The 223346-nt window shown below is 40.2% G+C and overlaps 4 protein-coding genes across 9 annotated transcripts; 3 read left to right on the plus strand and 1 right to left on the minus strand.

Annotated features, from left to right (window-relative positions):
* Positions 1–10267: 10267 nt before the first annotated feature.
* pbx1a (pre-B-cell leukemia homeobox 1a) lies at positions 10268–58725 on the plus strand. 4 transcript variants are annotated; one of them, XM_078263843.1, is made up of 10 exons: positions 10268–10990; positions 11749–11822; positions 47308–47552; positions 47988–48044; positions 49402–49592; positions 49879–50014; positions 50912–51071; positions 51966–52078; positions 53316–53405; positions 56816–58725. In XM_078263843.1, the coding sequence occupies exons 1-10, from the start codon at positions 10806–10808 to the stop codon at positions 56906–56908; spliced, it is 1344 nt and encodes a 447-aa protein (XP_078119969.1). In that variant the 5' UTR covers positions 10268–10805; the 3' UTR covers positions 56909–58725. The 4 variants fall into 4 exon arrangements, with proteins under 4 accessions (XP_078119969.1, XP_078119970.1, XP_078119971.1 ...); XM_078263844.1 differs by lacking the exon at positions 47988–48044; XM_078263845.1 differs by lacking the exons at positions 51966–52078; positions 56816–58725 and having other exon boundaries at positions 10269–10990; positions 53316–53404.
* Positions 58726–61396: 2671 nt separating this feature from the next.
* prtfdc1b (phosphoribosyl transferase domain containing 1b) lies at positions 61397–69822 on the plus strand. Its single transcript, XM_078263848.1, has 9 exons — positions 61397–61552; positions 61839–61945; positions 62917–63100; positions 63429–63494; positions 66270–66287; positions 67967–68049; positions 68256–68302; positions 68454–68530; positions 68658–69822. The coding sequence occupies exons 1-9, from the start codon at positions 61505–61507 to the stop codon at positions 68703–68705; spliced, it is 678 nt and encodes a 225-aa protein (XP_078119974.1). The 5' UTR covers positions 61397–61504; the 3' UTR covers positions 68706–69822.
* Positions 69823–71353: 1531 nt separating this feature from the next.
* arhgap21b (Rho GTPase activating protein 21b) lies at positions 71354–108882 on the plus strand. Of its 2 annotated transcripts, none has more exons than XM_078263849.1 (24): positions 71354–71770; positions 72760–72959; positions 82340–82522; positions 82697–82772; positions 88011–88103; positions 88592–88670; positions 88753–88807; positions 92531–94103; positions 96627–96773; positions 96964–97066; positions 97188–97233; positions 97678–97803; positions 97898–98197; positions 100742–100803; positions 100900–101045; positions 101138–101280; positions 101609–101767; positions 101885–101963; positions 102088–102161; positions 102264–102353; positions 102481–102648; positions 102999–103104; positions 105710–105741; positions 105847–108882. In XM_078263849.1, exons 2-24 carry the CDS (start codon positions 72888–72890, stop codon positions 107419–107421), a joined length of 5487 nt encoding a protein of 1828 aa, XP_078119975.1. In that variant the 5' UTR covers positions 71354–71770; positions 72760–72887; the 3' UTR covers positions 107422–108882. The 2 variants fall into 2 exon arrangements, with proteins under 2 accessions (XP_078119975.1, XP_078119976.1); XM_078263850.1 differs by having other exon boundaries at positions 82697–82718.
* Positions 108883–110022: 1140 nt separating this feature from the next.
* On the minus strand, positions 110023–183795 carry LOC144526981 (A-type potassium channel modulatory protein DPP6-like). Of its 2 annotated transcripts, none has more exons than XM_078264758.1 (26): positions 183091–183795; positions 139474–139588; positions 136041–136139; positions 131702–131796; positions 131507–131581; positions 131369–131421; positions 130815–130896; positions 126725–126845; positions 121880–122034; positions 120460–120557; positions 120173–120299; positions 120020–120058; positions 119694–119801; positions 119517–119608; positions 119380–119427; positions 119181–119293; positions 118348–118395; positions 118121–118219; positions 117920–117989; positions 116917–117111; positions 116785–116839; positions 116553–116655; positions 116379–116434; positions 116176–116248; positions 115984–116057; positions 110023–111838 (listed from the first exon to the last, which is right to left on the minus strand). In XM_078264758.1, the coding sequence occupies exons 1-26, from the start codon at positions 183292–183294 to the stop codon at positions 111692–111694; spliced, it is 2544 nt and encodes an 847-aa protein (XP_078120884.1). In that variant the 5' UTR covers positions 183295–183795; the 3' UTR covers positions 110023–111691. The 2 variants fall into 2 exon arrangements, with proteins under 2 accessions (XP_078120884.1, XP_078120885.1); XM_078264759.1 differs by lacking the exon at positions 183091–183795 and adding an exon at positions 153829–153983.
* Positions 183796–223346: the final 39551 nt, after the last annotated feature.

Here is a 223346-nt window from a genome sequence, read left to right on the forward strand (position 1 = left end):
TGTCTCGCAGCAGCGATCATTTTTTGTGCACTATCTGCGCACAAAAGTGTGGTGACTTTATTTGACACATTCCACTGCTGTGCAACTTTAATAAAGTGTCCCACACACGTTTCAGCATAATGTCTTTCCTCTGTTTTCATTACAGTCAGAGCATGTGATTGCAGCGCCCTACTGTTCATCAATATAATACACTGTAACTCCGAGGTAATTATGGTTACCCAGTGATGTCCAGTAGTCCCCAGTGAGAGCAACAGCGGGTGCACGTTGTGAAGTTGTCGCTTTTGCAGTCCTCTCCTTTTCATAAAACTTGTGTATTCTTCTTGTGATGGTGTGTCTTGAGGGAATCTCATACCTGCCGTAATTTGTTGTGATTCTCAGAATGTATTCTCAGACCGACGTCCTCCACAACACTAATGGGCCTGCAGTCTGTAGCTATCCACTTCGCTATGGCATTTTGTTAGCTTCTCTTGCCTTTGTTTATCTATACTTCTCTCACACGCTGCATGTCACATAGTCTGCTGAAGCCTCGCACCACTATTTGTTTCGTCGAATGATTTGCTGGTATCAACTGTGTGTATTGCATTTAGGTGATATTTTGGTACTCCGGTGAAAAGAAAATTCAACTTTGCAGTGGTTAAAAATAACTTTGGTTCTGTCGACTGTGCCGTCTGGAAGAACTTTAAAATGAAAATGGCCATGTAAAAGTTCTGCACCATTCTTCATGTTTGTTGTTTTTATTTATTTATTTTTTGGACATTTTTAGGCCTTTATCAACAGGACAGCTGAAGAAACGAAAGGGGAAAGCGAGGGGGAATGACATGCAGCAAAGGGCCGCAGGTCGGAGTCAGACCAGGGCCCGCTGCGTCGAGGAGTAAACCTCTATATATGGGCGCCCACTCTACCAACTGAGCTATCCTGGCGCCCCATGTTTGTTGGTTTGTTTATCTGCCAATTCTTTTCTTTTCTGGTTCCTGTAAGCGCTGCAGCAGTCAGCAACAGACTTTTACAAAATAAAAGAAATAATAAAAACTGTGTTAATGCGCGATAAAATAATTGTCACCGTTAATTAATTAATGAGTTAACGTGATAATAACGCATTAATTAGCTCAGCCCTATGTGATACATATATAATTATTGTTTTTATGATGACTGAATAAACAACTACTACTAGTACGCCAAGAAAGTGCAGGTGCCATCTGTAGCTAGCTAGCAACATGCACACACTTTTTCTGCATAAGCGCAAATGTATTGCTCAAGTTAAAACATTTTCCACTTGCATGGAAGCATCTTTGCCTCAAGTCATGCCTCCTTAATCTAAACAGATATTAATGCAAAATCTCTAGGCAAGGGGACAATATTTTGGTATCAGAAGCATTCAGGTGTCAAATAAATGTAGTGGAGTAGTGTAATATATAAGTAGTATAAGTAGCATCAAATCGAAATACTCATACAAAAAACAAGTATCTCAAAAATGTACTAGAACACACTAATAAAGTAAATGTACTTTCCACTACTGCCTGCCCTTGTGTCCCTGAAACCGAACCCATGGCCTTTCACTTGTTTATTGTGCACACTCGAACGAACTTGGTATATTCTGTCAAATAATGAGGTATCACCAGCAGGATTCTAGTTAACTGGGATATTATTTGCCTGACAAAAAGGAAAAAACTATCAACCTTTGCTAAAATTAGATCACTACCTAAAAGATCTGATTATTTCTCTACACCTTAATGCACTGACTCTGCTGCGTGAGCTGAGTTTTTAAACATTTTTGACTTTTGTTCCGTCTCACCAGATGAGCGAGATGATAAATTAAAAACCCTTGTGCTCCGAGTTCCCCAGTTTCTCATTTGATCCTTTGGGAAAACCTACACACACGCAGGCACATTGCGCTGCCATGGAGTCAAATACACTCATGCTAATGTGATGCCAATGCATTACCCCATCAGATTGTGTTACGCATGGACAACTCTTATCATTTCACCCTAACTTTCAACTAAATGTGGAGAATGTTTTCCCCCCCGACATTAGGGTTTGATAATGGTGCCTTTCAGGGCCACTCTATTTTCTGAAATGAAATATTCATTCATTGGTGAGGACAGTCTTAGAAGAAGTCTGTCTGATCTATGAATTCATGGTTCCAGCAGACATTTCTTCAATATTTGATGGGTAATCAGAGCTCCGTGCCTAATACAGAGCAGTTCTTCCAAATACAGTATTCATTCTCTCTCTGTTTGGCTTCTTTTTCTTCAGTTGGTTCTTCTTCCAGTTAAATCAAATCAGGCTTGAACAATATGCACAAAAAACACCCTCTAGGTCCTAGAGAGTGTTTTTTGTGCATTCTAGAGTCTAGGATAATTCTTGTACATATTTCAGTCAAATTTTAAACCCTTTTTATTTTCAAATTTTCCTTTTGCTTTTCAAAAAAAATTCTCAACAGGTTAACATATCTTAAGTCCATACCATTGTATGAAACCTTCAGCCAGTGCACACTCAATCAGCTTGATTGCATGCCAACAACAAGATAAAAGGCTCGGAGGTGGGCACAGTAATCCAAAGAGAGCGGGTGGTCTGCTTGAAGGCATATCGTTTTATTCTCTCATGCATATTCACTTCTAAGCCTCTGAGTATGCAGATTAGTCTTGTCTGAACAGCAGATTCTCCAATCACATCCTACTTTTTCTTTTTCTTTTTTCTTTCTCTCTTACTGCACCCTGCTGTGCGTGAGTGCCGGCACAATGAATGTAACGTGCATGTATGTGTGTGATTGTAAGTGTGTGTAGGGGGGATTTTTTTTTGCTTGTTTGCAAGTTCGGGGGCAGACAGGTTTGAGTTGTGCATGCATGAATAAGTGTGTGTGTGTGTGTGTGTGTGTGTGTGTGTGTGTGTGTGTGTGTGTGTGTGTGTGTGTGTGTGTGTTTTGGAATGTGTGTAGGTATGTGTTTGCCAGACACATGGCTTTGTCTTGTCCTGGCACTGTGCTCGGCTCACCAGATGTTCTCCTTTTTTATCATCCTCCACTTGTGCCGTGTTCTTTGAGGTTTAGGGAATCTGTGTCGCTCACATTCAACTTGCTCTGTTGTTTTCCACTGTTTAGTGGAAAAACAACAAGCTCTTCAAAGCCTTGTGTAGCTTCTTTTTTTCTTCCATTTTTGCATAAAAGAAAATCAGTGAAATTTATGTTTCGGGTCCCCCTGTAGCAGCAGTTCATTGTACAGCAGTTTCTGTTTTTAGAAGAAGATCATGATAATGGGCTCAAGAATTCTTTGTGATGCCCCTGTCCTATGAAGGTCAGAGTGCAGGGATGCCTACAGAACAACTTCCCTAGCATTTTGCTCATGGACACTTCAGCGGGGCAGATGCGTGAGGAGGAGAATTTGGAAATTAATTGCATGTTTACGTTCACCTGCTGTTTCACGTGGGCATCAGGGCTTGATTAGAAAGCTAGAATGAAAAAGTCAGAATTGAAAACCACTGCACAACACTGCAGTCACTCCCATGTGGAATTAAATCAAGCTGTCACCTGGTCAGTGCCACCACACACACACACACACACACACACACACACACACACACACACACACACACACACACACACACACTCCCATCAACAAACACAGAGAGCTGTCAAATAAAGCATCCTTGTAATTATGGGAGGGGGTGAAATTCAGATTTATTTATTCTAAAATGAAGCCTACCGATCGACAGAGGGACAGCTCTCCTCCATCTGTCATCGTTGAAGCCACACTTGTCTGACACAGGGATTCATTCATCTTGTCGTCTTTGACAGTCGGATTTTCCCGGCGCACTCCCATCAGGAGTGGCACAGGATTTTTGGAGGCAGACTAAAAAAGAAAACACTCTGTGACAAGGAGTAGGCTCTTTATGAATGCAAATGAGTCTGGGAAAATTCACAGAGCAGCTAGCAGGCTCCGAGGCTCCGGCATCCGTCAACCCCCCCCACCCTCCCACCAGGCACAGCCCATGCTTTGCCAAGAGGTCTAAGGGCTTATAGGGGCCCTACAGCAAGAACAGACACACTCACGGAAAAGGGCATGGAATTCCTGTGGCTGACACACACTGCAAGTGCCACCGGTGACTATTATTTTCACGGAACTGATAAGCTTACTGTTTTTACATGCCGTCCACAGAATGGCTGGTGGGTTTTTAGGTTTTATTATAAAACATTCATCTCCTCAACCCTGTGTGTGTGTGTGTGTGTGTGTGTGTGTGTGTGTGTGTGTGTGTGTGTGTGTGTGTGTGTGTGTGTGTGTGTGTGTGTGTGTGTGTGTGTGGATGCGGATGCGTCACTTGTATCACTTGACATTTGGCTCCCCTTTTATCCTGTTCCAAGGATAGTAAGTCAAATGCTATGTGACAAGTCAACCCCTTCATATCAGTCATCCTTCACCCTGACCCAGCCTCAGCTGCACAAAGACACATCCAGCTTATCCACACTAAAAATGATAATTAGCTACAAGATACAGGCAAATCCTGCCGGGCTAAAGACAGGAATTTGTTTACTCAAAACGGAGGAACAAGGAATGAAACAGTATAAAATCTTAACTTAACTAGACTATTCTTGAGTCCCAAAATGTGATTTCCTTAAATAAAGGCACAAAGACATTAGACATTTTTTTTTTTAAGATTTCTGGAATCAAGTTTTAGAAAAGTGGTTACTGAGAAAACATCATGTTCATTGCCAGGACTGAATTAAAGGGGCACTATGCAAATTTTACACATAAAGATTCCTAATGAGGAGTACAACTTAAGGGAGTTTTTAGAAAAAAACCCTGATGGTATCATCAGGAGACTACAGTTTGGAAATGACATGTTTTTTAGCAAAAAGCCTATGATATAATCTGGCGGCTTTAGATGAGGCGGGAAAGGTCTAATGAAAGATGCTTTTCAGTTTCATTATGGCAATAGGCCGTTTTCACAGTCAACATTTTGAGTCATAGTAGGAAAAGTACCAGTGTTATCTTGTTTTATTACGCAGCTTGGTTGAATACTTTATTCTGATTGGTCATGCAGTCTGCTAGTATAACAGCCCAGTGCCATGGACAGAGTTTTAATCATAGACTCTGGCGGACCATTTAAATCAATATTTGTGCTCATACGGAGCTCATAGCGCTGATCAGCAGATCAGAAAGGGAGAGACAGGGTGGAGGTAATGTATATCCACGATGTTCCACTTCTGGGATTGCTCCGGTGCTGCCGGAAATTCCGCCAAATTTCCTCTTTTCGGCTGGATCTCCGTTACCTTATGCTTTCTTTGTGTTGTAATTTTAAACTCCAGTCGATTTATGAGGACTATGGTGAACTGCTCCTCAGATCTCTGCAGGGTAAATACAGACAGCTAGCTAGACTATCTGTCCAATCTGAGTTTTCTGTTGCATGAAAAACCACCTTTGAACGTACACGTTCCACTAAAACAAGTTCCTTCCCGAGACTATTTTGCAGCAGCACTGTGGCTCCGTCCGGTGCTTAGCGCCGCCCAAGACAATTGTGATTGGTTTAAAGAAATGCCAATAAACCAGAGCGTGTTTTTCTCCCATCCCGGAATGCTGTGTGGACTAGCCAGACCCTCCTACGCAGCGCTGTGGAGGAAGGTCCGGCAATGCGAGACTAGGTTGGAGGAAACAAGGATCACTAACAAGCAAGCGCTAATGGCAACAGTGCAAACAGAGCATTAGTTAGCTCCATGGTTAGCCACCGGAGAACCGCGCTCATCAGCGGTAAAGTTAACTATCCCAACTGGCGTCATCAGCAGGTAACCTCTGTACGAGTAGTAGTGGAATAAGCCATGTAGTAAGCAATATAATGTAGAGCGAGCCGGTCATTAATGCAAATTGAACCCCTTCAGGCTGATTCAAGACCCCTCTGCTTCATGTCGGGATCCTGCATCACCCTCTTGGGGTTTTAATTCGCCATCATCCCTTACATAACAATTACGATGGCTTGGTTCCGTTTAAGTGTGGCAGTGTCATGACGGTGGGACAGTGAGCCAACATCAACATACCATAATCGGCTCTGAGGCATCTTTGACATAGTGGCCACACTCGGTATTGCAGGATCATGTGACGCGCACACTGGTCCAAAATTACTTTTTTCCATGCACAATCATTACAAAAGGAACACCTGTAAAACAATTCATATATTTTCTGAGCATCACAGGCATCCTGAACTGACTCTTTTTATTATCGGAACTTAATTCATTCAGTTTAATAACATGTCTAGAAAGCCGTATCATTAAATAATGTTATGCTATTTATGGGAGCGGGGGCCCAAGGAACCAGGACCCTGAAACTAAAGTAGCTAAATAGAATTCAGTCATCTTAATTTTATTATTTTCCGACCAACATGTCTCCAGTAGTAGCAGCATTGTAGGATCCAGCATGACCTACACTAAGGAATACAAATATAAAGCATATAGGACTAAAAGGATATCTCAACCTCTGCTGTGTCACTTTTGACAGTGAATGTCTCTCGCAACTCCCCCAACTTTATGGAGGTGTGATACTAAATCTCTGGGGCAATCCTTAAAAGAGATGATTTATATTTAACATCAGATTACCTCAGGTGTGATTCCAGGACCTCCTTTGCTTAAAGCTAATCTGAGGTGCAAAGAAAACTGGAACTGAGTTCAAAGGAGGATGGTCAACAGAGGCAGAGCAAGGGCTTGGAAACGCTGACTCGGCTCCTGTCGCTTAATCTATTTGAGGTGTGATTAAAGTTTAATTCGTGCCCATCTCCTAATGCTGGCCCATGTGTGTTTTTCAGCAGTGGGTCGGTGAGTAGTTTCAAGCTGAGCCCAGGTCTTTTTTCTCTGTCTGGGCCTTACTTTATTCATGCCTGAGGGACGCCAAGAGCTGCAAACAACTGAATTTTTCATCAAGGTTACTTCCTGGAGAGATGTGCCATGCAGTTGTTGCTTTCTCCCTCGGTGTGTTCCTAGCTCATACATAACTTACCCTGCTCTGACCTGCAGCTCTCTCTGGGAGGAGTTGTCTGACCCTGATCCAGATAGGAGGATGTGTGCTGAGGAGTCAGCATTTGTGTATGTTATTTGTTATGAAATATTGAGCTTCGGTTAGATTATAAGATACGTGGTAGAACCTTATTTTAAATTCTCCAATTTAGCATTTATAAGCAGTATAATAACACGTAATAAATGCTTTATAACACACTGTAATGTAGATGAAAGCAAATATGAGTTTTTCTTATGATTTTTCAACAACTATAACTCCTCTTATGAAGCACCCATAAACAGTCAATGATTGCTTGATAACATAACTTAGTTGTAATTATATGCAATGTTTTCTTGAGTTTTGAACACATTTATTAACAATTTTAAAACTGATTGAGAATGATTTGTATGTGTATAGTTCATAAATGCTTTATACAGCTACGTTATACAGTGTTCTCAAGTATGAATAGTTGAGAAATACATTAATAAACACAAAAATAAATAGCAAAATAATTAACATTGAAATGTCCTTGCTTTTGGTTACAACTACATTAAAGTGTGTTGTAAACCATTTATCAATTGTTTATATACTGCTTATTGATGTTAAATTAGGTAGACCATCCAAACATATTATATGAGACCTTATATTATTTTGGCTCGTGCGAAAAATTAAGATTAAAGCAGCCATTTTCCAATCTCAAATGTATTATAATCCATGGTGCATTCTGTCTTCTTCCATATTTATCAGAGCAACCTCACTGGATGATGGTAAACACACCACAGCTCAACAAACTCAACTAGTTCACATTTCTTTTGGGAATTCCAACATGCTTGGCATTAACATTTATAAGTCTCTGAAAAACAACTCTGCAACGTCTGGAGAAAAACATCTATTTATAAGAATATTTTAACATCAAAATATATTTGCAATTATAATAAAGTCCCACTTATTTGCAGGATTATTAATGCTGCAACAACACATTTGGTTTTAATGGAGGGAAAATATGCAATGTCAGATGATTTTTTTTCTCTTTCATTAAGGCTGCAAATGCTGCTTTTTCTGAAATACAGCCGTCAGAGCCACAACCAAGGTCTCATTTATTCTATTCAGAGTTTACTTTCCCAAAGCATCCACCAGCATTAAGGTAATTTCTGTCTATTGGCTTACAGTGGAATAAATTTGAATTTAGAGCAAAGAGAATGAGCTCTTTAGATCATATTTCACGCTAATCAATGGAGCCCTTGATTTTTAAATCTGCCCTAAGAAGACTGATGTGTGGGAGGTATGGATCGGGATTTGAAGAACCAACCTCACATCAGATTCTGGTCTTATATTTGCTTGTTTTATAGACAAATTATTGAGTCAAAAATATAAGAATAATATATTTGTCATGTCTGATGAATATTCTTTTCCCACTGTATGCGTGTTTTTAACTGAACCACCATCTCCTTTAAGGTCTACAACACAAAGATAATCCTCTGTCATTATGACCGTTAAATAGGGTATAAAATAAGGCCGAATGGCTGTTGGACTGAAGACTTCCATTTCAGGGCTGTACTGTGCAGTCTTGCAGCTCCTTAGTGTCAGACATTATCACCACCACTACCCTCAACCTCACCCTACCCCTTGTGACAATTACTGCCCTACCTCCCTATTCAGCACGTAATGAGAAAACTGACTGATCGATTTCTGTCCGGCCAGTAAAAGAAGGGAAGGAAGCATTTGGATATAGCAGAGACCAGACTCTGAGGCACAGAACTGCAGCATATCCATACTATGATTTAGATTTGTTTAGGTGTTAATGGAGGATAATTTGCATGCAATAACAAATAACAAATATAACATGTTTGATGCAAATTGCAATTTAAACACAGGTCTAAATTTAGGTTTAAAATATTTTCACTATTGATTAATCTGCTGTATGATTTTGTTTTGATTCATTGTTTGGTCTATAAAAAAACATTAAGGAAGAAAACCTGAAAATATTCACATTTGAGCTTTAACTGGTGAATTATTGCCATTTTTGCATGAAAAATGTTTAAAAGAGTACTCTGCCGATTTAGCATTGCACTTCGATAACATTGTCTGACTTACGATGGACAGTTAGATTTTTTTTTTTTAAATGGTCAAAATTGATGCAGCAGAATCAAAGATATCGTCGTTTTTGTATTCTGCGCATTCTTCCTTGTCAAAACCTAGCGCTTACATAACTTGCAAAGCAACCTGGTCGGAGATTTGAGTGTGTTACGATTAGTAGTAGTCTCGCGCAACGGTGCCACTGCAAAATAGCCTCGGGAAGGAACTTATTTTGGTGGAACATGAGTACATTCAAAGGTTGTTTTAGTCGTGCAACAGAAAACAGATAGTCTAGCTAGCTGTCTGGATTTACCCTGCAGATATCTGAGGAGCAGTTAACCATAGTCCTCAGAAATCCACCAGAGTTTAAAATGCCAACACGAAGAAAGCGGAAAGTGACGGACATCCGGCTGAAATGAGGGACATCCGGCGGAATTTTCGGCGGCACCTGAACAATCCCGGAAGTAAAACATCGTCGATATAGACCAAGATAGTAGCGACTAATGTAGCCTCAAGCTGCTATCTCCAAGCAGAGATGAGGAGCTACAAAGGTCTGTTAAGCTCACTTCTTTCTGATTATTTTTTTTAATTTTCAAACTTCTTCAGACCAAACCGAGACTAACTCAAGTGACATCACAACTCCCTCTCGGCTTTATTATACAACTTTTCCCCCCACACATACAGTAGGGCTCTCTCCAACAGACTTTGATGTGTTAAATGTGGAGAAGTTTCCCTTCAATGAATTATCAAAATAGTTCAGGATGTTTAAATAAAACTAGGCTGGTTAAACTGGGCCATCAGTACATTTGCTATAACAACTGTTGTCACCTTGTGTTACAACAAAAGGCTTGTAAAAGTGCTTCCCACAAACTAATAAATTCATCTTGATTTATTATTCCCTTGACTGATTACAAGGATGTAAATATTCAGCTGGAAAATATATAGTCAGGGTGACAAAGTGTCTTCTACAAGCACCACCATGCGGTCCTGTTGGGTCAGAGCTTCACTGCCACTCACAATTATTTATTAGGCTACATATTCACTCTCTATCCATCACTGTATAGCCACCCGGTCCGGTCACATCTCTTTATGTTTATTACAGTGTCCCACCTTCCCGAGGAGGATGATTGACGTTTTCGGAGAGGACCGAGGTGGGACTTGCGCGCTCCTTCTTCTCCAATCGTGGTTCGAGGGGCGGAGGCTTTCCATCCATACTCTGATTATGAGTCAGTTACCAGACATAAGCGAAACAATAACAGTTGGTGGTTACTTTGTATCCAAAACCTTGAAAGGCAAGTTTAGTCTTTAGCGCTTTTTAGCGCAGCAAGCTCTCGAGTGTAGGCTAAATCGGAGGTTTCATAAGAGGAGCTCAACGCGCTCCACTTTTAATCAGTTAAGGAGCCTTTAGTGTTCAATCCTGTTTTTGTTTTTTTCTTCCCTACAGTAGCGGCGCAGGAGTGGCCAAAGCCAAAAGCAGCGATTCAGATCAGATTTCACCTAAACCAGCTGGGAGAGACACCGAGAGAGAGAGAGAGAGAGAGAGAGAGAGAGAGAGAGAGAGAGAGAGAGAGAGAGAGAGAGAGGGTTTGTCAGTCTCCCTCCTCCCAAATCCAGAAAAGCTTACCAAGAAAAAAGGAGGAGTGTCGGGGCTGAGAGAGACGCAGAGGAATTTCCGAGGATATTTTCTCTTCTTTTCCCCCCTCTTCATATTAAAAAATTAAAAAGTTGGAGGCGAGGCAGCAGGGACCGTGGTCAAGGATGGACGAGCAGCCTCGGTTGATGCACTCCCACGGGGTAGGCATGGCCGGACACCCTGGCCTGGCGCAGCATATGCAGGATGGCACGGCGGGGACGGACGGAGAGGGAAGAAAGCAGGACATCGGAGACATATTACAGCAAATAATGACCATCACAGACCAAAGCTTAGACGAAGCACAGGCGAGGTGAGGCTATACAAAAAGCTCCCGTGTTATTAATCAGAGAGCGGAAATATTGGCCAATGCTGTTGGGGTTGCGAGGGGGGGGGGAGATAATAACATTGTGATTTGTGCCTCTAAATGAATGCAATTACGCCCAATGAAGTGCCGTGACTGCGCGAAAGCGAAAAAAAAAGACCCCCAAAAACTTGTCACGATTCATATTTGATTATATGAAACAACTTTGGGGTTAATATTTGTTTTAAAACTGTTCATTAATGTATGGTTAATGTAAATTAGGATGATCTGTTGGAGCAGTTGTCACTCAGACACTTCTACATTGTTACAGAGGAGCTTACGATGTAATCCTGTGCTATGATAACATGTTGCAGATCAGTAATGATCAAAATATAATGTACAATACATTTGAGGCATGTTCCAAATGTAGTGTAACTGGGTGGATTTTGCTGCATATTATGTTGCAAGGAAAGGTTTTAATTCTCTAATTGTGTATTTATTTGACAAAAATAATTTAGGGTTTAGTCTGAATCCAAAGGTTATGGATTCAGTCTAAATATTCATATTTGTCTTTGCTTTGCCTCCTGGATGTTTTATAAATTAGCCTGCTTCTTACAGTCAAAACAGCAGGAGAATCTGGGGGAAAAAATCATGCTCATAATGATAGTTTCTGATTTAAGAATGCCCCACTCTTTTAAGTGGCTTTTGTTACTATTGCCACTTGTTAGAATATTGATCTGGAAAGGGGTGTCCTGTCCTCTTTTTAGGAAACATGCACTGAACTGCCACAGAATGAAACCTGCTCTCTTCAACGTCTTGTGTGAAATAAAGGAGAAAACAGGTACGTTGTTTTTATTTATTTTGTTTGCTGGATTGGTTTTATTTTTGCTGGCACTTACTGATACTGATGAGAATATTGTCAAAAGCGTATTGTGTTATGGTCAAAAGCGTATTCCTAGTGTGTGTCTTCTTTTCTTTATTTTGCAAACCAAATATTTCATTGTTGAACTTTTTTTTAAAGAATTTAAATCATGGTCATCATTCCTCTCTCAAGCCACTGTACATTTATGTGGCATAAAACAAATCTATTTTTCTTATGATTTATGACACATTTTCCCTGACAAACGTCACACACCATGCATGTGAACAGCACAGTCCCCAGATGAGGTGCTATCATTGGACAGGAGTGTTTTCATGCCGACATTTGGGCTTTCTCACTCCTCTCTCTGTCTGTTTTCCTTGGCCGAGTTTGATGGTATTTGCTAAGTGAGCTGTTTTAAAATGCAGAGGCAGGTCACAGGGATTTTCTGTTTATGTTTGCAACAAGGGTTAAAGTCATGAAAAGGAATGTGTGAATTATTACTCACTTAACAGCAGATTAAAAGAACAGGCATTAACACGATGAAAGCCTTGGAATATTCTCTGAAAGGATGTGGCAGAGCGCTGTTTAAGAGGCGGCTTTTCAATGGAGGAAATATCAAATACAACCTTATCTGTGAACACCACTTTGAAGCTGTCGCTAAGGTTATTGAGAGAGCCTTGCCACTTTGTCTGGTCGGTTGCATTCACTGCCATGACAGTTAAAAGTAGGGCTAGTATGGAGGCAAAACCATTTTCCTTAATTTTACATGAACTCTTATTCACCGACATTTCATTTGTATGAGTCAGAGTTTGGCGCAGGTTTTTCAAAACAAAAAAAAGTAGAAGAAGCCAGCAGACACTTGTTTGCCAAATTTAAAGGTTAAAGAGTGCTGTCTGTGAGGAGGAAGCTACAGTAGGTTGGGGCCCTGTTTCTATATTGCAAGGCGAGTAATGCCTGGCTCTTTGTAAACTGTCTGGCGTCTCCCTGGGTTCAAGCAGAGTTCGTTTCCAAAAAGAAGAACAAAGTGACTTGGACCTTTTCCTGGCTTTTCCCCCTGCCTCTCCTCTCTTCCCACCGTTCTTGGCAACCCGTGATTTCACAGAGCTTCTGACGAGACAGAGGCTCCCCTCGGCCTGCAAATTAGGACCAAGTTTGGAAATGAACATATTTCAACATAGTTTATATTCTCTCTTCTTTATGGATTGAATCAGCTATTTTTACTCAGTGTTTTTGAAAAACATGCTCCAAACCACAAATCAACAAGCCCTAAACATCTGCGTTGTTTTGATGAAGCCAGAAAAGCCTTTTAAAAGTTAAGAATAACCCAAACAATTTATGAGAGAATGGAGCCTTAATGGCTGCCTTACTGTGTCCTCCCTGTCTCCCTGTTTGAAGAGCTGAGCTGCGGCTCATCTTCGCCCATAGGAGGTTTGTGCAGACGAAACTGAAAATCCTTTCACTGCAGTGACAGAGAAAATGACTCAAACCTTCACCATGGCATTTATAGCCAAATGTGCTGAGTGCAGTGTATGCGAGCGAAGTACACCCTGTAATTTGTCAGGTCTTTTTTATATTCTTTATAAAGAGTCAGCTTCTCCTTGCTTTTTACATTGCAGTGTGTCTTTGAAAAGAAGTGCAAGCAGGAGAACATGAGTGGAGCAGTTCAGATTTGAAGCAGACCTCGACCTTTTACTGAAGAGAGGAGACATTTCTTAAGATCATATATCATTTGTTGCATGCAGTTATTCACATGTGTGTTGCATGTATATGGTATATCAGTGCTGTGTGAGTGTTGACAGCAGCAACATGGGATATTGCAGCAGCGAGGTGTCCCCTGGCAAGCAGCTGACAAACAAGGCGGGAGTGCATGCCAATAGCCGACAGAGCAGGCCTTAACTGATGACCCCACCCCAATCCTTGTATATTTGTGCCAGGGTTGGGCTCGTGTCACGGCAGGAGAGTATTTAGCAAGCTTAAACAAGCTCAGGTTCACATGCTGGCTTATGGAAAACCAACGGCGGAGGTTTGTGTTACCACTTACAGACGTTCCTTTTGGCTGCCAGTGTTATATTTCATGTTTGCCCTGACTACCGGCCCCTCTGTACTTAAAAAAAAACAAAAACTATCATCATTGTTTCTATAGTTCCTGAGAAGCACTTAGAATTTGTTTTCCTGTCCTTGCTTCACATCCTGTGAAAAGAGTTTGAGTACGTCTTTGTTTGTGTGGAACCATTACGGCGAGGGAAGCTGGCACGTCCAGGTTGACTAAGTAAGAGAAGCCAGACACCAAGTCAGTGCTTCTGGGTGTCAGATTTCAGGCCTACTCTCTTCCTCTCTCTCCCACTCTGTGTCTCTCTATCTGCGGGCCTGGGACTGTTTCGTGTGTCAGCAGCCTCACTACCCCCATGCAGGCTCGGGTCAGATGGAGAGCTCCTGCATGACTAATGTGATCAGACGGATAATGCATTACATCGCTTGAACTTATCAAAGCTGGAGACCTGCTGAATCAGTCGCTCCTATTGCCCTGCTAATTAGACATGTACACACATTTTAGATATTCACACTGGTTGGGTCTGGTCACTTTAAAGGCTCCTGCCATGAATGTTGGGAGAAGTAGTTTTCATCATTAGCACAAAGCAAAGTTTTTCTTTTGATAACTGTCCTAAAAGTGCTGTATTGTAAGTAGGGTTTCAACTAACAATTCTTTTTTATTATCGATTATTCTGCACACTACTTTGTTAATAATTTAGTGTCTTATCTTAAAAAAAGACCAAAGTGATGTGTTCGAATGTCTTGTTTTGTCTGACCAGCAGTCCAAATATTCAATTTACAATAATATAAAACAGAGAAAAACAGCAAATCCTCACAACGGAGTGGCTGGAAGCAACAAAGGTTTGGCTTTTTGCTTCAGAAACGACTGAAATGATTAATCAATGAAATTGCAGATTTTCTTTGTGTGACAATGAACTAATCCATTAATCAACTGAGTGTTTTAGCTATACTAGGTAGACTTTAAATAAATGTAAAGGTGCATGGTGATAAAATGTCAAATTACTATTTATGGTATTTCCTATAACATGAAGATTAAATGTTGACGGAAGTACTAGTTGAGCTCCCATGAAGCAGTGGATGGACTGGTCACTATGGCTCCCAGTGCTGCTGTTTTTCAGTATTTAATTGACATGGCTGTCCATGATGAGTTCAGGGGTTAGTGTTGCCTCTCTTTGTTACTCTCCTCTCATCTCCAGTGACAGATGGAGGCATTAGTCTCCAATGTGGCGCTGTCCTGAAACTAATGGCTATGTCCTTGGTTTCCCCGCGCTAGCTGGGAGACTGTATATCTGTCCCTGGCTTGGAAGTGCCGAAGCAGCAGTTTATCCCCCCATGTTTTAGTTTCCACGGAAATAAGGCTGAACAGGACTCTGTCTGTTCTCTCATAAATTACTTCAAATAAATAACTTCAAAACGAGTGCAAAGTTTTCTGAGAAAATGTTTCTGGGCTTTGATTTGCGAGTTTATAGGAAACTATTCCTCCACTCACAAGAAACTCTCCTCTTAGTGAATAATAATAAACATGTAATACATTATTGTAAGTAGCGATAATGTGCTGATCGTGAGTTTATCTTTGCTTTTAAAGTGAGTTACATCATACATAAATAGACTGTATTCCATTTTACCCACTGATATTTCCTCTATATTCATATTTATATTTACTACATTATCAGTGCACTTCAGAAGCAACAGCGTGTATTTTTTCTGTTCCCTGTCCTCTGATATAAACTCACTTGCAATTAGGACAGCTAATATATTATGCAAATGTTGACTGGCTTAATTGAGACATGTTAATCATGTTTTAAGAGGCTAATTACAGCCCTGTATATCTGAGGTGGGAGTTGTAATTAGCTGTGATAACAGATCTGGCTGTATGGTCATATTCTGTGTGTCAACGTATGGAGAGGAAGTGTGTGTGTGTGTGTTTGTGAGAGCATAGCTATGTCGCTAGGTGTGTTTTATGTTTGTTTTTAGCATTTTTTTGTGCAATTGTGACAGCTATTTTCTGCCTCTTTCAGCCTTTAAACAAATGAAAAGTCAAGTTTGAATTTCTGCTTGGTGTGTTTGTCCATGTCTATTCAATGTTTCAGATAACTATTTTCCCCTCCACGTGCATTTTTCACATTTCACCTTCATGAAAACAGCAAGAAGGACAGAGAAACAGACATCTATCGGTTCACCTATTCAACAGAAATATGAATGCATTGCATCTTTATCTATAGTTTGTTTCCTGAACTTCTCAATCTGGTTATCTGTACTGGCCATTCTGCAAACCAGGCTTTTATACAGGGCTGTGTTCTTAGTTTTCTGACAGAGATCATATTCAAATCCATTACGCTAAGAATGCCTTCCCACTTATCGAATATAAAATTGCTTTAGAGAGGAAATTTGCTCTATGGCGGAGTGGAGTTTCTTTTTTATCAGATGTTTGTCTCTGGAGCAGCTTTTAGTGTCTACAAAACAGCTCTGGTGACATTATTGCAGTTGCAATTGCCTCAGCCATTGTTTTTCTTATTGGTGCTGTTTGGATATGATTAGATTTTCTACAGTCTGGTGGAATTGCCTCACGCAGTAGGACCGGTGAAGGCGTATATCCTCATATTGTTGACGTTGAAACACCTTCAGATCTTATTACTGATATGTTCATGGGGCTCCAACTGTGTACTCCAACTATCTCTGAATAACGCGGTTTAGTTTTTCATTTTTCATCGTATTAAATCTGTTTGGTTACATGCACACCATGTCTCCTCCCCCCCCCCGTCTGTTTGACGTAGGAGACATGTCCTTTATTATATAAAAAATGTAACTCATACATTCAGATTTTCTTAAGTGCTTTGATGGAGGTGGTTGCCCTGGCAGTTGATAAATAGTAGTTACCTGGACGCAGGGTTTTCTCTATCATTATAACACTTAGTGTTTAATCACAGCGCCTTAGCCAAATGAAAAGAAAAAAAACTATGCTGAGAGTTCTCTACCACTTTTTGCTGTTATTTATGGACGCGCTAGCGTGTTTGACCGAGAGCGGGGCTCAGGTCCAACACACACACACACACACACACACACACACACACACACACACACACACACACACACACACACACACACACACACACACACACACACACACAGACACGCAGTGGAGACAGTAAACCAGGTGAAGTAAAGGTTTTGCAACAACTTGACTAAAAAGTAGAAATATTTCTTCTTCCTTTGTCTGCAGTTGTTGTTTTATACAACCACAGCGCGCTTGTTTAGCTAATAGCAAATTACCTAAAATGAAAAACGGTCTGTATGTAGCCTAACTGTTTATACTTACTTTATACTTACTATTACTTACTTTGCCACTTTGCCTTAGAATTTGGCAAATTCTTGTAAACTTAGCTGCTCCCTCCGGCTGGAGACAGCACCGCCACCAGCAGCCTTCTTAAGCTAATAAAGGGTGTAGCTATTACATGGCCTCTGCAAGAGTTTTTTGCGACACTGCACATTCTATTGGTTCAGACGTTAGTGCTGTTCGTCATGTTGTTTCAGGTATTAGCACTGTTATCCATGTGAGGCGCCCCACCTGGGTCGGAGGGGGCATTCCCCTTTCCTCCCCAGGTGAGCCAAATAAGAGGAAGTTGGTGTGTGATGGCCAGTCTTCCTCGGCGTGATGCCCACTATTCCACACTCCTCAGCGGCTAATAGGTTGTTCATGTCCCACTGGCTAGAGCAGATGTGCTACCCCCTGATTGGGCGGTGAGTGCAAAGATCTTTTCTCAGGTGCCGAGGCGAAGCCTCATGAGGATAAACCAATAGCGAAGCCTGTTAGAGGGCAGAGCACATATGAAATAGAACCTTTAATTCAAAGTGTGGGATCTCATTTCTCTGGCACTTTGCCACTACGATGTAAGTGGCATGTTGGCAGCATGCTGGGGTTGTACAAAGGACACACACACACACACACACACACACACACACACACACACTTCGATGAACAGTCAAACGTAAAATGGCAAGCGCTCTTCCCTGGCTGACTTAGTAAAAATGACATAAATTAATACATGCTGCTTAAACAGGACCAAGATTAATGGTTGCCTTTCGCAGTGGCTTAGATCCACTGTCAGTCGCTGCTCGCTGCCCAGATGGAATCAACACCAATCAATAAAGGTTCCCGACTCTCCCTGGATCTCTGCTTAGGATGTTGAATGGGACACACAAATACATACAGTACGTGCACATTTAAATATATCCTGTACATGCAGACACATTCAGAAACATATCGTGCAAGAAAAAAACAAGAATTGCACCTTCGATGATGCAGTATTTCTGCTGCTCTCAGCATTTTTTTCATATAAACTCGTAGGAATATCCTGTATGACTTCCCATACAGTGGGATGTTCAATCAGGTGCCACAAAGTCAGATGGGGAAGAGCAGTGAGGCTGATGGCTCAGTAGTGATTGGATGTTTCAATTACTGATAGTAATGCCATGGTGTAGTGAGTCATGCAGTGCAGATAGCACCATTTATTTTAATCAGGACAGGGGAGAGATGGGTGTGTATGTGTCTCCCTCGTTTCAGAGTAGTTTCACATTTAGATGCAGGGGAGTGTGTGCTCTCTCTCTCTTTTCTCTCTCTCTCTTTCTTTATTTCATACACAAACACACACACGCACATACACACACACACTCAGGTGGATTGAGAGTGGAGTAGAGGTTGCCGTGGGTAACGCATAGCGACAAGGTACTCTCTCGTGAGCTATTCTAATTTATGTTAATAAACCTTGCTGTTGCCGTGAGAGACAAAGGGGCCACAGATGAGCCTTGGTAACCTCGGCACCTTCAGTGGAAGGAAAGGCACAGACAAAGAACAATGCAGACACACACTTGGAGAGAAAAAGAGAGAAGAGATATCGAACTGTAGAGAAAGACACAAATACTGGGGCGGAAAGCGATGATAAATTTAGCCACACAAAGAGTGTTTTTTGTGGCTGTAAAACAGCCTCATGCTGGCAATCGTCAGCATGGTGTGTGTGCTATCTACTATTTCTGCGCGTGTGTCAGAGTGTGTGTTAGAGGGGCAGAAATAGGCAGGCATGCGGTCTCTTGGGATTGTTGCTGATAATTCCGTTGGGGCCTATAGAGACAAGGGGTGCTGCAGTTTTGGATCACTTCCCGGGGCAGATGTGACACCACAGGTAGCATTTAGCACAGTGGGGCGAGAGCATGAGTGTTAGCAGAGGTCAGCACTTGGCCTAGCTGCCTGGCAGTGGAAAGACCATCTCAGAGAGGCAGATAAGGGTCCTTAAATCTGCTTCTGAAGTAGTGTCGACAAAAACCCTCTGCATGTATGAATCAAGAACATAACTCAAAACACTTCTTGTTTGCTTTGTCTGCAGTGATGAACTGTTAAAAGCCAGTTATTAGCAAGTGAAAACTGACAGTAGGGTGAGATCAGTTCACTTCCTCCCTTGGATCAGTTTACATTATTGCAACTTGCATCATGAACATTCTTATTAAACTGAAATTGCATCAGAAAGGGTGTCGATTTTCTCAACCACAAGCTGCTTTGACTTGTTATTGTGGACACCCTACTTTATGAATATATATAATGCCTCATTGCTAGACTATTATATGTTTCAGTGTGAAAACAAACTAAACCTGGGAATTTATGCTCCCAATTCTGATGTCTAACAAGGTAAAATATGTAAAGCATTATTCACAGTAACAGGGATGAGGATTGATAATACAGTGACGCCTCCTTGCTGGTTCCCTGTACTGTAGATATCAGCATCCCAACCCAAAGACTGAAAGCTGTGGGTTTCCTTTGTGCCTTCTGTCTGCCAGCTTGCCTTTGGCGGTGTTAGTTCTGGACAGTTAACTCCAACTGAAATTATGTTAATTGCTGTCATTTTCTTTTTTTTACTTGAGCATAATCAGCAAATTATATACTTCTGTTCATTTATTACCAAGCCACTTCTAACAGCGTTTTTACCCTTCAAATATCAAAAGTTAGGAGCTAGTTTTCTCTTATGATGTGTGGGTTTATGTGAGCAAATGTGTGCTATCAACAATTTGTCATTTGGTGTAATAGTTTGACATTATCCCCGCAGTATTGTGTCATCTGAGTCTCTGAAATGTTGGGTGCATGCGCTTGGTAGTGTCAGAACAAAAATACAATATGACAAAGTAATGCTAATTGCTAACACTGCACACAGCTTGAATGCTATGATAATAACACCTGAAAAGCATTCATGCTAAAGCCATGCAGGCAACTATTTTTTTGGAGTTGTTATCCAAAATGGGATCATGTTGTAAAAAGCCTCTGTTATTTTGTTTTCCCGATCTTTGAGCTATTTACAAAATTAATTAAAACACCTTATTTCAAGATTATGGAAAATGCAGGAATCCTCTCCAAAGCATGGTCCAATTTTTCTATATTGTTTATTACTTTCATTTGTATCTCTGATTATATGCTGGATTGTGAATCCAGTGTTAATGGAAATCCCTCTGTACATTTGTGTTTGTATGCGTTTTAATAGACAGTAACAAGCTGAATGACATGGAAATATCACAACACAAAAACACATACAAATGCACGTTTTTTTTTTTTATTTAACCTTTTTTAATAGGTCCCATTGTGAATACAAATCTCAAAGATAGGCAGCAGCACAAGAAGCACAAGTGTAACATTCCTCATAACTGCAGCATTTTACTGTACTGCTCTCAATAAGAAAGACAAGTGTGTTAGTTTTCGACTAAGAACGCTCATTTTACATCAAGCTACACTACACCAAAGAGCATTAGGTCAAGTAATACATATACTGTATATATTGTGTTTGTATACACAAGGTCATATCCTACTGTGGAATCCTAAATTATTGTCTCTTATTTATTAAGATTAACTGAGCACACATGCAGCACCCTGCTATAGATACTAGTTATCAAACTGGGAAGATGCCCTGTATAGAATTTTGCTGTTACATAAAAGGCACCTTCACTGGAGCAGTGTGTGTGTCAGTACCTTGTTCAAGTTCACGTTGAGCCTTGTTGTTAAAGGGGGCTTTCTTATTCATGCTTTCACCACTTGTTCACAAGATCTGAACCGACGACCCTGTGACTCCACACATGCCTCTCACGCCTCCAGGCAAGCAGCTCTTCTTCTCCTATTATATTTTATTTGGCTTGCTGGCACCACCTTGTAGCCTGTTTTATTGGACATGTCCTTCACCACCATGTTTAGCTGTCTCCTCCCCTAAACACATAAAATGCCTTTATGTTCCTATTACTTGAGTTTATGAAGAGCGTCTCCGGCCCCCTCCCTGCCGATAAGATTATATTGATAGATTGATATTGAAAGAGCTGTAGTGTGATAAAGGCATGTGGGTTAAGAGCTTCTTGGATAGTTTAACCTTGATAAAACAGTTGTTTCAGTGAGGCTGATTTTGCCCCATCCGTCTTCATCCGTCAGGGCCTTGCTGAAGTATGCAAATGAAGGCAGTAGAGGGAAGCGCCGTGTGCGGTTAAATGGGGCGTTGCGAATGTGCGGTGTACCGCACCAACGGGGTGATACTACTTACTGTCCAAATTTAGTGTGTCTCTTCTGAAACATCCTCCCCCTTCTCTTTCTTTTTGTCTGCATTTCAAGAATATATACAGCCCTGAGAGGAACTGTGGCCTCTCGTAAAATTATTACAGCTGTGGCAGCAGCAAAGCCGTTTATGCTTGTACATGTGCTACATTATTACAGATTTTAAATGTTTTCTGAGCTGGAATTTAATGACTGCAGAGCAGTGTGTTATCCCTTTATTTGTGTCTTTGTGTGTGCGGTATCTGTATTTACATGTTGCAGAGGGTTTTATTGCAAGCTCCAGCCATACATTTTAGAATATGGCTGTTTATTGCGCTAATTAGTGAGTCTGGCGGTGTAAGGGTAATAATCTTTATGATAATAACTGTTTATGCCTCAACACTGCTCTCCATTCACAGTTTACGTTGCTCGGGCAGCTTCATTTGCCTGATTAGTTTTGTACCTCCTCAGCAGCATTAGGGATGTTTTTGTGTGTGTTTGATTCTCCCATTTATCTCATGTGTCGGCATATTGATTGATTCCCCTGCTCACTCATTATTTTGTTCTGTTCTTCACAACTCATTTTCAGAAAGAGGGCCAGCACTGAGGCCCGAAACAGATACCTCGTCTCCTCTCTGCTGTCTGACTAGCCACCATACACATAAAGCTGTCAATCAGGAAATTTCCTGCCTGCCCTTTGTTATGGAACGCCAGCTCTGTGGGTGGGTCCTCTGGGTGATAGATGGCTCAGCGAGCCTATCGGACTGCAAGTAGCATCCATCTCTGTCTGGAGCCTGTTAAACAAGCTTGGGAAAGCAGCCATGTAGTCCTAACCACCACTGGCCTCCACTAAAAAAAACCATTAACATTAATGAAGGGTAGCTTTAAAAGTTCTTCAGTAATAGGCTTGAATTGGATTTATGAGTCAGATAGTTGCCAGAGAGTACGTCATGAAAAATGTCACTGGTAGATAAATGGAAATGAGCATTTAAAAGGTCTCAGGATACTGTTTCAGCAAGGATTTCAGCTCAGCTTAGAAACTTTTTTTTTTTAAATGATCTTTCCCCTCAATCATTTTTCCTCCAGGTCTCAAATCAAGCAGCAGCTTCAGAGTGGCTGTGAGGGAAAGCAAGGTGTTTGATGTTTTAAGTGACTGCAAAGATAAAGCTGCTCACACACTGCTGATGCTTCCAGAGAAAAAAGAAAGTTCTTAATATGTTTTTAAAGGCCTTTCATCCCAGGTGGCACTGGCAATTTCAATATCTTGCAACCAACACTTTACCTGTCTGCCCGGTTCTATAGATGGCTGATGTGAAACTGCCATTAGCCAGCCAATTCCTCAGCCACAGATTACTGTGCCAGTACATTGTAATCACAATGCTGAAAAAGGTCTGATTGCACTCCATCCAAACGTACAAAGTGTGGCATTAATGGGTTTTTCAAAGGTCTGCAGTTGGTTGTTGGTATGTCATCATAGTGCATTAGGACTGTCAGAGGCAAAATGGCAGTTTTTGAAACCTCTTCCATTCCATGTGAATGTTAAACGGGCAATATGTAATTTTCTGCCACTAGGGGTCTTTCAATCAAAACAAAAACAAAAGATGGAGCAATGCCGTCATTGTAGTCAGTTTCTCCCAGTTAGGATTTCTTCACTGTTCCATCGTTCAGGAAGATTTTACCAGGATCCAAATTATACGCAGAGGTCTCCTCCTCTACAAAACAAAAGGACCTGGTGATTTAAACCGGTAAACTCGGACCAAACCAGGCAAACAAGTCAGTGTTCAGTCAAAACACCTCATGTACGAGCTGCAGCACTTGCTTCCATTGAAAATTTACTAATTTCATGCATCTCCCTAACCTGACGCACCAGATGGTTTGTCACACAAAACCATCTGAGAAGCCGTCATTGGAAAATTTGTAAAAGGGCAGGCACTTTCAAAAAATACTTGGCAGGTGATTGGATAAACCGTCTGTCTATCAAACTCTTGCCGAAGCCAGTTGGGAGAAGAACAACATATTTTCCATCAAGAAAAGCCTTTAGAGCCATTCTTTGCTCTTCTTTCAATGAAAAATACTCTCCAGTTCCTATAAAACTGATGCTATTGCAGCATCTATGCTAACCTCTTGGCAGCTCTTGGAACCACCATTGTCGTTTTGAAGAATATTCGCCTCTCTGTGTCATCACACACACCTAAACCATGAGCATAGCTGCCAGGAGCCCCTTACAGGACACTGATTGGTCTGAGACACGGTGGTTCGGACACAAACGCATTACTTGAAGCCTAGTCTCACATTGCCAGACCTTCCTCCACAGCGCTGCAAATGACGGATCTGGTTAGTCCACACAGCATTCTGGGATGGGAGAACAACATGCTCTGGTTTATTGGCGTTTCTTTAAACAAATCACAATCATCATGGGTGGCGCTAAGCACCACACTGAGCCACAGCGCCGCTACAAAATAGCCTTGGAAAGGAACTTGTTTTGGTGGAACATGTGTATGTTCAAAAGTTGTTTTAGTCGTCCAAAGATTGGACAGATAGTCTAGCTAGCTGTCTGGATTTACCCTGCAGAGATCTGAGGAGCAATTAACCATAGTCCTCATAAATCAACCGGAGTTTAGAATGCCAACACAAAGAAAGCGTAAGGTAACAGACATCCGGCTGAAAAGAAGGACATACGCCGGAATTTCCGGCGGCAACGGAACAATCCCGAAATGGAAGGTCGTGGCTAGAGACTACTTGAAGCCTGACCAAATGGATTTTTGCGTGATCTTGTGATCCCTTGATTGTCCCGTGATCTTGTGATATCGCGACAATCCAGCTGCCTTGCAAGGTAAGCATCGCCCCCCTCCCTCTTGGTTTCTCTCTGTCTTTCCTCCTCTCGCTCCTGCTAACCTCTGATGTCATTAGCGTTGGAGGGAGGTTGAAGGGAGAGAGTGGTTGCTATTCTTAATGAATTCCACTGTGTCTTTGCACTCCCCCACCTAGTTAACCCTACCCCCTTCCAATGCTCAAGGTGTCAAATTAGAGCAGCTGGAAAAGGGAAGAACAAGGAGATGGACAAGGTACATCTCACCCCACCTCATTTCCTCACTCCCCTTTAAATTACCTAATATAACGTGATATTCATGAATAGTATCCATGAACAACTATGCAAAAATGGTTGGATGCGCTCCACATATTCACTTTAATGATTAAGAAGCTGGTACTGCAGTTAATAAGACGTTACTCATACAGTGATGTGCACTAAAAATACAGAAAGAGTACTTTCACTTTGTTGCATACCGTATCCTCAAGGATCTGAATGGTCTCTGTTAGTGTTTTATTATGGTGCATTATTAATAGTGATGTATTAATATGTAAGAAGCTTTTTAATGTTGCAGCCAGTCGAGTGGAGCTCATTTTTATATATTTCAGCCTTTTTGTGGCTTGTAACCCTTAAAATGAAGCATGCGTCTCATTGCAACCCCTTGGAATTTGTTGCATATGCAGTTCCACTAAAGATGATTTTCCCTTCTAAACACTGTTTGATTTGAATAATAGTTAGAAAGGAGGAGCATCAGAACATATAAATGTATGTAGCTTTCAATCCCATTTAACATCTCAAGATCCTTTAGAGTTATCCTGTGACCCATCAGAGGTGTACCGACCCCCACACTGATTCTGTAGCTGTCAAATAAATGCTGTGGAATCAACATTGAAATATGTACATGAAATGCCGTGCAGTATCAAGTAGTATAAAATGGAAATAGCTCAGAACAGTACTTGAGTAATTACTTTCCACCACTATGAGTGATTTTCAGTGCATTTTGTGATATAATTTTCAAAATGTCTTGACAGTCTCACGCTGTGCAGCCAAACACTGAACTTTATTTTCTATTCTAGTGGATATCCCAAAGTTTCCTAAGCTATCAAATATGTTGGGCTGAATTTGGGGAAAAGTGTATGAAATGATGCAGAGAGACATGTATTTCAAATTGATAAAATAATGTAGAATGGGTTTAAATATGTCACCTTCAATTAAGAGTTTTACATGTGATACTGTCACAATTAAATGTGCTTCAGGGGAAATAAAAGGGGAATAGTGGATGTTTAAGGCTCAACCTCAGCTTACTTTGTCTACATGTTCTTTAGTTGATGACTTCCTTCTGCCACATAAAGTCCTTTCAACAGTGTCCAGAGAGGAGGCCATGAACTTGTTGCATTCACTGCATGTACAGTCGGGGGTATTACAGAGTGATAGTCATAGTGACAGTGATAACATATCAGAGTCCTTTGTAGCTTTGCAGGAAACACCTCTGCATGATGTCACATCCTCTTCATTTGGCTGGTGGCCCTCAGGCATGAGAAAAACACATCACACGGCCAAATAGGCACAAAGATGCAAGCTACATCGCCGGTAGCAGTTTTGAACGATGTTTAAGTGTTTCAGGGTGGATTTTTCCTGTGAGCCTTAGCAGAGTTGTTGTTGTCTACTTCACCCCGGCGTTAACGGTTGATAGTCCTGACTCAACAGAGAGCCGACATCCCCCCGTGGCTGTGCTTACTCACTCCTGAGCCCAGCGTTTAGTTTTCCTTGGCAGACCCAGGCCACAGCTCATTAGACTAAGAGAATGTGCCTGCCTTAATTAATGATATGTAAATATCCTTGAATTGGCCACATTTGCATATTAAGAGAGATTTGTGGAATCTGTGGAGTAATATATTTTAATTAGGGATTAATTAAAAATAATGGGAATTTCATTTCGCCTGGCAGGTTGTGTTTGGTGTGAAGCGTGCGTCTGGGCCCAATCTTTGAACGCTGAGGCAGCTAGCAACATGTAAAGGAAGCTCTGCTCTTCCACCCCGCTATCTGTGCTGCATACAAACATGTGCATGTGTGCCCTCAAACACACACACACACACACACACACACACACACACACACACACACACACACACACACACACACACACACACATACACACACACTCTGGCATCACATTCCTTGAGATGCCAGAGCCTTCCCAGGGGGTCTTCTCAAAGCGCTGTAGCTTTGAAAAGCGGGTGAGGAGGGTGGGGGTGATCCAGCTTGAACACCCACAATATGTTTTTTGGGATGGTCCCAGTTTGGCTCAATTTCATCTCCTCTCATCTTTCAGTTTTTTTTTGTCTAGTTGAGGAATGGCTCTCAGACACGGAACACTAGTTATGTTGGCAATTATGTTAATGGTATGCCATTAGGCCGTGATTGTGTATGAGTGAAATGGGGAGAGAGGGCACGTTTTCAGACACCCAAGTCAATATCTACTTTGATCCACTTCTAGGAGACTCTTGGCCAAAACATTTTCAAACATATTCTCTAGTTTTTTTGCTCAATAGATCTTCACTACAGCAAACAGTTTAACCGTCATGTCAGGGGTTGATTCTTTCAGGCTATTTGTGCTGGGTAATGATGTACTCAGTGTGTTTTTCTCCGACAGCTGTGAAAATAAATCTGAATAGAGAAAAAGAAACCATCTGTCATCAGCATCGCTAATAGCACTGATAGCACCGCACGGCCACTATCGTGGCATCTCCTAGGTGGAAATCATCCCCATTACCAAGCATCAAGGCTGCTTCCTGCTTCCTGATGCTTCTCACAACATCACACACACACACACACACACACACACACACACACTCCCGTTTCATCTAAAGACGATTTTTGATGCATTCGGTCATTTTCATTCATTTTCGTAGAGCAGAAGGATGCGAGAAAATGTTTTTCTTCGGGCTGGGCTCAAGGCGAAGAGCTCCTTTGGCATTTGTGATGTGTCGTCAGCGCGCTGATGTTATTGATCCAGGACCTCCGAATTCATTAGGAGATCCAGCACAACTGTGCTGCATCTTTATTTATGTTGCTGCCCCCTCCCTGGCCTGCCTTTCTCTCTCTCTCTCTCTCTCTCTCTCTCTCTCTCTCTCTCTCTCTCTCTCTCTCTCTCTCTCGCTGCCTCACTCCCTGTCTGCCTTCCTCTTTCATCCTCCATGCATTATTCTTTTATTATTCTTTTACAGCTGCCTTATCGCCCGCATTTTGGTGAGGATAAGACCTGTCATCTTTGGGTCTTGTCTGGGGGGATGATGGGAGACTTTAAGGGGGAGGAGGAGGTGGATGGGAGAGAGGAGGATGTCTGTAAAGAATGCCTGCTGTCCCCTCCCCCCTCCACCCCCTACCCCTGAAATGGACCTCTCTCTTTTTTTTCCTCCTCTACCTTGCTGTCTTTCACTCTCACTCTCACTGTCTCTCTTTGTAATGAGAATCTCTCCCTAATTGAGGGAGCTGCAGCGATCTGGCCGAGGGCGGCAGGGTTAGATTGTGATACTGGCTACGTGACCGTTATGCTGATAGAGGTGGCAGATCAATAATTTAGGCCCTGACCTTAATGGTGGTGTTAAAACGCTCATTCCTCTGGTGTCTGGAGGCCTTAAAGGTGCAGAGTTGGATAAAGCCACGGAGCTGGCTGGATTTGGAGGTGGGAGTGGGGGATGGTGGGAGAAGCAGATAAGAGGAGAGGTGGAGAAAGACAGAGAGGGAGAGTGTATTTGCACTCAGCCCCTCGGTCTGTGAAAGGAGGGATCATGAGTGATGTTTTTCCTGCTTCTACATTCAGGCACTCACATTGTCACCAACATTCATCCTCTTAGTATCTATATGAATGCCATACGCTTTCTTCTTGCCTGTATTTGGTATCTGGTAATCCGTTTTTCTTTTTTTTTTTAAATCCTCCACTTATTCTCACTGATGCACTGAATGCATCACCAGACACCAGAAGTGAACAAAGACTGCGGTAACGAGTGGGTTTAATCTGGTTCTGGGCTTGTCTTGTGCTCCTAGCTTAAGGCCATGCACATTGAGGATTCGGACAGCCATCGATTTGATTCTGAGAGACATTAACGTCACGGCCTCATGCGTCTCTCTGAATCTCTAAGACCGGACTCATTCCCTGCTGGCAGGATGCGCCTATCTCAGCTCTCCCCTGCTCCTCCCTACCCACCCAGTCAGCCAGCCAACCACCCTTAGGGGATGATATATTAGATATAACCAATTCAATTTTATGCAGCTAGGACAGACGCCCTGGGGACATAAACACACACATTTTTAATACACTCCTCACCAGGAAGCCCAATGCGCCAGAGCCTGCGGCTGCTCTGGGTCTCCTCTCACACTCAATTATTAATGTAACGGCCGTAGTGGCTTAATTAAATAATAAAGACAAGCTCACTGCAAAGGAATGGGCCAAGGACTAGTCAGAAAGGAGATATGGCTTTTGTAAATGTCTGGTTTTGACATATATGAGGACGCAGTGCTGTAAATATGTTAAATTGCAATAACATTTGGTTACACAAAATGTCCATCACCACATATACATTGATGGGTTATATATCTATTTATTGGGCCACTGTTTTTTGTGTCTATTAAATGAGGAGTCATTTAGAAGGAAAGAAAATGACCATATTCCATCTAAATTGCTTTGTGAGAGTGTTCTCTTATAACATTCATACCAGAAAGCTCCTTTAAAAAAAAAAATGATAATAATTTGACGGAGAGGTTTAAAATTTTGGCTTCAAGTCCCAGATCTGCTCATAAATCAATTGTCTTGAGAGTCGGGTCAAACAGGGGTTTGCGATTCCTCAACTACATAAAAAGAATGATTTCCTCAGATTATGGATTCCTGCCACCTCAAGGGCAAGCCAGAGGATGCACGCTGTCTCCGATGTGATGAAATGTGGCGTTATCTTTTACTTTGTTTCATTAGATCCACTGGAGATTACACACTCTATCCTCAAATACTAGATTTTCCAGCTTTCAAAGATGAGGGATCTTTGGGCCTCGGGACAAAAAAATATATTTTCAGCTCCCAACCCGAGCCTGTTTCTTGGGGTTCATGACGGTTTCAACTTGCAATTAATTATTCAAATTCATTTTGAAATGCAGGGTTACATTTTGAGTGGCTTGTTCAAAGGCGAAAGCTGTGTTTTTCACTAATGGCAAGTAAGCTCCGCCATTAGATTGAAAAATAGGCCCATTGTGTGTGTTGACTTGGTGGCGTACTGCGATGAAGGATTGCAACAAACTGGAGTGTTTAAATCGGCGAATTGAAATTAATGCCCTCTCAAAGCCAGGCTTGCTGACGATACATTAAAGCTAATACTCCAGTGTTTGTTTATATACATGAAATACGCTTGGAGAGAATGAAATGATTGGATTTTGCCCAAGTAAACACTTATATTAAAGAGAGAGACAAAAGAAACAGATTGTGATGCAATGAGGTGTTGGCGTGTTCTATATTTATTGTTTCGTCTGTGTTTTTAAGTAGACTACTCTTTCCTAACATATTTCATTTGTGGCTTTTTTAAATTCTCTCTTCTTTCTCTTTTTCTACAATTCAGCCTCTTTGTTTTTTTCATACCCTTTTTTGCCACGTACTTAAAGTATGTCCCTTTTGTCTGCTGACACATTGAGACATTTTCAAAGGTCATGCCTCAAGTCTGTCTTGTCACATCACTTATTCAGGCTCGTTTCATTTATTCATGCCACTTTTTGATTTTAATAATTTAATGCAGTGAAATGTTTCTTTCATACAGCTATAAAGTGCTCGCAAGGAGTGTTGACATCTCTGAAAATATGGCTATATGGCCTCTTTATACGGCGCGGACAACCTTCCATGTAAAGTGTAAGCTGTTGCTGTCAGTTGAAGCTGTAATGTGCATCGATTGAAATGATCCTCCTCCACTACAGCCAGAGGACCTCTCAGGTGCCTGGCGAAGAGGCAGAGTGTGGAAGAGGCTCTTTTTGTACTTTTTTTTCTTTCGAATTTAATGCCAGCGGCTGAGAGTGGTATTTATTTTCCTCAGACTCTGCTCTGCTATCCTGGAGTTGGCAGAGTGATTTTGTAGAATAGAAACATTATAGACTGTTAGTGTCAAAGTGTTAAATGTGATGTATAGAGCTGGGGGTTTCAGAGGGAGGAGGGTGGATGGGGTTGAGGAGGAGGCGGTAAGGAGGTGAGCACTGCCAGCCATAACTGGAGCAAGGTGCTCATGGGAGTGAGGAGCCATCCACCATGTGAGGGATGGCAGGGTAATGTGGCAGGAGGTAATGGCTTTTCTCAGTCCGCTGAAACAGAGGGGAGATCATTAGGGGCTGCCGCACCGCACCGTCCGTTTACCCCGACTCTGCCAGCGTCTCCTGTCAGAGCAGGGATGTGGAGACACTCATTGTGTTTGTCTGTCTGTTTTCTGTGGCGCTGGCAGCATTGCTCCAAAGAGGCAGGAGTGTTTGATTATTATTTTTCGGTCTTTCTTACCAGGATGGATAGACACTGACACTTTGGCTTACAGCTGCACTCAGATATTTCCTTACCAAATGTTTCTCCAGCTGTGAAATCATCAAAGAGCAAGGCTAGACCTGATGACAAAAACAAAACTCCTTGACTACTCCTTTGCTGTCATTTAATCGTGTTTTGCTTTTCCACAAGCAATTTCGTTATTGGGTCATTTGAAAAATTTACATTTCAAAAACGTGGAGATCTTAAGGTGATTGGAAGTGATTACTACTTTGTTTAATCAAGGTTGGGTTTGAATTAATTAAAAAGATCACAGTTGTAGTAATACATATTATTTTACAAGCTCCAACACATAGCCTTATAGTAAAACTCAAGTCTTAATCAGAAAAGAAATTGACTTCAGACAGAGATAGTTTAAAAAAGCGTGCAGACAAAAAGCCTCCAGGTCTCATAGCAAAACAAAGATGCCTCCTTTAATTTTCTTCGAGGTTATCCTCAGCTTTGGTCTGTGTTTGTGTCTTGTTTGGTTTACTAATCATTGCAGTGGTTGACATTTATGTCTTGCAACAGTAGGCACGAAAGACATTATAACTGCACATTTTTATCAAAAGCAAAATTGTCTTTAGATCAAACCTCTTATTTTGAAAAGCTGTTTCAAGCTTCACACCACTGTATGGTTGAATGTTTGGAGATCTATATTTGTTTTTCTATATGCAGCATGAATGTCTGAACTTTAATTGTAGGGAAAGACAGTGATGGCATGCTTTTTGTGACCTATGTTAGAAATAAAGGTGTGCTTTGTGCATCAGCAAGGAGTCCTCAAAACCGGTTAACAGCACTTTGAGCTGTCGGACGATTTTTGCCCTGGTGAGCCTCCAGCCTGGCGTGACAGAGAAGATTGGACGTCATTAAGGTCTACACTCTTTCTACTGTCTGGAAGGGGGGGGGGTGAGAAATGGGCTCTGCTGCTGCCAAAAGCATGGACTGTTGTGTATCTCCATTGTTGTCCATGTGAAATCTCAAAGAAGGGCTCGCAGCACAGACGACCAGACCTGCATACATAAATAGACCTACGCTGGTTTTCCAGATGTTTTTTCTGTCTGTTTTTATATGACCTTCTGTTATAGTTGAAGGTTGGTGAGGAAGTCACATCTCTAACAAGACGATTCTCCTTGTGTCGCTGTCAAGGCTCATTCACGTTGTATGAAAAAAAATGCATCAGAGAAATATGATCGCGTCTGTAAAACAGACCAATTACTCCCCATTGACAACCTTCAAAGCCCACTTTTATTGGCGGATTCAGCCAAATAAAACTTTATTGCACGAGCGGAAAGGGATGCCGTCATTTTTGCATAGCTTTTCCAAGCCCAGCGTTTATGTGATCCCTGTTATTACACCTCTGTGACATTTAAACTTTATTGAACAAGACTTTAAAATCTGTAGGCAGTATGTAAAAATGAAGGAATTTATTTCTTTCAGATGGGAGGAGAGGCCCCCAACAGTTGAGACCTGAGTGGAGCAGATTGATGTGGTTTTGTTGGATCAAATAATTTGTAGAAAGAATACTTCAGAATAGAAGTCCGTACTGTTTTTTTTTTTCTTTTTTTTTTATATTAATATGTTTTCAGTTTACGATAAGACTGCAACTAACCATTATTTTCATTATCGATTAATCTGCCAATTATTTTTTTGATAATATGTCAATGAAATGTAAAAAGTTACCATCACAGTTTCCCTAAAAAATATCAAAGAATATCACAGACTGTTAGTGTGGTGGGTCATGCAGAATGATATCCCAGGTTTAAAATAATCTGATCAGATCTTGTGAGATCGTCACATCACTTGTTTTGTCTTACTAACTAGTCTAGAACCCAAATGTAGGTCTCCAGCAGTTATTGCCATTACTGATTAATCTGCTGGTTATTTATCTTTTGGTCTATAAAATGTCAAAAAAATAGAAAAAAAAGTGTCCATCACAATTTCCTAAAATTTCGTAAAGCCCAAGTTGACATTTTCAAATGATGTTTGTTTGAAAAACTAACCAAAACCCAAATATATTCAGTTTACCATCACACAAGACAAAGAAATGCAGCAAGTCCTCACAATTTAGAAGATGGTGTTTTTGCTTAAAAGATCACTAAAAAACAATTAATGTATTATCAAAAAAATGAAATCTGTAGATTAATTCAATTGTCAACCAATCGTTTGATTTAATCTACAACATCTGAAATGTGATACAAGGTTGTTAAAGTTTAGCTTCAAGCTTTATTTGAAGCTAAACTTGAAACGTGAAACACATTTCCCAGACAGGTAGACCGAGTGAAACTGAAGCAGAAAAGGGAAAGGTCCTGCCCCCCTCCTCTGTGTAATTAAAAGGGGGTGTCTGTCAGGGGCTGCTGCTGCTTTGTGTGGTCCCATATGTTTGGGCGCTGATACAGGGAGGATTATTCTGTTTGGAGGCCTGATAACAGCCTGTTTATAACCTTGGCACAGGCTGTAGCCTAATCTGGCAGCAGCACATCACTCCCCACCTCCACCCCTCTAAATTTTCACAGAAAAACCATATTGGACATTTCTTTCTCCAACTGGAGGAAACAGTCATCACCCAAAAAGACTCAAATGTTTCACCTATATCTCACATTTGCATGTACGGTTCTGCTCAGCCTAAATATTATGTGAAATGTTAAACTGTCAAATTGGATGTGAGTTACAGTATCAGGATCATTCAGATTATCAATGTTAACAGGGGTAAAATTAGTCCAGCTTGTTATATACTCAGCGTGAAGCATAAATACTGTAATGTTTTCTTTGCTACACATATTCTTTTTTCCCCTTTCAAGGTTTTATGTCAGTGAGTTGTACAGAATCACTTCTGCACTCACCTTCCCTCCTCCGGACGTCAGTGTTCCCTTTGTTGCAAACGTCATTCTCATTTTTAATTTTTTTTTATCTACAGGCTGATTAGTTCGGTCTTTTGTTCTCGTATATTGCCATCGTACTGCTTTTCACACTTCTGAGTGCCATGATTTTAATTGCCACTGCTTTGTGATTTTAAGTCCTTTGTGCCATTTCTAATAACAGCTCCAAATTGTTTCTTTTGAACGTCTAAGGTATGCCTTTTCTTGACTAATTGCTACATGATTGGTTTTTGCAATGAATTGAACACTAGTTGCCCAGTATGTAGGCCGAAAAGGCCATGGGTGTATAAAAAGAAAGGCAGTGGAAGCGAGAAGGACTTTAAATCTGGCACATGCTAACATTCTGAAGGAGCACTGAGGGGAGCGGTGTATTTGTTTGGGTGTTTAGTTCAAATATCAACATATTTCTCCAGAACCTGCTGAGAACGAATATGAACACCTGTGTATTTGCTTTTTTGGTATTTTAATCAAGGAGCAATGACTGAAATTCAGCTCTTTGCCCACATCCTGCATCCATTCTCTGCAAAGTCTCGCCTTAAATAGCCATATTAATAAGAGGGTTCCATCCTTGCTGATGAGTTTCCAGCACGCTGAATAAAAGTCACTCTCGGAATGCACTGTTCCATGGCGAGGACCCTTAACCGGCACACTGTTGGGAGAGGGAGTGCTCGGAGTGGCAGGCAAAGAGAACTGTCAACCTGTCACATTTCTCCCTCCTCTTTCCCCTGATAAATTAAAGTTACACAGTGTGCGTGTTGTAGCAGCGGAAGGCTGTGCAGAAAGCCTGGCTCCTCAGGTCTCAGGAGATAGCTGGCAACTAGGTCAGACTGATAATGTAATCCGCTGACTGGATCCTCAGCCCACTACATCCAGAGAGAAATGCATGACAGGAAAAAAAAACAAAAAATATATGAGGAAAATAGGAACTTTTAGGTGTTGTTGCACTTACTCAGCATTACCTCACTGACTCTAGTTAATCAAGTTTATAAAGTAGTAATGTCCACACTGATAACACATTCAGCTGGTGTGTGTGTGTGTGTGTGTGTGTGTGTGTGTGTGTGTGTGTGTGTGTGTGTGTGTGTGTGTGTGTGTGTGTGTGTGTGTGTGTGTTTGTGTGTGTGTGAGTGTGACTGCACATGTAATTATTCAAAAAGTGAAATTCATGTCAATATACCTCACACTCCTCAGAGGGGAATCTTATTTACAGATTCCTTTTTACACCTTATCTTTGCACCACATACTGCACCGCACATCCACAACAAAATAGTATCATGCAAGTCCGCGGGGAGAGAGTGACAAGAATAAGTTTCTGCATCAGCAAGGTGCATTTTCATTCCCATGCAGTATTCCAGAGAGGCTCTGTGGGCCCACTGTGACAACTCTGCCTCCCTGCAGGTGTGGAAATGAAACAGGGCCTATAAATAGCCCAGGCAGCTGGGAGTAGAGCGCTGTAGAGCAGGGGAGGGGGATTAGAGGTCCAGCTGGGGATGCAGGTGTGTATAGAGGCTGACCGACAGAATACGACTGCTGTCTCACCCAGGGGGCCGGGAGGGAGGAGAGGCTGTGGAACTGCAGCTCTATCCAGTTCGGAAAATGGAGAAACTTCAACATCATATAAAGTTAAATTTATATATATATATATATATATATATATATGATAATACTGAAATACCATCACAGACTAGAAAAAAACATGTTACCACGCTTTAATAGTTTCATGGCAACATTTGATAGGGTAACTATATTGTGCAAAACAGTTAAAGGGCTTTACAAGTTTTTTGTACATTTAAAAAACCTTCACACATGACTGATGCCTAATGTGACAAAACAAAACAAAATGAAAATTACACAGAGAAAACAATGAAAGAAAGAAATCTACTTTGACCATATGCAAAAAATAAAATGGTAGTGATGTACAGTTGGAAAAGGTATGGATCCGCTCAGTGTTCCAGAAGAAAGCCCTACTGCCAAGTCTAAATGTGAAAACGTTTCTTTAGTTCCTAACACTAAATTATGTTTTTCGTGTTGAACTAATAGAATATTTCTTCATTTTAAAAGTGTGAAAGAGTGTGAAGACATTGGATTCAAGAGGTATTTTAAAAAATAATGTCACCTAAACAAGCGAAATATATAGGAACATAATTGTGGTGTTGTGGTGGATCGTCACTTTTGACGCAACTGTGCAGTCTTCTTGATGTTTCTCTCAGCAGCGGTTTGGTAAAGTGGTTCAAATGAACTGAATGGGGTCCTGATAGATCGTTTGACGCTGTTTCCATGGTTACTGCTGTCTTGACTGTTGAATGTTCTGCTGCAGACTGTGACTCTATCTTTAACCATCCTTTTTCTTCTTCCTCTTCTCCTCAGTATCTCAGTGCCATCTGCACAGGTTCAACCCCTTAAGGCAACATTTGGAATTTCCGCTTGCAAAACAAACTGAGTGAAAATATTCAACATTTTCGTTTGTATTTAAATCGGTGTGCAACGACAAAAATGGGTTATTGTGACTTACACTAATGCTAGACTAAAATAGCTGTTTAAACATATAGACTATAGTATATGTAAGGGGATTTCATTTGGTAATGTTGCGGTTTGATCTTATGTGAGGTTTTTTATTTCATTGACTTTTTTAATGAACGCATAGTATATATTTTATTGATCTTTCAACACAGTAAGACAGATACATACCTCTGCATTATGCACTTAACTATATTGACAGAGCTGACCACAGCATCAATCCAAGTGCTGCATGATTGGTAGAAAGGCTCTCTTGTTGGATGAACAAAATGTCTACCATCTGCAGAAGGATTTATGAAAACAGTGTTATTAAAGTCTAGGGCTGAACGATTAATTGCATTTGCAGTAATATTGCAATATGTTCCAACGAGATTTTTTAACTGCAAAGGCTGCGATTACACTCTAGATGCTTAAAAAACTAATCACATATTAAATCGCAATCACAATATTGGTTACAAAAATTTGCAATTAGATTATTTTCCAAAATTGTTCAGCCCTATTTAAGACGCATTGAAAGATAATCAGAGTTCAGTTTTGTTGGCCCTACGTTTGGTTGGCTCTTGGCTCTTTCAGCAGCATCGAGTTTTGTGTTTAAAAGTCCAAAGACTTAATGTGATGACTACATGTGTGGTGTGCTTTGGCAGATGACAGTTCCCTTATCACCCGTCCCTTTCAGACTGACACAGTGACCCGGGTTAAACCCACATTGGTCTGAATGGGTCAAGTACTTTTGTGAAATAAAATCTACAGCTGCAGACTCAAGTGCTAGTAAACAGTGATGACAATGTCTTTACTGTCTGTAAAAGAAGCATGAACAAAATGGGTCAAACGTTGGTTGAACTATGTATTCAGTAGTCCCACGTCGCTCTTATTTGAATGGGATATTAGTGTTTCTGGCGTATGCTGCGGATGCCACAGGGCTGTCTGCATAGCATAGCAGTACGCTGCGTTACGAAGAGTAGCGTTGTCGTTATTTTTTAAAATCAAACTTCAGCTTTTAGGGCATAAAATGCTGCTTTTATTCCAGACGGATGACTCTATATGCTTTTCATGTAAATGACATCTAGCACTTTCATGCTGGTGTTTGCATTAATGTATTAATTCCTCAGGACTATATGCCTTTTTTTAGCTGGAGGCAAAATGACACATTCTCATCAAAAGCACACTCCCCCGCTTATAGTTCCACTCCACTCAGACATACACACGCACACACACACACACACACACACACACACACATGATTGACAGCAGGAGCTCCCCCGACCCAGTATTCTGCTACAGTGGGACGATCCCACAGGCCTGTGATTAATGACTCGGCTTTATCCGCTAGTGGTGTGGTAGGCCTGCCAGCCAGGCCACTTAGACTGCCTGGATCACTACCTCTGCTGTAAACACACACTTTCTCCTTCTTTCTCTCTCTCTGCCTCTATGTTTCTCTATGTCTCTCTCTCTCTGCCTACAGGCATTGCATTGTCACAGTCATTGTTACAGCTCTAAACCTTTGTCCCAAGTTGACCCCCTTTAACACACACACAGCAACCCGCATGCATTCATACAGCATCACTGTGAACTTTTTGCTTTTGTCCTTACAAGTTCAGATGCTGCAGCTTCTCAAAGCAAACAGTCAAATTTAATTTGCATCATTTCTGCATTGGGACACTTTTAGTAGTGTTGACTGAACTATCATGCACAAGGAAGTACCTTTATATGCTCATAAGTGTCTTTTAAGTGCTCTATTTTGTTTATTCAAAATAATTTCTGGCACAGAGTTTTTATCCATAAGACACCATCACCTATCTAGTACACCAAGCAGGTTCTAAAGTGAATATTAAGAAAGAAACCAAGAAATATCTTTGAGTATGAATTGGAGCTGGTCTCACTAACGGACTCAGGACAGTGATCCTTCACATTGTTTTTCTCTTCTGACAGCTAGGGGCAGATTAAGCATCACCAGTCTTTTCAGCCCGAGGCCTTGGCCAAACAGTAAACCTCACAGGGATTTCTTTAGCTGTGACAGCGTCCAGACAAACTGCACACGCAGCAAAACAAAGCCGGTGACTTAGTCTGCCTTGATGGGAAGCTCCCTGATAAATGTGGAGAGAGACTATATTTCCTGCTGGAGCAAATCTCTCAAGTGTAACAATATTAATGGGCCCTCAAAGCCTATCTAACATTTGGATGGCATCGGTCCACCTGCCAGATTCTATACTGGAACTTTGTGTTGAAGTTAGGGGCACTTTTGACTTGTATTTGGATGACCAGTAGCTACATGACTAGTGAATCCCTTGTTAAAAGAAATTGCAGTATTTCAACCATTTGCAAGTTGCAAGTTACTTGATTATTTGATTACTTATTTATTAATGATCAAGTAAAAACAGATCTTTATGTTGTTGACTAGACCAGAGCTGAAATTATTAGTAGATAATGAACTTAATAAAATCTTTGTGTTTTGGACTTTGGGTTGGATAAAACAAGCTATTTAAAAGCATCACATTGAAATTATAATTAGCACTGTTTGCTATTTTCTGACATTTTATAGATAAAAAAAAAAAAATCAGTTGCTTGAGTCTACAGAATTCACAGATTGATCAATAATGGAAATAATTGTTAGCTGCAGCCCTGGACTAAACAGTGAACTGAATAATCAAACAAAATACTGTGGTATCAACAATTCAAAAATGTTCATGAGATTTCAATCTCTCAGTCATTCTGCAAAACTGTATGCTGATATTTTTAGCTTTTCCATGGTTTGTCATGGGACAACAAAAGTGTCCTTTGTAGTGTGTGATCTGAACTTGTGGAAAGCTTCAGGGTTTCTGCTGTATGATAGCCATGAGGGAAGCTAAAGAGTGTTCCAGCTATCTAACCCATACAAACTTTGACTTGAGCCCTATTCGCACGGGACTAGTATTACCAGGGGACCTCATGTGATTTAGAAATGACTGTACTTATTGTACTAGTCCTTTGTAAATAGGGCTTTAGTCTCCAAAGTATAGCAATTCAAGCCAAAAGCATTACAGTACAGGGACGGCCACAACTGACTTTACCTGTCATTTCATATTACTCATCTGGAAAGATATGTACTTCCTGATATACTTGACCTGAGATGCACAGATACGGTGTATACATAGGTCCTCAGTTTGGATCATATCTATATATAGAAAAGACAATCGGATCATATCTATTTACAGAAGAAGCATTGGCATATGGCTAACAGCATTATCATGTCATTCAAAGCACTCAGTGACCACTTGTGCTTTATGGAGAGGACCATTGTCATCATGGAAGCCATTGCTCCCACTGGAAATAAAATGCATCATGGGATAATCTAAGTAACCACTCAGAATCTTTTTTAATAGTAGACTCTAGTACAGACTGAACTGTGTGACTCTAAATGGACTCTGTACAGGATAATAATAATAATAATAATAATAATAATAATAATAATAATAATAATAATAATGAAGCAGCACCAAGTGTGTTTCTCCTCTTTGTATTCTATCCTGTACATAGTGGGTGTCATTTTGTTCTTCCACAAAAGCAAACTGCGAGCGAGGTTTGCTATCTAGCGACGTTGTGTTAAATGCATGTTCACATGTTGTCGAGTTAAGCCGAGCACAGCGAAGCAGAACCACCGGCACTATTGTCTATGAGCGGCCATATGGTGGGTGTCCTTGCGTGGTAGCTTAAGGGAGCCTTTCTCCCTGAGATGAAACCATTTTGTTCAGAAATGAACCTCCTCTCTCAGCACTCCGTGTTCATCAGACCCTGCCCCATAAGGCACCTCTGAGATCACATAGGTCCCAGCAGAAGGCCTGGAGCAGGGATGGCAACCCGGACATCCCAGGTAGTAACAATCTCTGTCACGTGGTCTCTGCTTCTCCCCCTTGTCAAAAAGCCCACCCCTACTTGTCTAGCCCTGCTCCATGCCTCCAGATGTGGCTTAATTTACTGCGACTCTGCTAATTGCTGTAATTAAGGATTAATTACTGTTAATTACCTTCGCATAAACTCATCAACAGTCAAAGAGCGGAGCCTTATGAAATGTGCCATGCACAGGAACACACACCACGGGGACTTGAGGAAGATTGTGTTGCTGGACCTCTTGTTTCATGTCTTGTCCTGGTGCATAGGGAGGGCTTGTAGGGCAACAGTTAGGGCAGGATGCTAACTGTCATGGACCATCTCCTCCTGGCTCCGAACGCTTCACACGTCACCTCCTCACCAACTGTTGCCGAGGACAGCATCACTATGCTGGCTGTTTTTTGATCAGAGGCTGCCATTTATTTGCTGACAAATTTGATGCATTAAGGAAATCTTGGTGAGATTCTCAGCAGTAATTTGTGATATTTACAAAGCGTTTTCATAACATATAGACAAAATACTACTAATATTAGCCTCCCTAACTATGGGCTGGTTATCGAACCGCAACACTTGTTAAGTGACTGAAATGTGTCCGTAGAATCTATAAAACTGTCAAGAATAGAACATTTGCATTAAATGCCTTTTCTTAGTCTTTTCTACGTATTCTTTCATCATATATGTTGGTATTGTTATCAGAATCGAAACTCAGAAAATTATATTGCCACTTGTATCAAGACACTTGAAACAAGTGGCGTCATGGTGGCCTATAGGGCTCTAAGGGCCTGGTCAGTCTTTAATGACGTGTTGTCCCATCATGTCAGAAGGCAAAAGTGTCTATAGCTGTTCCGAAAAGCAACACTAAAAGGCGGAGTGAAAAGCTTGCCTTCATACAGAGTAAAAGTGACATTTATAGTTGTGTAAATAATAAAATAAGAGGGAAAAGTAGCCAATGTTTGCGTGAAGTGGGTGTGAATGTCAGATTGTCGGTTTCGGAAAGTTACAGAAAGTGTCGGAGTTTCCAGAGCTGTTTCGCCATCCGACAAGCAGTTCTGGTGAGGCATACTGGCCCTTCAAGATGCTGACCATGAAGTTACACAAGTCCTCCAATATAATTGTTATTTATGAATTAGTTTGTCCAAGCTCTCTAGAACAAAACATAGAGACTTTTTCTGACTCTTTATTGGCAGGGTGACATCATTTGCCCTCCAGAACAGTTACAAATCCTTAATGAAATGGGAATATCAAATAAAATAAGTACTAAGTGTTCAGGTTACAAAAACATCATAGTTTTGGTTAAAATGACTACTTCGCTGAGGTTAGTGGAACTTTGTTTGTCTATAAAAAAAAAAAAAATTGTTAAGGTTATGGAACAATCATGGTCATGCCTAAAAAAGAACAACGTTGACTCGTGGTTTAAAACCAGAAACAAACAGCAGTCTCCTATTAGAGTATGCTGTTTTGTTGACCCATCCATTCCCCCCAACCTTCTCTGTACACAAACGTGGTCGCTCTGTACCGACGTCACTTGATTTCCTCCTTTGCTCTTGTCATAATCACTGTAGCCGATAGAGGGCTTTATCACTTGAACGTAAACCTATGTCGTTTTGGGGCACTTTCTGAAATGACTCATGCTGTTGCTCCTCTTGGGAGGACAGTCTTGAGTGGCAACGTCCCAGGTTCATATTCGGGCAGCCTTTATTGTCTAAAAAAACATAAGAAGCCCTGTAAAAGCTTTTACAAAACTTTAGTGTGACCAGTTATTTATACTTTGTATTTTCCTGTGCATGGTCCTCTCTCCATAGATGTCTTTGTCTCTCTGCTTAAGGGCTGACTGTGCAGCTCACTGCTCCACAAGCTTGTGACTTCTCCTCAGTTATTCAGCCACCGTGGTTTCCAGTGCAGCCTGGAGCTGTTAGGCTGCATAGGCTGAGCATGAGTTTGACTCAGTCAAGAAGATATATATTTTAAGACACCTTAAGAAAGACTGACAGCCAGGGGGCTAATGTATTGCCTATTTTGAATAATGAATTATTTTAATAAAGGCTTTTAAATGGGGGTGCTCTGCGTTGGTGGCAGGGCGGTGCTCTGAATGGTCTCCTTTGGCGCTGGCTGCCTCATTATCAGGCCAGCCCCTCAGGCCTCAAACTGGCCTGCTTAAGCCTCAGATGATGACAATAATTATCGTTATTAGGAGTAGCTGCAGGGGTAACTTGTTCTGGAAAACACCAAGCTGAGTTCTTGCCTCGCTTGCTGCCGCCACCACTGTCGCATGAGAAACTACCGATCGCCAGTGGAGAAAGCCAGAGAGGGAAAGAGACAGTGGGAGAAGAGAACGAAAAGGAGGGGATGAGGGGAGCGGCCACCAAATCCGCCTAATGTGACGCCTGTCAGCTCGTCTCCCACCAGCTGTCACCTCCCAAATGCACTGGGGTTCATTTTTTTAATTGACACCTCGCTTTCCTATTCCATTTCTATTTTTCGCCTTTCATTTTCCCTCCATCACTCTCTTCCCTCCTTGCCTGTACCATCCACATTTCCTCGTCTCAGACCTGTCCCTCCAGTATTTCTTTGGTGTTTTTCCTTGTCCTTGGTATCCCCCATCCCCCCCCCCACCCAGTTTCAGATACAAGACCCCAGCTCTGCCCCCTTTCTGCACATGATACTCGGGATGGCGGATAAAACATAAAGCTGTTTTAGAGGTACTTTATGACTATGCCCTTGTGTACTGAGGGTGTACAGCTTCCCATTATCTGATGATGGAGAGAACATTTTGGGTATGAGAAAGTTTCCCATGAGTTCAATGGAAACACCACAAATCTAGCTTTCAGCTTACACTACAGAACATTTTAAGACTATTTAAACAAAACAATATTTAGATTATAACAATAGTTTCCTTTGTATGCCTTTCTTTATAACAGCCCAGATTCAATTCAGTAGAAATCACCACATATAGTACAGTAAATTGGATATAATGTCAGTAATGATAATAACGATTGGGGCTGAAGACTACAAGTTTGAAAATCTGCTGATGTGGAGTTAGAAAGAAGTGAGACCTCTATAGCATGCTCCTTATATCTGTTTGAGGATCAAGGCTACATTAGCTGCTGCATAACACACCCACATTTCCAAAAGAACTATCGCTGTTCAAGTTGCATTGTGGGTAATGTAGGCACCAGGTCTTGACAAGGAAGGAAAAGGTATGGAATACAAAAGAAGATCTCTCTGGTTCTGCTGCACCGATTTTGGTCCTTTTTGTTTTTAACTGTCCATCATGAGTCCAACAATATTACAAGAGTGTAATGCTAAGTTGGTGGGGCACTATTTTAACAGCTTCCCATTATCTGACATTAAAGAAAACATGTTGGGCCTTTTCCTTGAGTTCATGGATACATCACAGAACTAGCTTTCAGTTACGGTTACACAAAAGAACATTTTACAATATTTAGATTCATATTTAGATTACAGCAATTGTTTTCATGGCATAAACTTTATTGTGAGGTAGGATTAGTAATTCTCTAACGATTGTCCTCATTTATCAAAGCCCAGATTTAATTCAGTAGAAATTACCACATATACAGTAAATTAGATTAGTAATGTAGCATAATATTAATTTAGTGTTCTAAGTAATGATAATAGCATTGCTTAGCACAGTAGTTTACCTCTGGTGTGTGGGTCAGTGAAATAATGCATCTTATGAAGACTGCTTTATTGGGCTTGCATCAAATGTAGATGAGAGCAGGATGCTGAACTCCTTCAAGGAGTGGGGAGGGGAGGATTTGTATTAGTGATACTTGTCATGTCTGCTGTAAATCATGCTGCTTTTTCTCAGGTTCCTAGGTTGTTTTTGTTTTGTCTCAGAATGCTGTGTGGCAGGGATGAATGGTGGTGATGTTACATTATCATGTGGCTGTCGCTTTCACTCGTGCTGACTGGTCTGTGACAGGCCCACACACACACACACACACACACACACACACACACACACACACACACACACACACACACACACACACACACGGTTGTGTCAGGAGCAGGCCTGAGTTATTAACTGCTGAAACCCTAGATGACGTGTGCCCACACAATCAATACAGAACACAGCCAATGCCTGCCCCTCTCTAGGGGTCATGTGATGTGGACAAGCGCGAGGCAAAGAAGGACACACACACACACACACACACACACACACACACACACACACACACACATGCACACACGTATATACACTACAGTGCTGCAGAGTGTATTGCATTACTGTATTGATGGGAAATGGATCCAGTCCAGCGTTGGCTGCTAGCTGCCAGTCAGAGGCAAGAAGGGTAAACTTTCATCATGGCTGTCAGGGACATTGCTGCTGCCTTGTTTGACCGTAAATCTTCCTAATTGTGACAGAATACTTCAACATCATTAATTAAACATGTTTTCATTTAAATAGACTCGCAGGGCGCCAGGCTGGGTGCTCAGGGTCGTCTGCCAATGTGCATAGCTGTGTATTTTCCCTCTGTGTGTGCTTACAGTCGTGCACAAAGTGTATGTTTGTGTTGTGTGTTTGCGTGTGTGTATGTGTGTGCACCTTGATTCCCCCTGTATGAGTGGGTGGCTTAATCGTCATGTTTATTTACACTCCTGTTGTCTGCAAACAGCAGGCAGTGTGGCGATGGGTATGAGCCAGCCCTTAAGGAAGTAAAACAGCAGAAATTAATTTAGTCAATAACCAAAACAAAGGCTTATTCTTAGAATTCCATTCATTATTCAGGAAACGGCTCGGGAATTGTTTATGATACGTATTCATTTTTTATGCCTTGGCTTTTTTGGGTTTAGTGCCCCACATCTCAGGGAAGGAATTATACAAGAGCATTCACAAAGAGAGGAGGAAGGAGGGAGGGGGGTAGGAAGCGACACAGAGGGGGAATTGTGTCCTCCCATTGTTCAATTAAGTCTGTCAGTAATGATCAAGATGAGATGATGGCCATCTTCCTTTTATAGATACTAATCTGTGACTGTGACTGTGACTGGAATAAGGGAATCGCTGAGCAGTATGGACTCCATGCCTTTGTTGCTAATAGACTAGAAAGTGTGTTGGGAGCATGTGATGTATTGTAATAGAGGGCCCTTCTCTCTGTCAGGTGATTATGTTCATGCATAGTCCATGGTTGAGAGTTCACAACAAGCACTTTGACTGGCATTGAGGTCTAATCGATTTCATTGCTATTACTAAACAGAAATAAATAAAGCTGATAGCTGTGGTTAGGGTAATTATGCCACAGCACAGTGAATTGTTTGATTTTCCTTATTAATTGTATTTATTTAATCCATTTCATGCTTTTAGTTGTGCACTCAGGGACTTGGAGGGAATTAATAAATCACTCTTAGGCTCATTAGATTCCCCCTCTGGTTGGGATGTGCCACTATTTTGTCAGAATTAAATTGGCGAGTGTTATAATTTCCCGCTGGTGTGATTCATAAGAAAAATGTCCACATATTCATCTACCAGCACATGTGCACATGCGCCCCCCCTCCCACTCACACACACACACACACCCGTCTGCTCCCCATCTGAACTCCTGACCTTTTCCAGCCGTCTGATAGCCATTGACATTTGCCTCTTGAGCTGAGCTTGCTCACGTGTTGGAGCTGATGGGAATGGATGATGTTATTGCTGGAGGAGGAAAAGAGAGGGAAGGAAAGGGGAGGTGGGGGAGGTTGAAAAGAGGAGGACCAGGGTAGACAAGCTGCCAATGCGGCCCCGGGAATCCATCTGGACCCCCTGCTCACCGGAAAGGTCACAGGCGACTCAACCTTACATCCTCATTACAAAAAAGCCATCGCTGTGACTGTGGGCTACAATATGGCTTTACTGCTCTGTCACACAACCTGTCATTTACCCTCACTGTCTACAGTCATCATGGAAGAGACATACAGGGGTGTAGTATTGGATCGTCCTCCTGAAACATTTTGATAGATGCGTGGATTAAACTGTGTATGAAAAATGTTGTGACAGCGTGAGCTTTGTCTTTGTCCTTGAAGACAGTGGATGGAATGGAGGGCTGCACCTGGTCGGCTGTTTTCAGCACCTCGGAGAAAAGCAGGCGCACTGCTGCTTTACCAAGGGAGCCTTCTGGTGGCAGAAAAAGGCAGGGCAGTGCAGCTAATCTCTAAATAACAATTCCTGTCTTTTTTGTACTCTAGAATACAGTTAAAATAGCATTATTCAAATAGTTTTGAGCCTGCGCCACTTTTTTTTTAATATCTGGGATTTGGGTGTGGATGAGTGCAAGACTGCATTTGTTCATGTGTACATTACATGCGTATGTTGTTTGTGCATGTCTGTCTCAGCAGTCATGTCTTTGTTTTGTTAATAATTTACTCTCCACACCATGGGAGCTGAGTGTCAGTTGAGAGCTGAGTGCCTGTAGGTGTGTGAATACGTGCAGGTTCAACCCCCCCAGACAAGTGTTTAAACAGACGTCAGTGTCAGTTGTAAAAGCATCTTTAAGTCTTGCTAATTGAAGATTACAGCACTATGAACACTGCACTGGTTTTCCAGGTGTTAGAATGGTAATTTAGTAGTTATTTGTATGATCCAAAATACTGCACATCCAGTTTGATGTTGATATGAGAATTTTGTTTCTCAAGATTAATGCCAGAGTGGTAAAATAATTGACTTTAATGATCACAAATAAAAGGATAGTGAATTCTGAACCTTTTATCTTTACTATCTTTACTTCTTCCGTATCGTAGTAGGAGTAGTAGTCACATTTTCAATTTACATATCTTCATATGTTCATTTCATTTAGCTCAAATTCTGTGTTCTGTTTTTTTAGCTAGGTGTCTTTGCTTTAATATACCGTGTCTAACATTTGATATTACTTAGTTTTTTTCTGTTTAGATAGCATCTGACAAGATAATAAAGCCATCAGCCAGAAACTTACCATAGACGGAGCATAAGGAGAGCAAAAAAGATATACTCTGGTGGAAGGCTGTGTCAATTTTTTTTTTTTTAAATGAAATGATAGTCAGAATCGATGAAATTATAGTTTTATGGTCCTGCCTAGCTGCCTGCCTCTGTGAGGCTGCAGGGTTTTATGGCACAGACTTGAACTATTAAATCGATGGCCATATTTCAGAGAGTTCACTCGGTAGGCTGGAGTTAAGACTCAGTCCTTATTCTTTTACCTTGCTACTCAGTCATTTTGAACATCCATGTAAATAGGACTGTTTAGTGTTATTGTCTTTATGTCATCTTCTCCTGTCCTCCACAGTGCTCAGTATCCGTGGCGCCCAGGAGGAAGAGCCCCCAGATCCTCAGCTGATGCGACTGGACAACATGCTGCTGGCGGAGGGCGTGGCCGGGCCGGAAAAAGGTGGCGGGTCAGCAGCTGCTGCAGCCGCTGCAGCCGCCACCGGCGGCATCGGTGCCGACAACTCAGCAGAACACTCCGACTACCGTGCCAAGCTGTCTCAGATCCGACAAATTTACCACACAGAGCTGGAGAAATATGAACAGGTGGGCGGAAGAGTATTTTCTCAGCTGCTATTTTTCTGCTGCTATTTAGCTTCTTGTAACACATATTCATATTGGCATGTGAGTGTTTTATCAGTAAATACAACAGTGCATTGGTGGGATTCCCATGTGCCACACATTGAATGTGGATGTTAGACTTCATTCACCTGCTAAGCCTTAATTTAACCCCCCATAGTAGGAATGAGCCAAATGTTACGTTCCCTTCACAGTGCATACTTGGGGGAATCCCTTGTTGTACCTCAGTGTTTTGACTCCACCTTTTTTTTAGCACTAGTCTTTTTCATTGTTTCATGACAGAAAGTTCATATCAATGTTCTCACTTCTTCCAAAATCCTTCCACTACTCAGGTGGCGACTATAGGATGTGTTGTAATTTTAAATTTCTCTTTTCTGTTTAAATGTGCAACTACTGAAAAAGTTGGACATCGTCCCGACTGGTGGTGGATATGGACAGAGGCAAAACTTTAAAAAAAATGTCAGTGATTTTAATCTTTATAATATGTTACATTGTTGACATGCACAAATATGTGGCTTGACATAATTCAACTGCAAACATGTTTACTGTCTTCTTGATGGGGACAAAGGATGTAGTGGTGAAACATTGCACAGATTCACGCCACTTCCAGGGGCAATGTTCAATAGCTTTCCTGACCTCTCCCTGCTGAGACAAGCAAGCAAAAAGAACATTTTCTTTCCTGGGATAACAAAAATGAAATGCAATAAAAATAACGAGGAATTGAGACTTTATCCTTTGTATATGGAGTTAACATGTTCTCCCTCAAGTTCCTGTGTTTCCTTATATAGTGAAAAAAACATGCAGCTGATATAAATTGAGGACTCTAAATTGCCCAGAGTTAAACATGTGAGTGAATACTGTGTTGTGTCCAAGTCTTTTTCCTTGTCCTTTGTCCAATGCATGCTTGAAAAAGCTGTGAACCTAAACAAGAATAAGTTGGTATAAATGATGGACGAGATATTTTCCTGAGAATGTTTAAGTTAAATGCTCTTGAAACCAGCTCTCACAGGCCAACTCATGACAAGCCAAGCTTTCAGAGATGTTATCTTCAGCAGGCAAGCAGCCATTATATCAGTCACACACCAGCTCTTTTCCAAAGACTATAACATCTTGTCATTCCCTCGGAAGTCAAAGTGTCCTGGGTTTGTCATATTCTCTGAGTAAGGCTAGTCATCGCTAACTGTCACAGTCAATACACACCTGAGCATTTTTGTGTCACCACGCTACGTACACCTCGCGCGAGTATGAGTGAGTAGTGTCTGCCGTGTGTGTGCAAGCAGAACGGCTGCTCGGTGCATCACTTTGACTGACGTAACCCTGGTGTTGACAAGCAACAGACACCTTGACTCTGAATGCAGTCATATCCAGTGACTGATTCAGACAGAGAGAGAACAAGGTAGACTGAAAGATGGAGTAAAAAGAGAGGGAGACAGTTTAAATCTCTTGAACGTTAGCGGGACTGAAAGCCTGCTGTCATTTTAAATTTCTCTTCACTTGTCACATTTTCTCTTCCAGAGAAGAGAAGTCTTTTTAATATTCAGAGCACTGCGAGTCTCGCTGCCTCCACCGTATGACTCCACTGCTACATTTGTTTGCCGTAAAACATCACACTGTGTCTGCTGCTTTAATTTAGACTATTCTTATTACCTCTAACGCTGCTGCTGTTATACTGTCAGAAGTGCTTCTGCAAGGCCAAGACCTACCAGTGAAGGTGCAGCCTCTCCAGAATCCAATTTCACCCTTTTGTTCTGTGTGAAGCTGTTGAGCCTCCATGATAGTTCTTCTTTTTATGAATCCTGTCTGTCTGTGCATCCAGGCGTGCAATGAGTTCACCACCCATGTGATGAACCTGCTGAGAGAGCAGTCTCGCACACGACCCATCTCGCCCAAAGAGATCGAGCGCATGGTCAGCATCATCCACCGCAAGTTCAGCTCCATCCAGATGCAGCTGAAACAGAGCACCTGCGAGGCCGTCATGATCCTGCGCTCACGCTTCCTTGATGCCAGGTCTGTGTGTGTCCATTTGGTCGACAAAATGTATCAAAACTTTCCTTTAGTTCTAATACTCTGGTTTTTTTTTTTTTTGGTTTTTTTAAAGGTTTATGTATTTTTGTTGCCATTTGTCAGACGGATTCTGTTACCTGGATTTGTTTTGCTATCCCTTTGGTTCTTTTTTTCTAAATGCATTTTAACTAGCTTTTAATTAGTAAAGTTTCAGCACTGTTTTTATTTAATTTCTTTTTTTTTTCTTTTTATAAATCTCTACTCTGTTTCCTTTTTGCCGGCTGTCCAGACGAAAGAGGAGGAACTTCAACAAACAGGCGACAGAGATCCTAAACGAGTACTTTTACTCCCACCTCAGTAACCCCTATCCCAGCGAGGAGGCCAAAGAAGAGCTGGCCAAGAAATGCAGCATCACAGTCTCACAGGTAACCAGATTAAACTAAGCGATCTACTTAGATTGTGAGGACAATCGTTTGGTCAAACATCATCAAAATCAGTGGCACTCTGTGCCCTCAAGAAAGGCCTTTCCAGATTTGAGATTTTACTTTGATTGGGGGTCAATTAGTAAAACACAAATCAACATTGCTGTTAGCTGAGTTTTACAAGAAATGCAATCTTGACATTATTTTGGGTTATAATGACCTTTAGGGTTAACAATGCTGGGGTTATGGCCAGTTGATGCTAAGTGTTTTTAACAATAGACAGGTAGATTGATACTAAATACAATGACTGAAGGAAATCACAACTTATAATAACGTGATACCAAACATTTGTGTATGCTTTATGTGCCAACAATGGCCACCTTTTTTTTGCATGTATTTTATGAATGCTATTTTATGTGATTTTTTTTAATTTTTCAATTCATCCTTGTTTTTGCATGCTCAGCTTGGGTTCTGTCCAAGGCAAGCAGCAGTTTATGTTTGTGTATATATATATATATATAGGTTGATGGAAAACAGTACTATGAGAATAATATAGTAATATTTCCCCATAGATCTGATCTTTATAATTTATTATTTAAAAAAATAAAAAATGTCATGTTGGTGTTTTGAAGGGGCCAGACTTACCAAGGCAATGATGATCAGCAATGTGTAGTGCAAGTCCAATTATGTCATAGCAGCCATGAGGGCTGGTGCTAAAAAGGTGGTGTGCTACAGGTGCAGGAAACATAATCCATGCTTAGGTATTGAGTATTAATATTCAACACTGCAATTAATGTTACCAAATTGTATTCCTTTGACTTGCATTGGTTTGTTTGCATAGATATCCGCTTAAATGTGTTTTAACTCAGCGACTGCATCATGTCATTGCTATTTTGTCAGGTATCAAACTGGTTTGGGAACAAGAGAATCCGATACAAGAAAAACATCGGCAAGTTCCAAGAAGAGGCCAACATGTACGCAGCACGGACCGCAGTCAGTGCAACCAGTGTGTCTGCTCACGGCAGCCAGGCAAACTCCCCATCAACTCCCAATTCAGCAGGTGAGCTCTACAGTTATACCCGAGCAGATACAGATAGATGCACAAGATAGAGCACAGTAATGTTCTCTTAACTGAGCCTCAACTCAAGAATTTAGTCTCTGGTGCTTTTTCATGCAGACTAACAGAAGGCCCCTCTTCTCCTTAACTAACCCAGTAATATAATGTGGCATTCTCGCTCTTCTCGTTCCATTTTTTCTCTTTCTTTTGTGCCTTTGCCGTCTGCCTCTCTCACTCATTTTCTCTCTCTCACTCTCTCCGTCTCTGTTATTGACCTCTTGGTCTTGTGGACGTTAATTTATCCTGCCTCTTGTCCGGTTGACCCTGTGCATGCCATTAAGCTGCTCAGAGGGCAAGCGGAGTCTTTTGTCATATAGAGACTTCGCAACTGTATTGGATTAGGACCGGGTGTTGAAATCAAGTTACGCGATGGTCTCTTTACATCTGGGGAGCTGGGGTCCATTAAAGGACGAAGACGATTCTTTGGGTCTTCCTGCAAATCAATTATTACTTCCTTAATGAAACACTAGCATCATGGACATTTACCAACAATATAATCCATAAGGCTTGTTTTAACTGGACTTAAACAGTTTTATGATGATTATCTGTCTCATGGTTCTTGCTGGTGGATTTTTCCTTGTAAATGATGGTTCAGTGATATTTTAATTTTCACATACTGCATCTGTAGTTGTTGCATGTTTGTAGAAAAAAGCCTTTTTCATGATGCCTGCTGCCCTCCCAAACTAACCTACTTAATGCACTTTTGCTTATGCATGATCCTTTTAACTCCTTTTTTCTGTTCCTCTCTTCTTCCCTGTTACCTTTTTCTCTCTCTTCTCTTTTCTTTGTCCTACTCTCTTGTACTCTTTCTTCTTCTCTGCCTCTATGTATTCTCAGGTTCTGCTGGCTCTTTTAACATGTCAAACTCCGGAGACTTGTTCATGAGTGTGCAGTCCCTCAATGGGGACTCGTACCAAGGGGGGCAGGTTGGGGCCAACATACAATCCCAGGTAGGCGCCTCTCCAAGCTTAGAGACCGAAAGCTGACAACTCTTGAGATTGCATATAAAATGTCCAGTCTGGAAGTGCAGATGCCCACAATAACCTGACCTACACAGTGAGACAAAGGTTACACTTAGCCCAAAGCTTTACGTTAATGTAGAAGCCATTGTCAACCCACAGTTGAGTAGACGACTGCAGACAGTTTTGGAAATGGTGCAACACTCATCAGCGCTCTTGACAAGAGTTCACATAGCCACTGGTGCACTTGAGCTCCCTGACCTTGCCCCAGTGGACAGTGATGACCAGCACAGTCTTCCTGAGTGTTACAACTCTCACCGTAGATTAAGGAATCACCACCCGTAGTGATATTCTCATTTGGTTACAGTGCTTTTGGCATCATTTCTCTATCTCTCCATCCCCCCTTTTCTATTCAGATCAGCTCTCCAAATGCTTTAGGTCGTTCATGAATATGCAAAACGGGCGGCCCTTATAAGAGCTAAAGAGGTCTTCAGGGTTGGCCTTTTAATTATTGAAACTCATGTTCCTTTAAAAGTTTTTTTTGTTGAAAAATGTCAGAATAGCTTTGCTCTTAGGGCTGTACAATTAAAAGAACGCAAAAAAGAGAAAGTACAATTTTGACCTGCTGAGGAGAGTAGTTTTATTTGTTGTGAAATACATATGGCAGATGTGTTTTCATGCATAACCTGACAGGCTGCTTTGCCAAAAGCTACAAAGCAGCCTCCAGTGAATCTGTGAAAAACATGGAAATGGCGGTCTTCCCAAAGAAAACTTTATAACAAAAGGATGTAATATACACAGTAACACCATATTTTTATTGGCAGCCACGATTAGTAAACATGTTTCAATGTGAAGATTTATCAGAGCATTTGTGTCATCAAACAGCCTCTATGTTTGCATATACAGTGAGTAATAATATCAGTAGTGTGCAGCCACATGTAGAAGAAAGTATTTTTAAAATCTGGTTTTGATGTATTATTTAACCACAACTACGAATGCATTAATAATTAGTTACCTCTTGTCATTATCCTTGTTTTTTTGTCCTTTTGCAACTTCTGTTATCAAGCTTGTAATAGCAGCCAAATCATTCAGATTCACTGTTTGTAACCTTTTCCTGTTTATGGTACCCTTTTACTATCAGACTGACCTTTCCTTGTGCATAGCTGTCTTTGTTATCCAGAGCTTTTGTCTGACCAGGCCTTTTGTCTGTGTCCCCCCGCTGTTCCAGGTGGATACCCTTCGCCATGTTATCAGCCAGACCGGAGGATACAGTGACAGCCTCGCAGCCAGCCAGATGTACAGTCCACAGGGCATCAACGTAAGACCTGTAAACAATCTCCTTGTGTCCGTTTTCTTTGCTGTCTTGCGTTGCAGTTGCAGGATGTGTATCATATTGTGTAATTCTGTGTGTACACTGGGATGCCACTTAGCAGAGTTTGCCGGGGTTGGGCTGTTGTCCAGCCAGTTGCCCCCCTGCTCCAGTCGTGCCCTAGGTGGCAGGCAATGAGGCAGCTAGCAGGCTGAGTAGCTGGACACGCTCCTGGTCTGTCGGAGGATATTAGCGTTAGTGAGACACCTGCAGTCGACAGGAACAAGGACACAGGTGTCATCCTCCCTCCCAACGCTGCACTCACATCGGCACCATAGGACAAGTCATACCTCCCAAGACTGGCTTCACAAAAAAAAAAGTTCCCGGATGCTAATTCTTAAAATAACTCTTTAACTAGCCTGTCAAAGGCTAGGCCAGTTTTCTAGGTCCCCATGCTGGGCTGGGCAGGGCGGGACAGGCAACACTGGAGGCAGTGTGTTAGCATGAAGATCCATGGCGACAGGCTGCGTGGGGCTGAACAGAATCAATACGACAGTCACAGGGACAGAAAGAGCGGGGCTTTGGGCTAACAGTCCAAGCACATTGGTCAGATCATTCATCCACAGGAACAGCAGCACTGACAGCCAAGCCTGCAACACCCCTCGTGCTAAAATAAGAACATGAATGCATCAAGCCAGTAACAACATACATCAGACTCAATAGGTATTAAATACACTGTGTTAGTAAAGGCAGACAAAATCTTCTTTTTATAAAAAGTGGGTATTTCCAGAATCCTTAAAGTCTCGTCTTCATCTGTATGAAAAAATATTGCTCCATGAAAATGAATCCATAAAATATGCTTTTTCCTAATCCGAACAAAGATGGTAGCCAGAAATTCTATATGTTCTTGCTCAATATGAACAAAATATGATAAACCAAAAGTAAAAGGTTTATTATCAGTTATTATGTGATTTATTGTTTCTTTCCAATATTTTATATTTTCCATTCAAAATAGTGCCTTCACATTTTTTTATGTTTTACAAACAGATATGTCATTTTCAGCTACATATTAGAAAATACAGTTACAAAACTAAGGATAGCTACAACAACCAATGGCATATAACCAGAAGTTTAACCAATCAATGAGCACAGCTTTCTAAGTAGTCATGCCATAATAATCGGGGCAAATGAATCAGAAATGAGCCACAATGAGGAATTTAAATATCATGCGGTGATGTATTAAAAAGAAAAACTTTGTATTTATTGTTATTAAACCATTTGTGACATTTCCAGCTGCATCATCCAGCCCAAGTAGAAATACCTATTTTAGAAGAAAAGAAAAACAATTATATTGGTGGTGGTGATGATGATAGAGGTCTCTTACAGTTCTTTTATGATAAATGCACTTTAAACAAGAAATTGCAGTGTTTAGGTAAAGCTAGTGGATGAAGTGTTGGTGCTTGTATTTATTTAGCCCAGATGATATATTTTTTTCTCTCTAAGATCTACTGACTGAGTTCCCGTAGTTCACCTCTCCTTCTTTATCCTTGAACAGCAATTACACCCCTCGAATTACTGGTGGGTGTTGTCTCTCTCAGAGACTGGAAATGGGTTTTTTTCTCATTCTTTCTTTTTTCCTCTCTTGTTTCTGAATAAGATGACAGACAGTCTTAACGTGAAATAACAGGGTTTGGAAATAAGAGGCTGCCAAAGCACGTCCCCAGCTCTCACTAATAGCATGGAAATTGCAATTAATGTCGTTAATGGTCTTTAGTCAACCTTTTATCATGATTTGAGAAGGGCTCCATTTTAAAGAGCTCTTTTTTATTGTGATGATTTATTCTTTTATCAACCATCTCAGGGGATATATGAAAGGTCTGCATATTCTGCGTTTCATCTCTTCTGTTTATCTCACATTATGTCAGCCATTTTCAGGGGAAAATGAGGGAAGTGGCGCGATAATATTTTTAATGAAGAGTCTCTTAAAAACAGCGTCTGTCAGTTTTTCGTGCTGACTGTAAAGTATTACTTTAGGACCAAAATTACCGGCTCAAAGCTCCTTCTATCTGAAATTGAAGCTGTTTTCTACATACTGAATTTTTTTTTTAAAAGCAATACATGCTACATGACCAGAGTGATGAAGTATACCCTGTTTCATTCATTTTAATTAAAGGATAAGGCTGTTATTCTGATATTCAATACCTATGTTATTCTCAAAAAATCCCATAGACCAGACCAGCATCACGTCATCAAGCCCCAACTGTTAAGTCCACTCTCCCTTTTGGGGGGAAAGAATCGCATAACAAAGGGAGAGAAACAGGAAAATGCCGAAAAGCTGTTATTTCACGGGTTGTGAAACAAACAAATAAATATCTAGATTTGAGGTAAATGTCTAAATGCTGCTGGTGACAGTTACTACTGATGGATATCTAGCTTGAGTGGGAGGCTGCTGCAGTATAGTCATACATCAGACTGTCATCTCCAACTAAATCTCAGCCTAGATCAAACAGTTGGCTATTAACATGTTGGTTATTTACAGACATCACTTAGCCTAACGATATCTGGTGATCCAATCAAATATGTATAGATGTCCGGGTTAGCAATATCCCGCCACTGTGTTGGGTCATTGATCCACTTGGACAGTGGAAGACTCAAAGGGGCATGATCTTAATACTTTGTCTGTCCATGTAAAATGTAGCTACAGCCAGGAGATGGTTAGCTTAGCTTAGCACAAAGACTAGATAAACATCTCCTGGCTCCAGCTCAATATTTATCATACAGATATGAGAGTGGTATCAATCATCGCATCTAACTCTCAACCAGAAAGTGCATATTCCAAAATGTCAAACTATTCCTTCAATTAATGGAAAAGGCTGGTAATATTTTATAAATAAATTGTGCATTTAAAAAAAAAAAAAACTCAGTATTGTACTAAAACTGCTGATCACTTTAGTTTTTAACAAACATTACTCAAACATAAGTTAATGGCGCATTTGTTGTGGACTATTTTCACTGGCAGATTGATACATATTTGGTGCTTTAGTGGGTATTTACAGCAGCTGGACGGTGTATGTGGGATGACTCAAAATAAACAACAGTTTATTTAACAGTTGTTCATGATAATGAAGAAACATGGCGTCCAGCCCAACATTGTGACTCACCGATGTGTGTTGTGTTTTTAATACTTTTTGGACAATGGACCTCTGTGGCACAGAGGAATATGATATATCAGGTCTACACAGGCAAGACTTGTTAGTAGGATCAAGTGGTTGTTTGTTTTGTTTTTTGGGATTTGCTACCAGCAAGAAAAATATAGAATAGTGACAACCTTATCCTTAAAGACACTTCTATGCCAATTTTGTATTATACAGTATAATGTGTTACCGTAAAGTTAACTATGTCCTGTCTTATCTACACAGACAAATGGTGGCTGGCAAGATGCTCCGACTCCTTCGTCAGTGACATCGCCCACAGAAGGACCCGGAAGCGTTCATTCGGATACTTCCAACTGAATATATCCATCTCTACACCTCATCTACAAAAAACATGGACTGACCTTGCTATTCACAGTATTAAACAAAGGAATTCACTGCCCCACAGTTTGGAGAGGTACTGTGAAATCCTAACCAGAAAAAAAAAAGTTATATTTCCTCTGCTTATAACGTTGGACATTTGGGATACAAACAAAAAGTTTCACAATAAAAATCAAAACAATACCGCAATCAATGAAGACGTTTGTACAGATTTCACATTATATTCAGAGGGCTGGGATTGCTTATTTACTCGTAATGTTTTCACTCATAATGACGAAATGATATTATAAAAGTAAATAAATCAAATCATTGGTTTTAACTGAAAATACTTCATTCTACCTCTCAGCCACTAAAAAAATTTAAAAAATATGTCAGTGACCATTATTTGTTTTGTAAAAATGAAACTTGTCTTTGCAAGCAAGAGGCACATCTTCTTACTTACATTTTGTTGTCTCTCACCTATTCTATGGTACGCCATTTAGACTTAAATATTGCTCAGTTGTTTACAATGTGTGCTTGATAAAAGTATGTTCATCTTCCCCTCTGTCTCCGACGAGTCAAAACAGAGTTCTGTCAGGAGATTTAGGTAACCATGTGAAGTATGTTATCTGTAAAACAATAAATAAATACTTGTCATCAAATCGGACAAACTTGACATCATTCATTAAGATGGAGGATACATAAAAACAAATTATTTTTCACACTGTTGGTTTTGGTGCTGCAGCATATTGGTAGAGTGACAGACACATAATTGCAGTGAGAAAAACAGGTGATTTTGCTCTATGCTGGACAAGGAGAAAAACTTTTTAATTTACTTGAATCTTTTGTGATATTTGTTATTGTTTACCACCACTTCTACAGAAGAAAAGTTTCTGACGATGCTAAAATGCTGATGTAACCAAAACAAAACAGTGTGTCATCATGGAGTCAGATATAATATATTATTTATCAAATATATACAGCATTATGTCTTTTTCGTCTCATTTAAATCTCCGTCTTCTGTCATTTAGCTCTGGTGCTACAATCAAGTGAATAGAAAGAAATACGAGAAGAAATATCACTTTCAACAGAAGAGAAAGTTTGTCAAGTGTCATCTGTAACTGAGTTTGTTTTTCAATACATGAACCACAATCCACTTAAACAGGAAGTCATTATGTTAATAGAGTTTTACAGTGGATCCTAGCTCCTGAAACTACAGCACAGGTCCAGAAATGCTTCAGCATGGAGCCACTGATCATCGCCATGAAAGAAGCATCTGGATGCAGCTGAACTGCTGCTCGGTTCTAATGAGGACACTTTGATGTAAAGATTATGTTATGTTCCTCATTTTAATGAATGGTGTCCACTTATGGGCGTTTATCTACATACGAAGCATTCAAGTCAATATATTACTCTGTTGGTACTGCTTTAGTATCCCTAGAACTGACACCAAAACAAATATAGACATTTGAATTCATGCTTGTCTCTGATTTCTTTTCCAGTTTCAAACATTTATGAACATTGTAAATGTTACCCATTAAGCACTAAAGAAGTCATTATGTCAAATAATGTGTTTTCTGAGCGGTCTAACCCTGTTTATAGACACTTTTTATGTTGTGTGGCCTATTTGTGTTTTTGTATTTGATTATTTTTTTATGGTATGCTTAATGTAGGCTATTACTTTTTTTTTTGTTGCTTTCCTACTCTAGTGAATTAGCTCATGAACTTTCAACATGTGTTTATGTGCACCATTGTGCTTGACTTGACTTTGTTGGAAAGGGTTTTCAACACATTAAAAATAATATGTAATACAGCGAGATTTTACATCAGCATTTTTTCTTATTGTGGAGTTTACAAGAGAGCAAAGACTCTTCATTTTGCTCAGCAATACACGGAGACATTAGACGGCAATCACAGTCACTGGAATAACTGAAATTCACCCAAGGTTAGTAAATGCCAGTAGACATCAACTCTTGAATGGCTCTGCATGTTCCCTGCCTTCTATTATGGCTATGCACTCAGACAAACACATGCGCACTAAACCAAAAAGTTGATGTAACAGTGGAGAGACATAGGTGTCTCCAACAGCTACAGAAAGAAAGTCAGTGTTTGTCAGGAGTGAACAAACCTATTCAAAACCCTGTTTTCTACATTCTGAATATTTTTTATAAAGCAATACATGCAGCGATGTATAACCATAGTGATGCAATATATCATGTCTTATACAGTTTAATTAAAGGATAAGGCTGGTGATATTCTATATTTATGGTATTGTCAACAAAGACCAAAATGAAAAATGTCTGGTAACAAATACATATTTGCATTTTTTCTAACTCATCTAAAACAGCTGATCTCTGTAGATTTGAGCAAATACCAATATGTCACCCAGTGCAGCTGTGTGGGTCATCAAAGAATACAACAACAAAAAAGAAATAGCCAAATATAATGCATTTAGGACATCTTACACTCAGTTTTTGTCATCATACATATCTAAAATCTGAAGGAGAAGAACGGTCACGTCCTTGAGAGATCCTCTCTTCAAAAACTACCAACAACACCACTGACACTATCTGGCTGGACAGTTGCATGTCTGACTGAATTACTTTCATAGCAACTGAATATTCATAATTGGCTCAACAACAGGGGCAAGGGTATGAGGGAGCAGTTGGTTGTAAAGTCTGCGAACGGTCACAGGCCTTGACTGCTGAGTGAGTGTGAAATGCCAAAGCCAGACTGCACCCCTGCGCCTGGAGGGCAGCGAAGGAGCCAGTCTGCTCTCCCCAACAGAGAGGGCATCAAAAACAATCTGACAAGACTTCATCCAAAAAGATCTTCTGGCTTCGTTCAATGCTAGAACGCTCATCAGCAGGATTTTCACAACATCCAGCTGCTGCCACATCATCATCTGAAACTATCACTGGGAAATACAAATTAGAACAGTTTTCTGCCATTTTTGAGGGATTTTGTCATGCAGCATAGTTTTTACACCTCCTCATTCCTCAGGGGTGGTGACACAGTGCACGCTGATTGAAATCTAATGTTGATGTTGACATCTGCCTCCCCAGCTGTCATTGTGCTGCTGTTTATAATTACAGCTGCTGTAGAAGAGCATGGGTGGGTGGCTCAGACACCTTGTCTCCCCCTTTCAACGGAGCCCAGCACACTGCTCTAATGTGCAGTGACACAACAGCCCAGACCCCGCTGCTGCTGCTGCTGGACTAACTGACCACATGAGTCCCTGGGTGGTTCATCCTAAATTCACTCATTTACACACTGTCACACAGACACCAATTAATTTATATTGTGCATGGGAGACTGGGTGTGGCAACTGGAGCCTTTACATTACAGGCTGCCAAATCTCTTTTTTCTTCCTGTTTAGGCAAATAAGATGAGACAATGTTTGAAAATATGGGGATATTGACATTACAAACAAAACGTTTTGATGAGAACAAAAGCAGTGTACAAACAGGCTGGACGTGTCTGTCCCTCTCCACAAGGTGGCGATGTTAACATGTGTTCACATAATTCACAAGATGAAGGTGGTATTTAAAACAAATGGAAGGCGTACATTTAATTATTGCTGCTTGTATTCTGCTCCTCACTTATTTCGTTTCCTCAGTTACCCTTGCGCAAAACTAAACACATGTTTTGTCCCGAGGGTGATGATAATCTTCTGTTTCACTTTCCTGCCAGCCTCTCTCTTCTCTCCCTCTGTGATGCAGATCATTCTCATTCTCACATTTGATGTGTTTCTTACTTTCTTAAACAGCGATAGTTGAATGATGTCTTTGGTTGAAGTACTTTGTTGAGTATTTCCATGTAACTTTATATTCCTACTTCTACTACATGTAAGAGGGAAATTGTACTTTTTACTTAACTAAATTTATTTCACAGTAGCCGTCGATTAAGATTTTACATCTAAAAAATGGCAGTTTCTAAGATATGATGTATTGTTAGGGATTTAATTACTCTCAAAAAGTAGTTAAGATTAGCTCTCTATCAACTATCAAATGCTGCTTAATGCCTCAGTAATAATACGTCAATATTAACTCTGAAAGTGGCCATTCTGCATAATGAGTTTACTGTGAATCTGTGGTGGAAGAAGTACTCAAATATTTTACTTACAAGTAAAAGTAGCAATGCCACAGTGTAGAAATACCTTGTTACAACATGTTTTACTTACACAAGTAAGTACAAGTATTAGCGTCACAACAGTCTACTCACGATACAAAAAGTAAAAATAGGCCTACTTATGCAGAATGGCCCATTTTAGTATAATTGTTGATGTATTAATGTGTGCATCACTTACATATTGCAGATAATGAAAGTGTTAAAGTCTGTGTCCCCCCGCTATGCCTACCGACCCCAGATCAGCCATCAACTTCCATATTAAAGCGGCAGCCATGTGGTAGGCCTAAATAGTTGTAGCCTTATGTTGCCCCTGGTGGCAGCAGTAACACAACACAGAGGGATGTAGAGGGAAAGAGGGAACATGATGCTCCTCCTCTCTCCGCACGTTGCCAAATCCTTCTGAAAGTTTGCTCTAACACTTACCCCAGACAAGAGACGTTTTTTGTGTTTCGGCAGGAAAACAACATGGCAGACGTTGCCGTCCAATCCGACGGAAGAAGCGGCGGGATTGTGGTAATTAAATGAGAAATATAACACGACAGGGAATGCAGGACAAGTGCGGCATGGTGTCTGACAGCGCATGAAAAAGTTTACTCCGTTATGGATGCACACACAGGGAGTTGAGCTGCACACTGAGACAACTTAGCGCAACTATGTATTTACTGGAGAGGCACGTGTGCATCTCAGGCAGGCAAAGCTTGCAACTTTGTTATCAAACTCGTTTGGTGTTTTAGCTTTCTAATGTTGTAGACGATCAACAATGAAGCAATAATGTTTGCGTTTCTCTTTTTCCTCCCAGATTAACGATGGCTGGCCAGGCTACAGTTTAGACCTCTTCAGCTATCCAGCTCACTACTCCGGGGATATAGACTGTGTCATCATTCCGCATGGCGTGATTATGGACAGGTATAACACCAAATCCAGCTGCCTATCGATCAGCCGATGTTTGAGCTTCCCAGATGCAACGTTAGATGTTTCTGCTGCGTAGTTGCGTTAAAGCTATACCCGGCTTTTGACAGATCTGAGGGATTCTGGGAAGATTGAGGGGACATCATTTGTTTTAGACTGTGGTGGGGTATTAAACTGTTCTTATTTAGGCAAAATGATCACTGTAATGCTGAACATTTCTTTGGTAATAATGCTCAGAATTAGGGCTGCAACTAATTATTTTGACTATCGATTAATCTGCCGATTAATTGTTTTGTCTATTGAACGTCAGAAAAAGTGAAAAAAATGAATTTATATTTTCCCACATTCCAAGGCGACATCTTCAAATGTATCATTTGTCCGACCAACTATCCAAAACCCAAAGGTATTCAATTTAAAGCTGTATGACAAAGATGAGAGTAAAATCTTCACATTTAAGAAGCTGGAACATTTTTTTGTTTAAGAACTGTCCAAAACGATTATTCCATTATCCAAATAGTTGCGATTCATTTTCTGTCAACAGACTAATCATTGCAGGTCTAATCAGAATCCTTAATTTCGCCTACATAAGTATGTAAACCAATAACACAGAACATTAATATTATATTATTCCATTGAAAATTGAATATTACCCAGCTGTATTAAAGTAGTTCTTGTGTTCATATCTGTGTTATAAGCCTGTGGTCTAACCTTCCACCAAATTCCATTGAAATTTGCAACTGTTTTTGGGATGCATTATCTCCTTTTGTAAAAGATGGTCCAGTGTACCCTTTGCTAAAGGAGATAATAAAGGAAGCAGTGAAGCTCCTTTAACATTTAGAGACTTTGACCATCTTATCATGGCTGCCACTTAGATACTTTGGGGTCATTTCACTAAGTTAGAAACATTCTAAGCAAAAAAGACTATTCGGCCGCAGCCCACAACTTTTCTGTATAACATTTGTTTACAGGACTGAACGTCTGGCTCGAAACATCATGGATGACCTGGGGGACCATGACATTGTGGTGCTGTGTGTGCTGAAAGGAGGCTACCAGTTCTGTGCAGACCTGGTGGACAGGATCAAGGCTCTCAGCCGCAACTCCGACCGCACGATCCCCATGAGAGTCCACTTCATCCGGCTCAAGAGCTACCTGGTGAGTCTCTGCCTACTGCTACACGGGCAGCACTCACACTGAGTGACATCTGAAAATGCACTCTTCATGTTTAAGATTATCAGTCATGATGGTTCCCATGAGTCCCATGACTTAGTCAGAAGTTTGTTGTTATTTTATACATCATTATGAGAGTGGTATCTTTGTGTAACGTTGCCTATGTTCAATGTGCTGTTTTCATGTGGCCACTGAAGCCCAGGCAAAGGAGAAAAATACCGCAGACTTTGAACTTAGTATACAGATGATATAATGTGATTACCCTATGCGATAAAATACAGTTTGACCTTAAATCCATCATTTGTTTCCTCAGAATGACCAGTCGACAGAGGATCTTCACATACTCGGAGCAGAGGATTTGTCTTTTTTAGCTGGAAAGGTAATACTCTTCTTATCTACACTGTTGAACGCAGCTCCACTCTTGATAAAGAATTGCATCTCCCGTGAGTCCAGTGTAACATTATTATAAGCTCTGTTACAATAAAACAAATTTTGATAAGTGGCATGGAGATGGTGGGTATATATGGCAACCTCAAGAGGGCATCCTTCCCTCTAATGTGCTATCTCTCTCTCTATCCTGAGTAAATGATTCAGTGCTTCCGTGAAGGAGATCAAAGATGGCAGTTTCTGACAAACCCAGCGGTGATCAGATACCAACTGTTGTAATGTAATTGTTTAAAGGCCTCCTCCACTTTATCTCAGTGGAAAATGTAAAATCTGTGTAAATGGGAGCATATACTTGCTATCATAGTAGATCAGGAGGATGACAGTGGTCTAGTTGTTAGAGGCTCACTCTTCATCTGCTTGTCTTGTTAACGTCTTATCCGAATTAGTACATTGTGTGTGTGTGTGTGTGTGTGTGTGTGTGTGTGTGTGTGTGTGTGTGTGTGTGTGTGTGTGTGTACAGGTACCAGATCTGAGTGTAATACGACAATGAATAGCAAGTAGACTTTGCTTAGACTTAATATTTATATTATCATGCAAACAAGTCCAAAATCCCCAAGACACTCATTTTAGTGTAACATAAAACAGAGAAAAGCAGCAAGTTCTTACATACAAGAAGCTAGATCCAGAGAATATTTGACCCTCCGGTGTGAAAAATGACTTAAACGATTAATCTTAAGTATCAAAAATAGTTAGTTATTTGTTATTTGCACATAGCTTGTTCAGCGTTACAGTGATCATTTTATAAAAGTTATGCCTAGATCAGAACAGTTTAATACCCCACCATAGTCCTCAATCTTCCCAGAATCCCTCAGATCTGTCAAAAGTCATGTATAGCTTTAACGCAACCACGCAGCAGAAACATCTAACGTTGCATCTGGAAAGAGAAATGCAAACATTATGTTGCTTCATTGTTCTTCGTTGTTGATCGTCTACAACATTAGTAAGCTAAAACACCAAACAAGTTTGATCACAAAGTTGCAAGCTTTGCCTGCCTGAGATGCACACGTGCCTCTCCACAAAATACATCTAGGTGCACAAAGTTGTCTCAGTGTGCAGCAACTGCCTGTGTGTGCATCCATGAAGGAGTAAACTTTTTCACGCGCTGTCGGACACCATAGCAGCACAACAGTCAAGTGACTGATAAAATAGAAGACTAGGTCATCTCTTTAGTAAGTCATCTTGTTAATCTTGGTTTGGCTCACGGGAACCAAAGCTTATACAACAGCATTTAAAACAAACATCACTCTCCCGAACTAACTCGAAGATCTGATATGTAGCTTTTGTCCAGGTGTTTGTTCAACTGATGTAGACATTAATAAATTATGTAACTCGTCTGCGGCTTGATGGCAGAGTGTGCTTGCACACACACACACACACACACACACACACACACACACACACACACACACACACACTTACTTTTTCTCTCCACACATCTGTGCATACAGTATCTGCTTGTGTGTGCACATAGATTAATTACTTAACCACTACGATAGGAGTCATAAGTCAGCAAGAGTATTTCTAGGTAATATAAATCAGCTGATCTGAACACTCACTGTCACGCAACCCCCCCACACCCACCCACCCACACACACACACACACACACACACACACACACACACACACACACACACACACACACACACACACACTAATATGCCTGGTGGCCAGGCGTGGCATAAATACCTGAAACATGAATAGGATATGAGGTAGTAAGCTTGAGTCATAGCCGGCTGCTTTGCTCACAGTATTTTAAGAGTGCTTGTGAAATCCCTAAGCTCCCTGTGATGTACGGCTAAATTTAGTCACCTGTTTTTAACAGAATGCTGCAATGTTTTGCTGGAAGAAGTGAACCAATTGTGTGACAAGGAACATATAAGATAGTTCATGTTACGCCTTTGCCTCCCTACAGTGTATCTAACAGTAGCTTTTAATATACTGCTTATTCCTTTATATTATCCCAGGGTTTACTGCACTCTAAATAAATCTGTATGAATAATGAGGCCTAAACAAATCACAATTACATGCTTGGCTGAACCCTTTGTTTCGTGGAGTAAACTGCACACAGTTAATGTTGCAGTTAAAGTTTTTTTACCGTGACCTAGATAAGTTGATCCGAAGCTTGGATTGTGACTCTTAATATAAATAGTGCCCAGTTGTCCCAGTTGATTAGACAAACATTTGCAGAATCTCAGATATTTCAGTGTGACATTCAAAGAATGACTGTATGGACATAGATTTCCAATGTGGTCTGACATTTTTCTGCTGCGTTCATTTCCTTGCATAATCACTGACATCATAAAATGTAATAACATCCTTACTGATGTAGCACTTGCTTTAATAAATGTTGTTGGTTATTGCCCATGTTACAACACTTCTGCTTTTACTCATCTCTAAAAAAAAACTGGAAGCTCATAGATGATAATTTCCTTTTAGATTTATTTTTCAATAAATACTTCGTTGTTGTACAACACAAGACTTGGCAATACAGGTAATTCTTTGTGTCTTGTTTTTTTACTGAACATGTATAATTTGCTGCTGTTTAGATCACCAGCTTCATGTTTTTTTTTTACATTTGTCTGTGAGACTGTTATCTTTGAATGTACATGTGGTGGATCAGAAGATACAGCTGTTTCTTTATCTGTTCCTAACCAAGAATATTTGTTTGCTTTCCTCCCTCTCTTCTCCCCAACATGCTCTTATAAGAACGTACTGATTGTGGAGGTGAGTCAACCATGTTTGTACTTCTCTGTTTTTCCTCTCCACCAAATGGGCTTATTGTATTCCTTGCCGTGATTGGCTATCCAGGTCATGGGTCCCAAGTTTAATTTTCTTCTACAGGACCTGAGTTCAACATGAGGGAACTTTTTAATTGGCTGACCTATATTTGGCAAATAAGAGCTGTTTTTTCCAACATGGTCATAAACTTTCTCTTGTTAGCCTGTATTGGGGGAAAGGTGCTCTAGGGAAGGAATGACATTTACAGGGATGGAATCAATATGGTCATTCAATCATGGTTACTTACTGTATAGACTTTGCATGATTAAACATTTTGAAACATCAGTCAGTGCTTAAACATCTGGGAATATGCCCTGCAGTCATTCACTGACTATGGCTGCTATTGCAGATTCAAGATTCAAAATCCTTTATTAATCCCACAATGGGGAAATTCACACTGTTAAAGCAGCAAGGGCTATGGGAAAAGTACAAGACACAGATAAACAAACAATAAATAAATAAATAGAATAAATAGTAAAATGTATTTACAGTATTGCAGTATTGCATAGTCCCATTTTATTGCAGTTAGTAATGAATCCTTTTTAAGACTTGTATTTTCTTTGATTCTTTATTCAGTATGACAAGTGTCTTCTTAAATATGACAATGGCCATGTATAATGTGAAAGGGGTTCCTCATAATGATAAACCCACAGAGAAATATCACCCAATTCCCAGTTCCCCTTAGCTCTAAGGAGTGTTTTTTTACATCTTTCAGCTCTTTGTTTTGGTTTTACGGTGCACATATTTACTGTGTTGGTTCCATTCTCTTCTGGGTTGTTTTTTACTTCAGCAGACTAAAAAGCTCTTGAGAAACCCACTGTACACTACCTGCTTAGCACCAAGCAGCAATATGTCAATGTTGTGTTAAAAGCTTGTTGCGCTGCCTCCAAGTAGCCAAAAAAAAGCAAAGAATGCAGGTTTAAGTACTTTAGATACTGTAATAGAATAATTTGTCATCTACACGGAATTGTTAAAATCAGCTTTTTACTTTTGAAGTAGTATTCAACTTATCTCAGTCCCTTCAGAAAAACGCAATTATGCGATTGCATAATTCAATGCATAAGTCCGCATATTTATGTGGGGGGCGCATTTTTTTCAAATACGCCGCACTTTCGCCACATAAATTGCCGATTTCCGCGCAAAATATGCGGGGCTTGCATGATTTCATAATCCCCGCACTTTAAGTTAAGAAACAGCATTCTATGTGAGAAAGAGGGACACTAGTGCTTTTTCCAACAGCATTTTCCCTCTGCTCATATCCTGTCACAAGTGTAAAATGTTTAGTGTAAGTGTGTAAGGACAATCATTTCTATATAAAGGACATCTATATCACAAAGATGATAAAGCATACTTCAGTGGCTTAGTTCCACCGCTTCTTTTACCTCTTTCTGGTGGAAGAGGTCAGAGGAGTTTTTATGTTAATGTACAGTAAATCTCCTTTTTCCAGTGGAAGTCAAGTAATTTTAGAGAATGCTCATAAACAGTTATGTAATTCAAGTACGGTGTGACCAACTTCTCCCTTTTCACTTGTACTCCAGTGTGAGATGAATCTGTTTTTCGTTTGTACTTCCGTATTGGCAGTCTCTTGCTTTCTCAATCCAGTTTTTCTAATTTTCCCTTTACAGGCCATTGTAGGCACGGGGAAGACAATGAAAGCTCTCCTGAAGCATGTTGAAGCCTTCAGGCCCAAAATGATCAAAGTAGCAGGGTAAGTTATGACTGTTAAGACCTCAAAACTAAACCAGCCCAGTTGTCCTGCTTTGTGAATCACTCAATGTCCGCCTTCCAGTCTAGACAAGGAGAGAGAGAGGGAGAGACAAAGAAAGAATAAGTGACTGTTTTGAAATTAAAACCTATCCTACGTGACAGGTAGAAAGAGATATTGTATGATAAGGCCTGCTTTTATTTCCCCAGATTGCTGGTGAAGAGAGTGCCACATAACTCAGCATGTCTTCCTGACTGTATGTACTGTACCTGACCAACGCTTTCATGTGTTTATGAGTCAGTGGTTCATTCACATTTTCAAAGAAAATGCTTGCAGCTTGTTATTCAGTGAGTCAGTGGACCATGGAAATATTTGCAATAAATGTTCCACTTTGTCTTTGATTTCAGATGTCGGCTTTGAGATACCCGATCGGTTTGTGGTTGGATATGCCTTAGACTACAATGAGTATTTTAGAGACTTAAATGTAAGTCAATGCCTTTTTTTATTTTAGACAACAGTGACTGTTTAGTGAAGAGGTCATAATGAGTGTCTAGTAACCATCATCAAATAAAGACATTTTTGTATTGACTATTCTTTATCCCTTTTTGTAGCATATCTGTGTGATCAGCGAAAGTGGGAAGATGAAATACAAGATTTAAAAAAAGGCCGGCAAAAGGAGGCGACTGTCACACAGATGTCATCTGACAGCAAGCCTGAACATTTTCCCTGAGATGCCATTCACTTACAGCTGCTATCGTGACATTTGATCTCAAGCATCCCCTGTTTTGTTATAACATTCCTTCTGTGAAACGTTAATCTGTTTAACAATAGACACTGACATTTAACTGGTAATTTTAGCAAAGCATGTGCATACTTTACCATGTTTTTCTAAGTTGCAACTTCATTCTTCATGTTTACAGAAGTAATTCATTCGGTAGATGTTTATGCTAGGGTACTACTACTGTTTGCCTTTGTTAGCTTGACTCCAACACAAATGCCATCTCAATTGTACTTTACTTTGTGTATGCAATGTAATTAACTTCATAATCATTACCTGTATGAATGTGATAGATTTTTTTTAAGTCAGTGTGTGATGAGGTAACAAAGGAAACTCTGCTTATTTTAACATGAAAGGGAGTTGTTTTATTAGGAAAGTAGTGATATACTGTAATTCTACATTTTCTACACCTGTACATTGCCTTTTTTGATGTTTCATTAGGTAGTTCTCCTGCTGTCACCTTTAACGCTCAGGGGCAAACAAAGTAGTTTTGTAAAAACTAAGTGCACTAACTACATTACACAAACTACTGACAACTATGTACCCCTTATTGTTTTTAAGTATTTGAGTTGTAGTGGGGTACTTTTGTCATTTCTGCATTTCCTTTTATAATTTAACATACCAGTAAAGTCTTTTTTAGCATTTCTGTGTTATCTACTGCATTATTCTCACATTCTCTGTTGCCTTACGAAATGCATTTTCAGATGTTGATAAAAATTTAGTTTAATGTGGTGTCTTGGTTGAGCTCATGAGATAAACCTTGTGTGTTGTTGTATGTTTTTCTTAGGCTAATGATGATATACAAAAAGAGGGCTCATTTAAACATGTTGAATGATGTGTTTAAATCATGTCTTTTTATACAATCCTCATAGTATTATACTGCTGGTGAAGATAATAATACAGAAAACTGGCTCATTTTTTATTTTTATTTATTTCTTTCTTTTTCGAAAACTGGCTTCTTGAAGGACTCCTCAATTTCTAAAACTCTTTAAACCTTTTGTCAACTGGTGTATCATTGTATGTTAGGACTGGCCAAAGCTGCAGCCTGAACCATCAGGTTACCATTCTTTGATAAGAAAATAATAGTTAAACTGCAAATGAACTAGTAAAAGGAACAAAAGAAAGTCCGTTGTGTTGAGCTGCTGTGCTCTTTGTACACACCTGACATATGACTCCGGTCTTTAAGCAGGTAGCACAAAGTCGCATAAAAACAAAACCGTTTTTTTTCTTGGTACTGAGGTCTGCTGGGGATTACAGTGAATTGACTCTCTGACCTTTTAACTGAATTTAGCTCTAAGAATGAAAGACTTGATGAAGTAGGCCTACTCCAATAGAATTGCATTACATTATTACCATCCTAGGTTTTAGTTAATACGTCTGCAAGTGGAAGACGTCTTCAGAGTCACACACTGTAAAAAAAATAAGTCAAGGCCCTGTATTTAAAATCTTTCTTGAGATAGATACAGTGTACAAAAATTAACAAAAATAAGGTATGCAGAAAATGGTCGATAAATATTATATTGTTATTGGATCATGGTTACTGATGCCTTAATGTGTAATACCATTTTATCTGAAGCTAATTTCAACTAATTTTTATAGCGTTTGTAGTTAAATTGTTAATGCATCAGTTTATAAACCGATCACAAGTTTTGAATGTAAAATCTGAACCTGCAAAGAAAATATTCACTATAGCAAATAAATGTAGGGGAGGAAACAATAATAATTCCCTCTGATAGCCTATGTAGTAGGGCAAAATGTAATGTAATGTTTTGGTAATTAAATAGTCTAGGCTATATGAAATAGTAAGCCTATTTTGATGACTCCTATATGAATTAAATAACAAGAAACGTTATGTCAAAATGGTATGTCAGTAGGCCTACAGTATTTGGTTAAATGTAGCCTGGTTATTCCAACACTTTTTTGGAAGTATAGTTCAGAGATGTTCATGGTCAGGACGGCTATACCAGGTTGATAGAGAAAGACACTATTACTATCTCTATGGCTCTGGGCTATACCAATTGAATTGGCCTGACATTTACGAGTTATTTTCCAAGGCTTCTATCGACGGTACTGGAAGTAGAACTGGCTGGACAGGACAGCTTTGTGAAAGTCTCCTCCCTAAACTGACCTCCGCAACAAAAGCTGCCAATCCTAAGAACAGGTGGTCCCTTATGGTGGAGAAGAATAGAAGGGACATTTGTCAGGGTCCTGAAAATCGGAGTATTTATTTTGGTCTACAGCCACAAATTGTTCAAGATTGTAAGTAGTTAAGGACTGTCGGTGTTAATATTTCATTTGTATTATCTGCTTTGGGGAGTTGGCTGTACAATGGCTGCACGATGAGAGCAAAGATTATATGCTGTAGGCTACTGTGAACTCAAATTCCTCATCCACATGCCAGCCCTACTCGACCTCACTTTGAACCAGGACATGTGACTCTTCGTTCAGCCTGGTCGTTTATATAAAACGAAAGCGAGTATGAGAAAAGCCTGAAATGTTGACAGCGTGTCTGTTACTTCTACTTTTTCGTCCTTAGACAGCGTCTGCTTGCTCACGACTTGTTGAACTCCATTGGAACGGTTAAAAAACACCACCTTTTACCAGCGCAGTTTACTTTTTGTAAACTCGCACCTGATTGGCCTGGTCAAATACAACGCCGCTTGTGATTGGCTGAGAGTGTCCTGTTGACCGAAGGTGGACTCCCAGAGAGTCGGGAACGCTGGAAGCTAAAATTTTCAGCTTCAGAACTGCACCATGCGCCTCCCCTGAGTGGGTTTGGAATAATCACCGGGAAGCCGTTTGTACTCGGAACTATGTTAAATTATGACAACGCCTGACCATCTTGAAGCTACCACGCTATGATTTTACTTGGTTTTCTCGCATTTATGGACAACCTCCGCCGCTCTTGCCCGCCTATAATGACGCTTCGCAACTAACGTTACACAGGTAACTTTGTTTAAACTCCAGCCGTTAGCATGGATGCTAACCGCAGCGTTAGCAGCCTGTTGCCTCAGTTGGTTTGGTTGTTGCTTTTACCCACTTTACAAACTTTACAGGTAGCGTTCGCGAAGTATATACCGTGGAAAGTGGCTCCATTGTCTTGTATCGCTATTTTAACTTTGTTTGTGCTGGTATTTTATTAAAAGTAACAAGGGAAAAGCTACTTTTGTTGGTCGCTTGAGAACAACAGCTCGACACGCTCTGTTCGTGCCTCAGTTGACCATCGATCTCAAACAAGAGAAATGCAAATTCACCATCTCTAAATCACATTACCGGTGGTTTTAAAATTGAAATACAACATTATAATGAACGTATGTGATTTATGCTTTATAATCCCAGTTTTATATGTTTTTGTAACTTAATTTCAAATGTGACGGACATTTACTTCGCCCTGCCTTCCGTCTACAGTCCACTTGTTGCTGGCCATTCATTATGCAGTGTTGACTATCCACGTTATTGTGCTATAAGCTGAAGACAGCAAGCCTAAATTGTTGTTGCGGCGATGATTTGGTTTGTCACATCACTGTCTTCACCACTTTCACTAAACTTAAGGTTATATTTAATTGAGTATTCATATGGCTTGGAGTACTTTTGTAACAGTTAGCAGCTTTGTTAACCAACTTGTTCTCACACTTCATCATAAGTGTTCCATGTTATTACTCCAAGTCAGCCTGTTTCCCAGCGTCTGTGTAAAGTCACAAACATCTCGTAGAAAATAGAATTAGGGTAAAACCTGTTGCTAATTGTCCGAAATTTAGCTCGGATGGTCAACTATTATGTGCGTTCAACAACTGAGGTATTGAGTCATGTTGTTTCACAGACGCTTGAACAGCGTGAGATGCTATATTTGAGCTGTTAACTTGAAGATATGCCTGTTAGTCAACAAAACAAAATGCAGTAATAACATATGTCTCTGCCCCCTCTCTATAAAACAGATGGATTAAGAAGTCAAGCAAGAATGGAGGTGTAAATTGCACAGAGTGGAACATATTTTTTGCATCCTGCTGGAGCTACCTTTTCGATATGGCCTCTTCACGGATAACAGGATTTTAAGTGAAGTTGAATGATGGCATCACGTTGGGTTCATTCTTGTGAAGATGAGGAGAGACAACAAGCAAGATCTTCTTTCTGTGAGGTAAACAACAACAACTCAAACCTCAGAATTTGTGCATAATTTGTAAAATGTTGAATGACATTTTCTTTCATGAAACTGATCTTTTGGGGCAATTGACTCTCTGGTTTCTCTCTCAATTTGGTGTTGCTTGGGAAGTAGTGTGTTTGACACTTTAGCCTAGCAGTTTGTGCTTGTAACAACTCCTGCTGGATTGTTTTTTCTCTTTATCTCACCAGTGCTTCATTATTTTGGTTCTTTTTGATAGTTATAGCCATCAGATTTTAACTGTGCTTTCTAATTTTTCTTGTAACCTGCTGGGATTGATCATTGAGGGTGTATATATCAAAACACAGGTTTCTGTTGCAGAACGAACAGTATTTGATTAGATTAGACATTTTTAATCAAACTCCTCACTGATGGAAGTGGAAGGAGACAATGACATTGAAGCCGTTTATTCAAGACCCTTTCAGATTTCTAAGCTGTGACCCCTGTAATACCAGACAGGACACCATCTGCTCCTTTGAAAGCGTGTCGCCTGAATGAAGACCTTCATAGTAAACAAGTAGCAACCCTGTACTTTTTGAAATGGAAAGGCACCTATTTATAGAATCCGTAGTTTTCTTTCATTCCTTTTGATTGCGTTTAATCTAATATTCAGCTCTTCACTTTAGCCTTCCTGCTTCTCTGTGAATAGTATGTAAATGAGGAATCTAAAGCTCTTTATGTTGACACTTCAAACAGACTAGATGTATGGAATTTGATTTTAGATCATTAGATGGAGCACAGGAGATAGGAGGATATTTCAGTTCTCAACACAAAATGAAATCAGTTAGTGTGTAAGAGACTCTGTCTTGATACGTTTGTTTTTAATTTATTTGTATGTCTGAGTTTTTCCAGAGGTCAAGAGATTTTTTGGGAAGTATAAGATTACAAATCAAGAACAAGAGTCCCTTTTTAATAGGCGGAAATCAAGCACAATAATATTAGAGCACAGAGCTCATTCAGAAGTCATACTGCAGATACAGCTTGTGTTGCATCCCTGTCTTTTTCACTGTCACAGCAAAAGAAAAAACGTGGATAATGTTGCTATTACAGCCATCTGGATACAGGCTCTTCTAATGAGTTTAATAAATTAATCTAATAGCACTTAACAATTCAGATGCAGAAAATGTGCCTGAAAATAACTCTTTAAAAATGTATGACAGTGTATGGTGTGAGAAAGAAACTCAGTGCAGTCAGTGGAAATCCTTCATTTAGCAGTCCCTCTAATAAGGCTACTACCACACAAACCAATTCATGTGCTAATTTTGAGCCGGAAACCCCCTGGAGTCTATGGTCCTGGTATTTTCGGGAAATGATGGCACTGTGGATTTCATGACTTCAGAATTTCCAAAGTGGATGTTTTTTTGGAATCACCTCATCCTCCAACGCACGCAACAGTTTTGTTGAAATTAATTGAACTGGGATCTTAAATGGGATCAAACATTTAGTGATATTTAGAAGTCTCTATTCTATTTTTCTGAAAAACATATTTGACTGTCCCTTTTTTGTCTCCCAATGGTAGCTACTTTCATGCTTGTGAGACAACATTTAGCCATCCTTCTCTTTATAATACTGTACTAGTCATGCAGCCTTTTATCTTATATTTAACTTGATAGAAAGATAATTTATTAGTTGAGTCAAGAGTTTTGGTTGCTGGTGGTTTGATTTTTCCTCTACACTGGAGTGTTTGTCTGCTTTATCAGCTGAATAGTGCATGGTATTCAAACATTGCAGCTGCATTCAAATAGAAGACAAAGTTGGCTTAATGTCTCCCTCCTTTACTTGGATTCCTCTGGTCAGATATTGAGTTTGCAGCACAGCGATTTTCGATTGGGTGCTGATCAGGATGCTGTTTCGTAATATGTCTGTGGTAGGGTTTTCTATTAGCCTAGGGTCTTCATTGTATCAAACTATATGGTATGATTCATTTGTGCCTCCAATCTGATGAGTAGACTTAATAATACCTGCACTTCAGCTTGCTAAGCTCCAATAGAATGACAACAATGAGAGTGGAGTGAAATGAATTACTGTTTCTGATGATGAAGCATGAATTATATTTAGCACTGTAGGGGGCTATTGACAAATAGACCCCCCCTCTCCCCATGTCCCCACAATCTTGGCCTCATTAAAGCTCAGTGTTTTATCTTATTAAGGCTGGCTGCCTTTTACAGAACCCTCTGCGCAGGCATCGTATGGCTAACTGATGGCAATCGGAAGGGAAAATTGACCTTCAATTGGATAGAAGTCTGTTACTTCCTGTTGCCTTATGGTTGTGTCTGTGATGTCTCAGGGGAAAACATAAAAGATAGGCTATGTGATTCAGTTTTTCCTCTTGCCACAGTTTCTGTGCAGTAAAACATCATCAATTGTCAATGTGATCTTAGATGGAAAAGCCTGTGATGTTTTCTGTCTTGTTTAAATAGCTCACCTCGTAGCTTGAACACTGCATCATTGGAGATGCATAAATAAAAAGAGGATCTTTTAGAGAGCTGACAGCTGTTTTCCTTTTGTCCGAGCAACTGCTCAATCCTGCTAAATCCACTCCTTATAAGCAGTGTGGAAGGTTAGAGATGTGTGCTGTTACCCAAAACAGTGGTCGCAATGTCTTTGGTTAAAAATCTCAAATATTAACATTTCATGCAAGCAAAACATATTTACAAGTCAGCAAGTGTACATTGTACAGCTTTGGCAAAGCTTTGTGAGAGAAATAACTTAACAGCTGTTTTTTCAAATCACTCTCCTCAGGAAACCAAAAGCATCAGTAATTTCCTCCCACAGATGAGAGTGGGAGCAGTCCAGCCTCATGGCTAAGTTCTGCTTTAGACATTTTACTTGTTACTATAGAACTCATGTAGACTTTTTACTTGTTACTACAGAACTCACTTTCTCTGAGAAGGCATGGTTGCTGGCCTATTTATTTATTTTTATTCTGCATTTAGACTTATGCAAGAGTTAGATACACAGCCTTAATTGATTCAGTGTTACTGTTTCCAGCAGATGCAGTGTGGCACCATATGTTTTATTCGGTTGTTTCTGGGCTGCTTTTTCCTGGGTATTCCAGGAAGTGTGGAAATAAGTATTTTGTGTGTGCTTGTATTCAAATTTATTAATTATCTATTTTATGAACCACAATTTTACTTGTCTGTGTCCCATCTATATGTTACAACTAGAAGTGTGGCATGCACAAAACACACACCAGTTTCCACATAGGCTGAGTAATGATGCTCCTAACCTTGTCTTGCACTACATGGCTGGAACGCCCAGGTCTCACCAGTGGCTCTCTGTATCATTATCTTTGGCTTTTCACAGTTAAGTGCTTGGTTTGGATGGGATGTGGTGTAGAATTTAGCAGCCCACAGAGAACTAGGTTTTTTCACATTTTACTGTACCTGTTTGATGTTTTTAGAGCTGATGTCATGTGGCGCTTACAATGTGTCATTTGGTGATTTCAGCAGAGGTTTTTTAAGAGGTCATGCAGTGTGGTTTCATAATATTTGTTAAAATGAAAAAGGTGGAAATTCCAGTTCTTTTTCGGTGTGCACCTAGCCTCTAGATAACATTTGTGGTGTGTAAACAGCTGTGTATGTACAGCCTTTCCCCTAAAATGTTGGATGTTAGTGGGTGGTATTGGTCGGCCTGCCTTTTAATCTCTGTGGTAGGGGAACCACCGATGTAGTCACCTTACAATCTCTCAGAAAATGGAAGAAGTGTAACCGCACTTGCGACCGCTTTCGAGATGGAAATTAGCAATTCAAATGATAAAGATTGGTGTATCCCCTTTAGTCTACATAACATGTCATAGCATAACTGTTCATTTATCATACCGACTGAAACTCAACTTCTAATAAATCACAAAACAAATACACCAAAAAAATATGAACTAAATCGGGAAGAGAGAAGAGAAACGGGTATATATCTCTTCCGGTGTGTGTGTGTGGTTTAACTCCGAAAAGGCAGTTAACCACAGGTTCCCGTTAATGTTATGATGGACATGTGTTGTGATAAACAAACGATCCGTCAACGGTGAAATAAAAACCTCTTATTTACGGGACCGGTCTAAAAGACCTCCGGCTTCCAGCAGGGTCTCTGAGCGTGACTATCCGAGCGACGAGCTAGCGGCTCCGGCAGGCGCAAGCTGGCGGCCGCCTCACTTCATGGAGCTCCGAAAACTTTGGAGCAAATTGTCAATTCGGCAAAGATTTGCGCAAGACTGCCTATATTCGAAATCTAAACCGTTCATTTCTCGCCTAAAATGTTCTCAGACGTGAATTTAGTGATGAATAAGATGACGAAAATTGTTAAAATTGTCCCGTTTTTAGGCTGTCTATGTACCGGAAACCCGACCATCATTGAATGCCGAAATGAATGTTGGGATACGGGTGCTGCAAAGTTCATACAAGTTACCAACCAATGCATCCTCGGTAAAATGGGCATGTCAAGAACATTTCCGGGAATCTTAACTGTTCTTGGTGAAATGCGAACTTGTGTATTATGACAGTACTTTGGCAACACGAGATGACGTTTCACAGGGACACAAGAACACAAGTCAATAGAAGAACACAGGTTGAGAAACGCCCTTAGTGTTAAGGTGAGGGTTAGCTACCTGTAAGGCGACGTTGGAGGCTTAAAACACCATCGAGCCCACCGTGCACACAGCGTCTGTCTCTGTAAAGGAGAGAAGACGGCTGGCGAAATTCACAAGTTCACGAAAGGTTGGTATCTGTCTCGTGAACACACAATCACACATTCACAATCACCGACCCGACTCTTGGCAAACAAGCGATTGGGCCTGCTTTAGAAAGTTGACTAGTCGCAAGTTTGCGGTAAAATACAGTTGGGTTGTCGAGGTCACTATATAGCAGCTGTGAATCAAATAAACATATTATAAATAATGTTATGTTATTTTTTACTCTTACACTGAATGTTTGCTGCTTCAATCCAGATGAGTATTGAAAAGTATTTTCCGTGACTGAAAAAGGCACGTGTTGAGGATGAGGACCAGCCTGAACCGGAGGTATCAGTCTGAAACAGAGCTGAACTGTCTGACCAGTGGAATTAGTTATTCTTGTATATTGTTGTTCTTCTTATTAGGCTTCAACCAGTGAAAGACAGGGTCAGGGAGAGAGAGAGAGAGAGAGAGAGAGAGAGAGAGAGATTCGTTAGGCATTGAAGTAGGAGAGGAGGACAGCATCCAACAGCGTGTCCTCCTTAGTTTTTGATACTTGATTGTTACGAAAATAAGTACCTCCCGCACCCCCACTGAGTGATGCCTTAAAGGTACACTGTGTAGTGTTTTAAGTATTTTATTAGCTAAACTCAATGTCTTCATTCATAAATATGTCCTCATTGGTGTAAGATTACCTCTGCCAATGACTTAACCTCGTAAGCAAAGAATTTCTCTGTATTTACATTGGATGGGCAAGTTCAAGGAGGCTTCCATGACGTTCCGCCATTTTGAAAAACTATAATCGCTGAGAGGGACATAAAGCACTATCCTACCTGTCTAGCTAATCCACAACGTGTTTTCATTCAGAGGCAGCGTCACGTGACTGAAATCGGCTGAAACGGAGAAGGCGATCAGTGAGAGGTGCTTGTCACTGCCCCGGCAAATTTGAAAGCCTGCACTGCACTTAAGTTCATAATGGAGGATCATACTTATGCCGAGCCACAAGAGAAGGAGTCCTCGTCGCCAAAAAAGCGAAAATTGGAAGACATGTTGTCATAGCTTCTTGGTACATAACAGCTAACGTAGTTGCAACACGCATTTGAAAAATCGAGGCGCTAGAGAGCACTATTCGTTTGAATGCAAAATACAATTTCACTGCTAGATGGGAGAAATTCCTATACAGTGTAACTTTTAAAGAAGCTACCTCAATCTCTAAAGGCTGGAGGAACTGCAAGGGGAGAGCAATAATTCATATTTCCCTGCAACCTTGATAAATGGAATATTGAATAATCTTTGATTGTTCAATGGTCTTAAGAAGTCAGATGCTCAGTTTACCCCCAGATAACTAATTTTATCCACTCACTCAGATCAAAGTTGAGCCACACACAGCGCGGTTACGGGAGAGTCTGGTACAGCCTAACTCATGGTGAAACTGAAATCCCATTAGCGCTAGCTTCTCAGCGGAGCGTTCAGCCCCAGTCAGAACAATGCAGCTAAGTGCCAGCCACATGTGTAAAATATAGCGGCTGTTGATGAGAGGCAAATTGACTGCTAAAAGTCAAAGACGTTTTGATGCTGGTGATTTTTCTTTGGCGCTGGCTAAAACCTTTTTAGGGGGTGCCAAAAATGCACACGTGCATTTACCTTCTGTAGATTGCAGGCTGTAAGAGGATTTTAGACTGGACACTGCAGCACACCAACACAGTGCTCTGTTCAGACTGAAGCTGCAGGTGGGAGACAGAGTGTCTCCGGTCTAGCGTTCATGTGTGTACGCGCACACACATTTTGTTACCTCTTGGCCTGGGGACCTTCCGTATGTGTTGTCAAGGTGGTTTAATAAGAACAGTGTGTACGTTCTTCTGAGGTTTCTTTTGTTTATTTCTATGATTTCAACACAGGTTTGTTGTTCACAATGTAGCATTATAAAGGTCAAAATAGGGTGCGTCCCCTGCATGCATTGATACGTGAGGAGATGCAGGAAGCATATCTAGCAACATCACTGCCAACTCTAATTGCTGCACTGTGAAACAAATTTAAGAAAATGTCTCCTAAAATTGTCCACTGCTTAAATCCAAGAGATATCCAGCAGAAGAACAAGTGCCTACTGAAAACACTCTCCCAGCTGCCTCACCCAGTGCAAATATCAGTCTAGCATTCTGGTGATTCATAAATGGGTGAGAGGCATTAATTTGTAGGCAGGATAGGATAGGTGTATATTTTGATGTGGGTGTTCTCTTTCATGTTCTTTTTCGTTGTAGCCCCTTATTTGACAAGTACACATACTTTTCTCCTTTTGTTGATTTCCCTTTTACCTCTTACAGTATTTGGAAGCATTATTAATCTGGACTATCAGGTTTATACCAGTCTTGCTTTGTCTCCATCCTTAATATTACTGTTTTTTATTTTTTTTAGGAAAGGGAAACCATAAGGGAAATGTGGTTCTGGAATGTATTGACCTGGAATGTCACAACTGTATTAACTATGCAAGTGGCAATGATAACAATGCTTGGCATGCGTCTGCCAGGAGTTCCACACCCCCTTCTGTCCTCCACATTTAAAGATCAGAGGGTTGGAAATCGCCCTGCGCACTGGCTGCTAAATCAGATCCAGTTGACTGGGATTGGCTTGCCCCAGAGAAAGAGGGGAGCAATGCAGGCATTTCAAACATCTAGTTGATCCATTGTCATATCACCACAAGTGCTTGAATGTTTTCTAGTGGAGTGAAGGCACTTAGGACTCGTACAGAGACAGACTACAACATGGAAGTGTTGGCATCACAGAACAGCCCGCTTGGTTATGCATAGTAAAACCTGTTTTGCTAGTTTCATCAAAATACATGGGTGTCGGCTGCACCTGCAGCTCTGTTTCCCAGCCAGCCACAGCAGTGCTATGAATCTGTACTCTCTACTAGAGCCCGACCGATAAAGGATTTTTAAGGCTGATATCAATACTAATATTTGGTGATTTAAAAATCCGATATTCCGATATATCGGCCAATACGTATAAAAAATCCAGAAACACGTAACAAACATACACAGATTTCCTTAACATGAGTTATTTGTAGTTATTTATGAATCCTCACTAAAATAATAAGATAATGCAGTTTAAAAAAAACTTGTTTCTTGTCACAACAGAACAGAGGAACATCAAAATATATTAAAGTTCTGATAAATAAAATGTATAAAAAATACAAACTTAAGATATGAAACTTAAAGTCCTTTGAACAAAAACACTAACACAAAACAAAATCTGTGTTGCCAACATGGAAGCTGTAGAGCGCCCTCTGGTGGACAAACTATGCAACGCCAACACTTGAAGGGTGTTTCGTCCGTTTTTATTTTATTTTTAAAATATTTATCGGCCATTATAAATGCCGAAACCGATAGTTTGGAAAATGCCTAATATCGGCCGATATTATCGGCAGATATTAGGCATTTTCGGGCCGATATATCGGTCTGGCTCTACTCTCTACAGTATGCACGTGTGAACCATTTGTGTTCAACAGCTCATGGTGCCAATTAAAATACACTTTGATCCAAGTAGTCTATGTCACTGCCTCTTTCAGAAATATATGGTTGAAAAACAGAAAACAATTGGTTGCTTAGAAGCAGTAAAACATACTGTAAAGAGTACAGTGAATCATGCTTTAACTTGGTACACACCTCCAGGCACACAATTTATTTCTAATGAACCATTAGGCTGAATGTTGACTGTGAACTGAACTGTAACATACATAGAGCAATTGGACCGGATGATTGTGGTTTTGAGTTGGTTTGAAAAAACTCTTGCTCCATGTTTGTTTTAAAGAAATGTGTTTTGGCACATTCACTACTGGTGGGAGAGCTTCTTAGATTTATTTATTTCTCTTTTAATCAAGACATTCGATCAGATTAGCAGAAGTTTGTTTAGTTTTGCAACTGCATTAATAACAAGTAGACAAATACTCTTGCAATTTCTTTGTTTATCGTAGTTAAGCACTAGCTATGTTAACATGCAGGTAATTCACTCAGATTTTATGACATTTACTTAACATAGCTGCCCAGGCAGATAGTGTAAATGCAAGCTCATCAAATTCCTCACATTGTGGGGGAAATGCTATGCTTCAGGGTGGAGGGGGAGGGTTTGTGTGAGACAGGATGAGGAAAAATACTTTTTCAGAGTGATAATAGAGACAGGCGTTCCTGATAGATAGATATGGAGAGATCTGAGTAAAGGGGGGTGTTACTGCGCACACAATTCCACAAAGGTGTGAGGCTATAAATAGCCAGTAAACACAGGAGGGGGGTGCCCAAAGCCCTGAACCCTGACATGCTCTACTCTCCAGCTGTGAAAATGCAATGATACCATGACTTTACTGTAAACACTGGACAGCTAATGTTTTTTAAAAGCCCATTCTCTTAAACTATGTACCACTTTAATGAACGACTGACACTTTAAGACGGTTAATTTACATTAGCTCAACTGAAAAGGTAATTTGTTGATATGTGTAAATTGGGGATGACTTTAGTTGTGGTATAGTTTTAGTAACATTGTTTTAGGATTTTAGCACTGGGGTATTCCAGCATTTACACTTTCAAGTTGAGATTTCCTAGCTACATTTTCAGCACAAATATCATAGATCTCCTCATCAGTATAAAAGTGAAAGTAGGACTACTCAATTTACATTCCTTCCTCCTCTTTTCTCTTTGTGTAGAGTGAATCACCAGAGTGGAGAAGCTTGGCTGATTCTCCTGCAGCGCAATACCCAACAGAAGAGGAGCCTTTCTCATGGCCGAGACCCAAAACCGTGCGTTTGCGGCGCACTTCCCAAGGGTTTGGCTTTACCCTGCGTCACTTCATCGTGTACCCACCAGAGTCGACCATGCACTGCTTCCCGGTAAATTTCAGGACTGTATTTGCTGTTAAACTTGTCAGAAGCTTTCACGAGTTTCATATACCTGAGTATTGTTTGCTTATCACGTAGGATTACACTGAGTCAACAAAAAGCCTGATACCTAAATTCTGTGACTGTGAACAACAACGTCACTTGAGTATTTCTGTGTTTTCGCAGGAGGAAGATCATGGCCGCAGAGGTAAGCAGAAACACTCGGCTGTTCCTCTTCATGCCTGCCCTTCAGCACTGCTAAGTAAGAGCAGTGCCTCTGATTTCTAATGACTCTTAATCCATCCACTCTTTGGCTCTTTTTGCTTCCTTATGAGAACAATGTAGCTCCTTTGTGTCATTGACCTTTGTGAAGGCATAAAAGGTTTGGTCAGCACCACCAATTTCTGACTCACCTCTTCATATTGTTTTGACTTTGTTCTTGCTGCTTTTCTCCCTCACCATAAAAAGGCTCTCAGTAAGAGATGGCCTCAATTTTACTGGGTTGTGTGTGTCTGACCCTCTTTCCCCTTGTTATTCTCAAACCATTCTATTTTCTCTCTTTAAAAGGGAAAATCCTCCCATCAAACCCCTGGCATAAGCTAATGTTGATTTTTTTTTCCCCCCCAGAGTTACATACATTAAATGTTGTGTGCAACATAACTTTAAGATATTTACCAAATCTCCCCATTTTGATTGCCCCAATATCTCCCTTGAATTTTAAAACAAATGTTTTGGTTGTTAGTCCTTTGTCATTTTTCACAAAAACACAATAAAAGGTGGTAACCAGCAGTCATGTTCCACAAATTTCGTAAAGGAATCTGACACACCCTAAAAATATAAGTTTGTGGGGCGCCTGGGTAGCTCACCTGGTAGAGTAGGCGCCCATATATAGAGGTTTGCTCCTTGACGCAGCGGCCACAGGTCTGACTCCGACCTGCGGTCCTTTGCTGCATGTCATTCCCCCTCTCTATTCCCCTATTATTTTATAAAAATAACAACTGCATTTATTATGACTTTTGGTGAAGCCAGAACTCATCAGTTTTGTGTCCAGCAATTAATGTCCAGAGGAAATATGTTGGTGATATGTTTTGATAAGTATGTCTGTGATATTTAATTTTGACCAGTGTCACGTCTTATGCCAAAACATCACAGTTTGACAGTTTTAATTTTATCAAGCAGAACTTTGTAATTCGTTTGAAAGTCTGAATTAAATTTCCACCTTGTATGGTTGCCAAAAGGGCAACTTTGAAGTCTTGCATTAGATTCAAAACATGTACTATACTCATTCAGGCTTCTCCAACTAGAATATATTTCATTTAGATTTTCCTGATAGGAATTCTCTTTGATTGAGTTAACTCTGTTCCTGCCTGTCCCATCCTAGTGTGATCACTGTGAGAGCATATCCCAGTAGCTTGTTTGTGAGCTTAGCTGTGTGTGTCTGTTGTCATTTGTTGACCGTGCTGTCACTGGAATTTGTCCATGTGGACCTCACTAATTCTATTAGACATTTTTATTCCTTGCAGAGGAACATTGTAATTCATCTTGGACATGTTGAGAAAGTGAAGTATTCTATGCACAAGTTATTTTCATTACACATGGGGAAACCCCATAAATCATAAGTCTTAACTTTCCTAAGTGCTGCTCGCCATGTCCAGTTGTGAAATGGGAATGAGTGATACTATCAAGTATCACAATATTTTTTAACTAATACCACAATATGTATGGGCATTGATTGCAGGATTATTGGTGGTTTTTAGAAGACAATTTCTCACACAAATGTATGAAGGAAAATCAATGTGTTATGGGGACTGAACAGGTAGAGGCATTCATAATTGATCAGTCACACACAACACTACAGTCAGTCAAGTTCAGATGTCACAGTCACATGACTGTAAAGCAGCCTTTTTAAAGTCAGAAACACTAAGAAATATTACAAAAACCTCAATAACTAAAAGATTTGTGTCCTATCACAGTATTGATATTATAACATTGTATTGCCCAGCTGTAGGTTGATTAACTGTATGCTGCAACAGATAATGTGGGCTGTTGTGTAGTATGACATGAAGATTCCACTCATTAGAAAGCAGAGTGCACACAGTCACATGTTCATCTGCACATACTCGCCGACACATACTTGAATCTGTTTACAGTCCTGCACTAATGATAATTGTTGCTTTCATCCAATTAAAATCCTGAATTGACTGTATATGACGTGTACACAGTAATTCATGTAGATGTGCACACAAAGATCCAGCCAGGCACAGACAGGCTTTTAAAAATCACGACATAGCTTTTATCTTGATAGAGCCTGCTCTAAGTAGCCGTCTAATTACACTTAATACAGCATCTGCCCATCACTACAAGATTCAATGGTATTGTGGTGTGTCAGTTCCAAATTCAAACTGTTTTCTGTGACCCACTTTTTGATTTCTGCAACAATAGGGATATGCTGAAAAGCATACACAGAGCTTGCTCATTGTCCAAATGTAAACTTCATTTAACTGTACAGTAAAGCCAGCTCCCATCAAAGCAGTCTTTCATTTATATTTAACCCAAAAACTGTAAAAACACTGAAGAAGACCCTTTAATCTGGAGCTTTGTTGGTTCTGATTAAGTAAGCCAGAGAATATTAAATAATCCTTGTAATTGCATAATGCTGGACACAGCAGCTCGTAGGCAGCAAGCCAGAATTGAAGAAGGAAAAACCTGGGATCATTTTTAGTCCAGACTGGGCTAGCCTCGTCACAGCACCACACCAAAGAAAATAGGCAGAAATCAAAAGGAGAGAGCAGAGAGCCACATACTGATACTGTCATATAGTCTTTTATTCATAAATATTTTTTTTGGAAAAGAGGGGTCTATTCTTTACTCTGTTGCTGTCTTACTTTATATTGTATGTGCCCTTCGGAAATTGAATAAAGATATGTTCAAAAAATGAATAAATAATTTGTATTGCCCTCTTCAGAATTAAAATGCATCTGTATGATATATTTAGTTCATAGGACAACTTGGATTTTTCTCCAATGCATTGCAGTAAGTGGATAAGTTGTCCCTCTGCCTAACTTAAGTTGGCATCTAGATATCCTTTTTTACTATGAAAAGGCACAAGTGTACCATTAATATACCTCCTGGAAATTGATTATTTACAAGACTAAAGACTTTTAAAATTTAAGGTAGCATGCATAGAGGCAGAAAGAGCCATATTAAAGTCCATTATTGTACCACTTTTTTTGCAGATAAAAATAATTTTAGTGTATTTAGTGCTTGAAATAAAGACCATTGTCATGTGGGACATGTAATGACAGAATAGAATGAATAGAAACATTGCATCATGCATAAAAAGGGTTATGTGACAGCAGCACTAGTTAGGTGGTGAGTTTATGTATTATGTCTATGGTTGAGTGGTGAGTGAAAATAATTGCAACGTTTACATTGCCCAAAGCAGTCTATTGGCACTTTTCCATTACATGGTACCTGCTCGACTCTCCTCGACTCTACTCGCCTTTTTTGGTTTTCCATTACGAAAAAAAGTACCTGGTACCTGCTAACAGGTACTTTTTTTTAGTACCACCTCCGTCGAGGTTCCAAGCGAGCTGAGCCGATACCAAAAGGTGACGTGACAGCGACAGACAGGGGTGTCCTGAACAAATCCGCCATTTTTAAATAGTTCAGCCAGCTGTGTTTTTTTTTTTTTGCTGCCGCCAGCTTAATTTGAAACAAAATGTGTCTTCTGGCTGTGGCAACAACAACACATCTTCGACGTTCTGTATGTGTGTGTCGCGTTAGGTCACGGCAGTTTACTGTGGTGCCGCTTGTTTTACAGTTCTGCGGAGGCTCCAGGCAGAGCTTTCGCCATAGCCTACGTACACGCACATGCCGGCTCGATGCACAAGTATAAACATCAGGCCACTTTACATAGGCTACAGCGAAAGCTCTGCGTGGAGCCTCCACAGAACTGTAAAACAAGCTCAAGTGGCCTGATGTTTATACTTGTGCGCTGGTGTGTGTGTCGAGCCGGCATATAAGACGGCCAGCCACGCTGAGGCGGTACTAAAATCTGCAATGGAAAACGGACGCACAGTGTGTCGAGGCGAGTCGAGCATGTACCATGTAATGGAAAAATGCCATATTAGAGCAAACCTGAATATAAGTACAAGTTGAAGAATAAAAAAATATGAATGCACAAATATTTGGGTCTCAATATATTATCTCATGTTCCTTAAGGTGGCAAAGGCAAAAACAGTAAGTTGCTTCCACTATACATTTAAATATGTAACCTGGCTCATTTATGAGTTTATGAAGAGCTTCATTGTGGAGATAGTGATGCAGTTCTATAGTACACCACCAGAGGGAGCATTTCTTTCTGCTTTAGTTGTATGGGACTCCTGTTGCAGTATTACATAATGTGAGTCCCCAGGATGTGATTCTGCATGAGTAATCTCATGTGTGGAAGAGAGAAAAATGGAGGCACAAGTGTGTCTGTGTTTGTTAGGTTTTCAATGTTTTACAGATTACTGCTAATTATTATATAAATATATTATTGATTAATTAACCACTGAGTTATATTAAGCCACTTTATTTCCTGTGTCCCCTTTTCTAATGGCTTAAACACAAAACATTCAAAAATGGCTGGTGATATTGTCTTTCACAGGGCCAGAAGTTATGTTTCTCATAAATTTATGTTTTGGTGACATTAAGAATATTTAACATCTTTTATTGATTGTGCCAGGATTTTTTTTAAACAACTTTTAGTATATTTTTTATAATGCCCGTTTTCATGCTGGCCTTCCCATCATCTGTAGTCTGTGAGCCATCGTGCGCTGACTCACAACTAAAATGTTAACTCCCGGTAAAGGATTTTAGCCACTCTTTGGCTGTGCATAGAACTATTTCTCAGTTTATAAGGAAAGAGTGGGAGTTGTGCAGCTGAGCACACTATCACTCTACTTTCTCTCAGTCTCTCTTTCTCTCACCCCCTCTCTTTCTTTTTTCCCTTCGTTTTATTTTCTGCCACCATGCAGCTGCTAGGAGACAGGAGCAGCATGAGCAAACAGGTTTCCTCTCTTTAGCTCCTTTTATCCACCTCTCTAAAACCCCACCATTCCCCCCTATTGAGATTTCTTTTTTTTTAATGATCATGTCTATTCAAAACTAATACATGCAAGCATTGGCCAAAACCGTCTGTTCTGCTGTCATGTCTCCAGATCCTGTGACAAAGCTCCTAGTTTCTCTCTCCTTCTCTTCTCTTCTTCTCTGGCACACATTGTTAGGTTTTGTAGTTGTTGTTTTTCACATTTCAGGTTCAGCCTTTAGTATAGTGCATCTTTTACCAGAAATTGAAGTTATTTTGGGTTTTAATTTCCTTGCTTCAATTGTAGTTAAATGAAAAAAGGAAATTGAAAAGATGTGCTGCTCTTTGCATGTGCACAATGTATATGCTTTCATGCATAATATACAGTACTTGTTGTGTAATGTATACTGACTTGTTTCTTTTCATCAGGGAGACAACGGAATAGGCTAGAACCAATGGACACCATTTTTGTGAAGCAAGTCAAGGAAGGTGGCCCCGGTCACGGAGCTGGGCTTTGCACAGGTAATCAATCATCAAACAATCCTTTTCTTTCATTAACCAAAACCTACTAGAGATTGATTGGGAGTGTAAGTGCTCAGAAGTCATGACATTACAAGAACCCAGGCATAATCCTGTAACTGATGTCCAACAGAGCAGAAAACTTCCTCTAAGCTATTGCACTGACATATTAGTGTTGCAAGCAAAAGGGAAAAAATGCAAGGAGTGCAGTTTTCAGTAGTGGCCTGACATATTCCTGCTTTAAAGCAAAACATTTGCCAGGCCATGTAGTTGTAGGAAAGCACTCCTTTTTGTGGTCCTTATTGGGTAGAGACCCCAGTGATTTGATGTTTTAGTGGATACACGCAACCTTCAGCACAGTTACTATAAACTTCAGCATCACGTGACTGATTTTATCTGCTTAAGACAAACTTTGCTTTACAGAGCTTGCAGTTTTTACTACCCCCCTCTGTTACTGATGTCATTACTGCTGTTTTTTTAACGTGTATTAGGTGATCGAATAGTGAAGGTGAATGGCGCAAGCATCATCGGGAAAGCCTATTGTGAGGTTATATCCTTGATCCAAGACAGGTGAGATTTAATGTACATTTGTATGGATAATTCTGGTCAGTCTGTCAATTTTCCCTTTAAATGGCCTTTTCTTCCCCAACAGTGGTGAATTTCTTGAACTTTGTGTGATGCCAAAAGATGAGGATATACTGCAACTGGTAAGTTTCTCAATCCTATTTTCTAAATGGGGTTCATTTAATTTTTTTAAAACAAAAATCACTGTTTTGAAAGTGGGTTTTTTAAGTTTTTAAAACCGAAATTGTTCACTATTGTTCCAGTCCCACAATAATTCTAATTATAGTTAACAATAATTATACCTGATCTCACAGAACTGCTCTAGTTTAAGGAGTTCATGTTAGGACAGTAGTCATGAGATGCAGGCAGCCTGCATATCCCATCAGAGTTTTCTATCTGGGCCTCCTAATCAGGCCAGAGCGGCCTTTCTGTTCTTAAACCGCTGCTGACACTGCTGTCGAAATGGCCTAATTAGATTGGTAGAGCAGGCATGATCTAAAATACATATACAGACACATTATCATGGAGTAATATACACCGCTCCATCTGTGTAGATGGTATGTTTTGACTTGTTAATGGCACAAAGGTAATAGTGTATTTTGCTAAAATTGTCTTCGAACTTGGGTCTAAACAGAATAGATCTACATTAAACTTAACTTTAGAAAAGTTGTAGAAAAGTTGTTGTGCCCATTACTCAGGCTACATCCTCAAGTCCTCAATGTACTTAGGCAATATGGATCACTGAACGAAAAAGAATGTCCGCACACTATAGCTCCTAATACTTTATTGACGAGAAAGCAACGTTTCAACCCAACAGGGACTTCATCGGGCAAATGACTCGCATAAAGGGAATAGACTGTGACATCACACCGGCAATACTGTCAGCCAATTTAGTAGGTAAGAGCATACTGGCCATTAAATAATGTAGCCTACTAAAAATAGTGCAAGTACATACAAGCATTTAATAATCCATAATAGATTACATTCAAGGGAAGTTTGGGGTCCCCTGCTGGAGCTGCTACCCCCGCGACCCGATACCAGACGAAGATGGATGGATGGAGATTACATTCACCAAAAAACACCACAGACTGAGATCAATTCATAAGCAGGATCTGAGATCCTGCTTATGAATTGTATAATAAGAGCTTGGCTCTTGGCTTTACCTGAAATGTTCCCGTGTGTATACTTTATATCCAGAGTGAATCTTCATACTTAACTTGATAGGTATATCAATTAATCATTTAGGAGAATGGCATCCAGTATTGCAATATCAATATTTGATGGAACCATAAGTCCTCTCTCTCTTAAAGCACCACATCCTGGCAAAAATATACAAGCAGTCATTTAACTAAACCATTTAAAATGTTGTGTCAATGCTATTTATTATTTAGATTTAACATTATATCATGAATCAATTGAAGTTAAACTTAAAAAGTCACAGAAAAATAAAATATTGTTCACACCCACTTAAAGCTCTTCTTGCATTTATTATCAGTTCATCTACTCCTTTCTAATAACCAATTGACTATTACTCCACCCCTCTTCCCTGTTTGGACCTCTCTCTTGCCATTTTTCCCTCTGTACCCATTTACACACACCACTGTATCTTACACGTGTGTTGGGAAAACACTTGCCACAGTATTGCACCATAAATCGTCAGCAGCCACACAAAAAATATCTATCAATGTAGGCAGGCAAACTGATGAGGGCTGTCCATAAGAACAAGAGGATTATCGGAGATGCTAGCAGGATGACATTACACTGAAGGCGGCAGCACACACTTACTGCTTGGAGACAGGCAGCAGTTGCTTAGCAAAGAGAAGGAGAGCGTGTACATTCAGTGAGCAGAAAAGGGAGGGAACTGAATGCCAGGAAAGCAGAGGAAATACTGAGCAGGGAAAAAGAGGAAACATCATTAATGATGAGCTAAAACCAGTAGATAAAATCAGCTGACTGCCCTGTGTTCAGAACAGGTTGATGCTAAGGAAAAAGAGAGGAAGAAGGAGTGGGAGGAGGGGAGCTGTACCATCAGAGCTGAATGTATAATCAGCAGCTGCTGCTTCTGTCATGTGAGCAATAGCGGAGGGAGGGAGAGAGAGACGTAGACTGGAGGCACCTTGTTAGGCACCAGTTAGCGTAATATTCTGGCTGAAGATGGATAGAACCATGGAGACTTAACAGCAGCATGAGAGGCAAGCTCCTGCCACCTCACCCAGGACAGACTGGCACAGGCAGGTCGTAACGTGTCAACCCCTGCTACATCTCTGCTTCTTCATCCCTCTTCATCCCTGCTGCTGCAGCTGTAGTATATTTTTAGCATGTCAAGCCCAGTCATTGCTGTGGCTGTTTTGTTTTGTAATGTTTGCATTTTGTTCTGCTGGCATCTTTTTCTCTTCCACCCCATCTCCCTTGATTTCTTGACACTCGTTTTCACATGCTGTAATGGCAGCCTTTTTCTCTGGAAACTACTAATCTGGTAAGCAAACAGCATACTGGGTACCCACTTGCCGTTGACATGTTGTACTTGCGGTCTCAATTGTTATGTCATGCATGTCGACATCGTCATTACAGGATGTGGTCTTCAGGTTTTACATTATTGCTGTTTAGTTGCCGTAGTTGACTGTTCAATGGTCAGCTCCGTGTTAGTGCTTCAAATGTGTAGACTATAGAAATGGCCGATGCACTGTGCCTGCAGTACCTGTTAGATTGAGCACTCGAGGTGGCCTCCAGCTGGTATCTCCGTGAAGCCTCGCCCCTTCCTCATCCTCCATGCCAGATGTCATTATTGTGGTAAAGGCCAGTGACCTCTGAACTCTTTTGCACACTCATGCTTACAAAGGGAGGAACAGAGCCCGGTACTGATTGCTGTGGCACACAAAGCTTTATGTAAGATTGTAATTTGACACCAGGTAGCAGGATCAAAGTCCTCATACCTTCACATGTCTTTTGCTTGTTGTATGTGCAGCATGTTATGAGTAGCAGGTACATGAAGTGAGGACAACAAACCCATAGAAAGCTTTCATTGTCTATTTATTTAAAACTATTTTAGTAGTATCTGCAGTGAAATAGTGTTGGCTTCCAAACCTTGAATGATAATCAGGCAGGCTAAATATAGCACTTTTTCTATGAGGGATGGGCGACCTCCTGTCTGTCTGAGGTGAGGTTAGAGTCTGTCCGTCTGAGGTGGGAAAATTAAGACACTGGTTACCTCTCATCATCTGTTATTTTTTACTGTACATTTTTATGTTATTATGTTTGTTCAAATATTTTAAGCATTAGCTACTTGATTGCCTTATCTAACATGTATTGATTGTTACACAGTCTTTGCTAAAATGTTACAGTGCAGGCTAAATGTTGAATTCAGTATAAACGCCATTCCACATTTATGTTAAGATGCCTGCAGTTATAGTGAATGTTCATTTCTTTGACAGACAAATGCTTTTTTCTTCATATTAAAACCCATTTCTTTGGTATTAAAAACATTTTTCTCTGGAGAACACAGGCAGGAATAAAGGAGAAAGACTGCTCTTCCATAAAAATCTAGGTTAAAGCACTATCTCTCTGTTAGTGAAAAATATTTTCTATGTTGGCTTATATACTGTGTACTATCATCTGGAACAGTGGACATTACCATGGGAACTCTAAATAAGGAGCAGATGAAGACCACTGACACCCCTGAACTGCTAACGCCTCCGCTCACTTATTGTGCAACATGCACTGCCCACACACATGCATCCAGTCACATTTGTAATATCACGCTTGGCTTCTCTTTAAGCATCTGGTAGCACACTGTTGAATATTACACAGACTTGCAATGCAGCCTGTACTATATCTATTGTAACACTGCTTTGTTGCTCTGTCTCTAGGCCTACTCCCAGGATGCCTACGTCCGTGGCCGCAGCAGCTACAGTGGAAATGCCTGTCACATTCCTGATCCACCCCCAGTATGCTACCCCAGAGTAGACTGTAAGCCTACGGGCATGGCCCAGGCGAAAGACTCAGCAGGGCAGGTCTGCCGAGGGCCAACAGCACCTCCTGACCATGGATACCGCAAGGAGATCACCGTGCCCCCATCTCCTCCTCCTCAGTCATATCCAAAAAGCCAGATCGCAGTGTGCATGCGCAACGACAGTGTGAGGACTGTGGTGGTTCCTCCTGATGCAGCCCAAATAGGTCGCATGGTTTCAGCACATAGAATAGATTACATGGACCCTGTCTATGTCAGGGGGAGGCCTGGATCACTGGCCCAGTATCCTCACCCTCGAAAGGCTGATGTCTATCCCAGTGGTCCAGGAATGGGTCCATATGGAGGTCAGTTACCTCACTACCCAGGCAACAATCAAAACATTGATTGGCGCACTTACCAAACGTACAGGGAGTACATTGACAACAAAGGAATCCATTCCCATAGTAGCCGGACTATACAGGAGAGACTGGACAATTTGCGAGCATCCAGTCAGACCACCTTTGGCGCTACTCATCACATTCCCCGTGGTGACTGGGGCCCTAAGGGAATACGACGGAGGAGTACCTCACATGAACGGTCATACCAAGGACCTCCCCCCCACTTTCAGATTGCCCCACGCAGTGCTTCGCAGGACCGTATGAGCGGTGCAGAGAGAATGGGCCATACTAGGAACTGGCCTCCTCGAAGCATGTCCCAGGATGGCCTAATGCACAAAGCCCGGGCACACTCCACAGACTATGTTGACCCTGTAGAGCTGGCTCGGCCCAATGAAAGGAGAGGAGGGTACGGAAGGGCAGACCAAGGTACGAGGCCCAGCAGACAGTCTGTCCCCAGACACGCCATGCTCTACAGGCCTTCTGCTGGATACAGCGGTGGCATGAGGGGGGCACCAAACCCTTCTTTCTACTCTAAAGGACCAGATTCTCTTCAGACTCACTCCTCACCCATGCTCTCAGACAGACACTCACATTTTGGTAAGGGCACAAGTGCTGAATATTCTCTTGTTGACCAAAGAGTTGCAGTCAAAGGAAACCATGCATTACACACTACCCAACAAGGCCAGAGCAGGATCTGGGCTGAAACCATACAGGGTGTTGAGGCAGACAGAGATGCAGCATTGGTAGGAAACAGGTCTTCTTCATGCACCACCCCAAAACAGATGCTTCAGAGGCCAAGCATCCTCAAACCACCCCAACCAGACTACCAGAGTCAGGTCAATGGGCGAAGCCCCACAGAGACTGGGGTCATTCTAAGGGAGAAACCCACCTTTGGTAAGAACCCCAGCCCTCTGCGGCACCCCTCTTACATCCTGGCTGTAAATGACGACGGACCAGATTCTACAGCAGATGTGGCGGTATGCTGGCTTCCAAACGATGCACGTCGAGAGATGCGCATACGCCGCCTTGGGGAACAATGTCACACCTCCTGCTCCAGCAACCTGGATGAGTCTCTGGACTCCATTCCATTCATCGGTAAGAGAATACCGAGTTGTACCCTTGCCACCCAAAGTTGTCATGGCAACGACAGCAGGCAGTAGTAATATGAGGCTGACTGGCAGTGCTGATACTGTAGCTAGTTAAAGGGCTTCCACCATAGATGCTAATAGAAATCTGTTGAAAATTGATGGATGGAAAACTGACTCTAGAGCACTATGGTTTCATTGTTAATCTGATTCAGTGTATTAATGGTGTGTGTATATACAGTGCTGGGGAGATGTTCACAAATTAATTCATCTTCGTGGGAAGATGTTATTAATCAGGATTTGTGGCATTCAGAGAGGTTTTGTGGGATATTCGGCTTAACTAGGGCGGAGTGAAGCATGGCTTAAGCCTTTTTGAACATATTGAATTTCTCCCCTAATATATTGTTTTCTTGGATGGTCTCTCTTCAGGATGGATTGCATTATGGTTCAATAGTCCCATAATGCATTTCCTTGTGATTAAATAGTTGTCATCATCAGTGCTTTGAAAAGCAGTTTTCAGAAATGTTTTCATGCCCTTTAAGAGGTAATTAGAATGCTTTTTTACTGCTTTGTATTAGATTTTGGAAATGGCACCAAACGCATTTCTGAATCTGAATTTTACAGCCAAAGCAAAAGACACTGAAAAGCAAAGATTTTCAGTGTATTCAGTCTTGTTTTAGAAAATCTGTCGTAATCAGTTCAGCAGTGAGTAAAAATACACATTTCATAGGAACTCTCAGCACGTTTATTGGTGTGCCTTGACAAGCATATACAGTAACTATAGTAACATTGCTGGAGGCAAGACGGAGTGTGCAGATGGGTGACCTTTTTGAAATCTTCTGGAAAGGTAAGTACTCTGTGATTGTGGATATCCTGTTATTCCCAGTTCATTTCTGATGTATTTGCTTTAGGTCTTGGTGTTACTTCTGTATGATGCGGCTGGTTCTTTAGAGAACCTGATAATGAAAAGAAACTTTCGACAGATTTACTTTTAAATTGAATTGCCCAAGTCAGCATATATTTGGTGGTTTTAACTTAAGTAAACTGTTACTGATGGCTGATCTACCTATATTTTGGAAGGAAACATTTTTTACTTGCAGGTATACTGCATGGAGGAACTAGGTCACAGGCAGCAACACCACTGAAAGGTTTTAGTTAGACCCATGGGAGAAGAGTTAGTTTCTGTGTTAAAGTTGGGTCTTTTAAAAGCAGTTGAAAAATATACCTAACATATGTTGCAAAATAAATGTTACTTGTGGTCCCTACTGCATTATACTAAAAGTTGTTTTTTTTTAAATATTTTGTCCACCCCATTTATTTAGATAGGGGTGGGCTGGAGGAATGCCTTCAGTAAGCTGAGGGCACTACACTTATGGCTTACCAACAGTGTTTGTGCTGTTCCTTCAGTGGTCAATGTAATGTTGGTTGGCCAGGTGCAGGTGCAGACAAAGCAACCAGTGACAGTGATGATGCCGCAACATCACCATTCTGGGACTGGTGCCCCAGCCCAGGAGAACAGTGCCCTGATTGTGTAAGCCTCTGGGCCTCCATTAATGGCCTGTTTGAAAGCCCACTGGTCCAGGCCTAAGTATTGTGAGGTAATTTGGTCCAATAGCCCAATCCATTATTTTATTTAGCTAATCTACAGGCTTTCTTTTATCTTCTTTAGATGGCAATGACTGGAATTTGATCGTTCCTTGTTAATTTGAATTAATTTTATAGCGATGCAGTTTAATTTTGGATGCACTTTTTGATACCTCTTTTAGTAGCCGTGTGTGAGGGTCTTTTGGAAGAAGACGCTTCATGATGTTGCTGATGAACAGTTTGAGCCTGGAGCAGAACCCCTTGGGGGTTGCTATTGCAAGCTGCCTGGTGTATGGCCTGTCATGAGAGTGAACGTTAAACCAGAAGAGACCTGAGTTGTCCTGTTCTTTTCTGCATTTGTGCCTCATATGCAAACGTTAAGGTCCTTTGGGTTTGTTATGGACTTTGCTGTATGCAGACTATAGTGGAAGAGATTGTTCATCTTATGTTGGAGAGAGTTGTAAACATAAGTTAACCTAACGGGCCTTGATTGGGAGATGGTGACATCCTTTTTCCCTTGCCCCGTTTCAAAGTTGGGTACAGGCTGGAACTAGGACAGTTTCTTTTTAAATTTAGCTCCAAAAGCCCCTCGGCTGCAGAGAGCAGCTTTGTACTCTGAGCTGTTTTAGGCTTGAAGTGCCAGGAGTGGGCGGTACTCAAGCACTTAGATCTTCTTTTTCCCTCAAGAAACATGTCAGAAGACGATCTGTTCCGACTCTCAGCTGTGGTGTGACATGTAAGCCATATGAGTAAGAAAGACGACTGTTTTTAATTTTTGCCCAAATCCCACAGATGATAGCTGATGAAGTGGTCTTTAATACACATGTTAAAGATAAATATTCAGCAGGTCTGCATTCTTAGCCAGATACATAATGTAGTTGAATATGTGACAAAAGCTCTCTTTCCATTCATCTCTGTGCTCACACAGAATTTTTTATTGTCATCATAGATGAGCCAATCAGCCCCAGTGTCGACCAGGAGGCCACTCCTATTCCACCCTCCGCTGTGATATCTGTTGCACCATCTATAACTACAGGTCCCCCCAGTCCAGGCTCACCATGCCCTCCCATTCGTCGTCAGCTGTCACATGACCAAGGTAAATGGCATTGGGTTGGTTGGGTTTTAACCCATTGTGGTTTTATTGTTTAAACTTTTTATTTTAACATTTGACCATGGCTAAAGACTCAAGCTTTCTCTAAGAGCTTAATGTTGCCCTCATTAACACTCATAACTTGGGTCAAAAATGACAAATATATATTTTTATAATATTTTTCATCACTGTATAGAGTCCCTGAGAAGTGCTTTGCTGGAGTCTGATTCAGCCAGCAAAACAGAGCGGTCCAAATCCTACGATGAAGGTCTGGATAACTACCAGGAGGAGGGTAGAAGGTGAGTGCATTCTATGAATAGGTCATTGCTTTAGTATTTTCTCATTTGTATTGGGTTATGGATCTGTCTGACCTTGTCTCTGACTTGAAATCTGCATTTCTTTGTTGTTCCACTTCTTTAGGAGATCTTCTAGTAAGAATATGCCCAGTCTCAGGGGCCTGAGGAAGGTGAGGAGCTATAGGATTGCTCACAACATGCAAGACTTTTCTTATGTCATTATACAACATTTGATTTAGTCCTAAAAATATGGAACTTGTTGCTTGTAATTCTCTAAGCGCTTTCTATATTACAACATACTGGTCTCATAAATTAAAAATATTCCTTTAATTTCCTTACACAGTGTGTGATGTGTTTCTATTGTCTATTCTATGTTTTTATTTAGTGGTTAGTTATTTTTAGACAGGCTTTGATGCTCTCTCAATTTACCTTCTCTGGCTTCCTTTTGATATTGGCATGTCCCGGTGACCATGTAAATGGGGCATCCCTAGTTTGATTTGCCTAGAGATCTTGTTGCATGTCATCTTCCTCTTTCAATCTCCCCATGTTTCATGTCACACTCTACTATCCGCTAGTAATGCCAGAACTTTTTTTTCACAATTTCACATTTGCAGGCTTTGGACGGACATAAATCCTCTGGGGATTCTGGATCTCGAAGAGATTCTTCTTCGGATATCTTTGCCGATTCTTCCAAAGAAGGGTTGCTCAATTTTAGGCAGTTTAGTACAGATAAAAATAAGGTATGCCTGTACAATCATACCTTCATTTTAAACCATATCTATCACTAATCCTTTGATGTGTAAGTATTTCTCTATTGTCTCCACATCTCTGTAGCGTGTTGGTGGAGGAATGAGATCATGGAAGCCTATGTATGCTGTTTTACAAGGTCACACCCTAACCCTCTACAAAGACAGGAAGGATGCGCTGTCTAATGCTTCCACGCCATCTGACGAGGTCCCACTGCAAATCAGCATTAAGGCCTGTCTGATTGACATCTCCTATAGTGACACAAGACGCAAGAATGTGCTGCGACTCACCACCTCAGACTGCGAGTATTTGTTCCAGGCAGAAGGGAGGGATGACATGTTGTCTTGGATCAGAGTCATTCAGGAAAACAGCAACCCAGATGAAGAGGTGTGTTTTAGCAAGACTCGTGTTGTGTAGACACAATCAAGATTATTATCACCTGAGGGGTGAACCACAAAGCGTGATTAGTAGGTAAGCGAGGTATGTCAGCCTAAAGCCGGAGTTCTTGATGTTACTAAGGTGGCTCTCTTTTAAATTGGCTAGATCACATAGCAACTTATGTTGCACACCATGCCTGGTCTGGATCAGTTTATCTTCAGAGTTTTAGATTGAAATTGGCTAAGAAGTGCCTTTTACAAATAAACTCCTTTGGGAATCACGTCACTCTATAGTCAATAGTAGAGGTGTGCGAGATAAAACGTGACAAGATTTTTCGTTGAGGTAAAAAGTGTCTCGCGATATCAGTACACAAGTGCGGAGCAGCATCCAGCATCACGGATGAGTCTGACTTTAACTTCGAAATTGGCTAGATCCCCCGCCCGTTCTCCAAAGTTGACTCTGAATTTACTTTTGCAGAGCAATAGCGGAAGAAAAAAGCCGCCTGTAAAACCCAGCATTACAACGTTAGAAAGTACTGACGCTCTCTCTCCCCCTCTCTCTCTCTCGGCTGAGACTAGAGTCCAGATCGGGCCGAATTTTTCTGTCCGAACCCAGCCCTCGTCCGACAGAACCATGACCGAGCTCGGCCCGAGCCTGACAGGCATCAAGAGATTTATGTCCGAGCCTGACCCGAGCCTGACACCGTTAAAATCTCTTTTTTTTCTCATATTAATGACACATGTAGGCATACGTTTGTTTGTGTGGAAAGCTTTTATTAAGCAACTGTAGGCATTCGGAAATGTCAACAGATGAGCGCATTAGCACACACAGGGCAACAAGCTCACGTTAATAAGCTGTTAAAATGTTCAATGTGTTAACCTTCACTGCTTGCTTCGTTTCCGACCGTGATCAGAAAACCAGGGGAGACTCGTTATAACATGAATAACCCTGCTCCGGTTACATTTACACGTCTGCTCCTCTTTCTCTTTCACTTACACACACAGACACATGAGCTCTCTTAAAGAAGCCGCAGCACCATTTTACGCTGATGTGACCGAGCCATGCCCGAACCCGACCATAATTTCTAAATATCTGTCCGAACCCGTCGGGCTCGGGTCGGGTATCCATGCCTTAGCTAAGACACACACACGCGACTACAGCGTGCAGTTCAATGTGGCGCTGTCTCCCCGAGACCACTGTCTTTCTCTGTCCTTTTTAAAATGAGTCGGGAAGCGGACAGCAAAACCTAACTTTACTTTTAATGATATTAAACAAAGACATGTTCTCCCTTCATCCTAGAATGGTCATAAATCGACAATCACCTAGAGTAGCCTACTACCTTGTTTACTGCTGCAATGAATAAAATGTAGAGGAGGAGAAAAGAGCATCTGTCTTCACAAAAATTATCTGAGTGTTTGATGGTAATTTATTTGCGCTTTAGAACGTAATCACTGTGAAACGATAAAATAAGCTTTATTTCTCTCGGTCTACTGTAAAATGACAAATTCAAGTACAAAACAACTACTGCTACTACTGTTCTCTGAGTGAAGAGACTATCTCTCCACCATACATATGGTAACAGTGTAACTGTTAGTTATACAAGAGAAGCCAGTCAATTGAGTTAGTGGCAAAACCTTTCAGTGCTCGTTTTTCATTTTGTGACTTTGGATTGAATAAAGGACGAATTTTCCAGTCTTATTTTTTTCATTGACGTTTTTATTAAAATAGTGTTAAAATCTTGTCTCGATCTCGTGAACCAAATTTCGTGTCTCGTCTCGTCACACCCGTAGTCAATAGTCAATCTATGAGCGATACAGATTCTTAGCTAAGGAAATGTGTCTTGTTGAGCCCTAACGTTACATTAGTAATGCCACCAAAGGAAGACATGCAATATCTGAGATGGAGGACTGGCAGCACAAAAAAATAGGCAGGATTAGGTGTACATATTAAGATATTTGTTGTAGTAAAACTGCCCAGTAAGACTGCCCCTGTTATCAGCATAGACAATTTTTTACCATTTAATCCAATCAGGCTGGGAAATATTTAAATAAAAGGCTCCTGGTAGAATCTCTCTATCCCAATCGTATAATATTTTCTGTAAGGCAGAAAATAGGCATGTTTGTCATAATCATGTCTGTAATCAGACTGCAGTCTTGTTAACATCAGGCCTTTTAAATTTCATTTTCTCATTGTTGTGTTTTTTATTTTATTTTTTTTAAATTAAAATTCTCTCTTAGGTTCAGTACATAGCTGGCTCAGAGGGCAAACCGGTGTCACTTCTGTCATTTGTACAGTTATTTGCCTCTCTGCAGTGTCCCAGAGTGGCTATTTCCTAATTGCCACCACATCTTTATAGATGTATGCACCAATGCCTTTAAAGGCCCACTTTAGGACATTGTTTTGCTGGATTTACAAGAAATATCAAGTAATTAACAATTGGTAACTCATATTAGAAATAAAATCGAAATCAGCCTGCATTTAATGTAGAAAAAACTTTTTTTTAAAGTTTTAACTTTATTTAATGTCCTGAATGTATTTCTGCTGACATTACAGAATGCTGCTGTAACAAGTCAGGACTTGATCAGTCGAAAGATCAAAGAATACAACATGATGAGGTATGCAGGACTCCAATCATAGTACTCAAGCAAATATCTACCCATTGTAGTTGTATGCCAACCTAATGGTATTATTTGTGTATTTTTTGCAATCAGTACGCCCAGCAGCAGGTCTGAACCCTCCCCTAAAACCTCACGCCAATCCCTCAGTATCAAACAAGCCTTCCTGGGAGGTAAAACAGACGGCAAGACCCACAGCCCTCATTCGCCCAAAACAGGAGAGGATCGGAGGGCGCTGAGAGGTAAAGGCACCAGCTTCATTTAGTGTGCTTCAAGGGCATTTTTAATCTCAGATGTCTAATTTATGTGCATATATGTGTGTTTACTCTGTTAGATGACTCCAGTCCACCAAGGGACAGAGCTGCTTGGAAAATTGGCATTGCAGGGATTATGAGGAAGCCCTTCGAAAAAAAGACTCCAGCTGGGGTCACGTTCGGGGTGCGGCTTGATGACTGTCCAGCTGCACAGACTAACAGGGTGAGTCTCAATCTCTCTTTATTTATTTGTGAGAAAATGCTCCAGTAGTTTAGCATTCAGATGATGTAAAACTATAATTGGAATATTATAATACACATATACACAATATAGATTTTGCTTCAACCTGTCAGCCAGAACGGTCACTAATTCTTGCTAGGGTAGCTCACTTTGGCTGGCTGTTGGAAACACTGATGTGTATGACATAACTGCATGCACATCACATCTGTACTCGGTCTGTAACAGTTTGTAAGTTTTTGTTAATTGTTCAGATTCAACATGCAGTTGTCAGTGATATGTTGTATCTTGTGTTTTCCTGTGTGTTGTGCAGTTTGTTCCTTTGATCGTGGAGGTGTGCTGTAATGTGGTGGAGGAGAGAGGTCTGGAGTACACAGGAATCTACAGAGTGCCTGGGAACAATGCTGCCATCTCCAGCATGCAGGAGGAGCTCAACAGCAAAGGCATGACTGACATCGACATCCAGGAAGACGTGAGTGACTGACAGCCGGGTTGCAAAGTACAGTGTGCCACTTTACTGACCTCTCTTAGCAGTGACAGATTTGTGCTGTAAGCTCTAACACGATGCTTTCTCACCACTTTTCTGCAGAAATGGCGGGACCTCAACGTCATCAGTAGTTTACTTAAGTCTTTTTTCCGAAAACTTCCAGAACCTCTGTTTACAAATGGTGAGATCTTGTAAATACACTGAAAGTCACGACCCAGAAATTGCAAACAAAAACTTGAGTAACGCTGGATTTTCTGTGCGACTTTTCCTTTTGCTATTCTAAGTAGTTTTTCCTCTATTCACAGAAAAGTATGCTGATTTTATTGAAGCCAACAGAACAGAAGACTCAGTGGAGAGATTAAAGGAGCTCAAGAGGCTGGTGAGTGAAAAATCTAATGTGAGATGTGTTCATTTGAAGAGCATTATATTTAGGCATACCATTAATCCTGAAACTCTTTCTTTTTTTTGTCAATTCTTGCAGATACAAGAATTACCTGATCATCACTTTGAAACTCTAAAATTCCTTTGTGCTCACCTCAAGAAGGTTTCTGACAACTGTGAAAAGAACAAGGTAAGGCGGTTAACAAGATCTGTCAGTGTTAATGTCATTAGGTAACACCCTCCGATCCTTTGCAAATCCAGTGTCCTTTTGAGGATTATTACATTAAACCTGATTTGTCCTAACCTTATCTGTTTAGATGGAGCCTCGTAACCTGGCAATTGTGTTTGGTCCTACGCTGGTCAGAACCTCTGAGGACAACATGACCAACATGGTTAATCACATGCCGGACCAGTGCAAGATAGTTGAGAACCTTATCCAGCAATATGACTGGTTCTTCACTGACGACGGTGACGAGGACCCTGTTGTATGTGGCAATTCTTTTTTCTTTCTTTTCTTCCTTTTGTTGTTTGTTTGTCATGGATAAACAACTCGTATCATAGATAACCATACTCTTAATGCTGTTTATTTTATACATGTAAGTATTTAAAGCTGCACTAATCAATATGAGAAATGGCTCAAATTACTATATTGGTAGAGACCAGAACAGAGTTAATTCAATGAATTAATGCAGCTTTAGATAAAATGCATGATCTCCTTTTTGTGGTTATCTTTCTTTTTTCCCAATGATGTGTTGTGTTCAGTCACTTATCTTCTCTCGGCTTTCTCTTCTGTTCTTGTTTAAACTGTGCACATTCCCTCCATGTGCGGCTCCAGACCACAGCTGAGCAGGAAAGCACAGTGCAGTCTCAGCCTGTGCCCAATATCGACCACCTGCTCTCCAACATTGGACGGACTGCAGCTTCACCGGGCGAAGTTTCAGGTAAGTCTGAGAGGGTTATCTCTTAGGAGAAGCACTCCAGCATCGCCACAGCAAATATATTATTATGGCAGCAATAACATATTATTAAAGTTGAAAAGTTTAAAATATTTGTGCAATAGATTTGTTAGAAATATTAGCAGTGTGTCAATTGTTAATGCTAAAATAATGAACATCATGCCTATTTTTTTCATAATTTTAAGTGTTTTGAGCAACAACAAAAAAGTCTGCCAAATTTGTTTTTGTTTCCGTTAAAGCAAGCTTTTTCAGTACATTTTCAATGAATACAGTTTGTGGTTTAACCATTGGCAACTTAAAAAAATACCTTGCAGTATGTTGAGCCTTTTTTATTAATTCATTTGTTTTTGGATAAAAGCCTTAGTTTTTGTTTCGCTATTCACATTTTTTGGCCCAAAGCGATAAATTGTCCAAGTTTTATTTTCGTTCATTTCTTTGCTTTACTCTTTATTTTCTCCTGCTCAAGTCATTTTTTTTCTCCCTGTGCTTTACCTGTGTTGAGACGACTCCTTTTCTTTCAGTTCTTTTCTTCCCCTCCTCCTCGTCTCTCACATAATCCTGGCATGTTCTTTCCCAAAGTAAATCAAACAAAAATAAAGAAAAGATGGAAGTTTTAACCCTTCTGACCTCTGCCCTTCTGTGTGTAGTGTGTTGTTTTTCTCCCCCATTCCTGTCCAGCACTCACACATTACCCAATCTTGACACAGGCCAAGTGGGCGGCGTCTATCACTCGATGATGTCACTGATGGACTCTGTTATGTCAGTGATGGACAGCTGGGACTGTAGGAAGAAGGACGAGTGTTGTGCCCAGTGTAGCTGCCTAGTCTGCAGAAACCCGCAGCTCTTTTAAATTTGGGCGAAAGGAGGAAAAAAGATAAAAAAGAAAGAAAGAGAAGTCGATGTTTGTCATTTTTCCTGTGGTGTGCACGTCTCATATTATAACCAATACCCTAAATTGAGGGATACAGAGCAATGCTGCTGTACTTTCTCTGAAAGCCCTTCTGCTGTCTCTTGTTGTCTCTAAAGCTGATCGCAAGGACAAGTAGCATGGTACGGTCAACCTCAGGTTCTCTCCCGGTCATGTGGCATAATCTGTCATGATGTCTAAGGGTGGGGTCGTAGTGGTGGGACACACGCGTTTAAACTCAAAACAAACCCACACATACAACCAATAAATACGTATTGACTTGTTGATGCAGAGGCACACATGCAGTCATATAGCAGTGGATGGGACTCCAAGCATGTAGATGTAGTGCTATTTGCTGTGAAAGGTAGTTTTTAGTTTCAGGTGCCTCCTCTTGTGTCTTTTTGTTTGATTTGTCGTCTGTGATGCCTTTTATTTCCAAATCTTTGTCTTCATTCAAGTACAGACAAATATTCCCACATACTTCGTCACCTCCTACTGTTACATAATGTGTAACACCTACATCAATCACTAACTCGCCCCTCACATTGTTCCCCTACCCAACCCTGACACACACAGTTTAAACCTAAATTAGATCATTAATAGCCCGATTCCACCGCAGGAACTCTTTCAGGAGCCCAGGAACCCTTTCAGGAACCTTTGACCAGAGGATACAATGACTAAATTTAGTTACTTTGTCGTATGTTTTGTTTGTGTCAAACAAAGTTTCTGTTCCAGGAGTAGTGCTTTCTGATGACCCTGGAACTATCAGTGCTGAATGTCGATTATTCGCCAACCTCAGGCTTGACTTCCCTACAGCGTTATTTATATTCATTAAGGAACAGATCTGCCTAATCTTCAGGGTTTTTCAGATGCATTGAAAATGAAAGGGACTTTCAGTTCCTGAGTTTAGTTCTTGTGGCTCCATGGTTCCTGTAATTATTTGGTCGAAAAGGGCTATTAGTCTGTTCATCTTTTGTTAGCTGCAGTTTGTGTGTTTTCTCCTTTTGCAAAGTGAGACAAGAAACTTCCATGTACTCTTTGATTTGCCTTTTATGTTGTTGAGGATGACAGGTTACATGTTAAAGGCCCCCCCCCGCAGGAGTAAATCTAGCTTGGAGTAAGAGCAATCTTTCTTATATTAAGGTTATTCTAAGGCTTGCCTGCGCCATCTGTATCAACCACGACATACACTCACTGATCTGTTCAGCTCAGGCCCCTTAAGTCAGAGCAAACTCATCACTCTCTCTCCTCTGTGATGTCTTTGAGTTGGGAAAGAATGCCTACAGCTGGTTGGTGGCTACATGTGATGCTCTGTGACTGACGTGTTTGTCCGTGATGTGCCGTCGTTCCATCGATACATGAGCATGAGCCGCTTTTTGTGTCTTGGTTTACTGCTGGGTTTTCACTTTGTTTCCTCTCACCCTTCATCTCAGGCCTCTTCTGCCGCTTGATCCACTTATCCATATACTGCTTAGTGTGGTTACTCGTTCTCATGTCGCTCTCTCTGAGCCGAAAATGTATCGTCTGCTTTCATTCAGCTGCTCTCATTATACTCATCATATCTGTCAGTTTCACTCTGAAACAAACTTTTAATCTGCCTTTTCGCTTTCTTTATCTTGACTGTTTTAAGCAAGCCCGAGGGTTGGCAGACTCTTAGTAACGACTCTCTTCTCTTTGATACAGATTCAGCATGTAGTGACTCCTCCAAATCAAAGGTAATGTCCTCTTATTTCGTTTTGTAACATAAATCATTCATTCCTTCTTTAGTGTTTTTATATTCTTCAGTCTGGTTTTGACGAGTCTTGGTTCTGTATCAACAGGGCTTGTGGGGGTCAGGGAAGGATCAGTGTAGCAAAGAGATGCTGCGCTCCTCCTTCTTCGCCAGCCGCAAACGTAAGAAGCCCAAGGACAAAGCTCATCCCAGCAGTTCAGACGACGACCTGGACGCTGTGTTCCCCAAGAAGGAGCTCCCGGAGGAGAGCCAGCAGCAGCCTCTGTGGTCCCCAGACAGCCGGACCGAGGAGGAGGGGGAGACGGATGAAACCAGTGAGAAAGACGAGAACAGGAACAGCTCTGAGGAACAGCTTGACAAAACAAACCGGAAGGAGAATCTCTCCAGCAGCCTGACGAAGCCCTTCACCCCCCTGCCTCCAGAACACGTTTCCTCCACCCTTCAAAGTGGCTCCCCGTATGCCTCACCTCCCCATTCCCCGAACCTCAGCTACCGCATGCAGATGGCTCACCAGTCCTCTCTGTCAGACCCGCCTTCCAACTACGACGACACAGTGTCCGACCTCGGTACGATGAACAGCACCAGCTCCCAAGCGTCGGTGCCCAGAGTGAGGCGAAGCAGGACTGTGGCTCTGGGTCCAGAAGCTGGCCCCAGCGGGTTGGGAGCGGAGGTTTGCTCCATCACCTCTGACTACTCCACCACCTCCTCCATGACGTTCCTGACTGGAGTAGAGCTCAGCACCCTCAGTCCTGAAGTGCAGTCTGTGGCGGAGAGCAGGGGTGGAGACGATGCAGACGACGAGAGAAGTGAGCTCATCAGCGAGGGAAGGCCGATGGAGACGGACAGTGAGAGCGACCTGTCAGTGTTTACAGTCGGAAAAACTGATCAGCACGAACTGCAGGAAGCTCCTCGACCCCTCCCCTCCCACAGACTCATCGAATGTGATACACTCTCCAGAAAGAAAGCTGCTCAACAGAAAACTGTCAGCGAGTCTTCACTGGATGGAGCTTGGAGCGATAAAGATTCCAACAGATTGTCGTGTGTGATGGGGTCAGTCAAAGGCCGCTCCACAGGCAGCCTCAGCTCCTCGTCTCGGAGCGAATTAGATAAGGCAGAGCCTGCGTGGAAGCTGAAGATCACTGACAGACTCAAGGTGCGTCTACGAATGTCTGTGGATGACATGTTTGGCGTGGGCAGCCAGAGGAGCCGGTCCCCGGAGGGCCGCAGTAAGAAGAAGAAGAACATCAGACGCAGACACACCATGGGTGGTCAGAGGGACTTTGCAGAGCTGTCTGTTTTGGGAGACTGGTCGCAGCATGTTGGCATCGGTTCAGGCTCTCGGTCGGAGCTGTCAGCTGTGGACCAGCTGAAGCCTAAGTGCAGCTCTCAGGACTTTTCAATTAGGGACTGGATTGCCCGTGAGCGCCACCGCACAAGCAATCCAGAGGTCAGCGTGGACCTCTCTGAACAGCAGGGGGGGCTGTGCAGCGCAATGTCCCAGAACCTTGGAGCCTCGTCCTCTTCTGAACTCCCACATCGTCCAGCTGAAGTGTTCAACGGGGATGCTCCTCAGAGTAAGAATCTGAGCCTTTCGGCCACCGCTCACCCACATAAACTCACTAATTCCCAGGTGGTCCATTCGCGCTTCTATCAGTACCTGTAAGAAGTATTGGACGTGTTTGACTGTGTATGTCCTTCGTCTGTGAGATGTGTACGTACTTGGGAGTCTGTCAGTATAATGTCTGTTGTGTGACCAATGTTAGTGAATGAGCATGTTGTACAAAATTGTTTGGAGTGTGTGTCTGTAACTGGTGTGCTTGCTTGTGAAAAGAGAATTACTGCACACAGGGATCGTTGATCCTGCTCATGTATAAGGCATGAAACAAAAATGGTGTTTATACCCTTTTATTTCTTTTTTTTAAATGACAAATGACTTTGGGATGGCGCAGTAGGAGGATATCTTCCCTCCTAATACAAATCCCTGTTGTGCTGAAGATGGAGAGGACCTGTTGCTCATGAACAATGAGCCTGTGAAGTCTGTGCAAGGAAGTGTGAACAGTGACACTCAAGTTAAGATTGTTTTAAAGGTTTAGCTTAGTGGCTTTAAGGATGAACTGACTTTTAGAATGAATAGGAAGTAGTAAAGTTTTTAGTATTGCAGAGGAACTATTTTTGTGTAAAGAAAGTTATGATGTTCAAAGTCAGTGAGTCTCTAAGTAACCAAATGAAGAATGTACAGACATGCTTGCTGTAATACTGACTAAAAGCTTTAGATGCTTGTGTTTCACTCTAAAGTGTACATACCCCTATTTTCTGTGTACTTGAATTGTGTTTTTGGTACAGCCTGTGTTTGGACTGCCTACAAGCTTTCTGCTGTCAAAGGGGCCTTTCCAAAGGTACAAAGGTGACGAGGAGACACTGGACTTATGCAAATGGAAATAGTTCTTATTCATCCCAGTTATGTGGTTTAAAGAGCAGTGAACAACATCCCTCTAATGCAAATGTTATGTTGTGGCTTTAGTGTTCGTGGTTCACACATCTGTCAATGGCTTTGGACGAAAAAGAAAATGGGTATTCAAATCAGAAAATCATGTTTTTTCACAATAGGAAGTGCCTCTCAATGAATTGTTAAGGGTGCCATATTGTCTTTGTTGAAATGCACAAAGATGTTACTGTGAATGACATTTTATATTGTCGACTCAGTCATTCTACAGGTTATGTAACAAAATGCCGAGCTTCCATTCCTTAGGCATTCCACTCTGGTCTTAACATGTTTTATACATTTTTTTTCTCTGTTTATCATTTTTTTGATTTTAACAGAACTTGAATTTTAAATATTCCTTGTAAAATAAGTAACTTAAATGTACATACATGCCATGTTTTAGCTGCTTTACTTTTAAATTTCCATCAAATTGCAGGATTAAAGTACAGTATTGTGAGATGATGATGATGAGGCCGGTGTGGGTGTTGTGGGCAGTTTGGTACTTTTCTGACGAGAGAGGTCCCTGCATGAGGAAACGCTTCATTGAGCTGGACCGTTTGTACCAATGCTGTGTTCCTCTGATTGTTAGAGGTGTGTGCACAGTCTCCTGAAACACTGGAAATAAATTTTGTCAATGGAAAATGGTCTTGTATGTTTATTTTTTGACCACGTTGTAGAAAAGCATCACAGTAGTATATGTAAGCAAAGAAAGGCTATAATAGAATCAGCTGAATCAAATTAGATGTAATGTGGCTTTTTTGACACTGTATTTTATGTTTAATTTACGCTACCTGTCAAAAGTTTGGGGTGACTTAGAATACCAGCTGAGATACCAGAGATCAGTTGCATTGCTTTTTTAATCAGGGCAGCAGTTTTCAGATTAGATAATGTGCTTACATAATTGCAAAAGGGTTCTCGACTGTTGTAGAAAGAAGTAGCTGATCTTTAATGCAATATCTACATTGCCCATTATCAGCAACCATTCATCCAATGTTCCAAAGACACATTCTGTTTCTCATATCATTTTAAAAGGCTAACTGAGAAAACATTGGAGAACCCTTTTGCAATTATGTAAACACATAATCTAATCTGAAAACTGCTGCCCTGGCTAAAAAAACAATGCACCTGATATCAGCTGGTATTCTGACTGTAATGGAGTGGAATGGACATTTCTAAGTGACCCCAAACTTTTGACAGGTAGTGTATATTGTAGAGATCTGTTTTCACTTTGTGTTTAATGGGTCTATCAGATATCATCATACATTTCTTTATCATTCCTCTTTCCCTTTGAGTAAACATTACTGCGTTACAGTTTTAAGACATTACAGACAGACATTTAAAGACAGTACGTTTGAGTGAAATTTCTTTTTTAAAGATTATTTTTTTGGGCTTTTCCGCCTTTAATTTTTGACAGGACAGCTAGTTAAGAAAGGGTAGAGAGGGGGGGAAGACGTGCAGGACGTTTGTCATAGGTCGGATTTGAACCATGGACCTCTGCGTCGAGGCATAAACCTCTCACTATATGTGCGCCTGCTCTACCATTGAATCAACCCGACCACAGAGTGAAATTTCTTTAAAGTAAAGTACTACAAAATATACAGCCCTTCTTTGCTTCCACAGGAAAAGCTTTTCAGCTCTCGGTTGTACTGCAATACTTGTAGGCTACTGCACACAAGAAGGCATACTGGCAGAAGTAAAATAGATCAAATGTTGCAGCACAAGGCAGCAGTCACATACTTTGTTGGTTTACACACTGAAGTGATGAATAAAGCCAACCAAAGATACATTTCAAAATGCTTTATATACAAGTTTCACATAGAACATAAAGACTTAAAGTGCTCATATTATGCTCAGGTTCATTATTGTATTTAGAGGTTGTACCAGAATAGGGTTACATGGTTTCATTTTCAAAAAACACCATATTTTTGTTGTACTGCACACTGCTGCAACGCCTCTTTTCACCCTGTGTGTTGAGCTCTCTGTTTTAGCTACAGAGTGAGGCATCTCACTTCTATTCCATCTTTGTTGGGAGTCGCACATGCGCAGTACCTAGGTAACGACAACCAGCCAATCAGAAGCAGAGTATGAGGGTGTGCCACGCTAGCAGCTAGGCGAGCATTATAACATGTTGAAAGTGACGCACATTTGTCACAGAAGTAAAGGCTGGACTACAATAGAGCTGTTTGGAGCAGTTTGTGAACAGTGTTTTCTGTTGGAGATAGTAAGTCCCTTTGGGGTGGACTTCGGGCTTTTTCATTTTGTAAACCTATAACATGCACACAAAAAAATATATAACACAATAAAGGTAAGGGACAATGCATAATATGAGCACTTTAAACAATATAAGAATTTATACACTTTGTACATCAGCTGACTAGAAACCACTGAATACTAACATAACATGGGGAGAGAGTCAAGCCATTAAACACAAGTCAAAGTAATTTACAAAATAATGAAAATTCAGCATAGTTAACTTACCAATGCCACTTTGGAAGGTAAATATCAAGAACTGTATTTGCAAACTAAATACTCTTTACATTTTTCTCCGTATAATGCCATATTTTAAGAAGACATACAATTATTTAGTATTCAGTTCTTTCCATGTTTTGATATAACAGTGCCATACCTTGTAATTTAAACTTCCCATACTAATAACTTGCTACTATTTGAGGAAAATTAACTTTTGTTTTGAGTCCACAGTTCAGACAAGGCCTATCCATATTTACTCATTCTCAGTGTCATGTGGGCTCTCATCATTAGCATTTCTCCCACAGTAAGGCACAGTGACTAAAAGAACAAGAGTTCAATTCAGAATTATGAGGAAAATAACATTTCATACCATTTCTGTAAAGACATTTTAAAGTACAACACAAGTTAAACATTGTGCCTTCGTTTTGTAAAGCAACTACGGACTGATGCAGCCAGACATTCACTCATAGACACAACACTGAACAGAGAAAGTCTGAGAAACAAGTAGCAGTAATCATTCTCATGAACACAATAATCAGTAAGTTGGTTGGCAAGGTTATCAGAAACTGGTGGCCTTTCCAAAGTTAAATCTCAACATAATGAACTGATCTTCACAGGGGATATTTTGTGCTGCAAAGCGCCTAATAAATATGCCTGGTTTGGAATGGAGATGCATTGCTCAATGGATGTTATGTAGATCCTCTATTTGTCCACCAGAGGGAGTACTAGTCCATATATTTTAATAACAGAGACAGATGTGACTGTTCACATCTGAGATTTATTTTGTCTTTCTGACCAGCATCCAGCGTGAGGTGAGGAGAGGGGTTGTAGGCTGAGGCCCCTTTTGCACATCCAGGTGCTGTGCTTCAGAGTAAAGCTAAAATCTGGATGGACAGCAGGTGGTGTGGGTTGACTGGGTTTAGAAAGACCTGTTGCATATTGTGCTGTAGTAGGTGGCTGGGCGCTGCTCAGAGGGATAGGTTTAACTGTCGTCCTCGTCATCTTCCTGCTGCTCATCCGTCAGTATCTCCGGCATCCTGAAACACACCTCGAAGAAGTTGACCAAGGATTGGCTCAGATGCTGCTGCGTCCCGTCACTGTGTAGGAAGTGTCCCTCATCTGGGTAAATCTGTAGATAAATAACCAAGAATGGATTCATGTACTGTATGTCATAGTATAGTATGTTATAAAAAAGTTATAGTATAGTATGTCACAAAAATGTCTATGTCATAAAAAAAAATGTTAAAAAATCATAAAAAGGTCATAAAAAGTCCAAAAAAGTCTGTAGGTCATAAAAATGTCATAAGTATCATAGTAGTAATAGTATAGTATGTCATAACTAAAGTCATAAAAGTCAGTATGTCATAAAAAGCTAGTAAAAAGTCATAGTATAGTATGTAAAAAAAATGTCATAAGTCATAGTATAGTGTGTCATGAAAAAGTCATAAAAAGTCATAGTATAGTATGTGATAAAAAGTTAGAGTAAAGAATGTCATAACTAAGTAATAGTATGACAAAAAAAATCAAATGTTATGCAAAAACATGTCATAACAGTATGTCATAAAAACTTAATAAAAAGTAATAGTATATTATGTCATAACAAGTTTATAAAAAGTCAAAGTATAGAATTGATTAAAAAAAACATCATTAAAAAGTCATAAAAAGAAGAAATTGTAATATATTTTATTATGTATAGTTGTATAGTAGTATAAGTATGCCAAAAACATAATAGTATAGTATATCATAAAAAGTTAATAAAAAGTCATAGTATAAATTATGTCATTCAAATTTCATAAAATTGTCATAGTATAGTGTCATAAAAAAAGTCTCAAAAAGTCATAGTATAGTATGCCGAAGAAAAGTCATAGTAGAATGTCAAAAGAAATTCATAAAAAAGTCAGAGTATAGTATGTATGTCATTAAAAAAAAGTCATTAAAAAGTTATAATGAAATCATAATGGATTGTATTATAGTATCATATATAGTAACATTAGTAGTAGTAGTATAGTATGTCATAAGAAAAGTCATAAAAGTCAGTATGTCATAAAAAGTCAAAGTATAGTATGCCAAAAAAAATCTTAGTATAGTATGTCATGAAAAGTTAAAAAAAGTCATAGTATAGTATGTCATAAAAAAGTCATAAAAAGTAATAGTATAGAATGTCAAAAAAGTGTTAACAAATCATAGCATAGTGTCATAAAAAGTCATGAAAAAGTCAGTATGTCATTAGTCTCGCTTTGCCAGAACATCATCCAAAGTGCGGAGGAGGGTTATGTATGTGATAAAAAACAATCATGAAAAAGTCATAGTATAGAATGTCATAAAAAATTAATTAAAAAGTTATAATGATAGCGTAATATATTGTATCATACTAGTAATAGTATAGTATAGTATTTCGAAAAAAGTAATACAAAAGCCATAGTATAGAATGTCGAAAAAAGTGATAATAAAGCCAGAGTATAGTATGTTGAAAAAAGCAATAAAAAAGCCATAGAATAGTATTTCAAATTTTCTTTTTAAACGCCATAGTATGGTGTGTCGAAAAAGTGATAAAAAAGTTGTAGTATAGTATGTTGAAAAAAGCCATTGTATAGTATCTTGAAAAAAGTGATAAAAAGCCATAGTATAGTATGTGGAAAAATAGTGATAAAAAAGCCATAGTATAGTATGTCGAAAAAAGTAACAATAAAGTCATTGTATAGTATGTCAAAAAGTGATAAAGCCATAGTATAGTAGGTTGAAAAAAGTGATAAAAAAGTCATAGTATAGTATGTCGAAAAAAGTAATAATAAAGTCATAGTATAATATGTCGAAAAGTGATGAAGAAGCCATAGTATAGTAGGTTTAAAAAAAAGTGATAAAAAAGCCATAGTATAGTATGTCGAAAAAATTATAAAAAAGCCATAGCATAGTATTTTGAAAAAGTGATTAAAAAAGCCATAGTAAAGTATGTCGAAAAAAGTGATAATAAAGCCATAGTGTAGTATGTCAAAAAAAGCCATAGCATAGTATTTTGAAAAAATGATTAAAAAAAGCCATAGTATAGTATGTCGAAAAAATATAAAAAAGCCATAGTATAGTATGTTGAAAAAAGATAAAAAAGCCATAGTATAGTATGTTGAAAAAAGTGATTATGAAGCCATAGTATAGTATGTGTAAAAAATGATTAAAAAAGCCATAGTATAGTATGTTGAAAAAAGTTATAATAAAGTCATAGTATAGTATGTCGAAAAAAATTAAAAAGAAGCCATGGTATAGTATGTCGAAAAAAAGTTATAATAAAGCCATAGTGTAGTATGTCGAAAAACGTGATAAAAAAGCCATAGTATAGTATGTTGAAAAAAGTTATAATAAAGTCATAGTATAGTATGTCGAAAAAAAATTAAAAAGAAGCCATAGTATAGTATGTCGAAAAACAGTGATAATAAAGCCATAGTATAGTATGTCGAAAAACGTGATAAAAATACATATTATAGTATGTCGAAAAAGTGATAAAAAAAGCCATAGTATAGTATGTTGAAAAAAGTGATGATAAAGCCATATTATAGTATGTTGAAAAAGCCACAATATAGTATGTATAGTATGTCGAAACATTCCATATGTCATTCTATAGTATGTCAAAAAAAGTAATAAAAAATACATATTATAGTATGTCGAAAAAGTGATAAAAAAGCCATAGTATAGTATGTCGAAAAAAAGTTATAATAAAGCCATAGTATAGTATGTCGAAAAAAACGTGATAAAAAAGCCATAGTATAGTATGTTGAAAAACATTATGAAAACGCCATAGTATAGTATGTCAAAAAAAGCCATAGTATAGTATGTCGAAACAGTGATAATAAAGCTATAGTATAGTATGTCAAAAAAAGCAATAAAAAATACATATTATAGTATGTCGAAAAAGTGATAAAAAAACCATAGTATAGTATGTTGAAAAAAGTGATAATAAAGCCATAGTGTAGTATGTCAAAAAAAGCCATAGCATAGTATTTTGAAAAAATGATAAAAAAGCCATATTATAGTATGTCGAAAAACGTGATAAAAAGCCATATTATAGTATGTTGAAAAAATTATAAAAAAAGCCATAGTATAGTATGTCGAAAAAATATAAAAAAGCCATAGTATAGTATGTTGAAAAAAGCCAAAGTATAGTATGTCAAAAAACGTGATAAAAAAGCCATAGTATAGTATGTTGAAAAAAGTGATTATGAAGCCATAGTATAGTATGTCGAAAAAAGCCATAGCATAGTATTTTGAAAACGTGATAAAAAAGCCATAGTATAGTATGTGTAAAAAAATGATTAAAAAAGCCATAGTATAGTATGTTGAAAAAAGTTATAATAAAGTCATAGTATAGTATGTCGAAAAAACGTGATAAAAAAGCCATAGTATAGTATGTTGAAAAAAGTTATAATAAAGTCATAGTGTAGTATGTCGAAAAACGTGATAAAAAAGCCATAGTATAGTATGTTGAAAAAAGTTATAATAAAGCCATAGTATAGTATGTTGAAAAAAGTGATGATAAAGCCATATTATAGTATGTTGAAAAAGCCACAATATAGTATGTATAGTATGTCGAAACATTCCATATGTCATTCTATAGTATGTCAAAAAAAGTAATAAAAAATACATATTATAGTATGTCGAAAAACGTGATAAAAAAGCCATAGTATAGTATGTTGAAAAAAGTGATGATAAAGCCATATTGTAGTATGTTGAAAAAGCCACAATATAGTATGTATAGTATGTCGAAACATTCCATATGTCATTCTATAGTGTGTCATAAAAAAGTCATGAAAAGTCATAGTATAGAATGCCAAAAAAATGCATAAAAAGTCATAGTATAGTGCGTAATAAAAAGTCATAAAAAGCCATAGTATAGTACGCCCAAAATGTCTTAAAAAAATCATAGCATAGTGAATAAAAGTCATGAAAAAGTCAGTATGTCATGAATAATAGAATAAAAAAGTCATAGTATAGTATGTCATAAAAAGTCGTAGTATAGAATGTCATAAAAAATGTCGTAAATAAGTCATAGTATGACAAAAGAAATCCTTACAAAAGTTAGAGCATAGTATGCCAAAAAATGTAATTGTTCCTCCTTTCCAAACTTGGCTGTTAAGACAAAATCCAGAGTCCTTGATCTGTGCGAAAATGCAATCTCACGTTCAGCCACAATTAATATGAGGCGTCAGCAGTCTGAGTCAGTCAAATTAAATCCTCAGTTATACACAGGTCCATTTGTCAGGTATAACAGTGATTTCAGAAACTCACCTGTAGAGTGTAATTGGCCTTCTCGCTGATTAAATGATTGATAAATTTGGCCGTGTGCTGGAAGTGAACCTTCTCTGTGGTAGTCGAGAAGATAAGATTGGAGACAACACATTAGGGTGTGATCACAGTTAAATTGTTAGTGTTTTACTCACTGCGTATTGAGAAATAATATATAAAACATATGTCTGTTACCGTCAGCAGTTGGGTGAATTATCAAGTATTGCTTTTGCAGAAGCAGACCTGCTCTGTGTGCTAAATTTGCCATCTGAAGTAAAGAGAGAGGGAAATCCAGCATATATGTCATCAAAAATAACCCTTAACTCCATCCCTGTACATTTTAGCTAAACATCTTGGTGCGTTATTTGGTTAAGGAGACTGAAACGTTAAAACTTTACCGTATATACTCGGGAATCTGTCTTTGAGCCGAGGTATCGTTCTGAAAATGCAGATGCTGCCATTTAGAAAAGAGGAAAAACTGAGTTAGAAAGATTGAGCCCCTTCAGACACTGTCCCAAAAACATGACAGCTTTAACACATCCATAGAAAAAAAAATATGTGGAAAGTTATACCATAGAGCTCGAAATCTGTAATGGGGGAGACTGCTGTTCCACACTTAAGTTGGTTAAACTCCTCAGAGCTCAGAAGCATCGTGGCTAAATATCCTCCATAGGCCTGAACAAAGGTAGGGGAGACACAGAAACACATCAAGAAGTCTAATTAATTATAATTCATGATAATAATTTCAATGTGAAGCAGTTACTGTATCTCAGGAGCCTCTTTGGTGTGTTGTCTTGTCCTTACCTTTCCATAAACTCCCATTCGACTCTGATCAACGTAATGCTCTTTGGAAATGAACCTAAAAATAAAAGAAAACTGGTCAAACTTTCAGTGTTCTCTTACTGTCATGCTTGCAGTGAAAGCACAAGTCTTAACCTGAGTGCCTCTAGCTGGTCCCTCTCCTCTAGTCTTCCCAGTTTCCTCCTGACTTTGTGGAGAAAGTTGGTGCCCTGGAAGCCGCTGCCGTGGCCGTCAAAGCGGATGACGATAGTGCTGAAGCTGCTGACCAAAACCGTGGCCCAGTCCACTCGGAACTGCTCCGACACCATCTGCCCACCGGGCGTACCATCCCTGTACGAAAGCCACAGCCATATGTTGGTCATTTTAAGGACTGACAAATTTCTCAGAGATTAATATTATATTGGAATCTTGTTAAGAGGAAGACAGATTTTATTTTAGCATTGTTGGTTATATAACTGTCCGAATAGAGGGTTTAACATCAAAATGAAATATATACAAATAAGAACAAAGGACTGTTACACGACAGATTACCTTGCAATGTAATGTAGTCCAGTACAACACCACCTTATCAGTCAGTTCAATACTAGAAAGGTCTGGCAAAGCGATTTTCACAAATGTAGTATTTAGTAAAAATTTGCCTTAAAGTGAATATCTGGGGTTTTGGACAACATAAGAAATGTGACAACTTCACCTTGAGCCCTGAGGAATTGTGACAGGAAATGCTTACTTTTTTTTTTAAGGTTAATAGACCAAACAATCAAAAATAAATGACAGAAAGGCTGCATTAACTATTGGGGGCAGTAGCTTGAAAGGCCTTACCAGGGCCCAACAAAAGACACTTTTGAGTTGCATTAGGGAAATGTAGGATCCAGCATTTTTGGATCTTGAACCCTGCTAGGGATTAAAAGTCAGGATATAAACCTTTTTGACAATTCTGTCAGTTTTAAATACAATTCCTGTGAGTCTCCCAAATTTAGGGAAGTGCATACTAAATCGCTGTAGTATTTTTCAACTTTTTCAATAGTAATGAAAGTAATTGCTGCATTCAAGTGTTGATACTATTCTGTGCACTGTTTCATAAAGATGTCTTTTTGGAATTAAGAGTCAAAAGTTAAAAGTCAGACATATTCATACTTACACTAGCAGCAGTAAGGGGTAATGGGCTGTATCTATGAATCCAGCTGGCTTCAGAATCTGCATTGTCAGAGCTACAACAGATAGGGTTAACAGATAAGGTTACAGGGAATCTTATAATACAAGATGAGTGGTTGTAATTTCATTAAGATGTACACAGGTAATATTTGTGTACAGTATTTGCTAATTCCACATTAGTACATACTGTAATCGTCTATGGTGATGGTCTCGTACTCCACTCTGGGCATCTGCATGTTGTTGTACGTGTTGTTTACTCTTTCATTTGTCTCCACGTCAAACACCTCTGCAGTTAAGCAGTTTAAACAGGTGTTACAATATCTTAATGACAAATCTAGTCAGTTAAAACATATTCATATAATTCAGTACAGTAATGGTGAAGTAGGACGACAATACTACTGAGATGACACTCACTCTGTTTGTCCTCTGTGCTATAGATAGCCACACTCGGTATATCTGGACCTGCACAAAACAATTCAGGGAAAATCAGTTAACAGGAATGCAATGATATAAGTTAATTTGCATTAACAAGGCACTGAGAAAAAAGGCCACCACACCAGTAATCAAGCATCTGAAACCTAATCCTTCTCTGCAACAGAAACACCTCCTTGTCTCATCTTAAACAGAGTTCAGAAATAGCCCTCTCAGCCAGCTCTGCAGTTAATAATCTACTTCCGTCCCATGAGGAAGTAGCTTATTATTTCACAATTGAGCTGCTCTCCAAAGATCCAATTAATGAAGAAAGCCACTGGCACTTTTTCTCTCTGGAGTGAGCCTCCTAAACAAATCAGCCGCTATAGAAACTGTGATCTTGTGCCATTGTGATGAGCAAGAGCAAAAAAAATAATAATGGCATGTCTCTACAGTGTCTCTACAATGAATATCTAGCAAACAACCACACACTGTATTTTCATATGACAAATAGTAAAATAAAATAAAACAGAAAGCCACACAGCTCAGCAGCTGCCAGCAGCTCAGTAGTGCTCACATTACTCTTGGCCTGCAGTCAGACAATACATTTGTTTCTGTGGCTAATTAGAGGGATCCAGCAGAGGTTTGAGGTTATCTGCTAATGTCCAGTTCGATATAAGCTCTCAACCTGACATGTAACACTAATTCAGTTATGCTTTCTACTGAACGTGGCTTTCTGCCTCCCCCAGACGACTTTCATTCTCAGGAGTGCAAGGATGTAAAGCGCTCTCAGTCCGCTGTTCTTTGACAAGAGATTCAAGGTCCAGGACGCTCACCTTTACAGTTGAGTAAGAAGTACTGCATGTTGGGGCTGAATGAAACTTCCACATAGCCGCACTTGAACTCACAAGACAGGCAGCAGCGGTTGAACGGAGGGATGGTGTCAGCACTGTGGGATGGCACTGAGTGAGCATCATTGTATAGTGTATAGCACTTGCAGAAAACACAGAAGTATAACTTGTGGGAAAATCCAACCTGTACAAGTGCCGTCGTTTGGGGTCGTCCTCTGTGCTTAGAAAGTATCTGGAAAACATCCAAACATTACCATCAAGTAACAGAATAGCCATGAATGTGCAGCACTGGCTGTTAAAAAAGACATCAACATGTCTTACATGAGGTTCCTTTTATGATTGTAGGCCAAGATGCTGGTGACGTCCCAGTCTCCAGAGGTCAGGGACTGAAGTATGTCTGTGCTCGTGTTAGGCTAGAATAAAGTAAAGGGACATTAAGCACATTGTACCAAACCTTCAACACAAATATCATAAGGATAATTCTGCATTTATTTTTACCAGAGAGGTGGACATAGAAATGTGGAAAAACTTTCCTCTCCCACCCTGAGGGATTGCTCTGGTGAAGAAGAACTTGTGTGCGTCATGGGAAAAGAGCGGTGCTTCATTCTGCAGAAAGGAGAGAAAAGAAAATGTACCTGCAGGGCTTTTGTATTTAAGCAATGTCACACGAGAGGGCGTGCTGTTGTACTTAATATCATCACAGCTGTGATTCGGTCGTAGGCCTGTTATTTACTCGTTCAAGCTCCGACACATGAAACAAACACTGTCTGTGTTTTTTACTAACTACTACACAACAACAGGGAATCAGTGTTTTCATCACATACCTGTCTGTGCAACCAGCTCTCACTCTCATCCTCATGTTTCTGAAACAAAAGGAGTAGGACTTTAAGTTTTTTTCTGAATCTACAAACACACACAAAATACACACTGACAGCAAATTTCACACTTTGTCAAAGAACATTTACAGATTGTTTCACCTTAATGCAGACTCCAGTTGTAGCCTCACACAGTGTCAGGATAGAGTTGTTCTGGCCTCTGTTTAGCCAGTTGACAGCCAGTTTGGTGCTGGTAGCCCATTTTACCATAGTGATATAATATTCCCTCCTGGAAAAACAGAAAGTGAGATTACATCACCACCACTGACGACCTCTGTCTCGACTACCTTATGAAAATACTGTATGTAGTAGGTGGCTAATACTCTAGGCTATTTTTGATGCTTGTTCTTTCATACACAATAATAAGGCACCGTTGGGCTGTCACTCACCCTATTCGGGGGTCATCAGGTTTCTTCATCACAACAGTGTGCAGGGGACCATTGAGGCTCACCACAGACAGGTGCACTACAGGGTTTTCCTCCCCAGCCTGCAAGGTCCAAGAGGACACTAGATAGGTCAGACTGGATTTCAGTTGCAGACAATAAGGAATTGTCTTTTGTTCTGTTCTGTTGTCTTTATAGTTAAACACGTTCTATCTATCACAGTCCTCTATGTATAACAACATCAACATGGAGTTTTTTTTGGGCACTTTGGGGCACATTTTAGGTTGATATGGCAAACTTGTTGGCAAATGTTTGCCTTTTTAGACATTCATTAACCTCCATTCCTTGCCTCTTGTGTAGTTAATAGTATAGCCCAGCCTGTTCTGAACCATACGTTTGAAAGTTAACTACTGTAATTCGTATGATTAACACGTTTTTTTTGCTGTGTGCACCACATTGACTGCTGCTGTATAAGAACGCGGCTGGCTGCATAGGGAAGTGGTTGGGTAGGATGGGTGGGTGTTAACATACAGGATTTACAAGCCAGGCAGCGGAGTTCGCTTCCCGGAGAAACGAAAAGACTTTCACCCAGGAAATGTGTATTTTAATACAAACGACGATCTTTTTCTAAACTTAACTAGTCGTTTTGGTGCCTAAAACTTAACTTTTGTCGCCGCATAACACTCACTTTTTCTTACCTAGCTAATCTTAACCATAATCTGAACTGAACCACCAACTACCGCTGACCTGACGGAGCACCACGATCGGCAGCTTGCGGTGTTCTGTACCTGGCTCACAGTCACATTCTCAGGTAACTGAACCACCAACTACCGCTGACCTGACGGAGCACAATGCGGAGCACTGTAGTCGGCGGCATGAAGCTCTGTAGCGGCTTAAACTAGAAACTGCCGCTCTGTAGCACGGAGCTCTGTAGCTGATGTGACCAGTCGGAGGTCTCCTAGTTTTCGTATATAATACGTTTTAGTGTGCATTACTTTTCGTACGATATCATACATATACGGGTCAAAAAGGAAACCATCATTTTCTCTAAAATATAATTAACCAGCAATGTTTGAAAAACCCAGTTGGTTATTTAAACACACAGTCATTGTTCTGAATGATAACCAAAAATCTCAAAGACTCTTCTAACCATCTGGATGAAAAATATCATATAAATAAAAACATGTTTTATCATGCAGTGGACATTGATTGTAGCCATTTTAATAAATGTTCAAGGTTTTTAAAATCATGTGCACAGCAATTACAGGATAGCAGTCGTTAGCAATTAAAATCTTAGGTCTCAGGCTCCCTCCAACAGTGCTAATAAAATATGTGGAAGGTCACACAAGTAACAACAAAATGAGAATCTAAACACAAAGTAGAGCAAGTTAAGATAATCGGTGTGAGATTGTGGCTGCAGACTTGCCTTTGGGTAGTGATACTCCAAGGTGGCGGGGTACGGCGTTCCTGTGAAGAAGGGAACTTCCATCTTTGGCACCAGCGTGTCATTAATGGTCATGTAGGCCAGACGCAGCCCGTCTGGAGACCACCAGTGGGCTATGTGAGTCTGCAGGATCTCCTCTGTAAAAACAAAACAAACAGATTCTGAGTTTCTTTCTATTTTAATTGTTGTTTAAATGCATTGGAGAGTGCCCAGATTAAGCCCCTTTGATGGTTTTTTTCATCTCTCCATCAAATCTTGTATTGATTATGTGTATATTAATCTGTAATATTTTTATATACGTGTAAACCAACAAACTAAACTAACTATATAACACATGCATTGTGAAGCATGCATGAAACCGAAGACCAGAATACAAATTTCTGAAATTTCCAAAAACCAGATTAACTTTGGAAACTGTCCAAAAGTTATTCTAGAAATACATGTTAAATCCATGTAAAAATCCAATAAGAAATGTAATGTTTGCCTCCTGAAAGATAAAAGTATTTGGCTACAACACCACATCCCTAAAAGGCTTCACATAAAAGGTTTTCAATGCTCTATCTGCAGCTTCTCTGTTAGCTGGTGTTTATGTAATTATTATATTCTGACACTGATAAAGACATTTCCAGTATGTCCCCATTTCAACAGACACTAGTTTAATATTTGTAGCATCTGTGATTTATGGCCCATTCCCTATGGTGAGGAAAAACAAACCAATTACTCTTACATGTTGACAGTTTAAATACTTGAGCTTTCCTGATTACAGTTTCCTTTATTTAGCAGTTTCCTGATGAGTGACTTTCATCCAGCAGGGGGCAGAAGAGCTCTATCAAAAGCACTTACAGTACACATTCTAGTGTACCTATATGTGGAGATCTAAACAACAGCCTTTCTTGGTAAAAATGCCCAGCTCAAACTTTTGAGGACGAGGACTTTGTAATTTCATTGTTGATTTCAACGTGCTATAACAATGTTTTTTTTTCACATCGTGAATGCACAGGAAGTGTGTTGTAACAGGGGCAGATTGAGGACACAAAACTTCAGTGTTGAATTCTCAACATTTGAATTGAGTTCTCACTCTAAGGCCGACTTGTGTGTTGCAGTGCAGTAGGACGTTCAAGGCCTGTGCCCACAGAACATTAGTCAACACAATTTCCTCTATAACCCAGGAGGAGCACAACATATATTTTATTCATTATTTCATGAAGGTCGGAGCATTAAATAAGATTCCTGGCATTTAACATCAATGTATACGTACTGTATCTGCAATTCATACAAGACAAAAAGATGAATATTTCCTGTAACGGTTTTATGTTTTTTGTCCTCCCACACTATCAGTGTTGAGTGCTGTGGATCGGCTGTGAGGTCGATGTGTCTGGTGCATGCGATGGGTCTTCTGTGCATGACAATAACTGTTGTCAGAGGCAAACACACAGCTGTCTAAACCTCCATCTGCAATAGGAAAGGGCTTTGGAAAGGGCAAATGCACAGACTGAAACCCACAGAAATAAGTATACATGCAAATGTTAACTCCTGTAATATTCTTGTAAAAAATGATCTCCCAAACCCACTGCTCTACAGGAAAACATTAAAAGTTGTCTCAACTTCAATCCCATGACTTCCCTATCTTTAATTTCTTAATCAAAGATAGAGCTTACGTTTGTTGATGCGTTATTATGACAACTGAGGTATAATTATTAACTCTAACCAACATCAAAGCCTCACAGAAAATTATTTTTTGGAATTTTTTGTGTCAAACCCCACAGGACTGTATTTCAAATTTGAGTTAGGATCCCAATGTTTCAGAAAATTGGATGTAATAGTGCAGCCATAGAAGCGGCACATTATCTCTGAGTATTTCAACATTATTTGCATGATATACTGCAACTCCAATGACTGCAACAAGCAGATTCTAAATATATATGGCACATTCATGTGTAAAAGTTTAAAAGTGGAAATTTAAAGTTTGAGTTTTAGAGGCTTAGAGGGCACTAAATGGGATTTTTGTTCAGCCTTTCTGTGATGGGAGCATTTGCAGCTCACAAAAATGTTTTGTATCTCTCACTCAAGGTTGAGGACTGGAGAACACTAAATACCAGAGAAAAACAAGGCAGCCTCACCTTGAGCCACATTCAGACAATTTTTTCCACACCTATCTCACCTGAATAATACAGTACCACTGTGTTGTAAAAGATGAAAGCTATGTGATCTCTGCTTTTGTGAAACAGTCTGTTATCTGCTGACAAATCAATCAAAACATAGCTAGACAAATCTTTCTTTAGTATTGAAAATGGATTACTTCTTTCATGTCGTGTTCTGTGTCCACAACAAAGAAATAATCCCATTAACGAAAAACCAATTAGAGCTGACCCTGAAGCAATTCATGCACTATAATAGAATTTATCTCATAGTAACTGGCCTTTCGCAATTAAATTATACAATTACACTGCAATCATTATCCAAATCCATTCTCTGAATAAATTCAAAATTAATAATTATAACCATGCCGGAAACAGAAGTCTTGACTTAAACCTATACATTTTATTATCAATGAATGCACAGTGGGAAACCTTGTCTCAAACATGGCAGCGCATCTGTAAACAAAGCCATATTCAAGTGGTATCTAATTGCAATGTCTGTCTCAATTATGCAGTAATCAGAAAATGCCTCATATTAAAGTATGCTGGCTTTTAAACATCTGCTGAGTGAGGCTGCAGCACTGCAGACATGAATTAATTAAAACTGCCTGAAAACAAAGACAGACTATGGGAAGTCTAGCGAAGGAGGGGCAATGAAATGTATCCAGCTGTGCTCTTTCAAATGGAAGTATGCACACAAACACACAAACATGCCTCTGGGTAGGGGCAGGTGTCACAACATTGGATCAAAATGCGCTTCTAATTTAGGTAGTTTAAAACATTATATGTCCTAAAGTTTGTGAACACCCCTGTTGTTCATGGTTTGGTCTCCGTAGATCCAATTAAAGAGCCTGTAATCAATATCTTCATTTTACCAATGCACCACATGGCTACTTGTATATGAAAGGGGTTGCTTGTAGTAACAAACCCACCGTTATCACCCAATTCTATATTTCCCCAAACAGCAGACAGACAAAGATGGCGACTAGCTGGTGAACATAGTGGAGCATTTAGCAGTGAATATTAGTAGACAAAACACGACTTCAAATGAATGGTAATGCTAACACATTTGCTATATCAACTTAAGAGGTGATAATATACTAGTGAAGTAACACAAACTACAAATTATGATATTTTAGACAACAGTTTGGAAAAGGCTTTTACTTTTCAATGTAACAATGCCTTTAAGCAAAGCGCGGCCTGCAAAGATGGTTTTCATGTTTGGTGCGGAAGAACTTGAATGGCATTCACAGAACCCCGACCTCAACCGCATCCAACACCAGTAACGGCGACCAGGTCTCATCACCCAACATCAGCGTCTGACCCCCTAATGCTCTTGTGACTAAATATTAGCAAATACATATGAGGTTCCAAAATCTTGAGGAAAGTCTTCCAAGGAGAGTGAAAGGGTAAGATAATAGCATGTTAATGGCCATGGTTTTTGTAATGATATATTCATATCATATACAAGTGCAATCACATACAAGGTGTCCACATACTTTTGGCCATGTAATGTATTTTTAGACATGCTTAAGTTCTGTCAATTCTGAAAGTGACAGAAATCCCTACTCTGTCTTTGAACTTTGGAGAAAGTCCACTATTTGCTAAATGGAAATAAGGGGACGTAATCTCATCCTGTGCTTTGTTGTGTTTTGCTGAAACTGTGTTTGCAGTTGTCTTCAGGGGCGCCATATAGGGGGGAAAAGTTAGGACAATTCCAAGGGCCCATGACTGACAGGGGCCCCAAAAAATAGGTAAAAACTAATTTAAAATTATTAAACCATCATCATTCAGTATATATATTTCAAATATAATAATAAAATTAATGATCTCTTTGTTTTTACTTGTTTTTGGCAGTAAAAGTTAAATATCCCCATTTACCAAAAAGTAAACATCCATATAGACCAACCACCCCCCTGTATCTGCATGAAATGGTTTGGTCCTGCCGTAGCGCACTCAGTGACGGTGTTTAGTTGCAGTCAGTAGATACGCCAGAACTACAGTGACCACAGTGTTGCCAAGTAACGTTAAATCAAAATCTGGTTTTCAAAAAAGGAAAGAGAGAAAAGAGAGAGAGGAAAGACAAAGGAAAGGGTGTCAAACTGTAACCCAGTTTTTCACCAAGAAAGGTGGGTAGCCTAAAGTCTGTGAGTGGTATTAACCTGTTGGCTTAATGTCCATAGTGAAATAAGCTAGCTAGCTACAGACTAGTGTTAGCCTACATTTAATAACCATTTAATCAGTGCAGGGAAACGTTTAGCAAGTTATTCATATTAAATCATTGTCCCTACCCCTTTTAAGAGACTTAACAACAGATGAGTCAGCAGCACCCCAGTCTCCCCCTAACTGAGCCCCTCCCTGTCCCAGTGAAGAAGGTGACCAACATTGTGTTCAATGACATGCCAGTTAGCATCATTGCAGGGAGTCTGTGGGGATTTCTCTGTCTTTCATTAATAATCATAATAATAATTAATTTTATTAAGAGAATTTTCCATTTTGTCAAATTCTAGTACTAGTATTGAACTACAATAAGCAAGACAGTTGCAAGCTTTTAATTAGAGTTATGTAAAGCTTTTGATGGGACAGTTAGGTCCTAGAGATGTGGTGACAACAGCTGCACAGAGGGGGCCCAATTTGATTTTTTTGTCATGGGGCCCAAAATTCCTGGCGGCGCCCCTGGTTGTCTTACCCTCATACAGCCAGTCAGCAAGGCCATTGAAGACGACTCCCTCTTTACCAGTGGAAATCAGGCGGATTGCTCGGCTATCTACTGTTGCTCTGTAGTAAATGTTGTTTTCAAATATGAAGATCTGGACAGAGAAAAGCAGAACCATCATTAGTATCTGTTCTGATCGTTACTGTATCGCTGTATGTAGCCTAGAATTTGTATGTGTATTAAATACAGTCTATGGTGTATTACTGTAATGCTAGGCTGTGGTGCAAAGCTGGTACTACTTTTTCTATCTTTCTATCCAACCACTTTATCTTAATCCAGATAGAAACACCCACTCAATGACACTTACAAGCTAATACATTGTCAGACAACACCTGCCTTAAGCACTTTATTAACGGATATTTGCCTAAATACAGTTTGAGCTAGATTCCTCTCCAAAGCAGTATGGAATTCTTTCTGTTGCTAATCAAGGAGCTGGAGCTGTCTGAGGCCCCACAGGCACATACACACATATTTTTTTCCCCGTGTTTATTGAGACATTATGCTGTCTCCTGAGGGTGGGCAATGGCTGAGCTAAACTGCAGGATAGACTGCTGATTTAAGCAGCAATAATGGCATTGCCTGAAGGAATTGAGACATACCGCGGGCAGATGCGTGTGTGACACTTAAAACCCTCTGTCAATCCACTTCAGTGTTTTCGCTTCTTCGTCTGGTGCCAGCATAAGGGAGATGAATGTGGGATTGATTGATAGCTGAAGCACAGGCCGTGTTGGTGTGACTGGGCTGTCAGCTGAAACCTCTTCAGTTAAATCTAAGCCTCAAATCGCCAGCACAAGAGTCAAAAAAAGACATGGCTCCTTTTGCTCTGATCTGTTGCTGTCAAAGATTTATACTGTGGGATCAACATTTGAGGAAAACTGATCAATGCAGGACTGTGTAAAGCAAAAGAAGCCGGTGGTTGGCAAAAGTTGCATACAGTAATTCTCATTCTTCATTATTATGAATTATGGTTAGGGTGAGGGTAAGGGTTACGGTTAGGCATTTAGTTGTGATGGTTATGGTTAGGGTAAGGGGCTAGGGAATGCATTATGTCAATGACAGGTCCCCACAAAGATAGTGAAATGCACTATGTATGTGTGTGTGTGTGTGTGTGTGTGTGTGTGTGTGTGTGTGTGTGTGTGTGTGTGTGACGACCCAGCCTTGCTGATTGCTCTGTCACGGTAGAGTAATTGCTTGTGGGTTAATAGGGGAAGTATAGCAGGATTCATCTCCCTGCTCCTCTCACTACATCTGATGCATCACTGCACACAGCCATACTGCCACAAACATCTTTATGTGAATCTTTATGTTATGAAGCACTTGATTAAAAATCACTCCAATTCTGATAAACTTAGAAAATCATTATATGCAGAAATAGTGCATAAAAAGGAAATATGTGCAACTTCGCCAGGTCAGACAGTGACAAAAGACAAAAGCTCATTTAATTTTTTTCTCGGCTGTTCATTTAATCAAACCCAGAGCTACAGTAACAGGATTGCAAAACAATCAGGTACACTATTACCATATGCAAATTAATCTTTTTCCCTCAGCAGGCAAAGTCTCATCGCACACTTGAAATGTTAATATTTTCTCACAGCAATGTATCTGTGATTTAAAGCAAATGATACGAGCAATTATGGAAGAAGAGAGAGCTTTGAAGTAATAGCTAATGAAACATGTGGTCTGTTGTCTAATCACCGCAATTCAAACTGAAATAAATTTAAAGTCAGCGAGGTAAAAAAAAAAGTCTTGCAGGAGGCAAGAGAATAAAACTAAAGATTAGCAGGTGCTTGGGTCAATGGCACTTTTCAGCTCATCAAAGGATAAGTCTGTCATTCTCATAATTTTTTCTTGTCAACAAATCACATGAAAAGACCAAAAGTAACAATGTTTTAGTTGTCTCTCCTTACTTTATCTGATAAGAATCTGAGGCATTCAGTTCAAAGCCCATTGGTTTCTACAGAAGATGTAAATCTAGAAACGTGTCACAAATACATGATTTCATTTTTTAAAAAGGCTTGAAACAGCAAGGCACTGTAACTTTTAGCCAATGCCACAAAAAGGTGTACGTTTTAAATCTGTTTGGGGACTATTTTCAGCTGCGGATTAATACACATTTGGTGCACTAGTGCATCCTAATGGAGGAGCATGCCAGCCAGTGTGATGGTGTGGCTCGATGTATTTTAATAGTTTTTGAACAACAATGGAAATTAATGGAATGGAAGCACATAGGACTAAGATACATCAAGCTTTGGCTACACAGACAATGTGTAGCTACACAGTATAAAGTTATTGGTGGTTTAAACACCAATCAATTACAATAAGAACAGAACAACACATATAATAGGCTATGCATTTTCTTTTACTGTTTTACTGCATGAAATAAAACTGTTTTTTGATCTGAGTCAATAATAGTAATACATTTTGTTGACCCACCCATCGACCCCAACCCACTGCCTTTCAGATATTGTGACTCTACACTTACTCCTTTGCTTGCGAATGGGCAATGGGCATTTGCTAAAGCAACAGCTGCCGTCTCTCACTCCCAAATTGACTGACATGTCCTTTGATACATATACACTAGACCAGCGGTTCCCAACCTTTTTTCCTTGGCGCCCCCCCCCCACTCATGTCTAAGAAAAGCTGAGCACCCCCCCCCCCCTGAAACTGAAGTTGAGGTAACTCTCAAGATAGAGCCTTACTTTCTTTTTTGATACAGAGGAGTTATCAGCACTTTTACGTTTCTCCGCCATGTTTCATTCATAAAATAGTGATGCCGTGGCGGCAGGAAAAACGAGGATGATAGCAGCTAGCAGCTGACCTGATGACAGCAAGGGTCAGAGGTTAAGAGGTCCCGGAGGTTTGGCCTACTAAGTAGCCTGCCTACAATTTTAAGCGAGAACAAAAATATATAGTTTTCATACAGACTTTTGTATACATTATATATTCTAGTGTATTATCATAATTTGTTTAACATGTGCAAATATTTTTTTTTTACCTCAACCTCAAACCAGATAAAGACTTGTGCCCCCCCTGTGATCTTTGCCGCCCCCCTGAGGGATGCCTGGACCCCAGGTTGGGAAACAACTGCACTAGACAACAAATCGGTTATTCATGTTTTCTGATGCAGTTAGGAGTTTGTTTGCATCTAAAAGGTTATAAACACAAAAGTGAAACATCTTCACGTTCACTTATAATAAGTCGGAAATTTGCTTTTTTTTCATCTCTGAATCACAGCTCATGTGAACACACAGTGCTCTCCATGGTCATTAAACACTTTAAATTATGTTTAACTGAATTTACAGAAAAATTTACCACTCTACTGCTACTGTTGAATATTATCTTTTAACACATTTTCCTGTGCAGCTTGTGAATGCAGCCAGGGATGAAAGTTTGAAAATAAACAAAAAGAGATGTGTTGAATCCAAGTTCAGGCTTTATTCTTTAACTATTTCAGCTCTCATTAAGCTTTTCAAAGGTACTTTTTAAAACTTACTCCTTGTGTCATAGAGGCAATGAAAAAGCAATGAATGGAAATGCCAAATAGAACTGTAATGAATTCCAAAATGAAGACACTAATTTTGTTTGCCCAATTGGACAAACTATCTCCAATCAACTGATGCATTTTATAAAATCTGTCCCCAAATGTGGACGGACGGACGGACGGACACACACACAGACACACAGACACACACACACACACACACACACACACACACAGCAACCCCAGACTGTCCAAGCCCCGGGTTGTGCCACCTAGACGCCATCTGCCACTGTGCCTCTCACCAGCTCATGTGTTGTCATGAAGTTGTGAAAGTAAAAATGATTTGGCTTCACATAGACATTGATGGAGGCCAAAGCAAGGAGAGTTCACCTTGAAAGTCCTAAGCGTGGTCATTACAATGCACATAAACCTCTTGTTGCCACAACATTTGACTGATACTACTACTGTGATAAACCATTCATCACTACTGTGCCTCCTCTGCGATGCCAGGCCGATTCTGACAGATTTCCATTAAGGTGCCAGTATTCACAAAGTGTAATCTCAAGGGTCCGGCCTCCTTACCAGCTGCTGGCCTCGGGGTCCCCATCCAGCAAACTGCAGGACAGCTTCATGCACTTCAGGGGGATTCAGAGGCCACGTTTCCCTGTGGAGACAACACATTAAAAAACCAATACAGTGTTTGTCTGTATGAACACTAGATGCCCATTGAACAGTGTGTATCTCAATACAAATGCACAGTTAGAGCAAGGAAGTTTTTTTTTTTTTTTGGCTTGTTCCCTCACTGTAGGCTTCATCAATCATCCACATTTCTTTTTTAGAACAAGCTGACTTTGCTTGGCTCGCTACAAATACAGAGTGGGGAAATAAGCAGACATAGATGGATGAGAGGCTAAAAACAGGCCAGGCTGAACACGGTGCACAAAACTGAATGGAACTTAAATGCATTCCCACAAAGGTAGCGAAAGCAGGTAAATAAGGCTGATGCAGTGGACTGCCTACATGAGGTCAAGCTCGGGGCAGATTAGTGTCCAGTCACAGATCTATGAGAGGAAGACAGAAAAGGGACCAAAAGGCAACAGACAATAAAAGGAAGACACAACAAAAGTAGGTCTTACTGTGTCACAAGGCTGTAAATAATGTACTTGGCCACATAGGAGTGTTGGTAGATCTGCAGAGACAAACGACCTCACAGTTAAAGAAGGACAGCTTCTGGAAGAAATGTGATGGTGTGAACTACTCTGAGGGTTTCTCACCGGTTTCACTTCAAAGGCGAACAACACATGTTGCATGTCTGGAGACACTTGGTACCTGGCGGCTCTGGATCTGTCCTGGATGGGTTCAAAGCACATTCGCAGTAAGTAACACATTCACTACAGCAGCAGTAGAGAGAATACTTAACTGCTCTTCATGTAAACGGAAAAAGTAAGATGGAGTAAGATGATACTCACAAACAACTGGTTCAGCACAATAACAGTTCTCTCCTTTGTGTCAACTTTAAGTTTGACAACATCCCCTTCCCTTGTACGATACAGCAGCTCATTGTCTGTAAATAAAAGTCAACTATCAGGGAGGGACATGGAAGAAACTGTACCAGCATATAGTTTTTTACTTTCAGATTACTATATATGGTCTTGTCCTCCTCTTTAACCTTTATCAATAATCTTAAGTATGCCAAATTGCTATTAAACTTACAATGTAACGCTTTTTATTTTGTATTTTATTTAAATTTTATTTAGGAATTAATTAATTGATAATTTAATTATTACTTTTTACTTTTATTACTTCTATTATTGTTTGCATTTCGTTATCTTTCAAATGTCTGACATGTAAGAGCAGGCCTCTTTTTAAGGTTGGACAACTCTCAGTGCCTCAACTAGATAAGAATACATTTGCTGGAAGTTATTCAAAAAAATGAATAAAGATATTGCTTTTGATATGGCAAACAGTTTCTTATTGACCCAACCTGAGACATATAGAGCAACATTAGCTATACATGTGAGTCATGTTTCTGTCCACCTGATGGGTGTACTGTATGTCCTCTGACTGGCCAATATCTGACTCTTTAGCTGTTAAATGCTCCGCAATATTCACCAGCTAGTCACTAATGTTGCTGATGCTGGGCAGGTAGCGTGTAGTTGTTTCTTAGCATTTTCACTGAAAACAGTCATAACAAATTACACAAATTCCTGCTGTTATGTGCAATGGTGGATAATTTTGCAAACTGCTAGGTATATCTTAAAGCCTCACTTCCATTGTCAAAACATCTCCTGTTGAAAAAGTGTATGGTATGTGCAGGCTATAGCATTCAGCACAGCGCGTCTTTCTCCGTTGACTGCTATAATGCTGTTGTCCTTGTCAATCCTGCTCTGTAGAAAAGTCTCCTCTTTTATGTGAAGACCCCAATAAATGCCAGAATTGCTTTCTCTGGTTACCTTCGCAATAAAAAAGCCAGTGTTTTGAGAGATTTAACACTGCTGTGCATATGTGTATATGTGTTACATGTTTTATGTGTTCTATATGTGGTGTTGTGCTATGGGAAGAAGATGTGTGGAAATGATTATCCCTATGGGACAATAAAGACTCTATCTATGCATTTGAAGCTTGTCCTCAGGTGGCATTAAACTCTCCGGAACACAAACACTCTCTTTTTAAATTTATTTTCCTCATCAGATAGAATTTTATAATTGAAAGATTTCTGCAGAAATATTTCAAATCTGTTGTCTTGTGATCAAACAAACATCTAAAAAGAAAATGGCAAAAGAAATGCACAACAAATGGGATAGCTGACGTGACATGACACCCTAGCCAAATAAATTTGGGAATGTGAAAATGTCAGTGCATACTGGGTCCAGGATGGGAAATATAATCACGCCAAATCAATTTCATTTGATTTGAGCTTGGAATCATAAAGAGACATGATGGTGACTCAGTTGCCAAAGATGGTGCTTTAGTTTCCTCAATGTAGATTTTCATGAGTAGATTTAGCCACAGATATTTCTTGTTATTACCTTGTTTTCATTGTTGGATGATATTATATTGTTTTATATCTCAAAAATATAAATGTGTCAGACAGACAGCAGAAGTTCTTTGTTTTAGAGATCACCCTGAAGGTTGATTTCCTTTGTCTTTGGATCGGAGTCTGTGTGAGAAACTCAGAGGTGAGTCCAAAGACTACTGAGGCAAGCGGTGATCAAAGAGCAACAGAGATCAATTACGCACTGCTGTGAAAGAGGTCTACAAAATATTGATGAGGACTACTAAAGTGTGAGGTTTTCCCATTGGGTTTCTTATCAGTAGGTCATTAGCACCAAATGTGAGTCGATTGCATTAAGTTAACTGACAAGATGCAATGTCACACAAATTGATTGCCGGGGTTTTGTCAGGTGCTAAGGACGTTTTAATCTTGGTCGTGAATGAAGGACACAGAAACACAGGAACCTAACTAATTATACGTTAATGGGCCGGTAATGTAAGTAATTAGGGGAACAGTCTGAACAGCAGAACAAAAGGACAGATGTAAGGTTGCAATGTGTCTGTCACACAAGTGGGAGATGTGAGTTTGCATACGTGCAGGTGTTAATGTGAATATAGGCCTATTTATAGATACAGCTGCATTCAAATGCATACATACAAGTCACCAGGTGTGTTCATGCATAAGCTGTCTGTACATGGCTGTCGTGAGAGATGTTGAAGCAGTTCTTACTGGTCCGTTCTGTTGTTTCGTCTTCAAAGACAAGACAATCTTTTTATAATGGTAACTAACACTGATGATCAGAATAACCATTACAATGCATATTTAAAAGCACTTTTATACAGTATGAACTGGGTCTATAATGTTTAGTGCTTCGAGGGAAATTGATAAAACATAATCGATTGATTTAGACCAGAGGGGAGTGTTGACACCTCCGATATTTAATATTTGATCTATAGTCTTAAATTTATTATGTGTTTTATCAGATTTCAGATGAGCATCTATGTACCTTGTCAATAAACACCAGAATCTGATAGTGTTAAAGAATCCTTAGTTCATTTTTTACCTTGAAAACAGTTATTTGACAACAAATTCCTAACTCTAGGTTCACTTAATAGTTTTTTCCCGGGGCCTTAACTAGCTACTCTATTCACCGAAGGAAGACTGTGAGATGTTGTTCAAAGCTTCCAAAAAAAGCTATCGGGTGGAACTTGGGTAAAGATTTTTTTGTAAAGTAAGAAATATCAATACTCAAATGACTATAAAGTGACAAAAAGTGAGTGGCTAACAAAGTCTGCTTTGTAAAAGTAAACTATGAGAACCCCAAACCAATCTCTATGTCAAATCCAGAAGTTAAAAGACCTATATGTACACCTTTCCACACAAAAGTTATGATACTTTATGTAACTGCTTGAGTGGTCCCCTTTCCTCACCCGTATGACAACCAGACTTTTAAAATATATAGTTATTTATTTTCTTTAATAAGTAATAAGGATACAAAAACAATACTTGTATTAAAGAGTGCTATTAATTAGAAGTAGTAGTTGCTGTTTTACTACCAACACAGAATGCCACTGTTTCAGACTGTTGCACAGTGCACAAAAAAAAAAATCCAAAAAGTATTCACCTAAGAACTTTTCCTTTCGAACACCAGCTATACTCCTTACACAGAGAGAGGCCACAGCAGAGCTGCTCTACTGTACAGTACATCTGTTCAAGTTAGACCATCTTACTGTACGCCTAGTACACCACATGCACAATTTATAGTGCATACAACATGAGCTTGAACACTGCAGCATGTGTTTGCCATGGAAATAGAAAGAGCTGTTATGACCTGTAATATTTTCTATATGTTGATGGAAACTGAGGTTTATTGGCTTCCCTGCAGAGAAACATTTGTTATGTGATTTCAGTAAGACTGAAGACAAAGTTAATTTTATATTTTATTGCTCATTTTCATCCATAAAGCTCCACTGTTAAATATTCCAAACTACTACAAACTCTTCTCTCATTTCAATCTTACACAGTACAATACACAATCCGATGACTACATCTCCTTAGATATCCCATATGTACATATCAATCGTAGCAGAACTAGTTTTGATTGTATGAACTGCAAACTGCCCTTTTAGATTATTTCATTCCTCTCAGAGACTTTAAAGCTTTACTATCTGATGTTTATTCTTGCAATTTACTTTATTAATCAGCCTATATTTTATGCTTGATAGTTGGTTTACGGACTATAAATGTTTCTTGTTCTCTCAATAAAAACTACCTGATAGAATACACTTAGTGATATGTTGTTATTGGGAATGAGAATATTTGATTGCCCATTTGTATTTCTAGTGTTTCAAAATAGAGAAAAAAAACACTGCTCACCCAGTATAAGGTGCTGAAGCTACAAACTATAAAACTAATTGGAAAAAAGCATCAGCACACTGAAGTCTGTGCAAAAGTCTTGTTTAATTAAGCAAGCTTTGGTCAGAGACCTTCTTCAAGGCAAAAACAGGTAGCAACTGAATGTAGCACTATTTCTAGAGTTTAGAAAGGAGATAACGTTATTTGTTTGCAATATATGTACTGTAATAAGTTATGTTCTGTTCTGACAAATGTTTAATTTTTGGGGTCTATATAGGCACTTGTATGTGCACGACACAATAAACTACTATATGGACAAATCAAGACAGTGGGTCAGATTTTAATACAGACGGTATATTCTGAATCATGGACAACAACGATGCCTGTCATAATGTGTCTGGATTTGTTTCGAGTTTTGACACGAGAGGCAGATGCTGAATGCCAAACTGTTCACTCACCGCTGAGCCATTTGGCATCTGGATCATGGATGTGAAGGTCTGGACCAAAAACATCCTCTATAGTCACTTTCTTCTTAAGGGCGAGGCTGTCATCTTCACCTGTCAAGTTAAACACCAGAAGATAAACAAACATGAGTGAATTGAATGTGACGTACAGCAGCTCACATGTATAGCTGTAAATGTCTGGATGTGGAGCTTCTTGAAGTAAACTTCAAATGGCCCTTGAGTCTTGTGAGATTAATTAGCATTTCAAGCAACTGAGTTTGCTAGTTTCAGAGGAAAAACTGAAGCAAACCCTTTGACTTTTTCGTCAGCGTACTGCTTTGCTCAGGGAGCCTCATACCAGAGACTGTCATCATCTCACTATATTATACTCTTCTTGTCTCTCAAGATAGCACCTGCAACAACAATTCCCCACTATAGATAGAACAATTTAGAACAAGGTAAAAACAAGAAAGAGGCCCCTGGTATTGCACTATTGATCTGAGAGCATCAGTTCACATCTGCCTGCTTTGTTTTTCAGCAGCGGGGGAGACAACTTCTTCCATCCCCAAAACTCCAAATGAGATCTGAAGCTGACAGCTGAACTGTAGGTGGAGCAGACAACAGGGGTACACAAGTGAGTTAGTGAGGATATGGGAAAAGAGAGTGTGTGTTACTGCACAAAATAGTATGTTGACAGATTCTTCAGCAGGCTACACGTTGTGACTGAGCGGCGAGATCTGAGTGTGTAAATACCATGTCAGACATTGTAAAGTGTTTATCGCCTTGAAACATCGAAGAAATCCTGGCAAGAAGCTGCAAAGTGAGAGGAGAAAGCTCATTTCTAACACGAGGCAAATGGTATCTCTGATGCTGTGCCAATCTGAATGGTTGCTCAAATGGCTGGAGCTATTACTGCATAATCATCTCCATTTAACATGCCTGAATGGGAAAATTACACATTAAAAGGCCCATTAGCTAGTGAGGCGGTGACCCCGCCCCTGTGTAAAACCGGTACACAATTATAAACTGAAGAAAACATATCATCTGTAAAACCTTGCCCCCTGATACAAGGTTATCAAATAAAATAGCTGCCTGTGCTGAGAGAAAAAGCAGAAGAAGAGATAAAAGAGGTTTCGGGCCCTATTTTGCACCCGGCGCAGCGCAGCACAAAGCCCAAGGCAAGTGTCTTTGCTAGTTTAAGGCCGACAGAGTTGTCAATTTCCCATCCAGCACCCATATCGTTTAAATAGCAAATGCACCTGCGCCCATCTTTGCGCCCATGGGCATGCTGGTCTTACAGGGAGGTATGTTCAGGTGAATTCTTGGCGTATTGCTATCTTGGGGCAGCAGGAAGTGATCGCGCCATTGACCAACAAAAACCTGGTCTAAAGTCAATAGTGCAGCATTTCATTGTTATTTTAACAGCTAATTAGTAAAATACGCCTAGGCTTATGCACAGCCCGTGCACACTATGCTTGTTACACACACACAGGGAAGCGCAGCAGCACACAAACATGCAAAAGATTACAAATAAAAATATTACGGTGCAAATCATACTATCATAATAGCAATGCGACAAGGTATAAACACGCCTGGCTTTCAAAGGGAATGGGAGATGACACTGATTGGTTTATTGCATGTTACGCCCAAAACTCACCTATGAATTAATGAAGACACTAAGTACAACCCTTTTGAACCATGCGCCTGGTGCACGGACCCTTTTTTCTGCTGTCCTGGTATGTTAGCAGGAAATCTAAAGAAATCTTCACAAATGTAGTTGTGGCAACAGTTGTGGCCGGAGGCATTATGTTTTTGGATTGTCTGTCCGTACGTGTGATCCATTCTTGTGAACACGATATCTCAGGAACGCCTTGAGGACATTTGTTCAAATTTGGCACAAACATCTACTTGGACTCAAGGATGAACTGATTACATTTGGGTGGTCAAAGGTCAAGGTAACTGTGACCTCACAAAACACGTTGTGGGCCATAAATCAAGAATTCATACACTAGTTATGACAAGATCTCACACAAATGTCTAATAGGATAAAATGATTTAGTGGGGAAGTTATACCCAAAAGGTCAAAGGTCAACTTTACCGTGACATCATAATGTTCTGCAAAAACACTTTTTTGGCCATTATTCAACACCATAACGCATGAACAAAAGGAGAGATTGTGGCTATATTTTACATTTGGTCAGATACTGAATTGGTGACGCTAATCTTGGGTGCCTATCTTGAAACTGTGGTGACTGTAGAGATCTTCTATGCTGCCGCTTTTAAGATGTGTGTGAAGCATCCACATTTCTTCAAAAACTACATTTAATACCTTTTTATTAAAGTCTTCACTCAAACATATTATATAAGTCAGGACAGGCATGGATGTAAACTGCAACTTCACTAGTTGGCGGAGGCATACAACCTTGAGGTGGTAGTTCTACTTTTTAGTAAGTTATTTCTCTGCAAGATTGTGAAATAGGGTATTATTCAACATTTTAGCCATTTTCTCTAATATGCACAATCGAACATCTGGCCAATTGTATCCAATAATTTTCACATCTGTATTTTAATACATCCATCCATCCATCACATGGATTTCAAATTTTTAAAAAAAAATTTCAATTAAAATAATAAGCTAAGAAGATTGTTGCAGATTATTGGCAAGATATCTGTGGTTTCTGAGTTTCATCTGTGGTGTGAAATGTTTTGCTGTTCTCAATTTAAAGCCAGGGCTGTGTGTAGAATATATATGTATACTGAGGCAGGGAAAAGTAAGTGTGAGGGAGTGAATATTGAGTGTGTTGTTACCTTTGCCAAGGAAATGTTTGTTTGTGTTCGGATTTCAATGAAATTCAGTGAAATGTCCATATGGATCCAGGATTTCTTTCATGCAAGATCGCAAAACAGGGCATTTTCCGATGAATATAAAATGCTAACTTTGGCACACTGCATTCTGCAAACCTATTGCCAAACAAGGCCTTCGATGATTTTGGATGATTTAGCAAAACCCTAGCTTACGTTCAGTGACAACATTTTTACATGAAATGCACACACATTTAATTTAATTTAATTTTCGCTTTCCATAATATCTACACATGCCAACTACAGTATGGTTAAGGTTAAGGAAAGATTATTATTGTGGCAAACAAACTTCAGTCTCTTGCATGAAAGTCAGACGTCGGATGTCTATGCATCACCCAGACCTCCTATTCCTTACATTTTGCCGTGCTACATAAAGGACACACATTTGATGTAAATTGTGGGGTGCAAAATTGTTCAGTATGACAGAATTTCCATAATACCGGGCTGTTACTTTCATGCAGATCCAGATACAAATTTTCTAAGCATTATCTCCTAATAAAACAGTCAGTTAAGAGGATTGTGCATCCTTGGTGGCGTGTGTGTGTGTGTGTGTGTGTGTGTGTGTGTGTGTGTGTATTGTACATACGAGGGGTCAGCAGGATGACGGAGGTGACAATCAGGGAACAGATGATGAGGATGACCAGCAGGGCGATGGCTATTCCTTTCCAGTTCCTCTGTGGCGGAGCATTGCCCACCAGGTCCTGAAAAACAATATTAAACATTACATTACATTGCAGCACACACAAAAGAGCAAAAATATAAACTTTTAAGCATTTAGGTAACAGATACAATGATTTGTCACCATAGGCTGGATCTACTGATGAAACTGGGTTTTATTTCACAATGGACACACAGCGTTTCAGAGATGATCTTATCATACACAAGGCAGATGTATTTTGTACTGTCACAGTTGGAGCCAGAGATTGGCCAGAGGACAGCTCATTCTCTGTCAAACAGATGCTGACAGCTCAGCCACTTGTGTGCAGTAACACTGCATCCACCAGCTGCTCCCCGCTGCTCGAACACAAAGAGTCCCTGCAGCTTTGCCTGATAGCTGTAGAGGAGCTACAACTTCAATGCAGACACAGCATGCAAAATAATGAGCTGCTCTCCTCACAGAGCCCAGCAGATGGTAGATGGCTAATCAGCGCTGTCCGAAACACATATACTGCAAAAATCCACAGGACATACAAAACATTTTAAGTGCGGGAGGCAGCAATCAGGTGGCCTCTGAACACCGATACTCCGACACACAGATCTTAAACTATTTTGATCTAGAAGCCCATTTTTGGGGGTTTTCCTGTGTGATTTAACAGATGGGCTTTGTACAAAAACACACTATCATCCACTCCTTGACATACTGTGTCCATTAAAAAGCAACAGGAACAGGCTGTTTTCTGAAATAACTAGATCTAAGGTAACCTCATGAACTCCAGAAACTCCATCCAGACTGTTGAAGGGCTAAGGTCAGAAATCAGAGTTTCTTGTTAATGATCTCTGGCTATGCGCATGCACAGACATACACATATGCACATTAATCACTCTAGTCACAGTAAGTGAGGAAAGTGAGCAGCTCCAGCCACCCGTATCAGTCCAGCTGTTGATATCCTTGTTACCAATTAGACCAGCATGAATACAGCATGAACCAGCTCAGTGAACCATCCGCAAGTTAATGAGGGGTGTGTGCATACACGTGAGAGTAAAACAGAAGGCTTGACTCTCAAGCAGAGATGATGCTTTTTATATCTTTCAAGACTTTAAATTAATACAATAAAAGTTACTTTCCATTGAAATGTTTAAAGCATACTGTACCTGTGTGTGTTTGTGTGCATTTACACTGCCTGTGCACCAACTGTCTCTGCACAGTTTGTCTTACAGTGAAGCAAATCAATATTGAAGGCAGTGAGTACACAGAAGAAGCAAAAACACCAGGCACGCCAATACGCTGAGTTATTGCTGCAGAGGTAAGGGTTTTCACGATAAGGTGTATACTGGATTCATAAGATATTAATGTCCCTGAAAGACATGCTGTTGAAGTTACCTTTGATGTCAACGATCACTTCAGACCTCTGACCCGAGCCAGATATAAAACAATATGAGGCTTTGATACGCATGCAGATAACGGCCTTGTTTCTGCATCTGCTTACTTGTTTTTCTGTATATCTGCACTGAAAATAGCAAAGCATTTAGTGCAGGCAGGGGATTTGAATGCAGCCAAGTCCGGTATCCTGTTGAGTGTGGCCTGTACCTGATGGAGAGGTACCAGATTTCTAAATGTGACAGCTGGATCTACGCCATATAACAGAGGAAAAGTGTCCCTCAGCATAATATTTCCAGACACTTTGATGCCAGCCTGGGAGGCGTCTGAGTACATATTTAGTTCCAGTCATTTTTTTCCACCCACAACAAATTCAGCATGCTCATTGTACTTTAGCACGAGATACAATCATTTCAGACTACTTTTTGAATCTTAAATACATCTCCCACAGGTCCTGTGGGCTAATTCAGGCTCATTCATGTAGGATGCAGACGACTTGACGAGCAGAAGCAGCTTCCCTCCAGTGCTTGGCATTTCTGTAAACAGACACCCAATTATTCAATCCGAGGTCAGAGAGCTTTTCCGCAATTCAAATCGATAGACAATCAAATACTGTTGGACATTTGCCTTTTTCACTGTAAAGTCCTCATTAAAACAGCATTCAGTTGAAATGGATACGGCCATTAACCTTCACTGTCAATAATCCTTGGATACATAACACAGACTTGAGAAAGATGTGATCGATGTTAATCGTACGTCCTGTGACAAGCTGAGCGGTGGTCAACAGAGCTGTCAGGACTGGCCCTGCTATTTAAACCACCCATTTAATTTACAAAAGTTAGAGTACAACATTAAAACGACGCATCAGGAGTTTTTTTTAGGAAAAAGAATTCACTGATATTCAGATATGTTTATTACCTTATTTGACTAATTTCATTTCTGGTGTTACATGAAGATGTTTCCAAATGTTTCCAAAAGAAGTCACAGTTCAAAATATAAGGGGAAACTGTCCTGTAGGTTACACTGCTTAATCTCCAAGAGAGTTTTGAGAATAGTTTCCATATACAAGCAAAATGGCTGCAGATTACTTTCTCCATTGACCCTTTCTCTGCTAAATCTGACTGTTTGAAACCCCCATTAGTGGCAGATAGAGGTGGTTGAACTGTCTGGGGGTCAGTGTATGAAGTAGTTCGTACGACGTGTTGTCCGATCATGTCTGAAATCAAAAGCTGTTCTGAACAGCCTCACTGGAGGGAGGCCATCATGGAAAGGGGGGAGACACAATATAGTTTAAATGGGGATAATGGGGCACATTCTCTTCTCAAAGGCATTCTGTGTTCACATTTAAAGTAACAAAAAAAGAGAGCTGGAGAGAGAAGATCAAACTGTTACATTATGGTTACCACTATGTACTTGCTATTGTTCCAGTCAAACAAATCAGCACCAACCATTTCCCATGGTATGCTTGGAAATTCAGTTAGCAGTGGTGTTTCTCTGTGGTTCTGTCGTTCTTTTGCAAACATGTAAGCACACCAAGATCCCCAGCATGCAGAAAGTAAGGATAACACGATCCGGTTTTGCTAAATTTGTCAGGCCTTTAATACAGTACTACGTGTGAAACACAATGACAATCAGGAAGTCTGAGAATAGCACACATGGTAATGTGATGAATAAAGCCTCCATTTTGTTGTAGCCTATCTCTGTTCAATGTTGTTGAAGCATAGAGTCCTGGTTTTGTTGTGTCATCCTCTTGTTTCTGGAGCATTTCAGCTCTCAGTCCATACAACCCGGTATCAGCTGACTATTGTTTGTACCCTGGGACTGTAAAGTGCCAAACTTGGTGTTTGGCTCAATTCTCATTTGATACTGTTGGGAATTTCTAGGTCCACATGTTCTTTGCACTTTCTCAACAACTGTCTTCTATATTATGTGAGGTTTTTTTGCCTAAATGATTAAACATCCTCAGAAGCCTTTTCACCCCACTCACATCAGTGGGATCCTGCATGTTGGTGACAGCTCTCACCTCGTCGATGATCCGTACCAGAAACTTGACAGAGGTTTTTGGAGAATTCACACATTCACCTTCCAGCGTCACACCTGCTTGTTCCAGCCGTTTTAAAACTGCCATCAATTGTCCTGAGCCTTTCTGAGTCTCTGCATGGTGAGATCTGGCAAACTACTCCGTCTTGGCTTTCCTGTAGCTCAGACATTCTCTTTTGGAAATGTTTTGATGCAGCGGAGGTGCCAAAGCAGTCTGTTAAAGCAATATCTTCCAAATGGAGTAATGAATATGGTAAGCAGACTCATTTGTGAAGGGGATTTGCCAAAATGGCAAATTTGCATCCAGTTTTTTTTATTTATTTTTTTTGAACACACAACATACAGAACAAACAAATACAATCAAACAAGAACCAAAACCCTCACCCACCCCCCACCCCCTGCAGTCTCGAGGAAAACAAAACAAACCAATATACAAGAAAACAAAAATCACACCTTGCCTAGTCGCTCTCTTCTAATTCTTGTGGTGTTGAGGTCACCAGGACCGATACCTGCGCTGCTGCATTTCTCCATAGGTCTATAGTCGATGACTTGGCTTTGTTAATCCTTGCTGTAGAGAGCTCAAGCATAACTATGTCTAGGAAGTACGCCAACCACTGTTTTATACAAAGCGAGTGGGGGGGAGCCAGCGTTGAGCTATTATATTTTTGGTTGTGGTTGAGCCGGCTAGCCAAATTTTCTTCTGTCTCTCAAGCAGGTGTAATTTAGTGTCGTCCAGGAGTCCAATATGTCCTATGGCATATGTTGAAGTGGATCTGCTGGTGATTTGGTTTCTTGGAACAGTGAGAAATGTCCCAAACTGTCTCCCAATTAATTACGTTCCCCCTCAGGGCTATTTGCATCCAGTTTTGAGAAGACTTTGGCACCCTCAAGTTGTCCAAGAGTGTGCTCCACTGATGGAAGCACGTGTCTCTCTCTTTTGACTGAGTCTGTTAGGAGCCTCCACTTTGGAAATCACTCCAAGCTCTTCCATGCAGGCCATAGTTCTCTCTTGACTTTTTGTAGGAGAGGTAATGAGCCATATCTAGGAGTTGATAGACAAAATGGCTTGGCTTTAGCTCAATTTAATAATCCCCTTTCAATTTACCAATGCCATTGAATAGTTTTGGAAACTGCTGTTTCACAGACTCTATGGAGTTCAGGGACAAGGTCTCCACTCTTGCTACTAATCCAGACAATTGCTGAACGGCTGAATGATGCTTTTGTACACAACATACACACATTTCACCACAATTCTGCTGAATGGATTCACTGTAGCTATGAAGTTTAATCTTTATAGGCTTCAACTTTGGCTCGATACCTTTTTGGCAACACAGTTACATTTGCTCCTGTATCTACTTTGAGCTCCCCAGTCATGGTCATACAGTGAAAATACTGTCAATGTTTGTGTCAACTAATATTTATGGATAATTTGCTGTACTTTAAAACACATGCAATTCAAACAGAAGACTCACTGATTCTAAAAAGAGATGAATGCAAAGCAAGAACAAAATAACTGTAGAAATGGTGTGTTGTGTGTGTTAGTATGTGCAAGGGTGGAATAAGTACTCAGACCTTTTGCTTAAGTAAAAGTACCAATACAACAGTGTAGAAATACTCTGTTACTAAACGTCCTGCATTCAAGATTTTACTTGAATAGAATTTCAAAGGTATTAGCAGTATAATGTACTTACCAAAAGTAAAAGCACTCCTTATGCAGAATCACCAATTTGAGAACAAAAAACATCATTTCATTGTATTATATAATTAAAAATCATTATAATTATTGACGCATTCATGTGTGAGCATCACTTATAGCTTATATGTCTAATTGATTCTAACTACTTGCTGGGTAGCTTCATCTATAATCCAAAACATTTATTTTTTTATTACATTTTGTATTATTAATGTGAATCTGCAAGGTTACTAGTAACTTAGTCTATATCCTTGACGTTACACTTCCGGGATTGCTCCGGTGTCGCAGGAAATTCCGCTGGATGCATGTATTTTCCGTTTCCTTCCGCTTTCTTTGTGTTGAAATTTGGTGGATTATTGAGGACTATTTTTGACTGCTCCTCAGATCTCTGCATGGTAAATTGAGACAGCTAGCTAGACTATCTGTCCAATCTGAGTTCTCTCTCGTGCACAACTATTTTGCAGCGGCTCTGTGTGGAGCTTAGCGCCGCCCATGGCGATTCTGATTGGTTTTAAAAAATGCCATCCCCAAATGCTATGTGGAGTAGCCAGACCCTCCTTCAGTATGCTTTGGAGGAGGGTCTGGCAAAGCGAGACTACTAGTAACTAAAACGGTCAAATAAATGTAGTGAAGTAACAAGTACATTATTTCTCTCCCTACCACTGTGTGCATATCTGTATGTATTTTATTGTCAAGACCAAAATGTGATCATTTTTATGTAGCCCATAGACTTCTGCCTTAAAATCACAGACTGGCTTGGTAAAGAAAAGGTAAAGGTAATAATCTTCGAATAGTGAGAGCCATATATGGAAGGTTTTTATGATGAAACACCCCATTCATTTCAGTACCATCTTTCGGAATCTCCACTGGTTAAACCTCCTTATAAACTAGCATCTGCCAAGTACATAGATTTAGGTAGAAGCATCTTTCTTTTCATTATTTACTTTATTTATTGTCTCTCTTGTAAAAAAAGAGGGACCAAGTGTGTGCGGATCCAGGCAAAAATACTCATGTGCCAGACATAAAATGCTTCACTGCACACTGTTAGGCTCCAAAGAAATTGCCTTGCAAAAAGAAAAAGTGAAATAAACTGCTTATTTGGAGCCCAACAGTGTGCAGGCATTTCTTTGTGCCCTCTTTTGTTACAGACCCAACAACATTCTCCCATGCTGAATCCATGTATTCAAAACAACACTTCCTCATACCTAAACAGCAGGTCAATTTTCAAAGACTCACAAAACGACACATACGATGGTTCTATTTACTACCGCACAGTGGCGGTTTAATCATGTGACCATAAACATGTGACCGTTCTATTTAACGTAACAGGCGCAGTTTTATACACATAGTAAACGATTAGCTAACAAAAATACTTAGGGTTAGTAAAACATCAAGGATTGGCTTAAAATGAGGCACGTAAACTACTACAATGAAGACGTAACGTGACGCCAAAGACCTCATTGCGTCACCGACTAAGGTCCGTAAAACTCGTAGGTAAAACTCGGTTAATTTCAAAATGACAGTTGACTTTTAGTTTCACATGGGACATAAACCACGGTCTCCTGAGTGAAAGTCCTGTTTCCACGACCCCAACCTACCTCCTTCCACAGAATGTGGTGCTCTTAGACTTTGTCACGTCACTTCCTTGTTTGCTCTTGCGATAATTACCACAGCCACAAAAGGTCGCCGCCTAACAAAAAATTTAATTGTCTGTCTTAGCTGCTTGCATAATTGACCCATGTGGTCGTTTTCTGGGTGAGGACGGGCTGATTCAAAACATATACTTAAATACATTTATTTTAAAAAGTACTGTTCTCTCATACAATCCACTGTTAAGTGCCTTAATTCTGATGGCTTAAACCTTGCAGACTGCATTATCCTTTTGTGCAATGTGGAACATTTCGCCCACATACTCAACAACAAATAATATATTATACACACTCAGCCTGAAATCACTCACATGAAATGAATGGAAACCATCAACATCTCCAGAGACAGAGACATCTAACTTCAGCTCAGTTGATTTCCCTGATGTTCGACGTGTTAAAGTAACAAACTAAGCAGCTGTAAACTTATTTATTCCCTGGATGTTGACCTTTCTAAAGAGCTCTTAACAAGAAAAAAGGAAATCTTGACCTTTGGCAGCGTTTTCAGACATGCTGAGATATTACTGGCTGTCTGCATTAAGCCATCTCCTTCTGTTGTGTGAAGAGCTGGCATGCAGCTGATAACAATAAAAGCTGCATCAATAAATGAGAACCAGAGAGCCATTTTCACCCTCTTTTCTACAGACTCCACATCTAAACAAACCCTTCGGCACTAACAAATCTAAAGGGTAGAAAATCCCATGAGGGGAAGTAACAATTTTTTTTTTATCTATTTGTTGCTATTTTCATTCTATTTCGCAACAAAGGGCCTATAAGAATGAAACATATTTTAAAGGTGAAGCATCCCTACCCCCACAGCACACACACACACACACGCACGCTCGCACGCACGCACGCACGCACACACACACACACACACACACACACACACACACACGATGCTGAAGTGTGAAATGGAAATTTCCTGATCTATGAGCACCTGGTTTCCAAGGGAACCAAGAGAGTAATTTGAGTCAGATTTGCAGTGAAGATGGTGCTGCCTGCTGTACAGTACAGTGGGGACTAATATTACAGCTGAGCGTCATGTTGGAAATGTGACCGGGCGCTTATGGGATTAACTAACAAATATGACTGTCTAAAGACATTGGACATGCGATATATCGCTCCTCTGTAATGTAGTCGGTGTCGGAGTACGAGTCATACTCGAGAGTGAAGTAGTAGCCTTTAGACATAGGGGTAAACTTTTCCTCTGGAACAGCATCAATAAATCATGGACATTCATGAGTGAGATTAAGAATTTATGCCAGCTGGCTTTTGGTCCATGGATAGTAGGGCATTAGCCATTAGTCTCTTTCTATTCAGCCTGTCTTTGTCCACTTCGGCAAATGTGGAGTGTGAGGTTTACACTCAACTGAGGCGAGACAAAGAAAACAAAATGTTGTTTAGATGAAATATTGTGCCCAGCGGATATATTTGCTGATAAGAGATCATCACTGATAAATAGAGGGAAGCACAAAATAGGGAATTGAGGAAATGCTCGAATCAAGACACCTCTACAAACTGTGGAGTGTAAACCAAATCACATCACATACATCAATACATATGACTTCTTAAAAAAACAGTACATAATATTGTGACATGTATTCTCTGTAACAGCCAATCGCTGAATTGAAGAAAACGGAAAAAGCAGAAGAGAGCAGAGTTTAGTTGCTGTTGCTCACATCATGTGTAAATTTAGAATAGCATTGTATAAAGTTATGTTATAGCTCATCTTTAACTCCAGTGGTGTTATCTAACAGAAAAGGAAATGAAAGAGCTCAGGAACATTATCACCTGCAAGTAAAGTTTGTTCTTACACTACCATCACTGGTCACACAGCAATCCTTCCTATATTCCCACTGTTAATATAAAACTATGGATTAGTGCAGCTTTCAACATGTACTTCCTTAAAACGTGTATATACTTATTTGAATAAATAGTAGTAATAATAGTAGTAGTGGTGGTGGTGGTGGTAGCAGTAGTGGTAGCAATAGGATTACAAGTGGCACCACGGATATATTGATAAGGTAAGTAAGAAGAAGTGCATTATGTTGTTCTTTCACAACAAGTCAAAATAATATTAAATGATTTAGACCGCTACCTTTTATACCATTATTTGATTTCACCTGAGAACAAATTATTTATTATCTGAAGAAATGCTTCTTCTCTTCCATGGCTCAGACACTTAAATTCTTCCAGTCAGCTACAGTAATCTGTATGTTGACAATGTTAAATTAAATTACACCCATAATATGTCTCATTTAAAAATACCATAAGTGCCGCACTCATCTTATAGTCAGAGAGGATACATTACCAGACTGGAGAGGGAGGCGCTCCAAGGGATCTATTGTATACCTTATCAGTCTGTGTGTGTGCGTGTGTGTGTGTGTGTGTGTGTGTGTGTGTGTGTGTGTGTGTGTGTGTGTGTGTGTGTGTGTGTGTGTGTGTGTGTCTTCTACATTTGGCTTAGAACCAAGTGGCAATCTCTAACATAGACCTGGATGTTTTAAAACAGGTACATTTATGCATTAAAGTGGACATATAACAATGTACAAACTGACAGAAATGTATAAAAACACACACAACATATAACAACGTACAGTACAAAATATATAACTGCAAATATAGTAGTGCCAAAGCCAAAAGTAAGTTAATAGTAATGTAACAAGACTAACAGGCTAATTCACAAAACAATTGTGCTGTTTTCATAGCCACTAAACCTGCACAAATAAGACAAAAAGAAACAATATAATTCTCAAAGCACCCACAAAGGGTGAAATGCACCCCTAACTGCACTGCAGAGTAAATAGCCTCTCAGTGTGTTTAAATTAGGTAATATATGCAAAGGCCTACGTTTGGCGCAAAATTGGCATTAGCAATTAGCATCTTCAGAGAGTTGCTGGTAACTGAAGCTCATTCATAACACCAACAGCACTAACGGACTAAATTAAATCCCAAATACGGTTTCTCTCGCCCATGCTTAAATTCCTTTTAAGTTTGGAGTTTGGAGGAATACCCCTGCACCTCCTCGGTCAGAACCTCCAGCATGCGGTCTGAAAATGTCTTTTTTTTTTTTCTCTCTGCCATTGTTCTGCCTATTGTGTTCTTGGCGCAAAGGCAACATTTCAGCCTGTTCTCATGAACCATTCATTCAAAAAGTTCCGAAAAGTTAAGCACTGTAATTCGTAAGCATTCCACGTTTTAAAAAAAAATCTGTATTCACTACATTGACGGCTGCTGTATAAGAATGCGACTGGCTGCGAAGGGAGGAGGTCGGGGTGGATAGGTTGGCTTTAACATATAGAACTTTAAAGTTCACTTCCCGGTGAAAACTAAAGCCTTTCACCCAGGAAATGCGTGTTCCTTAGGAGTTTTTTAATCCAAACTACAATCTTTTTCTTAATCTTAACTAGTCATTTTGGTGCCTAACCTTAACTTTCATTGCGGCAAAATGCTCATATTTTGTGGACTAAACTTAACCGTAATGTCCACCAAAACGACCGGCATTTCACGGTGCTTTTCACTGGCTCAAAGTCACCTATTTTCGGGTAACTGAACCACCAACTACCACTGATTCAACGGAGGTCTGTAGCCAGCGTCACAAAGCTCTGTAGCGGCTTAAACAACTAGCAACTGCCGCTGGGCGTCATGGCGCTCGTAGCCAGCCGGCATCACTTGACCACCCAGCGTCACGTGACCAGTTTCAGTGGGCTCTCCTAGTTTCGTAGGATATTATATGTCTTGGTGTGCATGCATTTTCGTATGATATCTTACGGACCCGTTCATGAGAATGCGTTGAACATTCATACTTTGCCACATGGATAACTGCTATCAGACGCAAAAGAAGGGCAGAACTTTATTGCCGTGTTTATGCTTTAATATCATTAGTGCAATTTCTTGTGAATCAGACCTTGAGATGGGACAGATAATGGTTGCAAGAGATGCGTAGTTCATGGTGCTATCAGCGGCCGCAGAACAATCTTTGTGATTTCGCCTATAAGACTCTACAGCCCTGCTACAGTGCTTTGTGGTAAATGCTTCCATCAGCATGCTAACATGCTGGTATGGTATTATGTTTAACATGTTCACTGTCCTACTTCAGTGTGCTAACTAGCACTAAACACAAAGTACAGCTGAGGCTGATCAATTTGTTTTGCAAATACTGTATAGAAATAATACAAATGTTGACCTGATGAAGGGGTCAGATAAAAAGTCAGGGGATCACCAAAACACACAAAAACACATACACACACTTCATCTACAAGAATTTAAATTAAAATATACATACAAATTAAAGCAGCTAAAATTATAGTAAAGGCTGCTTAACAGATAATTTGCTTGACATTCAAAATATTCACTTTTTTAGAATAGATAGAAATATTTCAGCAATTAGAGCAGAGCCGAAAAAACAATTGGTTAAGTGAACATGAGCACTATGCAAAATAATTAAATGATAATACTGCTTTTTAATTTTCTACTGTGGCATGAGAGCAAAATATTTTCCAAAGTCTGTTGCTTATTTGTACAGCAGAACTGTCCTCCAACATTTAGCAGCAGATGGGGGGTGATGGATGTAGATTTTATCTTCCAAGAGTCCTTTTTCCAAAACGGGATCAAGTTTGACAATCTTGAAATGTCACTGTTTAGTGAAGTGATCATTGAGTCACTAATGATGAAGAGGCTTAGTGTGTTGCCATAATTGAAAGTGTGTCCATTTTCTCGGTGACCCTTTCTACAGTTCTTTAAGGAATTGACAAAACAGATTGGAGGAAATCTATCCCCATCTGTGTAGAACAAATACATATTTGATGAAGTATGCTTCAGAGATAAGAAGTGAAAATCTGCGGGAAGAGATCCATAAAAGTGGGAAATGTGAGTGATTCTGACAAAAATGACAAAACGTGGTGTTATCAGTTGATGTTTCTGGGGTTTGTGTGGCTTTTCATTGGTCTTTGCGAGAATGAATGTCGTATTGAGTGTGTGAAACTGGGAGGGAGAAGAGAAAAGTAAAAATGAGGCAGTGTGCTGTAGGGTTGGGCATCGTTTGGATTTGAACAATTCTGATTCCAATTCCGATTCTTCCTTTCGATTCCGGTTGTTATCGATTATCAATTCCGATTCTTTGAGGGGTGGAGTTGAAACGGGTCTTTTTAAATTGAATGTTTCCCTAAACATGTCCCTGAAAGTTAAATCCATTTTGAGTCAAAGGATGATAAGAGAGCTTATTATTCTTTCAGTTTTTTTTCAAATTGAATGGAATCACAGCATTGTCTACCTATCTCATCCATTATATAACACGTCTTTTTATACCGCATGAGTCACATTTGATCCCCTTAGTCTGGATAGGTGCTTGTTTAAAATGACAGTACAGTAGCTCTACCCTACTGCTGGAAATGGGATGAAGTAAAAATGGATGCTAGAGTTGAAAAGCAACGGGTACAGTAATAGAGCAGATATGATCATAACCAACTAACTGAAAGCAACAAAACACTGTGTGATGGCAGTTTCTGTAAGCCTTTAAAGCATCACGATCAGCCACAAAGTGAGGGTGCGCGGTGCTCAACAAAAGAGACTGACAGTGATGCTGTATCTAATAAAGAACAGAGGTGCATTTATTGAGCTTGTAATGACTGTCCTAATAAAGACATCAGCATTTTTAAATGGAGAGGAAGATAAGATAGCTTGAATGAATTGTCCTTATATACTCAGATTCAAAAGCTTGATAAAGAGCCAAGTGCATAAAAACCTCCACTGTCAGCAGCAGTAACATTGCAGCCAAAGGGCTGGAGATCACATGTGCTTCTTAGCTGCACGGTACTTCCTGTGCTCTGATACTCTCGTCTCTTTCCCTCCGTCCCGGCATAATTAAAGAATAGTCGCACAGGCTGGCATTTGCATTTGAAACTGATAGTACCAACGAGCAAGGTCACTGTTGAAGCTACAGCGTCAATGATGGGGGGAGGGGGGCCTTATTTTCCGAGCTCCCCATTCTACAGGAAATAGTTGCTGTTTGTACAAACTGTGCACACTGAAAAAGATAAAAGAGGAGCGAATAAAGATGTTAAAGGTGAAATGTTTCCGGCATGTTCATAATGATAACTGTGTATCATGTTGTGTATTACAGCTTGTGCATATGTGCATAATAACATATGTTATGCAACTAATTTATTGTCAAGATGTTATCACTTCGCAGGGGCGCCGCCAGGAATTTTGGGCCCCATGACAAAAAAAATAAAATTGGGCCTCCTGTGCACAGCTGTTGTCACCACATCTCTAGGACCTAACTGTCCCATCAAAAGCTTTACATAACTCTAATTAAAGGCTTGCAACTGTCTTGCTTATTGTAGTTCAATACTAGTGCTAGAATTTGACAAAATGGAAAATTCTCTTAATAAAATTAATTATTATTATAATTATTAATGAAAGACAGAGAAATCCCCACAGACTCCCTGCAATGATGCTAACTGGCATGTCATTGAACACAATGTTGGTCACCTTCTTCACTGGGACAGGGAGGGGCTCAGTTAGGGGGAGACTGGGGTGCTGCTGACTCATCTGTTGTTAAGTCTGCTAAAAGGGGCAGGGACAATGATTTAATATGAATAACTTGCTAAATGTTTTCCTGCACTGATTAAATGGTGATTAAATGTAGGCTTATTTCACTATGGACATTAAGCCAACAGGTTAATACCACTCACAGACTTTAGGCTACCCACCTTTCTTGGTGAAAAACTGGGTTACAGTTTGACACCCTTTCCTTTGTCTTTCCTCTCTCTCTTTTCTCTCTTTCCTTTTTTGAAAACCAGATTTTGATTTAACGTTACTTGGCAACACTGTGGTCACTGTTGTTCTGCCACTGCAACTAAACACCGTCACTGAGTGCGCTACGGCAGGACCAAACCATTTCATGCAGATACAGGGGGGTGGGTGGTCGGTCTATATGGATGTTTGCTTTTTGGTCAATAGGTTTTATTATTATATTTGAAATATGTATACTGAATGATGATGGTTTAATAATTTTAAATTAGTTTTTACCTATTTTTTGCGGCCCCTGTCATGGGCCCTTGGAATTGTCCTAACTTTTCCCCCCTATACGGCGCCCCTGTCACTTCGTACAAGAGTTTATCTCTGTGAAGCACCTTTCTACCTAAATTATGGTTTCACTGCCACCGTCACACACCGTTTTTTTCTTCTTTTGGCTCTGCAAACTTCTATCTTTGGTTCAGAAACAAAAATGAAAATTTGTCCCTGAAACCAAACAAAAAAGAAACCACTGTATCGAAAGACCAGTAGCTGTTCAACGCTTTACAAAGTCAAGTTGTTCACGAAAACAGGACACCACACAGGCTGCCTTGGTAGAGCTGAGGTTACAATAGGGGCTCATTCAATATTAAGGCAGAAGTTCAAATATTTCTAGCCAGAACATTTTAAAAAGTCGAACAGAAACATGGATACAATTTTACCAAGAAAGCGCACGGAACTATGTGAGCACAGACTTAAACAGCAGCTCGTCTTAAGTCCTACCTGATCTTGCTGCTGAGCCGCTTTCACTGGCCCGTTCGCGTCTTTTCCAGAAGTCATGATGGTAAATAAAGAGGGGAGAGAGGAAGGAGGGAAGAAGAAGAAGAAGAGCGCGCGTCGGCGTCCGCTGTTGACAGGTGCAGAATAATGAAGCGGAGATGCAGACAGAGAGAGAGAGAGAGAGAGAGAGAGAGAGAGAGAGAGAGAGAGAGAGAGAGAGAGAGAGAGAGAGAGAGAGAGAGAGAGAGGCGTACAAAGTGTTCATGGATTTCAAGTGATTTGCCAGAGTAATGAAGAGACCGTGGGTGAACACAGCGCAGGGTTCAGCTGATGTAGGAAACTGTGGACGGCTGCGATGTGGGAGGTTTGGTTTGACTTTCATAGTGATATTGTCATCATCCACAGCTCAATGGGCTCCTAAAACTCACACCTACAGCCTATTTGCGATATTTAGAACTGAGACGCACTTATTTAGACAATCGACAGCATGATTAAACATCCTTTAAACAGTAAAAAAAAACATTGCAACTGGGTGCTATCAAGCTCTTTTTTTCATCATTCTCTAAAGAAATGTGTAGGCCTATTACATTTTTACATCAACGTGAAACTACAATAATTACACAAAAATAGAAGCCGCAAAAGAAGCAAACATTTAAGTGAAATTACTTTAACAACATTTAGCAGTTCCAGGTGGTGCAAAAGTCTTCTCAGCAGTCCAATCTGAAACTGCAACCATTTACATTTCTGTTTTTTTTTCTGCTCTCTCCACTGTAATATAAAGAAGCTCAAGGTTTTGTCCTTCCACCTGGACCTACAGTATATTTAGTTGCAGACACCACTTTCCTCTGCTCAGCTCCGAGCTCGCAGCAACTGGTAATATGGAGACCTGTCAGTTCGGATCAGATCACAGTGGGCACTCATTACTGGCAAGTCCATTACATAGGAAATGGAAACAGGAATCAATGCAAGAAGAACAAAATACTTTAAGGCATCAGTGGATTTCTTTTTGGGGGTGATTTTTAGTATTGTCTTGCTTAAGTTAAGAGTACATTCATGACTGACACTGCTCTGTGCATTACAGTTTAGGGAGGAGGAAAGATTTGCATATCTATACCCATAAAAATCATATTCAGTCCACTATATTCTTTATGCCAATGCTGCTGTATTGTCTGCCAATAAAACAAAGGGCTGCTACTGCTGGCCTAGCTCTTGAGAAGCAGTGCTACCGTCCTCCCACATTGAGCAGAAATAATTCCAGTTGCTTTGTGCTGTAACTCTCTCACCGTGTGTCACATCTCTGTGCACACACAATCCACATTCTTGTTAGCACAGCTTGTCTGCCTATTTGTGCTGCACGCACATGCACACACATGCACACACACACACACACACACACACACACACACACACACACACACACGCAGCCCTCTCGTTCGTCACTGCAGAACTCCTGGCCTTTTGAACCAGTCATCTGTTGGAGGGAAGGAACTGAACAATCTCAGATGAGAAAGAAATAATCTTTGTGATGTGAGTGAACGGCAGAGAGAAGAATGTGTTTGGCATCAGTACGAGGAAAAGATGTCCTTGTTACGATAATGCATAGCATTGCCTTTATTATCATCTTAAGAGGTAATTCTTGTTTTCACAGACAGCATAGTGATAGCATTCTATCTCAGCCACTTGCAGATCTAATAATGAACAGGAATTAACAAAGCAGACTCTGAACTTCAAAGTAAAATTCTCCATTTGTCTTCAATTCACAAGTGTGTGTAATGGTTATATAACAGTAAATCATGAAACCTTTTGATTGCTCAGGAAACAGGAAATGTGCACTCTAGCTTATTCTCAGATCACACCATCGTTCATTACTTACTTTGAAATTATGAACATGAAGACATAAGTGCTGCCACATTCCTAGTCATTAGTCAAAAGTATATTAAATGTTATCATCCCAGGTTGCCCAAGGAAAAATACTAACTTGATTATAATTACATTATGGAGGATTTTGTTCTTCTTCTTTGTCGAAATGTTTCATCAGTTTGTTCAAAACATCTGTGCTCTCATATTCTGAACATCACCATCACTGTTAGAGTAACAAGTGTACTTATAACAAAGTGAACTACGAGCTCAATCTGATGTATCGTGCATATTTAAGAAATACATCATGTTTATCTTTACAATACATTTTTAAGTAATTTAAAAAGTAGTAACAAACAGAGATGCCCTACGTACAGACACCCATGTAAGTACAGATGCACCGATCCATTGTGCCAGGTTGGTATCTGCACCAATAACAGATATTATTAAGTGAAGCTGGTGTTGCCGTGACAGACTGATCTACAGTATATTGAATACAGTTTCTTCATCAATATAATTAAAAATAACCCCTAGTTTCCACTGTCAGTTACATTCATTCAGTCACTAGGGGACACTTACTCAGTTTTTAACGTCACAACAATCCCTGTCCTCGTAATAACTCCCTTGCAGTGACGTATACAGATTTAAAATTTGAGAAAACAAGAGCACTGGTATCGGATCAGATATCCTGAGCTGAGGTATTAAAATCAGTACCAGAGAGAAAAAGTCAGATGTGTGCATCACTACCTGTAAATATAGTAGATTATACGCCCATGGAATAGCACAATCAAAATAACAGAGAATTAACACTAACACATAAAAGATTATAGATAAGACAATGCAGCATATTCCATCACCAACAGTGGTCTCAACTCTAGTTAGCCCAATTCTGTGGTACCTCTGAGCATTACAGGGTCAGGATCAAAGGGGAAAAAGAAAGGAAGAATAGAAAGGAATGATTGAATAGAAAGAAAATAAACAAACCGATAACCAAATAGAAAGAAATATAGAAAGAAAGTAAGTGGATGCAAAGATAACATTTCCCAATGTTTCAGATGAAACACACACATTTCGGTGGCAGGACGATTCTGACAGTGGACTTTAAAAAGGCCATACAGCGTACCAAACAACATTTGGTATGCTGTCACTGCACATATCCACACATGGCCTGAGGGAGCTGCATGGCAAGCTCACTGCCAGGACTCATTTCAGCACCACTGCTGTGGACAGCTCCACTGACACATGAGCAGCGAGCCTTTCACCAAAATACATTCAAATAATAATTTAAAATAAATAAATAATTTAATTTGAATATAAAGCATTTGTAATTGGGTCTGTTCTGCATTGATAGCACAATAAATAAGAACAACAGTCTATAAATCAAATTAATGTCATAATTTAAGATCACAGTTTAATCCTAAAATGTGTGACAGTCTCTCTCCTCTCCCTATTATCTGTTGACACATATACTGTATGTGCTTTCCGCAGTCGCTTAGTGACAGATTATACTCACCTCGCTGCCAGAGAATGTGAGCTCCTGGCAATTAGCCGCACAGAAGTTTGAACAATGAGAGGTGAAAGGCAACAGGACAGCATTTACAAGATAAACACTGCATTAAACAAAAAGCAAACTTGAGGAGCACTTACGAGTCCAGCCAAGCTCTAGTAAATGAAGAGAAGAAACTTAAACACAATGAGGGGTTCAACAATTGATCATTACAACACATTACACATAGGTTACTGGAAACAACAACAAAAAAGGAAACAGCAGATTGTAATTGGAGAAGTAAAAGAAAATGCAGCCATGTGGGCTCAGAGCGAGCCAGCAGATCCTTTAAACCACATTTTTATCAGCTAATTGACATCATTTTCAGTGGTTTATGTGCTGCTTGAGACAGCATCTCTAGGCAGCCCTGTCAAATAAATCCAAAGCCCTCTAACAAGCACTTTGCACCAGGCAATGAATGTGCAGTGTTGTTGAAGTTATCGACAGCGTCTTTTGTTATTTCTTTCTGTCTAGGGGACCAACAAACAGTCATGTATTTAGCTGTCAGTAAACAATGTGAAAGTCTTCAACTGCATACTAGCTCCCCCCAGTGATCACTAGTTGCCTGACATCTTTATACTGGTCAAAAATAAATAAATATTCCTCAAATTTCTCTCAGGACAATTCCTCTTTTAATTGTTTTTACACCAGGGCTTGTGTTTATTTTATTACAAAAACACAGACACAGATTAGAGTTTATTAAGAAGAAATTAACATGGGGACTGGTGGGGACCATGCAGTTAATAAAAATGCAAATCATTTCACTTGAATAAAGTAAACAGGAAAGGTTTTCTTTTATGAAGGAGATTGTGGTTAGAGAATATAAAAGTCTGAATCCCCGACCAGCTCTGCCTGAAGTCGTGGCCATCAGTCTGTCGGTTCAAACTGAAGATAAAGAGAAAAAGAGTACGAGAGAAATGAGGACGCCTAACAAAGGCCTGGACAATTTTGTTTGATAACCGATCATTATCAGCCGCGCTCTCTCCTCAGACAGCAGAGCAGAAAGCCTCACACAGCCACAGCGACTTCAAAACACCAATGCCAGGCAACACACCATTATCCACCATGTTTTTGTATAAATGCATCCCTGAGGCTTTTTCCAGCATACAGACAGCACGATGATAAACATAATATCATCAACACGTGCAATCTAGTGCAATGCACCTGTGCAAAGCTTATAATTTTCACATTTAGTCTAAGGGGTGTGTAGTTTTTTGCTTTTGTAGTGGTGTTTCAGGAACAAATGTTTTTTTATTTGACTTCTAATGGTCAATATCATGCACTGACAGTCAGCATGTTTAAATTTGACCTTTTCCATTTATAGTATTTAGTGTATTTTATACAGAGGAACACCTCTTAGCAGAGCTACAATTGAGGACACTGAAGTCATTTTCTCAGTATTTTGTCTGGGATTTTAGGGATTTTAGCAGCCTAGGACAAATATACACTACGATTTTAAGTATTCAGCATCTCCCCACCAGAATTTCATTACTGGCAGTGTGGAGAAGGCTCTGAAACAGCATTAAACCAATAAAATATAATTAAGCAGTTTAAAGTTAGAATCCTTGGCATTTTTCTGCTATACTTATCCAATGTATTTACATTCCGCAATAAGTTTTCCATATTGTAGTTTTATTTGGTAATAGCGGAGTCCGCCATTCCCTAATTCCTAAACTTGAAGGGGCTTTTATTGTGAAGCAGCTACCGGAAACCCAACATATTTGTCATTGTGGTTAGTGCTAACCAGTCATAAAACATGACAAAAATAATTAAAACATTGTACACTAAAGTTTCTGAAGGGGGAGGTATGTACTAGGATATGTGTTAGGGGGACTGACCGCAGTATTTTAAATACATTGGCTACAGCCCTACCTCTCATACAGCATACCACTAAAATGATGCAAATGAAACTCTGGAATATTAATAAATGAAACTAAAACAGCATGACTGTAATATTAAATTGTTCTCATGCCAAATGCCAATACAATCCTATCAATCAATGATGGCTGCTGATTTAGGAGCAAGCTGTTTCCATTCAGCCGTGCTGCCAACAGTCAGCCCAGCCAACTCAATCATCAGTCACGTCCCTTTCAACCTCTGGCCCGCCGTGACACCTTCACATTCAGCTGTTCGTCTAGCAGCACACCCCCCCTCACATAGTGTAAACACTGCTGCATGCATCTCCACTCCCCGTCTGCTGAGCTGTGGCTGTAAATCACAGGTTAAGGATAGAGCCGGTGTGTGGGCCTCGCTTCAGAGTTCATCACAGATCATTACTGTACTTCAAGGTAATCAATTGTACCCTGACAAAACATGCTTACGTGTGTTGCAGAGAGACAAAAGGCAGAAAAGTTTTCAGATTGCAGGCAAAGGTAGGTTTTCACTGTCTGGACATTACAGAGGGGTAATTACCAAGTCTTTAATCAGACTAATTATTGTTCTTTTACCAAGAAAGTACTTTCAGGGGGAAACAATTAATGTACCACACACACACACACACACACACACACACACACACACATACACACGCACGCACACACACGTGCACACACACACCCACACACACACACACATATAAAAAATGACATTATTTTTGTCTAGCCTCTGAACCTCACTCCTTGATCCACATCAATAGTTTTTGTGGGCAGGGTGCCCCAGTGGTCACCTTGCTCGTTAAGTAATAACAACAGAACCAGTTGGTTCACATTACTCAATGACACAAAGCCTGTGTTTGTTTTGTATTACATACTGTACATCCTTACTTCTTTTTTTACTTCTTTTTTCTCTCCCTTTGACTAGTATTACCTCTCCCTTTTACTCTCTCTCCCCTTTATGTCTTTTAAACAAGAAGCCCAGCCACTCACCCAGATATACACACAGAAAATAATGTAAGCCAAACATGCCTGCTACCTTTTCTTTTTTGTGCTCTTTTGTGCTTTTTTGTTTTGTTAGTTTGGTCAGTTCCCCCTTTTGTCTTGTACTGTGTCATGTGTCTTCACATTGATTATTTGTATTGCATAAGACTTGAAACAATGCTGATTACTTTCAAATCTAAGCCAAAGACCCACATTTTTACAATGGCTTTTAATTAACTTTCTATGTTTGTATTATGTATTCTCCGGGAACCATCACCTTATCGTGGTGGAGAGGTTTGTGTGTCCCTATGAACCTGAGGGCTGTGTTGTCTGGAGCTTTGTGCTCCTGGTAGGGTCTCCCAAGGCAAAGTGGTCTCAGGTGAGGGGCCAGACAAAGAATGGTTCAAAAATCCTATGAAAAATCGAGGAAGGGATGAAGTGACCCTGCCCGGAGGAAGCCCGGGGCCCCCGTCTGGAGCCAGGCCCAGATGGAGGGCTCGTCAGCGAGCGTCTGGTGGCCGGGTTTGCCACGGAGCCCGGTCGGGCACAGCCCGAAAAAGCTACGTGGCAGACATCCCTCCATCCCATGGGCCCACCACCTGTGGGAGGAACCGCTGGGGTCGGGTGCGCTGCCACATGGGTGGCAGTGAAGGTCAGGGGCCTCGACGGACCAGACCCGGGCAGCAGAGGCTGGCTCTGGGGACGTGGAATGTCACCTCTCTGTGGGGGAAGGAGCCGGAACTTGTGTGGGAGGTGGAGCACTACCGGTTAGATCTGGTGGGGCTTACCTCTACGCACAGTCTTGGTTCTGGAACCATACTCCTGGATAGGGGTTGGACTCTTTTCTTCTCCGGAGTTGCCCAGGGTGTGAGGCGCCGGGCGGGTGTGGGGATACTCACAAGCCCCCGGCTGAGCGCCGCTACGTTGGAGTTTAACCCGGTGGACGAGAGGGTCGCCTCCCTACGCCTGCGGGTTGTGGGGGGGAAAACTCTGACTGTTGTTTGTGCATATGCACCAAACAAGAGTTCAGAGTATTCGGCCTTCTTGGAGACTTTGAGTGGAGTCCTGCATGGGGCTCCAGTCGGGGACTCCATAGTTCTGCTGGGGGACTTCAACGCGCACGTGGGTAATGATGGAGACACATGGAGAGGCGTGATTGGGAGGAACGGCCTCCCTGATCTAAACCAGAGTGGTTGTTTGTTGTTGGACTTCTGTGCTAGTCATGGATCGTCTATAACGAACACCATGTTCGAACATAGGGATGCTCATAAGTGTACTTGGTACCAGAGCACCCTAGGCCAAAGGTCAATGATCGATTTTATAATCGTTTCATCGGATCTGAGGCCATATGTTTTGGACACTAGGGTGAAGAGAGGGGCGGAGCTGTCAACCGATCACCATCTGGTGGTGAGTTGGGTCAGGGGGTGGGGGAAGACTCTGGACAGACCTGGTAAGCCCAAACGGGTAGTGCAGGTAAATTGGGATTGTCTGGAGGAGGCCCCTGTCCGACAGACTTTCAACTCACACCTCCGGCGGAGCTTTTCGTGCATCCCTGTGGAGGCTGGGGGCATTGAACCCGAGTGGACAATGTTCAAAGTTTCCTTTGCTGAAGCTGCGGTGAGGAGCTGTGGTCTTGGGGTCTTAGGTGCCTCAAGGGGCGGTAACCCACGAACACCGTGGTGGACACCGGTGGTCAGGGAAGCCGTCCGACTGAAGAAGGAGTCTTTCCGGGATATGTTATCCCAGACGACTCCGGAGGCAGTTGCAAGGTACCGAAGGGCCCGAAGGGCTGCAGCCGCTGCCATGAAAGAGGCAAAGCAGCGTGTGTGGGAGAAGTTCGGAGAAGACATGGAGAAGGACTTTCGGTCGCACCAAGGTACTTCTGGAAAACCGTTAGGAGGGGGAAGCGGGGAACCATCCAAGCTGTGGATCCAAGCTGTGTACAGTAAGGATGGGACGCTGTTGACCTCAACTAAGGAGGTAATAGGGCGGTGGAAGGAGCATTTTGAGGAACTCCTAAATCCGACTACTACGCCCTCTATGGTAGAGGCAGAGCTGGAGGATGAGGGGGGATTGGCATCAATTTCCCTGGTGGAGGTTGCTGAGGTAGGTAAACAACTCCACAGTGGCAAAGCCCCAGGAATTGATGAGATCCGTCCAGAAATGCTTAAAGCTCTGGGTGTGGAGGGGTTGTCTTGGTTGACACGCCTCTTCAACATTGCGTGGAAGTCTGGGACGGTGCCTAAGGAGTGGCAGACCGGGGTGGTGGTTCCCCTTTTTAAAAAGGGGGACCAGAGGGTGTGTGCCAATTACAGGGGTATCACACTTCTCAGCCTCCGGGTTCTCGGCAGTAAGTCGGACTCGTTTCAGGTGAGAGTTGGCCTCCGCCAGGGCTGCGCTTTGTCACCAATCCTGTTTGTAGTATTTATGGACAGGATATCGAGGCGTAGTCGGGGTGGAGAGGGGTTGCAGTTCGGTGGGCTGGGGATCTCATCGCTGCTTTTTGCAGATGATGTGGTCCTGATGGCATCATCGGCCTGTGACCTTCAGCACTCACTGGATCGGTTCGCAGCCGAGTGTGAAGCGGCTGGGATGAGGATCAGCACCTCTAAATCGGAGGCCATGGTTCTCAGCAGGAAACCGATGGAGTGCCTTCTCCAGGTAGGGAATGAGTCCTTACCCCAAGTGAAGGAGTTCAAGTACCTTGGGGTCTTGTTCGCGAGTGAGGGGACAATGGAGCGGGAGATTGGTCGGAGAATCGGCACAGCAGGTGCGGTATTACATTCAATTTATCGCACCGTTGTGACGAAAAGAGAGCTGAGCCAGAAGGCAAAGCTCAGTTATCCGTGAGGAGCTCGGAGTAGAGCCGCTGCTCCTTTGCGTCGAAAGGAGCCAGTTGAGGTGGTTCGGGCATCTGGTAAGGATGCCCCCTGGGCGCCTCCCTAGGGAGGTGTTCCAGGCACGTCCAGCTGGGAAGAGGCCTCGGGGGAGACCCAGGACTAGGTGGCGGGATTATATCTCTAACCTGACCTGGGAACGCCTCGGGATCCCCCAGTCGGAGCTGGTTAATGTGGCCCGGGAAAGGGAAGTTTGGGGTCCCCTGCTGGAGCTGCTACCCCCACGACCCGACCCCGGATAAGCGGATGAAGATGGATGGATGGATGGATGGATGTTTGTATTATGTGTGCATTTTATTTTATTTAGTTTTTTTTGTTTACTCTGTGCTTTTGTCTCTTTTCTTTTATTCATGTATTATCTATTTATCTTTTTATTCTACATCCCGTTATAAATTTGCCTTGCTTTGCCTATAAACAAAATAGCTAAAACAAAAAGTACTGAGATGTTGTATTTCTCCAATTGGCTACTGACTATTCCACTGAATTCTATATGATGTAAACGAGGCAATTATGTACCATCGCCAACCTGATTCCCAACTGATGATAAAAAGGTCAAGTTTCAAATCTTGCAAGGAAGTGGGGCATTCATTTTTAATATGACTTTTTCCATGTAAAGTATAATTTCTTGTCAGTTTGCACTTTTCTTATCATGATTAATTAGGAAGGAAATGCATTCACTCAATCAGTATTTGAGTTGCATTGGGTAAAGACCCTTTGCACAGAATATTTGTATTATTCAAACAGCATTGTATAATGTCTGTAGAAAAAAGAGACCACCAAGGATGAAATTGATTTTTTTCAATTTTCTTTTTTTCAGATTCATCATTCACTTTGAATTGTGTCAGTTTCACATTGCCTCCCCTGACTGACTCAGGCTCATGACTGTAGTTATTTACTCTCTACAGTCTGTGTTGCCCTGTGCCTCATAAAATGTAAGTCGTATGTGATAACCCAAGATATTCGTTCCAACAACATCCCAGCTCTCCACTAACTGCACTCACAAATTCTCTCCTGAGGAAAAAGATCTTGACTGCACAACACGCCACAGAGCCACGCCAACAGGCTTCTCAGTGAATGCCTTCAAACTCAAACAAAAATAAAAGATCCATACAGATCATTGTCTGACAAAAATAACAGCCTTGGGGACCAAAATGGGACTCTTCCGAGGGCAAACCGCACGTTTGGAGAAAATAACTGTGAGGGAAACAGTATTACAATGCTAAAGTTGCCAGTAAATCTCAGCAGTCCATTTATAGGACACCCAAACTCACAAATCTTCATTTAATTCTATTTTTACAATAGGTTCCAATGAACATACTGTATACACATTTACTCTGTGGCCTGAAAATGAGGCGCAAAAACACTGTCACAATGTAGGCCGCAATATTTTCAAGATAATGCTGTCTCGAAAACGTAGAAGACAGGCAAGATCTCAAAGAGTCTCAATGCTTACATGACTTACAAGCTTTATGGGGCATTATAGAGCTATGAAGATAATTATTTAATTGTGCAAGGGCTCAGAGAGAGAGAGAGAGAGAGAGAGAGAGAGAGAGAGAGAGAGAGAGAGAGAGAAAATCTGCAGCCATGACAGTGACTGATCCTTTAGTTCATTTAAGCCAACACTTGAAATACTTGAATTATTTTCTCTTTTATTGGGTTTGACTGGGTTTATCCTTTGTTCAGGTAACATGCAACACTAGGTTAGCACCAGTTAGCACATACAGTTTTCAGAGTATGCAACACTCACACCTCATCACCCGCCACTGATTTCACACTTCATGCCTTGCTTATTTTGAATTATTCTTAAAGACCACCTCCAGACATGTTTTAAGACATACAAAAATACTTTGCCTTTATAAACAATAATTTATACCCCTTTAACCTCTATATGGAGGCTTCAAGTTTCAACATCACACTTGTGTTAGTCTCACTTTGCCAGACCTTCCTCCACAGCGCTGCGGAGGAGGGTCTGGGTAGTCCACACAGTGTTCTGGGATGGGAGAAAGACGTGCTCTGGTTTATTGGCATTTCTTTAAACCAATCACAATCGTCATGGGCGGCGCTAAGCACTGGGCAGAGCCACGATGCTGCTGCAAAACAGCCTCGGGAAGGAACTTGTTTTGGTGGAACTTCAAAAGTTGTTTTAGTTGTGCAACAGAAAACTCAGATTGGACAGATAGTCTAGCTAGCTGTCTGGATTTACCCTGCAGAGATCTGAGGAGCAGTTATAGTCCTCATTAATCGACCGGAGTTTAGAATGCCAACACAAAGAAAGCGTAAGGTGACAGACATCCTGCCAAAAAGAGAGACATCTACACGACATTTACGGTGGCACGGGAGCAATCCCGGAAGTGGAACTTCTTGGATATAGATCTATATATTGCATATCAGACTATAATTGGCTTCCAAGCTAGTAGAGTGCGGCTCGGGCCGCATTTTTCTGTCTGAGCCTGGCCCCCGTCCGACAGAGCAGTAACCGAACCCAGCCTGAGCCCGAAAGGCATTAAGATATTTATGTCCGAGCCTGACAGTTAAAATCTTGTTTTTTTCTCATACTAATGACACATACGTTTGTGTGGAAAGCCCGCTTTTATTAAGCAACTGTAGGAAGGCATTCGGAAATGTCAACAGATGAGCGCATCAGCGCACACGGGGCAACAAGCGCACATTAATACAGTTGCTCATCTACATAATAAGCTTTTTTAAATTTTAAATGTTCAATGTCTTATCCCGCTGATGTGACCGAGCCCGACCCGAACCCGAACATAATTTCTAAATATCTGTCCGAATCCAGTATCCGGTATCCATCCTCTACAAGCTAGTACTATCACAACGCTCAACTCAAATTAAAGGTAAACACAAAGAAGCTTTCTCTCTTTGGCAGATAAATGTGAAAACAGCCTTCTAGTCTCTGCACATAAATCATTCATACTGTGTGACTGTGATCAGGGCATTCCTGCAAAAGAGAGGCTGCCTCTCAGTGAACCTCCCCTGAATAAATAAAGGTTAAATAAAAAAATAAATAAAAAATAAAGAAAGTCTGCACAGTAAAGGTCAAACATCCAAGGGAAGAGACAATAAGCAAAACAGGAGTGGGGGGGGACTTTTTTAAGTTGTTTCTGTGTTAAATAATAAATGATTATTATAGTAATTTTATGATTATCACAGTTTTTTAAGGTATTTGGGACAAACTTGATGCCACAGGGCATAGAGATCCTAACCTAATGTATGGTTACCGCAACCCTAAAAGAATGTCTGAGTGTCTCTCATGATTTGATTCCATCAAAGTATCTTTAGAAGATTGCAGTAATATACAACAACACCAAAAGGCACCTTTATGCAACTGTGGTCAAAAAAAAAAGGTAAGCAAACAGAAGTTGAGTGCAGCTCTACTGAGTGAATATGACTGAGATAATAAAAGACATTTTATTATGTCAACAAGGACACAGTGAAGTTGCTCATTAAGTATGGGACATGGGCATATATAAAGAAAGAGAGGAGCAGGGTGAGTCAGCATGCATTTACTGAGCATTAACCCATCTGCTGATCTAGTTCTCGTAAAACAGAGTTACGAGCCTCATGAACTTTATATGTGCTCATCAACGGCTTGCAAGAGGGTCGTAAAATGAAAAGAAGAACAAAGTTTAGAGTTAAGACTGCATTTTGGCAAGTTGCTATGCAAATTTGTTGGAGATAAAGCACAGTCACAGGGGCAATAAACAAGGAATTAGCAGCAGCGAGCGCTGTATATTCAGATCAGGGAGTTACAAATCATCAAATAAACAAAAGACACAGGTGTAAAAAAATTAAATAAAAGCGATTCAGGGGCTCCAAATGAAGTAATAATGAATCACATACAAGCATAGGAAAATTCATATATCAGTGCTGTTCTATTCTTCTTAAGAATGGATTAGTAGAGACACTGAGGGGAACGCTTAAAAGCTAATTAGAAGCATCTAAATGATTACCCATTCCCCAACTCAACTCCTCCAAACCACACAACGATATAGGTTGTTGTTTATTCCTACCCTGTCATACATACATAAGAGTGCCTCATAAATTAGCGCCCCTAGAGGTGGCAGGAAATACCGTTTTCCGTCCTTGCAGCTAAACCAGCGAGCGTAACAGTCACAGTTTTAAACCCGTCGTTAACGTAGCAAAACGGTCACAGTTTGGTTAAGTTTAGGTACAGAAACTGTTTAGGCACCAAACGTACTTAGTTAAGTTTAGACAAAGATCATGTTTTGGGTTAAAATCATCATCTAATTTGTACTGAGACATTTAACTCAAAACCATATGTCAATTTCATGGTAGCACTAAGAAAAAGCCAGTTGATTCCCAAAGTGATATAATTATCTTATCTTATTATTAGCAGTAGGTGTAGTAGTAATATTATCAGTAGTGTCCTTGAAACACAGAAAATATGAAAATAGTGTGACAGCTTGTACACCATCAGCTCTCTGCCAGAACTCAGCCTCTCAGGGGATTTGGATGCAGTTTTGAAACACTCATGTCAAACTCGTATCATGTCAAAACAAATAGCAATAAGCATATTTCAGGCATCAAGGCAGCCACAAGGACAAAACCCCCAGGATACCCAGCTAGATCAGTATCAGCTGCTAAGCTGTAGCCTGAGTCTATTAAAACCAGACAGTGTCTCATTGTTGCCTCGTGCTCCCTGTGTGACGCTGATAGCATCAAGTAAAACATCTTGCTATGCTGAGCTCCAAAGTGTCTACCAACACCAAGATACATAGTACTGTATTAGTGTTTCATAATGAATGAATCACAATTGCACTGCAAAAAACCTTAACATTTGTAAACAAGTCAGTTGACATTTGTTTTAGTTTTATTAAAGTCACAGTGAAATGGCAGTGGGTGGGGTTAAGAGAGGGATATAAATCAAATCCTTTAAATTTGATTGGTTTGCAAAAAAAAAAAAAGTTGCCTTGGCTAATGTAGCAGATGTAGCACGCTGCGTGATACAGAGCTGTGGAGACGTATGACTGTTCACCTCCACGCACAACTCCTTCACCCCTGTTGTTAACTCCAGAGGACAAGGATTACATGGATGAAGTAGACCTCAACGGTCAAGGATGGTTTTATATGGTTAATTAGACACCCTAAATTCCCCAAGTTCAAGATGAGTCATCAAAAAGATGGTAACACTTTACTTAACACTTTCCAGAAAGAGAACATAGAGGGATTTTAATATAAAAATACTCCAAAATGATTTTTTTAACACATATTTAGCATGTAACAAGAAATAAATTAAAAATGAATACAGTAACACAGAATTTTAAAATGTTCTTTTCATTTTACTGTGTCTTTAGGTATTTTTGTGGGGCATTTCCCCTTTAATTTGGAGAGCAGACAGTATAGTGGTGACAGTAAGTGAGAAGAGAGAGAGAAATGGTTGCTACAAAGGTCCCTGGCCGGACTCACATCGAGAATGTTGTGATTGCATGGTCAGTTTCTTAAAGCCCTCGGCAATTCAACTTTTGACTTTCACAAGTATATTTAGAAACTAGATTTATGAATTAAGGCGTGCCACAAGTTTAAATACTGTAAACTGATGCTTTACGATTCAACACACATTTTTTGAGAAAAGTTTTGTTATTTTTTGGAGATTTGTTTTGCCTTTAATTGATAGGACAGCTGTAGACAAGAAAGGGAGGAGAGGGGGGGGGACTTGCAGAAGAGAGCCACAGGTTGGAATCGAACCCCAGCCACTGCAGTAAAGACTGAGCCTTGGTACACCAGAAAAGTTTATTTTCATAAGAAACATCAAAAGTCTTCCCATCGCCAGTTGCTTCATACTACTGTAAATGTTTGTGCTGTCGAGGTCCAACTTTGTCCCATGGGGTGAACATTAAATATGTATCTCACTAAAAAAGCTGATATTGCATGATGGGACTGGGGAAGCACTCTGCGCAGTACAGTGCAGCCTTTGTTCAACCACAATTCCTATAGGGAAAGTGCATTAAGGTATTTCTATGCTGGATCCTGTGTCTGGTTTTAGTTTGTCACGTCTCAGTGCAGCAGTGGAGCTAGACATTTAGGAAAAACATTTTGGATTTCATTTAAACACACAAGGGGCCCTACCTTGCACCCAGCACAATTGACTTTGTACACTGACGCACGTATCATTCCTATTTTGCACCCGACGCACAGCGGACTTTTCCCTCCACAGACTCACGTCGGTAAATTAGGGAATGAACTTGCGCTCCCAGGGGCAGTTCAGCAAAAAGAGGACGTGTGTTCCGGCGCAAACGTTCCCTAATGCTATTTTACAGTTTCAGAAAACAATTCCGCCACAGACCAGGAAAAACCTAGTCTAAAGTCAGTGGTGCGTTATTCAGATGCTATTTTAAGGGTGCATGCTTGGGTGCGCCCATGGATGTATTAAGAGCGGGCGCCTAGCAAATCCACCATTATAATAGCAATCCGCCATGGAACATGCGTGCCTGCTTTTAAAGGGAATGTGAGATAACGCTCTGATTGGTTTATTGCACGTTACGCCCAAACCACACATATGAGTATTGTAGCTACTTCAGACCAACCCATTTTAGATTTGCGTCGGGTGCAAGAGTCATTTATCCCGTCGGTATACAGTAATAGCAACAGCGCCTGAGATCCGCCCACAAAGCTACTTGCGTTTGGTGTTTGATACTTGCGTTTCAGATCGTTAAAATAGGGCCCATAGGATGATGTTGTAAAAATAACTATGATTCTGAATCATTCACAAATCAATTTCACTCCATAATACTTTATATAAACTGCAATGTAGTACCATATAGTACATGTTTTGAACACCAAGTTGCCCTCCGGGATGTCCCTAGAGAGCCTGGTGTTCTAGATGTAATGTCTATGATTTAGCAGCAACTTTCAACAGGGGCTGTCATCGGAAGTGCTCATTATACCATCAGACGGTTTGAAAGCTAAATAAATAAATTAACAGCTCTGACACTTACTCATGCATAGAAACAGCTTGTAATTACTTTCCTTCAAAATGTCCTTCAAGTGCTCAACAACAGATTGATTAAAAGCATAATTAGAAAGAAGACCCTAAATGCATTGCGTGGCAAACATTGAACAAATGCAAACACAAGTTACACATGTCCCTGAAAAGATTCAACACACTCACCTTCCACAGTCTCTCCACCCTGGACAACTTGCGTGATTTCATTGTGACGGAGTGGCTGCATATGGAAAGGGCGAAGGAGGAGTGATGTTGATGCAGAGAGAGAACTGAATAATGACCTGGTCATAAACGAGACACACCTCAACTCTCAGTGAAGAGTAATTCCACAGTCAGCATCTTGGCACTAAGTTCCGCACATTAAGTTGAAGTGAGTGCCCACGTGGTTTGTGTATGGAGGTTGGCATGGACTTTTTCTAACTGAAACACCTCCCTGCTTTCTCAAGCGAAGACCATGTGATCAAGGAGAGACCCCAGAATGCCAACGAAAACTCGACACCGCTGCCGTCACACCAGAGGAAGTCACGTCAGAGCCCCGAGGGAGAACCAGGCAGAACACGGAGCCCAACAGCCGTCGACATCTTTCTAATCTCTGAAACACAGCTCCAGAGGAGGATAGCGAAGAAGGATGAGCCAAAGCTCTCGGCCCCTTCACAACAATCAGCACTGAACCACTTACCTCAGCCATTAGCTGTATCTTGCCATTCAGCACAGATCAGCATTACACACCACACACAGAGCTAGGCCACTTTATGGTGCTTTTTACCCAGGGTTATTTATCCTGTCTTCCCTGTACTTTTCTCCCAGGAGCAATTTACCCACAACATCACCTTTCTGGATTGATAAAAGCATTTCTCCAACAGCTACAGGCTGATGCAGGCTATAATTCCATGAACACACGAGGTCAAAGAGACGAAGACTGTGACCCAGTGAAGCTAATACCTGTAAGGTGTCACCAAGTGCACATACTATCTGTGCCCTCGAGGCTTTGCAGAAATTTTAAACGCGACTGCTGCTGGATTCTCTACCCGGTGAGCTTCTTTTGCTCATGAATGATCACTTCACAGATAATGGTCACCTGACTGCAGTTTCCTAAATAACCTGATGTTTCCCTCAGGAGTTGGTAAGAGGCCAAAAATAGAGCTAAAAAAGAGACAATATTTGACTTTCATCAGGTGGCCATAAACACAACTCCAAATGAATGCTAATGTTGTTCCATGTCTGCTTGATGAGTAAATAAAGTGACCAAGAAAATACAAATTTAAGACAACATTTTCTTTACCCTAAAATATGCCAGTGGAAGCTGGCAAAAAAGACTAAATCTACATGATTTCTGCTCAAAGGTCAAAAAGTGTGATTTCCAGATGCATATTATGTAAAAATCGAATCAACTGTTGTTCAGGTTGAGGTCTATCCGACAACAGAACATCATGGTTTCAAGTTGTAAGATCAAGCTGACAGAAAGTCAGACATAAGGACAGAAATATAGCTTTCTCTGTGAAGCTGATGAGGTGTGTATGTTTGTCTCAACACATGAGCCATAATGTCAGCGCAGCAAGATGCCTTTCTCAACACATTCAGCAATACATTTTCTGTATTCCCATGATGCAACAGCCAATCTGGTGAGGGGAGGAACATCAGTCATTGCGGTTCAGCTTTCCTGTCTTTGATCGGGTACGATTTGACAGGCTTCCAGCTCCAGAATAGCGAATCACTCAATGGCGCTCCCCGTTCTCTCCACCTCCGCTATACCAAACAATCATTATCTCCCCCATCTCTGTTCTGCTCCATGTGAGCTCCACAATGAACATCATCATAGTCAAGTCAGCCCTTGACTCCCAGCTCAGAGAAAAGCAATCTTTTTACTCTCGTTCCCGGAGCTCTGGGTCTCATTCAGACTCCTGACTCCTGGCATAGAGGAACAGGAGAGAAATATTGACTGGAGATGATGATGTAGGAAAAGCTGCGCAATACAGAATGTGCCTAATAGAAAAAAAGCTCTCATGTAGGTCTCACACTTGCCTACATGTGCCTGTACACAAGAGATAAGTTAGCAGATATACACACATACACACACACACACACACACACACACACACACACACACACACACAACCAATTTAACAAGCTATAAACCCACCTTCATGGCTGGAGGAACACAACTTTTCTCTCCTGTCACTCCTTGACAAGACTAGAATGCACAGAAAGGTCTGGCGAGGACGCAACATGAAAACCAATCTCATGTGTTATTCAATAGAAGACTAAACCAGAGCCTGGAGGCAGGAGAGGGCCGAACTAATACCAACAGACTTTTGTCGCAGCAGACATTTTGACTTCTTAAAGGACAATTCCGGCGTAAAATGACCCTAGGGGTTAATAACATATGTGTACCTAGTTGAACATTCTCTGGGATCTGTTTTCATGCTAATTGAATGTGTCTCTAGCTTTTAACAAGCTACCGCAAAACCGGTGATTAGCTTGTAACGCTACGGCAGAGGGTAAATCACTATTTTCTACCACTAACAAGGCTTAAACTAGCACCACACTTAAACGGTAGCATAATGAGGGTCCCTACATGCAAACCAAAGCATTGAGAACTTTGTAAGTGTACAGACAGTTTATTAAAAAGATAGATTATAAAGACAGTAGCGTTCGTGTTTACATTTGACCGCCATCTTAGAAAACAGTCATGAGCAGTCGAACCACAAACGCTGCGTTTGAGCTATGTTACTGGATACTGGTTGCACGGCGTTAACCACCGGTTTTGCGGCAGCTTGTTAAAAGCTAGAGATGCATTCGATTAGCATGAAAACATGTCCCAGAAAACGTTCGACTAGGTACACATACGTTATTAACCCCTAGGTTCATTTTACGCCGGAATTGTCATTTAAACACAGGTAACTACATCCATAATAGCTGCTTTTCATTTATGTCACGTGTCAAACTCAAGGCCCGCGGGCCAAATCCGGCCCCTTGCACATTCTGATCCGGCCCACATATCAATTTAGGTTCACAATACATTTTGGCCCACCTAGTTGTGCGCCAAACCAAAAACATGGGAAACTGTTTTTCAACTTGCAATTATGTGACAGAATTTGGCAAATTTGCCGACTTTGAGACTCAGAATTTCCCCCAGAACCAGAGAGTTTGCATGTTCAGGCTGTGAAAGAGCTTGTTGTGAGTCAGCTGTGTGGTAGCCTACTTAGAAAATATAATCATTGTTTTGTTCGATTTGCTAAATTCTAGGATTCTAGGATTTGGTCCACATAAAAGGGCTTTATGTGGACCAAACTGTAAGTGAGAAGACTATATGAGACATGCAATAATTGAGTCAAAGATAGTTTACTTTTTCGATGAAATAAAAGCTTGTCAATAAACTATACATGTCTGGCCCTTGATGTGATTCTCTTTTTCCAGTGTGGGCCTTAGTGATATCGAGTTTGACACCCCTGATTTAGGTGTTCCCGGCGCCAGAGCCCTGGTGTAGTGCATGTTTACTGAATTACATGGGTTACTGACACACCTCAATGGAACACAGCTATCATTACATTTTATTAGTTGCACCTGCTATCCTGCAATGACAGAAATACAGTATCTGCAAGAGTTGCATACCAAGAGTACAGCGTTCCACCATGCAGGCACGATCATTGCATATATTTAGATTTAAAGAATCAATAAAATTTAAATTAGTTATTTCTTTTTTTGGGATTGACGTAACTTGGCAACTGTTATTTATATGATATATAACATGTTGAGCTTTAGCTTTCGACAAAGGCTATCTGTGTCTCCCTGTTTCCGGTCTAAGCTAAGCTAACCCACTGCTGGTTGTGGCTTCATCCATAACGGACCGACATGAGAGTGGTATCCATCTTATTTAATTCTCTGCAAGAAAGTCAATAAGCGTATCATCTCTATTTGAGCGAATGAGGCCAATGGTGTTGCTAGAAGGACAAAAAATGATGAAGGAGCTAACCAGATTTGATACTAAAGAAAAGCTACTGCATCAATACAGGGGTCTAAACACTAACACAACAAAACTCTGCAGTGACACTGTTGCTGCAAATGTACAAAAGCTACAGTTACTTGTTGCTTCTGTTGTTGTTTCACCTTAAAGGGATGGTTCGGAGTAATTTCAGGTCTACAAACTACAACACCGAAAAGAGATACAACAAAAATATTTATTAATTCAATGATTAAATAAGGTAGTGTCTCCAAACTTACCTCAATTATAGCTTGTCTCCTGCTAGTTGTACTACAGCACTTACTTTTAAAAAATAAGTTAAATTAATAAATATTTTTGTTGTATCTCTTTTCGGTGTTGTAGTTTATAGACGGTCCCTAAGCACTCGTCTTACTGCCGGTAGCGGTAGCAGCAGAGAGTAGAAGCCATCAGGCAAGTGTTATTTAAATAAACTTGTCGAGTTGGCTCGAGGTCATGGTGCAAAGGACCCTAGGATGAAATTACTCCGAACCATCCCTTTAAGGATTTACTACAGTGACATGACGCTGTTGACTTTGCAGCTCTGCCTTTTGCCCTCCTGCTTTTCCATTCTGTGTGTTTATGTACCAGTTCAATTATGTGCGTGCGTGTCTCCCAGGGGTGTGTCGTTGCTGTATCATGGTGTGGTCGATAAGCGAATCTGCCCGTGTGACACAACAGATTACTGCTTCCTGGTCTCAGCCCAGAGAAAAGACTGTGAGAGGGCTCGGGAGAAATGGCAGCTCTACTCTGCTGCTCTAATTCTAGCCGACAGAAATTTCCTTCACTTGCTTTAAAGTTCTGTCTCCATTATTAATGATCTGCTCCAGATTATTTTCTCTTGTGATTAGATAAAGGAACATTTGTAAACATGAATTGTTGCTGCACAGTAACAGAAGATGAGTCTCAGTAAAAGGGAGGATCCAGGGCCTTGCTCAAAGACACAGCTGAACAAATGTTTGGATTCAGAATTCAGAAGAATTTCAGTCTTGGTATTACTTGATCTCAGTGCTGCATTTGATACGGTCGACCATGACATATTACTAGACTGATTGGAAAACTGGGTTGGCATTTCTGGCTCAGTACTAAAGTGGTTTGAGTCTTATTTAAAGAATAGGGACTACTTTGTGTCTATAGGGTTTATAAGACTGAGTACAAATATGACGTATGGAGTTCCCCAAGGCCCGTTTCTGGGCCTTCTCCTGTTTAACATCTACATGTTTCCACTGGCTCAAATTATGGAAAACAATAAAATAAGTTACCATAGTTATGCGGATGACACACAAATTTATATAACCTTATCTCCAGGGGACTATAGTCCAATACAACATCTGACTAAGTGCATCGAACAAATTAATGACTGATGCCAGAACTTTTTAAATTAAATACAAAAACTGAGGTGGTTGTTTTTGGAGCAAAGGAGGAACGATTAAAAGTCAGCACTTCAAACAATAATGTTAAAACAACAGACAACTGGTGTAATCATGGACTCAGACCTGAATTTTAACAGCCACATTAAGACAATTACAAAGTCAGCCTATTACCACCTTAAAATATTTCAGGGTTAAAGGACTATGTCTCAGCAGGATCTGGAAAACTTATCCATGTTTTTATCTTCAGTAGACTTGACTACTGTAACGGTGTCTTCACAGGTCTCCCCAAAATCAATCAGACAGCTGCAGCTGATTCAGAACGCTGCTGCTCGAGTCTACACTCAAGCACCGCAAAGGGACTACATCACTCCAGTTCTGAAGTCTCTACACTGGCTTCCAGTGCCTCAAAGAATTGGATTTCCAAAATACTTTGCTGGTTTATAAATCACTAAACGAGTTTAAATAAAATACATTTCTGATCTATGTATCACCATGAACCCACCCAGACCTCTTCCAGGTCGCCTGGGACAGGCCTGTTGTTAAACCCCAGAGTCAGAACTAAATAGGGGAAGCAGCGCTTAGCTTTATGCTCCACAAATCTGGGAACAAACTCTCAGAAAACTGCAGTGTCTGCTGCAACTCTCAGTTCTTTAAATCAAGGCTGAAGCCCTACTGATAAAGGTTTTCTTTAAATAAGCATTGTTGACACTACAACAATCTATATAAACATATAAAGAGAAATTCCTAAAACAAATATTAGAATTGAATTTATGATTATTCTGGCAGATATTCTTGCAGTAAACGACATATTCTGATTATTTCTCTGATGCAGGCATGACAATAGTTGACAGAAGAGACAGACGCTGGGCTGGTCAAAAGTAATGAGGTAATTCAACTACTCAGCAGAAGGCCTAAATTAGCAAGAAGTCTATAAACGCTTCCTGAGAGCGAGTTCTGACTATTTAGAGACAGACTGCAGAAGAAATAAAATAGCTAAGAACACGTCTCTGGACCAGAGATTTTTGTCTTAGTGGGCTGTACCTGGTTTTGCAAGGTCACCAGAGTAACTGGGCTATGTGACTAATTACTGAAATGATAAGAGTATACAAAGAAAAAACTTCTGCAACTATGGGAATGAAACCTCAAACCATGCGTAAGTGCATTTGGACCCATAGTGGGTGAGATGGTTAGAAATAGGACTGACAAGGAGAGATGTCTGCCATATTGGTCATAAATATTTGGCTTTCCACAAAATGGATCATTGAGTCCAGGAAAGTTAAGATTGAATTTATGATTACGAGTGACATTCTCTTGCAGAAACGGACATATCGCTGATTATTTCTCTCTGATGCAGGCATTACAATAGTTGACAGAAGAGACAGACGTTGGGCTGGTCAAAAGTTAGTCGAAGTAATTCAACTAATTTAGGCAGAAGGCCTAAAGAAAAAAATAGTCTATAAACACTCTGAGCTGAGTTCTTGACTATTTAGGACAGATTGCAGAAGAAATAAAATAGTTTAAGAACACGGTTCTGGACTATTGAGATTTTTGTCTGTACACTGGTTTTGCAAGGTTTGGCCGAAGAAAGAACTAAGCTTTGCGGTGATCACACTACACGAAAAATGATAAGAGTATACTAAAGGAAAACTTCTGTAACTATGGGAATGAAACCTCAAAACCATGTACTCATCTGACCCATAGTGGGTGAGAGATAATAGTAAAGTATGTAACTGACTGCTTGAGATATCTGTCATATTGGTCAAAAGCTTTGGCTTTCCAAAACTGACTACCGATCCAGTAGTTATTTTATCTGCTTTTATATATTTAACTGTTTTAACTGCTCTTCAATGTTTAATTTCTTATACTGCACTGTAACTTTTTTCTTTTTTCTCATATTTTATCTGTTTTTTATTTTTTAATCTGTTTTCATGTAAATCTGTTTTTAATTTTTTAATCTGTTTTCATGTAAAGCACTTTGAATTGCCCTGTTGCTGAAATGTGCTATACAAATAAAGCTGCCTTGCCTTGCCTTCACAGCACACCTTCTGCAACCGATATGATCATTTGATCTTTCCCCCCTCTTGAATTAAATGTGCCAGTTAGGCATTGCACTGATGCTCTCTTGTCTGTCTATGCCAGAAAAGGCCTTTATCTGTGTGTGCAGGTCAGAAATCCCTCAATGTGGCTGATGTTGCAAGGTGACCATATAACCTTTTCAATCCTAATGAGAGGTGACATTATGTTCCTGGATCTGGATGAGACACGTTTAGCTGTGGCAGCTAACCAGAGCCAAAGCCTGAGCTTATCTACTGTACTATATGTTAGAGTGTACAGTACAGGTGTAGAGTTGGTGCATTGATTGGAACACAACAGTCTCTAGTGGTAAAACAGAAACAGTGCATGAAAAAGCTATTTCCTGCATGTGCTTGGCATTTTAAACATCAATGAATTATGAAATCACAATCCACTGGATTAAAACTGGCAGAAAAAGGAATAAACTAACGCTTGATCTACAATTCTTGCATAAACTAACGCTTGATCTACAATACTTGCTCTTTCCTCCCTCCAAAATAGCTACACTGCCGTTAATCGACCACGCAACAAATAAAGCTAATCCTCAAAAGGAAAACACTGAAAATACAGCCTGACGTTATAAACATTAAACAGAGACATGAACACAAAGAAAAGGCGATAGGAACAAGCTGAATTAAAAGGCAACTATATTTAGCGATACACAAACACACACACATAAAGTAAAAAGACATTTTTAAGATCCACAGTGAAGTTACATCTGTGGAGTGAGCTAATCTCCTGTGAAAAGCAGGGAGGGGATGTGACTGCCATCAAGAAGCAGAATGTCAAAAATGACAAAAAGGAGTGATTTTATTACTGCATGAATATGTAACTGACTACATTTGAACCACACAGATTACAGCTCCTGTTATCAGTGATAAGTGAAGAGGATTTCAAATGTTATGTGAATAAAACTGCCTGTGTGGAGGCTTGATGACAGCCGATGATTTGTTTGTTACTTCACATGATCTTTAGAGCAGAAAATCTACCACAAGACTGAAACTCAGTCAGCGCCATCCATTCTGCAGGATCCTCGTCTCATCAGGGAGTAATAAGGCTCCTCTGTATTTAAACACTGACTAATATCCACTGTCAGCTTGTGTAATAATACAGTAAATCATCAAGAGGAACAGGCACAGCCTTCCAGCGAGGCATCTGCCTGCTGACGCACTGTTGACAGGTCCGTGGAGGTGGTGGGGGAAGGGCAGTGTGGCGGGGGATGATCAATGGCTTGTCAACAGAGCGTTGAGGTGCTCGGGTGGGGGATGGAGGACCTGTTGGGATGCCCTATGGGATCAGAGAAGCATAACAAACCAAAACTAGGACAGGTCGATAGTGAATAAGTCTGTCAGCAGCAACGAATCCCCTGAAACAGGAGAGGCTTCATTAGAGGCCAAACGGAATGACTGTTTTCAGAATGGAGGAGGAAAAAAAACACGCAAATTCTAATTACGATGGACGTAGCATGTTGCATGACACCAGCACAGGGCGCTCAGTGTGCAATGTGAGAGCTGCTTCATCTCCAGATGGCAGTCAGAGTCGCCAGCGAGCAGTGGCGTGCGTTTTCCCAGAGCTTATACAGCCTCACCCTCTCCACCTTTGCAACCATGGCAACGCCGAGAAAAAGGTCCTGCTGAGGATGCTGTGCTGTCCTTAGGGAGGAGCTGCGCTGCCTGGGTGACAGCACATTTGCCTTGTGTGCCCTTTCCTGCGTGCAAGTTTAAATGGTCAGCGACCTTGCATTGAGTTTCTTTCTTTAATTGTCTTTCATTTGATTTAGTTTTACCTTGTTTTATGATAAAAGGTATTAAGTTTGTTTTTATTTACCTGTAAATAGCTTTTATTATTTTGGTTACATTTTTGTTGCCCTGTGTGAGGTACTTTGTAATGTGGTTTTTGAAAGTGCTCTTAAAAATAAACACTATTGCCTGTTGTATTAAGGCCCAAATTTGTTATTAAGTGTAAGCATAAGACCTTACAGCTGTTATCATCAATTTGTCTACATTGACAATGCATCAAATGAGAAGAGATGAGAATTACTGCATCACAAACTCTGCAGTTCCCCTCAGCTCTACAGAGCGTTTCAGTATCCCTCAGCTCACTGTTTAGGTTTACGGGCCCACAACTTTACTGTTTTGGTTCACTCTCACCACTTTGATTACATTGTGCTACCTGCTTAGCACCAAACAGGACATAGACAAAGTAAGCGACCAGTTGGTGAACATAGTGAAGCATTTAGCAGCTAAAGAGACAGATATTTAAGAACTGACCATTTATGTTTTTGCTTAATGAGGTAACAGTACATGGTCATACACAATTTTCCATGATCAAGTAACATGTTTTTACCATATCTTTGCATGTGCCATTGTCAGATAAAACAGCAGGTAAAACCTGATCACAACACCTCACTTACGACTGTCACGTTCATTTTTGGATGAGTGCAGCGAGTAACTAAGCCAGTGGCGGCCATAAGTTAGCAGTCGTCACCTGAAGCATACACAGTTAGTTCGGCCACAGAGATAATGAGGACAGCCTATCACAGCTCGCTGCTGTCTTCTTCTTTTTTTATCTGGCTGCTCTTGTTGAGCTCCGTCTGGCTGATTTATCTGAGCTTCCGGACCTCAAAGGAAGCACAGATCTGGAGTATCTGTGAGTAGAAGGCACTGTGTGTGTGTGTGTGTGTGTGTGTGTGTGTGTGTGTGTGTGTGTGTGTGTGTGTGTGTGTGTGTGTGTGTGTGTGTGTGTGTGTGTGTGTGTGTGTGTGTGTGTGTGTGTGTGTGTGTGTCAGCCCTTGGCAGTAGTATCTGAATAATATTTTACACTTAAATCACACAGGGTAATTTATGATTCATTCCTTTTGAACTCCAGTTTCCTGCGATTCAAAACAGGATAACAGTTATGCAGATGGGGAATTTATGGACATTGATTCATCGAAGGGCATTACCTCCTTTGAATCTCTGATTGTAAGGACTAATCATTTTCATTAAAATGTTATATGTATATCGCATTCCATTGTATTTTTTATGTTTATTGGGTTGTCTTATTTTATTGGTATTGGCTACTATTATGTGCACAGATTTGTTATTTTATCAGTTCTTTAATAATGTCCTGTAAGGGGGTTGTATTATTGCATGTATGTGTTGAGAAAGTTAATAACAAATACTTGAAAGTTGAAGTATTTCATTGAGAACCTGGATGAATAATTACGCCTGTAGAGTCACATGTCCTGTGAGACACAAAACAGAGAGAAATGCTTACATTTTCTCTGCTTTTTTCTCTGCATAAAGAAAAAGTCAATACAGGCCGGGTCATAAAAGTGTCCCAGGGCTTCAGTCTGAATGTAAAATATCAGCGTTTCTTCACCTTACAACAACAATGAATTAAGGACCCTTGGGTGTTGGTTTCTATTTGCAGTAAATGGTACTGACGAGGGAAAAGAACTACTGCAGATGTCTCCCTAGGTGACTCGACCACAAAACACTGATGATGACACACAGAGTGCAAAAATAATTAGTCAATCCTACAACACACACACAGGGGCAATGAATGCTGCAGTACACAAATTAAGCAGTTTTAACAAAAAATCTAATTATTTCCATTTTTTCCGATCTGGAACTGAAGGATTTTAGTCAAAGGCTGAACAATCGTGCAGGTAAATATTTGGATAAATTTCAATTAAATTAATGACATTTCCAAGTCAATTTGTGCCCCTTTCCTCTGCAAAATAAATGGAAACAAGGATAGCCATTACAACTTTTTTCTCAGGGAGGAGGGGGGTGGAAATAGCACTCCTTGAAATGGTCTCCTCATCTCCTGAGGCTAAAGGCAATTTCATGCTCTAGCACGACTCAGCGGGACATCAGGACTAAAGGTGACCTCAAGGTTAACGTTGCAAACATAATAAATATGTTGGAAATCCAGCAGCACAACAACCTCCTGGTCACACTCCTAAAATCCAATCCTAAGGTTTAAATGCTAGAGAAAATCATGAATTTGTATCTCATATAATGAACATAGAGGCTCTTAAAAAAAATAGGGGAAACATGGCGAGCACTGTGTCCAGCCTAGGTGTTGTTGTTGACAGCCCAAGCAGTGTCAGTGTTCGGCCTGTTGCCAACCTTATCACTTAGTTCTTGATGTGACAGACATCAATAATTCAGAGGTTCAGCTATTTAAAGATAAAAGGCCAGTCAGGCACACTGTTTGCTGTAGGTTTGAACTAGTGTCATCTGCAAACAAGCAAAACACACGTATTAAGTTAACAAGTCACTTCATAAGGCCTTAATAATAGAGGCAGAGAGTATACCATTTTTCAAACCAAATACTAAAGCAGCTGTGTTCACTTGTTGGTTTCTCATCTTTGGTTCAACGGGGGCTAATCAGTGAATATCTGCCTCTGAGTTGTTTAGTTAGGGAAAAACAACTATACAAAGAAACCAGAAACAACCATCATGATGAAGGCAAGATAGCCAAAAAGGTTTGTAGAATAAAGCATTGTCAGTTGGAGAGGAGTTCTGCAATATGTTTCATTTTGATAAACCTTTAACTATTTGTATTTGCTGTTCTGCATTTTGCTGTGTGTACATTCTTAGATAAATAAACTGTTGGAAATACAACCTGCACAACTCAAAGTGGTATAAAGTTCTACAAATACTATATGTCCATCCAGTAGACAAAAGCAAAGCCTTATTTTCATTAGGCACATCTAATAGTTATGAGGCTAAAAGTGTAAATTATAGGCTTCTTATTAAGGCTATCTTATATGAGGGATCCTAATTCAATTGTATGTCACTTGAAGATATATGTTTGAACAATAATAATGGCAGTGATGTACCTACAACAACATGACCAAACATAATGGACCAAACCAAATCAGCGTATTCACGTCCTCTCATTGTTGCTGCATTTTGAGTAGCTCCAAACTGGATAAGATTCCTATCCAAAAAAAAGTGCAATTTATCTTTAAAAATACAAACTGAATAACTAGCAGTAACAGGTCAAACTGTACTGAAGCTGGTGTTTGGTCTTGAAGACAATTTCACAACTCTTCCCCTCTGACTAAATTTTGATTTTCTGGCTCTAGTGCATTAACTGCCAAGATGGTGACCAGCACAAAAACTCAAATCAAAGCTCTAAAATCATCAATTCAAAACACTGGGGGTGACATAACAGACTACATCCATGTTTTGCCACAGTCTATGACTGAATGAATTTGCTTTGCAATTTCAGCACCACAGACAGTGCCAGAGGAAAGCGCAGGCTCTCCCTACAGACACACAAAATCTACAGAGAATTACATCATCCTAATCTGTTAGACACATGTCAATGAGGTGGATGCTCTGAAAAAAAAACAGAGAGCATTTATCACCCTTGATTTCATATTTGACAAAAAGGCACACAGGTACCAGGCCAGCTCACAGGCTCTATTATCCAACAGAATCTGAAGACAGCTTGACAAAACAAAACAAAAACATTATAATGCCAAACCAAACACAAAAAAACAAATTCTAGCAAGAGTTAAGATGCCATAGAATAAAGAACAACCTTTTACAACTTTCCAGGGATATACTCTTGGCCTATGACTGTGTGTGTGTTTATACTGTATATGCATGTCTGTCTGAGTGTGTATCCAATCTAAACTAAACATCTGGAGATTTTTCATAAGGGAGGGCTATGTTGGCTAATAAAGTAAAAGTGGCTTACATCTTCATCCTCCCTCGAGCATTTCTTGCGGTACTGGATGTGAGGTCTGCCATCGGCGAGTTGCTGAGGGGTCTTCGCTGCGTTGTCCTCGTCTGCAACCTGCCCACCGAGAAGGTGACTGGCCTCAGGTGGGTGCGGAAAGGAATTGGCCGTATTAATCTTCCCGGTGAATCTCTGATACAGCAAAGCCATATTATAGGTCATGTCCAGATAAAACAACTTACAGCATGTCAGAGCTACAGACGAGTCTCGCCTGAGTCGGTTTTTATTGGGCAGATCTATTGGTTTTCTGTGCGCTTCGAGGAGAACCGATGGCAGGCAGCCAGTTTTCACATCCGGGATGGAGCAAAAAAGATAAGGCGAGATACCGACCTAGTAAATAAGTGGCTAGTGAACGACTCGCAGTCTGAAGTGATAGACCGAAATAAAGCCGATGTCCTTTTAGCTATGTCCAGGCGCACGGCAGACTGGTGGGCTGAAGGTGTCAATAGTTGCTCTCATCAGTATTCACAACACGTTGTCTCCCCTCTTCAGTTTCCTGATGCCTCCTTACAGCGAGACAGCAGGCGGATGCGCTGAGTTTCCGATCAGATATTCGATCCCAATCAGACTCCGGGTGATTGTACACAAAATAAAAGAACAAAAGATGAATGTTTCGACACTTTCGGCTCTGTTTTTGGCAGACCGTCCTCACGCATGAAGGACGCACAGAGCCCGGCGGTACTCTCCGCAGATGCGCTCTGCATAAGAAGTGACTAGCACTGAGAGATCAGTTACTGTCACTGCACTTCTCTGGCTGCTGTTTTACGCACAAACATGCTCAGGGACTGCGCGAGTTTCATCTGAATGTACCTTCATTTAAAACCTCTGATTATCAAGTCGCACTCATTTATGATTTCATGAACGGGGTCATAACATCTTCACCCAAATAAATGTATTTAGTCCCAGGACGGAGCTCGAGTGCCTCTCTGTGGCACACTAGATTAGAGCAGGCTGACCACACACCTACAGGTGTAACGACAACAAATATTCCTGTTTTTGCTCGTTTTCTCAGAAGCGTAGGCCTACAAATCCAGTGAGTTTTGAAAAGCTAAAGTCGAGATCAATGAATCTATACATTTTTTTTCCATTTTCCAGAAACCAGAAAGTCACATGCAGCAATTATCACCGGTGTCCTGGAACAAAAAAAGAAAAGAAAATTCCCTCCCCTGCAGCATATTCAAGTCTTATAAATACTTTCCTTAACATCCCATGAAATTGTCTCTCCCCTAATGTATGCAGTTTACCTCCTTCTATGATATTTTCTTCAGTCAGTCCACATCCACAAGTGTTATTCAGCTCATACACTACATTTAATGCTTGAAATGCTCACAGAGGCCAATGCAGCTCTCTGGGTAATGCAGAATATTGGCTTATATGTGGTGGAGGGAGGGAAAGGCTCTTGAGTAAAAGTGTTAAAATCTCTGTCATCCCTGTCATGAATCCCCTCAGCCTCTCACTGTGACAGCTCAAACTCTCATTCCAGCGGGGCCGAGCCCCATTTCTGGGAAATGGGTCATCTTCACACGGGTACAACTTCAAAACAGCGCTAAAGCACGTTTTGCATCTCCCATTAAGTGAAATTAAGTTCATTTTGGTAAACTTTTGTAAAGTGTACTCAAAGCGGACTGACTAGAACAGCAGATATGAAAATCTTCTATATTCAACTTTGAACAAAGAGCAAGTTTCAGTTAATTATTTTTTTTAACAAATGGTGAGTCATCTCCAGCTCTGAAAAGAACTGCTGGAGGCTCATTGATTCATGGCTTGAATTATAAACGTAACCTCTTAAATAGGATCTGTTTCTAGAATACATAATATTGATTTCAAAGGTTTGGGCATTCATTTAAAAACAAGAGCACATAGGACATTACTGCCTTTTTATAACTATAGTCCGTATCCCTCCCTTTCTCTTCACTTTAAATCAATTGTCCTTTCACTTTGAGTATGATTCATAATTAACTGAATCACAACTTCCTTTAAAACTTCTGCATGCTTTTTAATTGCAGCAGAGATGTACGATGTTGGGCTAAACATCTGCCTTATCTTACACAGTGGCTTGCCTTGGTCCCTGTCATCATTTGTTTCTCTAGTTCATAAATTCCTTTCCTGGGTCTGCGCACACCTGGGGAAATAGGTCTGAGTCACTTGACATCCATCCCAGTCTCTCTGATAGATGTCTTCCAATCCCCCTCACTGTGTTGGAGAGCTATTGTGAACTGCCTGGCTGCTTTAACGCTCCCCTCAGGACCGTGCCGGGAGCCATGGGCTCAGTTTGACTCCCATATCGTCTCCTCACAGTACAGCAGCTGACTGGAGCTTCGCTGTCCCCGCTCTCACAAAAATCACTGCAGTCAAGTTCTGCGTTATTAGAGGCGTGTGGAGAGGCATATCATAACGGACATAATTATGATAGCTGCAGCATACCTAATACCTCTGCGGGTAGCTAATGGCACTGTTGGAGCTAGTAGGAGCTAAAAGTTACTAAAGTAACTTACAGTATATTTCAAGCTCATAACAGATGCATTTTAATCATAATGACATAATGCACTTCTGAGCACTTTATGATGCTGTGAGTTAGGGCTTTATGGGGCTCAATAAACTCCCCTGGGTGAGTTTGCTTTTGATTTCAGTTTTGGATTTATTACACAAAAGTTACCACATAATTTATCTGAAAATGCACAAGTGCTAAAAGCTAAAAGAATAGTGCCTACAGTACATGCTCCACAGGGTGCTGGAACACTCTGAGGACTGCAGGGAAAATCATACCACTGTGTAAAAGATACAGTCACTCTAGTTTTGTTAGCAAGTTTTTTAGCATGGGAAAAAAAAAAAGTAAAACGTGTTATATTGTAACAAATAATAATTTTTAATGTTCTGTTATTTTCTGTTTTAGCTATAAGAGTTACTGTCACACCTTAAGAAAATTGCATGAAGCATGTTGCTTCAGTTTTGTTTTTTGTGTGTTTGTGTAGCCTGTCCTCTTTCCAGGTGACATGGTGGAGAGGAGGTTGTGTGGCTCACGCTCTAGATGTTTGGCAACACCTGGAAGAAGCTTGACGTCAGTTGCTCTTCCTGAGGTTTCTTCCATTTTTTTACCCCGTTAAAGCGGTTTGTTTGGAGCGTTTTCCTTAGCCAAATGAATGTCGTATGATGTACAGACTGTTATGCCCTCTGAGGCAAATTTGTAATATATAAATGAAAATGGACTGGACTTGTGTTAAAGGCATACTATGCAAGAGTTGTACCTTAACATAACAGCTTTGAAGTAATTTTGATGGTAAACAAACTCATAATAGGGCGAATCATCCCGATAGCAAAGCAGGGGGGGACGCCTGCAAAAACCTGCAAAACCAACAATGCAGGTTTGAGAGGTGGCGCCCCGCCAAATCTCGCGAGAATCATGACTTACCTTACGGCACAACGTCACATACAGTACATCAACAACATATAAGAAGCAGCCTTTATGTAAGACACTAGCACGCATTTCAGACGTGAATCATGAAAGAGTCAACGAAGAAAACAATGAAAGCGCGGTCGGAAGAGTCAAGGAAAAGAAAACGTCTTTCACTCGTTGGCGAGAGCTAAAAAGCAGCAACGGTAACGTTAAATACAAGTAATCCACAGCGACTCTAGGGGTCGCTGTGGATGGAAATTGCATAGTATGCCTTTAAGCCCATTTATAGTATTTCCTTATTCAAAACAATGTAAAACCGAGTTAACTGGGGTGAAGAGCTTGAGGCTCAGTGTCACACATGATTCATAATATACAGTGAATACACCCATGCTAAAGTTGACTAAAAAGAGGAATAAAAAATCATCTTTTGGAAAAATCCAACCTTTAAGGACACCAATTTTCTTTGTGAATGAATAATGTATCATAAATAAATAAATGTTCTTCCTTAAAATACAGGGGGCATAAGTAAGTACATCCCTATGTCAAATTCCCATACAGGCAGGCAGATTTTTATTTTTAAAGGCCAATTATTTCATGAATCCAGGACAATATGCATCCTGATAAAGTTCCCTTGGCCTTTGGAATTAAAATAGCCCCACAACATCACATCAGAACATTTATTTATTTACGGCATTAAGATCAATTTCCAAAAGATGATTTTTTATTCCTCTTTTTAGTCAACTTTAGCATGAATGTATTCACTTATGCTGAGCACTGTATATATATATATATATATATATATATATATATATACATATACATACTATGGCATGCCATTTAGGAAATTATTATATATATGTGAAGTTTGAATATATTGAATGAATCTTATTCTGAATATATTGAATGAAAGTCTGAATATATTGAATTAAAGGCGTGTTGATGTTGATGAAAGCCTGATGAAAGGGACCTGCCTGACCAAAGAGGTTCATTTCATTCGTCTTACATGATTAAAAAGTGAAAACGTCTTCATTGGGAGAACGGTCCTGGATACGATTACCGTTACCAGTGTTTTGGCCCGTACATGCATTTGCCAGTGTGTTAATAATCAGACACTAGATTTCTTGCTGATTCGCTCATGGTGTCACACTTCGGGAAGGATTCATCACAACGAAAACACAAGATGGTGGCAGACAATGCCGTCAGATTCCATTTCAACTTTCAATTGAAATTGAACTTTCAATATATTCAGACTTTCATTTATATATATATGTATATATATATATATATATATATATTCAAGGTTCATTCAATATATTCAGACATTAATTCAATATATTCAGTTCTCTATATTTTTAGATTTCCATTCAATATATTCAGACTTTCATTTATATATATATTCAAGGTTCATTCAATATATTCAAGGTTCATTCAATATATTCAGACTTCCATTCAATATATTCATACATTCATTCAATATATTCAAGGTTCATTCAATATATTCAAGGTTCATTCAATATATTCAGACTTCCATTCAATATATTCAAACTTTACATATATATATATAATAATTTCCTAAACAGCATGCCATAATAATAATAATAATAATATATATATATATATATATAAATAAAATGTAATGCACTTGTGATGCACACATTAATGTTAACCACAGGCTAACAGGTTTTCACCAGCCTGCCATACACTGCAACAAAATGACTCAAAAATGAATTCAATGGAAGAGCAAACAGATCAATCAATCAATGTCTGGTGGATGTGCATTAATATCTAATTTCCTCTGAACATCACTCAGCTGTATAAGGAAATTACTGCGCCTCTCTACATGCATGTCACAGAATGGATTTATTTACAGCCCACCATAATCACATAATTTTACACCATTTTCTATTTGGTATTAGCCAGACACTAATGATTTCCCTTGATCTTGTACTGAGCCAACCACAGCAAAAGGCTTTTTTTTAAATTTTTTATCATCCTGCTGCCTGGTTCGGATTACATGCCCCTGCTTTGCTGTCCAGTGGACACTATAGTGGCTACATTTAATCTTAAAGCTTGCCTCAAGACAGCATGGGCCGTAGTTTATTATCACGTTGATTCAAAGTCATCATAAATTCAATTTAACGGAGTTGCAGACCTATACATCAAATTGGTTCAATTATCAGAAGAACCAGCGTTCAAGCAGAGATTACACATCATAAATTATCAAACTAGTTCTAGAATACAGAATATTAAAAAAGTGTGACGGGAAAGACTTTTGTCATTTATATTCAACCACTTGCAAAACATCTGCAGCACATATTTGTAATGCAAACACACTGTTTTTACAACTGTTCAAAACATATTCAAAATAGAACAATTTGTTCATTTCTGCAGCAACCATATTGAAATATATAGAAAATCTTTGCAGAATATGTACAATAGAATGAAATAATAATCATTCCAAACACCGCTGATTGCAATTTTAGCTGAAAAAGAAGACATAGCCTAATGTGATGTTGATGAGAACTTGTGGCCAAATGCAGAGAGAGGGAGGACTAGATCCCTCACAGCACAGTATAGTTTGATTGATTATATCCTACTATACATATTGTTGAGTTGTTTTGTTTTTAATTACTTTAAAAAATCTTAGCGCCCAATTGCCGTAGACTACTTTGCGTCAAAAATCTCAGTCATACTGTAACTCAGTGACATTCGAACACACATACACAATACATGTACTTTTTTAGATTCAGCGTGACTTACCCTTCCCGAGGATATTATCTCAGATGTCCATTGCTGAATAAACGTCTTAAAAATCCACTTAGAAATCAAAACAAAAAGACACTGCAGAACTTCCCTGAGCTTGCTATTAGCTTATTCGGCATACTTTTAATGGTGCAAATTTGCCAAAATGAAAAACAAATGCAAAAAAGCTGGACTCAACTTGTAGCCCACCTGTCTCTCATCCGAGGCAGCATTGTACTTCCTGTTTCAAGATACCCCAAATTATGGGAAATGTCATTCCAAATTCTAGAGCATGATTATCCCTCAAATAGTATTAAGACAAGTAATAATAATAGGAGTGACAAAATGCATTAGCATTAACTTTCTTTTATGTTGCACTTGGGGGACTTTGAAAACCCCTGCTCTAGATAGTTAGATAAATAAATACAGTAGTTAGACAGACAGACAGACATACAGATAGACAGATGCCATCAAAGTGGATGAATGAAAACTGAACAGAACAAAAGTCGGCATTAAACGTATGTGTGTCACACAACGGATTTCCAATTAGGATCACACTGTTATATTGAACATGTTCAGAAATTATACCCATTGCTCCCAGGGTAGAAACATCTCCCTCTGTCAGTGTTAATCAAAATTTATTATAATACTATTATGTCTCGATGAAGGCCAAAGTCAATAGGACTCTGCAGTGGAATACGTTATCGTTGAATTACACCCGAACACTACATTACAACTCTTTTCTCATTTGGGGCCATGTAACAGCCGTGAATTCAATTACTGTGTCTTGCAAGTCACAACACTTTATTACAATTGTGGCCCGCTGCACAAAATCTGAAAACCTCCACAAATCACTGAGTAAGTCGCTGAATTCAGTTCGGTTCATATTAACTTGATAATATGGTATAAAAATCAGCATAAACACGTACTGAGTCTCATGTAGATTCCACAATTCATGCATAATTTTCAGGAAAATCACATTCACATGATATATATATATATATATATATATATATATATATATATATATATATGATAATATTCTAATAAGTGCTCATTTCTAAACAAAATTTTTACTGAGCCGTGTGTAAAATTCAACTATGTTAACTACTTTCCAGCACTAAAACCAGCAAAGCATATTGCCTGTTGGAACTGCCATATTATTATCATCTGCGGAGAATAAGGTCTGAATCTTCCAGTGTATTACGGATGAATGGAAGCTATGTACTGAGCCCAAATTGAAATGGCAGCAGATAAGTCAAAGAGGAAATGGAGTTTAATACTATGATGTTGTAGAATAGATTTGAGGGGAGCAGCAGACTACAGTCGTGGATTGTAACTGCAGCAGATGATGAGGAGGAGAAGAGGAAGATACAGAGCAGAGAAATCAAACAAGAGTGCATGTCACTAAGAATTTATCTTTACATGTGTGTTTGTGTGTGGATAGATAGTGTGTGTAGCAAAACCCAGGGATGAAAAGGGGTTGCGATAAATGAAATGAGGGAGATTATCACATGAGTAGTGTGAAACATGACCTAAACTACCCTGCTTATCCCGCTTTCTTTTTCTTCAGATATTGGTTGCATGATTTTTCTGGTGCTACAAATTATACCATAACATCCCTTTGGTCATTTAAAACTGTGATAAGCTCTTCATTTTTGCCGTCATTGGGCAAACATTTCATAATAATCATAATCAATAATAAGTGTTCTAAGAGAAAACTAGACTTCTGCATCTCCTATTGGCTCTGTATTTAGGCTTCAGAAAATCTAGCCGTCACAGAAGATTTTGATCAATCCCAGGTCATTTCAGAGAAAAAGAGCGTTCCTATTTGCTTTTCTGTGCATGCTGTCTGTGCAACAAAGAGGGAAGAAGAGAGCTGCAGGAAGAGGTCCCACCCTACTTCAAATTTTGACGTTTGTTTTGCATTCTACCCACTGCAGCTTTAATATTCCATATGTCTCTAATTACATGCATTCTTAGACATCTCTACCTAGTCTCGCTTTGCCAGTCCTTCCTCCACAGCGCTGCGGAGGAGAGTCTAGCTAGTCCACACAACATTCCACGATGGGAGAAAAACATTCTCTGGTTTACTGGCATTTCTTTAAACCAATCACAATTGTCTTGGGCGGTACTTACACAGACGGACACAATGATGGTGTCTCTGCAAAATAGCCTCAGGAAGGAACTTATTTTTGCCGAACATGAGTATGTTCAAAAGTTGTTTTAGTCGTGCAACAGAAAACTCCGATTCGACAGATAGTCTAGCTAGCTGTCTGGATTTACCCTGCAGAGATCTAAGGAGCAGTTAACCATAGTCCTCATAAGGCGTCACAGGTTTAGAATGCCAACACAAAGGAAGTGGAAGGTGTGGGACATCCGGCCTAAAAAAGAGGGACGTTCAGCAGAATTTCATGTGGCACCTGAACAATCCCGGAAGTGGAACATCGTTGATATAGACTATCTCAAACACTGAAATGTCTAAGTATTTGCATTTAGAGTATACTTAAGTGTTCCTCTGCTGGATATGGATTTAGAGATATAGACACAAACCATTCATTAATCTAACAACAACAACAACAACAACAACAACACTCTAACAATCACCATCAGATTGTCTGTTCTTACATTTTACATCAGTTTAATTGCCTGAGAACAACACAAGTTATCTACTCTTCGTCAATCTCCCTTGCAGCCTATTTGCATGCAAGAAGGAGAGCAGCATAAGGTTAGAATTTAGTCGAAGCTGAGCAATTTGCTGATCTCAAAGCCATCTGAATGATTTTCATAAAAACAAAGAGTAAACAAAATGTTTAAATTCAGAACATGCTAATGAGGAATGCAAACCAGTCATTTGAAATATCCAAATATCTCAAACAACAATGCATACGTACTTCTATCCATCTGTTCCCCACAACGACCAGCTCCCACTGAAGTCATAAGATGGCAACACAACACAAAGAATAACAATGAGCCAATAAGCATTCTCCACAAAATATGAAACCAACCCCTTCCTGCCTGTCCAGTTGTTATCAAAAACAGCCAGCAGCCTTATTGTCAGGAGCAGGAGACTCACCCATAAACACAGACATTCCCACACAGCGTGTCATGCATGCTAAAAGGGCCCCTTACCCTTCTGGAAGCAGTGCTGGTGTCTATCTTCAGCTGGGTGGCTATAAGGACAGACATGGTGAAAATTGCCACTTGCCTTCCACCCTCGCTGTGCTCACACCTTTGTGCTGTGAAGTTGAAGCTGCTGTAGGTGCCTGAGAAGTTCTTCCACCCTCCTTTCCCTCTCTCACTCCCCTCCATCTAAGGGAGAGAGGATGACCCAGGGGTCCGGGAGCCCAACCAATACGCCTTCCTCTCTCCTCACAGTATGAATCAATCACACAGACACTAGCATCGTCTCCATTGGGGTGTGTGTGTGTGTGTGTGTGTGTGTGGGGGGCACATCTCCTCCACCCAGGCTGCTCCAAATGTTACTTATCTCTCGTCCTTACTCCCTCCCTCCCTCCCTCTCTCTCCCTGGCTCACTCCTACGCTCATTCATTCCCTCTCTCACACACACTTAAACTCTCCTAACAAGACTTTTCTCAGCGAAGGAGGAGAGTTCAATAGTGTAAGTAAATTAGACATACAGACTGTATATATAAACAAAAACAAATTGTTTCTCGACATATCAGCACCAATACTGCCTGCGAGGCATTTTTTCCTTCCAGTGTGCGTGTGTGTGTGTGTGTGTGTGTGTGTGTGTGTGTGTGTATGTGTGTGTTTCCAATCTGAGTGTGTGCACACATTAACAAGAAATGAATCAATTTAGTCCTCTTTGCAGCTGGGTTTTGTGATTAAGCCCAAGTAGTATTTATGCTGCCTGTCTTCCACCACCCCTCCCACACACACACACACACACACACACACACACACACACATATACACACACACACACACACACACACACACACACACACACACACACACATCAAGCCATGTTAACAGGACAGAAGCCTGGCACAAGCTACACTGCTGCTTTATTTATGTAGTGTTTGTGTGCATTGTGTATTAAATCCCAGGGCTGAGACTGCATAAACCTGTTTATTCAAGTAAACCACAGCACAGAATCATGGGAAAGAGGGAATAAAATGGCTTTTATGAAAGTAAAAGTGGTCATATTTTTCAATGAAAATCTAAGCCCCCCTTTACTTTTTTAATCTAATCTGCTCAAGTGAATATGACAAAAACCGTAGGCAAGAAGCACCATACCTTGAGAAGACCAGCGGAGACAGCACATTTAGCAAAGCATTCATAACTCATTCAAGAGCAGTGGGTCACAAGGCTACACACAGTCAATCCCCGTTCAGATATGGACTCAGAGTCCTGAATCATGGCTTGTATTGATGCTGCTGTGAAATGAAGATGCTGAGGCGATGTGAACATTGAAGACGTAGCATATGCATTGCAGGGTCATTAAGGCACCATCACATTGCCAAACTGGGCCTCAAGTTTTACACTCCACAGCTACGGAGGCTGGTATCTAATTTAAAATGTTTGAGCAAAATGTGTACTATTCTTCATGTTTTATACCCAGTGGTGGGAACTGGTTGGAGGTTTCACAGCGCTTCATAAATACCTATATTCAAAGTCAGCTGAATTTTTTGACCGTGACTCATGGACTCGTTTAAAACTCTTCCCCCTGCAGCTACAGCAGTTTATCACTAATGACTGCCTGGCTTCAGCTCATATTTTACTTTTGATTTGCTCGCAGACACCAAACCCAAGATGACAGCAGCAGTTGATAAAGGGCTGCACTTAGTTTAAGGTAGGCAGTATAATCACAGAACAAGGGACATTACAAGTTCAAATTAAAAACACAACAGCAAAAGGGAAAAGCTGCACATTTAAATGTTTAAAAAAAAAATGTTAATCAGCAATGTAAAGCCTTACTCTTAAGGTTGATATGAGGATAAAGATTATAGCTACAGTTCATATTTGCATGCACACCACAGGAGATAAGGTTTCATCATCAGAATAGAATAATTGCTCCAGTGACTGTATCAAGGAATAATAAAGTCCTTTGAGTTATATACAAGACATGGTGGTTATAGTTATAGCCATTGCTGCTAACAGGCTGATTTCGTGCCATGGCATTTCCCCAGGGTCCTTTGAACAACCCCCTGATTGGTCATCTCCCCTATTCATTTTTGTCACATTTACAGCCATGACATACACTCTGATTATGAACATTGCTGGCTCACAGTAAGTCACTGTAATTGCAATTAGTGTAAAAGGTCAGCGCCGTTATTGCTGTAGAGCACAAAAGTGATGTGGTGTTTTATCATACTGACGAAGATTAACAGTGTACGGCTTGACTTTCTTTACTTGTTTACTTACACTCATTTACTAATTTCTTCCACCTGTCACCTCCTGCTGATTTTGCAGAAAGTGAGCTGCCATTAAAGCATTTTAAGAGCTGATGTCGAAACAAAATAATTATCAAAGTATGTGCAATCTAGCAATGGTACTGACAAATTGAAGTAGTTTATATTACAACTCAAAAATACCAATGACATTGCGCATTTTGGTTTTATTAAATCACAGATAAGAGCATGTTTAAGGGAAACACTTAAAGCACATATGGCTGTCTAGATCCAGAGAGAGAGCTGGATTTATTCCCAGATACCATAGGGATAATGAAATCATTAGTTCAGGTTTTGGCTTATCTAAAAATGGTCTACCTAACTGGTATCTACAGCTGCTGAATTAAAGTGATACATCATGATCAATAAATACCAAACAGCTCTATGTGAATGGGAAGAAGCGAATCTTCCCTAAAAGGGTATTCCTCTTGATTGTTTTTCTGTAAGCATGCAATCTTTTCAACACAGCTGGAAAAATGAGGCTTGATAACCTTATAGAACTAAGGTCTAAATGAAAGGTGCACATGTGTTTAGAAATGTGCATTAGAGTTACTTTGTGTGTGCTACTTTTCAGCATAAAAATGTATAATCTAAACTCACTTCACAACTTTACGTCCCATGTTGCCGTGAAACCTTTATGCCCTTATCCCAGCTCTGATCTTGACCTTCTGCCAGACCACAGCACCTATCCTGGCTAATGAACTCGAAGGCCCCAAGCATCCCCCACCAGTGCTCCACCCTGTGGCTCCCAAAGATTCACATTGCTGTACTTGGTATGCTTCTCAGACTAGCTCCTCTTTGAGCTCAGGAAAGGGCAGTGCTGCAAATATATGAATATAGAACACACCGCTGTTTGTCAGAATAGGAAGGAGTCCAGGAATACGTGCATATCGGGGCTATCATGTGTCTTTATCAGCGAGATGCAAGCGGCTTCTACTACAGACAGAACTTGATCAGGTCATCCGTTACATGTGAAGCTACAGATGAACCCTGCACACCGGGGAGCAATGCAAGAGCATGATTGTGTCCAGGATGAAGAGCTTGCAGTGCTCCCGGGTGGCCAGGAGCCGCACAACCTGGAAAGCTTTTATAAACATGGTTTTCATCTACAGCAAACCTTCCCTGGAGTGCCAAACCCATGGCACAGCAGTTAGTGGTGACAAATGATGGCTGTTGAATGGTGTTGTCCCTTGCTGCTGGCCGTCCCTGGTTGTTTCTCTGTCTCTGAATTTCATTTCTTTGAACAATGTGCTATTGTTCGCCACTGCATTATCACTCTCAATGCAGTCATTCGAGATGGGCGAGTAGCATGTGTGTGTATGTGCACATCAGGAAATTGAAAGTCATTTTGTAGTGCTAATAGTGGCTGTGGGCAGTAATACAAACATTTTAAGCAGGTGATTTAAAGTGCAATGGTTCAATGCATAAATACAGAGGGCTCACTAGATGAATACTGAATGCTTTTGAAAAGACATTTCGTCCGTACATATTCCTACTGCATACAAATCATTTCAGTGAAAGTTTGTCTGTACGACTCTACTCCAGGGGACCTTAACATTCAGCTCAGAGTGCCAGTAAATACTTGACACACACTTTCAAATAGCTCTGATACAGTTGCACTCAAAACTAACTTGATCAAACAGATTGAAGTTATGATCATGTTCCCTATGTGAATAATAACATGCAACATGGCCCCACAGAATAAAAACTTTTTGAAACAATACCATTGGTATCTTCGAAACAGAGCGCGCTGTCAGTGGATGCAAATGATGAAAGTCTAGAATCAGGAGAAAGGTACTGGCCTTGAATGATTCAATCTGGGCCATGTCTGAATGTGATTAAATGATGCTGAGTACCCTTTCATATACCGTATCCATATAGATGGGGGGGCATTTTCGAGTTCTCTCATTCTCAGAGCAGGATCATACCCAAATGAGTATTCTTTTTTTTTTCACTATGTTTTTATTAATTTTTCATTGCAGTTATAATGAAACCCATCCCAACCCACAACAAAATGTCTCTCTCAACCTCTGCCGTACTACAACAATCTCACAGTAGCAGCCCCCCTATGTCTTCTTCTTTTATAAACTGGTCAAATGGCCTCCAAATTTTGTCATACGCCCCAATTTGCCTCTCAATATCTAAGTCAGTCTCTCCATTGACATACATTGTGCCATATTCTTGATCCAAGCACCATATGTAGGTGCCTCCATTTTCTTCCTGATGAGAGCAATAGTCCTTTTTGCCTGTAGTATAGCCAAATCAATACATGTATATTCTTGAGCTTTCAGATTCAGATTTGTTGGACACAGGTGCAGCAATATCATCTTAGGGTCAAGTGGAATGTTCACAGACAAGATGAATATGGTTTTATTGATCACCTCCCTTCACAATGTTTTAATGTTGTCACACTCCCAGACACAGTACATAAATGTTCCTTTAGCCTCATTGCATTTAAAACAAAGGTCAGGTATATTATTGTTGTATTTTTGTAATTTAACAGGAGTTATGTATGTCTGCATCAGCCAATTATATTGGAGTAGCTTTAAATGACAGTTTTCTGAGATGCGTCAAAAACCTATCTTATTGCAATTGTTTGTTTAAATTTCTTCTAAGAATGAGAGAGATCTAATTGCTATTGCTAGTGGTTCAATAGCTAGTATGAACAGAAGTGGTGATAGAGGTGAACCTTGGGGGCTACTTCTTGTAATATTGAAGGGCTCAGGCACCACTTCATTTGTCAGAACCACTGATCCAGTTAAGGAAAGTATTTCCAAAACCGGCATAATGAGTCTTAGTGAAGACATGTCTACATTTTTTCCAAATGTTCTCTATCCTCTGGTGGGCAGCTCAGATATCCCCGACCAGACTTAATGACTTATTTTCTATGCAAATTGACAGCAGATTATGGTAGAATTTATTAGGCTGTGCCCGGGAGTCCTTAACAAGTCAAACTTTGGTCACAGAAACTTTACTCTTCAGGACTTTTGGGCTTTCATCGAGCTGTTCAATAAGTGGTGTCAGCAAAAATGTGGAATGTACAGAGGTAGTGCTTCTCATCGCATGTGGTGAAATTGTTTGAAATAAACTGACTGGAGGCTTGTAAAGCCCAAATAACAAGAGAAAAACCTGTCAAGATGCGACAAATTGGAAAAAGCTTGTCAAGGAAGCTTGATCTCGAGTCAGTGTGTGACATTGTGCCTCCAGCAGAGGGCAAACTAACTCCAGCATCGGTTGAATGAAACACATGGGAATCAAGAGTCAGTCAAAGTCTTGTGTATTACAATCCACTAGTACTGACAAATAAGTGAACCACCACGGAAAACAGAGACATCCACATTTAAAAGAGAAAATGAAACCGCATGGTAACAAACAAAACATGAACTCAGTGAATCATTGGGGCAAAAACACTGAACTTTCCACATCCTATTAACTTGTTCTCAGGGTTTCTCAAGTATAGCATATATTGTACATTAGTGACAAGTGGGCTATCTTTAATCTAAAACTAAAAACTATATGTTTTAAAGAGTGAACTCATGTGGCACTGTCTTCAGCTTACAGAAACACCTAAAAATAGCCTACTACAGCCTGTTATCTGGAAACATTTTTAGGGACGAAATGCCCCCTACAGGCAGACAGATTTGTCATTTTAAATATTTCACAGCTTCTCCTCAGAGTAACACATGCAGGGAACTTGATTCATGCATCAACATATTTCTGTCTCTTATTGAAACCACAATCGATGCGTCCCCCTGTGTAATTCAAGTTAACTTTGGATCTTGTTTGTGAGTGTTGCTCGGAAATGGCATTATGGTATGCCCTTGCTGGGGCATTGCTAAAAAAAAATGTGTTGATTTGTGACGTTTTCTTTGTGAAAATATCGTAAAAAGAGCAATCCATTCAGCTAACCTAAGAAGGCAATGCACAATCTGACAGATGTAGACTACGGAATAAAAGCTGGTAAACACATCAAGTCAGAGCTGAATCTGATCTGAAAAAGTCTTAAATTAAGACAAACGACGCAGAAGACAGCAACGCCACAACATCGCACCAACACGTAACACGACTCTGCTCGTCTTATACTGCTGAGGGTAAGCAGCAAAATACATAAAACCGTCTCCTCGCGCACCAGTGCGCCTTCAAACGTAGGCTACTTCAACAATGCCGTGACGACGGTGGATTTGAAGCTTGATGGTTAGAAAGGAAATGCCGACTGAATGTGAGCAAGAAGTGGAAAGAGGAGGCTTATAATATAAATTACCTTCTCTCCCTTGGTGGATCCCCTGCGGTAGTTTCCTGCACCTGCTGATGAGTTCATGGTCCCATATAGCAATAATCTGCAATACAAAGATATTCACACTGAACACAACAATCAACTTTGTTCTCTCTCTCTCTCTCTCTCTCTCTCTCTCTCTCTCTCTCTCTCTCTCTCTCTCTCTCTCTCTCTCTCTCTCTCTCTCTCTCTCTCTCTCTCTCTCTCTCTCTCTCTCTCTCTCTCTCTCTCTCTCTCTCTCTCTCTCTCTCTCTCTCTCTCTCTCTGCAAGTTGAAAAAGCCTAATATGGCGACACTGATAATTGCATGTTGTTGAGCTCCAGCTATTCCAGCAACGAGCGAGCTTGAACGCCGCCCACCTGTAGTAATGCTAATTAAAGTGTTGTCAAATGGTAAATCAAAGCGCTGATAGCTGACAGTGTGCGCTTTCTGCCGGCGGCGCGCCGATCAGCAGAACGATTCCTCACGATGTCTAGTCACTACGATTTCCAGTCAGCATGTGGAGTTTCTTTTGTAGTTTTTTTTGCAGAGGTGTTGCTTAAAATGAGCTGGTCCTCGGCCAGTTTGACGTTCCGAATTAGAATAGCATTGGCAAAGAAAAGGAGAAGTGATGCTGCCGCTTTATCAGCAAATTGCATGCGTCTCTGTTCCCAGGAGCGAGGAGCCGCTGCATTCCTCAAAGTGTCCGTTTAACTGTGCAGTTTGAATCCACTTAGTTGAATAGGAGTCTGTATTTGCCGCCTCATATGTTGGCCTACCTTTTTGAAAATGTTCACGCCACATCTAGTAGCCTAGTCAGATCATATTGAGGATGGGTTGTGACAACTTAAGAGCGCCTTTGTGGGGCGCAGGGGTACATGGCAGCATATATAGCTTGAGAGAGCTCTGGAGAGGTTTAGACATCTGCTTTCACAACTCGTTTATGATTTGTTTGTCTCTGATGCCGCTATGAGCTGGACATTGAGTGTAATTTGCCCTCCGCCGCTGTTTCAGGGCAGACACTTCCGCAATTACAAGCTTTTAGCGGAGGGTGGTGGTCAAAGGCGAAACTATGTCGCCCCTCAGAGATTAATATTTTTCCATAGGTCTAATGAGGAAGGGATGCAAAAGAGTTCATTACAGAGAGTGAAGTGTGAATTTAGTGAAACCACAGGGAGCTAAATGGCGGCGCACTCTGCAAATAGGCCCACTAATGATGCGGGGCTGGGGAGTTTTCTCTAACTTCAGCTGCAGCTAATTAGAGGGAACAAAGGACAGACTTTTCTTTTGTTAACAAAAAAGATATGATTCATATTTAGTTAAGGATATTTGTGTAAATCCTATGAGGGGACTGTTTGTTTAACTTCTACTTGGTCAGTAAAGACAACCTTAAACTTCTCTCTGTGGAGAGATGAGGAAGTCTGTGGTGTCGCCCCCAACTTCTTTCTTGCTGTTATCTTTTGCAGCATTGCACTGGTGATAGTAATATATATAGTAATATACCCATAGAAACGCAATTTAGGTATGACAATTACCAGTTGGGCTGTGTTGGCGAAATATTAACAAGGCAACACAAAACATATCTTCTCCCCTATAAGGCAGATAATAAAAGCCAGGCACAATATGTGCTCTTTGTTAAATATATTATGTGTGAAGACTGTATACTACAATTACAAATTAATTTTAAATTCACATTTTATGTGAAAATAAGTCATGTTTTTGTTCAAATGTGAAAACCATGCCACAGTCATGGCAAAGCTTGCTTTCTACCATCTTATAACGTCAAAAAGGACACTTCAGCAATCATGCATGAGACAGGAGAAAGTATAAAGTTTGTGTATGCTTGTGTGTGTGTGTGTGTGTGTGTGTGTGTGTGTGTGTGTGTGTGTGTGTGTCTGCGTGCGTGCGTGCGTGCATGTGTGTGTGTGTGTGTGTGCGTATGTGTGTGTGTGTGTGTGTGTGTGTGTGTGTGTGTGTGTGTGTGTGTGTGAGACAGAGGGCTGAGCTGCATGGAGGCATCCTTCATCACAAAGCCATCATTTACAGATCAGCACCATGGACAGCAGCCAGGCAGCTCTGTGTCGGTGTTAATGGAAGAACAGGCAAGGGGCTCTAAAGCCACAGGAGACCAATTACAGTTGTTATACTGTAGTGTTGTGGAAATGTTCAAGTGGAGTAGAGGTTTTAGACCAGGAACCAAGTTACACTGAACCCAAATGAATTGGAAATCAGCCAGCTGGACTAGAGTGGGGAAGGATGAATGAGGGAAATCTGCATAACAAATATGCTTTATGATGCTCTTCTTTTGTTGTCTTTCTGTGTCTGTGTTATGACCCAGCTTTGTAGTTTTATCATAACAGACCAATACAAAGTATCAGTGTTCCTGCCTGATGGTATGTGAGAGCACTGTGAATCCTGTGCTGCATTTCCAGATCTTGTATCAGTCCCTGTGGTCTATTACCACTTTATTTAGATGAAGCTAAATATGCTTGGAACATTAATTTCAGCTTTTGGAGAAAGCATCCAAAGTTCCTACCATTTTTTAATACTGACAAGGCAAGAACCATAAATGTCTGCTAAAGCCAGAGTTTATTTCAAAATGGGCTTCATGGATTTGCATATAACTTCATTCAACTCCATCACCACCTCTGAAACCGCCATCTAGACGCAAAATAATTCATAAACTTCTTGCTCGAAATCCAATTTTTCTCCCAGCTGGCCTTCCCATTTCCTCATTAGAATATCAACAAAGTTGACCACATGAGCTGCGAAGCGATAAATAAATCTCTGTTCTGAGCACCACTAATCTAATGGACCTAAGGATCTCAGGGGTTGGAAGTGTACATTTTGGGTATCACTGGCAGCATGTGAAAAGCCAAGCCCTGTAGTGATAATGACCTGAATGACCAGGGGAAGCAGCGTTATCAGCTTAAAAACCTCCTCCACTTAATGACGTGTGGGCTGCTTAAGGGCTGACATGAAGTTGGAGTGACATAAGACTGCATACAGACAACAGCAGCAGCAATACCCCTGCCCTTAACATTTATTTCCACTCTTCCACTTTGCCTGAAATTACTTAACACAGTTGCCTACAGGAACATGGGTCACATAACCTTCGCCATCACCATCGGCTCTAAAATACATTAGTGCCTGACTGGGTGAGGACCACTTTAGAGGGCAAGAAGCAGAACACTTACAAAGCCAAAAGAGCTATATTACTTTAAAAGTTCATGTTGGAACTGTTCAAAAATGCGTAATTTGCAACAACAAAAAACCCCACAAGAATAAGAAACAAGAACATGGATTAGATTAAAGAATAGGGGCTGGCAATATTATATATTTTGTTTTCGTCAACAAATCTCATAAAAAGCCCAAAACCAACAACATGTCTCATTCTTGTTGGTTTTGGTCTTTTCGAGGTCTTTATAGAATATCACCAGATTTATCCTTTAAACAAATGCTAATTAAAGGAATAGTTTTATATTTTGGGAAATATGCTCATTCGCTTTTTTGCCGAGAGTTAGATGAGAAGCTTGATACCAGTTTCATATCTGTCTGTTCAGTATGAAGCTACAGCCAGTAGATGGTTAGCTTAGCTTAGCTTAGCATAAATACAGAAAACAGAGGGAAACAACTAGCCTGGCTCTGTCTACTAAGAGTGTAAAAGCATAAAATAAATCCATCTACCAGCACCTGTAAAGCTCACTAATGAACGCGCCATTTCTCAATTGTTTAATCCATACATCAAAGTGTACAAATGAGAAGTTGTGGTTTTACAGGGGGTTATGTGCAGACTATTTCTTGCCGGGGAGCAATGCCTTCCTGCAGAATTGTTGTCATCGTAAGGTTGCAACCAGCGGAGACTCCAGGAAGTCACTGCTCCTGGCCAAGAAAGCAAATGTGCATATTTCCCCAAATGTTGGACTATTCTTTTAATCAATAACAAAAATGAGTCACTGACACAATGCATTCTCTAGCCCCTAACCCTATCACAACCAACCCCAATTCTAGCTGGTGCCCCTCATAGTGCCCCTCACGGACGCTACTTTTTGCCCCTTAAACCAAGTCTTAAAAACTGTCAGTAATGACCAAAATATCCTCACTTTGCAAAATTGTTCTTACTCCTCAGGTCTAAAATTCCTATTGGTCCTCACAAAGATAGACATACAAGACCACACACACACACACACACACACACACACACACACACACACACACACACACACTTACAAAGACTTACAGTACTGCATCAGCTTTCAGGGGCAGGTTTCAGACTTCCAGACACTTTATCTCGGGTTGTGGTCAAGAGTGACTTCCTGTCGGATTGCCTTTCTCCCATGCAGTTCCAAGCATCTCCTGTTTATCACTCCACTGGCATACATACACTAATTACAACTGACCCTAACAGGGCAACATCACAATTTACATTGAAATAGTGTGAACAAACGGCATGCAGGCTGTGCAGGAGGTAGTCCATATATCCTATCTGTATACATTTGAATTCGGTATCTTCATCTTTCTTTTGCATCTGGTGTGTAGTGAAACCTTTTTTCTAAGCTATTTCTTGCAGAGTAGATTGAAAGTAGATGACGGTGCCTCTGCAAAATAGCCTCAGGAAGGCTTTTTTGAACATGTGTACGTAAAAAAGTTGTTTTAGTCGTGCAACAGAAAACTCAGATTGGACAGATAGTCTAGCTAGCTGTCTGGATTTACCCTGCAGAGATCTGAGGAGCAGTTAACCATAGTCCTCATAAATCCACCGGAGTTTAGAATGCCAACACAAAGACAGCAAAAGTTGTGGGACATCTGGTGGAATTTCCAGCGGCAACGGAGCAATCCCAGAAGTTTGTTGATATAGACTACATGCATAATGGTCATTTGTTGTGAGGCACATACAATTTGTTTATGTGATTTGATCAGAGCTTTCATGGATGCTCTGCATGGCAAACATTCATCACATAGTGTGCAATATGACTATCTTACATTGGTGTAAGAAATTCAGTCAGTGTTGTGGCTGTTTTTTTATCAACCGTGCTATTAGTGGCTATGCTGTTTCACAATGCCACAAGGAATATGTTGGTCCAGATTAATCTTCAAAATGAGCCAACAATTCAATAATCTCCACAGTCTATGTGCAAACCGTCATATTTATTATAGAATTTGTCAACAGGATGAAAGGAGACAGATAGTACACAAAATAAGCCTGCAAGAGATTTGATTTGGACAGATTTGTGTGGGCTCACAACATTGTGTTTTGTGCTGAAGAGATTAGCAAACAACATTACGTGCACACACTGAGTAAGTGGCTGTCTTGTAAGGTACATGCAGCACAGATACATCGTTCTAATTTCTCATCTGAGCTGCATTCCCAGTAATTTTCCATAGCTACAACACCTCTAAAATTCTCTTCACTATTGATGTCAAGAGGTCAAGATGTTGTATCTACACTCCAGTATGAATCCACGCAGAAAGGAAACAACCACTGTCATACTATTGCTCCATCACATTATTCTGCGGACATCCACTGTCATGCATTACCTTGGCAGCACATTAAGCCTATATATATATATATATATATATATATATATATATATATATATATATATAAGGGAAAAGTGCAGTCAAATATCTCACATTGACATAAATACTCTGCACACACAAAGGTCTACATATTCCTGCTCAAAAACAATTACTCATCATCAAAGTCTTTTGTCTCTGTGTGCTTTGTTTTGACAAAGAAAGGGGGTCCATTCATCACTATAAATGGAGGGAGACACTGTGAATTTTCACTGTACTGTACTTCAGCATATTCAGTCACAGTTAGCGCTGCTGGATCTTTGGCTTTGAGACGGCAATTTGTGGTTTAGGATTCTTTGGGCTTGGAAAACATACCTGTCCTGCATGTGTACATATTTCACTGTGTGAAAAAAAAGTTGGTGCTCTCTAACACTGAGTTAGTTTAACAGGTCAACACCCCGCACACCATATTTTACTCCTGTTATATTACATCAGCCACACTCACACTTTGTGTAAGCAAACAAGTTTTGGGGCTTGCAAGATAAATCGGAAAGGTCGTGAAATGTTTACTAGAAGAGAAAAGTAGAAAAAACATTTTTGCAGCACAAAGTTATGCTTATTTTCTCACTTTCCTCTAATCTCTGCTGTGTCTCTCGTGGTTATTGGATACTATTTACTTCTTCAGGAATCCACAGTGTTTACATTTGAGAACACACACACAGTGAAGTGAAGACCAGTGTGAAGTCCATCAAAACTAAAACACAACTCCCGAACGCCATGTTTTATTAGCCAACGTTTTCAATTATCTTGTCTTCATCAGGGATGTGTCGGACACTGTTTCCGTTTATGTAGTAAATGTGACCTATACCTCACCATCCTTTAAAATATATATACTATTTACAAAATGTTAACTCTTTGTGGATAACATTATTTTACAAGAGAAATATAAATAAGTACAAAATATATAATAAACCAACCATCTTTTCAGAATTTTCATTAACAAATACAATCTGTATTAATGCGTAAAAATGATTAAACACCTATTTTCAAAACAAATTTTCAACCTAATTTTTTAAACTTTTTCAGAACACAGTACATTCAAAACCATGTCTTAATATTTTTGGATAACCCTAACTAATTTCAAAGTCAATCTACGGCTGACTATAACACATCCCTTAACTACATTTCTATTATTCTTAAAAAATGTATGCTCTTTGAGACCAAATGTAATTTTGTCGACTGAAAATTAGTAAAACTAATTTCTTATTTAACCCTCTCCAGTTTAGAGTGCTCAATTTAGAAATCCAGAATGCCTCCTTCTAAATCTCCTCGTCTTTTCATCACTCTTTGAACTTGTCACAACTGGTAAACTTATGCAACCAGTGAGGGGGTTGCAAGTAGACATTTCATTTTAAGAGGTCATGAGCCAAAAATGTTTGGCGCACCTGTTCTAATGCATATTGTTCACACATAAAATCATAGCTGAACAAAGGGGTTTTGTATAATGCCTCAGCCACAGACTGTTTACTCCCTACACTCCTTATGCTCTATTTTGGGCCTGATAACCACTCTGTTTGACTGAGCATTAGAGAAGACCTTTATTGTTTTATGTCTGAGATTATTTTTAACATTACAAAGAGCCAAAGATCTGCCAAACTACAGGGCTTTTTTCTGCCTGCTTCCAAACAACATGCAGATCCTCAGCAGGAAAATCTGAGAAGCCCAATCTATTTCTCTGTCTGTGTAACCACTGCCCACACAGGTACCAGGCCGTCTTTCAACACCTTGATTATTACACCAAACTTTAACTATGTCCTTCAACACATGGGGTAAATATGTCAATAAAAACAGAATAGAAAACAATTACTTTCTTTTAGTTGTGGTCTCAGATGACTTAGTTCACCACACCTAGAAAAGGTTTGTGACGTGTGCAGTCTCATCGCCAACCTCATCAAACTTTGAAGTGATCCCTTGGTAGCCAACAAAGAGAATTCTGGCAATTCACTAATGGACTTGGACGCCATGACTTATTCAGCAGCCTCACATTCAGCCCAGCACCTGAATTTGGAATAGTTTTCACCCATTTCATGTTGGTTCACTGCATCTTTCCCTGGACTGTCAAGGACCCTGTTCTAAAATACATTATAACGTGAAGGGTCCTCTGGCTGTATGTTTAGATGGGTTGTGCAAAAATTCAAAGTGACTTAATTTAGACAGCTTGTATATTATCCTAATAAGTCTCTTTGATAATTCCAGGTTACCTTCAATAATGTATTTAGATATTAATTTCCAACCAAATAGATTTATATTTTGTATCCAGCAGGAATGGTAAAGTAGTGTCGATTACTTTTATAAGGATTTCTGAGATGAGGTGCTGACCTCAGCACTTTCTCCCTAACCAACTTTGAAATTAGCTTTGTATAACAAACAATAAACACTAAAACTGCGTATTCACTAAGCCCACTAAATTATTTTACCGTGCATGAATTTAATGTCATGTGATTTTCTATAACTAGATTACAGAAACAGGAAGAATGTGATGCAGAATCAATTATTCATAACCTAAAAACAACCTGCAAACTTTATTTCCTATGAGTACATACTTCATTATCGACAGATATGCTCCTCACTCACTTGGCCAACTGAGAGATTTAGGATAGAATGCATCTGGTTCAAGAAACTGGTCTATTGGGGCCTATATTTCATGGATATAATCCATCTGGACCTTTAAACCTGACAGTAAAGGAGATTAACAAGAAATTGATAAAAACATAATCGTTAAACATTCATGGCCCTAATGGTCTCACAACTGTCAAATTACAGTATCAGCGAAAGGTTGGGCTAATTAGTGTGCTCTGAACCACAGTCAAACAGGATCAGACAAGTCTGTAACCAGGCAGTTGCCCAGCAACAGTATCAAAACGTAACTAAATGCCCTCAAAATTTCTGCCTTACTTAATTTTCCTACCTCACATACAGAAACGTTTCAACAACCCGCAGGGCAGGGAGTCATGCCAGGGATGTCCGAGGGTCCGGTGTCTGGGTGCAACCAAAATCTTTCAGTGATTGGCACACCTTTGATAACAAGAGGAACTATTCACTGAACTCACTGTAGTGTATAAATAGACTATGAATTTACAGCCACGCTAGTGCCGCTGCAAGGCCATACATGGTGCTTTGAGCTAAATGCTAATGTCAGCATGCTAACATGCTCACAAAAGCTTTAATAACATGATTAATAGCAGGTGTAATGTACAGTATTCACTATCTTGGTTTAGCAAGCAAGAATGCTAACATTTGGTATTTAGCATATTACATAGGCCTAAATTGAGGCTTTGAGTATTTAGTTTTGCAGGTATTAGGTCATAAACCAAAGTACTAAAGAAATTGAAAAGTGGTGACCCATCCCAAGAGCCCTGTTGTTAGCGTGGGTAAAAACCTGCAATAAATACATACCTCGATTGCCTCTGCTTACCATCACATGTTGTTCCCATATCCTTGGCCTCCAATATGATCAAATAATATAGTGCACATATAGGACTTGCTTTAGCTTCACATCATTACTCATTTCATTTATCTGTAAATGGACTGTATTTAGACAGCGCTTTTCTAGTCTTAACAACTACTCCAAGCACTTTTATATAGTACAGGAACATTCAGCATTCATACACTGTGGCTTAGGCTACCATACAAGGTGCCACCTGCTCATCACACACATTTATACAATTACAATTTGGGGTTCAGTCTCCACTGCCACTGCCAGTGTCTACTGCCCAAGGACACTTCGACATGGGACTGCAGGGCCAGGGATTGAACCACCGACCTTCCGATTAGTAGATAGCCGCTCTACCACCTGAGCCACAGTCGCCCCGTACCTGAATTCAATATGAACAATATATGTTTTATAAAATAAATACTGTAGCTTGGCTGAGAGCACCTAATCAGTTGGGATCTGATAGGCTATTCTATAACTTGGCAGACTGATCTCAAGAAGTGGCGTATGTATGACACGCCAATTCGTATGCCATTTTGGCGAGTTATCAAGACGCATAATTGCTTTTTAGTGTGCTTATCAACGCCGTTTGGCCTTCATTGACTTACATTACCTTGCGATTGCGTGTCAATTGACGCCGTAGCAAGTAGTATGAAAGGCAAAAGTATTCACATTCATTACTCAAGTAGAAGTATAGATACCAGGGTTTGAAAAGACTTCTGTAAAAGTTGAAGTATCAACTCAAGCTTTTTACTCAAGTAAAAGTCCTGGTTTCAAAACTACTTATAAAAGTAAAAGTAATGTAAGGGGGAAAAAATGCCATTAAGGACAAAAGCTTAGCCCCCACAGAGGCCTATAGTGCACTACCCCACCTCCACAAAAAAAAAATGTATTTGTCTGTTCTGTATGTTCAAAAATATAAAACAATAAAAAGTTGATCTTAAGGAGCACAAGGCGACATTAAAGAACAGCTTATGTATTGCTAAGGCGACAGGGTCAAAAGTAAATGATTTATTAAAAATGTAATAACAATAACTTATTTCAGGCTGAGTCTGTGTTTTTCAGACAACGGCAGCTACAGTCTGGTGTTACAGTCCTCTCCAGTGAAATACAGACACTTTCTACACTGTTTAGCTGTCAGCATTTTAACCGTGTTGAATCCAGCTACTAGCTAACGGTAGGCTAACGTTAGCTGCTGTCAGGTGTAGTGTTAACTAGCGTCCCGTGCGGCGATTTTTCAGTTCCCTCTAACGTCCGTTTTCGGAGCATCAGAGAGAAGCGCAGGCATTTAAGTGGCACCTCAATAAGGCACCGAAATCTGAGTTGCTATTCGGTCCGGTAGATAACGGTCGTTAAGGCACCGGTGCCGTATTAGGTCTGTGCAGGTGCGATGGATCGCGTACAAACCAATAGGGTGTCGGAATGGTATATTTTTATACTTCTCATCCAACCACAATCAAATTCACTCTATCCGGATGGCGCAATTTATCTGGATAGGTTTTCTTTTTGTGTTTTTTTGAACAATGACAAGCCGGAATGAAAACAAGCCGAACTGAAATAGGAGTAACGAGGCTATTTTTAAAATGTAAGGAGTAGAAAGTACAGATATTTGCGTGAAAATGTAAGGAGTAGTGTGCTGTAAAATAATTACTCCAGTAAAGTATAGATACCCAAAATTTCTACTTAAGTAAGGTAACAAAGTATTTGTACTTCGTTACTTGACACCTCTGGGCGTAAACATACACGCGGATAGCTCCAAATGCAACTTCCCGTTCTGGCGTAACATACACGTGTCCCGTTCTTCGGCATAGACATACACACGGATAGCTCAAAATGCGTACAGCTAACACGCCACCTGGCTTTAGAAAAGTGGCGTGTATGTTTACGCAAAGTCATGATATCATGTTGTACTTGGAACAGCTACAGAGTATTTTACAATCTTGAATCAAAATGTTCATTTACAGACACAAAAAGAAAAAACTTCATTAAATAGCAGTATGAAAGCAAAAGCTGTGTGGACAATTGCAGATTATTCAAATGTAAAAAGCCATCTTTTAAAACTGTGACTACAGCTGTCAGTAGAAGTTTGGTGAAACACTGAAACACACAGTATTTAATTGGCTCTACCGAGGTCTGTGTTAGCACTGTGGTAGACTGGCAACCTGCCCAGGACTTACCCCCATCTCTCACCCAATGTGTGCTGGGATAGCTTCCATAAGCAGATGGGTTGCTGGATACTGGGATATTTGTCCTACCCACAAAACTCATTCCCATATTCTGTACACATTACCTAAATCAGAAAACAGTAAGATAATACATGTATTCTGTTAGTTTGTAAAGTCAATATATATGAATTTTACTTATTGTTTCCTCCTAGTTTAATACTGCTTTTATGGTTCTTAATGGCTGTGGCTATTTTAATTTTTATTAAATTTTTTTCACTTTATACTCTGTTGCTTTTCTTTGTTGTGTATCTTTCTTCTTTTGTGTTGTGTCTTGTATTGTATTAAGTTCTATGTTGTGCTTTGTCTTTTGTTTCTGTGATGTTTTGTGCTAAGTTTTGTTTTGCTTGTGTTGTCTTCCTTTTTGTTTCTCTGTATTTTAAAAAGCCTTTTTTAACATTGAGGGCAGGGGACTACAGATGAAAAATAGCCTTTTGGCTAATTCTGGCTTTTTTAACCCATGGGAATTCATAAAATAAACTGAAACATAAAGGGATGGCCATACACCAATTTTAACGCTGCACTTCTGGAGGGAAATTAGATAAAAGTCATGTTAACCAGTCAGTTAATTCCAAACAGCATGCAGACTGATGATTGTTAAATCAGTTTGTTCTCTCTCCTCCCTAATTTAGTTAGTTATTAATCTTTTCTGATTTCTGACACTGTCCAGTCTACAGCAGAAAGGAGGAATATTGAATGCCTGTAAATCACTTCCAAAACACCACCCACACTTCATTGCTATGTAAACAAACAACATAACAGATTGATAACACAAAGTAAGAGTAGCTGTATTTCCTGTCTAGTATTCAGTATCACACCTGCAACAAACTGTCATATATTTCTCCCCTCAGCAAAGGCTTATTACTAGGATTCATATTTCTGGGGAGAGAAAAAATAAATATAACAGAAGTGAATTGAAGGATGGTTTGATTTTTTGGCACACTGACATTGGAGTAATTGTAATCTGTGCGGTAATGTTATAGCCTTGTTCCAATAGCTTTGACAAGCATCTGTGCAGTGAATACGCAATGCATTTGGACTCTCATTGTCATGGAAAACAGACACTGTAAACACAAATATATTCCATTTTCCTCTTATATTTCTTAGTTGGCTGTCATCATATGCTATCTTGAGTTAAATGATTAAAAAGTCCTACAGGCAAACTTTGAAAAAGCTTTATTAAATAAACCTGCAGTTTTGAGCATGAAAGTTCCTTCTTAACCTTGGGGAAAATGTGACAAAATAAACAAAATTCTAAAGTTAAGGAAAGACAGAATAATAGAAAGATGTGACCTTCGAGTTGTGATATATTTTGTCATATAAACCTGCAGTGAATCAAACAACATGCAACACATGGACAAGAGAAAACATGCAAACACGGAAAAAGCAAAATGGACTCCTTTATAATGTGTCTGAATTTTGTTTCATTTATTTTACCAGGGATTAATATCTCATTTTGGAATCTTCTTAAAATGAGAAAATACACACTAAGATGAATCCAAGTGATGTCTAATTATTAAATGGTTACATCACCTCCTGATCCGTAACTCCACTACGCCTCTCTTTTCACTCTTCAAGGAATAGTTAGACATTCTGGGAAATACACTTACTTATTCACTGTCTTGCCATGAGTTAGATGAGAAGGTTGATACCTCTCTTATGCCTATGCATTCTAAAGCCATGATGCAATTAGCCTAGTTTAGCATAAAGACTGGAGGCAGGGATAAACATTTAAGTGTAGTCATTTAAACCGTAGACGTAAAATTGTGACTATATACTAAAATCCTTAGCATAAAGTAATAAAAAAAATACCTCAAAGATCATTTTTGGTGAATAACAGGATATGGTGCCCCAAACAACACGCACCCTCATGCTCACCCCCTCTACTCCCCCCCCACTGAGGAGTGACTAATTTTCTGAGATACAGCAGATAATGCTACAACAACACTATTTCACATGGAAGGTTTCTAGTGCCGTTTTTCATGAGTGAGCAAATCACTGCAGAAAAGGTGACAGTGTTCAAGGCTCACACGGGATTCCAACACTGTTTGCCTATTTCTATCAAAAAGCTGCATAACATGGAAAAACAACTTCTAATAACATACAGTATAATAAGGTGAAATAATCCCTGACCAAAGCCAGACAAGCTTGAGATAACCTATTCTTCTCTTACCTTGGGGTATTCACAGAAAGAAAACAAAGAAGCATCTCATGGTTCATTGTAACACTACCAGGATTACTGCACCATTCTGTACAGTGCTCTGGGAGTCTAAGATGAGTGGAGTGCACCAGAGAATCCAGGATATTAGAGATTTCTGAGAATGGATACTAGTACAAAGTGTAAAAGGGAGCAGAGTGGGGGTTAACCTTGGCTTTAATAAGGCCTCTTGGGTGTGCCTGTAAGGGAGCACTGTCTTGCAGCTCTTTGGTGCTTTTCCAAAAAAAGAAAGAGGAGAGGAGCATAGTCTCTCCTCAGTGGAATGTAACAGGGGATGAAGGGGCAGTTCCCCCAGGGAGCTAGTTAAGTGTGAGAGAAAGAGATGGCAGCATGGAGGTGATATGACAGAGCGACATAGTGAAGGGACCATATTCAATAGACAAAAAAGTCACATTTTATAAGCTGGTCAGATGTTTTCATCCTGTCACATGAAACAATTGGATCAAATGCTATTTCGGTTTGTACTATTTTTGTTTCCTTGTCTTTAAATAAACACTGGTGTGAGATAAACAACTCATAGATAGCAACTTAAGCAGTGTATCGACCTATCTGCTCATGCCTGTGTCCCACTTTGTCTATGTGCATGTGACTGGGTGTTTTAGTGATTCACAAGTCCAGTCAGACACTATTAATGCCTCATGTAAGCAGATGATGGGGTGGTCCACATTGACCTCCCTGGTTTGCATATGCTCTGGGTCACATCATTGCATAAACATAAGTGGCTGGCTGACAAGAGCTGACAGCATGGTCATGTTGTTTGCACAAAGTAGCGAAGCAGAGCCTGCTGGTTGGAAACTTTGATGATGCAACTGCTCAGTGCAAAGAGCCAGAGATGTACAGAACAGAATAACAATATTTCCTGTTTAATATGCAAAAGTATCTTAATATTATTTTTGAAAAATTAGTTGTGGAAGTTTGATCATAAGGGCTAACACATCTTGCCTCTTCACTTTCTCTTCTTTATGTCCTGTTGAGAAAGATTTCTCTGTACTGGCCCCTGAGAGCTTTACATACGACTTGACTACTAAAAGCTGATATGAGAAGTTTTTAAAACTTCAAGATCAAGTGATACCTCGTCATCACTCTGCTTATGCCCTTGTGTTACTCAATTATGTCCATGTTAACTGTTGTTCCAATCCTTTTCCTCTTCAACCTGAAGAGAAAATGAGAAAAGAAAAGAAAGACACTGTCTTGCAAAGCTGTTAATTTGGTGTTGTCTGGCTTCTTGGATGTGAACATCTTGGTTTCAGATATCACAGCATGCAGACTGATTTGATGACACCCAATCCCCCTTTAGCCCCCTCTCTTTTTCTCTATACTACCCACTCTCTTAGCTCTTTGGATATATTCCCCTATGATTATAAATAGATTCTAATTAGCTCCTCCAGCCATGGGCAATAGAATTGTTCATCAAGTAGGCACTCAGAGGCCTTTATACATTAAAGCTTGTGCAAAAGTCAGAAGAATAGCAAATCCCCTTTGCCTCAATTCAATTTTTTCTCTGTAAAGCAGGGATTAATTTTCCTATATTTTATCAGTTCAAAAATAATTCTGCGGTGCAATCAATTTCCTTCATGGTTCAAAAGGACTACGAGAGATCAACCCAACCTTATGACTGAAAGTCACACAAAATCAGAGGGCACTGATGTTTAAAAACGTAATGAAGTACGAAATGAGGTTCAATACTTGACCCCCATTCCACCCAGCGTCTCTTCATAAATCAGCTGATAATGGATAGATTGATCTGTACTCCTTTATGTAGCTTACAAATGTCATCTAAGCACTTGTGGTACACTTTCTAATTTCACCTGAAACTTTCAATTCACACTTCTTTCCACATTATTCAAAGCTTGTCAAGACCAAAGACTTGATTTCTGAGAAATGGCCAAAAGATGACACAAGACTCTCTTTCTTTCTCTCTCATATCCACTTTTCCAATTTTGTCTGTTTAATGTACCCCAATCAAGCAAGTCCCTAGGCAAATTTTGTTCTTTAAAGTTCACATTTTTGTTCTTTAATTAGACTTGTCATAAAAAAAAAAACATCCTCTCTATTTAAAAGGTAAGTAATCATTCCACATAGTTTAAACTCCCAGTTGTCAGAGGAAATTATGAAATGACGCAAATTTGTCCCTGACATATTTAAACATTGCATCTCTTTGAAATAAAAGATTAAAAACAAATTCCCTATATCCTGGAGCCTTTTGAAGTTTGTGCACTCACACTGAGCCTCATTTTTTCCAATATACTAAAGTTTTGAAATGTGTTCTGAATATAACTATGGAAAATACCATAATTATCTGGCTGTGCAATGAATTAAAATAAGCAGAACTCTACAATACCTGTTCTTCTGCAGACAAAGAGCCAGGCCAGCACTTGGTTTCATGTTTCTTGACTCCTTTGTTATATTAATATGATCCACCTGGCAGCTGGCTGTCCTGTTATTCTGCAACTGTTGGTGCAGCTGTATTTTGCACTACCTTGAGCAACATCAGTGCTTTGTCTCTAAGCCTCCTATATAAAATATACAGGGCAAGGGGAAAGTAACATGGTTGTCAACCTGAAACTTGGACGTTATCAGCACTTTTATTTCTAGTTGCAGGAGCAAAATAATGATCCGTTTCTTCAGAAAACTTTGAGTCCGACTACGTGGTTTACATCACCTCTCAGTAATAGTATCTTTTATACATCCTTGTGTCCCTTGCTTTACAAATGCATAACATAAAAATGTCAAAGTCTGCATATAATGATCAGTAAATTGCATGAATGGCGTGAATTCAATTAACCATAAGGAAAACAACCACCAACATAAACAGATGCCCATTATTTTGTAGGAATAGTGAAGCAGATCTACTGCATTTCAAGACCTAACATCCACATGATGGCTCGCATGGCAAGCAAAGTGTAGATCATTAGCCTTGAAAAAGCCTATTTTATCTCCCAGTCACATTGCCTTTGTATTGTCTTGAAAATTAGTCTTTAATGCCGATAGCCAAAGGGCATCAATTAAGCTCAACAACCAGAAAAGAGCTCTTTGAGCATTTAACCACTCACTGTGTAATTATGTTTTATTTTGCTGAAATTACTTATGGTATTTTAACACATTTGTCTGCTAATAATTTTATAAACCTATCATTATAAATGTACATCATAGAGATTTAGATAAGCATGAAAAGGTGGGGAGAGTCTCATAAAGAAATGTGTGCGGAGATGGGTTTACCTGCCACTAGATGCCATCATTAAAGAAATGCTAAACTTTGTGGATAATTGTGAGTTTTTGGTGGTGTAATAGCACACTGCGTCAGATCAGTAAAGACATTTGTATTTGTCACCTTTCACAAGGTTTATTGTTGCTCCACCGGCTCAACAACCCAGAGATTACTGCTCATCTCATCTCTAATTGTGAGATCTCCCACAATAAAGAATATTTTACTCATGGACTGTACTATTTATCACTTGAATAACAAGATGAACGTGAACAATGGCAAAAGAGATTTACAAAAAGAGGGATGTCGTACAGGCAGAGAAACAGCAGGACTGCATTTTTCATGTTCAATTGTAATTTAAGAATTTGATCTGATCACTATTCCCAGTGTTGTATAGAATAGAGCCATGCTGCCCTCTGTCTGTAATATACCAGAATTGCTCTTCTCCACCCAAAACAAGACTTTTTTTTTAATATTATTTCAGAAGGGAATTCTGATTTAGTCTTCATTTCCATGTTTGTGAATTACATTAGATGCTGTTTATATATATATATATATATATATATATATATATATATATATATATATATATATATATATATATATATATATATATATATATATATATATATACACACACACACACACACACACACACACACACACATATTGTTATATGTAGTTATTATATAAACTTAATATATAAAAGACTGCTTTCTAAATCAACAACAACCAAATACAAATTGGGAACTTCTTGTAACATATAAATGCCTTTTTGGAGAGTTTCATGTTTTATTGTATGACGTTTGCATTGTGTGGCTTTAGTGCGTAACTTTTATATAATAATGAACGTCCGTTACATTCAAGCCATTGCCAAATAAGTTGATACAAAGCTTATTAAGACTATTGGCTCCACAAAACTCTTTCTGTATTTCTCAGCATGGCTGTGTGTGTTTAGAAACTGGTGTTGCCCAGCGACTTTCGCACACAGAAAATCGAGTGAAGATAATTACCTCTTCTGAAGAGTCCATCATGTTTTTTTTAATCCTCCGTTTCTTCCTTGGCTACGTAGCAACTGTGTGGAGTAGGAGTGGGGGTGAAGCGCAATCACGGAAGGCTTGCGTCATGTGGATGCACCGACAGAATTGTTGTCATTACTTAGAATTCCTCATGGGGGAGACAGAAACTACGCACTATGGGCCCTATCTTGCACCCGGCGCTGCGTGGCACAAAGCCCGACGCAAAGCCCAACGCAAATGTGTTTGCTATTTTAAGACCGTCCAGCGCCCACGTCGTTTTAATAGCAAATGTACCTGCGCCCATCTTTGCGCCCATGGGCGTGCTGGTCTTACAGGGAGGTGTGTTCATGTGAATTCTTGACGTCTTACTATCTTGAAGCAGCGGAAAGTGATCGCGCCATCGAGTGCATAGCGCAGCATTTCATTGTTATTTTAACAGCGCATTAGTAAAATGACTAAGTGTTAGTAAAAAACACTATGCTTGTTACACACACACACACACACACACACACACACACACACACACAAGCGCAGCAGCACACAAACATGCAAAAGATTACAAATAAAAATATTACGGTGCAAATCCGCCATTATAATAGCAATGCGCCAAGATACAAACGTGCCTGGCTTTTAAAGGGAATGGGAGATGACACTCCGTTTTGGTTTAGTGCATGTACGCCCAAAACACACTATGAATTAATGAAGACACTAAGTACAACCCTTTTGAACCATGCGCCTGCCGCATGGACCCTTTTTTCCATCATCAAACTAGCAAAAGTGGATTTGGACACACCCTAAACGCACCTGCACCGTGCGCTCAGATCTTTTAAATAGGGCCCCATAGCTTTAATATTAATATTTGAAATAGGTCAAGGGTTGGGTTGGTTGTAATAGGCCTTTTTCATTTAAGACATTTTATCATATCATAGTACGGAAAGCACAGGTGTAAATAATACAATGAATGATGGCTGAATTCCATTTAGCTGCTTCAGTTTCAGGTTCCTGTTATGGCGCATGTTGGCTCACTGTCACACTCTCATAGCTTATCAGGACACTTGAATAGAACAGAGCCATCGTTAATGTTATTAGTAACACCTGTGCTTTCCCTACTATGACAAGTTAAAATGTACGAAGATGAGGACTTTAACAGAAGGTGAAGCACATCTGTAAAACTGAAGCAAATTGTATCTCAATTACGTTCCAGCATAAAACATAAAACTATTTTTTCTGCATAAGCATTCAGTCCCTTCAACTCAATATTAAGTATAGAGCCATCTTTGATAGTAATTACAGTCTTGGTCTAGATCTATGTACATCTGTATCAGCTTTGCACGGGCAGGAATTAGAGCCACTAGAGTTTCACGGATACAACACTATACAGCAGCTTTATGTGTTTCAAGGTAATTAGGTCAATGGTGGTTAGTGGTAAACGTACACCAGATAAGGTCATAATTTACAAAGTGACACCTGTATGTGCGGCTTCTTTACCCTGAAATTCCACCAACTGCGGAACGGCTGCGGAACGGCTCTGCTGCGTGTCGGCTCCGTGCTCTGCCGTCCTTCATACCCACCAGGTCCGGATTTGTTGCGGTAAGGCTGCAGCCATGACTGACAGCTGTAGTCACGAGGACCCACGAGATCTCGCAAATTCACGTAGAATAGAACAACAAAACCAACAACAGTTTGTTTCCATCCAGAAGAGTAGAGGGGGAAAAACTCTGTGCTGTGTTTTCAAGGTGTAGTGCAGAGAAATATGATCCGCCGTGAGCACTGCCCAGACAGCAAGCCAACATTGAATAAATATTGATTTTTCCATCTGAATCATCATTATGGTTGATATTGAAATGTCAATGCAAAATAAATGTTGAATCACCATTACCATATCGATGAAACCTAACGTTATTAATGTCGATGGCAACAACATTGGAACAACATTGATCTATAGTTATCTTTATGATTGATTAATCATTGATATTTGGTTTACCTGGTGATATTGCCAATGTGTTGAAAAGTCATTGATTTAGAGTTGACCGGGAAACGACCTGTTGTTGAAAAGCCATCGACATAGTTGACCGGGAAATATGATTGAAAATGCATTGATATATAGTTGACCGGGAAATATGATTGAAAATGCATTGATATATAGTTGACCGGGAAATATGATTGAAAAGCTATCGATTTTTGGTTGACCGTGAGATCATCAGGTGGTAGAACCAACGTACTGCACCGGACACATCTCATTTCTGGACTCTTGGGACCCATACGATCAGGTAAGCTTAAGGTAATATGTAATGTTAAATATGAATGAATTGTACCAAATCAAATACTGTTATTCGTTAACATGATGGTTAGTGTCCATCATGCGTTTGGATTATGCAAAAGACAACATTTAAAAATAGCTAATGTTAGCTAGCGTTAGCTAACATTAGCTAGCGTTAGCTAACAGTAACTAGTCTTAGAATATGATACAGATGAAGTTGGAAATGTTTTGGCAAGGAAATAATTGGATATGACTGAATTTCCATTTGTAGTTGCATTATAGCTTTTGGATTTTGCTGAGGACAACTTTTAGAATTAGGTCATGTTAGCTAATGCTAGCTAACGTTAGCTAGCGCTAGTCAAATCTATTTTGAACTGATGTTTGGCAAGGACGTGACAGTATTTGTTGCTCTAATGGTATTGTAATGTGTTTGTAGAGAGGAAAATGCCAGGCGGAGAGGGAAAAAAAGAGATCACCTGCAGGAGGGACTGAAGCAAGTAAAAAGGTAACCTTCGTGTGTGTGTGTGTGTGTGTGTGTGTGTGTGTGTGTGTGTGTGTGTGTGTGTGTGTGTGTGTGTGTGTGTGTGTGTGTGTGTGTCCTGGGGGGGAGGCCTCAGAAATTTTCCTTATGAAAGGTGTTACTGCAAGCTGATCCTTTTTGCCTCCCTTTAATTCGAATAAACCCATGCACATATTCTTGGGCAATTTTGAAAAGTGATTTGAATGTAGGGAAAACATGGCTAGCCTACAACACTGGACAAATTGCCTTATCCTAGGCCTAGGCTACTGAATTTGTTTCCAAGTGTGCATATGTGGGTGTTCTGTTTAACTTGAAGGCTCAATTTTTTTCACCCAATTTACTTTTGCCCAGGCTGTGCAACAGTTGCTGTGCTATGCGCCAGACAGGGCAGGATGGACTGGATGACAAACCAGTCAGACGTGAGAGGACCATGAACTGTAAATATGCTAAAGAGGACAAATAATGAAATAAGATGCTAATAAAATGAATTTGTTTTTACCTTAAACAGTGTGGTGTGGTCAGTGTTTTAGGCTAGGCTATAGGCATACAAGCTTTCAAATGTTCCATCACTTTTTAACATCCTGGCTGTAGATAAAGCAGGCTATTCATTACAGGCTATTTAATTTAGGGCATTACATTTTCGTATGCCTAGCAATACTTTTCTATGGCTTAATAATGATTGAAATTCCATTGAAATCACGTTGATCCTTAGTTCAGTTGAAATTTCAACATTGTTTCAATATTCCTGATAATTGAAATACCATTGAAATTCCGTTGATCTATGGACAGGATTTCAACGTTGTTTCAATATTAAAACAGGGTGCAAAATGATGTAGAATCAGAATCAGAGTTTGATGTTGATTCAATGACTTAATGTTGACAATGGAATGTTGATTTAACATAGTTTTAATGACTGTTTGCTATCTGGGTGTGTATTTTATTTTGAAAATTTGCCGGATATTTTATTTTGCTTCTGTGCTCGACTTCCTGTCCCGCACTATCTGCCCTGTGCTGAATTGCTGCAGAGCTCTCCGGCGTCCGTCAAAAATAGAAGCTCTGCGTATCTGCTCCGGAGGGATGGAGTCGGAACGCAGCCGTCCTGCAGTCAGTGGAAATACACACAGTGGCCCTCATTTATGAAACGTGCGTACGACCAAAAGCAGGCGTAGGACGGGCGTACGCCGATTCCTACGCAAAGCAAGGGATTTATCAATTTGAACGTGAGCGTAGGCTGCGATAAAATCTCACGTCTGGTCTGAACTCGTGTACGCAAGTTTTCGAGTCAGTGTGGACTTGCGGTGCAGCATATAAAAAGTTTAACAGGGGAAGACATCAGTTGATCACTTATCAGCAATGGCAGATCTGGCTCTTTTAAAAGCCCCTCTATTCGCCGGTACAACAGTGCACACGTACGCGCACGGGCCACGGTGGAGCGCTCCATCGGATTGATTAATCCATCGTGTGTCCTCCTAAAGATGGAGGACACACGCTCTCCCTCACAGCTGTTGCCTGGTTCTGACTCATGAAAAAAACACGAGTAAAATAAAAGACATAAACTCTGCTACTGTGTGTTTATTTAAATATAGGTAAACCATATAGGCCTAAGATATTGCAATATAAGCCTGTATATTACTATTAGGACTATAGCATACATATGTCAAGGATGTATTAATTAAATAAACTTCAGCTGGAGTCTGATTTACCATGACAACACTGTTGACTGCATCAGTGATCTCTTTCCATTCCGCATTCTTTCTACAGCCTTTAATACCAGTTTTCAGGCTGCCAAGTCTACAAACGTAAGTGCAAGTGAACCTGAGATATCAGGGTTTCAATCTCCACCTCTGAAAAGTGCTGCTTCTTAGCCGGATTACGTCTCGCCATGTCATAAATTGTAGGGGCGAGGATTGTACTTAAAGAATGTATATTTTTCAGAACTTGGAAAATTATACTTGATGTGTGTATGAATGATTATGCTGTAAGTAAGGCCTATATAATTAACTTTTATACACTTACTTAAAGACTTGATTGCACCTCATCTATCCTTCCTTTCCTTTTTTTCTTTTCTATGTTTTAGATAGATAGATAGATAGATAGATAGATAGATATTGATCCAAAAAAAATGGGAAATAACGGTGTTGCAGCAGCAACATATCAGACACACAGCACACATACAGAGTAAACATTAAATAATAGGAAAAAATATACATGAAATAATAATAGAATACTACACGAGCAATATTTAAAATATATACAATTTGGAAAATGAAATGTACAACTGTTTCAATAGATATAGATAAACTTAATGTGCAAGTTGGGGAGTAAAAATGTACAACTGTTTCACTAGTGATGATAGGATGTAGATAAACCTATTGTGCAAGGTTGTGCAAGGTGCATTCAGTGCAGTTGTGATGTATATGAGTCTTATCTCACACTCCGTGATGAAGTGTTAAAAAGTTGAATTACCTGTGGTAGGAATGATTTCCTGTAGTGGTCCGTGCGACATCGAAGCTGTCGGAGCCTCTTAGTTGTTCTGGTAGGGTTCAGTTTACTTCCCTTTTCCTTTATTGTCAATGAAATGTACATTAAACCTAGAATGTGATAATAACAATAAAACAAGTAGAGATGTTCCGATACCGATACCAGTATCGGTATTGCCTCCGATACTGCCTAAAACGCTGGTATCGGGAAGTACTGGAGTTTATGCACTGATCCGATACCACGTAATAAAGCCCTAAAGAAAATCTACGTTAAAGTAGTTTATTTATGTTCTTTTTCCGTTATAACTGACTGTCAAACTGCATAATAAAAGAAAGTTCTGGGGCGTTCATTGTTTGTGTTTGTTCATGTTTCACAAAGAGTTTAACCTGAGCCAGACTGACAACAAAGACAGAACTCATATCACATCCATACAGGGATAGTAGTATACAGTTGTTAAAACATAATAAAATATATGACACACTGGTATCGGATCGGTACTCGGTATCGGCCGATATGCAAGTTCAGGTATCAGAATCGGTAAGCAAAAAATGGTATCGGACCATCTCTAAAAACAAGTACGTACTTGTTTTATTGTTATTATCACATTCTAGGTTTGTAGGTTTCTGAATGTAGCTGTCTCATCTATGTGTCACAACATGTGTAATACTGGGCATGACATATACATTTTGGTGACAGATTAAAAAGGAAAACCCAACATGAATTGTCTTTGTAAAGTGTTGTCCTATCTTGTAACTGACAAGCATCTGATTGTGCTGTTTGGACCCTTTTATGCAATCCGACCCCATTGAGCCACAGATATAACATAAAATGTCTCATTAGTTGTCCACCATGCGTTACCAAAACAACTGCAGTGCTGCATAGATGTAAAGGCCATAGCATAAGAGTCATATTATGATATAGTTATCAAAACAGTGACCTCTCCTGCCATTTATGGAATACGTTTATATACTAGGCTAAATTATTCAGATATTCCCTTTTAATTTGTCACTTGGCTGTATACTGCTATTTGATTTGTTTGAATCGTCTCCAACTGATTAAATATTAATAAATAAATACAAAACAATAACTTGTAAACAGTGTGTCTGTTTTGTGTTGTATTAGCCAGCAGGGGGAGCTCATAGACTAGGAAAGATGTGCCAATTATCATTTAAAGGAATAGGGCTGTGTTTATTTCCATTTCCATTTCTGGAGTCTTCACTCGAAGAAACTGTAAATTGTAACTTAAAGCGCCCAAAAAGCAACATGCACGTAAACACCCACTGGCTCTATTTAGCTACTTCATGTGTAGGGGCTGGAAGCCGACCCCTGGGGCTTTTACAAAATGTAACCCCTGCGTGTTGGCTACAGTATGTCTGCCTATTTGCAGGCTACCGCTACCAAACACCCGATGCAATGCCTGCATCAGTGTGCGTGCGTGCGTGTGTGTATGAGAGAGAAAGAAAGCAGTAAAGGA

Source organism: Sander vitreus, chromosome 12 (assembly GCF_031162955.1).
Source record: "Sander vitreus isolate 19-12246 chromosome 12, sanVit1, whole genome shotgun sequence".
Lineage (NCBI taxonomy): Eukaryota > Metazoa > Chordata > Actinopteri > Perciformes > Percidae > Sander > Sander vitreus.

Bases quoted from the DNA above. Each gene is read 5' to 3' on its own strand.
- pbx1a (XM_078263843.1), top strand. From the start codon at position 10,806: ATGGACGAGCAGCCTCGGTTGATGCACTCCCACGGGGTAGGCATGGCC. The intron at 10,991-11,748 runs GTGAGGCTATAC...TCCTCTTTTTAG, and splicing joins TTAGACGAAGCACAGGCGAG to GAAACATGCACTGAACTGCC. The intron at 11,823-47,307 runs GTACGTTGTTTT...TGTCCTCCACAG, and splicing joins TGAAATAAAGGAGAAAACAG to TGCTCAGTATCCGTGGCGCC.
- prtfdc1b (XM_078263848.1), top strand. From the start codon at position 61,505: ATGGCAGACGTTGCCGTCCAATCCGACGGAAGAAGCGGCGGGATTGTG. The intron at 68,050-68,255 runs GTAAGTTATGAC...TTATTTCCCCAG, and splicing joins AAAATGATCAAAGTAGCAGG to ATTGCTGGTGAAGAGAGTGC. The intron at 68,303-68,453 runs GTATGTACTGTA...CTTTGATTTCAG, and splicing joins CTCAGCATGTCTTCCTGACT to ATGTCGGCTTTGAGATACCC.
- arhgap21b (XM_078263849.1), top strand. From the start codon at position 72,888: ATGATGGCATCACGTTGGGTTCATTCTTGTGAAGATGAGGAGAGACAA. The intron at 101,964-102,087 runs GTGAGATCTTGT...CTCTATTCACAG, and splicing joins AGAACCTCTGTTTACAAATG to AAAAGTATGCTGATTTTATT. The intron at 102,649-102,998 runs GTATGTGGCAAT...GTGCGGCTCCAG, and splicing joins ACGGTGACGAGGACCCTGTT to ACCACAGCTGAGCAGGAAAG.
- LOC144526981 (XM_078264758.1), bottom strand. From the start codon at position 183,294: ATGACCTATAATATGGCTTTGCTGTATCAGAGATTCACCGGGAAGATT. The intron at 118,396-119,180 runs GTGAGCGTCCTG...TGTTTTGTGCAG, and splicing joins CTTCTTACTCAACTGTAAAG to GTCCAGATATACCGAGTGTG. The intron at 117,112-117,919 runs GTAAGTATGAAT...GCTTTCGTACAG, and splicing joins TACCCCTTACTGCTGCTAGT to GGATGGTACGCCCGGTGGGC.